The sequence below is a fragment of the Maniola jurtina genome, chromosome 25 (genome assembly GCF_905333055.1).
Source record: "Maniola jurtina chromosome 25, ilManJurt1.1, whole genome shotgun sequence".
Taxonomy (NCBI): domain Eukaryota; kingdom Metazoa; phylum Arthropoda; class Insecta; order Lepidoptera; family Nymphalidae; genus Maniola; species Maniola jurtina.
In genome coordinates, this window is record NC_060053.1 from 6,257,387 (window position 1) to 6,506,523 (window position 249,137).

Sequence of the window (249,137 nt, forward strand, 5' to 3'; positions counted from 1 at the left end):
ATGGAGAGCAGCAAGTTGAAAGGTTATCTATAGATTTTCCAAAGTATATTGTGTTGAAAAGGCATATGGATACATAAAGCCTTTTGTAATACAAAAAGTTATCAAGAAATTGTAAATTTCTTAGCTCCCTGTTGGGAGTCGAAACCGAGATCTCCAATTAAAAATTCATTGCGTCAGGGTCCAGCCCGGCTAGCATGAAGTAGATAAAAATTACATCCACTGATTTCTATGATATCAGTGGATATAATTTTTTTCTACTGCCCATGCTAGCCGGGCAGGGAGCCTAGGTTGAAATCTATAGAACGCACTTTTACTTTGCTTAGACTTGAGTTTCAGTTAAAACGAGACTTTGTGACAGGGGTATACCACTGGTTGTCTACTCTGTAACATTGGCAACGCCGCGCGAACCACACGTACGTAGGCGGTCTCGCCAGATTGTTTGTCATCTTTATCTGTCTCATTAGCACCACGTATATTCTAACTGCTCGCAGCGGTTTAGGAACAGGCAGTCATGGTGATCGCTGATCACGTGTAATTGGATTCACAGTTTCTTACCCGACTACGGCAAAGCCGAAAGGAAGGGTTATGATTTTAGCAGTCTATGTATGTATGTATGTATGTATGTTTGTATCCAGATTCTGTGTGTTCCACCGTAGCGCCTAAACTACTGGGCCGATTTTGATGAATGAGGTGTCAATCGATTCGTTGTAAAGGCCCGGGTGACATAGGCTATATTTTATACGAAAAAAATCGGCCAGGCGGATGTTACATCAAAAAAAGTGAGGGTCTTAATTTTTTTTTTAATTGCTATTGTATCGAGTGGGGTGTCCAACGAAAGAGGAGAAAATTCTGAGTTCAGAAATATAAATATTATACAGCGCACGACCACGGCGTTTGTATTGAATCTTACTCAAGACGATGATAGCACTAAGCACCTATCTTGTTTCTTTCTTTTTAGTTTATTTTAATACCAAGTCGGGTTCAAGTTATCTCATTTTTCCGTAGTCGGGTTTTGGTATGAAATAAATTAATACAATTTTTTTTTAAATGTCCAAGTTTTCATGACCCTAACGTGCCCTAACTCGCTGAGACTCGTTGGCTATTTTTTAATAGGCGGAGCCAACGATCTCAGTTAGTTAGGGCACGTTAGGGTCATGAAAACTTGGACATTTTTTTTTTAATTTTGTATGGAATAATTTTATTTCGTCATTATACTTCAGCATTGTTTTTATCAGACCAAAGTAGCATGGGTACGTGTCGTCATTATATACTAATTACCAAACACCCTGTATAAACAGTGAAACCCGGTTTTCATAACACCACTCTATGATTGATTGAGAGAAAGTAAAACCAAATTCATACATAAAAATTGTGTTTATTACATAATACATTAGGTTCATAATTCAAAGTCTTTATACACGCCAGTGTAGATTTAATATCTGGTAAAATTCACAAACAAGTATACATTAAATGCAAAATTATACAGTCTTCAATGAATATGAATAGTCCATATTTAATTCTGCAGTCCATTTAAACTCATTTTATATATTTTATTTTGAGTTAAAGTGATGATGATTTAGATTAGGCTTCATTTAGCAAATTAAATAACTTCATTTTTATATCATTATCTCTATTCTACTTTATTTAAAAGGGCTGGATAATGTATTTTTTTTTTCAATCTATAATTTTGACACATTAAAAACTGTCAAAACGTCTTTGTTCCTATAGAAAATCGCCTAAGATTAAATACGTAAAATCGCCAAATACTAATATTTTCATGTTTAGACAGTTTTCTTATTGCAAATAATATGTCAAACCGTTGTTAAATTTATTTGCTAGATAACAAATAATTTAATAGGTCGACCTTAATTTACATTTTTTCTCTATTAGCGAAATCTCAGTTAATTACATTTAAGTAGATATCCAATCCATTTTTTTAAATACATTTTCATTTTTTACATGTTATAAAATAGAAAATCGGGCTTACCAAATTCGTTCAAACAAATCTTATTTAAGTTAAAGTAAAAATATAGCGTGACCAGAAATATAAAAAAAAAACTTGCTCTGGAAGCGCCACTAGTATATTGTCTATGTTCACTAAGTCTTGTATAAATTAGTGACACGGGTTTTCCGCAATATGGCGAGGTATTATATTTTTCTGGTCAGGCTTTAACATTTAATAGTAATAAAATTAAATAATTAATAAAAGTATTGGAAATAATCTTAAGTAGATGAAAATTACAATATACATTTTTATTATAATTTAATACTAGTTGGCATTAACTTGCACGCGGCCCTAGCTTCCGGAGGCAGGATATACCCTGAAATAAAATAAAATAAGATTATAATTTTATTTTAATATTAAATATGTATAAAGTACTAGTTATTGCCCGCGACTTTGTTCGCGTTCCGAGGGAACTGTCTTTTCCCGTGGATTTTCTAAAAAAATTCTTTCATATAAACCTTGTCCTAAACGACAAAAAAAAATAATGATCCAATTTGGTCCAGTCGTTCTCAAGTTATCGCGTGACCGAGGAAAATAAAAATTCATTTTTATTTATAAGATAAGAGATAATGTGTTAGATTCAGCTTTTTAGAAATCCTGTGGGAACTCCGGGAACCTCCTATGGGTCCTCAATACGAATTTTGCCTGACATCTTGATATCAAACGATATCAAGAGGCCGGTTCTCACCTATCCCCGATATTCGGTTCTAGCCTGGCATCAAAGCGGGTGATCGATGCGGATCTTGACATTTTAACATTAATATCAAGATGTCAAAATGCTAGTTCTCAATAAGAATTGTGTCTTTACGACAGGGAGGAAGAGAGGAGATTGTCTGACTTCTTGACATTGATGTCAAACGATGTCAAGAGGTTGGTTCTCCACCTATCCCCGATATTCGGTTCTAGCCTGGCACCAAAGCGGGTGATCGATGCGGATCTTGACATTTTAACATTGATATCAAGATATGTCAAAATGCTAGTTCTCAATAAGAATTGTGTCTTTACGACGTCCCCGTCCCGCATCGATGCGGATCTTGCCTGACGTCTTGACATTGAGGTCAAACTATGTCAAGAGGCCGGTTCTCACCTGTTCCTGGTACTCGGCTCTGGTGAGCCAGAAGTTGTCTCTGTTCTTGCACACCTCGGCCAGCACCGCACCACCAATGAACACCATGTCCTTACGACGAGGGGGGTCCTCGATGCGGATCTTGAATTTCTAAAAAAAAAAAAAACTCTTATAGGGTTCCGTATCTCCAGAGAAAAAATAATAATTTGTGGTTAAATCTCAAAATAAAAAGTGTCATTTCTTGTTTAATGTTGTCTGTCTATTCCAGGATCTTGGGACCCCAACGTCAACATCTTTGCCCTGCCCATTGCCACTTCAGCTTCGCAACCCGTTGAGCTATGTCGGTTACTCTGGTTCTCCTATGGATCTCATTTCTTATTTGATCACATAGAGAAACTCCAAGAAGAATAACTGCCTCCATCGTCCGAACGATTTTTATCCGCCGTGGACAAAAGCCTCTGCGCACAGCAAGCCTTTATTGCTAAGAAAAGAGAAAATTTCGAATTTTAAATTTTCTAAATTTTCTCTGGTCAGGTCTGGTAGGAGGCTTCGGTCGTGGCTAGTTACCACCCTACCAGCAAAGCCGTGCCGCCAAGCGATTTAGGCGTTCCGGTACGATGCTGTGTAGAATCCATAGTCATAATGGTTTTAATCAAAACTGCCATACCTCTTCGAGGTTAGCCCGCTTCCATCTTAGACTGCATCATCACTTACCACAAAGTGAGATTGCAGTCAAGGGCTAACTTGTATCTGAATAAAAAAGTACATTAAATATACTTACCGCAAGTTTCTCCGAGTCATTTCTTAGCACCCTTTCCAAATATAGTTGTTTGATTTCCCTCTCCAATCTTGAAGGTAGGCCGGGGTACATGGTAGAGCCACCGGATAGAACGATGTGCTTGTATAGTTCGTTACGCATGTCTATGTCCGCTGCCTGAGGGTCAAAATTTGATTTTAGTAAGCTTAAGTCTTTTTAAGGTTCTGTTTCTCAAAAAGAAAAACGGAACCCTTATAGAGGATCACTCTTTGTTGTCTGTCTGTCTGTCCGTCTGTCGTGTCTGTCAAGTAAACCTATAGGGTACTTCCCGTTGACCTAGAATCATGAAATTTGGCAGGTAGGTAGGACTTATAGCACAAGTATAGGGGAAAATCCGAAAACCATGAATTTGTAGTTACATTACAAAAAATAAAATGTGTTTCAATTTTCCAAGTAAGATAACTATATCAAGTGGGGGTATCATAAATGAAAGGGTTTTACCTGTACATTTTAAAACAGATTTTTATTTATTTTTATGCATAATAGTTTTTGTATTGTCGTGCAAAATGTCGGGAAAAATACCCGAGTAGTGGAACCCTCGGTGCGCGAGTCTGACTTGCACTTGGCCGGTTTTTTTTAATTATTACGTACCTGTATGGTATTAAACACCAATTCAGCGATCCCCTGCCCCTCTACGTTTATAAGATGCGGTTGGAACAGCGCTTCTGGTGCTTCAAACCTTTCACCCCCTACTTTTATGACGCGCCCATCCGGTAACTAGAAGTAAAATACAAAAATTAAAGATACCTACTTTCTGTTTGGCAAATGAATATATTATCACTTTTAATTTAGAGCCTCAATAGCTCAACGGTTGAGGATTAGACTGAAATCCGAAAGGTCAGCTGTTCAAACTCCTCCCATTGGACTATTATTATCGTACCCACTCCTGGCACAAGCTTTACGCTTAATTGGAGGGGAAATCGGTCCATCGTGCTGGAGGGCGTCCCACACTATGCTTGCTTAAACGCGGTCTCCACTCAAGGACTTTCCGGCTCCAACGGCCATCGTCGCGTCTACGACAGGCATGACCTGCCCACTGCCACTTCAGCTTGCTAATAGTTTGGGCTATGTCACTATGTATGTATATAACAGCACTATATCATCTTTGAAATCTAACAAATCGGACAAACAAAAGGTGTACAATAGTACCTACTTTGTATAAATGATTTTGATTTTGACTTTGACTTTTGAAGAAGAAGAGGGAGGCGGTAGATTATTCGACGTACCACATAAGGTTCGACCAGCACAGTGGTCTCCCACGCCAGCCTCTGTTCCTGCTCGACGTTGTAGCCGATATAACACAGCTTTTCCTTCATCATTCGAACTGTTTCAAAGTCTGCTGAATGGTTGAAGGCGTAACCTCTAAGGAGGAGTAGCTGAAACAATTTATATGTAGATAATAATTGACTATCCATAAATAATACGAATTATAAATGTGATGTGTATGTCTGCCTGTCTCTTTCCCCAGCGGACTGATTTTGACGAAATTAGATATATAGAGACATCTTGCATCCCGGGGTCAGGCATAGGCTACTTTTTATCCAAGTGCCAACAACTGTACAAAGTTTCAATCCTATCGGAGTTGAGAATGATGCACAATCATACTGGCAACAGACAGAAGGACACACAAACATTAATTTTTATATATAGGTTTACCTTGATAAGATATCTAGTGATGTCCCTGCCAGCAATGTCTAGCCTCCTCGTCAAGTGGGGCAGAGCGAACTCTTCGTACACCGGACAGATGTGGGTCACTCCATCACCTTTTGAATTAAGGCGTTGATTACTTAATGAAATTAAATTAAATTAAAATTAAATGAAAATTAATTTAAATGAAAAATTTTGTATCAAATGATTTATAGATCGCACTTTGACTTTGCTGAAACTTAAGTCACTGTTGAAACGAGACAAAATTATACCGCTGCCATAAATCTGTCTCGTTTTAATTGAAACTCAAGTCAAAATGCGCTCTATAGATTTCAACATAAGTCGTTTAACAAAAATTGTGTCGGGAACCCTAAAATAAGTTTGAAAACCCTGTCTCAGGGTTCCCGCTTTTCTTCTTCTCTCAAACATAAATATTATAACAAACTACAAATAAGTACAAAATTGCAACAACGAACGCTGTCGACTGTAAAAGCAACGACGGACACTGTCTCCTGTTGAGGCAACGAAGGTCGATGTCGACTGTCGAGGCAACGAAGGTCAATGTCAATTGTCAAGGCAACGAAGGTCGATATCGACTGTCGAGGCAACGAACGTCAATGTCGCTTGTCAAGGCAACGAAAGTCGATGTCGACTGTCGAGGCAATGAACGTCGATGTCGACCGTCGAGACAACGAAGATCAACGTCGAATGTCAAGAAAACAGATGTTGATGTCGACTGTCGTGGTAACGGGGGTCAATGTCGACTGTCGAGGTAACGATGGTCGATGTCGAATTTTGCACCGGCGATGGGGTGATGATGATGACGATGAGACTTACCAGAATCGACCACCACTCCAGAAATCAGTCCCTGAGCGTACAACGTAAGCACAGCTTGGATAGCTATGTATGCGCTATCGAAACCATATTTTTCAAACATCACCTGTGAATAGTAACAGATTTTTTTTTTATTCAACTCTAGAGTAAGAATTAGAATGTGATCATAGGAATTGATTAGATTTTAAGCTACTGTTGTAATTTTTGAAATTATTCGTTAGTTCCTATAATTTTAATAATTCACTAATCACTGTATCGGCTATACTCATAGCTATACGCATCTGTATTTTTGTACCATTTCATACATTATCTCATTGGAAACTTTTTGGTCTAAGTTTCATTTTTTTCCACCTTCAAAAAAGGAGGAGGTTCTCATCTCGTTGTATTATTTTTTCAACTATTTATCGCTGTCGATTTGAAGTGAAACTATTTGAATCTTTTTCGCTATTCCTCATTGTTGTGCTATATGACATCGCTACCTGCCTTTTATGATTTTAAGTCAATGGTAAGTATTCTTTGATTCCCTTGGCGGATCTTGACAGACATACAGACAAAGAAGTGATAAGGGTTACTTTTTTTCTCTGGAGATACATAGCCCTTAAAATAGGAAATGGAAAAGGTGACATACTTCAATCATTTTCTCTCTATTCCTCGTTGGGTTCATGGGTGGTTCAGTGAGCAAGATCTTGGTTTCTTTCGGGTCCACATTCATCTTGCTCGGCCCGAACGTGTAATCCCACACGTGGCACATGTCCTCCCAGTTGCGTACTACCTGGTGGAAGGAATTATGTTTTTATAAGTTTCCTAATAGATTTTCTATACTCATTTTGGAACGAGGGGAGGAGGGAAGGGCCTTTCCTTCCCTCCTTGATAAGCAAAATAACTAAAGGCGTTGTGAATTCAATAAACAACGATTATTGGAAGAAGAAAAAATGGGAAAGTATAATTATTTGCAAATCATGCAATCATGTGGGGTTCAAACTTCTAACCGCCGACCTTTCGGAATTCAGTCCGCTCCTCAACCGTTGAGCTATTGAGGCTTTATTTTAGGCTATAAAAAGTAGGTTTCCACAATTCTTTACCTAGGTAGAATATTAAAGGTAAATTATAAGAAATGTGATAGTGGTTTTACTTACCCCATTTTCCATGGGATAGCTGACTTCCAGCATCGATCGCAACTGAGAAGCCTCATCACCTACCATTAAATCCTGAAAAAAGGCTCAAATTAAGAAAAACATTCTAGAATAGTACAGTAGATGTCACAGACTTGGTATAGCTAGATGCAGCATATTCATTACGTTTTAAAGATCTGTAAACTAACCCAAATTCGCAATAAAGATTATTGAATATTAAATAAAAGAATTTACGACTTTTCTTTCTCTTCTTTCTTTTCTTTTGTATTGTTATTTGTACAGTAACTTAATTCCACAAAACATATCACATTAATTACGAAAAACTATTTAAATGGAATACTAAAAATTCCAACTAATATACCAATGCTACTGACATACTTTTTTCTTTGCTGCACTTACACTCACCAAAGGTATCACAAGTTTCAATCGCCAAGTATCAGAGAGCCTTGACAACACTTGAAGACAAGAGAGATAATCGATTTTTCGTATTTGGAAAGAGGAATGAGAATACTTATTGACAGAAGAAGAAAAGAATAGGCACTTGTCTCTAAGGGGTTGACTTGCAGTATCTAGCTATTCCAAGGCCATGGTAGACATCATGAAAGTCAAACCAATAGATGATTACAATACAGATCAGGACTTCAAATAGACTTGCTCGCGATTTGGTTTTGCAAATTTTCGGCCGGGCTCTAGCTGTAGGTTTAGTATAATATTTCACTTATTCGAGCGTTGAAACAGTTCAACGTTAAAGTAAAATGGACCCTTAACTGCCTTGTTTTAATGCTCAAGTTTGTTCATACAGCCAGCGCTTCAAGCGGACACTTTGCGAAATTAAAAACGTTGGTACAATTTTTTTTACTTTAAATCAAGAACTTTTAGACCCATTTTACTTTGACGTTATATAGTTTCGACTCTCGAATTCTTAACGTTGCCGTTGGTGAGAAGTGAAATCTCATACTAAGCCTCATTATATAATTTCGTTTTCGAAAAAAATTAAAACACATACATGTGTTACCTTGTAAGAGATTACCTACTGTTTCAACTTTCATGAGGAGAACGGATATATAAAACGGTTGCTGTTAGTGTATTAAGAAAGTTTACATGAAAATAACTCAGCGTGACGCGTCTTTTATTTGCTGATGCAAAAATTGACAGGCCTATGTACAAATTAAAATATTTTTCAGTTTATACACCTAAGAATAGCCACTCTAGGGTGTATACTCGAAAACATATAACCTAGATACCTTCAAACAAGAATGAATGGCTATTCACTGTTGTTTTGAAGGTATTAAGGTATCTTCTCCCACCACCTAGCCCTCATCAATGCTTTTAATCATGTTGGTTGTCGAATGCAAACCTACCCTGGACTAAAATATAATATACAAATTCCAGGGTGGATAGACAGAGCACATGTTTCCAAGTATACCTAGGTGACTGTTTTAGGGTTGACAAACGTAATAAGCTAGTTGAAAACTTGTACAGTAACTAAAAAATCCTACTGGCAGAGATTATTAAAAATGCTTTGATGCAATGGCTGTGATGGTTTTATTGTATCGCTTCTTATTGGCCGACTCTCTTGCGCTATTCGCTAAAATATACAAACTGAGATGGTGACAACGCAATATATTAATATAAGGCAGTAATCCGACCGTAGAATATTAACGAAAAACGAGTTGAGCTAAAAACTACAAACAAAAAGCGAGTGAATAGTTGGGATAGTTATTGCTGGGATATAAGCAAATGAGCAACGGTGACGAGTGACTAATCGCCCATCATACAACGGTGACGAGTGACTAATCGCCCATCATACAACGGTGACGAGTGACTAATCGCCCATCATACAACGGTGACGAGTGACTAATCGCCCATCATACATTAATTAATCCCTGCGCAAACCATGCCAGTGTTTTGACCGGCAGAAGAGTGTCGCTGAGCGAGTTTTTTTATATAGCTCTTGTTGCTGAGATAAACTAGTAGATATGTATAAGGATTTTAAGTGCGGAAACCAGCCCAGAGAGAAGAAGAAGAAGAAGATGTATAAGGATTGATCTTCGCTACACTCTGATCTCAGTGGAGAACAATCCTTAATCGAGCTTTAATTACATCACACTAATATTATAAAGGAGAAAGTTTGTTTGTATGTGTGTGTGTGTGTGTGTGTATGTTTGTTACTTCTTCATGCAAAAACTACTGGACGGATTGGGCTGAAATTTAGAATGGCAATAGATTATTGTGCCCTGGATTAGCACATAGGCTACTTTTTATCCCGGAAAATCAAAGAGTTCCCACGGGAATTTTAAAAAACCTACATCCACGCGAACGAAGTCGCGGGTATCAGCTAGTTAGAAATACAGCGCATCAATCATACATCACTACCCATATTATAAATGCAAAAGTGCGATTGTTTTTTGGTTTATCCTTCAATAACACCACAACGGAGCAACAGATTGACATGATTTTATGCAATGATATTGGATATAGTTAAATAGCTAACGTAATGGAACTTTGTCAAGATAAAAGGCTAACTAAAATTCAAAAGAGGATATCCAAAAGTGTGATTGTTTGTTTGTTTATCCTTTAATGTCACTGCAATGAAGCAATGAATATAGAGAATATAGATAAAGACTTGAAGAGTGATGAAACTTTGACGATAAAAGGCTAACTAAAATTCAAAAGATGATAGTTTGAGTGCACACCCATTTCTAAGCTGCCTATAAATTATAAAATCTAGATTTTAATGTTGTCTACAGATGCAACGTAAGAATGTGAAGCACATGTCCAAAGTCTAAGATGAGCTTATTTACCTGGACTACTTCAGGATCAAACTTCTGGACAGCATGAAAGTTTAACTGTTTAATTGCTGAACAGATTTAATTGTGAATGTTGCATTAATAGACAATTTTATATACAAGAACATAAGAACCCACCAATGGCTAAAATGACATCTGTCAGAATTCCACTGAATTAAAAATCAGACTTTAGTGTCAAACTGTTATGTACTTATATATTATGTACGTACAACAATAGAACTTAAATACCTATGTCAATTATTCAGTTCCTTACAACGCATGGTCATAGTTGGCTGACTGATTAATTATATGATACAATATAAGAAACAAAACAAAAAACACCCAAAACTGAAAAATATGTATACTTATTTACATATGTTTAAATTATTATTAAGGTAAGTATATTTTTTTCTGAAATCAATTAGGTGTCATATCAAATGCATGCTTATAACTCAAATACTTAAATATTATACAAACTTACTCTTATACAATAACCCTGTAAAAGTTTAAAAATAATATAAATAAATTAGGATAAACATATTAACTATAGTAGGATATTATGAATAACTCTGTAGAATTCAGTTTATATTTTTAATATAATATTTTATCTTTTCAAATCTTTCATCTCTTTGTAGTATAAACTTAATAAATGTAATAATTTGACTGTACCAAATGTGACTAAACTTTTACTGTTTCAAATCCTAGTAGAATAAGATTAATCAAAATTGTTCTAAATTCAAATTAGAGTGTCCAGATTGTCTAGAACCTAGGATACAGCTCACGGCAAGCTGTTAAAATGGACTAATGTGAAACTAATTCATGAGTTTAAAAGATATTACCAAACGTACAAATAGACTTTCTAGTTGATTAATGTAATAGGAAACTAATAATGCATACCTTAACATCAATGTCCCCGATTTTATTTTCGGCTCTAATAATGGGTCTGCCCACCATCGAAGGGAAGATAAACGCTGGGAAGTTACTACCGGCGTATCCGCACTTCACAAACTGGAAATATTTAATAATTTCTCAATGATGAATCAGTTCCTTCACTTCCTTATCATGAATATATTGGCGATTGATTTTACGTTACACAAAGCTAACTTACGCCTGTGCCGTTGTCACACACGATTACTTTCCTTCCTTGGTCATCCATAATTAACTTTTATTACAGTTCAAATGGTAAAAACTTATATTATTCTATTAATTTTCGATTTTGAAATGCTACACCCCACCAAGCAAATCAAGCAAATCAACTTTTTCTATTAACGTCATTGTCATTTGTCAGTTGTCAATGTCATTATAATGGTGCCACCAGACGCTTGCGGCAAAGAACATGTACAACTATCATCGGTGAACACCACCTAGAGTACATTTTATAGACCTATCGTGGTTGGATATTGTTTGGCTTGCAGCCAATCGGATCAATCGATAAGGGCTCTAAATACGCAAACAATCATCCACACACGTGCCAGTGTAATGTTTATTGCTTGTTTGTCGCAAGCGTCTTGTGATATCATTAAAGGTGCAATCCATAATAGCTTTATGGTGCAATCGAAGCCCATACAGAAACAATCACAAAAACTATGCAAAAACTGTATCACGAGAATGACTGCCACATTGACATTTTTTTTTTCTCTCTCGTCTGGCTTTACATTGATTAGCCAATGTCAAGTTTGTAGTTATTTGTAACGAGTTAGTTAAACTATACAAGTATGGACCCCGTCTGTGCCGGCGCTCGCCGACATACGCACGGCACCCCCTTAGAGCGCTTTCCAGTCAGTTTTAACAAAAAAAACACTCCAACAAGGTAGAGCACGCCCGTCAGCTAACACCGACACAGACGAAGTCCCATTGACATTTGACAGTGACATATTATTGATTTAAAAAAAAAAAATGCCTTTTGAGTTTTTTGACTCACGACTCACGTCTCACGTGCTATTGTTATTTTTATAAAAAATACTCAATTTTGTTATTCATATGCCTTAAGAATAAACACAATGAAGCATAAAAGGTTTGAAGAGAACATATTGGTCGACGAAGCTTACACAAATTATGGAAGAGTTGACAAAAACGAGGACGCAAAGAAAGGGTCTGGAATCGCTAAACATTTTGCAGAAACTTTGGAATATGGGGAAAAAAAGAAATGGTATCAACAGGTATAGAATATTCTATTCGTCTACAAACTTGTTTCATAAGAAGTCCTTGCTATTTCAACTCGTAAATGTATCAAAATATTCATAACCTCTCCTATTGTATATCTTTTTCTTGTTCTTTATAAAAGGAGAAATTGGCTGGCTAATATCAACTTACATCTGAAACAGCTAGGTCTAGAAACTTAGGGTTTTGCATCTATGCCTCTACAGCACTAGTAGACTCACAATGTTTAGATACACCACCTGATTGAAGCCGGGGTGGAGCTAGATATATTTAAAAAGAAGAACTGACTGACTGACAAGTCAATACTTACAGCTCAAACTGCTGAACGAAGTCACACACATGCCAAAGGGGTATGGGTTTAATGGAAAACTACCAAACCTCTCCCAGGTTAGCCTGCTTCCATCTTAGACTGCATCATCACTTGCCACCAAATGAGATTGCAGTCAAGGGCTAACATCAGCTAATTGTATTATATGTATATGTTTAAACTACTTTTTTTACCCTCCCTAAAATAAAATGGTACATGATAGAAAAAGAGGAATGTGCGAAAGAGTTTCAGAGACAAGTGGTAGATAAAATGATTGAGATGGATGGTGATTTTCAAAAGAAATCAGTGAATGAGTGCTGGAATGAAATGGCTTCATGTATGAGGAGAGTTGCAAGGGATGTTTTTGGTGAGACGAAAAATAAAAGACAGATAGATTGTGGCATAATAAAACGAGAAACCAAGAAAAATATTGGTTTTATTTAACTGAAACGTTGACTCATTTGACAGTAGTTAGATGACAGTTGTCTATGGAGGTACAGCGCGGAGGTCGCATCACCTCATTCTCCCCCGGTTCAGTTTTCACTCTCACTCCCATCAACCACAAAGTCCGCCAGGTAGGTGGGTAATTTTCGCGCCCTATTAGATTTCCTGGGAAGTCCAGTCCTAAGAACTGGCGAGGACGTTGACGGCTCTTCTACACGAGGCGACGACGAAGGAGCGATATTTTCAGGTGGAGGTGTGGAGTTGTTTTCAGATGGAAACGTGAGGCTATCGTCTTCGGAGGCCGTTTCAAAGTTATCATCTCTACTATCATCAGTAGAACTGGGGAAAGGAGCCAATTGACGGTTTGATACCGTTGAGGTTTCTCCATTATCCCGTCTTATGAGAGAGTAGTAGGGGTTGGTCTCTAGAAGCTCGGCTTCCTCGACAAGAGGGTCCGTTTTTGAAGAGCGGATGTTCTTCTTAACGAGGATCGGTCCCGGCGTGAGCCAAGATGGCAGTGAATCTCCGTTCGGGGATCTTCTAGGGTATGTGAAAAGTTTTTCGTGCGGAGTAGCGTTCGTTGCCGTACATAGGAGAGAGCGGACACAATGCAATGCGTCCTTCAGTACTACTTCCCAATTTTCAACCGATAATCCCTTTGACCGAAGGCTGAGTTGAATAGTTCGCCAGAGCGTTCCGTTAAGTCGTTCCACTTGGCCATTACCCTGGGGGTTATAGGGCGTCGTTCTGGACGAGGCTATGTTTGACTGCCGTAGAAATGATTTGAACTCTTCGGACATGAATGACGACCCTCTATCACTATGAATGTAGAGAGGTTGGCCAAATGTCAGAAAAAGATCTTTCAGGCAAGTAATGACGGTGGCTGAGGTCATATCCTTACATGCGTAAGCAAAAGGAAACCGACTGTACTCATCAATAATCGTAAGTATGTACTTGTTGGCTGTTTCAGAAGGCAGTGGTCCTTTAAAATCTATGTTGATCCGTTCAAACGGCGACGTAGCTTTTATCAATTGACCCTTGACCTTAAAAAACCTCGGTTTTATTTCGGCGCAGGTAGGGCACGAAGCGGTCATCTCCTTGACATCATTAGCTGAGTAGGGCAAGTTTTTAGATCTTACCCAGTGATACATTCTAGTTACTCCCGGGTGGCAGAGTGCGTTATGTAGTTCTTTCAACTTGTTTATATTCATGTAGGCGCATACGCGAGATAGAGCGTCCGCAGCAGCGTTTTCAGTGCCTGGTCTGTAAACTATATCGTATTTGAAGCAAGACAGTTCTAATCGCCAACGTTGAATCTTCTCATTTTTTATTTTACTGTTATGATTTTGATTGAACATGAAGGCTACCGATTGTTGGTCTGTTATAAGAAGAAAATGTCTACCAATCAGGTAGTGTCTCCATTTCTTTAGGCTCTCTACTATCGCACAAGCCTCTTTTTCGATTGAGGATTGTTTGCATTCCGAGTTATTCAATGTCCGAGAGAAAAAAGCAACTGGTCTTCCATGTTGCGTCAGCGTAGCCCCTAGCGCGAATTCCGAAGCGTCTGTTTCGACTGTAAACATTTCATTGTCGTTAATGGCTACTAGAGCGGCTGCCTTAATATCTTGCTTGAGTTCTTCAAAGCACTTGAGCGCATCAGGTGGCAACGGGAAAGTAGTCACGCATGTAAGTGGCTTTATTTTTTCGGAGAAACGCGCGATCCATTTAGCGTAATGAGCAAGCATCCCTAGGACTCGTTTTAGTTCACTAGTTTTAGTTGGAGCGGGAAGCTCTAGAAGAGGTTTTAGTCTTTCCGGGTCAGGACTGATTGTGTTATTTTCAACAGTATATCCAAGCAAGTTGATTTTAGTCTTATTGAAAACACTCTTCTGTTCGTTTAGAGTTAAATGAAATTTATTAGCGGCGTCCAAAAAGCGTTTTAGATTGTGGTCATGATCCCTTTGATCTTTGCCGCAGACGGTTACATCATCTAAGTAGGCAAACGTTCCTTCTAATTTCTCTTCTGTTATGATGAAGTCCAGAGTTCGTTGAAAAGCTGCAACGCCATTAGTCACGCCAAATGGAATGCGTGTAAACTGGTACAATTTGCCGCAAGCTTCGAAAGCTGTATATATCTTTTCATTTTCTAAGATGGGTACTTGATGATATGCGCTCTTTAAGTCGATTTGACTGAACACTTTAAATCTTGATACGTTGCTCACGACTGATTCTATGCTTGGCAAGGGGAAGGCATCCAGTTCGGTGAATTTGTTTATTGTCATGGAGTAATCAATGACAAGTCGTTTTCGATGAACTCCTCCTCCCGCTACGAGGACTTGAGCTCTCCAGGGGGAAATGCTTGTTTCAACGACCCCGTCTTCAAGTAATTTAGACACTTCTTCCTTTATGAAGTCCTCATCTTCCTTGCTGTAGCGCCGGCTTCTCACGACGATCGGTCGAATGTTTGGCGACAGATTTGTAAATACGGAGGCTGGTGGCACCGAAGCTTGTAACACGTTGCATATCTCTAAAGGTTCGCCAGGCCCACCAAGATTGAAATGAATGCTCGAGTGATGTTTGAGCAAGTCATGGCCGATGATGACGTCGGCACAGAGGTTGTCGACAACTAGAAGAGGTGTTTGTTTATAAGTATGCTTATTCATCGTAATAGTAGCAAAGCAAACACCTTCAACAAAGGAAACTTGATTGAGAGAAGCGAGATTGACTGTCTGCTGGCAGGGTTTTTTGCGTAGTTTCATTATGCGAGCAACTTTACCATTAATAAAGCTGACCGAACTTCCTGTATCGACGAGAGCATCAGCCTTGTATTCGTTGACCATGATTGGAATTGTTGCACTCCTAAGGCTCGAAGGAGAGGCAGCAGAAATAGCTCCACTGTAGAATTGGTCGTTGTTAGGGGTTGTAGGATCTTCAACTGTCGTGGAGTTCAAGTTAAAATTGCCCGATCTACAGACGCTTGCGAAGTGTCCTTTCTTTGAGCACTTTTTGCAAGTGGCTTTGTTGGCTGGACATCTGAACCTTGGATGAAGACTCCCGCCGCAAAAGAAGCAGGGTTTAGCCGGAGGTGGCGTGTTCGGGGCGGCTTGAAAAGTTCGTGACGATAGAGCCGCCACTAGATTTTCGGATTCCTTTACCCGTGAAATACCTTGCGATATGGCGGTAAGTTGCGAAGAGCTAATACCAATAGTAACTGCATCCTTCTCTGCCGTTTCCAGAGCTACGGCTTGATTAAGTGCTTCTGAGAGAGTGAGTTTAGAGTTTTCTAGTAACCGCTCGCGAATCCTTCGTGATAGTAAGCCGGATATGAGAGCACTACGAACTGCTTGGTCTTCATGCTCTTGGGCTGTGACGTCTTCGAATTTACAATCTTTCGCAGAAAGTCGGAGAGCTCTAACATAGTCAGAGATCGTTTCGTCGGCTCGTTGCTTGCGATTGAAGAGAATGTGTCGAGCTAGAATAGTATTTTTCGGTTTGACATAGATATCTTCTAGAACTTTCATCGAATCTTTATAAGTGGAGCATGTTTTGATATGCTTATAAATCGATGCCGATAAGTGGTTAACTAGGATCTTACGCTTAAGGGAGTCCGGTACATCTTCGGTAATCTCTTCTGCTAAGAAGCTTTCGAATGTCGATTTCCAATGTAGCCATTTTGTATCGGAGTCCGCGACATCAGGCTCGATGTCAAACTTATCGGGTCGCAGATATCTTAACAGCGAAGGCTTGCCTAGTTTTTCGTCAGTCATTCTCAGTTAAATAAATTGTGGCATAATAAAACGAGAAACCAAGAAAAATATTGGTTTTATTTAACTGAAACGTTGACTCATTTGACAGTAGTTAGATGACAGTTGTCTATGGAGGTACAGCGCGGAGGTCGCATCACCTCATAGATAAAGACACGTGGTGGTGGAGTGAGGACGTACAAAAAGTTCTGAAAGAAAAAAAGGATGCCTTTAAAAAGTGGAAAGGTGTGAGTGATAGTGACGTGATTGTGAAACAGAATAAAAAGGAACTATATATAAAGTGTAAAAAGAAAGCTAAAAGAGCTGTCGCTATCGCAAGGGGAAAGACACAAGAAAAATTGTATAGGTCTCTTGAAAGCCCCCAAGGCCAAAAAGACCTATACCGACTAGCAAAAGCAAGAGAAAAGAATGAAAGGGATATTTCCCACATTAAATGCATAAAAGATAACGAAAAGAAAGTTTTAACGAATGACGATGACATAAAAGACCGTTGGAGAGAATATTTCAGGAAGTTAATGAACGAAGAGAATGAGTGGAGTGGAGAGCTAGCTAATGTACCAACTAACTTGGGTGTGGTGAAACAGGTGAGTATAGATGAAGTAAGAATGGCAGTATTAAGTATGAAAAATGGTAGAGCGACAGGGCCAGATAGTATACCAGCTGAGGTATGGAAGTGTCTAAAAGGAGATGGATGGAGCTGGCTGGCTTTGTTCTTCAATAAGATGTTACACGAGGAGGAGATCCCAGAAGAGTGGTGCAACAGTTTGCTGGTGCCCATTTACAAAAACAAGGGTGATGTACAAGACTGTAACAGCTACCGAGGAATAAAGCTCATGTCACATAGTATGAAGATTTTTGAAAAAGTGATAGAAAGAAGAATGAGAGAGGAGACTGAGGTTACCCAAAACCAGTTCGGGTTTATGCCAGGTCGAGGTACGACAGATGCAATATTCGCACTCCGTCAACTCTGCGAGAAATACAAGAATGCACATAGAAACCTGCACATGGTATTTATCGACCTTGAAAAGGCATATGACAGAGTTCCTCGCGAAGTTTTGTGGTGGGCTATGAAAGTGAAGAGATTGCCTGAGAAGTATGTGAGGCTTGTGAAAGCGATGTATAGACGAGCGAGTACAAGGGTCAGATCAGAAGCTGGCGTTACGGACAAGTTCAATGTGGAAGTAGGCTTGCATCAGGGATCGGCTTTAAGTCCTTATTTGTTTGTCCTGGTAATGGATGCTCTGACGTCAAACATACAGGAATAAGCGCCCTGGTGCATGCTGTTTGCCGACGACATTGTGCTTGTCGGAGAGATGCGGCCGACGTCCAGAGCAGATTGCGTAGATGGCAAGAGAAATTGGAGAGTGTTGGCCTGAGGATCAGCCGAACGAAGACAGAACATCTGTTCTGTGACTTCGGTGGCCCCTCCAGTTTCTCTGATATCTGTTTGGATGGCGTAACTCTACCTGTCTGCTCCAATTTCCGGTACCTCGGTTCGCTCTTCCAAAGTGACGGTAGCATTGATCGAGACGTGAACAATAGAATGAATGCGGGATGGATGAAATGGCGACAGGTCTCAGGTGTTATATGCGACCCGAAAATGCCCCTTAAACTTAAGGGGAAAATTTACAAAACTGTCGTTAGACCTGTCACATTGTATGGTTCAGAATGTTGGGCGGTAAAAGGGAAGGATGAAAGACGAGTACATGCGACCGAAATGCGAATGTTGAGATGGATGTGTGGTGTGACAAGAATGGATATGATAAGGAATGAATATATAAGGGGAAGTTTAAAAGTAGCACCAGTGGTAGAAAAAATGAGGAGTAATAGGCTGGCATGGTATGGGCATGTAATGCGGAGGGAAGAGAGTCATATCACTAGAAGAATGTTAAATATGCATGTGGATGGAGAAAAGAGAAGAGGACGACCAAAGAAAAGGTGGATGGATTGCGTGAAAGAGGATATGCGTATTAAAGGGGTAGATGATAAGTTGATGGATGACAGAAGAGAGTGGAAGAGGAAGACATGTTGTGCCGACCCCACGTAGCATGGGATAAGGGCTGGAAGAAGAAGAGTTTAAACTACTTTTTTTAAACATCTTATTTACCTTATTATTTCACTTTTATTCAGTTGCCCGAAGAACCAACATCAGCTGCTATTGGCTTATCATCAGAAAAAGTTGAAGAGTTGAGGAAAGAAGCCAACAGTGCATTGCATGGAGACACAATGGCTTATGAGACTAGTGAGTAATTAAATGTTGTATAGAAGCAGGTGTTACTTTGCGGAAGTCCATGATATAAAGCGAACTAACAGCTTAATTTGCTATAATCCACTAATCCAGACGAATCTGTATGATACAGCATGCAATATGCATACTGCACTGCCACAAATGGCATTGCGGCTGTTATTCTACCACAATAGAGCTGCAGAATCAATGTGATTTATATCAAACTAGCTGACGCCCGCGACTTCGTCCGCGTGGATTAAGGTTTTTTGAAATCCCGTGGGAACTCTTTGGTTTTCCGGGATAAAAAGTAGCCTATGTGCTAATCCAGGATATTATCTATCTCCATTCCGAATTTCAGTCAAATCCGTCCAGTAGTTTTTGCGTGAAGGAGTAACAAACATACACACACGCACACACACACATACAAACTTTCGCCTTTATAATATTAGTGTGATATTACACTTGCAGAAACCAGCAAAAGTAGCTCATCAGACTACCAGTGGGCTAAAACACTATTGACTAAGGGTACTATTGGAGACAGAGTTGCAGCTGCTACTATATTAATACAGGTTAGGGAAACCTCTAATCTCTATTCTTAATCAATTAAAAAACCTTTGTTTTTTTAAAATCTTTTATTGGTTTTATCATTGATCATTTGCCCAGCTATATAATTTAGACGCGGGAACTTCCTTTTTTTTAGAGAAAATTAAAAAAAACTGCTGTTGGTAAAGATTTATACTCTGTTTTAATTTTATTTTAATTTTGTCATTTTTTAAACTATTATTTTAATATTTTTTTTTATTTAATGTGAGTAAAGTGTATATGTATATCATACATTATAGACTTTGTATAGGTGTACAATGTACATTGGTACCTAACTTATATAAATACTAACTTATTTTTTAGGACAATCCAATATACAATTTGACAGCTCTAAGAAATTTAATAAACAGTGTGAAACCAGCTAAAAAGAAGGATGGTATTGTTATTATTGGTAAGTGTAAAACCAAATTCACTACCCATAATATAATAAATGTATTTATGTAAAATTACTTTATAAGCCAACATTTAAAAAAATGTTACAGATGCATTATCAGAGCTCCTAATATCGGAACTATTGATACCTGACGTGAAGCTGCGTACATTTGAACAGCATCCATTGGATAAACTAGATGAGATGACGTCTGGCAATAAGCAGGCAAGACGAAATATACTCAAGCTATGGTATTATGAAGATCAGCTCAAAGAGTTGTATGGAAGTAAGTGGAATCAATACTTATAATAAAACAGCAATGCGCGGAAACTCAATTGCTTTTATACATGGCATAATATTGGATATCAAATCTTTGAAAAGAGCAACCGCCGAGTTTCTTGCTGGTTCTTCTCGGTAGGAAAGGCATTCCGAACCAGTGGTAGATGCTTTTGATGATTCAAAAGAACTTTGAAAATTCTAATTTAATAAAAATATTTTGAATAAAACTAACTGGACAATTTCGTCTGAGTCTGACTCGCACTTGGCTGGTTTCCTTTTATTTATTTAGATGTCTTTTGTTTCAGCATACGTAGATGCATTGAATAAGTTCGCACATGACTCAGTGGACGCTAATAAGGAAAAGTCTGTGAGCGCCATGTCCTATCTTTTGATGCATCATCCGGAAAGGGAAAAGGTATTTAGATCTTTTGGGTTCCTAAATTATGAATTTTTATGCGATTTTAATCATTAACTAGTATTATTTAGAATTTTAGATCCCACAACATATTTTGTACACTTATTTTACCATTGTACTGTACTTTTTTTTTTTAATCTTTATTTTAAGAGATTATTCGCTGGGCGAATATGCCTCTCTATATAGCTGCAATATAGTGCATTCTAAATCTAAATTAATCTAGATTAAACTGTACTGTACTGATCTGACTTTCGTAAGCGCTTTTATAAGTCTAAATCGAAGAAAATACAAATAATAATTCTCTAAAAGCACTCAAAGCCAAAGTCAGAGTCAAAATCATTTATTCAAAGTAGGTACAGTTGTACTCCTTTTGATGGTCAGAATTGTTAAATTTGTATGATATAGTGGATATGGACTGTTAGATCCCTTTCAATCATTTCTTTATTCCGCCTTTACTTCTAAATTCTTGAACAGATTTCGGTATTAGAATCGTTATAACCTCGAATCGTTAGAGCCTCGATAGCTCAACGGTTGAGGAGCGGTCTGAATTCCGAAAGGTCGGTGGTTCAAACCCCACCCGTTGCACTATTGTCGTACCCACTCCTGGCACAAGATTTACGCTTAATTGGAGGGGAAAGGGGAGTATTAGTCATGATTAGCACAGCTAATATTCATTAAAAAAAAAAAACACTACTTCGCTTCGTTATATCATTCCGAGTAACACAGGCCTAAATTTTTTTTGAAAAAAATCAATATGGCGGCTGTATAGTTCGTTTTAGTTCGTTTTTTGGCAGGATAGACATGTTTTTAATTTTTTTAATTCTTTATTAGATGCTGTTAACATACATAATAAACAAGCTGGGAGACCCAAGTCAAACGGTTGCATCTAAAGTGATATACCATCTGTGCCAGATTCTGTACAATCATCCTAACATGAAAGCTGTTGTCCTTACTGAGATTGAAAAGATGCTGTTTAGGTAAGAGATCACTTCCTATATTATGATTTACATATTATGAGGTTATTATAATTATTTCATGTGTGTTGGGGTTTATGTGATAAATAATGAAACATATTAAATAAAATAAGTAAATATTTTTTTTTTATTCGATTAAACTTGTACTTTTACATGTTGTGTAAAATGTTATGCGCATGTGAACGAAATACGTGCGTACGAAATATACGTGTGCCTGAAAACATACGTGCATACGAAAAATAACGAAAAAATATAATGTGCTTTCAAAAAATTACGTGCGTTCCAAAAATATACGTTAGTAGGAAAAAAAAGAATAGGTTCGTGCGAAAAAAATACTTGAATACGAAAAAATATACTTTCGTGTGAAAAAATAGAACGTGCCAAAAAACGTGTATACGAAAAAATATGTGCGTGCTATCATAAGGTGCGTGTATGCAATCCTAGTATAAGAGTGTAGCTAATTCATTACACGATCTCTTAGACTAAAATTGTGTGATGCTCTATCTCTTATTAACCCCCGACCCAAAAAGAGGGGTGCTATAAGTTTGACGTGTGTATCTGTGTATCTGTGTTTCTGTGTATCTGTGTATCTGTCTGTGGCATCGTAGCGCCTAAACGAATGAACCAATTTTAATTTAGTTTTTTTTGTTTGAAAGGTGGCTTGATCGAGAGTGTTCTTAGCTATAATCTAAAAAAATTGGTTCAGCCGTTTAAGAGTTATCAGCTCTTTTCTAGTTTTCTTGTAGAAAAGAAGGTTATATAACCGTTAGGTTCATAATATTATGTCAATAGACAAATGTCAAGCTGTCAAGATGGACGTTGCCTAAATACATAATTATTTATTTGAAAATGATGTTTTGGAAAACTCAAATACTTTGGATCGTCGGGGGTGTTATAAATTTTTAATTTACACTTGTTTACTCGTATTGCTAAAATATATAACACTGAATTTTCACTAACTTTCAGGTCAAATATCTCGCCCCGCGCCCAGTACTATGGCATATGTTTTTTGAATCAGTTCTTCCTTGGAAAAGACGATAACAGAATAGCAGAGAATTTGATAAGAATATACTTTGCTTTCTTCAAAGCGTCTATTAAAAAGGTAACATTTTATTTTGCAGTGCTGAGAAAATTATTTTTAAGAAAAGTAGTATTTGGTTCATTGGTTTGTCCTTCAGTCACGTCGCAACGGAACAACGGATCGATTTTACTTTTGTATTGGTATAGTTAATGACTTGGAGATTGGCATATGCTTCTTTTGTTTCTTTAAAATTAAAGAGAAAAAAAAAAACTACTGGACCGATTTGACTGAAATTTAGAATGGGCTACTGTTTATCCCGGAAAATTAAAGAGTTTCTACAGGATTTTTAAAAAACGTAAATCCTCTCGAACGAAGTCGTGAGCATGAGCTAGTTTTTAATAGTTCTAAATATTTTCGAGAAATAATAAGAATACTTTTGAGAAATTCACTATGATTTGCTACCAAAGTTACTGAATTAAACAAAAACTTTATTCCTAGGGTGAAATTGACTCTCGCCTAATGTCAGCCATTCTGACTGGTGTCAAACGCGCCTACCCATTCGCCGACAAAGACCGGCTGGCCGAAACTTCCAACCATGTGGATGCTATACATAAACTGGTGCATTTGGCCAGTCTCAACGTGGCTATACATGCTTTATCTCTCCTGTATCACATCAGTGACGCTTCCAAAGGAACTTCGGATAGGTAAGTTGTAAACTGACCCATTGACAGGCAATTACTAACATACTGACAAAAATCAACCGATTGTTATAGACTCAAAACCAATTTGATGACATAAATAGACTCTAATTGTCAATAACTTACCAACAAAGACCAACTAACTGGCAGACAAATATCAACTGATCAACAAAAACCAATTGAATGCTATAAACTGACTAACTGGCCAAGACAAGCTGTCTGATATAGACCAACCGTTAGACTGACTGGCCTACAGCCATGTAGATGACTTGGTTTTGGTACATTTAGCCAGCATCAACGTGGCTATCCATGCTTTAGCTCTCCTGTATCACATCAGTGACGCTTCCAAAGGAACTTCGGATAGGTAAGTTGTAAACTGACCCATTGACAGGCAATTACTAACATACTGACAAAAATCAACCGATTGTTATAGACTCAAAACCAATTTGATGACATAAATAGACTCTAATTGTAAATGACTTACCAACAAAGACCAACTAACTGGCAGACAAATATCATCTGATCAACAAAAACTAACTGACTGCTATAAACTGACTGACTGGCCAAGACAAGCTGTCTGATATAGACCAACCGTTAGACTGACTGGCCTACAGCCATGTAGATGACTTGGTTTTGGTACATTTAGCCAGCATCAATGTGGCTATCCATGCTTTAGCTCTCCTGTATCACATCAGTGACGCTTCCAAAGGTACTTCGGATAGGTAAGTTGTAAACTGACCCACTGACAGGCAAATACTGACAAAAATCAACCGATTGTTATAGACTCAAAACCAACTGGATGACATAGATAGACTGATTGTAAAAAATGACTTACCAACAATGACCAACTAACTGGCGGACAAATATCAACTGATCAACAAAAACCAACTGACTGGGCCAAGACAAGCTGTCTGATATAGACCAACCGTTAGACTGACTGGCCTACAGCCATGTAGATGACTTGGTTTTGGTACATTTAGCCAGCATCAACGTGGTTATCCATGCTTTAGCTCTCCTGTATCACATCAGTGACGCTTCCAAAGGAACTTCGGATAGGTAAGTTGTAAACTGACCCATTGACAGGCAATTACTAACATACTGACAAAAATCAACCGATTGTTATAGACTCAAAACCAATTTGATGACATAAATAGACTCTAATTGTAAATGACTTACCAACAAAGACCAACTAACTGGCAGACAAATATCATCTGATCAACAAAAACTAACTGACTGCTATAAACTGACTGACTGGCCAAGACAAGCTGTCTGATATAGACCAACCGTTAGACTGACTGGCCTACAGCCATGTAGATGACTTGGTTTTGGTACATTTAGCCAGCATCAATGTGGCTATCCATGCTTTAGCTCTCCTGTATCACATCAGTGACGCTTCCAAAGGTACTTCGGATAGGTAAGTTGTAAACTGACCCACTGACAGGCAAATACTAAACAAAACCAACTGGATGACATACATAGATAATTGTAAAAAATGACTTACCTACAAAAACCAACTAACTGGCAGACAAATATCAACAGATCAACAAAAACCAACTGAGTGGCCAAGATAAGCTGTTTGATATAGACAAACCGTTAGACTGACTGGCCTACAGCCATGTAGATGACTTGGTTTTGGTACATTTAGCCAGCATCAACATGGTTATCCATTCTTTAGCTCTCCTGTATCACATCAGTGACGCTTCCAAAGGAAATTCCGATAGGTAAGTTGTAAACTGACCCACTGACAGGCAAATACTGACATACTGACAAAAATCAACCAATTGTTATAGACTCAAAACCAACTGGATGACATAAATAGACTAATTGTAAAAAAATACTTACCAACAGAGACCAACTAACTGGCAGACAAATATCAACTGATCAACAAAAACCAACTGACTGACTGGCCAAGACAAGCTGTCTGATATAGACATACCGTTAGACTGACTGGCCTACAGCCATGTAGATGACTTGGTTTTGGTACATTTAGCCAGCATCAACGTGGTTATCCATGCTTTAGCTCTCGTGTATCACATCAGTGACTCTTCCAAAGGTACTTCCGATAGGTAAGTTGCTTTTCTTATCATAGGCTGGCTGATAAAGACTAACTGACCAACAAAAACCGACCAAACGGACTAAAATCTGTATCATATCAGTGACGATTTCATATATAAATAAGTCGTAAACTGACCAACTGGCAGACTAATATCAACTGACCGATGAAAATAAACCGATTATTGTAGACTGACTGATGGACCAAGACGAACTGGCTGACATAGACTGACTGACTGACAAAATCTGACTGACCAACAAAGACCCATTGGTCGAAATATTCAACCATAGGGATTGGGGAACCAATGACTGATGGAATCATTGGAATAGACGTTTTCAATACCCTATAACTAAGCCGCTGCTATCCGTCAGTCTGTCTGTCTGTCAGCGGGCTGTATCTCGTGAACCATAATAGATAGATAGTTGAAATTTTCACAGAATGTTTATTTCTATTGCCGCTATAAAAACAATATTTTTTTTTTAAAATAAAGAGATTTCTTGTGCGATGGTACGGAACTCTTTGTATGCGAGTCCGACTCGCACTTAACGGTTTTTTTTTTCAGATACTACACTGCCCTCTACCGTAAACTGACTAACGCGGAAATATTCAACACAACACATTCCGCTCTACTCTTCTCGCTCATTTACAAGTCGTTGAAGCAGGACAGCAATATCGACCGGGTGACTGCGTTCATAAAGAGACTTTTACAGGTAAATATTCAATTTTAAGTAGTTCTTTTTATTTATCTATTCAGCAAATCTTAGGGGTTGAATTTTCAAAAATTCTTAACAGATGCTTAAGAGGGCTCTCTCTGTCACTCGTTTCCACTCGTTTCATACAATCGTAGTTCCAATTTCATTTGAATATTAAGCAACCTAAGTCCATGAAATTTTGCAGACATATTCTAGAAACTAATATCTAGGTCTGTGGTTTTCCAGATTTCTGTTAAAATATTCGGTTTCAAAGTTACGCGGTCTTAAAATTTTCATACAAATCTTGGAGCCCCTGTAATTTTAAAACTACATATTTTTAGAAAAATCTAAAAAACCACAGACACAGATATTAGTTTCTAGAATATGTCTGCAAAATTTCATGGACTTTGCTTGCTTAATATTCAAATGAAATTGGAACTACGATTGTATGAAACGAGTGGAAACGAGTGACGGAGAGAGCCCTGTTAACGTCATATAACTATCATAATATCTGCATGCCAAATTTTAGCCCGATCTGTCTAGTATTTGAGCTGTGCGTTGATAGATCAATCAGATTTTTCCTTTTCTGTATTTAGATTACAGATAATATTGGCCATAAAACGCATTGTATGATCCAGATTCTTCTTTCCACGCACATGCAAACTATGGAATTAACTCCCTTCATTTTGATGGTGTTACCACTAGATTACAACATGGGGTTATTCAACAAATTCCTTAAAGGCTGGCAACGCTTTGGCGATGCTGCACATGTTCATGAGCGGCGGTAATCACTTAACATCAGGTGACCCGCCTGCTCGTTCGCTCGCTGTTTTTATTTAAAAAAAAAAGAAGATTCCGATGAATTGAGAACCTCCTCCTATTTGGAAGTCGGTTAAAAAACTTTATTTTATGGCAATGTATGACTGTCTATCTATTTGCAGTTGTGTTGCTACATGAGTCCAGCGCAGGCTTGCGGGATGTTGTTCCTGATATCGCAAGTCTTAAAGAATAGCGACAAAAAGGACGCCCTCAAACTGGTTTGGAGTAAAAAGGAATTAAAAGAGGTATGTAGTAACTATTTGAAAACTTATACATTTTTGTCAGAAATAGAAAAAATAATGGCCCATTGTGGTATTTTCAGGTTTTTTCCTTCTTCACTTTTCAAAATTCAAAATATTTTTATTCAATTAAACTTTTACGAGTGCTTTTGAATCGTCAAAAAAATCTACCACTGGTTCGGAATGCCGTTCCTACCGAGAAGAACCAGCAAGAAACTCGGCGGTTGCTCTTTCAAGTACATATTTAATTTACAATAATATGCCATTTTGCTGTGAAACCTTGCCTTTCATGACTCAGGATTAACGAGTACCCTATGGATTTTCTTCACAGACACGACAGACAGACAACAGAGGGATTCTATACGGGTTCCGTTTTTCGTTTAAGGTACGGAACCCTAAAATGACACGGGAATGCCCTTTCCACTACTATCCTATATTCTAATTCCACTTTTGAAAAGTACTAGACTTTTATTGCAAGATGTAAGTCAAAGTCATTCAAAGTAGGTACAATTGTACTCCTTTTGATGGTCGGAATCGTTAAATTTGTACGATATAGTGGTTATAATTAAATACGTAACTTAAAACTAAAGCTACGAGGGTTCCAAACGCGCCCACGTCTGAGAAGAGCCCACATAAAGTAAATATTTTAACTACTTCTATTACAGGAAATCAAAGAAGATCCAGAAAACCAGCTAAAGACAGATGAGAGTAAAGACGAATCTGGCAACATTCTATCAGAAACAAATGGCACAGAAGAGAAGCTAGATAATGCAGAACAAAAGATAGAAGGCTCGGAAGAGATGAAAGAAGAAGTAAAAATGGAATCGAAGAAGATTGACCTTCTGCATGGCGATAAGAGAGATCTGTTGATAGGTATTATATTTTCATCGATGTATATTTTGTATTTAAGTCTATTTACTGGAACATGGTAATGGAAACCAAGGCCCATGGTTTTAGTCAGTTTCTAACCACTATACTTTATCTGCGGAAAGAGGTTAGTATAGCGTTATATGTGTATATATAGTGTAGAGGTAGTTATAAAAAATATCTATTAATATGTACATAAGTTGTGACTTGACAAGAATCTATACTAATAAATAAAAATAAAATAAAATAGTGTTCTCTCTGTCATGTAACCCCGGGAGTCTGGGGTTCCATCTCTAACTTTTGGATTTATGGGCGTTTAAGCAATTAAATATTTAATTTATGCTTTAACTGTAAAAGAAAACATCGTGAGGAAACCTGCATGCCTGAGAGTTCTCCATAATGTTCTCAAAGGTGTATGAAATCTGTCAAAATTCCTTCACGGCCAAAACCTTCTCATTCTAAAACGAGACCCATGCTTAGTAGTATGTCGGCGATGGGTTAATTTTTTTTTTAAAGAATATTAGCCATTTTTAATCATGACTAACATTCCCCTTTCCCCTCCAACTAAGCGTTAAGCTTGTGCTAGGAGTGGATACGACAATAGTGCAACGGGTGGGGTTTGAACCGGCGACCTTTCGGATTTCAGTCCGCTCCTATAACCGCTGAGCTATTGAGGCTTCTAATGATGATGATGATTATTTTCTAACTCTTCAAACGATTCCCAGATGACGACGAAGAAGAAGCATACGTGGACTTAAAGATCGACGACGAGGGTAACATAAAACCCAAAAAGCGACGTAAGATGGCTGTCACAGGGTGGTACCACGCTAAAGTTGCTCCCGACAAAACAGACGATACAGAAGAGAAAGAAGCTACCGCCAAAATACAGCTCAAGAAGACCATCAATATGGATAGAGTAAGTATGCATATGTGTGTGTGTGTGTGTGTGTGTGTGTGTGTGTGTGTGTGTGTGTGTGTGTGTGTGTGTGTGTGTGTGTGTGTGTGTGTGTGTGTGTGTGTGTGTGTGTGTGTGTGTGTGTGTGTGTGTGTGTGTGTGTGTGTGTGTGTGTGGTGTGTGTGTGTATGTTTGTTACTCCTTCACGCAAAAACTACTGGACGTATTGGGCTGAAATTTAGAATGGAGATAGATTATACCCTGGATTATCACATAGGCTACTTTTTATCCCGAAAAACCAAGGAGTTCCCACGGGAATTTTAAAAACCCTACATCCACGCGAACGAAGTCGCGGGTATCAGCTAGTCCATGGATAAAGTAGATACAATGGGTTGATCATGATGACGATGATGATGATGCGTGTGTTTCATATCGCTTGGCTTCCATTGCTTAGTCATCAAACTGGTTTATCCATCCATACTGCCATACCAATGTTATAAATGTGAAAGTGTGTCTGTCTGCTATTTTATCACGGCCCATCCGTTTAACCGATTTGGATGAAATTAGGTACACAGGTAGCTTGCTTCCCTGTAATTGATATACGCAACTTTTTATCCCGGAAAATCAAAGAATCCCCACGGGATTCTTAAAGCTCCATCCATTTAACTGATTTATATGAAAATTAGTGCAGAAGTAGCTCGCGTCCCGGAAATGGATGTAGGCAAATTTTTATAATGAATAGCAGAGTTCTCACAGGATTTTCAAAAACCTAAATCGTTGCGGCCTTCAGCTAGTAATTAAATAAATGTTTATGTTTTATCATAGGTAATATCGGAGTACAATCCACATGCCCGAAACCCGGCATTCTCGGGCGCCCACTGCACGGCGTATTTGGAGCTGTTGCCTTTGTCCAACCATTTCCATCCTAGTGTCAAGTTGTTTGCTCAGAAATTGATACATGGTGAGTTTACCGACTAGTAACAAATACAATAAAACAAGTAAAACAATTCAATTCAATTCAAAATATTTTTATTCAATTGGACTTTTACAAGTACTTTTGAATCGTCAAGAGCATCTACCACTGGTTCGGAAAGCCTTTCCTACCGAGAAGAACCAGCAAGAAACTCGGCGGTTGCTCTTTTCAAAGATTTGATATACAATATTATGGCATGTATAAAAGTAATTGAAGTCTAGTGCATTGCTGGAGCGAGCTGCAGGTCAAATCCACGCTCTTTTATCATTTACATAATCTTTGATAGTAGAATATGCTTTTTTCAGGAGCATAGTTTTAATAGATTGTTTAGACTTGTGTAAAGGCAAGGCCAAAATTGATTGCGGAAAAACATACCAAGACATATTGGAGTCCCCATGATAGACAAGAGGGTTGGCCATGATACTGAGTCTGGCAATGTATGACGATTTCTAATATTATTCCAAAGAATATATTTTAGAAAAACTAAGACTTTCTACTTTTACGAAAAATTTTATACACCTTTTGCCGGTTACCAAAGCCACCATGATCCAAACTTCATAGTCGCCGGTTGTTCTTTCCTGTGTTAAGATTGTTAGGGTAACAAAGGTCTGAGGGCCAGACCTTCATTATTTTCACGAATTAACGAAGCTATTGGACTTTCTTGGCTGGCTCCATTGGCTTCCAATGGCTTCATTAAACCCGTTTCCACTAAGCTATGTGGAGCAATGAAAATGTTTAGTGGATATATCACACACATCTACAGCAACGTGGAAAAGCAGCCTTAAAGTGTATATTTTACATCCACAGAGCAAATAATCCATTACAGTGGTGACCCTCTCAAAGACTTTGCGGGCATTCGTTTCCTCGACCGCTTCGTTTTCAAAAACCCTAAAAAACGCACTGAAGATCATGTGGAAGGCGAACTTAAAAGGATTAAGGGGTCGCATCCTAAGTTTGCTATTAGGAAGAACTATATGGCCAGAGGTTAGTGTTATAATCCATATCTAAATATATAAAAGGAGAAGGTGATTGATTGACTGATCTATCAACGCATAGCTTAAACAACTGAGCGGATCGTGCTGGAATTCGATAGCTTACATTCGCAAAGGATTTTTGAAAATTCAACCCCTAGGGGGTAAAATAGGGGTTCGAAATTTGTGTATTCCACGCGGGCGCAATAAAACGCGCATAAAAATGACCGCAATGAAAGTTATCCATACTAATATTATAAATGCGAAAGTGTGTCTGTCTGTCTGCCACGTTTTCACAGCCCAACCGCTGAACCGATTTTAATGAAATTTTGCACAGATATGGGATCCATCCCGGGGAAGGACATAGGCTACTTTTTATCCCGGAAAATCAAAGAGTTCCTATGGGATTTTAAAAAACCGAAATCCACGCGGGCGAAGTCGCGGACATCCTCTAGTTTCTTATACGATGGTACGGTACCCGTAGTATGCGAGTCCAACTTGCACTTATGTTCTAACTAGCTGATGCCCGCGACTTCGTTCGCGTGGATGTAGGTTTTTTAAAATTCCCGGGGGAACTCTTTGATTTTCCGGAATAAAAAGTAGCCTATGTGCTAAGCCAGGGTATAATCTATATCCATTCTAAATTTCAGCCCAATCCGTCCAGTAGTTTTTGCGTGAAGGAGTAACAAACATACACACAAACACACACACACACACACACACGCCTATTTTGTGTTAATTAAGATTTAATTTATCAATTTTTGTAGGAATCAAGAGTGTGTCAGTAAATTCATCCACTTATCTAAATCAAGACGCAAAGGGAGTTCCAGTCGACGAGCAATTTTTATATGAGTGAGTAAATTCATACTTCCATAGGGTGTTCGCATAAAGAAGCAGGTTTCCGTAGCGTCAAGTCGGCGTAGGTCGGTATCGCTGTGCGGGTATAAAAAAATTCATAAGAAAAATAAAACCGACTTCAAAAAACCACAAACACTAAAAAGTAAAAAAATTGTAGTAAAAAATGATTATTTTTCTTTTGAAAATTTTTTATTTTACAATTTTTAGTGGCCCCACTGTACAATAATATGCGATGCCCAGTTAAAACTACTGTTTACTAAGCTATTACACTGATCGTGAGCAATTTGCTCTTATCCATTGAGGAGTTCTGTTCTCCAGCTCCGAAGATATTCATCAGATCTTCACCAAATTTATATGGGACCATTTGCAAAGAATACCCTTTAAAAAAATATTCCAAATCAGTCCAGGCGTCTTTGAGTAATTGGGGAACATACATAAAAAAAATATTCCGATGAATTGAGAACCTCCTTTTTTGAAGTCAGTTAAAAATAGCCTTATGTTATCTTATACTTCGGGACCCTAAAAAGTCGCCCTTGGTATTGAATTCAAAGGTTATTTCTATATATTTTAGTGTATATCTGATATTTCCCACAGTTTCCTTCAAAAACGTCGCCATGCCAATGATCCTGATGACGAAGACAGCGATAAAGACTCAGTCACCAGCGAAGACTTCGAACAGTATCTTGACTCGTTCACAGGAACCAAGGCTGCAGAAGGTAATATATTGCATACATTTTGAGAACTCACCATATTTTGTTCTCACCATATGTTTCTTGGTTTGATAAGTTACAAACGAGAAACGCACTAGGCCGGCATAGTAGTCTCGTGAAACGCGTAGTGTCACAACTATTATTTAAAACGTAAAATAACCACACTTACACATCAAATAAATACATATTGCATACATTTTGAGAACTCACTCATTGCATTTGCTCTGTGTTAACTGTCATGTCGAAAGTACGGTTCACCCTTATGATTAAAATCGGTTCAGTAGTTTCAGAGTTATTGATTACTAACAAACAAATGTTTTTTGTTTCAGAATCTGATGAAGAATTAGATTATCTAGCAGAACTGGCAGCGGCGAAACAGAAGCGTCCCAGCAAAGGTGATAAGCAAAGTGATGATGAACTCGGTGATGGTGATGAAGAGGCTGAAGATGATATTGGTGATGAAGGTAAAATCATTGTTAGATTAGTAAAAAAGCTTATTTATAAATAGGAAACACTTTGGCAAAGGTGATAAGAAAAATGATGATGAAACAGTTGAAGATGGTGATGAAATTGGTGAACATAGTGATGATGAAAGAATATTAATCATGAAAGGGAGTTTTTATGTACAAAGATGTTGGTATTGTTCACAGATGGAAGTGATGGTGATCTGAATATTTCTGGAGATGATGATGAACCGGTGCTGTCTGGTGATGAAGACGGTAAGTAATGTGGTTATACACAATCTTTAAACTTATTTGACAATTATAAAAGTCATACTATCCTTTTCTAAAGGAAACATGTGAACAGGATAGCACTATCTGATGCCCGCGTTTTTGATTTAGTCCGTGATTTAGATTTTTCAAAATCCCATAAGAACTCATTGATTTTTCGGAAAAAGTAGCCTATGAGCACTCATTCGTATTCAATTTGTATTCGTTTTCACAAAAATACGTATCAAATAACAAACGTAGAAACTCGAATGAGTGCACGCGTACGTACATTTTGTTGGAAACGAATACGAATGAGTTCACGAACGTCCTAAGTGTTAATCCAGAGTATAATCTATCTCCATTTCAAATTTCAGCCAAATCTGTGCAGTAGTTTTTTCGTGAAAGAGTAACAAACATACACACACAGATACAAACTTTCGCCTTTATAATTTAGTGTGATGATTTCTTTTTAACAGAATTACTTCTCGAAGATAGCGATGAGGAAGAACAAATCGATGTGCCTGGCAAAAAGTCCGCTAATAAGAAAAATCAACTCAAACTTAAAGGTAACAAGTGTAAATTAAAATTTTATAACACCCCCAACAAGTGAAGGTTACAGTAACTAGAAAAGAGCTGATAACTTTCAAACGGCTGAGCCGATTTTCTTGGATTATAGCTAAGAACACTCTCGATCAAGCCACCTTTCAAACAAAAAAAAAAAACAAAATTAAAACAAAATCTGCACTTGGCCAGGCAGCGTGGTAGACTATGGCCAAAATGAGCCAGCGATGAGTTGATCATGACCAAAATATAATAACCATGCTTATATTTTACAGGCAGCGACGACCTAGGCTCATTATTCGCGTCGGCGGAACAATTCTCCACTCTACTAGAAGAAACAGCATCAAACAAGAAACAAGGCTCAAGCCAAGCTGTATCTAACACTGACAACGCGAGCACAAAACAGCTCGCCTGGGAAGACAACAGGGATAGATGGATCAAAGGGTACAACAAAAAAATCCTTGGCCACAAAGGAAACAACAAAAAGTTTAAAAAGAGAAACTTCAAAGACAGTCCAAACAAAATGGCGGATAGGAAAAAAGGCGGGAAGCGAAAAGACGGTGACTCTAGCGGTGTTGGCGGGAAAAAGAGAAAACATAAGTAACTGTGTTGTATAATTATCATTATGCAAATTAATATTAAAATGTTGACTTGATTTTACTTTTTATTTTTTTCTTAATATTTATTATGTAAAAATGCCTTCTCACGCGCCGTTTTAACTTTAACATGTCAAAAGAACGATTGTAGCACTTATTTTATAGGTGAAAGGTTAACCCCTCAACCGTCCTTTTGACATGACATTTGACCCATTGAGTTAAAATGCCGCGTGTGAAGTGATTTTTTTACGGACTATACTAGTCTGATTCTGATTGCAAAAGGACAGACTAACTAAATTAAAACTGTCACACTGAGAACTGTAAAACTTTCGTGACTAGGTGCCAGTAGTCTTTAATTAAAAATTCGTTTTGTATCCTTATTTACCAATATTAAAAAGAAAAAGGGCTCAGTTTAGAAATTAGAAGCATTTTAGATCTTATTAGAATTTAGAAATAGAATTGAGCTATTAGAAATATCTTATAATTTTTTTGGGACACAAACTCATGTATGTGTAAATTTTAACTTTATCAGCCCTGTATTTAGGTTCGGAGCATATTATCTGACAAGGACAGCCAGACGTATCAAATTTTTCATTCGGACCTATGGAGCCCTAAAAAGCTAACCAAAATGATTCCTCCGCCCTGGCGGCCCGGCTGGATAGATATCAATTTGACCTTGACTTTCAAGTTTAGCGCAGGCAAAGCGCAGGTGGCGCTGTCTACTCGATTTCATGTCTTCATTTCAACGTCAAGCGAAAACTAACTCAACGACTTATACATAAGGTACCTTTTCAATTGTATCGACACGAGTTTGACAGCTACCTAGTTGTACAGTCTACCTAACAAGTACTGTTCTAAACTGTTAATAAACGCGCAAGCAATTCTCATCTTTTATTTACGTAAACAACCTGTTGTGAGCAACAAATAATTATGAAACCTGTCTTTATAAACTAATTACATAATATTTAGTAAGTTTGTTAGGGTTTTAAGGGCTAAAGTACGGTGAAAATCAAGTTATTTTCCCTTTTTCTCGGTTTGATACCACAAACGAGAAACGCACTAGGCCGACGCCAATCGTTTGTTTGTTGACATTAGTACGTCAAATAGTAGTCTCGTGAAACGCGTAGAGTGCCGAAACTCTTATTTAGAACGTAAAATAACCACACTTACACATCAAATAAACACAAAGTGAGAGTAATCTTTTGTGTAGTTGCCGCTAATAAACATATTTATGAATAACTAACCGCGTTGGTGAACAAACAAAAAGGCGGGGAAAATCAGTGCCAGTGACGAATTATACATCTATTTATAGCCAGACCTATGGCGCGATGTTTTCTTGCATAGAACCGTGTTGCGTCTCGTAAAAAGAATTCTTATTGGTATTTTACGACGGATACAACAACGTTTGTACTCTATTGTCTTATTACTTTTTAATTATTGTCGTTTGATTGTTGCATAGAAAACCCAGCCGCCTAAACAAGTTTGACAGCTCACAGATGCACACATACAAATGACTTTTTGCGCATGTGTGCACAAATCGAGCAGTGATGTGAAATTCTTGCGTTATCGATTAGTAAGATAATTTCAAGGGCGCACATACAGTACCTTGATGTACGTTTTGTTTTATGAAATTGATATGAGGATGCTCGAGTATCATTCGAGTTAAATCATCACTGATACTCTATTACTTACTGATTAATAATACATAATAAAATGGAGTCCCCTCAGATTAATTTGAAAGATAATGACGAAGCGACACGCAGTACATCAACTACAAGTTCTAATCAGCTTTTTATGGCCGAAAGCTTTGATTTAACTGATGACACATTCCGCATGAGTTTAGACTACATTTCCGTTATTGGAGAAAATGTTACGATAGGAGAAAGAGATCCATCTGTCGACAATGTAACTAACAATATGGTTCTTGAACCACAAACTCCTTGCAATACTCCTTTAGAGGATGAAAAGACAAAAATGACGTTATTAACTGATTATATTGATATAGTAGAAGACAGAGATGTCGCTAATGTATCTAACAAAATCGTTGATGTAACACAAACGCCTTGCAATACTCCTCTTGAAAGTGATATAACTCTTACGCCGCCAAAAATGACAACCGCAATAAAGTTGCCTATTGACATAGAAGAAATAGATCTTTCTATTGATGATAATGTATCTAATACAACGTTGAATGAAACACAAACACCTTACAATACTCCTGTAGAGGGTGATATAACTCTCACACCAACAAAAAATACTGCAACAAAGTTAATGCCTATTAATACTGATACTGTAAAAGAAACAGATCCTATTGATAACGTAAATAAAAAAATGGTTACCGAAACACCTTGTAATACTCCAATAGATGGAGATTTAGCCCTTACGCCAGCAAAAATGACTACTCCAACAAAGTTAATGTCACCTATTGATACACCAAAACGCACAGATGAAACGCAAGGAAGTGGTTCTAAAGCGCACACTTTACTAAAGTTATCATTAACTAAAAATAAGGACGACATATTTGTCAAACCATCTCCAGTGGCAGAAGTAATGTCTCCAGCGAAAATGTTGCAATTCGAGGTTGACGCTGCGAAATGTCCAACCCCAACTATGAAGAGAGCGGCAATAGACTTCAACTTTTTCAACGAGAACAACTTTGAAGAGTATTTCGTTGATGTGCCACAAGTCAAAGAGATAATTGAAGAAAAGGATGCAAAGGTTTTCAAAGAAACGCCGGTTATTGTCAAGGCGAACACCGTTCGGCATGAAATTGGATATGGTAAGTGAAAACTACTTAGTGCAGTAACTAGAGTTTTTTTTTTTTGCTCTCTCGTCTGGCTTTACAAAAATTAGCCAATGTCAAGTTTGTAGTTATTTGTAACAAGTTAGTTAAACTATACAAGTATGGACCCCGTCTGTGCCGGCGCTCGCCGACATACGCACGGCACCCACTTAGAGCGATTTCCAGTCAGTTTTAACAAAAAAAAAACACTCCAAAAAGGCAGAGCACGCCTGCCAGCTAACACCAACACAGACGAAGTCCACTAGAGTTTTAACTAAACTAAGTTAAACATTGGTAAAACTCATTTGCAGAATACCGCAACCTAACGACTAAAACCGAATCTACCTTCTTCTTGTCCTTTATCCCAATCTATGTGGAGTCGGCACATCATGTCTTTTCGTCCACTCACTTCTGTCCAACGTCAACGCATTTTCCACCTCTTTAACACATAAATATCCTCTTTCACGCAATCCATTCACCTTTTCTTTGATCTTTCTCTCCCTCTTTTTCCTTCCACGTACATATTTAACATTCTTCTAGGAACAGAGACTCGTCTATCTGGCTTATAATTCGCGCGTACAAAACAGCGCGAAAGCAACAACCAATAGCCGATGGGCGTGCGCTGTGATTGGCTAAGATATTTTCGCGCCATTCAAAAAGATTTCTGCGCAGGTACATTGGCGTAACTTATAAAAGTGGTAGTTAGTACTGTAATTTTTTTAAGCAAAACTTTTTAAAGGACGACGGGAATGGGATACAGAGCTACCTTTTGACAAGTGAAGCGAGCTCTACGAGACTTGAATGTAGACCCGTCTCTTTTTTTTTCTCCTCTGGCTTTACTTAGATTAGCCAATGTCAAGTTTGTAGTTATATTACAAGTAAGGGAAAGATATGTACGCAGTTTCCCGCCCCAACCCGTCTCTTGCACCTTAAGGTGAATGCGACGGGTCTGCCCGCGAAATTCAAATTTAATTTGGTTTTTCGCTATTTGTAAGCTAATACGACAAAGTACGCTTATGGCACTTTAATTGCGCCAATGGTAGTAACATCCTCACAGGTTTATATAAAAATCTTTACTTGAAAGGGTCCAGTTTAAGAAATTAGTAATTATAGTATCGACTAATTTGTGAGTTACTCATGTAAAAACATAAGACTATAATATATGTGTAAAACTCATTATTTTGACTAATTTCTTAAACTTAACACTTTCAAGTAAAGATTTGTATGTAATCCTGTGAAGATGATACTGCCTCTGTCGGAATTAGAATGCCATAAGCCTACTTTGTCCTATTAATATTTTATGAATTGAATTTCGCGGGCAGACCCGTCTCTTGCAACTTAAGTATTTTGGTAGAGACCATGGTAGACATGTTTCTTTTAACGAATGATTGCATTGAGGAATAATTTAATAAATAGTTACCTATTTGTGTTTTGTATACAAAGAATAGAATATCATTTCTGGACAGGAAAAACCTCGTTTAATATTCATTACAATTACGTATGTACATACGAAAATGTTTTCAAATGGGAATCTGTTTTGCTTCAAAGGTTGGATAGTCGTCAATGGTCCAATGTTCACAGTTCGATTTATAGATTACACTTATTGTACACTAGCTGATGCCCGCAGCTTCGCCCGCGTGGATTGGTCAGATCCCCTGCAGCATCAGGATTGAGGAGTTTGAATCCAATTTTTTTATGGAACAATGTTGCAAAGTTCCTCTATCGATTAAAAAAAAATACGCAAATCGGTTCAGAAATCTCGGAGATATAGTGCATAGGTAGAAAAACAACTCCTCCATTTTTAAAGGCAGTTAAAAAAGTAGCCTATGTTACTCCTTGGTTAATCCTCTACTTGTCTATGAAGGTCTCGTCAAAGTAGGTTCAGCCATTCCGAAGATTAGCCCGTTCAAACAGACATTCATTTCAATTTAATTTATTAGTATAGATTTGAATTTCCAGACTAGATCCAAGCAATCTAAAAGATTAACTTTTAGATTGCTTGGATCTAGTCTGGAAATTCAAAAAAAGCGGTCATGTGCGAATCGGACTTGCATACGGAGGGTTCCGTGCCATCGAACAAGAAATAACACTTTTTAATTATTATGTTTAAATTTTAGTAGCGATCATCTTGAGATTATTATAATTTGCTGTTATAGCGGCAATGGAATACACATTCTGTGAAAAATTCAACTTTCTATATACATTAGGGTTCCATACCCGAATTGAGCCAACGAGATCCCATTACTAAGCCTCCGCTGTCCGTCCGTCTATCTGTCAGCGAACTGTATTTCATGAACAGTAATAGAAGAGAGTTGTCGATGCCGCTATAGTAACTAATAATAAGAATTTCAAAAGGGCCGACTTGAAAATTTTAAAAATTATTATTTCTTGTACGATAGTGCGAAACCCTTCATAGGACTTCGTCTGTATTGGTGTTAGCTGGCGGGCGTGCTCTGTCTTTTTGGAGTGTTTTTTTTTTTTATAGTTTAACTAACTTGTTACAAATGACTACAAACTTGACATTGGCTAATCTAAAAGCCAGACGAGAGAGAAAAAAAAACCCCATCGTATCCAAAGTCTGACTCGCACTTGGCCAATTTTTCTACACACTGTTGTAAATGAGCAAAATATCTAAAAATTCTTTCGGAACTCGATACTCGATATTGAATATACCTAACTATAACGATTATGACAATTTAATTAATTTGTAAATGAGTAGCCTCAGACCAGTTCACCTTATCGTATCTTTATTAATAGAAAACAATTAATGTTTTATTATGTGTTACTAACGCTGACAGTGTTTATCTTAAGAGCCCGCTTCATCGAAGCGAGAACTCGCTTGGGTGGAACCTCAAATAATGCTGTTTCCACAGATGACGGAAACAAGTAACAACAAGAAACAGTTAAAAATTATTTTGCTATAATCCGCCAACAGTTGCTGTTGGCGGATTATAGCAAAATAATTTTTAACTGTTTCTTGCTAAACATGAACTTCCGCAAAGTAACGCCTGATTCTATCCAACAAGTAACAACGTTTATTTGTGTGTGCCATCCTTTCCCGCTAACCGCACCTCACCCCGAGAGAGACCGGGTGAAAAACGGAATCCTTATAAGATCAATATTTTGTCTGTCTGTCTGACTGTCTGTCCGTCCGTCCGTCCGTCGTGTCTGTCAAGAAAACTTATAGGATACTTCCCGTTGACCTAGAATCATGAAATTTGGCAGGTAGGTATTAGGTCTTATAGCACAAGTACAGACATAAATGCGAAAACCGCGAATTTGTAGTTCCATCATTAAAAAAAAAATAGGCCAAGTGCGAGTCAGACTCGCGCACTGAGGGTTCCGTACTCGGGTATTTTTTCAAACATTTTGCACGATAAATCAAAAACTATTATGCATAAAAATAAATAAAAATCTGTTTTAGAATGTACAGTTAAACAGGTAAAGCCTTTTCATATGATACCCCACTTGGTATAGTTATCTTACTTTGAAAATTGAAACATATTTAAATATTTTTTTTAATGATATGACCGTGGTTTTCAGATTCATTCCTGTACTTGTGCTATAAGACCTACCTACCTGCCAAATTTCATGATTCTAGGTCAACGGGAAGTACCCTATAGGTTTCTTGGCAGACACGACGGACGGACAGACGGACAGACAGACAGAAAACAAAGTGATCCTATAAGGGTTCCGTTTTTCCTTTTGAGGTACGGAACCCTAAAAAATTAAAATATGTTTCAATTTTCGAACTATGGGCCCTGCCCATTGCCACTTCAGCTTCGTAACTCGTTGAGTTATTCCGTGCCGTAGCTCTACTCATTTTAATGTCACACACTGGTAATAGACTAGGTAATAAATATACATCAAACAAGTGTAAATTAAAAATTTATAACACCCCCGACAAGTGAAGGTTACAGTAATTAGAAAAGAACTGATAACTTTCAAACGGCTGAACTGATTTCTTGGATTATAGCTAAGAACACTCTCGATTAAGCCACCTTCCGAACAAAAAAAAACTAAATTAAAATCGGTTCATTAGTTTAGGCGCTACGGTGCCACAGACATATACACAGATACACAGATACACACGTCACCCTTATAACACCCCTCTTTTTGGGTCGTGGGTTAAAAATACTTATACTTAACTGTAATAGATTAATATGATCGTTCTACCTACTTCTATGAATTTTAAATACCCTTAGCTATAAAAATTCTTTGCAAAGTAATTTAAGTATCTGCCTGGCATTTGAAACCCTGACTTCTTGCAATGTTATCGCTAGGTCATTCTTTCGCTTTTCGTATCATATAGAGGTTTGTTTTTCGAGCTCACTATACAAATACTATAAAACATAGCTACCTAGAAATCTCTTTACAAATACTAAGTAGGTACTTTGTTGATTTCTTAACACGGCCCTCTCCGTCACTTACTCCATACAATCGTAGCCCCAATTTCATTTGAATATTAAGCAACCAAAGTCCATGAAATTTTGCAGACATATTCTAGAAACTAATATCTGTGCCTGTGGTGTTTTAGATTTTTCTAAAAATATGTAGTTTTAAAATTACAGGGGCTCAAAGATTTGTATGTGAATTTTTAAGACCGCGTAACTTTGAAACCGAATATGTTAACGGAAATCTGGAAAACCACAGGCATAGATATTAGTTCTCGGAACGTTTTTACAAAATTCCATTGAGTATGATTGGTTAGTATTCCAATGAGAGAGGAACTACGTTTGTATGGAGCGAGTGACGGAGAGACCCCTCTTAACTTCCTAAATGATACCTTCGAGTATAGTCCGTACTTTTCACGTGCCATTTTAACTCTATGGGTCAACTGTCATGTCAAAAGCACGGAATTTACCTTTAAGGTCAATTTTAAGGTGGAAGCGAAGGGCCTGCCCGCGAAATTCAAATTTAATTTGGATTTCGCAATTTGTAAACTAATACGACAACGTAGGCTTATGGTATTTTAATTGCGACAATGGCAGTGTCATCCTCACAGGTTTATATAAAAATCTTTACTTGAAAGGGTCCAGTTTAAGAAATTAATACTAGTATCGACTAATTTGTGAGAATAGTCGATACTAGAATATAAATTTGAATTTCGCGGGCAGGCCCGTCTCATGCCCCTTAAAATAAGGACTAAAACTTAAAACCGTACTTTTGACATGACATTTGACACATAGTTAAAATGGGGCGTGAGAAGTCATTTTTAGGGTTCCGTACCTCAAAAGGAAAAACTAGGATCACTTTGTTGTCTGTCTATCTGTACGTCTGTCGTATATGTCAAGAAAACCTATAGGGTACTTTTCGTTGATCTAGGATCATGAAATTTGGCAGGTTGGTAGGTCTTATAGTGGAAGTAAAGGAAAAAATCCGAAAACTGTAAATTTGAGGTTACATCACGAAAAAAAAATTAAAATATGCCCATGAACAAATAATTTGTATTTTCAACTTTCAAAGTAAGATAACTATACCAAGTGGGGTATCATATGAAAGGGCTTTAACTGTACAGTCTAAAATAGTTTTTATTTATTTTTATGCATAATAGTTTTTGATTTATCGCGCGAAATGTCGGAAATAATACCCGAATAGGGAACCCTCGGTGCGCGAGTCTGACTCGCACTTGGTCGGTATTTTTTATTATTTTTCCTGTTGACTGCTTACTTGAAAAGGGAAGAGTAGGCACCTATCTAGTTTATGTGGACGTTAGAACCTAGTTCTACGGAACGAGGTCTAGACCTTGACCGTAATAACGCTAGTCCTACATCGGGGGCCGCGGCCTGTGCTGTGAATCTACCTACCTTTAATTTTATAACGTTAATTATTGCGTATAATTTATTTATCAACTAGCTGATGCCCGCGGGATCCTGTGGGAACTCTTTGATTTTCCGGATTAAAAAGTAGCCTATGTGCTAATCCAGGGTATAATCTATCTCCATTCTAAATTTCAGCCCAATCCGTCCAGTAGTTTTTGCGTGAAGGAGTAACAAACATACACACACACACACATACATACCAACTTTCGCCTTTATAATATTAGTGTGACTAGATGATGCCCGCAGCTACGTCCGCGTGGATTGGGCAGATCCCCTACAGCATCAGGATTAAGGAGTTGGAATCCAAATTTTTTATAGAAAAACGTAACAAAGTATCTCGTATAAAAAAATCGATTGTAAAAAATGAAGCAAATCGGTTTAGAAATCTCGAAAATATCGGTGTACTTAGGTAGACGCCAAAATAAACGTAACTCCTCCATTTTTGAAAGTCGTATATATACCATCGTACAAGAAAAATACTTTATTTTTTATTTTTCATAGCAGTCATTTTGATTTTTTTTTTTTGTTATAGCGGCAATAGCTATAAATATACACATTCTGTGAAAATTTCGACTCCCTATCTATTACGGTTCACGAGATACAGCCCGCTGAGAGACATACTATAGACGAACGGACAGCGGAGTCTTAGTAATAACGTCCCATTGGCACTCTTAAGGTACGGAACCCTAAAATCAAATTCTAGAATATACTTAATTAAAGTTTTGCACGTACGAAAGAGACTACTCATTATCTTGATTACAAAATTTCTATCAAAGTGCTTGCTTGTGTTTTTAAAACACGGAACTAGGTACGTGACTTTTCTTTTTTTTTATTCAAAAGCGAAGGTCGGTTGTACTGCGTACCTATTTCCGCGTCTTCAATGATAAACAGTTATTGCCAGATCGCAATTTGTGAGACGTTTCCTTTAAACGATTGCAATATCCACTTTATTTTATAGTTTTAATGAATTAGGTAATTATCTACGCAGAAATCCAATTCATTATTTTCCGAGAGACCATTTTGGAAATCCCTTCTTGAGATTATCTATAATTTAAGCACAGAATATGTTATAATAGTAAGTAAGTATTTCTGTTAATTGATTTTAATCTAAAAAAAAAATAGCAAGTAAGGTATCTAATCTAAGATTCATGTTTTAACCCTCGATTCATAAAGAGGGGTGTTATAAGTTTGACGTGTGTATCTGTGTATCTGTCTGTGGCATCGTAGTTCCTAAACTAATGAATCGATTTTAATCTAGTTTTTTTTTTTGTTTGATTTTCTTGGATTATACGCTCTCGATCAAGCCTCCTTGATCGAGAGCGTATAATCCAAGAAAATCGGTTCAGCCGTTCGAAAGTTATCAGTTTTTTCTAGTTACTGTAACCTTCACTTGTCGGGGGTGTTATACATTTTTAATTTACACTTGTTAAATTTTTGAATCCGTTAATAGAACGGATGTAATACGGACGTTGTTTTATTATAATTTTCTAGGTACTTAAGCAAACAGAAATACATGTAATTACTCGAATTTCAAGCTTCCGAGGTTTTAATGCAAACCTTGGATAAAACAGCTAAGTAATTAAATAAACGATTAATTTAACTAAAAATTCACATAAAGTAGGTAATCTTGCTTGAACTGAATACGTTACTGTTAACTTGCTTTCACTTGCAAACTCAATTATGGTAATGGTTAAGAGGGGTCCCTCCGTCACTCGCTCCATACAAACGTAGTTCGTCTCTCATTGGAATAAGTACTAACCAATCATACTCAATGGAATTTTGTATAAACGTTCCGGGAACTAATATCTATGCCTGTGGTTTTCCAGATTTCCGTTAAAATATTCGGTTTCAAAGTTACGCGGTCTTAAAAATTCACATACAATGCTTTGAGCCCCTGTAATTTTAAAACTACATATTTTTAGAAAAATCTAAAACACCACAGGCACAGATATTAGTTTCTAGAATATGTTTGCAAAATTTCGTGGCCTTTGGTTGCTTAATATTCAAATGAAATTGGGACTACGATTGTATGGAGTAAGTGACGGAGAGAGCCCTGTTAACATATACAAAGTTACATATATATCCAGAACACAGAGCACCATAATACTCTCAGGCTGAAATCTAAAGAGCGTACTTACTCTAAGACCTACCTATATTATGTAGAGCGCTCTTTGACTTTGCTCAAACTTAAGACACTGTTAAAACGAGACAGCCTTATACCGCTGGAATAAATCTGTCTCGTTTTTATTAAAACTTAAGTCTAAAGCAAAGTCAAATTGCGCTCTACAGATTGCAACCTTTAAGAAATTAGCTCTAGTATCGATTAATTTGTGAGTTATAGTCAATACTAGAGCTAACTTCTTAAACTGGACCCTTCCAAGTAAATTTTTTTATATAAACCTGTGAGGATGATTAAAATGCCATAAGCCTACGTTGTAAAGTTTATAAATTGCGAAAAACCAAATTAAATTTGAATTTCGCGGGCAGGCCCGTCTCATGTCCCTTAAGGTGCACTACACGGGTTTGCCCGCAATATTCAAATTTAATTTGGTTTTTCGCAATTTGTAAACTAATACGACAAAGTAGGCTTATGGCATTCTAATAGCGCCAATCGCAGTATCATCTCCACAGGTTTATATAAAAATCTTTACTTGAAAGTGTTCAATTTAAGATATTTGTTAAAATAATGGGTTTGACGTGAGTTACACACAAATTAGTCGATATTCTGACTAATTTCTACCAATAATAAAACACTAAAAAGTAAAAAATAATTTAATTTATTACAAACTATAATGTTATTATGTAGGTACTTATACAAGAATAATAATAAAAATTTAAAATTTAAATTACTTATAAAAATTTATAAAATTATATGTAATTAAAATTTAATAATTATATATAAAATTTATATAATTATATATTTCATATAAATATATTAATAATAATTTTTTTTGGAGTCGCGAGCCGCTGTCTTTACATACCTTTGAGAATATTGTCAAGAACTCTCAGGCATACCGTGAATTTGTGGTAATAGAATATCACAAAAAAAAAAATTGGAGTGATAAATTTTTATTGGAGTGGTTTTATATAATAGAATAGAATAGAATTTTTTATTCAAATAAACTTTTACAAGTGCTTTTGAATCGTCAAATAATTTACCACTGGTTCGGAATGCCGTTCCTACCGAGAAGAACCAGCAAGAAACTCGGCGGTTGCTCTTGTTCAATTTACAATAATATTCTGTTATATATGTTTGAGATTTCTTGTACGATAGTAAGACTACAGAACCCTTCGTGTGCGAGTCCGACTCGCACTTGGCTGTTCTTTTTAATAACGAACAAGAACGAACACCGCAAAGAATCTAGAAAGAGATGTAAAATAGTTTGGCTTTCGTTACGCTCTTGCATTCTCTATCTCCTTCTACTTAATAGATAAGCGATACCTTTGTCTCGCTTTGTTTACGTCCATGAAATGTTGACTTGATAGTCAATGCAAAATTATTAGATAAATGCTAGAAAGAGAGGTATTGGATGTGATTTTGTTGAAAGGACACCAGTAATAAATAAATGATATGTATAAGGTTCAAAGCATATATTTAGGCCTAGGCTTTTAATTTTTTTCTTAATTAAAAAATATTTTATTTTTTCTAACCTTGGAATGGAATGAGTCTTCGCTTACGTGCTAATGAGAAATTAATTTTTTTAATAGATTGTGTTGTGTGGGATTTTTTTTAAATTAGTTATTGGTTTCGTAATTATCCAAGTGTTTCTTTAAGAAATATTGAAATGTTAACTATTGAGATTTCTATAGCCAGTTATTACTGAGAAGTTATGATTTAAAGCCTTAAAGGCATTAGTGCATTCGATTTTAGAACGAACAGAAAAACGAACAAATGTAGCTCATCAATGGATTGGCAGCGCTTAATGTTGCACATATACCTTAGTGAGTGAGATAGAGTATAACAGTCAGTTTCACTTCCATTGAGTGTTCCACGAGCATGACAGCCCGTGTTTGTTTTTTTGAACATTTTAATTTTTTCACTAAATTAAATCAGACATACATTTTGGAACATTGCTAAAATATGTTATCTAATCCAAATATATTATTGTATTAACTCTTACCTATTTAAAACCTAGTTGAGAAAATATTGTTAGGATTGGACTTTGGAGACGCTATGGGTTTATCTGCGAAACTTACCTGTACTGCCTGGCCTCGTAAATCGTATCGTAGTGGGGGCAGCGCCTCTCGCACGTCGCACGGTTTCTATTTTGCGTTTCTCAAATTCAATTTAGTTACTTTATCGCGCTGAGTGAGTTATCATTCGCGCTAGCATTTTTAATTTATACCTAAAATAGTGATAATGATACATTTTTTAGGCAAACAATAAACATAGGTAACGGTTTAGTGATAGTGTAAGGTTATAAATACGAACTGTTCAGTGTCAAACGGACTTTACCAAAAGTGTAGTGAATTTTTATACAAAACCAAGCGTTTGGATTTTTGTGAACGACATCGTACGAGGAAACGAGGAATAGGCTGTGATTATTGCTAAAATACGAAAGAGGAAACGACGTTTGACGTTTTGAATTTCAACAGAGTGAAAGTAGTCGCGAGTGACATTCGAATTTCGATTTGTTCAAATCACGGAGGCGCCTGTTCGCTAATACGCAGTACAGTTTGAATGGATTTTTAAATCGGTCGGTTAACATCATAGGAGCGCCCTCTGCGGATTGTGTCTGTTGAACTTAACGCGATTCAGTGCAGGTACGAGTGGCAAGTATGCTGGTGAATTACGTGTCGTGATAACTTTCGCTAAGGATTTTAGTTGTTATTATTGCCTAATTGAGTAATTAGTGGTCGTCGTGCAGTCGTTTTGACGCGCTGGCGTGCTGCAGTCGATGCCTACATGATCTTGAGGGGTTGAGCCATGGCGACAGCAGAAATGAGTCTGCCTGATAAAAAGCCTGAGCACGAGTCAGGGTACTACGAAGGCAGCGACCAGGAGGGCAGCATGGAGTGTGGGTGCCCTTCCCCAGTAAGTTCCAGAAATTCCTCCCACTCCACCAAGTTGAAGACCAGACATAGTGCTCATAAACTTAAGAAAGGTCCAATTAAGAAAATTAAAACCGACCACCCTGTGAACGGACATAATATCAATCATATAGACAAAAGTGTGGAGATTGTTGAGTCAGTGAATAAGAATGTGGAAGAACCAGTGCCTGGACCGAGTAAGAGTAGCAGTTCCGTGGAGTTGATTGGTGCTACAGTGCCCGCCCCGGCTAGGGACTCTGTGGATTGGCATTTGGTTGAGGCTAGTAAAATTAGGAAAAGAAGCAAAGGTCAGTTATTTCAGATTTTATTCTAACTATAATTATTAAGGGATATTGTGAATGGTGTATGTAGATAACTCCAAATCAAACACCATTGCACATGAGGTATATTAATTACACTTTTGCTAATGATTATGAAATGTGTAATTTAAACACTATAAAGAATCAGTGCACTCAAAAGACTGCATAATATTACATTAACTATAATGCTTATGATTAGGCAAGTCTGATTGTCTTGTGATGCTAAATGTGAAATGAGTAATGAATAATCTGTTCTCTACCAAAGTCTGGAAAAAATGCAATTCTCATTTTTGAATTTAGTGCTTCCAATTTCAAATATTGTTCCAAATAGCCAGCTGTAGTGTTCTTATTCTTTTGGGCTATGCAGGTTTTTGGGTACCCTTGACTGTCTCTGATCCAGTGTGCTTGGCTACACTTTATAGGTTAGGAAAAATTCAAAAAAAAATCAAAATGTTTTTATTCAATTAAACTTTTACAAGTTCTTTTGAATCGTCAAAAAATCTACCACTGGATTGAAATGCCATTCCTACCGAGAAGAACCAGCAAGAAACTCGGCGGTTGCTCTTGCTCAAAACTTGTGGCTGTCAGATACAGCAACTCTTTTCTGACTGGAGTTAGTACTCTAATCTCTCCTGGTATAGTTTGCTACCAAACCACACTACCACAGTGCTTGTTTTCTACCAAAGTCTGGAAAAATGCAACTCTCATTGCCTTGAACAGCAGAATTTTTGAATTAAGTACTTCCAATTTCAAATCTTGTTTCAAATAGTCTGCTGCAGTTTTCTTATTCTTTTGGGCTATGCAGGTTTTTGGGTACCCTGTATCACTTTGACTGTCTCTGATCCATTGTGCTTGGCAACACTTTATAGGTTCTTGCCAAAACTTGTCTACAAGATAGAGCAGAACTTTTCTGACTGGAGTTAGTACTCTAATCTCTCCTGGTATAGTTTGCTACCAAACCACACTACCACAGTGCTTGTTTTCCACCAAAGTCTGGGAAAAATGCAAATCTCATCGCCTTGAACCGCAGAATATTTGGATTAAGTACTTCCAATTTCAAATCTTGTTCCAAATAGCCAGCTGCAGTGTTCTTATTCTTTTGGGCTATGCAGGTTTTTGGGTACCCTGTATCACTTTGACTGTCTCTGATCCATTGTGCTTGGCAACACTTTATAGGTTCTTGCCAACACTTGTCTACAAGATAGAGCAGAACTTTTCTGACTGGAGTTAGTACTCTAATCTCTCCTGGTATAGTTTGCTACCAAACCACACTACCACAGTGCTTGTTTTCCACCAAAGTCTGGGAAAAATGCAAATCTCATCGCCTTGAACCGCAGAATATTTGGATTAAGTACTTCCAATTTCAAATCTTGTTCCAAATAGCCAGCTGCAGTGTTCTTATTCTTTTGGGCTATGCAGGTTTTTGGGTACCCTGTATCATTTTGACTGTCTCTGATCCATTGCGCTTGGCAACACTTTATAGGTTCTTGCCAACACTTGTCTACAAGATAGAGCAGAACTATTTGGACTGGAGTTAGTACTCTAATCTCTTCTGGCATAGTTTGCAGATGTCTGTGGCCTGGGAGCTTAAGGTTGTTCATGTGACTTGGGCATGTTTAAACCTAAACTTTTATACTTAACTAGAGGATGCCCACGGCTTCGCCGGCGTGGATTTCGGTTTTGAAATCCCGTAGGAACTCTTTCATTTTCCGGGATAAAAAGTAGCCTATGTCCTTCCCCGGAATGTATCCCAAGTCTGTACCAAATTTCATTAAAATCGGTTTTGCGGTTGGGCCGTGAAAACGTAGCAGACAGACAGACACACTTTCGCATTTATAATATTAGTATTTAGTATGGATTATTTGTGGCCAGCAACATGTGAGTAGCAAATAGAGGTGGTATATCACCTCCACCTATAAGTTTATTAGTCCTTCAACTATCTCCTAACCATACCACACAATTCCTTGTCTTTGGACACAGATTTCTGATGTCCCCCAGCTTACCCCTGTCACCCACCTGTTGCTTTTGTAAACCTAATATTCTAGCTAATTCTGTTATAAAAGGAATTACTACCTTATATCTCAATATTACCTATCCTATACCAATGGTAGATGCATTTGACGATTCAAAAGTACTTGTAAAAGTTTAATTTAACAAATGTAAATTAAAAATTTTCAACACCCCCGACAAATCATTTTCAAATAAATAATTATGTATATCTAGGCAACATCCATCTTAACAGCTTGACATTTTTCAGTTGACACTTGAATATTATGAACCTAAGGGTTATCTAACCTTCTTTTCTACAAGAAAACTAGAAAATAGCTGATAACTTTTAAACGGCTGAACCAATTTTTTTGGATTATAGCTAAGAACACTCTCGATCAAGCCACCTTTCAAACAAAAAAAAGTAAATTAAAATCGGTTCATTCGTTTAGGCGCTACAATGCCACAGACAGATACACAGATACACAGATACACATATACACACGTCAAACTTATAACACCCCTCTTTTTGGGTCGGAGGTTAAAAAAAAATCGATTTCAAAACAAAAAATATTTGACTTATAATCCACCTAAACAGATAAATCTGTATGGTACAATATACAGCATGCTAAATGAACCACCCTACTAGAGAAGCAGGAAAAGCAAGCAAATCCTCCAGAACACATTCAACATATTCTTTTTCTTCTCTCTGGGCTGGTTTCCGCACTTAAATGTTTCCGTCTGTTGTGCGTGCGTTGCCCCTCCCCACCGGAGTTCACTCCAGCCATCCAAGCTCGCTCCAGAAGCTGAGTAGACCGCCCAGGTTGCCGAGGGCTTCATGAAGTGAGGTTGGGGATCCCAAATGGCGTACTCAACATATTATGTTTTACTCTGATACAGACATCCTCAGGAAATGTAGGCTCCATAATTCACAATAACAAGTTGTAGTTGTAAGCACAACCTAGACTCTACATAATATTATTATACTAGCTGATGCCCGCAGCTTCGCCCGCGTGGATTGGTCAGATCCCCTGCAGCATCAGGACTGAGGAGTTGGAATCCAAATTTTTTATGAAACAATGTCGCAAAGTTCCTCTATCGATTAAAAAAAATATTACGCAAATCGGTTCAGAAATCTCAAAGATTTCGGTGTACATAGGTAGAAAAACACAACTCCCTTTTTGAAAGTCGGTTAAAAAAGTAGCCTATGTTACACCCTGGTCAATCCTCTACTTGTCTGTGAAACTCCCGTCAAAATCGGTTCAGCCGTTCCAAAGATTAGCCTTTTCAAACAGACAGACAGACAAAAATTTTAAAAACGTGTGATTCGTTCAAATAACCCTATGAGCTTAATATGAGGTAGTTATTTCGAAATTACAGACAGACACTCCAATTTTATTTATTAGTATAGATTGATCAATAAGCAGGGAACGCGGTGCGTTTTTATTTTATTAATCAATATTTTTTTTGGAGGAAACTGAAAACCAGCGCTGAGCATTGCCATCAATGCTCGGCCATGCTGAGTTTGCGCCCTATTGCTAATTGTTAGTTTTTATTTTTATAGATTTAATGTACTTATAACACATGTTTATGTCACTACTCACTAGCAATAAGAAAGCAATAAAGCCTATTTAATATTACTAGCCGATGCCCGCGACTTCGCCCGCGTGGATTTAGGTTTTTTGAAATCCCGTGGGAACTCTTTGATTTCCGGGATAAAAAGTAGCCTATGTGCTAATCCAGGATATTATCTATCTCCATTCCAAATTTCAGCCAAATCCGTCCAGTAGTTTTTGCGTGAAGGAGTAACAAACATACACACACACACACACACACACACACACACACACACACACACACACACACACACACACACACACACACACACACACACACACACACACACACACACACACATACAAACTTTCGCCTTTATAATATTAGTGTGATTATTATTAAAAACTGACTGACTGATTTATCAACACACAGCTTAAATTATTGGGGTCAGAAACTTGAAATTTTGATAAGTTCTGTACCCTTAAAGCTTAACAATTTATTAAAGTTCAAGGGTATCAGGCAGGAGATTGCCCGGACACTAAGACTAAGATGTATAGACCAGACTTAAGCTTCAGTTAAAATTACACGGTTTTATGTCAGTAGTATAGTGCTGTCTCGTTTTAACAGTGTCTTAAGTCTAAGCAAAGTCAAAGTGTGCTCTATACATCTCAACCTAAGTGTCTGGCAATGCACAACATGATTTCTCATACTGTTCTGAAGAAAATATAAAAATAAGAGTTTATATGTCTTTGTTACCTGATTTATGCCATGCCATGCCACCATGATCCAAAATTCATAGTCGCGAATTGTTCCTCCCTTGATGACAATACACAGAATCTCAGCTTTTTTTAACCCCCGACCCAGTTTGACGTGTGTATCTGTCTGTGGCATCGCAGCTCCTAAACTCATGAACCGATTTTAATTTAGTTTTTTTTTTTGTTTGAAAGGTGGCTTGATCGAGAGTGTTCTTAGCTATAATCCAAAAAAATCGGTTCAGCTGTTTGAAAGTTATCAGCTATTTTCTAGTTACTGTAACCTTCACTTGTCGGGGGTGATAAAATTTTTCAATTTACACTTGTATAAAATAACAAAGGTCTTGCCATTGCAGTCTCTTGGTCCTATTCATTACTGCCTTTTATGTGTTCAGATGTAACATCAAATTATGATGATAAATTCAACTTCTCTAATTACTTTGCAGTTAAACTGGTTCAGCTTGTTAGTTAATGAATGTACATTTTAAAAACTAGAAACTAGATAGGAATTTTTTTTCAATATTATACCTATCTGTCTGCCATTTGCTTTTCCAGCCATAATTAGATGTTAATTATTATTTAAATATTACTAGAGATTCTAGAGGAGAACTCTTTGGTTTTACGGGATAAAAAGTAGCCTATGTGCTAATCCAGGATATTATCTACCTCCATTCCGAATTTCAGCCAAATCCGTCCAGTGGTTTTTGCGTGAAGGAGTAACAAACATACACACACACACACACACACACATACAAACTTTCGCCCTTATAATATTAGCGTGATAGTGTGATGTACAAATTGATAAAAAAAGTGCTAGAATTGAAGATGTTGTACCTTGTTTTGTTGATGTACCTTGAAATATCCTTAGATATTTATAGAAACCAGCGAGTCAAATGTAACCATTAGAAATCATACATTGGCCTTTGTTTTAAATTGTAATATACCTAAATGATAACAACAGATAAATAACTAGAGGCTGTTGCTTATCATTATCAATAAAATGATAATTATCAAGGGGTTCATGACCTTGTTCCAAAGTTGAAGTGATAAATTATTCTTTCTTACGCTCTTTTTAACACCCGACCCAAAAATAGGGGTGTTATAAGTTTGACATGTGTATCTGTCTGTGGCATCGTAGCTCCTAAACTAATGAACCGATTTTAATTTAGTTTTTTTTTTGTTTGAACTATGGCTTGATTGAGAGTGTTCTTAGCTATAATCCAAGAAAATCGGTTCAGCTGTTTGAAAGTTAACAGATCTTTTCTAGTTACTGTAACCTTCACTTGTCGGGGGTGTTATAAATTTTTAATTTACACTTGTCTGATTTCATCTGATCCAAATCTGCAGGAGAACCAAGGGATGACCTCCCTGCAACGGATCAACGTAATTTTTTTCCATGGCTACTGTTAAAAACCTGGAGAGTGACATAGGATTTTTTTTATCCTGGAAAACCAGAGTTCCTATGGGACCTTAAAAAACCTAAATCCATGACAGGTATCAGTTTATACAAGTGTAAATTAAAAATTTTCAACACCCCCGACCAGTGAAGGTTTACAGTAACTCGAAAAGAGCTGATAACTTTCAAAAACTTGGAGTTTTCCAAACATTTTCCAAAACATCATTTTCAAATAAATAATAATGTATATCTAGGCAACGTCCATCTTGACAGCTTGACATTTGTCAATTGACTTAATATTAAGAACCTAACGGTTATCTAACGTTCTTTTCTACAAGAAAACTAGAAAAGAGCTGATAACTCTTAAACGGCTGAACCAATTTTTTTGGATTATAGCTAAGAACACTCTCGATCAAGCCACCTTTCAAACAAAAAAAACTAAATTAAAATCGGTTCATTCGTTTAGGCGCTACGATGCCACAGACAGATACACAGATACACAGATACACAGACACAGATTCACAGATACACAGATACACACGTCAAACTTATAACACCCCTCTTTTTTGGTCGGGGGTTAAAAAATATTTCTATTCTCTTTGGACGTATGGAAACAGTTAACAAGATAAAGTAAAACAACACTTAAACCTGACTACTATACTATATTTATGAACTTATTATTTTTTTCTTCTTTCATTTCATATCCCACTCGATACAATAGCAAAATATTTTTGGAGACCCCCCATTTTTTGGATGTTACATCCGTCAGGTTAATTTTTTTGCTAGAAATGTAGCCTATGTCACCCGAACCATAATAACGAATTGATTGACACCTCATTCATCAAAATCGGCTCAGTAGTTTAGGCACTACGGTGAAACACACAGAATCTGATACAAACATACATATTAGACTGCTAAAATCATAACCTTTTGGCTTTGCCGTAGTTGGGTAAAAAAAGTTTATCAAAGTAGGTAGGTCGGCCATGGTTCTGGTGGGAATAGTGTCTTATTATCGAGTCCTTGACGTAAACCGCGATAACGCTTATCAGTGCTATGGTTTACAATCACTAACTATAGTTTACACTTTAATGTTTTTGGTTTTATTTTTGTTCAAAATTCAGCAGGCATGGGGAAGTTTAATAGTTATATTGCAGGGTAGTTTAAACGCAAGTCCGCCCACATATTATGGGGTATTGTTCTGACCTTTGGGCGGAAGCACCCCATTGCCAACTTCTTCCAGATCGGATCCAAAGGTCCGTTCGACTTGTGGACGATCCCAAACTTATCGGCTCGTTGGAGGGCCTGGAGCACCGCAAAGACGTAAGCTCTCTTTGCGTGTTCTATCACCTTTATAATGGGGAATGCTCAGAACTGCTTCACCTTATTCCACCCCCTTTTTTACAACCGCACCGCCCGCCACCATAAGCATTTTCATTTCACCCTCACCACCTGAGTGCCTGGTGCACTTCGACCGCCCGTTGTACCAGATCCTTTTTCCACACACGTGCGAACTGTGGAATCAATTCCCTTCTAGTTCCCACTAGATTACAACATGGAGTTATTCAAAGGGCGGGCCAACAAATCTTGAAAGGCCGGCAACGCATTTGCGGTTCTCTGGTGCTGCAAATGTTCATGGGCGGCGGTAATCACTTAATATCAGGTGACTTGCCAGCTCGCGAGCTTATTTAAAAAAATCCAAAAAATGCATTGCAATTTGCGTATTTGTAGCATTTAGTTTTTTACAAAAAGTGCAACTACCGAGTTTTTTGCCGGCTCTTCTCAGTAGAAATGGCTTTCTGAAGTGGTGGTAGATTTTGACTCTTAGGTTGAAATCTATAGAGCGCACTTTGACTTTGCTTAGATTTAAGTTTCAGTTAAAACGAGACAGATTTATGCCAGCGGTATAATGCTGTCTCGTTTTAACAGTGCCTTAAGCCTGAGCAAAGTCAAAGTGCGCTCTAGGTTATTATTATTATCCGATGTTAGTGACCATTAGGTACTGATTCAGAGCGCAACTACGTTTTAGAGTATTCGCATCTTTTTCTTACCAATGTGATAAAGAAGGGACAGACAAGCTAATTTAATTTAGAACTGTCAAACTTCCTGACTTTAGGTGCCAGTCATGAGTCTTATTGTTTTTTGTAGAGCGCACTAAAATTGAGTCTTTAAATGTCAAGTTAATGTGCCATCCTTTTTTAACAATATCAAAAAGAAAAAGATGCAGATAATCTAAAAGTTTACAGAAAAACCTTACAAGCGTTGCTAATAAATAATGGATCTTCTCAATGGAAATGCATAGTATCTATTAAAAGATCGTAAAGCGACTCTTGCATTGCATAGTTTAAACAAAATCTTAACCCTTTATTTACCAGTTACTTTGTCGTATCTAAAAACAATTGAGTCTAGGTTCAATGAACCTTTGACTTTGAGTAGGTATTGAAATACCTATTTACTTTATACTTCACATTATATTTTTAACCTATCGTGAATTTATATGTAAATGTTGCTTGTAGAAACGTATGAGGGGGTGTGGCCTATAGAGGCACCGAGATGACTGTGTTGTTATTATTATTATGCGACATTGACCTAGGTCGGTATATGGATGGGACAAAGTCAATCCATATACTAACATCGCGATACTTACTCAGAAGTTAATATCATTATAATTAATCATCTCATCGCCGGCCCGGCTTGAGCTCCGCTCAGAATAACAAGGTTAGGCCATAGTCCACTATGCTGACCAAAAAAATGCATAGGTTATTAATTATTATTTATTAAGTAGTTTTAACCCCCGACCCAAAAAGAGGGGTGTTATAAGTTTGACGTGTGTATCTGTCTGTGGCATCGTAGTTCCTAAAGTAATGGACCGATTTTAATTTAGTTTTTTTTTTTTTTTGTTTGAAAGGTGGCTTGATCGAGTGTTCTTAGCTATAATCCAAGAAATTCGGTTCAGCCGTTTGAAAGTTATCAGCTCCTTTCTAGTTACTGTATGTAACCTTCACTTGTCGGGGGTGTTATAAATTTTTAATTTACACTTGTTTAATAGTATCCAACTTCTATACTAATGTGTGCTAATATTATTGTTATAAGTAAATGCGAAAGTGTGTCGTTTCACGTTTACAATACATATTAATAAGATTCTAGTAATAAAATAATACTATAGATAATGCCCGCGACTTCGACTAAGTGTATTTAGGTTTTTTTAAATCCTTTGATTTTCTGGGACAAAAGTAGCATATGTCTTTGACTATAGTTCCAGGACTTTGACTATACCCAATACCCATACAAAAAATCATGTCGATCCGACGCTCCGTTGCGACGTGATTAAAGGACAAACCAACAAACAACCTTCCGCATTTATAATATGGGATACTGATACTACATCCGAATACGGGATAAAAGCTATCTCTGTCCTAAAAAGATGATGCACGCGACTTAATCCACGTAGAATTAAATGTTTTAACTCCTGTGGAACCTGTGGAAACTCTTTGATTTTCCAGGACAAAATAGCCCGGGATGCAAGCTATCTCAGTACCTACTTTTCGTCAAAATCGGTTTAACGGGGCTCTCTCCGTCACTTACTCCATATAATCGTAGTTCCAACTTCATTTGAATATTAAGCAACCAAAGTCCATGAAATTTTGCTGACATATTCTAGAAACTAATATTTGTGCCTGTGGTGTTTTAGATTTTTCTAAAAATATGTAGTTTTAAAATTACAGGGGCCCAAAAATTTGTATGTAAGACGGTGTAACTTTGAAACCGAACATTTTAACGGAAATCTGGAAACCACAGGCATAGATATTAGTTCCCGGAACGTTTCTACAAAATTCCATTGAGTATGATTGCTTAGTATTCCAATGAGAGACGAACTACGTTTGTATGGAGCGAGTGACGGAGAGACCCCTCTTAAGTACTTGACAAAATTATATCAACTTTTAAAATGGACAGTTAAAATGCCAGGTCACATAATAATGGTGGTACTTACCAGCAACCGTTTTCAGAGAGGTGAAAGTAACTTTCGCAAAGAATATTTCAAATTGGTATTGGAACGATTTTGATCACTGTGACTCCACGATTTCTATATCGATATGGTTAAACCAAAATTCCTATGCTTGAAGACTGATCTAGTCTTCAAACAGTGTGTGTTGGCCGCACAGGGCAGAAAAGAATGCAGGCATTATGACGTAGACATCCGCTAAGAAAGGATTTTAGAAAATTCAACCCCTAAGGGCGTAAAATAGGGGGTTGTTTATGTAGTCCACGCAGCCAAAGTCGCGGGCCTAAGCCAGTTCATTTTTAACCACTAGGAAAATAGATGTAACCCTTGAACGTTAAACGTTCTTAAACGTTAAAAATTAACAATTATAACATTTAAGAAAATTAACCGCGAATAATTTTATTGTTTTGGTATTTTGTACAAGTTATGGGTTCGCCGCAAAGGTCAAGAAAAGGTTAATTTTGATTGGAATGACGAAAAATATTATGATAAAGGCAATTTTTCATTGATGACAGGTTCTCGCTTGGCTACAATGCTGATACGAGTTTTATAGTTATGGGAAACTAAATTCGATATCGTTTTCTCGGAGGGGGGGGGGGGGGGGGGAGCAGACACAATTACCCTATTACATAAGTACAATTTATGAAGACTCTGTACTGTATATGTAAACGCTGAAAAAGCTCGACTTATTTTCTTAAAATAAAAAACTCCGGTTATGTTCACGATAACTCCGGTTTCACAAACGAATCTGTAATCTTTCGTAGCTCCGGAGTTACACTAAAACCGGAATTCCGGTAGCTTTAGTTTTTACGTAATTAATTATTGTCACCACTATATTATCGTCTTTCAAATCTAACAAATCTTACAAACAAAAGGTGTACAACAGTACCTACTTTGAATAAATGATTTTGACTTTTTGGACTTCGGCAAGCCCTAAATGTTACTATGTTAGTAAATAAGTTATTTTTGTTGTTACAGTTAACCTAAACGGCGCTTCAAAAGTGGACATATCACATTTCGACTTGCTCAAAGTCCTTGGCACTGGAGGTGAGTTATAGTTAATTGTATTACATACTACCTTTGTAGTTTGTACCTACATTTTAAGTTTCCTTTTTTTTTTTGTAACCTGTCATTTGTGTTTTGTGGTGCAATAAAGTGTATATGTATACATTATACATACATACTAGATGATGCCCGCAGCTTTGCTCGCGTGGATTAAACTCTATTTAAATCCCGTGGGAACTCTTTGATTTTTCCGGGATAAAAGTTGCCTATGTCAATTTTCGGGGCGTAAGCTACCTCTGAACCTTTCATATAAATCGGTTAAACGGCTCGTGGGAACTCTTTGATCTTCCGGGATAAAAAGTAGCCTATGTCCTTCCCCGGGACGTAAGCTAAGTCTGTACGAAATTTCATCAAGATCGGTTAAACTGTTGAGCCGTGGAAAGCTAGCAGACAGACAGACTTTCGCATTTATAATATTTGCATGGATATGCGTGTAGGTACTTATAAAACTACACATTGTAACTATAATATAATAGTACTTATATGCCATTATATTATAATTAATAATTATATTATAATGCCTTATAAATTAACGTCAAATATATGACAGAAATGTGTATTTTAAACCACAAACTGTGCATAAACTTTTATTAATAAGGAACTTATTGAAGTTATGTTATTAGTTATTTGTATGATAGTTAATTAACTACTGCGATTCTAAACATAACCAGGCTAATTTTTTTTTTTTTTTAAATCTGGCTTTACTCTGATTAGCCAATGTCAAGTTTGCGATATTTTCATGTTATTGAATTTATATAAGTATGGACTCCGTCTATACTGGCGCCCGCCGACATACGCGCAGCGCCCCTTTAGAGCGCTTCCCAGTCAGTTCCACCACTAAAAAACACCAACTAACACAAAAAACAGCCACTCTTAACAAAAAAAAAAAACACTCCAAACAAGCACAGCACGCGCGCCAGCAAACGTCATCACAGACGAAGTCCAAGTCTAACTTATATATTATTGCAAAAACAACATGACACCTGACAAGTTTTTCAATGCGCAACTCCCAAACATTTAGGACTTATCACACTAATATTAAAAAGGCGAAAGTTTATGTGTATGTGTGTGTTTATTTTTGTTACTCTTTCACGCAAAAACTACCGGACAGATTTGGCTGAAATTTGGAATGGAGATAGATTATACCCTGGATTAAAACAGGCTACTTTTTATACCGGATAATCAAAGACTTCCCATGGGATTTAAAAAAAAAACCTATATCCACGCGGATCAAGTCGCGGGCATCAGTTAGTAATGCATGAATTTTCTAGAATTATATGTATAAAATAATGTGTTCAATTTGTTGAAAAAAATTGATTTTCAAAATACAGTATAAACTCTATATAACGACACCGAAGGGACTGTGCATTTTATGGCGTTATAGAGAGTTGTCGTTAAATGGAGAGAAGAAACATCAGAATTGGAAAAAGAAAAAGTTTATTTATGTGCATAAAAAAGAATGTTATTTGAACGCTAGAAAGTTTGTGAGCAACTAAGAATATGATAAGGTATAGATAATCCATGACTCCTACTTATGAGTCATGGTCAACAACAGTGTACACGTACAAGCAATCCCAATTTGTAAACAAAAGAACGAATTTCTTAGAATGTTCGGTATGCATGATGCCGACAGTCGAGTTTATTGCGGGCTAGGATAATAAAGCGACAATAGATCGTACACAGCTGCGCAGTTTTTACTAATTTTAGCAACTTAAAAGGTACTTTTTATTACTCAATTGTTGTCGTTATTGAGAGTGGGTGTAATGCTATGTAGAGTGAAACATGGTATGAAAGACAAGCTAAACCAACCGAAGCCAATTGATTTCGACGCTTAAGGGAGTTTGTCGTTAAATAGAGTGACGTTACATGGAGTTTACACTGTAATTACTAAACATATTCTCAAATGCTCACCCGTAAAATATTATGTTGATTGCAAACAGCATGCGCTCTCACGCTCGACTTAAAGCGACCGTGGTGAGCACTCTTAACAGGGCTCTCTCCGTCATTCGTTTCCACTCGTTTCATACAATCGTAGTTCCAATTTCTTTTGAATATTAAGCAACCAAAGTCCATGAAATTTTGCAGACATATTCTAGAAACTAATATCTGTGTCTGTGGTGTTTTAGATTTTTCTAAAAATATGTAGTTTTTTAAAATTACAGGGGCTCAAAGATTTGTATGAAAATTTTTAAGACCGCGTAACTTTGAAACCGAATATTTTAACAGAAATCTGGAAAACCACAGACATAGATATTAGTTTCTAGAATATGTCTGCAAAATTTCATGGACTTTGGTTGCTTAGTATTCAAATGAAATTGGAACTACGATTGTATGAAACGAGTGGAAACGAGTGACGGAGAGAGCCCTCTTAAGTATGCTCTTATATTAACCGTTACATAGAAGACCGGTTAAATGCCTCAGACGTAATACAATTACTGATTAAATACTTCACACTGAGTGCACACCCCAGGGTAATACTGCGGAAGGAAATAATACGTGCAATGACCAGAGCATCGGCAGTCGTCACTAGTCCCTACAAAATATGCACTGTATTTCTAGTCTAAGCAAAGTCAAAGTACACTATAGATCTCAGCGTAAGGGCGAGATCTATAGAGTCTGTCTCATTTTAACCCCAGATCCAAAAAGAGGGGTGTTATAAGTTTGACGTGTGTATCTGTGTATCTATCTGTGGCATCGTAGCTTCTAAACTAATTAACTGATTTTAATTTTGTTTTTTTTTTTTTGTTTGAAAAGTGGCCTGATCGAGAGTGTCCTTAGCTATAATCCAAGAAAATCGGTTCAGCCGTTTGAAAGTTACCAGCTCTTTTCTAGTTACTGTAACCTTCACTTGTCGGGGGTGTTATAAATTTTTAATTTACACTTGTAGCTGAAACTAAAGTCTAAGCAAAGTCAAAGTGCACTCTATAGATTTCAACCTTATAAACCGAATAGTTTTGTACAATCAAACCGAATAATTTCCGCTATCGTAACAGTGCATATCACAACGAAACGTGTGAAACTCCAACAGGCAAGCACGTTGTACCTACTATATACCTACCGCGTGTGTATAACACTGCAGCCACACGTGCGAACTGTCACGTTGCATACATCGAGTGGGTCAAATGCACTCGCTAACAGCTAAATGATGATTTTAGTAGAATTATGTAGGTATTACTAGAGGATGCCCGCTACTTCGTCCGCGTGGATTTAGGTTTTTAAAGATCCCGTGGGAACTGTTTGATTTTCCGGGATAAAAAGTTGCCTGTGTCAATTACAGGGACGTAAGCTACCTCGGTACCAAATTTCATACAAATCGGTTAAGCGGATGGGTCTTTAGGAATCCCGTGGGAGCTCTTTGATTTTCCGGGATAAGAAGTAGCCTATGTCCGTCCCCGGGATATAAGCTGACTCTGTTCTAAACGTCAGAATCGGTTAAACTGTTGGGCCGTGAAAAGTTATCAGACAGACAGACAGATACACTTTCACATTTATAATATTAGTATGGATTTTACTATGATTTACACTGATTAGTGAGGTTTAAGATCGGCAAATTTTGAATGATTCTTTTAGAACAAAAAAAAATCTGGCCAGGTACGAGTCAGACTCGCGCGGGTTCCGTCCTCGGATATTTTTTCCGGCATTTTGCACGATAAATCAAAAACTATTATGCGTAAAAATAAATGAAAACTTGTTTTAGAATGTACAGGTAAAGCCCTTTCATCTTATCTATCGAGAAAATCTTATGATACCCGACGATGTCCCGGGAAAGACATTAGGTTACTTAGAATTTTTATTTTACCCACTAAAACCCCCTCGGAGGCCAACCTCAGCGCATATCGGGAGGCTCCGAGAAGGAACGTTACATTATTATGTAGAAAACAGTAGAAAAGACGGGACATCACGCGTTGAATGCAATGGTAATTTTACATTGCCACGCCTCCGTGCACTGTTATGTACTGCATGTCGCGACCACCTTCACTAGTTCACCGTTACTTCACTACCGGTGGCTGACGGTTTTTTTTAATGCGGTCAAAACCATAATGAACTTCAGTTCAGACGTTTATTTCCTGAGAATTGTGATGCATGAACAAACTTTATACTTAGGATATGCAGTGCCGTGCAAGCCATAGAGGCATAAACGCACTGCTTGCCTTAGGAGAACTAACTCAACGTTCATTGTTTATTAATTAGTCGATGCATAGGTACCTACCTAAATAATGCTAACTCTCGCTTCAAACCTTGTGCACGCCACTGAGGATATGGACAAAAAGCAAAAAAACAAAAAACACCGGTCAAGTGCGAGTCGGACTAGCACTATAAAAAAATTGCATGGCAGCCATTTTGAAATTTACCATTTTAGTTTTATTATTATTATTTGTATAACGGCAATAGAAATACACATTACACACTCATAAAAATTTTAACTCTACCTGCATCTTCGTAGATCTCAGACTCTAGATACATTTCATAAACCGTAGTAGTTAGACAACTGCCCGCTGACAGACAGGCAGACGGACGGACAACGGAGGCTTAGTAATAGAGTCTTGTTGGCATTCTTTGAGTCTTTGAGTAAGGAACCCTAAAAATTTCAAAACAGCATTTAAACTTTCATACCATCATACACATTTTTATAAAAGACAGAATAGAATAGAAATTATGTATAACCTACTCTAGACATTTGAATTTTAAATGAAATTATAATAAGCGCAGTGTTGGTACTTACTAACCTTACTCGATTAGCATAAATTAAAAGAGTTATGTAATTCATATAGAGGCATCCAGTACATGAGATACCGAGCCAGGTGCTCTTTCCTATGCGTTTCTTCACTGCATTTCATTAGCTATTTATTGTGGTTTGAAGAATTGATAGAAACACCTGTTATAAAGTCCAAAGACCCCGGAAAATCAAAGAGTTCCCACGGGATTCTTGAAGACCTTCAAGACGCGAACACCACGAAGATAGGCGAAAGTGCACGATGGGAGAAAGGAGGGTAGTTAGGAAATAAATATGAAACACCTTATCACATTACGTTAATCCATAAATAGCCAATAGGTGGTTGCCTTGGAGAGATCATGGAGAGCACTCTTAAGAAACTCCCAAGGGATTATTTTCGAAATCAGGATCCATAATGTTCAATATGGGACTACACGCAACTCTCTGTAGATAACCTTCAAAGGCGAGGATTTCCGGTCAGCTGTTCAAATATCCTCTCTTGGACTTTTTACTTTTTTTTAGAGTTCCTTAGTCAAATAGTCTGTCTTTCGCCTTTAATTTTTCTATGGCAAAGCCAAAAAGAAGGGTTATGATCTTATGATTTTAGCAGCCCACTAGCTGTTGCCCGCGACTGTCATTTCCCATGGATTTTCCAAAAGAATTCTTTCATATCTTGTCCTAACAATTACAAACACAAAAATGAATTATCCAATTTGGTCCAGTCGTTCTCAAGTTATGGCGTGACCAAATGAAACGGGGATTCATTTTTATTACGTACAAGATTTATGTATGTTCCACCGTAGATTTTACATTTGAATATTCACAGAAATATTCTTAAATAATGGCGTATAATATTTTACATTTGAATTTTAACATAAAAATCTAATAAATTAGCAGACTGTACAAAATTACAGTCAAAATATCTTGAGTCATCTAATTTTATTTGCCATGTTAACCCGCCTCTGGTGTTATGGTGCAAACTCTATAATTATAGAGAAAAAATGAATCGCAAAAAAAAACTTAGTATCTTGTTCCAGCCTGTCCTGCTTTTATCACACTAATATTACAAAGGCGAAAGTTTTTTTGTATGTATGTGCGTATGTGTGAATGTTTGTGTATGTTTGTTACACTTTCACGTAATAACTACTGACCGGATTTGGCTGAAATTTCGAATGGAGATAGATAATATCATGGATTGGCACATAGGCTACTTTTTATCCCGGAAAATCAAAGAGTTCCCACGGGGTTTGGAAAACCTAAATCCACGCGGACGAAGTCGCGGGCATCAGCTAGTCCATAATATAATGTTCATAGTTTCTCAAGATTTTGTATAAGTTTTTTTAATGACGGAACCTTATGTCATGCGTCACTTGACACGCACTTGACCGACCGGTTTTTTACCCGTCCCCTAATGAAAGTAATTATGAGAGAAAATCAGTGTGAGAATCCGATCTGGGTACCAGGGCGCTATGGGTATGTAGGAGCCGTGATCCCAGGACGTCGTCCGTCGCGACGGGTCGTCGACCCCCGAAACTGGCGCGTAGCGGTGCCCGGTCGTTACCCGACCGTCCTTACATTACAGCGCTCATGACCTTATGTTCACCTGGTACTTTACACTGGTTTATTATTGATCATTTCTTTTGTTACTTTTTTGATACTTTACCTAACTAAATAAAGTACTTTTTATTGCTTAAGTATTGTGAAAAGTTAGGTATTGATATTGCCTTGATTCTTAACCGATTTGACAGGTTATATTTGTTTATTGTACATTATTTTTGTGATCTAGATTCCTATGAAATTAAGATAGGCATTGGTCCTATAATGGTTGGTACAGAAAACTGCCTTGAATTCGTGGGGGGCCTTCCAGTGCGAGGTCGCCATCCTACCATTGGGGTCCACCTTGGGACCCCAATGTCTATCGTGTTTTCGAATTAAATGCCCTGCCCATTGCCACTTCAGGTTCGAAATCTATATATGAAACCGATATAATATGTATATCCAATCCATACTTTAATAATATAAATGCGAAAGTGTGTCTGTCTGTCTGTCTGGTACGTTTTTAAGGCCCAACCGCTGAACCGATTTTAATGAGGTTCAGACTTGGGATACATCCCGGGGAAGGACATAGGCTACTTTTTATCCCGTAAAATCAAAGAGTTCCTACGGGATTATAAAAAAATCGAAATCCACGCGTGCGAAGCCGCGGGCATCCTCTAGTAGCTAATATCGGTTACTTTGGTTCTCATTTCTGATTTGATCTCGGTAGAGAAACTTCAAGCATAGCTTGTCACATTTACTGCAAGGGCAGATGATAAGCTTTGCCCTTTGAAGCTATGATAGATTTACATATAATTTAACATATTGTATGAAACATCAAAAGCCGCCATATCAAATTGGTTGTCGATCGATCGACCGACATCGTGATCGACCTGATAAGGCCATCGTTCGTCCGTTGCTCCCGTTGGTATGTACCGTAGTCCATAGACAATTCCGTGGAATCGCAAAATCATTACAATTGTCAGCATGACTTGTTGATTGGCGAGCCAACTCAATGAACTGTCAAAATTACGGGCAAAAAACTGGTCAAGTGCGAGTCAGACTCGCACACGAAGGGTTCCGTACAAGGGGTCCGTGTATCGTACAAGATGTAACCACAATTTTATGGTTTTCGGAGTTTTCCCGTGTGCTATAAAATCATTTAGTTATTTCATGTAGGGTAAACTAGTGCCCCTTATGCTACGTCTGTGACTCTACCACTGCACTGGTTCGGAATGAAGGTTACACTGAGAAGAGCCGGCAAGAAACTCTGCAGTGGCTCTACAACAATACCACTAATAACTATAAGATATTACAAGTTTCATGATTCTAGAACGAGAAATACCCTGTACATTTTGATTCCCTTGGATGTCGTCCGTCCACCTAGTGGGAGTTTTTCAACGTTGCGCTTTCTGATGCAAGGTTGGCATTCCAGTACCTTGAGACTCCATCGTCTATCAGATTTTAGGGTTCCGTACCTCAAAAAGAAAAACGGAACCCTTAAAGGATCACTTTGTTGTTTGTGTGTCTGTCTGTCTGTCCTTCCGTCCGTCGTGTCTGTCAAAAACGTAAGTAACTAAAGTAAACGTAAAAAAAGTAAGTTTAAAGTTTTTTTTTTTTAATTAAAATATTATTACCACCTTCTGGAGTTGCGGCTATAGCGACTCCGTTGCTCCACCAATTCACCCACATGCCCGTAAACAGTTGACTGGTTTCGAACCCTTCCTGAATCCATAATGTGCGCTATGCTTTACAGTTCACAATATTCGTTCCGCGCTAGTGCTTTGCGAAAAACACATGCCGCGCTTGTGAGTGTAATGGCTAGAGTAGTTAATTATTAACATCCGTATAACTGTCGCAAATACTTATAACCGGCTTACATTATTCTAGTCGTGGAATCCCGTAAGTTATCCAGGCGCTGGCATTCGGGTACTGAACCCTAAAAAGATCCTTCAGGCTCAATGACCGTCTGTTTAAAGTATAGTTTTTTTTTTTAAATTATTCACTATAGGAAAGCCCTTGACCACAATCAAATAAAATAATCAAATAAAAATCAATAAAAGAAATAGGATACTATAACAAAAATAAAAATGTATCACAGGAATTATTAAATATAAAAGAATCACCACAACAGTCACTTAACTTTGTAAACAAATACTTTACAAGTATTGGCAGAGATTTGGCTAATATAGCTTACAATAAAATATCTCAACGTCAAAGTAGATCTTCCCCTAATACAAATTCAACTCGGTCCATTCTTCATTCTTTTTCCTTTTTCCTTACCGATTGTATTGAGGTTAAGAATATAATCAACTCGCTAAAAAATGGAGCTCCAGGTTTTGATAACATTACTACAATTATTTTGAAAAAGTATTGGAACTACCTATTCGAACCAATCACTCATCTTTGTAATTTATCACTAGTAACAGGAATATTTCCGAACATTCTTAAGCAAGCAATAGTTACGCCGATACACAAAAGTGGAGACAAATCGTTGCCCTCTAACTACAGGCCGATTTCTCTATTATCAGCGATATCCAAAATATTAGAAAAAATAGTCCATAAAAGAATGTTCTCATACTTAAATAAAAACAACATATTAGCTGATAACCAATTCGGGTTTAGGCCACAACACTCAACAGAAGACGCAGTATTAAAAATCACATCTTTAATTACATCATACCTGGACAAAGGTGAAAAGTGTGTAGGCGTTTTCCTTGACCTCCAAAAAGCATTCGACACAGTATCAATTCCTATTCTACTAACTTGCTTAGAAAAAATCGGAATACGTGGTGTCCCACTACAGTGGTTTACTAGCTATCTATCAAATAGGGTACAACGTGTACGAGTAGGAGAGCACCTAAGTGAACACTCAGTATGTGATTTTGGGGTCCCACAGGGCAGTACATTAGGACCGTTACTCTTTTTAATCTATATCAACGAACTTTGTATGAGTAGTATACCGAATGCTGATTTAATGATGTATGCAGACGACACTGTAATATTGTTCCATGACACGTCCTGGGAGAGTGTACAAGAGACAACTGAGAAAGGACTGTGTTCAATAGGCTCCTGGCTGGAAGACCACCTACTAACACTAAATACACAAAAAAGCTCATACATTTGTTTTAGTAATAGCAGACCTGGCGCTGCGGCCACGACATTTAACATCCAAATACACAATATATCTTGCAGTAGTCTCAATAACCGCCTTATGACGAATTCCTGCGCATGTCCCAACCTTACCAGAGTTACAACTACAAAATATCTTGGAGTTGTCATAGACGATCAACTCACGTGGACGCCTCATCTCATGGCCACAGCACTCAGGGTAAGGAAATTGATTGTAATCTTCAAAAACTTAAGGTCAATATTGGACAAAAAACGGTTGATACAAATTTACAAAACTCTTTGTGAATGCGTATTAACCTACTGTATAACATCATGGGGAGGTGCGTCTAAATCATATTTCCTTCTTGTAGAACGAGCGCAACGGGCTATCCTTAAGGTAGCGTTAAAACTTCCATATAGATACCCAACTCATTTACTTTACGAAGAAGCCGAGGTGCTTAGTGTTAGAAAATTGTTTATATACAAATGCATCATGAGATATCACAACAAGATTGTTCCATCACTACCAGCAAACAACGATAAAAGAGTTGCTAGATACCCAACACCAGCAGTGAAAACTGCGCTGGCTCAACGGCACTTTGATTTTCTAGCACCTCTTCTTTATAAAGCTATTGATAGGAAAACTCCAATCAATAAAAGTAACAAGTACACCGCAAAAACAAAATTAACTTCCTGTCTCAAAAACCTTAGCTATGAAGGTACAGAAGAACTTTTAAAGATTCCGAAATAATTCTGTAAATTAGTGTAACCTAGGCATACCAACCCACACACACACACACACACACACACACACACACATACACACACACACCCACACACACACACCCACACACACACCCACACACACACACACACACACACGCACCATACTACACAAATACTTTTATTCATTTATATTAACTTAATTTTAATTTCTTTACTTTTAATTATTCGTACCTTACTTTAAGTTAAATTAGAGCAAATGCAACAGGGAAGGCACTAACTCCCATAACACAGTCTATACTTTTTTGGGAGTTAGGGGTCCATGCATAACTTGTAAATCTTTTTTGCAAATAAACGTTTTTATTATTATTATTATTATTATAATCACACCTGATGGAAAGTGATGATGTGGTCTAAGATGGGACGCGTTTACCTAGAAGGTACCTATTCACTCTTGTTTTAAAGATACCCGGATTGTAATTGGTAGGAAACACAGATCGCGGGAGAGTATTCCAAACCTTAGCCATGCGTATGAGGAATGAAGACGCAAAACGTTCATACAAGTGTAAATTAAAAATTTATAACACCCCCGACAAGTGAAGATTACAGTAACTAGAAAAGAGCTGATAACTTTCAAACGGCTGAACCGATTTTCTTGGATTACAGCTAAGAACACTCGATCAAGCCACTTTTCAAACAAAAAAAACGAAATTAAAATCGTTCATTAGTTTAGGAACTACGATGCCACAGACAGATACACACGTCAAACTTATAACACCCCTCCTTTTGGGTCGGAGGTTAAAATAGGGCTGCGACTAAATTCGTCATAATTATATTGATCCTATTGATGCTAAGCTACAAATTTTAATGTTGATTTTAGTGTGTTTGATTTCACATTTTTTTTGTGATGTAAGTAACCACAAATTGACTGTTTTTCGGATTTTTACTTGTGCTATAAGACCAACCTACCTGTCAAATTTTTTATTCTAGGTCAACGGGAAGTATTCCATAGGTTTTCTTGACAGACACGACAGTGAACAGACGGACAGACGACAAAGTGATCCTATACAGGTTCTGTTTTTCCTTTTGAGGGTACCGAACTCTAAAAATAGCCAATAATTACCTTTTCTGACAGTCTCCTTTGGTAGTTGCATTTTTAGGAGGGTTAGAGCGTTGATATTGATGTCAGAGTTCAGACCACCCGCATTATAATATAATACTCCCCCTCGTGAAATCAAGCCTCAATTGTGAAGATCGTGTGAGGGATTTTGAAATTAGTAGTCTCGTGTCGCATGCGATGTTATCTTATGATGAGGGATTTCTTACAAAATTAGTAGACTCGTATCTAATCTGCATTAGTCTGTACTGTACCCACAGTATAAGGAGACATACGTGTCTCCTTATACGCCGACGCCTTTGATCTCGTGGTAAATGACGTCCTCAAGGACTCTGCCATTTATGCATGCCCACAAGTCATCTAGCAGTTCTGGTCTTCTGGCACACTCCGATTTAACACTGGCCATACACGATCTTTACCGGTCAAGTTTGCAGCAATTGCGAGTCGGATTCACACACGAAGGATTCCGTAGGCACCATCATACTAGAATTAATATTTTTTTTTAATATTTGTTGTTTGCGTGACATTGGCGAAGTGCATTGTACTGGTGTGGCACTACTAAAAGCCACTAAACAAAAGAAGGGGAATAGCGACAATCGAAATAAACTGTCCCTATTTCTATTACGGTTTATAAGATACAGCCCGTTGACAGCCAGACGGACGAAGAGCAGAGTAAAAGGTCCCGTCTGCATTGTATAGGTACGCTACCCTAAAAACTATGAGTTGAAACATAAACTAACAAAAAGACTAAACTTTTAAACGTTTATTATGTTATGAATATAATATACACTAGAGGATGCCCGCGACTTCGTCCGCGTGGATGTAGGTTTTTGAAGATCCCGTAGGAACTGTTTGGTTTTCCGGGTTAAAAAGTTGTCTATGTCAATAACATGGGTGCAAGCTACCTCGGTACCTTTCATACAAATCGTTTGAGCGGATGGATCTTTAGGAATCCCGTGGGTACTCTTTGATTTTCCAGGATAAAAAGTAGCCTATGTCCGTCCCCGGGATATAAGCTAACTCTGTAGCAAATTTCGTCAAAATCAGTTAACTTGTTGGGCCGTGGCGGTAGCAGACAGACAGACACATTTTCGCATTTATAATATTAGTATGGATATATACTTAACTTATTTAAACCCTTTCTCGAACTCTGGGTCAAGATGATCCGTGCACCTTATTGTTATCGCTACAGAGGTCATATTATAAATGACGATTCCTCGATAACGCATCCCCTGCAAGCATTTCAATTATAGATATCATTTGTGATAAACAAAATTAAACCCTATTGCGATAGAGATAGAATACATTTTAATTTTTGTAATGTTTATTATAATTTGCTCGTGTTTGTGTAAATTGAGAATTAAAGCACATAAAGTTTGTTTTTGGTTGAATGATAGAAAACAATATTCACTAATAACTAACCATATATATAATAAATGCGAAAGTGTTAATTTGTTGGTTTGTCTTTCAATCACGAGGGAGCAACAGATCCGCGTGATTTTTTGCATGGATATTTGGATATATTTAAAGACCTAGGCTCATATATCATGGTATATGATCTTTTGTATAAACATAGGGACATAGGGTACTTTTTATCCCGTTAAATAAAGAGTTCAACTTACATGAACCCCGGAAGCATTGCACTCGTTTTTTGGGCAGTCGTGTTATATATCTAAGTAAAAACTAAACTTTTCGGACATGCTGCAAAACGATAATTTTAATTACTGACCTGGGGGTCCGTAAACAAATAAGTAGCCACAAGAATATTCATAAGTTACGTAAAGCCGACCACCCTAGGTGAAAAACCCGGCTAAGTACGAGTCAGATTCGCGCACCGAGGGTTCCGCGCTCGGATATTTTTTTCGACATTTTGCACGATTAATCAAAAACTATCACACTAATATTATAAAGGCGAAAGTTTGTGTGTGTGTGTGTGTGTGTGTGTGTGTGTGTGTGTGTATGTTTGTTACTCCTTCACGCAAAAACTACTGGACAGATTTGGCTGAAATTTGGAATGGAGATAGATAATATCCTGGATTAGCACATAGGCTACTTTTTATCCCGGAAAATCAAAGAGTTCCCACGGAATTTCAAAAACCTAAATCCACGCGAGCGAAGTCGCGGGCATCGGCTAGTTATGAAATACTAATTATTTTTTGTTCATGAACACTTTTAATTTTTTTGTGATGTAACCACGAATTTACGGATTTCGGATTTTTTCCTCTGCTTGTGCTATACGACCTACTTATCTAAAAAACAGATTATTAGATCAACGGGAAGTACTCGTACCCTATAGGTTTTCTTGACAGACACGACAGATAACAAAGTGATCCTATAAAGGTTCCTTTTGAGGTACGGAACTCTAAAAACGCCCTCTAGCTCACTGCCTCAGTGGAGGTAAACAACCCCTAATAAACATCTGCCCATTATGCGCCAGCCGCCACCTGGCCGATATGGCGGCGTGGCTGTACTTGGCGAAACTTGTGGACTTGCTTTGCAGAAATATGACACAATGTACCTACTATACGTATGCATCTCTATTGGGATGATGACTATGTCAAAAATATTTTTTTAACCCCCGACCCAAAACCTCTTTTTGGGTCGGGGGTTAAAAAAATATTTTAACCCCCGACCCAAAAATAAGTTAAGGTTATAAGTTTGACGTGTGTATCTGTCTGTGGCATTGTAGCTCCTAAACTAATGAACCGATTTTAATTTAGTTTTTTTTTTTTGTTTAAAAGGTGGCTTGATCGAGAGTGTTCTTAGCTATAATAGAAGAAAATCGGTTCAGCCGTTTGAGAGTTATCAGCTCTTTTCTAGTTACTGTAACCTTCACTTGTCGGGGCTTTTATAAATTTTTAATTTACACTTGTTGTTTATTTTGTTAGGTTAAGAGTTTTGTGTTTCTTTTATTTAATTAGATTTATACTAGGGCTGACATATACATAGTTATAAAAACCCTTAAATAAATAAAGGAGAAAAAAAATTGTTTCTTAGGAACTGTTAAACTGTTAGAGAGTTCCAAAATCGTAAAATCCACGTCCGCTGTTAGTTTTAAGTTTGAACATGATTTTTCCGGATAAAAAGTAGCCTATGTCACAGTCATCAGGTAACTATAATAAATAAATAACTAGAGGATGCCCGCGGCTTTGCCCGCGTGGATTTCGGTCTTTTAAAATCCTGTAGGAACTCTTTGATTTTCCGGGATAAAAAGTAGCCTATGTCCTTCCCCGGGATGTACCCCAGGCCTATACCAAATTTCATCCTGTGTACCTCACAATATAATAGCTATCTGCATCGTGAGATGGCCTTGCCATCCGTCATACGGTTTTATGACTGTCGGAAATTTGAAGCCTTGCTCTTAAAAACAAAAATCTCGCACGAAAAGAAATAAATTAGTTAAGATTCTGAGTAATTGTAGGAAAGGAAGTATAAAAAACAAAAGGGCAAAATAAATTGCTCTAAAGCTAAATTGCGTTAGGGTCGGTCATAAATTAGATAAAAGTCGTAAATTTTAACTTAGAAATCTCTACAAGTGTACAAAATTGTAATCACGTGTTATGCGAGTGGTCTAGGCAAGGCAAGAGCGTGAGAAAGCAAAAGGTACGGCCCATTAAGGGATGTTCGAAATACATTTTATTTTCAGCCAATTAGCCATCAGCCAGGGTAATTCTGTGCGCAAGAGTGAACCAATCAGAAACCGAAATTTCGCTGGTTTTTTTTTTCATTTCAGATCATGGGCGTGAACAAAAGATATCCGTGTGGACGTTTTAAGTCTACACTGGGGGACCGAGAGGGACATTCGATTGAGGTCTGGCTCAACGTGCAGTAGAGCCTAACAGTGAATATTAATTAAGTGTAGAAATATATTGCAATTGTATAGTTAATAATAGAAAAATTATAAATAGAATAAAATAGTGTGTATCCGGGCCAGCAGAAGCTGATATATGGTGATGTACTAATTTACATTTAATTTTAAACTAGATTATTTGAAAATCAGTTCCAAAAATCTTGAGTAAAGAATTATTTTACAAACTAAATTAGAGATGATATTATTATTTGGATATTAGGAGGTGTTACAATATTGTGTATAACTATTAGATTTGCATCCAAAATTATAGAAATGGGACATTTCTCTTTGTGGAACTAGGATTCAAATATATCTAGAATAAATAATGAATATATTATAATTTACGCATAATGTGTGTCCTTAAAATTTACTTTATTATAGAAGTAAGAATTATAGATAATATCTCTATTGATTATGTGGGCATGTGTGTATTTTAGATAAAATGGTGTACATAATATTATATAAAGCCGAAAGGGTTTTTTTGTTTGAATATTTGCTTTTCCCTTTCAATAATTAGTATGGCTTAGGAAGCAAATATTCGGCTGGGAATTAATTAATGTAATAAAGTTACTTAATTCCCAGTCTAAATAATAAATTCAGTTTCTCTTCTTTTTTTCTAAATACTCAACTGTATGAGTAAATAAACAATTATTTACCAGAAATAAATGCACTTGGGTATAACTATCATCTTTTATTTGCTATATTTAGATACATTTTCCTAGACATTTAATAATGGAGATTCAATTTGTTTGGAGGCTAGACTATCGTATTGTAATATTAACAAAGCCAAAGATACGAAGAAACCATGTATCGAACTAACTTGAGCTCCAATATTAAGATTTTCTCATATGACCTATTTACCAATCACAATTCCTATTATTAAGTAAAAATTAGGTTAGGTTTTTTTTTCAGCAGTGCACCTATTTATAATACTAGCTCTTATTCAGCATTAAATAGGGAATAAAATTGAATTAGCAGTCTAATGCAGTCTGATGGAATGACACTTGTCGTTACAATTATAGATTTGGTAGAAAAATTACTCAATAGCTAAAATAAGGTGGTGTGCTATAAACTACTAGCTACCGCGGTATAAACATCGTCTTCATCAACATGAACAGCTTTCACCGGCTCACTACTGAGCGCGGACTTCATAGAGAACTCTCGATCAAGTTTACCTTCATCATATGGTATTTTATACCATTATGTGAAATTCTCACGATGGTTTTTCCTTATACTTTTATTATCACAAAACGATTAGTACTAATATACCAAGAATGCTCTCCACTACTAAAGATAATAGGGTTGGCTGGGTTCGAATCCCAGGCTAAAGACACCTTAAAGGGACCTTGTCGAGGATACTTTCGAGTAACAGCTAAATTTCATCTACCTACTAAAATACCCTGAACGAGACAATGGAATACACGCTGCCTCCGGAGGACAGATGGCGAGGCAGGTAGGTACCTTTTTTTTTATGGTGTACCGATCTTTCCCAAACAGCATTTTAGGTAACATTATCTGTTAAAACCGACGCCAGCTGAATTTGTGAATCACCGAGTTTTTGAATAGATAAAAATACTAGTTTTGCTGTACTTTGTAATTCCTTTGCTTGATATTATATGGTACATGGTTGATTGGTGACGTACCAGCAGCGAGATTCCGGCACAAAGCAAACACGTCATGTCTTTATACAGCTGGACTCTCCGAACTAATAAATTGGCCAATTTATTGACAATCAATCAAACAAATATATAAATATACAAAAATACCATGGTTTTGGGGCGAGCCCAGAGCTCATTGAAAAGAACCTAGGTTTCCGTACCTAGGCAAATTGAAAACGCTTCGCAGCGAAATAGGAGAGTCCAAGTGCTGTGCCCCGATAACAATGCTAAAAGACTGAGATTTCAGTGTAGGGCTCCCCCCGTGCTTGAGGAATGCCGGTTGGTCTCAAACCGATGGCCTAAATAAGGCAAATACACGTATCAACTGATTTTCCACACTAACAGGACGTTCTAAATTAGCAGATCTCTCCACTCATTATATCTATTTTGAGGAATTGAAATTTTACATTAATTTTTTATAATTCAATCCGTGTAAACCTGTTAGCTGGTCGAGAAGTCTACGTGTTCACCCAACGTACTGTACCAATTAATTACTTGTAAATAACTCATGACTTAAATACCTAGGTGTTTCTATAATTCAGCTGAGTTTATTTCTTATTTTATCTCTTTATAATGCCTAATCTTAACCACTAGTATAGACGATCACACCGTACCATCACAGAAATTTGATGCCGAGTGACCAGGGATCTATGTACGTATTCGAAATAACGATATGACTAGATTTACATTAACATAAAAATAACACAACGTAGAAATTGTGATTGGGTATTTGAGAGAGAAAAATTTATAAACTTACATTGCTATTTATAAATTATAAGTTTTAAGGACACACTGCATGTTGTTTTATATTTATATGTTGTACATTTACATTTATTTATGTATAGGGGGAGCAGGAGAGCAGAAATAAGCTGTATGTCTTATAAATGTAAAATTTACAGGTTTTCAGAAGATACTACAGAGATCGAGCTATTATTCCTTGCTTATTTCTCAGACTTAATTTTTTTCAAACTCTGAGAATACATATAATCAAAGCAGACCCAAACATGTGATTGCAATTAGTATCAGTATTATATTAGTATTAAAAATACGGCTTCGCGACTTATGAAAGTTATTCAAATAAAATTTAAAATAGTACCAAAGTAGGTAAAAGAAATAGGGTCAAATTGAAAAAAAAAAAAGGATGTCTTCAGGTAGAAAAGGACGTAGAACAAAGCAAGTAGGTGCGGGGCAAAGCGATGTTAGTACCGTAGAATCGAGCGAGCAAACAACGACCTTAGGGAATGCTACATTAGAGTTGATTTTGAAAAAAATCACCGAATTCGAAGCAAAATTACAACAGTTAAATTCAAATACCGGTTCAAATGAAATCGCGAGCATTTCTTCACACGAGTCGAACGGGATTAATGAAAATGAAAAATCTGATAGGCAGGGGTCGAATCTTGAAACCGCGAGCACAAGTACATTATCTGAGACCCGGAATTTATATGTTGTACAGCCGTCAGTAACTAAACCAAATTTCGACGGAAAACCATTCACTAACCCCATCGTTTTTCTTAAACGATTAAAGAAATATATAAGGGCGGTAAATGGATTAGATCGCGAAATAGATATAGCGTTAGGTTGCATCTCGGGGCATGCTCGGAAGGTTATGGACTTGTATTCGAAGGGCTGGACTACGTTCGCTGACTTCGAGATTGATTTTAGACGAAATTATTGGACCGAACAAATTCAGGAATCTATAAGATATAAATTGATTAATGCGGTATATTCAAGCGATTCGGGAATGTCGATGTCCGAACATTTTGCTGAGCAAGCAGAATCAATGCAGTCATTAACTATTGCGTTTAGTGAGAGAGATTTGGTCAATTCTATTATGCGACATTATGCTATAGATATACAGCGATTATGGTTTACTAGAACAGAGGAAGTTAACATCATGAACGGAGCGAAATTTCTTCGAAACATAGAGCAAAATATTGTTGAAAAACCTAGGCAATTTACGAGAGGTACTGTTAGTAATAATTACAGAGGTAGACGATACAATGAGTCATCATCGAGACGACCTATTGTAGCAACAATGTCAACAAGAAGTTGGAGAGCTAGGGGAAATTCGACGAGGGGACGCGGCTATCGTGGTCGGTTAGGTTCTAGGGTTAACTTTAACAGGCCTACGGTATCCGAATCTAAACAAATTAGGCCGGCTATCACGTTCGTGAAAGAGGGCGAGGATCTTACTGTGTCTAAGAATGTGGGGGAGGGATCATCAAAAAACTAGAATGCCCAACACAAACGAGGTCAAATCAGTTATTCTTGTGTGGCACGGGCGTCAGAAAGACCTCAGATCACGAAGGGACAGGTGTAGTCTATAGAATCTTAATTAATAGTGGATGGAAGCCAGGACAGAGTTTGGGGACCGGAGATAAGGGACTTAAGCGGTTATTAAGAGGCGGCGTTGATTATAACGAGTATAGTAGTCAATTTGAATTTAGGAGTATAGGAATCTTATTGGAAAACCAGTTTGAAAATGTAACAGAGTGTAATGAGTTAGGCGTGACTTGTGAAACTTGTATGAGGAGAGGTTTGAATGTGTACACAATGTATCATGAATTAGATGAACAAACCGATGTGAGTGTTGATTATTCTTTACCTAGGTTACCTGAAGTATGTGTTAGACTGTATGGAAGAAGTATGAGTGCACTCATAGATACGGGAAGTCAGATTAGTGGAATAACTAGGGAATTGTACGACTCTATTCTAAGAGAACATGGGACATTGCCAGAGATCGCTATTCCAGCAATTCAAATACAAGGCGCGTTTGGATCGCGAAGTGAAAGCACAAATCGGTTAGTGCTAATAGAGTTTCAGTTAGGTAGTACTTTAGTTGAAGCACCTGTACTAGTTATGCGACGTCTTCCTAGGTCATTGATACTAGGATACGATTGGTTAGAGCGGGTAAAAGGAATAGTGAACTGTAATGGTGAACACACTTTGACTATTGAACATATGGGCGTTAGGTCTTGTGTTAGGCTGAATTCGGACTGCAAAATCGAAAGGTTAGGGGGAGAGACGAACGCAGCCACGATCAATTTAATATTAAATCAAAACTCTAGGCCAGTGGAACAAAGTGTATCAGACATGAATTTAGATAATGAGAAATTTAAGGGATTAAAATTAGATGACGCGAACTTAAGTAATGAACAAAAGGAATTATTACTACCTGTGTTAAACAAACACTGTAAGGTATTTACGGAAGGTTTAGGTTTGACAAACAAGTACGAACACGTTATTGAGCTATTAGACGAAACACCTTTTGTAAAACACAGTTATCCGGTACCTTTGGCGTATAGAGAACAGGTAAAAACCGAATTAGAAGAGTTAGAAAAACTAGGCGTGATCAGACAGGAAGCGACTCCTTACTGTAGTCCTCTCACTTTCACTAAGAAGCGAGATGGGTCAATAAGACTCTTATTGGACGCACGAGAGTTGAATAAGAAAATGGTAGGTGACGCGGGCGCGCCTCCACTCACATCTGAGATTTTACAATCCTTTCATGGAGTAAATTATATCAGTTTAATTGATTTGAATAATGCCTATTTTCAAATACCTTTGCATAAAGATTCTAGGAAGTATACTGGGTTCTCGTTCATGGGGAAGACGTATACTTATAATGTTTTACCTCAAGGTTTAAAGACTTCTGTAGCAGGGTTCTCGAGAGCAATGGATTATATCCTAGTAGGAGTACGAGAGTTTTGCGTAAACTATTTAGACGACATAGTCATATTCACTACGGGGGACATAAAGTTACACTTAGAACATTTAGATCGAGTGTTAGATAAATTAGAAACCGCAGGTTTAACTGGAAGGTTAGAGAAGTGTCGGTTCTTATGTGTAGAGGTAAAGTTGTTAGGACACATAGTAAATACTAACGGGGTACGTATGGATCCTGAACGGGTTAAAGCCATATTAGACTTCCCTATACCTCGGACTATAAAACAATTACGAGGATTTCTGGGATTAATAAATTATTTCAGAAGATTTATTTCAAAATATAGCGAAGAGGTTAAACCACTGTGTGACCTATTAAAACAAAATACGAAATGGTCATGGACAGAGGAAATTAACGATTGTTTTGAAAGGGTCAAGAAATTGTTTATAGACACTATACTTCTTGTACACCCAGATCCTAAGGGAACTTATTATTTACAAACCGATAGCAGTAATTTGGGGGTTTCGGGTTATGTCTATCAATTGAATGAAGCTGGTGAAGAACAAATATTAGGGTTCTGTAGTAAAGCATTGACAGAGACAGAACGCAAATGGACAGTCACTGAACAAGAACTATGGGCCATCATTTTCAGTTTGTCAAAGTTTGAAACATATTTGAGAGGAGCGAATTTAGTCATTAGGACTGATCATAAAAGCCTGATATTCTTGCAGACGTGCAAACTATTGAGCGCTAGGATGATACGTTGGGTTCATTATATAGGGCGATTTAATTACACAGTCGAACATGTGAAAGGTAAACTAAACATTGTAGCAGACGTATTGTCTCGACATTTAAAGGGGACCACCGATGTATTAACTAACAAGGTCACGGGGCCTGAAATGAATCTATTTAAAACATCATTAGGACGATTAGTGCGGGAGCGATGGAGAGAGATAGGTAGTTATCAAAGTCGCGACAAGACTGCTAGTGAGATAATTAGACGCGTGCAAACAGCAGACACTTCTGAATCAAAGTACTACGTGCTTAAAGAAGGGATTCTTTATAGAAGAGACATAAAAGGGGATATCTTAAGGTTATATGTTCCCGAGAACATACTAAGGGATTTGATAGTTAGCATACATGAAGAAGTAGGTCATTTCGGGCGATACAAGGTTTATGCTCTTATGAAACGTCAATATTATTTCCCAAATATGTCTCGTATAATAGGTCGTGTTGTAAGAGCTTGCGAGGCATGTCAAAAGTCAAAGCATGCTTTGGAGACGCACACGGGGCCAATAAAAACTGTAATAGCGAAGGAAATAGGAGAGAGAGTTTTTTGCGATATTTTTGGACCTTTACCGGCAGGACGATTTGGTTTTAAATACATATTCGTAATGCAAGATGCTTATAGTAAGTTAATCAGACTATACCCACTACGCCAGGCTAGTGGGAAGGCTACTTTAACTTGTGTAAAAAAGTTTCATAAGCAGGTCACAATTAAGACATTATGTTCAGACAGAGGCGCGAACTTTACTTCAAAAGTTTTCGAGTTAGGTATTCGCCAACTAGGTATCGAATTAACGCACACATCTGTTAGAAATCCGCGGCCAAATTCGACAGAGAGGGTTAATAAAGAGTTAGGTAGATTATTCAGGACGTATTGCGACAAATCGCATCGTTCATGGGTAGATCTATTATCGGATATAGAAGATTGTTATAATCAGGTAATACATACTACAACGGGATATTCTCCAAACGAGATTATATATGGAAAGCGTACTCTGCTATCGACTGATTTCAACACTGACTCATCGGTGAGGACAGACTTACAGGGTGAACCGTTAGAACAGATTCGACAGCAGGCACGACAAAACATAGATAAGGCGGCCGAAAGTAGGCAATTACATTATAACAAAAATCATAAGTTAATACAATTCGAAATCGGAGATTTAGTGAAACTTAAGACTTTTACGAAGTCAGATGCGGATAAAAAGTTGACAAAAAAATTCATGCGCTTATATGAAGGACCGTACATAATAGGGGCAGTTCCATATAATAATGTATATACATTAATAGACGTTCATACTGGTAAAGTTAAGGGTAACTACAATGCCATTCATTTGTTTAGGTACTATGTAGATAAATAGAAAGATAGGTAAAACTAGAGTATTAAAAGGGACAGAAAACAGGTAGTTTGGGGTACACTAAACAAAGAGATACCTGAGTTAAATAGCTATGGTCATGCCCGAGGGTATAATAGATAGGCGTAGGAGGTCAGATACTAGCGTTCTAATACAGATAAGGGGAAAAATAGATTTTGAAACGACTAGCACAGCTGCAGGGACAAAAGGAGCTACGTGTATTAAAAATCTATTTTGGGGGAGCGTGAGATGGCCTTGCCATCCGTCATACGGTTTTATGACTGTCGGAAATTTGAAGCCTTGCTCTTAAAAACAAAAATCTCGCACGAAAAGAAATAAATTAGTTAAGATTCTGAGTAATTGTAGGAAAGGAAGTATAAAAAACAAAAGGGCAAAATAAATTGCTCTAAAGCTAAATTGCGTTAGGGTCGGTCATAAATTAGATAAAAGTCGTAAATTTTAACTTAGAAATCTCTACAAGTGTACAAAATTGTAATCACGTGTTATGCGAGTGGTCTAGGCAAGGCAAGAGCGTGAGAAAGCAAAAGGTACGGCCCATTAAGGGATGTTCGAAATACATTTTATTTTCAGCCAATTAGCCATCAGCCAGGGTAATTCTGTGCGCAAGAGTGAACCAATCAGAAACCGAAATTTCGCTGGTTTTTTTTTTCATTTCAGATCATGGGCGTGAACAAAAGATATCCGTGTGGACGTTTTAAGTCTACACTGGGGGACCGAGAGGGACATTCGATTGAGGTCTGGCTCAACGTGCAGTAGAGCCTAACAGTGAATATTAATTAAGTGTAGAAATATATTGCAATTGTATAGTTAATAATAGAAAAATTATAAATAGAATAAAATAGTGTGTATCCGGGCCAGCAGAAGCTGATATATGGTGATGTACTAATTTACATTTAATTTTAAACTAGATTATTTGAAAATCAGTTCCAAAAATCTTGAGTAAAGAATTATTTTACAAACTAAATTAGAGATGATATTATTATTTGGATATTAGGAGGTGTTACAATATTGTGTATAACTATTAGATTTGCATCCAAAATTATAGAAATGGGACATTTCTCTTTGTGGAACTAGGATTCAAATATATCTAGAATAAATAATGAATATATTATAATTTACGCATAATGTGTGTCCTTAAAATTTACTTTATTATAGAAGTAAGAATTATAGATAATATCTCTATTGATTATGTGGGCATGTGTGTATTTTAGATAAAATGGTGTACATAATATTATATAAAGCCGAAAGGGTTTTTTTGTTTGAATATTTGCTTTTCCCTTTCAATAATTAGTATGGCTTAGGAAGCAAATATTCGGCTGGGAATTAATTAATGTAATAAAGTTACTTAATTCCCAGTCTAAATAATAAATTCAGTTTCTCTTCTTTTTTTCTAAATACTCAACTGTATGAGTAAATAAACAATTATTTACCAGAAATAAATGCACTTGGGTATAACTATCATCTTTTATTTGCTATATTTAGATACATTTTCCTAGACATTTAATAATGGAGATTCAATTTGTTTGGAGGCTAGACTATCGTATTGTAATATTAACAAAGCCAAAGATACGAAGAAACCATGTATCGAACTAACTTGAGCTCCAATATTAAGATTTTCTCATATGACCTATTTACCAATCACAATTCCTATTATTAAGTAAAAATTAGGTTAGGTTTTTTTTTCAGCAGTGCACCTATTTATAATACTAGCTCTTATTCAGCATTAAATAGGGAATAAAATTGAATTAGCAGTCTAATGCAGTCTGATGGAATGACACTTGTCGTTACAATTATAGATTTGGTAGAAAAATTACTCAATAGCTAAAATAAGGTGGTGTGCTATAAACTACTAGCTACCGCGGTATAAACATCGTCTTCATCAACATGAACAGCTTTCACCGGCTCACTACTGAGCGCGGACTTCATAGAGAACTCTCGATCAAGTTTACCTTCATCATATGGTATTTTATACCATTATGTGAAATTCTCACGATGGTTTTTCCTTATACTTTTATTATCACAAAACGATTAGTACTAATATACCAAGAATGCTCTCCACTACTAAAGATAATAGGGTTGGCTGGGTTCGAATCCCAGGCTAAAGACACCTTAAAGGGACCTTGTCGAGGATACTTTCGAGTAACAGCTAAATTTCATCTACCTACTAAAATACCCTGAACGAGACAATGGAATACACGCTGCCTCCGGAGGACAGATGGCGAGGCAGGTAGGTACCTTTTTTTTTATGGTGTACCGATCTTTCCCAAACAGCATTTTAGGTAACATTATCTGTTAAAACCGACGCCAGCTGAATTTGTGAATCACCGAGTTTTTGAATAGATAAAAATACTAGTTTTGCTGTACTTTGTAATTCCTTTGCTTGATATTATATGGTACATGGTTGATTGGTGACGTACCAGCAGCGAGATTCCGGCACAAAGCAAACACGTCATGTCTTTATACAGCTGGACTCTCCGAACTAATAAATTGGCCAATTTATTGACAATCAATCAAACAAATATATAAATATACAAAAATACCATGGTTTTGGGGCGAGCCCAGAGCTCATTGAAAAGAACCTAGGTTTCCGTACCTAGGCAAATTGAAAACGCTTCGCAGCGAAATAGGAGAGTCCAAGTGCTGTGCCCCGATAACAATGCTAAAAGACTGAGATTTCAGTGTAGGGCTCCCCCCGTGCTTGAGGAATGCCGGTTGGTCTCAAACCGATGGCCTAAATAAGGCAAATACACGTATCAACTGATTTTCCACACTAACAGGACGTTCTAAATTAGCAGATCTCTCCACTCATTATATCTATTTTGAGGAATTGAAATTTTACATTAATTTTTTATAATTCAATCCGTGTAAACCTGTTAGCTGGTCGAGAAGTCTACGTGTTCACCCAACGTACTGTACCAATTAATTACTTGTAAATAACTCATGACTTAAATACCTAGGTGTTTCTATAATTCAGCTGAGTTTATTTCTTATTTTATCTCTTTATAATGCCTAATCTTAACCACTAGTATAGACGATCACACCGTACCATCACAATACCAAATTACACAGATACACATGTCAAACTTATAACACCCCTTTTGGGTCGGGGGTTAAAAACTTATAAAGTATACTTTATATAAGGCACGAGTATAATTTTAGTAGTAGTCGTATAATTCTGACAGGTAATAGCTTTCGCCAATCGCAGTATAAATCAAACAGAATATTGAACTATGCCTTTGAAGGTGTGTTGCCCTTTCGCGACTCGGCGAGAGTGTGACGACTCCTGAATTGGAGGGTTGGAGTTTATTAAACACTTAAAGGTTACGTTCAACCACCCTCTATTATCCATCCATATTAATATTATAAATCCGAAAGTGTGTCTGTCTGTCTGCCTGCTAGTTTTTCACGGCTCAACAGTTTAATTGATTTTGATGTTTGGTACAGAGATAGCTTACATTTCGGGGAAGACTTCTTTTTATACCGAAAAATCAAAAATATCCCGCGGGATATAAAAAAAACCTAAATCCATGCGGACGAAGTCGCGGGCTTCATCTAGTTTTCTAAAGGTATTTTATTCAGAGCCCTAGTAAAATACCTATAGATACTTATAGACAGACAACGAAGGGATCCTATACGGGTTCCTTTTTTCCTTTTGAGATACGGACCCTAAAAAGAGTCACGACCCTCAGCAATGAGGAATACGACTATAAATAAGTGTGGTTTTAGGTTGAACTTTTATCTTGTTGAACTGTAGAGCATGTCCTTGAACCCACAGACGTAGGCCTAAAGGTACGTAAGGGCGTAGGGTTTACGATATCGTTTGTAGACCTCTCAGAGTTCAATGTGATCAAGGTTCAAAAAGAATAATTTTCTGTAACGAATGATTAACTTTAAGGATAGGTATTAGACAACTGCCTTTTGTTTGTGCCCCTGATATTGTTGTTGTTTGTTTGAAATATTTATGGCGAATATTAAAAAATACCCGAGTACGGAACCCTCAGTGCGCGAGTCTGACTCGCACTTGGCCGGTTTTTTGTTTGAAAGGAGGCTTAATCGAGAGTGTTCTTAGCTATAATCAAGAAAATCGGTTCAGCCGTTTGAAAGTTTTCTAGTTAGGTACTGTAACTTTCACTTGTCGGGGGTGTTATAAATTTTTAATTTACACTTGTAAGCAATAAAGTGTAACTTGATTTAACGGTAAAGGAAAACATCCTGAAAGTCCTCCATAATATACTTTAAGAGAAGATTATTCGACGATCCCCTGTCGATCACCTAATCTATACTAATAAATAAAATTGGAGTGTCTGTCTGTAATTTCGAAATAACTACCACATATTAAGGTCATATGGTTATTTGAACGATACCATAACTGAATCACACGTTTTTAAAATTTTTGTCTGTCTGTCTGTCTGTCTGTTTGAAAAGGCTAATCTTCGGAACGGCTGAACCGATTTTAACGGGGTTTTCACATACAAGTAGAGGATTGACCAGGGTGTAACATAAGCTACTTTTTTAACCGACTTTCAAGAAGGAAGTTGTGTTTTTCTACCTTTGTACACTGAAATCTCCGAGATTTCTGAACCGATTTGCGTCATTTCTTTTTTAATCGATAGAGGAACTTTGCGACATTGTTTCATAAAAAAATTGGATTCCAACTCTTCAATCCTGATGCTGCAGGGGATCTGACCAATCCACGCGGGCGAAGCTGCGGGCATCAGCTAGTAATATGATATTATTGTTGCTATCCCTATCTGTCCTGGTTCGTGCATTCTCGGCACTAGCTCGCTACATTCGTGATAACCAATTCAAATCGTTGTGATTGAAGTCTATCAATAGAATAGAATAGATTTTTATTCAAATAGACTTTTACAAGTGCTTTTGAATCGTCAAATAATTTACCACTGGTTCGGAATGCCGTTCCTACCGAGAAGAACCAGCAAGAAACTCTGCCAATCCGCACTTGGCCAAATCCTTCTCATTCTGAGAGGAGACTCGCGTTCAGTATTACGCAGTGTGCCTAGTGGGAGATTTTTAACCTATTCGATCGCGTAAAAGTTAACTGCGTTTTGTATGGAATTGAAACAGCGCCATCTTCTTGTCACTAGATGGCGCTGTTTCAATTCCATACAAAATGCAGTTAACTTTTACGCGATCGAATAGGTTAAAAATCTCCCACTAGGCACACAGGACGGGCGTAATGATGACGATGGTGATCACGTATATCATACCAAGTAAAATATGTAGAAAAATAATATGCAGTGAATATAATTCCTCCAGCCATTGTTTCGCGAGGTCAACGCACGGCGACAAATCAATTAGCATTTTATCAGTTGCCTTTCAATATATACCAGTTTCACGATTGTGTCACGCCGTTATCTAAATGTAATAAAAGGAAAAGGTGACTGACTGACTGACTGATCTATCAACTTACACAAGTGCCTTTTTAACCCCCGACCCAAAAAGAGGGGTGTTATAAGTTTGACGTGTGTATCTGTGTATCTGTGTGTCTGTGTATCTGTGTATCTGTGTGTCTGTGTATCTGTGTATCTGTGTATCTGTCTGTGGCATCGTAGCGCCTAAACGAATAAACCGATTTTAATTTAGTTTTTTTTGTTTGAAAGGTGGCTTGATCGAAAGTGTTCTTAGCTATAATCTAAAAAAATTGGTTCAGCCGTTTAAGAGTTATCAGCTCTTTTCTAGTTTTCTTGTAGAAAAGAAGGTTAGATAACCGTTAGGTTCATAATATTATGTCAATAGACAAATGTCAAGCTGTCAAGATGGACGTTGCCTAAATACATAATTATTTATTTGAAACTATTTGAAAATGATGTTTTGGAAAACTCAAATACTTTGGATCGTCGGGGGTGTTATAAATTTTTAATTTACACTTGTAGATTATACAGGTAAAGCCCTTTCACATGATACCCCACTCGGTATAGTTATCTTACTTTGAAAATTGAAACACATTTTAATTTTTTTTTAATGATGTAACCACAAATTCACGGTTTTCGGATTTATTCCTTTACTTATGCTTTAAGAACTACCCACCTGCCAAACATGATTCTAGGTCATCGGGAAGTACTCTATAGGTTCTCTTGACAGACACGACAGATGTACGGACGGACAGACGGACGGACGGACGGACGGACGGACGGACAAACAGACAGACAGACAGATAACAAAGTAATCCTATAAGGGTTCCGTTTTTCCTTTTGAGGTACAGACCCCTAAAAAGTACTTGAATTAGCACAAATGTAGTTCGAGAAAATTCATTTATTGAGAAAAAATTATTTGAATTTATATTCACATGGGAAAAGTAAACAATGTGAACACATTATACAAAAACAAGTCGGGAAAATGTTTTCCCAGAGTTTACTGAACTCTTTTATCGAGTAATCTGTATGTACTTTGTAACTAACGTAATTCATTTCTATTATTATTTTTTATATTTGTTGTTAGTTCCATTATCTTCAACAATCTTCACGTATGTACCTCCAAGTAAGTATATTTACATGCCGAGTATATTTTTATTTTTGACTAGCTGATGCCCGTGACTTCGTCCGCGTGGATTTAGGGTTTATCGAAATCCCGTAGGGAACTCCTTAATTTTCCGGGATTAAAAGTAGCCTATGTGCTAATCCAGGGTATTATCTATCTCCATTCCAAATTTCCGCCAAATCTGTCGAGTAGTTTTTGCGTGAGGAGTAACAAACATACACACACACACATACAAACTTTCGCCTTTATAATATTAGTGTGATAAGCTCAGAGTCACTCAGCGGGCGATGGAGAGACGTATTTTAGGGTTCCGTACCACAATAGAAAAAAAGGAACCCTTATAGGATCGCTTTCTTGTCGGTCTGTCTGTCGTGTCTGTCAAGAAACCTAAAGGGTACTTTCCGTTGACCTAGAATCATGAAATTTGACAGGTAATACAATACGTCTTATATCAAAAGTAAGGAAACAGTCCGAAAATCGTGAATTTGTGCTTTTTGAAAAAAAAAAAATTGAACGGTGGTACGGAATCCTTAGTGTGCAAGTCCGACTCGTACTTGGCCGGTTTTTATTAACTAAATGGGCTTGCGTTTGACTGCAATCACACCAAACAGAAGAGGATGGAACCTAAGGTGGAGCGTGCCTGCCCAGAAGGTGCCTATTCACTCTTCTTTTATGGTACCAGTATTATAGCTAGCGGGAAAAACGGAAGCCGGAAGGGCATTCCATATTCTAGTAGTGCGTATTTGAAACGAGGAAGCAAATTGTAAGCGAAATTTTCAAACAAAGCTAAATAAGCACGTAGGTATTTTTAATTTTGAAATGACGAGCACGCTTGTATAATGCGCAATTCTCGAAACGAAGAGTTATTCCAATGTTAACGAATTATGACGACCTTGGTACATCATGTCTTTCTCTGAAGTGGAGGAAATAAGGCCATTTGCAGGCGGACGACAACGAGGCGACTTTGCCTTCTACCATCCACGGAATACTTACAGAAAATCACTCCACGAAGATCTCTCTCTCTGTCTTTCTCTCTCATCTCGCTCTCCTCTCTCTATTCTCGCTCTCTCTCTCTCCCTCCTTTCGCTCTCATGAGAGATTTAAGCGCAATAAATTTAAACAAAGTTAAATAAGCACGTAGGAATGTATTTTTAATTTTGAAATGACAAGCACGCTTGTATAATACGCAATTCTCGAAAAGAAGAGTTATTCAAACGTTAACAAAATATTATGACGACCTTGATGCATCATGTCTTTCTCTGAAGTGGAGGTAATAAGGCCATTTGCAGGCGGGCGACATTGAGGCGACTGATTTATAAATGTCTTTGCCTTGTACCTAACTTTACTTTATATTACTGGTCCCCACGCGAAAAATACTCGACGGCTTGTGAATATACAAGACTAGCGGCCCGCCCCGGCTTCGCACGGGTGCAAGTCAAAGTTATAATTTATCGTAAAACTAATGGAAAAGTGGTTATAATGGCTAAAATATAAATGTTTGGTTTATACTATTGCGGACTTTTTTGTAGGCATTATTGAGTTCTACAACTTTTCTATAGAAGTCAACCATACATCTCTAACCATTTAGGCAGCGTTCGCGAGAATCGTTAACGTACGGCAGTTTTTTCGACGCCTTACTCCACAATTTTCACTACCACGAAAAATCCTATCTATTTTCCGGGATAAAATATAGCCTATACGGATTCGGAAGAATCCCTCTAAGTAATGGTAAAAGAAATTTTGAAATCGGTCCAGTAGTTTTTGAGCCTATTCAATACAAACATACAAAAATACAAAGGTTTCCTCTTTATAATATTAGTATAGATGATAGACGTATTATTGTGCGCAGCTTTCTACGAATAATATCATACTATGATAAAATATACTTATATTATAAATGCGAAAGTGTGTCTGTCTGTCTGTCTGCCTGCCTGTCTGCTACGTTTTCGCGGCTCAACCGCTGAACTGATTTTAATGAAAGGTACAGAGTTAACTTACATCCCGGGGACGGACATAGGCTACTCTTTATACTGTAAAGTTAAAGATTTCCTACAGGAGTAGTTAAGGGTCTATCCGTTTAACTGATTTATATGAAAGGTACAGGCAATATTTTATCCCGGAAAAGCAAAGAGTTCCCACGGGATTTTTAAAAACCTAAATCCAGACGGACGATGTTGCGGGCATCATTTAGTAATCAATGAAGTAAACAGCCTACATATCAAGTCCATGACACCCATATCCGCGCTTATAATTTTTTTGGCAGACTTTTGTACGTTTCTTACAAAGTCGGGATACGGGGTTGATGACCGACCTACGATGCATTCACCATCTAGATTCTAGGTCGAAGCGAACAAATAAACGAACGAACATTTGTTATTGACATTCGAACAGTTAAAGGTAGGTACAATACATAAATACTATCTAGGCTCATTTTTTTAGAAATTCCAGTTTTTTGAAATTCCCATGTTAGAGATGACTAAAAAACTACTTTTTGGAGTTAGCCGCTTTTTAACTAAAGGGACCGCATTGTGTGATAGTGGGCGTTTACCTTAACAAGGAAATAAGACCTTTAAAAATAACTGTTTATTCACTTACTTATTTACTTACATTGGACCTCGAATCGAATTACGCGAGACTGGCGTAAGATTACAAAGTGCAAAAACTATAAAAAGTTTTTTTTAAAATTATATAAATAAAAGATATTTTATATTGTAACATCACACTAATATTATAAAGGCGAAAGTTTGTATGTGTGTGTGTGTGTGTGTGTGTGTGTGTATGTGTGTGTGTGTGTGTGTGTGTGTGTGTGTGTGTGTGTGTGTGTGTGTGTGTGTGTGTGTATGTTTGTTACTCCTTCGCGCATAAACTACTGGACGGATTTGGTTGAAATTCGAAATGGAGATAGATAATATCCTGGATTAGCACATAGGCTACTTTTTATCCTGGAAAACCAAAGAGTTCCCACGGGATTTCGAAAAACCTAAATCCACGCGGACGAAGTCGCGGGCGTCAGCTAGTTAAATATGAATCTAATGAGTCAAATTAAATATGAATCAAAATAATATATACTGCCATACTATGTATAACTATATAATGTTATAGATGCGAAAGTGTGTCTGTCTATCCATCTGTCTGTCTGTTTGTCTGTCTGCTAGCTTTTCACGGCTCAACAGTTTAACCGATTTTGATGTTTGGTACAGAGGTAGCGTACACCCCGGGAAAGACATAGGCTACTTTTTTTACTGGGAAATCAAAGAGTTCCCACGGGATTCTTAAAAGCCCATCCGTTAAAATCGGTTAAGTTGCCCGCCGTGGCTGAAACTCGGTCGGGAAGGACATTATTACCTATTTATTATTATTATTATATTAGACTAGCAGATGCCCGCGACTTCGTTCGCGGATGTAGGTTTTTTAAAATTCACGTGGGAACTCTTTAATTTTCCGGGATAAAAAGTAGCCTATGTGCTAATCCAGGGTATAATCTATCTCCATTCTAAATTTCAGCCCAATCCGTCCAGTAGTTTTTGCGTGAAGGAGTAACAAACATACACATACACACACACACACACACACAAACTTTCTCCTTTATAATATTAGTGTGATGTTGTGGTTTTAGGTTTATTAAAAATCCCGTGGGAACTCTCTGATTTTCCGGGATAAAATGTTGCCTATGTCAATTTCCGGGATTTAAGCTACTTCTTTACATCAAAATCGGTTAATCTGTTGGGCCGTGAAAAGCTAACAGACAGACAGACACACTTTTGCATTTATAATATTAAGTATGGATTATTATAATATTGTGATCATAATGATATTGTTTAACCCGAGCTCACCTTGAGGCTGCCTCGGGCGGATGTCACCGGATATATCGACTTACCGCCGTCTCACATCTGCTCTTAGGACGTTCATAAACGGACCAGTTTTCTGGCAATTTGTTGTTGCAATTGTATAGCCGTCGAGTTGCAGTCTCTAACTCGCATGTCTTAACAGAGCTCTCTCCGTCACTTGCTCCATACAATCGTAGTTCCAATTTCATTTGAATATTAAGCAACCAAAGTCCATGAAATTTTGCCGACATATTCTAGAAACTAATGTCTGTGCCTAATACTTTAGCAGCTTTATTACAATTTATCTTTTCTTTGTTACAGCTTACGGCAAAGTGTTCCTAGTTAGAAAAAGATGCGGTGTCGACGAAGGAAAGTTATACGCAATGAAGGTGCTCAAAAAAGCGTCCATAGTACAGAAATTAAAGACTGCCGAACACACGCGGACGGAAAGACAAGTAAGTAAGGGATCTCGCGCACTGTACTCTATCCATGGAAATACGTTAGTATTATAGGGCGCTCTCTGTTGTAATCTCATACAAATGACAGAGCCAAAAAAACTCTACGGGCGTTATTAATTTTGAGGCACCAACCAATCACAAACGAAACTATGTTTTCGAATTGAATTGATTGGTTGGTTGAAGTAGTTATCACCCACTGAGTTTTTTGGCTCTGCCATTCGTATGGCTAATAAGTTGTATGGATTACTAATGTACATAGTACATTTAGGGCTCTCTCTGATTACAGAGAGTATAGTAGCACAATATAACAAGTGTAAATTAAAAATTTATAACACCCGCGACAAGTGAAGGTTACAGTAACTAGAAAAGTGTTGATAACTTTCAAACGGCTGAACCGATTTTCTTGGATTATAGCTAAGAACACTCTCGATCCACCTTTCAAACAAAAAAAAAACTAAATTAAAATCGGTTAATTAGTTTAGGAGCTACGATGCCACAGACAGATACACAGATACACACGTCAAACTTATAACTCTTTTGGGTCGGGGGTTAAAAAGAGACACTCTGTAGTCCGACACCTTATACTGGTTTCCCGCGGTGTGTGATTATGCGGATTATCACGCTCGGACAGCCACGCACCGCACACAAGACTCTGACGACAACGACGCGACGGGTCTGTGCTACCACGGACGATACTCTTCCTATGATGCGTCGGTGCGGGCTGGTCCGCCTGTGTCCGAATATCCCGCACACCGTGGGAAGCCGGTATTATATCTCGTGATAAATTACGACTACGACGACCCTTCAACATAGGGCCCAACTACGTAGGCCATGTGGTAAACAATAGCCAAAATCCTTCTCACTCTGAGAGGAGACCCGTTCTCTGTAGTGAGCCGGGCGATGGGTTGATCATGATAATGATAATTCATTCTATAAAGTAAGAATTCTATTCTAGTATAGAGTAAGGAAAAATAACAAAGTTGTAAGTTGTAACTAAAGTAGGTAGCATAACACCCTAGGTCACCTTATTACATAATATCTACTAACAAACGGACAAGGGATTACTAACAAAGAAAATATGCTTAATCCAATTACCAGTGTGAACTATGGAGTTAGACGCGGCGCGTCTACTGCTAGGTATTACAAAGATTACATATACCATACATACATACTTCATTACATACATAGTACATACATACATTACATACTTCTGTAGGTATTATGGTGTTATTTTGTACATACTGTAAACATCACTCAGAAAAGCAGGTCTAATTGAAGTATTTTTAACCCCCGACCAAAAAAGAGGGGTGTTATAAGTTTGACGTGCGTATCTGTGTATCTGTCTGTGGCATCGTAGCTTCTAAACTAATGAACCGATTTTAATTTAGTGTTTTTTTTTTTTTGTTTTAACGGTGGCTTGATCGAGAGTGTTCTTAGCTATAATCCAAGAAAATCGGTTCAGTCGGTTGAAAGTTATCAGCTCTTTTCTAGTTACTGTAACCCCTTCACTTGTCGGGGCTTTTATAAATTTTTAATTTACACTTGTGTACATATTGTAAACATCACTCAGAAAAGCAGGTATTATTGAAATATTTTTAACGAATAATAATGATATATCCTCTCTATATGTTGCCTCAATAACTAACACCGAAAAAAAAAAACTAGGATGGCTTTTTTTTTTAAATGAAAATTGCGAGCAAACGAGCAGACGTCATTCACTTGAAAGTGATTACCTCCGCCCATGAACATTCGCAGCACCAGAGGAACCGCTAATGCGTTGCCAGTCTTTCAGGAATTTGTTGGTCCGCCTCTTGAGTAACCCCATGTTGTAATCTAGTAGGAACACCGCCGAAGGGAGTTGATTCCACAGTTTGCATGTGCGTGGAAAAAAGGATCTTGTATAACGGGCGGTCGAAGTGCACCGGGCACCCAACTGGTGAGGGTGAAATTTCCTACGGGTTTATGATAGAATAGAATAGATTTTTATTCAAATAGACTTTTACAAGTGCTTTTGTATCGTCAAATGATTTACAACTGGTTCGGAATGCCGTTCCTACGGAGAAGAACCAGCAAGAAACTCGGCGGTTGCTCTTTTCAATTCTTAAATTTACAATAATATTCCATACTATACAAGCAATTGCAGCCCCGCGCATCGTTGGAGCGAGTCAAATCCATGTTTTAATAAGGGGTTTAAATGTTGATATTTTTGTTGTAGGTCCTGGAAGCGGTGCGGGCGTGTCCCTTCCTCGTCACACTGCACTACGCCTTCCAGACTGACGCCAAACTGCATCTCATACTTGGTGAGTTGAAGAGAATAACACCTTTTGTATTTATTTTATAGTCTAAGGCGCCATCTCCACGGGCGAGGGAATTGCAATGAGTCCGACCTACTTTCGTCGTAAAGTAAAAAATAAAATAAAATAAAAATAAAGGTGTGTGAAATCCGCACTTGTCCAGCGTAGTGAACAATGGCCGAACCCTTCTTACTCATTCTGAATAGAAGAGACCGTGATTAGTGGACTGGTTGATGATGATTTCTATGGTATGATGTGATTGATATACTTACATTATTTAAATAGACGGAAATCCACTGCTGAACTTAGATCTCATGTAAATATTTCCACACAGTACCGCAGACAGATTTCAGTTGATCTCTAATTTTTGTTTTCTTTGAAACTAGTATAACCAGAAATCGTTTGTATGCCATACTCCATAGTATAAGTAGGTTCATACTGGTTAGTAGGAGTAGGTTCGATTCCCGAGCAAAGGTCAAGGGTAGAACACTTACGTAATTGGCACAATAATGTATGTTACGTATATAATATGTACCTGATTCATATACCTACTGCTTCTTGTTTCTTTATATATTATATATATGTATAAAAGTTGTTGTTATTACACAATTTCAATTTTTGTTAGACTACTCAATGTTTTATGTATGGATAGTATTGTTTGTTGACTATTTATAATTTGTTTTACAATAAAGCGATGTCGATTTAGTATCTATCGTTTATTCAAAACTTTCTCTCCAAATATTACTAAGTAACAGCATTATATTATCGTTAAGCGTATGTCATAACTCATAGCAGAATCCTAAGAGCGGCCGTACACTGGCGCTTGAAGCAGTCACGATTGACTGCTTTAAGAGGGCTCTCTCCGTCACTCGCTCCATACAAACGTAGTTCCAATTTCATTTGAATATTAAGCGAACAAAGTCCATGAAATTTTGCAGACATATTCTAGAAACTAATATCTATGTCTGTGGTTTTCCAGATTTCTGTTAAAATATTCGGTTTCAAAGTTACGCGGTCTTAAAAATTTACATACAAATCTTTGAGCCCCTGTAATTTTAAAACTACATATTTTTAGAAAAATCTAATCTATGAAGCGAGCAGAAGCGAGTGACGGAGAGAGCCCTGTTAAGCTGCGACTGCATAGTGAACTACTGCGGTCGAGCAATTGCATCAAATGTCAAATACCCTGACTGCTCTCGATTGCTCTAGCGTACTTAACCCTCTATAGTATTATACAGTAACAATAGAAAGATCTTCTTCAGAATTGTTGTTATGTCTGGAGAACCAGTTGCGGTCGGTCTGACCACAACAAAGCAATTGCAGTTGAATAAACTGCTCGAGCAGTTGATAGCGACAACTAGAGCGGAGCGCGTACATTGTTAAACGTTTAACTGCTCAGGTTGAGCAGTTTATCTGTCTGTGCGGCCGCTCTAACAGATGATATGATCATTTGACCCATGCATGAGACGTCAAACATGCAATACGAAATCGCCATCAACAAGTGGTAATCTCATTATTGCATACTGTGACACAACCATGGCGTAATGTCAAACCGAATCAGTTTCGTTATTTGTACGTGGCTCTTGCAAATTGATTTGTACCTACCATTTTATCTTGACCCATCCCAGCTGTGCTTGAGTGTAATTTCCGAAAATTTTGTAATGACTTTACTAAGATAACATAGGGTCTAAGCCAAGAAGGAAGGAAGGAAGCGGGTGAAATACCGGTTAAGAACCAGGGCACTAATTTGCCCTGCGCCCCACCCCGGTAAGTGGGTCAGGCATCGAAGCCCGTACCTAGTTAGGCCTTCAGCACACTTCCAAATGGAGAAGACCCGTAACAAACCAGGATACCATGACTTCTGAGGAACAGTAACAATACCAAGCCAATAAGATATTTCTCAATTAGATTCAGCAGATCGAAGTGTGCCAAGCATCAGTTTTTTTTTAATTTATAGACTAGCGCTTGGCTGCAATCATACCTGCTGGCAAGTGATGCTGCAGCCTAAGATGGAGCGCGCTTGCCTAGAAGATTCCTATTCACTCGTAGCTTTAGTTTTAAGTAACGTAATTAATTATCACCACTATATCGTACAAGTTTAACAATTCCGACCATCAAAAGGAGTACAATTGTACCTACTTTGAATAAATGATTTTGACTTTGACTTTGACACTCTTGGCTTGCAGGTACCCATTATAAAATTGAAGGGGAAAACTGATGTGGAAATTGGTTCGTACGTGTCGGTGGAATTTCGACTATGTACGGGTGCAGACCTTGGCGATGTCTTGCGGTTGTAGTTACCAAACCATATAGGTTGTGAGCCATGACTTCTGAGGAACAGTAACAAAACCAAGCCAGTGAGATAAATTCTCGATTAGATTCAGCATATCGCAGTGTGCCAAGGCCACATCAAAGTAGGTCCAGTGTTGCCTTGCGTTGGCTAATCGCGAACGCTACGTTTTTCAACGGCCGGCGTCTTGCGGCATATCGGAGTTCCGTTTGTTCAACAATTGAAGTTAATTTTTTAATATCGAAAGAGTTCATTTGCCCGCGTTTTAAATAAAATTGGCCCTGCAACTTCTGTACTTGTTCTAAATGAGATGTACATACTATAGATACTACTTCCGTTCTCGAATATCAACATGTCATTCTATTTTATTTTTAACCGACTTAAAAAAGGATGTGTTTCTCAATTCTTCTAGTTGAAAGCATTGTAGCTCAAAGCGCCTTCTAACCTTTTTAAATCAGCAAGGCGCCATATTGAAAATCGATGAAATTACTGATTTAAGATCAATCAATCAATCCAATTTATTCTAAGTATAGATTTGGGTTATCTACACTCTTATTCCTACTATTTTGGTTCATATCTGCAACTTTTCGCAAAGTCGGGTTCAAAATGCCCGATTACCTTTGGCATGCAGATAGCTATTATGGCGTAGACATCCGCTTACAAAGGATTTTAGAAAATTCAATCCCTAAGGGGTAAAATAGGGGAAGTTAGTGTGTACGCGGACGAAGTCGTGGGCATATGCTGTCTTGCTAATGGAATAATAGCCGACCTTAACAAAACTTATACATCAATTATGAATAATGATCTTTCATTATTTTCTCACGCGTGGTCAGTAGGTACTATCAAAAAGCCTACCGCTACACAATATAATGCACGCCAAGGGTAAGTAAGACATGATCTCTTATTTTGATACTTAACCACAATTGGTATCGCGCGCGGTCTTACACGTGTCCAGTTTTATCACACTAATATTATAAAGGTGAAAGTTTGTATGTGTGTGTGTGTGTGTGTGTGTGTGTGTGTGTGTGTGTATGTTTGTTACTCCTTCACGCAAAAACTACTGGACGGATTTGGCTGAAATTTGGAATGGAGATAGATAATATCCTGGATTAGCACATAGGCTACTTTTTATCCCGGAAAATCAAAGAGTTCCCACGGGATTTCAAAAAACCTAAATCCACGCGGGCGAAGTCGCGGGCATCGGCTAGTAATAATTAATTTTATTGTACCGATGATTTCAGTCCATGTAGGATTTCATTTTTTTCCTAAATTAAAAAAAATGTCAAATAGAATTCTGGTACGAACCGCTAAGGTGTAGTAACCTTTCCGACTTCTGGGTTTCTTGCCAAGACGCAAATCTTGCCTATATTTCTAAAACGGTGGTGGAATTCGAAAACTTGTTGTTCCTAGAATTAAAACTGTGCCTTGATTGACCGTACTTTGCTGATAGATTTGAGCTAGTACGATTCCAATTTCCTCGAAACAGTAATTTCTCAACTCGTGCCGAGCAAAAGCCTTGACCCGAACGACGGACGCGAGGCACTTTTTCTTTCACGCGGCCTACCTATTGTTTGATAGTTCTTGCTGCACTTATGCCAGTTTCGGTTAAGCGTCCCATGTTGGAGGAGGGTGCAGTTCTAGGGAGGGAGATTGTCATATTTGTATCAAACGCCTGCCTACATATTTTTAACCCCTCAAAAAGAGGGGTGTTATAAGTTTGACGCGTGTATCTGTCTGTGACATCGCAGCTTCTAAACTAATGAACCGATTTTAATTTTGGAAGGTCGCTTGATCGAGAATGTTTTTAGCTATAATCCAAGAAAATCGGTTCAGCCGTTTGAAAGTTATCAGCTCTTTTCTAATTACTGTAACCTTAACTTGTCGGGGGTGTTATAAATTTTTAATTTACACTTGTATACTAGATGATTAGGTATTTTATGAATCCCGTAGGAACTCCTTGATTTTCCGGGTTAAAAAGTAGCCTATATCCTTCCCCGGGATGTAATGTAGCACTGTACAACCTGTTTTCTCCTTCATTGATTCACCAGAGCTGCGGAAGCCTTTTGTCGAAGAAATAAATAATTCGAAGTCTTCTTCGTCTTGTAGTGCCTGATTCTTCCTACATCAATGACTTTTGCTCTCTCTTTGACTGCGCCTAAGGCATCATTTTCTAAACCACCAAGTTGTCATTATAATCCAGCGTTTATTCAAAACTCATTAGGCAAAGGCCTTATCAAGTTAGTGAAGCATTAACTAAACAAGAAATTTCTATTAGTCCGCCCTCATCGCCTCGTTTTTCCTTTTTTTCCACAACACCAGGCGAGTTGCAACTCGCAAACCTATTGTTAGACTTGCACGTGCATTCGCTGTGGGAAGCTGTGGCCCAAGTCATAAAAGCTTGCGTTCAAATGACAGACATACAGTGCATACATTTTGAGAACCATTTTTACTTTGTAGGTCCATTGGCATGTCAAAAGTACTTTTTTAGTCCTTAATCTAAGGAAGAATCGTACTTTTAACATGACAGTTGACACATAGATCAAAAATGTTGAGTGAATTCTCATTTTATGCATTGCACCTGATTTGAGAGCCAAAATAGAATGACATTCAGTAAATTTGTTTTGTAAAGTTCGCATAGATAAATCTAAATCCTCGCGAATGTTGACGTACGCTGAACGCTTTATAGATATCAGCCTTTTGAGAACATCTCTTACTAAATCGCTTGTGACTTGTACCACACGCCACTTCAGCCGTATAAATGTAACGACAACAATCTCATAATGGCGGATGTATTAACCGCGTGTATTGAGCTAGATGCTAGTCAATCGAACTTGTACTCGAACATTAACTATCTGCTTGAAAATAATGAGTTTATGATCAGGATCAATAGCTGTTTTAATGTGTGGTCTAAGTATGTTTTAAGACCACACTTTGACTTTGCTCATACTTAAGACATAATTAAAACGGGGCGGCGTTATATTGCTAGCTAAGTCTCGTTTGAACTACAACCTAAGTCTGAGCAAAGTCAAAAGACGCTCTACATATCTCGGCCTTTTGTGAAAAAATCTTATAAAATCGCTTATGTCTTGTACCACACGCCACTTCAGTAGCGGTTGGGTAACGACAGAACAATCTCATAATGGCGTATATATTAACCGCGTGTATTGAGCTATAGATGCTAGTCGATCGAACTTGTACTCGAGCGTTAACTATCTGCTTGAAAAGAATGAGGTTATGATCAGAATCGATAGCTGCTCTTATGTGTAGTTTAAGGATGAAATCTATAGAGCACACTTTGATTTTTCTCAGACTTAAGACATAATTAAAACGGGGCAGCGTTATTAATATTGCTAGCAAATCCGTTTCGTTTTAGGTACAACTTAAGTCTGAACAAAATCAAAGTACGGTCTATAGATATCAAAGTACGGCCTTTTGTGAAAAAATATTACTGAATCGCTTGTGACTTTTACCACACGCCACTTCAGTAGCGGTTGGGTAACGACAGAACAATCTCATAATGGCGTATATTAACCGCGTGTATTGAGCTATAGATGCTAGTCGATCCAACTTATACTCGAGCGTTAACTATCTGCTTGAAAAGAATGAGGCTATGATCAGGATCGATAGCTGGTCTTACTGGGTCTTATGTGTAGTTTAAGGTTGAAATCTATAGAGTGCGCTTTTTTTTCTCTCGTCTGGCTTTACAAAGATTAGCCAATGTCAAGTTTGTAGTAATTTGTAACAAGTTAATTAAACTATACAAGTATGGATCCCGTCTTCGCCGGTGCTCGCCGACACACGCATGGCACCCCCTTAGAGCGCTTTCCAGTCAGTTTTAACAAAAAAAACACACCAAAAAGGCAGAGCACGCCCGCCAGCTAACACCAACACAGACGAAGTCCAGAGTGCGCTTTGACTTTGCTCAAAAAGACATTGTTAAAATGGGGCAGCGTTATAACTTATATTGCTAGCTGTCTCGTTTTAACTAAATCTTAGTTTGAGCAAAGTCAAAAGATGCTCTAAGATCGTAGTCTTCATACAGTCTAAGATGGAGGCGGGCTAACCTGAAAGGGGTATGACAGATTTTATTAAGCGCATACTCCTTTGATTTGTACACGGTATCGTACCGGAACGCTAAAACCCGTATTCACAAACGTTACTATGAGGTCTCATAGTGAACTCGAACGCACAGTGTAGGTTCCACCAATCAGATGACTGTATCACGTCAATTTACAATGATCTGATTGGTGGAACCTACACTATGCGTTCGAGCGCACTGTGAGACCTCTTAATAATGATTGTAAATACGGCCGTAAATCGCTAGGCGGTACGGCTTTGCCGGTAGGGTGGTAACTAGCCATACGGCCGTAGCCTCCCACCACACGAAACTAAAACCATAGACTAAAACTTAAGTCCAATGTTTACTATATCCATCGCTATCTCTGGCAGTTCGCGGGTAGTAGTCAGGTTTTATTGCTGGTTTACTTTATCTTTTATTTTTGACGTGCGGAACTCTGAAAAGACCACAATCTTCAACCATAAAGGCACGACTGCAGAGATAGAGGGAGTCCGTCTACAAGAGAATTAAACTATGGAGGCTTCAAAAGTATTTGAATTTCAGAATTTGTCTGAGTTCACCAGACTGTGTTAACTGTATACAGTCTAGCGTCTATACCTAGTGGGAAACGGCTTATAAATTATTTATCCGCTGTAGGTCAGGGACACCCCCCTCTCTGCCCCTCCATCCATTAGGCACCCACCCGCACCGTCTGCGCCTGTTCACGAGAAAACTGTATCTTTTTGATAATGGCCAGCGATATTAATGTAACACTAGATGCGGCGCTTCATAGTAACAAGATAAAGTTAAACAGCACTAAAACCGGAATACTACCCGCGAACTGCCGAAAGATAGCGATTGATATAATATTGTAATAGTATAAAATTGTTTTTCTACCGTTCGGTGTATTTTAACATTGTACTATATTTATATTTATGAATTCTGAATTTTTTCCTGTTTCATTCCATACCCCACTCGATTCAATAGCAAAAAAAAATTTGGAGACCCCCACTTTTTTGGATGTAACATCCGTCAAGACGATTTTTTTCGTACAAAATGTACTATATCACCCGGACTATAATAACGAATCCATTGACACGTCATTCATCAAAACCTGCTCAGTAGTTTAGGGGTTACGGTGGAACACACATAAATACCAACCTACATACATACATAGACTGCTAAAATCATAACACTTCCTTTTGGCTTTGCCGTAGTCGGGTAAAAAAGTGTAATTTGTATCAAATGAAAAATAAATAATTTGAATTTGGGATAGCCGCCCGAGGCACTTAAAGGTAACTGAACATAAAAGTAAATTGAGTTTCTATATAATACTTACTTGAGAGAATAATTGAGATTTGAATCGAAACACGAATAAGCTACAACTAAAAGCGAGACTCTGACCCAGATACGCCTTAGGAATAACAAAATGTCTTTTCAAAACGCGAAAAATTAAATATGAATTTACAAGAGAAAGTACTTAAGAAAACCACATTTATGAAAAAAAAGCCATCATGTGCAAGGCGGACTCACAAACGAAGAAATCTGTACCATCGTACAAGATGTTGTAACAATTTTTTTTAATTTACATTTCGGCCATTTTGAAAATTTTGTTATTTCTTGTCATAGCGGCAATAGAAATACACATCTCGTGAAAATTTCATCTTTCTACCTATTACGGTTCACTAGATACAAATCTCTGATAGACAGATGGACGGACAGCGGAGGCTTAGTAATAGGGTCCCGTTGGCGCCCTTTGGTTACGAAACCCCAACTTATTGACCCTCCCCGGTTTTGTTGAGAGGATTTTTAGGGTTCCGTACTTCAAAAGGAAAAAAGGAACCCTTATAGGATCACTTTGTTGTCTGTCTGTCCGTCGTGTCTGTCAAGAAACCTGTAGGGTACTTCCCGTTGACCTAGAATCATGAAATTTGGTAGGTAGGTAGGTCTTATAGCACAAGTACAGGAATAAATCTGAAAACCGCGAATTTGTGGTTACATCATTTAAAAAAAATTAAAATGTGTTTCATTTTTCAAAATAAACTATACCAAGTGGGGTATCATATCATAAGAAGATAACTATACCAAGTGGGGTATATATCAGTGGGGGGGGCTTTACACATCCTAAAACAGATTTTTTTTATTTTCATGTATAATAGTTTCCTATTTATCGTGCAAAATGTTGGAAAAAATACCCGAGTACGGAACCCTCATTACGCGAGTCTGACTCGCACGTGGCCAGTTTTTTTTAATCCATGAGTAGTACAAATTCCCAAAAATCCTGAAACTTTTTCATTTTCCCTCGATAGTAGTACAAATAACAATTTTTGTAGATATTACTTGGAAAATTATTTTCTTCAAACACTAATGTGGTAATTATTGCTGATGATTTTTTATTTGCAACATAATCGGCGTCCACCATACGATATATTAATATTGTATCAAAACTGTTAGTAAATTCTTTATATCCATATCAATACTCAATATTATAAATACGAAATTGTTTCTGTCTATCAGTCTACTATCTTTTCACGGCCCATTCGTTTAACCGGTTTTGACGAGGTCCAGAGACAACTTGCATCCTAGGGATGAACGTGGGCTATTATTTGTGTCTGAAAATCAAATTTTTCCCAAGAGATTCTTAAAAACCCTTTGGGTGGTAGAAGAAACTTTTCCCCGGGGTTTTTAAAAATCTTAATCCATGTAGACGAAGTCGCGGGCATCATCTAGTTCTGGTACTAAATGAACTGTTTTTGCTAACAGTACTCTTATTTATTTCAAGTAATGGTGTGTGAGTGAACAATTAAAAGCAAATCATTTACATGTCTTAGTTACCATTAGCGTTAGGGCTCCCATTTCATATGGGGGAGAGAAATAACCCTTTGAATCGAAAAGTGCTGGATTCCATTTTGGAAAATTATTTTCTAAAGGTAAACGGGCACTGCAGTATGGTTGGTTAACCACCTACCATTTGGTATGCAGCAGTCATCGTGTTAGGCGGTAGGTTATCCGTCAATTTTGGCGCAGTGATACGCGCTGTGGTCTTATTAGTGGGAGGTCCCGGGTTCGATTCCCGGCAGGGGTTTGGAATTTTATAATTCCTAAATTTCTGGTCTGGTGGGAGGCTTCGGTCTTGGCTAGTTACCATCCTACTGGCAAAGCCATGCGATTTAGCGTTCCGGTACGCTGCCGTGTAGAAACTAAAGGTGTATGGGTTTTTTGAAAACTGCCATATCCCTTCCAGGTTAGCCCGCTTCTATCTTAGACTGCATTATCACTTACCACCAGTTGAGATTGCAGTTAATGGCTAACTCTCTCTCAAAATAACTCGCAAAATAAAGATATCATTTCATTTCATTTGTACCTGAATTTAAAAATAAAGACAGCAAAAACTGGGAAGATATGTAAAGCTGATAATACGAATGATTTAACTACAATAGCGTTACTGTGTCAGACTTGGGCGCGTTTGGAACCCTCGTAGCTTTAGTTTTAAGTTACGTAATTAATTATAACCACTATATCATACAAATTTAACGATTCCGACCATCAAAAGGAGTACAATTGTACCTACTTTGAATAAATGATTTTGACTTTGACTTTGTGTGTTAGTGTTGCTAACTAGACTTCTCTTTTTTCCTAGATTATGTGGCGGGCGGAGAGCTGTTCACGCACCTGTACCAGCGCGAACACTTCCACGAAAAAGAAGTTCGGATATACATCGCTGAGATCATACTGGCTTTGGAGCAGTTACACAAGGTAGATACTTTCATTCACATGTATGCGTCGTTTGTTGGACATTGTCCTTCAAGTAAAGAAAGAAAAAAAGAAAGAAAGAAAGAAAAACGTTTAATCTTAGGGTTCCGTACCTCAAACGGAAAAAGGAACCCTATAGGATCACTTCGTTGTCTGTCTGTCTGTCTGTCCTACCGGTAAAGTCGTGCTGCCAAGTGATTTAGCTTCCGGTACGATGCCGATGCCGTGTAGAGCCTGATCCGGTGCCATACCCCTTCCAAGTTAGCCCACTTCCATCTTAGACTGCATCATCACTTACAATCATATGAGATTGCAGTCATGGGCTAACTTGCATTGGAATTATTAAAATAAATTATCTACTTAAAATTAGATTTTTGTATCATTCTAGTTATATCTCTAATCTGCATTCTGTCTGCCAATCCCCATTGGACCAGTGTAACAGACTATGGCCTAAACCGTACTTAATCTGAGAAGAGCCCCGTCCTCAGTAGTGGGCCAGCGATGGGTTTATCATGATGATTATTCTATATACCTATTATAATCTTTTCATTCACAGCTCGGCATCATCTACCGTGACATCAAGCTAGAAAATATCCTCCTGGATGCGGAAGGCCACATAGTCCTCACAGACTTTGGGCTCTCCAAGGAGTTCTGTGGCGGGGAGAGTCGGGCGTACAGCTTCTGTGGCACTATCGAGTATATGGCACCAGAGGTGGTCCGGAGCGGCAGTCAGGGGCATGATATTGTGAGTACCTAGTAGTTTTAAGGCTACACTTCTTAGACGCTTCCCCATACATCCGAAGCATGTTTTTCGTACTACTCTATTAGAGAACTCTCCCATTCGAAATTCAATTCGAAAATAACGGTTCGTTTGCGATTGGTTGGCCACTCAAAATGGTTAACGCCCACTGTGTTTTTGTCTTTGTTATTTGTATGGGACTTCATAACAGAGAGAGCCCTACACTAACTTGTCTTCGTAGATAGGACTTATAGGTATGAAACTAAGCCAGATATCGATGTATCTCTCCATTATCTATAAAATAAATGTAGTAGGTATATTACTATATTTATTTTAAAATTATGTCCTTTAAACTAACAACTAATTGCGTATTCAAATCAACAAGCTTATGCCCGCGACTTCGTCCGCGTAGACTACACAAATTTCAAACCCCTATTTTACCCTCTTAGGGTAAAATAGGGGTTTCAAAAATCGTTTCTTAGTGGGTGTCAACGTCATAATAGAGCTATCTGCATGCCAAACCGTTCAGTAGCTTGAAAATTTTTGCGATTTTTGAAAGCTCTTTATAGAAAACTATAATGTTTTTAATCTTGAAACTAAAATCGTCATGTTATAGAAACACGTTTGGATACAATTTGGTTTCAGAATTATAAAATATCGTTTAAAAATAAAAGAAAAAAACCAAAAATATGTCTCGAAAACTGTTGTAAAAAAAAAGTTACACGTTCGCCGGTGCATACTTAAATAAAAAGGTAATTTTAATCTTTGCAACGTATATTTTACTGAAAGAAAACTGACAATGGAACGATAAATAACAAAATATAACGGCACCCAGTAATCATGAGAAAAACCCACCGCGGCAAGCGAGTAAACAACAAAATGAGTTTCACGCCTAACAGCTGTTTAGAGGCACAGCCAGTGAATGAAACGGTGCGGAGAAAGTTTTGCGCACCGCTCGATTGCACCGATGATATATTACCTGATATCACATAAGATACGTGTGACGAGCGAAACTTGAACTGCATATTTTGTGAATTTTCTTGAAACTTTAACCTTGGCAACTCCCACATTTGACCCATTTTTAGGGTTTCGTACCTCAAAAGGAATAACAAGTGTAAATTAAAAATTTTCAACACCCCTGACAAGTGAAGGTTACAGTAACTAGAAAAGAGCTGATAACTTTCAAACGGCTGAACCGATTTTCTTGGACTATTCCGCGCCTACGATCCAAAGTATCTAAAACATCATTTTCAAATAAATAATTATGTTTATCTAGGCAACGTCCATCTTGACAGCTTGACATTTGTCAATTGACACTTGAATATTATGAACCTAAGGGTTATCTAACCTTCTTTTCTACAAGAAAACTAGAAAAGAGCTGATAACTTTTAAACGGCTGAACCAATTTTTTTGGATTATAGCTAAGAACACTCTCGATCAAGCCACCTTTCAAACAAAAAAAAACAAAATTAAAATCGGTTCATTCGTTTAGGCGCTACGATGCCACAGACAGATACACAGATACACACGTCAAACTTATAACACCCCTCTTTTTGGGTCGGGGGTTAAAAACAGAATCCTTATAAGATCCAGAAACCTATAGGGTACTTTCCGTTGACCCCCGTGGGAACTCTTTGATTTTCCGGGATAAAAAGTAGCCTATTTCCGTCCCATATAAGCTAAACCTGTACCAAATTTCATCAGAATCGGTTAAACTGTTGGGCCGTGAAAAGGTAGCAGACAGACAGACAGACAGACACACTTTCGCATTTATAATATTAGGATGGAAGTTGGTTTTTTGTAAAAATTTCTACCGAAACAGCATCAATGTATCATTGTTAACAAGTGGGACATTTAAAAATACCTGTGCCATGTTTACTTGAACCAGTTTAAACCAATTAATGGGGATAATTAGTGCAGATGGCCCCTTATCGTCGGCGGAGTCGAGTATTATGTTAATTTTTATTTTATTTTTACTGGTGTTTGCTTGTTCTATCTCTGAAGACTTCTTTTCTGGCTTATCTAGTTTCTATGGTTTTTAGCTTTTCTGGAAGAAAATAATTACTTGATTTTTTTGTTTATTTTAACCCCCGACCCAAAAAGAGGGGTGTTATAAGTTTGACGTGTGTATCTGTCTGTGGCATCGTAGCTCCTAAACTAATGAACCGATTTTAATTTAGTTTTTTTTTTGTTTGAAAAGTGGCTTTACCGAGAGTGTTCTTAGCTATAATCCAAGAAAATCGGTTCAGCCGTTTGAAAGTTATCAGCTCTTTTCTTGTTACTGTAACATAGATTTTTCAAACTTATGCTATAATTACTATCTTTATCATGACTATTATCTTTCAAATCTAGACTACATAAGATACAGTACTTTAGTGTCTATAACATTGTGTTCAACCAAATTAGCACCAATGAAGATAATTTTCGCACTACAACTACAAAACGAACTTGAGCAATCCGTTACGATTTTGCAAAAGAAGTTGAAAATTTCGCACTCGCTCCAGTTTTATAGACATCCACTGATACCTTTATCTCTTTCCCACTCATTTTATATCATATTCGCCATCTCTCTTAGACTGTGACCTACATGCCCGTGCCACACTAATTCGGGTATAAACCGAGTAAATTATAATGCCATAAGATCTTTATACTGGTCTTCATTATCATCATGTATATCTTTCATAGTCGGGTTATCAGTGTTAGATTAATGTTTGATGTTTATTGCTCATTTGAATATTCGATAAGACATGTTAGATTATTTTTGTATTTTATTTTGTTTATTTACATGTTTAAAACATATTAATACTAGAGGATGCCCGCGACTTCGTCCGCGTGGATTTAGGTTTTTAAAGATCCCGTGGGAACTCTTTGATTTTTCGGGATAAAAGTAGCCTATGTCCGTCGCCGGAATATAAGCTAACTCTGTACCAAATTTAGTCAGAATCGGTTTAACTGTTGGGCCGTGAAAAGGTCAGGAGCAGACAGACAGACAGACACACTTTCGCATTTATAGTATGGATTAGTATGGAACAGCATTCCGAACCAGTGGTAGATTATTTTGACGATTCAAAAGCACTTGTAAAAGTTTAATTGAATAAAAATAATTTGAATTTGAATTTATGGATTATAAATTCACTAGCTTATGCCTGCCACTACGTTCGCGTGGACTGCACTTTCAAACGCCTCTTTTATTCTTCAGGGATTGAATTATCAAAAATCCTTTCAAAGCCGATGTAGATACGTCATAATAGCTATCTATACTGCATGCCTCAGTTTGATCCATCCAATAGTTTGAGCTTCCAGTAGCCTGGAAACTGACATATGCTTCCGTGGGAATTTCGAAAAATCAGGCCTTATTCCTTATTCTACATTATAAAGGAAACCTCTGTGCATTCCAGTTTTCTAAGTCCAAGGTTTTGGACTGGTCGATGGTCAGGCAGAATTTTTCTTTTTAACCCCCGACCAAAAAAGAGGGGTGTTATAAGTTTGACGTGTGTATCTGTGTATCTGTCTGTGGCATCGTAGCTCCTAAACTAATGAACCGATTTTAATTTAGTTTTTTTTGTTTGAAAGTGGCTTGATCGAGAGTGTTCTTAGCTATAATTCAAGAAAATCGGTTCAGCCGTTTGAAAGTTAACAGCTCTTTTCTAGTTACTGTAACCTTCACTTGTCGGGGGTGTTATAAATTTTTAATTTACACTTGTTGTAATATTATCTAGATTGCTGTTATTTTTTCAAAGTCGTAGATAGGTATAAGATCAAAATACTATACCTTACAACTAGTATAGCTTTTATATTACAAATGCATGTGGAATGCGAATGCCTTGTAAACAACGTCGATGACCGGGCGTCTCCTATAACCCATGTTAATCAATACAATAAACTTGAAAATTGTATAGCAATTGAATGTAACTATCATTGCATTTCTAACTCTACCTATTAAGTTTAAAATCACACTAATATTATAAAGGCGAAAGTTTGTGTGTATGTGTGTGTGTATGTTTCACGCAAAAACCACTTGACGGATTTGGTTAATAAAATTCATTTAAAATATGATACGTACTCTACCTACTTCAATTTTTATATCCCTGTTACTGTTTTTGTGTCTTTGGTAAGTAGATTGGTTAATTATAGGTAGCGAATAGTACCTACCTACCTACTTTTTGAATTGGGACAAACATTAGTCATAATTTGCCGAACTTTGCAATGATTCATACTAAGTATATTTTTGGACATTGTTGGTCTAACTCTGTAGCATTTTCCTCTGGGATGACCGCCTTCCTGTGTCACTAGTGTTTTTAGGGTTCCGCACCTCAAAAAGAAAAAACCGGCCAAGTGCGAGTCAGCTTCGCGCACCGAGGGTTCCGTACTTGGATATTTTTTCCGACATTTTGCACGTTTCAGAATATATACAGGTAAAGCTCTTTCATGTGATACTCCACTTGGGATAGTTATGTTACTTTGAAAATCGAAACACACGGGCGGACGGACAGACAGACAACAAAGTGATCCTATAAGAGTTCCATTTTTCCTTTTGAGGTACGGAACCCTAAAAAAGGAATTCTTATAGTATAAGGGTTCGTTTTGAGGTACGGAATTCTAAAAACTATAAAACTGTCACCCAGGCCACGGAACCCTTTTGGTATATTTACTTGGCATGCATATAAAAAGTGGAGATAAGTGATGTTGATAGCACGAGAAATGCCCTACCGGCGCGCGCGCAGTATTCAAAATGGCGGCCGGAATGTGGGTCACGGTGATCACCCGATGCTGCTTACCAAATGAAATTTCCAAATTAAATTGTTTATTTGTTACGTTTTGGCACAGTTATTTATTTGAGACATTTAATGTCTTAGTAGTTTTCAACTGATGCTTGGCTCTACAAAATCTACTACTTGTGGATTCAAAGCCATCTTCTCCCTTTATTCCAATGTTTTTTCCAGTAGTTTTTTAAACGGGTTTGTGCCAACAAAGTCGTGAGCATGAGAGACAGCAGGCTCAACTGCTATTATCCGAAACGATGCGTGCTGCGAAGTTTCAGATGATAAACAAACCATCTGACGTTTTATCGCTGACTAGTCAGACTCAACGACAGAGACGATGCTCTACGAAACCGAAGCCGCCTATTATCTCTTTCTAAAGCTTGATGTTTGCCAGCAGCTATAAAGCTATAGGATCCACCTCACTTTGTTGTCTGTCTGAAATCTATCACGACCTGTCAGATAATCAAAACCTATAGGGTACTTCCTGCTGACCTTAAATCATGAAATTTGGAAGTTAGCAATATATTATAGCACGAGTAAAGAGAAAAGTCCGAAAACCGTGAATATACATTATTCCCGCCTTACCTCAGCCGTGAGGGTCCACCCACATATTGACATTCTGTTTATTCGCGCGACGTATTTTGCCACGTCTTTTGTAATACGAAAGGTAAAGGAGTAGGGCAATACCCTACCGGCCTTGCAATTTTCCTGACACCTCTTATTTTGGGTGCTTTCAAGGCAATCGGTGTACAGGCGACATCTGAGTAAGCTGCAATTTCCTCGAGAGTCATGATGCCTTGGTATTTTGAATTCATGGATCTTTGTTCTTTAAAGTAATGCTGACTGATGCAATACTTGCCCTTAAGCTTTTAGTAGTTTAACCTCGCGTTGTTTCGAATCCTCGATGGGTTCTAGATGGTCTAGAAAGTGCCAAAAAGAGTATATACCTATACTATACCTACTGTCTCGTACATTTTGTGGGGTCTCTGCAAGGCATTATCAAAGAAAATAATCGGATAAGAGGAATAAAATAAATAAACGCTTGTTAGGCACATACCATATATGTAGTTGCGAAGTTTCCCTGTCTTATCGAAACTATAAAAATAATTTAATTACCTAAATTGGGTATTCCAAATTATAAGTAGGTTGCTACGTGTTGATTTTTTCCCTATGACGAATATGTTATTTGATTGATACGCATCTCTACAAATACTGTACATTTCGACATATTTCACTATTCTGCTCTGGTCGATATACATATACATTTAACCCCCGACAATTGTAAATTGACGTGACACAGTCATCAGTGAACCAACACTATGCGTTCGAGCGCACTGTGAGACCTCATAGTAATGATTGTGAATACGGGTATGAGTTAGCGAATCATACAACCGACAGGCTGCCATTGGTACCACTAACACCTCTCACCGCTTACCACAAGATCATTCAAGTACTTTATTGACCGTGGTCATGGAACTCGCGATTTCAAAAGAAAGCTAAGCCCTGACCTTTTGGGATTACTTTTGTTCACAATCTCTTAGTAAATAAAAAGTTGGCGCAAGTAAAAGTAACCAATGTAACGCTTGCAAATCGCAGGCGCACACTTTCACTGGTGAGTGGTGAGAATGCCTTGTGATCTGCCCAGCTTTCCGGTATATCATATTACCATACGCGATGTCCTGTTCTAGATTACTTACATTTTTTCTGCAGCAGTTTTATGGACACGTTCACACATAGATAATCTTTTATTAGTACGATTTACGGCAAAAAGTTAACCACCGATTCTAACTTGGCTGGGCAGCGCTCGAAAAGCTTCGAAAGGACTTCTCGTCCAATATTCACCTGTGCTTGAAGATCAAAGTCTTCGAACAAAGTGTGTTGCTAGTGATGACATATTATGGATCCGAGACATGGTCGCTAACTATAGGCCTCATAAGAAAGCTGAGAGTCACTTAGTGGTAGAAATCCTATACTCAGTTCGAAGCGGGAAGAATTTGGGAGTCCACGAATATCTCAAAAAAACCAATATGATTAATGTAAATACTATTAAGCTTTTTTCATGAATACTGTCCATCTTTGCTGTACCTATTCTACTCCCTTTACGCACTGCCAAGGGTCACTGGTAGAGATCTCTTATGAGAGATGAGTGCTTCCCTGTTCACTTTTTCTTTCTTTTTATCTTTATTGTTACAACTTTCTGGTACAAAAAAAAAAAGAGTCAAGAGTCTCAGAAATTACAAAAACGAGTTTGTAGATATCTTTCGATTGTCGGAGATTCAGGCAGCTTCAAAGTAAGAATAGGATCACAAGAGGTTTGGATAGAGATATGTAGAACAAGAAAAGGATTTATACGCTCTATCTATACTCTATATTAGTAAATAAGATTGAAGTGACTGTCTGTTTGAACGCTAATCTTCGGAGTAGCTGAACCTATTTTAACGAGATTTTTTTTTTTTTTTTTTTTTTTTTTTTTTTTTTTTTTTTTTTTTTTTTTTTTTTTTTTTTTAAAAAGAATATTAGCCATGTTAAATGACTAATATTCCCTTTCCTCTCCAACTAAGCGTCGGGCTTGTGCTAGGAGTAGGTACGACAATAGTGCAACGGGCGGGGTTTGAACCGTCGACCTTTCGGTTTTCAGTCCACTCCTTTACCGGTTGAGCTATTGAGGCTCTGATTTTCTTTTCTGATCAGATTTTCTCAGACAAGTAGAGGATTAACCAAGGAGCAACATAGGCTACTTTTTCAACCGACATTAAAAATCTCCATTTTTAATGTGTTTAGTGTGTAGTTGTGTTTTTCTACCTATGCACTGATATCTCCGAGATTTCTGAACCGATTTGCGTAATTTTTTTTAATCGATAGAAGAACTTTGCGACATTGTTCCATAAAAAATTTGGATTCCAACTCCTCAATCCTGATGCTGCAGGGGATCTGACCAAACCACGCGGGCGAAGCTGCGGGCATCATCTAGTTCTAACTAAATTCGTAATATTACAACAAATATGTTATTAAACAAATAAACACTCATAAGTTGTAGTTGCACTAAGTGCCTATAATAGTAAAATTATTGCCAACGATTATGCAATCGCGATCGGCTATGTGGGTCAATTTTACACAACATACTGTCATATTGTGAATATAATACTGTAACTCATATATTATACCAAAAAGATTTATTTGGCCAGTCAATATACCTAATACCATAATTTAATATCTTAAAGAATGTAGGTAAATATTTAGAAACAATGGCACAATCAATAATGGTAGCAAAAATGGTAATATTTTTTTTTCATTTATTTTTATAGATTTAGTAACTCTATGAGATCAGATGATAAATATTTAGAGTTAGTTTGTAGTTTATTTACGATTTGTAAAATAAGACAAGTGTAAATTAAAAATTTATAACACCCCCGACAAGTGAAGGTTACAGTAACTAGAAAAGAGCTGATAACTTTCAAACGGCTCAACCGATTTTCTTGGATTATAGCTAAGAACACTCTCGGTCAAACAAAAAAAATAAAATTAAAATCGGTTCATTAGTTTAGGAGCTACGATGCCACAGACAGATACACAGATACACACGTCAAACTTATAACACCCCTCTTTTTGGGTCGGGGGTTTAAAAAGAATTGCCAAACATATTAATGAAAAATAATGTCATAATAGTCTTTATCCATATTTTGTATGATCTAATAATACGACCGAATATTTTTTCAGTCTGCCTCACAGAACAAAATGAATAAAGTTAATCTGATTCCTCCTTCCATGGCCTACCTTGATTCAACATTTCTGCATGCCATTGTTTTATTTTGATATTAGAAATTCTCAGGCCTAAGGGTAATATGCATAGTATTCATTGTTCGTGAGAGCATTTTGCCTTATTTTTGATTTACCTATAGTTTTACGAAATACCTGCCTGTGACCTTTATTCTTAAGGCATATTTTTGAGACAATGAGGACATTTTTGGATTATATTTTCAAGGCGATGTCATATCTTTAACTGTTTGAAATGCAGAACAACTATATCATTGTTATTCATCATAATTTCGTTGTGTTTCTTGGCTAGCCTGATGTTATGTCTCAAAGTATCTTTGAATCTTCTGATATTTTTTATTGATGGCTGACCTATATTTAGATTTTAGATAGTTTTAAAATTCTAAAGTCAGAAATCGATTTTTTGTCATAAAAGATATTATGTAGATCGATTAAATGTCTACTCTTACTCTGTAAAATAATAGAGATAGCTGGTACCTAGTTATAACTTACCAAATCATGGCATTGGCATGTCAAACTTTGCTTGCACGTAAAATATTCGATATTTTTCGATAAAAATTTGATAAATCACTTCATTTGATACCGTCTCAATTTTCAATCGCAAAGAATACCATATTCTCTCAACGTCCAACGAATCCCATTGAACAAGTGAAAGCCAAAATATGTAATTTGCTAAACAGAGCGCGACGCGTTAAAAATAAGAAACAACCTTTGACAGTATTGTGCAAAGACAAACCAGCTATAATACTTAGTTGTGACTCCTAATGGATATTATGTGTATTCTATTTTTAAATCGTTTATTTTCGAATCATCCGTGCGCTCTCTTGCGAAGTCGCGCCTGGAATGAGGTCGCCGCGTTCCAATTTTGAATTTTAGACTCTTGATAGCTAGGTACTTTCACTGGCATTTATTTTTTATCGTAACTACCATACACTGAGGCAATTATCTATTATACTTTTTAAATCCGGCTTTTATATTTAACTAGCCGTTACCTCCATACTTGGCTCGTCTGTTTAAATAAAAAATAAATAAAAATCCTTTACTTCGACCATAAAATTGATCATAATTGTTAGTAATAACACACCTTAAAACTAATGTTAGTGATCTTATATCTATCTAATTACTTAATCCTAATACTATATCTAAGACAGGCTTGATTAGTCAGCATGTGCACCATATGACAATGGTTCAGGTACTGACAATCCAGAACAATTTATGTTCCATCGCAGAATTTCGAGTCGTATTTCCAAATTCCAAAATGCAAGTTGTTTATTAGCCATATCAAAAGTGGTTCAACGGTTAAGCTATGAAAACGCAGATAGCCAGACATAGACATATTCTAGCTGACCTAATACAAGTGGATTTAAGATTTTTATAAAGATGGGTTTCTAGGATAAAATCTCATTAGTCCGTTTTCAAGAAGCAAGGTATGGTTATACCCGTCAAGATCGTTTCAGCGTTTGAGTCGTGAAAAGGTAACAAACAGATAAACTTTCGCTTTTAATATAATAGTAGGTACTAGATGATGCTGGCGACTTAGTCTGCCTGAATTTCGTTTCTAAAAATCCCGTGTAAACTTTGACTTCCGGGATGTAAAGTATCCCATGTCCGTCTCAAGGATGCAAGCAAGCTATCTCTGTGCTAAATAGATGATGCCGCGAGATCATCCACGTGGATTTAGGATTTTAAGAATCCTGTGGGAACGCTTTTCTATTTTCTGGAACAAGAAATAGCCTGTCCTTTTTTTATTCATTATAGGCAAGCGCTTGTCTGGGATGCAACCTACCTCTGTACCAAACGTACCGATGGGCCGGCCGTGACAAGCTAGCAGACAGGCAGACACACTCATTTATTTATAATATTAGTATGCATGGAGTAGGTACGGGTTGGTGGATTTCGTATTTCGAAGATTGTGATTGGCTGTTTTCATGACATAGCCATTTCCTTGTTCAGATATTATTGACCGTATCTTAGTCGTATCAAAACCTGAATCGTTTTCTCTTTACATAACTGAATTTAACTTAGTGTCTTGTTGTATTTTATCTTGTTCTTCCTGGTGGGTTCCGGAGTTTATGGCCTGTTCACATTACTCCAATAGCGTGCTAGTTAACAAGCTTTTCTGGCGCTGTATTTGCTAATACTACTGTAATCATAACAATAGCGTCCTGTCTGACTTCAATACAAGAAAAAGTTTACAGTAATGATAAACAGACTTTCTTATCTGACACATAATTTTTCACCATTTTTCATAATAAGGTCCTTACAAATAAATTAATTATCACACAGCACATAATGCGCATGTACGTAGTTAAAATAAATAAAAAAATAAAAAAATAAATATACTTTTAGTTGGGACTATAAGCTAGGCGCAAACGCAGTACATATGATGGATACAGATGAAATAACGGAGGCCGAGGGTGTTATCAGATTATCGTGGGCATATTTTTCACTTTTTTATTACTTAGTTGTGGGTAGACAGACATTATAAACGCGAGAAACTGATTACGAGATTTATCGCGCGCACGAATACACTATGTAGAGTAGCTAACGCACAGTAATTGACACGGTTAACACTTTTATCTCTTTTCAAACCCATTGTAATTACTAGACACACAATGCACACACCACTCTGCGAACTGATGGATTTGGTGTGGCGCAGCGGTGATAGTTTACTGACCATGCTCTATGGAGCCTCGATAAGAACTGAACTGTCGTCCTTAGGACAACGCTGAACGAACCGTGGAATCATAACCTGCCCCCCGTCGCACCAACTCCACCCAGGTTTACCGACAATTGAATGATCGAATCAACTAATCCACAAAACCTGAGTCCGCAAAAATAGATGTCGCTCTACAATTCAGTAGTACAACCATTTCATAACAGATGGTGCTTTAAATAATGGCCACTTTAATGTTAGTCTCCGATATACTAATGAAAACTTAAATACCTAAATATTTACCTAAAACTTAACTTACTGACTGAACTTTGAGTTAGTGCATGTTTAAATGAATGTCAAAAATATTTAGCGTTGCCATGCCTAACTAATGTGTAAATTTTTATTAGTATGGAGCTTAAATACGCGAACGTCTGCTAAACTGGCTTCTAGGACTTTTCTTTTTGGATATCGGTTAAAAGGTGCCGATATGTCAACGTACTGTTCAAACTGTAGAAACTTGAGATTTGCAAACAGTAAGTATGGTTTCTGTATAAATAATGGATGTTGAGAGAGTTTATACCACGCGGGCGAAGTTGAGGGCAAAAATAAAAGACTTTAATAATGGCCATCAATTGCCGTCCAGTACTGTGAAGAAATTATTGGATCTAGCAACTGGAATAATGTAAACCGGTCTTTATGTACTTTTAGATACGATAATGGAGCGATTTCATTACGTAAGCGATTCTATGAACCGTTTTTACTAGTTCAAATCAGTATTGGTGTAGCGTGAGCAAATAGAGTATATATTAGAAGCGATTCATTCTAGAATAGTCATATCAGCATAAGGATTTTAATTTTTTAACCGACATCAAAAAAGGAGGAGGTTCTCAATTCGACGAAAACTTTTTTGCTTTTTTATTATGTTCCCCGATTACTCGAAGATTTTTTTTTGTTTGAAAGACTTACCAGGTAGTCCCATATGAAGATGAACAGAACTCTTCAGTGGATAAGGGCAAATTGCTCGCGATCGGTGTAATAGCTTAGTAAACAGGTTTTTAACTAGGCATAGACATATTTTAATATAGCCACTAAAATTTGTGAAATTAAATAAATTCAAAAAAAATGTTTCTCTAAAAATTGAACTCGGTTTTTTTTTTGGTTTTTTTATTTTATAAAGACAGGAACTATGAAACTAGGAAAGACTGTCGTGACCTGTGGTATACCTAATTGCGAAAATATACAGGTGCGTGCCCAATATCAAACCACAGACCCCGTAGGAGTTCGACGATTTAACTTCTAAGCTATCACCGCCTTAACCTTTGCAAAAGTAAAACTTTAGCAGTGAACTGACTCAGTGATTATAAACTTCGTTTCGAGGTTAATCACGGAGGTTAACAGAATTTTATTCATTTTTCGTGGCCGTGCGAATTCTGGGGGCACCTACTGGCTAATCAAGGTTAAGCATCTACATAGCATTAACGGCCCATTGAAATATGACCTCCTTAATAGCGCTTACAAGTTACAGCCCCCTGGTAAACTTAGACCTATACTTCTAAGTTCTAACTAGGACTAGAGTTGAAATTTTCACAGTGTTTCAAATTGAATTTTTTTGAAATTCCGTGATTCTTAGTTGTGATGTAGCATCTTATAATATGAAGTACCCTATAGGTTTTCTTGTCAAACACGACAGACGGACAGACAGACAGACAACAAAGTGATACTTAAGGGTTCTGTATTCCCTTTTGGCCTACGGACCCCCTTCCCCTTTCCCTATAGACCCCAGATGAAATGCTAAAAAATATGAGAATTCCAATCAGATGTCGAACCAGATATTTTGCCATCCGACTGATAACTTGTTTCGCATCTGTCCAATTATAAATAGAACGATAACCACCGTTATGTACCATATTTACTGTTTCTTTTACACTAGTGTGATTGCAATAGGTGGGACGGAGATGAAAAATAATAACCTCGCCTGGTTAGATCGGTTTTCCCGTAAGGTCTTTCTTTCTGATGGATTCTGTGTAATTAATAGATGGACCATTATTATGACTTACTGTTTGAAAACATTTCTGCGCCCGTACGTAGTCGAAATTCCACGGACACGTACGAAGCGATTTGCCTCCTCGTTTTTCTTTCGAACCGCTAGGATATGGAACGCCCTTCCAGCATAAGTTTTCCTTTCCTCTAATATGGGTACCTTTAAAGCAAGAGTGACAAGGAATCTTCTAGGCAAGCGCGCTCCATCTCAGGCTGCATCATCACTTCCCACCAGGTCTGATTGCGGTGCGATCATCACGGACATCCGGTCCTGGGCACGCACCTCTAAATATTCCTCTGACCTCTAAATATGTGCAATGAAAGCATGCCTGAGAGTTCTTCAAAGTCTGCAACCCGCAATTCATTAACATAGTGAATGAACCATGGCCAAACCACACGCTTCTCATTCTAAGAAGAGAGCCGTACTCAGTAGTGTGCCAGCAATGGGTCGATGATGATGATGTGTCGTAACAGGAGTCGCTGTTTATTGAAAAACTTTGCCTTCCTTGTCCCTGATACTTCCTGTTTGTTGATCCGTATCTAAGTGGTACAATGAATTAAGTTTTCTGCTACTCTTCTACTAAAACCCCACTAATTTCTCACAGTCGCAAGACATATTACTTTTCGCGAATACCAGACTAGCATAAATATAAACAGATTAATAAACGCCGTTAGGAAATGATAACGATCTCGATGACACAAATAGATGACCTTACGCTGAATGGATGCGAGTTTGTGTCAATATTGAATAACTGGCACGAATAGCTAGCATCGCGGGGAACACCTTGGCGGCCATATGCAACTGAAGTTATGCGCATTGCTGTTCAATGTTTAGGGAAAACACACTGTTGTTTAATATATCACTTGCGGTGAAGGAAAACATCGTGAAGAAAGCATGCAAGAAAGCAATGTTCTCTCTGAAGGCTACCATGGTTCCACCTGCATGCCTGAGAGTTCTCTTCAAAGGTGAAGAAAGCATGCAAGAAAGCAATTTTCTCTCTAAAGGCTGCCATGGTTGCACCTGCATGCCTGGAGTTCTCTTCAAAGGCGAAGAAAGCATGCAAGAAAGCAATGGTCTCTCTGAAGGCTGCCATGGTTCCACCTGCATGCCTGAGAGTTCTCTTCAAAGGTGAAGAAAGCATGCAAGAAAGCAATTTTCTCTCTGAAGGCTGCCATGGTTCCACCTGCATACCTGAGAGTTCTCTTCAAAGGTGAGGAAAGCATGCAAGAAAGCAATGGTCTCTCTGAAGGCTGCCATGGTTCCACCTGCATGCCTGAGAGTTCTCTTCAAAGGTGAAGAAAGCATGCAAGAAAGCAATTTTCTCTCTGAAGGCTGCCATGGTTCCACCTCATGCTCATGGTCCAACCATAAAAATAGTTAGTTACCTATTCATTTTGACATTGTTTACGGTATTTTTTGACGAATCCCCAAAAGGACATTGTCATAATTCGCCTAAGAATCAACATTCATTTGACATATACAATAATTCTTAGCATAATTTAAAACCTTTATTCCAAATATTAGAATTTGACGGACACTTCAGAATATTTAATAAAAATAATTAAATGGATGTTTAATTGATTCCCATACGTTTCCGTTCACCGTTATCCAATCATCGCTTTCAGCGCTTGATCCCTATGGTAAAAGATAAGAGCTCAAGTAGGTTAAAGCGCTAAGTGCAACAGGAGAAAGGGCTGGTTGTGAGCGAGAAACAAATACGGCTTATGTTAGCGTTCGAGTGAGATGGAACACAATCGTGTTTGTATTCTTTACTCTATGTTGTTCAGTTGATGCTCATTATGGACTTTAATGACAGAAAACAATCAAATGTCATAGTCAATTGCTACTTTGAGTTTTGAATTTTGATGGTTTTAACTTATTATTTGCCTTCCTGACTTGCGCACCGGTCTACAACTAGACATGGATCTCCCATTGGAATGAGAAGGGGTAAGGCCATAGTTCACCACGCTGCTCAAGTGTGGATTGGTTGACTTCACACACTTGGGACCAAAGTTCTAACCACTAGAGTCGAGATTACCACTATTCTCATAGTGTAAGTAATAATTCTACACACTACCAAATATGTTTAGTAGAAAAGTGATAAAAGTATATAGGAACTACTAATTTAATTCAGTCATTCATATTCTTAAATCATAATTTATACTTAATAGATACCAAGCTTTGTTTACCTACCTACTTACCTCTTACGAATGAATATCCGAGTAGGTACCAAATAAGTAAAATGAGTACCTATCTACCTACCTAAACCAAAGCTATTTTGACAGCATTTAACAGAAACCTCAAAGACATAGGTATCCATAAATAAGTACCTACCTAATGAAACTCGAAACCGAAACGGGACTAGCGAGGTAAAATATAACCTCAAAATCGAAAACATTTTTGATAATAACTAAATTCTCAGAAGTGTCCGTTGTTTCAATCTACTTTCGGGGATTTAAAGAGGTTTTTTTGAACCCGTTAATCAATATTTTATGACTGATGGTTTTTAGGCGAAACTTGTATGGAGGCAGAACAATGTCCTTTTCCTTGTTATGCTTAAAAGAAGTAATGAACCGCACCATTAATTTTTAATAAACCGTTATTTGGTCCCAATGCAATGGTGAAAAACGTGCGAAACGCTGTTACTATAGCTATAATATTGTATTACTCAAGTCTCGTTTCCCTGGCCCGTTGCCAAAAAAATCCTACGAGTTTTAAAAGTTCGTTTCTGTCTTCCTAAAGGTGAGGTTTACCTAAATAATTGGTATTAAGGTCATGGGGAAAAATTGAGGCTTATCTTTGAATGTTTTCACCACAGTTTTTAGCATGTTTAAGCGCTCGCCCGACTTCAGCAATTTAAGTACGTGTAGAAATAAAAAAATATTTTTTTTTGCGTTTTGAGTACGGTTTTTTGTAAATATTGTTTTGTTCTTTATTAAGATCCTCTCTAAGTATTTAAGATCATAAGATAGAAGAAGAATTTGTAACTTTGTAATTGGTAAAATTTGTTTGTAATTTTTGTAAAGTCTTCGTATAGTACTAAAATAATTATTTTTTCCTTTTTTGAAAAGATTTCATCATGAGATAATAATAATAATTTATAACTTAAAAAAAATATTGAAATAGTCTAGGTAGGGCTTGTTAACGTACAAAATTTTTGAAAATTCAATCCCTAGGGGGTAAAATTTGTGTTGTCCATGGGGACGAAGTTGCGGACATAAGCTGTACATTAATGAGAGATAACAAAAAGAGTAGTGTTATGTTCTATGGTCTTGTACTTTTCTTTAAAAGAAAGTGTTCTTTTAGTGTTTCGCTGCCATTTCGCGCTTCCGCGGCCGAATACTAAGTGTGCCACATATCAAAGAATTCCGGTCAAGTAAGGTAGGCCCCTGCTCTTATCCCATAAGATAGCGGTCCACGTAATAAGTTTCACCGCTCGTAACGGATGACACAAGATTACGGTACCACTACCACCACCACCGACTTTCAATACTGCGCACGCGAGCGCTCGGTTGACTTCGGGTATCTTCGCCTGTTCGTGGAAATTTCGACTCTGTAGTCTTGTTTTACAGTTCATTTTATTTTAATCATTTTCTTTCGCGCTTGGTTTGACTTCGGATGTCTTCGTCTGTTCGTTGTAGTTTCTTCTTTATTGTCTAGTGTTATAGTTGCTTTTAGGATATTGAAATTGATAATATTTCTTCAGTTAACTCCATCAGTTTGTTGAAAATTTAACTATTATGTTCTTGTTTTACAGTTGATTTTATTGAAATCATTGACTTTTGAAATGAATGCGCACGCGTTTGACACGAACGCGTTTGGTATTGACTTCGGGTGTCTTCGCCTATACTTTGTAGTTTGTTCTTTATTTTCTACTGTCATAGTTGCTTTTAGGATATTGAATTTGGTAGGTACATTTTTCTTCAGCTAAATCCGACTGTTTGTTGAAATTTTCACTCTATCAAGTTGTTTTACAGTTGCTTTTATATTAGTAAAATAGTTGTATGAACTTGTATCATCATATTTCGGATATCTTCGGCGATGAGGGTGCATTTGACTTTAGCAGTTTGTTATAAAGTTGCTTTTACAATAGCAATAGTGTGGCATTAAAATTAATTTTCCCGGTTAATTTCCGGATTTGAGAAAATTCGGCTATTTTGTTGAGATTTAATGCAAATTCAATTTTTATCTACAGTTACTTTCTGAATAACAATTTTATTAAAGGCACCTACCAACCAATCTGTTTTTCGCGACTTAGTGAACTTACCTATTAGGAAAAATTTGCTTTGATGGTATAGTTATAGAGTTTATTTTTGATTGCAATTTATAATTTACCTATTCAATATTGATTACCGGTTGTTGTTTATAAATTTGCTATCTGGAAGCTTTTACTTTGTTGCAAATTACACTTTGGACGTTGAACTTTTTTTTAGAACGGTATGGCAAATAAAATATAATATTAAATGAAATAGAACCTTATTACGACAATTTATGGTTTATATTACGTTAACGTCCCATATTGGACTAACGACAGTTTTGTTTAGCGTCGGAATGTTACATAGGAATGTAGACTCTTATGTGCAGGTGTTATGGTTTACTTTTGATTAGCAAGTGGTGTTTATTAAGCCGGTAACACAGTACCGTAATGTTACAGATTATTATGGTCAATTGTAAGGTCAAATCAAGTTCCCTACTTAGCAAGTTGGCGAGTCTCGGTAAATATGGTATGGCGTTGATGCAAAATGCAAATTGATGTCGTACAGGTTGTTTGTTTGTTACATGTTTTGTTTATACTTAATGCTAATGAAATAATTGAGGTTTGAGTTTTACAATAAAACGTGATAATTGTGGCTAATTCTTTTATACAGTACACAATCTCTGAATTAAAATGAAATGACAGGTTTTAATATATTGCTCTATCCCTATAAAAATGTTTGGGGTGGAAAAGGGTAGCCTAAAAAACCTGTCAATTTTGCCTAATTTATCATCGGACAAAAAAAACGGTCAAGTTCGAGTTGGGCATGCATACGAAAGGTGTCGTACCATCGTACAACAAAAATGTAATACTTTTAAATTTTTGTGGCAGCCATTTTGAAATTTTTATACAATAAAAAAAATTTTGGGGACCTCCACTTTTTTGGATGCTACATACATCAGGTCGATTTATTTTGTAAAAAGGTAGCCTATGTCACCCGGACCATAATAACAAATCAATTGACACCTCATTCATCAAAATCCTTTTTGATGAATGAGGCTTTGCCGTAGTCGGCTAGAAAGACCTGATTATTAAAGTCCAAAAGGAGGTCCGCATAGCAACCATTTATTTTTGAAACCGCTACAGTAATAGACCGGTTCAATAAGTAACTCGTCACCCGGTAACAGTTCCGCCTGACAGCGTCGGTGTGCGCCCGGCTTTACAATACCGTTAGCAGAGAAAGTGCCCGCAAAAGTGAAACGAACGCGAACGTTGCGAGAATCACGACCGAATGGTAACTTGAGCGTTGCCGGTGGTGGCTGGTGAACTTTTGATAATATTTTACCAGTTCAATTCCATTCCATAAGTACCTCTACCTATTATAATATATTTAAATGCGAAAATGCGCTGTTTGTCTGTCTGTTCATGACCCAACAGTTTAACTGATTTTGATGAAATTTGGTACAGACAGATTTAGGTACATCTCGGGGACGGATCTAGGTTATTTTTTATCAAGAAGTGATTTTTTATAAAGAGTTCCCACGGCATTCTAGGTTACTTTTCCAAAAAATCAATCGTTCCCACGGTATTCTTAAAGGCTTCTTAAAGTTTAACCGATTAATATGGATAAAGAGGTACCAACGGTAGGTTGTGTCCCGTAAATTAATAGGCAACTTTTTATCCCTATTTGGATATCCCCAGGATAGGAACATGCCCTCCAATTTTTTAATCTGTCTAACGGCTTAGGCTGTGCCTAATATATCAGTCAGTCACGATACTTACTATTTTATATGTATAGGCAGAAGATAGCTAGATTGAAAGATAAGGCGACAGCGCACCTGCCTGCCCCTGCTGGCTCCCAATTTTTTTTTAAAAATTTCATGTCTGCATTTTAGAAAAACCAACAAAACGCGCCGATCTGCTAAAGTGAAAGGACCGAAATCGATTGTACTTAATAGTTTTTATGTTAAGCGGCTGATGTTTAGTCATTAATCGACTTTTTCTCGACTCTTGTCAATGCCGTCTCATGGCTGAGGGGATTTTCCGCGAATTTGCATTGTAATCAATTTTACTCTTTTAACTTGTAAAACGCTTCTAGCTTTTAGCTCTGTGAAACGCTGAATACCTACTTGGATTAAAACAAGTTAAAATAAACCGGTCAAGTGCGAGTCGGACTCGCACACGAAGGGTTCCGTATCATTATAAAAAATATACATCTAACACTTTTATGCAGAACACTGCAAGTTAATAACCGACTACGCCATCTATATGTGACTTAGTAAATTAATTTTTTTGTGTACTTACACATATTTTTTTTTGTGATATAACCAAAATTCATAGCTTTCGAATTTTTCCTTTACTTGTGCCTACCATCTGCCAAGTTTCATGATTCTAGGTCAAAGGGAAGTACCCTATAGATATTCTTGTCAGACATGACAGATGGGCAGGCGGACAGACAGACAGTCAGATTATCTCCTGAGGATGCTCCGGTGTCGGGGCGAAACGCGCGTCAAGTGGTGTTGGAATTTGTGTGGTGCTGCGTACCATACAGATTTCGTTGGTTTGGCGGATTATAGCAAATTAAGCTTTTATATCATCCTCGTAGACAAACAGTCAACAAAGAGATCCTATATTGGTCTCTTTTTCCTTTTGAGGTATGGAACTCTAAAAACTTTGCTGAGTGCTGTGCTGGCATATTAAATTTTGTTATGAAACTAGCTTATGGAACCCCTATTTTACCACCTTAGGGGTAGAATTTTCAAAACTCCTTTCTTAGCGGATGTCTTCGTCATAATAGTCAACTGCATGCCTAACAGCTTGATCCCTCCAGTAGTTGTTGAGCTCTGGAAAACTTTTTGTCCATAAAAAAACCCCAGAGGATTGGTACCAAATCTTAACATGTCATATTACATAGTTTTCCTACGTAATGAAGTTATAAATTATACCTATGTGTCTAATTTGTTTGCGAACATGTTGTTGTGATAGTGACGTCGATATACGTACATAGCTAGGCATACGTAGTATAGTATTTACGTACATAACACGAGTACATTTCAATTTGTCGTGTCGATCGCAGGCTCTGTGTACGTCAGTTGTGTTGTTATTGGTAGTCGCCAGTCAGGCCTTCTCTTTACGTACGATTAGATTATTGACGGAATATGACGTTATTGCTTAGGTATTTTCCGTATTAGAGAAAATTATTTACTAGCTTATCAAAATACTAGTAGGTATTCGACGTATTTCTACTTTCTAGAAATATCAAAATTACTTTAAGATTATAAAATCTGAGTTTTTTTTTTTTTAAGAATACTAGCCATGCTAATCATGACTAATATTCCCCTTTCCCCTCCAATTAAGCGTAAAGTTGGGCCAGGAGTGGGTGCGATAATAGTGCAACGAGTGGGGTTTGAACCGCCGACCTTTCGGAATTCAGTCCGCTCCTCAACCGTTGAGCTATCCAGGCTCTGATTTCAAGTCTCTACAGCTATTACGATTCAGGAGGTACAGCCCGCTGATAGACAGACTGACGGACAGCGAAGGCTTCGTAATAGGGTCCCGTTTTGAACTCCTCGGGTACAGAGCCTCGATAGCTCAACGGTTGAGGAGCGGACTGAATTCCGAAAGGTCGGCGGTTCAAATCCCACCCGTTGCACTATTGTCGTACCCACTCCTGGCACAAGCTTTACGCTTAATTGGAGGGGAAAGAGGTGTATTACTCATGATTAGCATGGCCTAGTATTCTTTTTTTTTAATAAAAAAAAAAAAAAGAGACTCTTTGGTAACGAATTGTTCAAAATAGTCAGAAATAGAAGGTTAACAATGTCACCACGCGGCCGGCAGACGCGCGGACAGTTGGAGGGTACAGAAATAGCTCGTTACGCTATTTCAGCGTTATTTTATCGTAACTGCTACCTACGTGTTTTACACATACTTACCTACTAGTAGTTGGGTACAGTCAGCAACAAACCTTTTTATTTTTTAAAGAATAGTAGCCATGCTAATCATGACTAATACTCCCCTTTCCCCTCCAATTAAGCGTAGAGCTTGTGCCAGGAGTGGGTACGACAATAGTGCAACGGATGGGGTTTGAACCGCCGACCTTTCGAAAGTTAGTCCGCTCCCCAACCGTTGAGCTATCGAGGCTCTAAAGTTAGGTTTGCACTCGCCAGTACAAACGAGTATGGGCGGGTACAAACTTAGCTTTGTTGCTGACTACTACGAAGCAATCTGAAAATCTACGGACAAGGTAAGGATTCGGAATCCTCGGTCAGAGTGCACTAAAACACAGTTCACTACAGTTGGAAACTTGTATCACAAGTGTAAATTAAAACACCCCCGACAAGTGAAGGTTACAGTAACTAGAAAAGAGCTGATAACTTTCAAAAGGATGAACCGATTTTCTTGGATTATAGCTAAGAACACTCGATCAAGCCACATTACAAGCCACAAAAAACTAAATTAAAATCGGTTTATTAGTTTAGGAGCTACGATGCCACAGACAGATACACAGATACACACGTCAAACTTATAATACCCCTTCTTTTTGGGTCGGGCGGGGGTTAAAAACGTCGAAGCTTCGACGGCACTGGCAGGCGTCAAAATATGTTCATTGCTCATGCATGCATTGCACATGCTCGACTCCCACTTCGCCGGTTTTTAGGGTTCCGTACCCAAAGGGAAAAACGGAGCTCTATTAATGTCACTCTGCTGTCTGTCTGTCTATCTATCCGCATGTCGCAAGTAACTCGTTGACGAAATGTGTTACAAACCTGAAATGGTATTTTGTGTGGATTGCTGACACAAAACCGAATATTGGCTTTGAAATTCAATTAAATTATATTTCATGAAAGTTGGCGTTATAGATTTAAAATTTTTCTTTTATAAATAAATCTATTATTCGTAATAATTACCTACATAGTTTTAAAACAAACGTAACACAATCAAGCAATGATAACGAAATAATTTCACCGAGCTTTAAGGCCATTGTTTATAATCCAATCGATCTGAAACCAACTTTATTTCCTAAGCAACAAAGTCTCAAATCTCTTCTCTATATATGTCTGTATACGCAGGATTACAATGGTACAATTAATCTAAAATCGACTTAAACAACTATGTATTACAGTCTCAAATTACCTGTGTAACAAATCATCAATGCTGAAGTAAATGTTTAAATTTTAAAAATTGACTTTATAACTTGTTGCATAAAGTCTCGAATCGCTAATAAAGATTACAAGCGAGCCGTATGCAAGCAATACGTTGATGTTAGTCTGAATTAGATCTTTTGTTGAATGCAATTAAGGTTTGAAATTGCTTGTGTTGTAACTAGTAGCGCTAAAACGTGCCAGCGCGGCGAGGTCACAGTAACGGGGTTAGTGGGACGCCGAAGTGGGTCCGCGGATCCAACCGGTCGGTCAGCCCTGAACTTGTATCGGGATTCGCACTATACGACCCTGTGGTTATGTCATTTTAGCGCCACGTGACGTGGCGTTCCATAGTTAAATTTTTTTTTATGCGTTATTCGGGAAAGGCTCCTTATTTTTTTTTTGCATTGGATTCTAGTCTTTTGAACCTTGTATTTTTTTTTACTATGAAGGCATGCACTTGACTGCAATCACACCAAAGTAAGGGATGATGCAGCCTATAAGGTGCCTATTCACTCTTCTTTTTAAGGTCCCAGTATTGTAGCTGGCGGGAAAACGGAAGCCAGAAAGGCATTGTGGCAAGGCAAAAGGCGTGACCGATTTTTCACATACATAATATCAGTGTTTCGCAATCTTTGCAACTACGCTCAATCCAAATATGGAATAGATAGTAGATTACGTTCTAAATAATATGGGGGAAAATCAGTTTAAATGTCATTAATAAGGTCACAGTATCGGGGTTAGTAGGACGCCGAAGTGGACCAGTGGGTCCAACCGGTCGGTCAGCCCTGAACTTGTATCGGGATTCGCATTATGACCCTGTGATCGGGTATGCGACCCTGTGGTTTATGTCATTTTAACGGCACGTGACGTGGCGTTCCATATGTTAAAAACAATCGGGAATGCCCACTTATTTTTCATTTGGCACTGGATTCTAGTCTTTTGAACCTTGTAATTTTTTCAGCAATGTGTTGCTGTTTCATAACATAGCGTTTCGTAATAATCATTGCAATTACGCGTAAACCAAATATGGAATAGAAAGTAAATATCAAAAAATATGATTTTTGGCGTCATCACACATAAGGTCACAGTATCGGGGTTAGTAGGACGCCGAAGTGGGTCAGTGGGTCCAACCGGTCGGTCAACCCTGAACTTGTATCTGGATTCGCATGTCGCATGTGGTTTATGTCATTTTAGCGGCACGTGGCGTGCTCCATATTTGAAATGAAAATTTTTTCAGAATGAGTATTATTTAGGGTTCGTAACAATCGTATTTCTCCGCACTCCGTCCGTCCCTCCCTCCGTCAGTCTGTCAGCGGGCTGTATCTTGTGAACCGTTATAGGTAGAGAGTTGAAAGTTTCACAGAATGTGTATATCAATTACCGCTATAACAACAAGTAATAAAAAATATATAAATAATTAAAAAATAAATAAAAAAATTAAAAAGTGTTATTTCTTTTACGATGGTACGGATTCCTTTGTGTACAAATCCGACTCGCACTTGACGGATTTTGTATTGCAATCTCAGCTCTATAAGCAGGTTCTATAAGCTCTCTAGCTCTTTTGCACCTTTTGAATTTAATGAGCAATAGAAAAGCTCAATTAATTATAGTACAATTTGAAAACACTAAGGCATTTATTACGTATCTGGGCACCTAAGTATAGGTAGGTTACCTAAGCACGTGTAAGAAAAACATAAATACATTACAATCTACATTTCTAATATTATTATACGGTAGAATTGCAATCGCCATTGCATAACCACCGAATTAATTCACTATTGTGTCGATTGCACAATCGATGCGATTGCGATACATCGATTCGTTTATGGTACGGCTCCACTACCGGAATTCGGCAAATGGTTCGTGATATCGCGAATTGTGTGGCTGGCGTCAATCGTATCTTATGCGCTTATAACTATACTATGTAGTAGTAGTGGGAAGTGGGTGGAGAGAAAGGCGGACGACCGTGTGTGGTGGCGCGCTCTTAAGAAGACCTAAGCCCTAAACAAACAGGCTGATTGATTGATTGATAGCTATACCTATCAACCTTCAAGTCAAGAGTGAATAGGCATCTTCTAGGAAAGCGCACTCCATCTTAGGCTGCATCATCACTTGCCAGCAGGTCTGATTGCAATCAAGCGCAAGTCTACAAAAAACAAACCCGAATGTATAAGCGTGGTGGCGGGGAGCGGGTGGATGAAGAGGGCGGAGGAAAGTGTTTGGTGGCTCTTGGAAAGGCCTATGTCCAGCGATGGACACATACAGGCTGATGGAATGTAATGGAATGGATGTGTGGATATAGGTTTTTCAAAATCCCTCGGAAATTCTTTGTTCTCCGGGATATATCTAATGCACCACAGCACACTTCACGCGTTAAGTGGTTACCGACACCCATGAACATTTGCAGCACCAGAGGTACTGCCGATGGATTTACAAATTCATGTAAAAGCACGTGTTTTGAATAGTATGTTGAATAGTAGCCAGTTACCTAATTTTGTGGCCGAACTATGGTATGCCCGAACTCGAATCATTGCCGAATCCCGATAGTGTGGGACCACACCATTAAATCGATATCTACTAGTCGATTGCCAACTAGTATCTAAATGCGGTCTTGTCACGCTTTTCATCAAAATGTCATTAGTCATTCCGATTGACCGAAGGAAAAGGTCAGAGGCCATAGGAACCTAGGGCCTTTAACTCCTCTAGAACAAAATAAAATCCTAATCTTGACATCGTAATAAAAATCCTTATACTTACCTACTTAAATTTTTAGGGTCCGTATCTCCAAAGAAAAAAGGAACCCTTAAGGATCACTTCTTTGTACGTCTGTCTGTCAAGGGAATCAAAACCTATAGGGTACTTCCCGTTGACCTTGAATCATGAAAGGCAGGTAGTAGTATAGTATATAAGCAAAGGAAAAAATCCGAAAACCGTGAATTTGTGATTAGGTGCATCACAAAAGTAATTAGAATGTGTTCGTGAACAAATAGTTGGTTAACTTAAATCATATGTAGATGGCGTTGTCCGTCATTAACTTGCAGTATTGCACATAAAAGTTCTAATCTTGTACGATGGTTCATAGTACGGAACCATTCATGTGCGAGTTGGACTCTTGACCGGTTTTTCAGTTTTTCGTACCTTTTTAGGGTCTCGTTTGTAGGATTCGCCACATCATCTGGCAACAGATAAAGTCCAGACTTTATAAAGAGTTTATTGGATCCAGACTTGGTGTCTGGTGCACATCGACCGCCCGTTCTGCCAGATCCTTTTTCCACGCACATGCAAACTGTGCATATCGTCGGTGTTTTCACAAGATTTACAACGTTATTCAAGGGGCGGATCAACAAATTCCTGAAAGGCCGGCAACGCATCTGTGGTACCTCTGGTGCTGCAAATGTTCACGGGCGGTTGTAATCACTTAACACCGGGTGATCCGCCTGCTCGTTTGCTCGCTATTTCTTATTAAAAAAAAGACTCAATAACCGATTCACCCAATACAATATTTGTAAAGGTAAAAGTGTACCCAATATAATGGCATGGCAATTTGCCAACCGCTTGTTATTGGTCACGCGACGAGCGCCGGTGCCGCGCCGGCCACGTGACCGCGACACGTTGACTTTAACTTCCATGGGAAACATTACAAATAGAGTCACTCTAAAAGTCTACGAAAATGTCGCTTATTTTTTTAAAAATCAGATACAAGTTAGCCATTGACTGCAACCTCACCTGGTGGTGATGCAGTCTAAGATGGTAGCGGGCTAACCTGGAAGGGGTAGGTATGGCAGTTTTCATTAAAATCCATACTCCTTTGGTTTCTACACGGCATCGTACCGGAACGCCGAATCGCTTGGCGGCACGGCTTTGCCAGTAGGGTGGAGACTAGCCACATGTCAGGGTTCCCGCACCCGAGTCACGGTAATGGTATGTATACAGTATTCCAACTTCATACAAACGGGCGAAATGCAAGCTATACCTACGCACCTCGATGTCGGCAGGCGCTCGACACGCAGACAGTCGCGACTGTGCCGCAGTGACGAACGGGCGGTGTTTTGTTTTTCTAACAATAACCACGCGATTTTTTCGTTGTATGTGAAACCCGATCAAAGAAGCCACAATTTCAGCTCAGAATGTCGGTATTTAAGGTACCGGGACTACAATAAGATTAATTCGCAAACTTTTTTGATTGTACCCAGCGATGATTTTATGAAATATATGCAAAAAATGGAGAAAATATTCCGAACTTCATTTAAAACCAAATATATAAATTGTAAAGTAACTGCAGGTATCTATAACCAAGGAAAAGATATTCCATTTTCTCCATCTTGTCCATGTCACCCAAAACAATTTTTGATTAAAAGCTTTATACTAGAATGCGGATTTTTTAAACTTTAAAATTTAATAATTCGTAACGTTCGTTTAATTTCCTACATCTCAGTCGAGGCGCAAATATTTTTCGGTCTCGAATGTATAAGACCGATTTGTTGTTCAATCATAAACATGATTTTTTAATTAAATCTACCAATCAAAAAACAACACGCATTTTTATTGGACATTTCCTATGCAATTCACAAAGTATTTTATTTGTTTATATAAAAAAGTATATTTACAATCACAAAACTAGATGGAAACACAAAGTAGGCAAAAATTAAAATGCTGGCGGCAGGCAGCCCTATCGCATGTTTACGTACCGCGTAGCTGTAGGTATTTATTTCAAAGAAACGGCCGAGTTAGAATACTGTATAGATAATATTACCGTGCCCGAGTGGTGCTAAATAACGGTCTCTGTTATTACTAAGCCTCCGCCACATGCCTCCGCTGTCCATCCGTCGGTCTGTCCGTGAGGAGCTGTATCTCGTTAACGGTAATAAATCTAGAGTTCAAATTTTCACACAATGTACCTACATTTCTGTTGCCGCTATACCAAAAAATCCATACTAATATTATAAATGCGAAAGTGTGTCTGTCTGTCTGTCTGCTACGCTTTCACGGCTAAACCGCTGAACCGATTTTAATGACATTTTGTATAGACTTAGGATACATTCCGGGGAAGGACATAGGCTATTTTTTATCCCGGAAAAACAATCAGTTCCCGCGGGATTCCTAAATACTCATCCGCTTGATCGATTTGTATGAAAGTCGGTACCGAGGTATCTTGCGTCCCTGCAATTGACATAGGCAACTATTTATCCCGGAAATCAAACAGTTCCCACGGGATCTTTAAAAAACTAAATCCACGCGGACGAAGTCGCGGGCATCCTCTAGTAATTAATAAAAATGAAAATAGCTGCCATGGCCAATAAAATTGGTCAAGTGCGAGTCATACTGGCACTCGTATCAAGCGACCCGCTCGGCTTCGAACAGGAAGCTTATTACAATTTTCGCAGGGATCTCAATTTTTTTTTTAAATAATATAAAATTATGCTGAAAGAATTTTTAAAATCGGTTCAGTACTTCCAGAGATTATTTCCTTCAAAGAAACTTACATTTACCTCTTTATAATATTAGTAGGTATAGATAGATCATAGCACTTTTTAGTTTTCAGTGCCCATTTTGAAATTTTGGGATTTTTCAGAACCTAAATTCCATGCAGTCCCAAGTCGCAGGCAAAAACTAGTGCTATGTATAAGTAAAAAATTAGTTTAAATAGCTATATAGACATCGATGGCTATATAGCCCTCTGCTGCGACGAAAGAATCTCATACTACGTCAATACTTCGTCAACAGTCCTTGGCCGAAGTGAAACAAACTCTGTCAATCATTTATTTTCCTCTAACCGGGTCAAGGAATGCTGTTCAAGTAGGTAGCTACGTATTAGCCGAAACGATAGCTTAATATTACAATACTATTTAGCTGAAGAGCCGCTTTGAGCTGATGAACCAGTACAAAATATAAGTGAAATTAATATTTAAAAGTCTATATTAGCCCTCTACGGCGAAAAATAATCTGGTGTACATCAATACGTTGTCCCGAGGGACCACAAGCTTACCTAATTCGCTATAACCCGTCAGAACAAACAAATCTGTTAGGTATGCGCAGCGTACGATATGCACCGCCCCTTCCCACTACCAAAGAAGAAGGAAAAGCAAGCAAAACACCAACACACAACACCACATTAGTAAATCTTCTAGAACACACTCATCATATGTTGGGTTCCGACACCGAAGCACCCTCAGGAGATGTAGACTCCTCAATGCACAATTGCTTGCAATTGTATACAGATTTGTCTGTTTTGGCGGATTATAGCGAACTAGAGGATGCCCGCGACTTCGTCCGCGTGGATTTAGATTTTTATGGATCCCGTGGGAAACTGTTTGATTTTCCGGGATAAAAAGTTGCCTATTTCGATTACAGGGACGCAAGCTACTTCGGTACCAAATTTCATACAAATCGGTTAAGTGAATGGGTCTTTAAGAATCCCGCGGGAACTCTTTGATTTTCCGGGATAAAAAGTAGCCTATGTCCGTCCCCGGGACATAGCTAACCCTGTACCTAATTTCGTCAGAATCGGTTACACCGTTGGACCGTGAAAAGGTAGCAGACAGACAGACAGCCAGACAGGCACACTTTCGCATTTATAATATTAATATGGAAATATGGATTAATCTTGTGGGTTCCCTGTATATGATGAGCTTCCGCAAAATAACACCTTCTATCCAAAATACTTCGTCAACAGTCCTTGGTCAAAGTGAAACAAACTCTGTCAATCACTTATACTCCTCTAACCGGGTCAAGGAATGCTGTTCAAGTAGGTAGCTACGTATTAGGCGAAACGATAGCTTAATATTACAATACTATTTAGGAAGGCACCGCTTTGTTAATGGCCACGGCGATTTTGGCTCGATTGGGTGGTGGTTCTTTGGTATACGTGATTAGTTGATGCCCGCGACTTCGTCCTCATGGTTTTAGATTCTTTAAATTCTGTGAGAACCTTCCGAAATAAGTAACCTGTCACTTTCCTGGTCTTTTTAAAATCCATGCATAAAATCACATCGATCCCTTACTCCACTACTTCTCGCCACGTGAAAGACAAACCGACAAACAAGTATACTTTTTCATGAATAGGTATTTTAAATCCAATATTTCGTTTCTGCCATTTTTTGAAAAAAATCTACCGTTTAAGAAATAATGAAGAAAAACTGCGAAGGCTCAAAAGGGCTAAAACCCAGAGCCCTAAAACCAGTTAAAAAAAACTGCGACTCTGCGGCTGACCCGCACTTTGGATGAGTTTTCGTACGAATTCGACTCGTGCAAACACGTACCGAACTTCCCAGTACTATGGGAGCGTGTAGACTGGGTGCGAGTTAGTCGTACTTACACGCAACCTGTGCACTCCCACAGTAGGCACTTGTAAAGTCAGGATTATTCGTACGATTCAAATTCGTACGTACGCAGATAGCCTGCGTGTTCTGATGACACGCACTTGACCATTATTTTAAATATCACTGAAACCTTACAACGGTGATCGTAATTTTGTAATATTCCGTCCCAAGGTTGCGCCTCGTCTAACAATAACTGGCTTTTCATAAATTTGCCGGCGAAACGAAGATAATAATGAGATATTTCAAATTCTCAAGGCCAAGTATCGCGACCAGAATCAGATAAATGAATTGCAATGTTTCGACGTTGAGCCTGGACGTTTTGAATGCTTGCAATTTCCAAATTACTTGCCAAAGGTCTTCAAGACAGTGAATTTTACCTTAGCTTTTAATAGGATTCCGAAAAACTGTTTGGATTTAGGAATTTTCATGCAAAATGTTTGATGAGAGCTATGCTTGGAGTTTGTCTAACTGATGAAGTTAACGGCTGAGTTTGTTGTGGGTTCTTCTCAGACTTGGGCGCGTTTGGAACCCTCGTAGCTTTAAAAGTTACGTAATTAATTATCACCACTATATCGTACAAATTGAATAATTTCGACCATCAAAAGGAGTACAATTGTACCTATACCTACTTTGAATAAAATGATTTTGACTTTGATGTAATTAGAAATGTGGTGATTTGTAGGAGAACCAGAGTTATCGATATACGAGTAGCTTAACGGGTTGCGAAGCTGAAGGCGATGGGCAGAGACATAATTCGAAAACCGATAGAAGACGTAGATGTCCCAAGGTACTAGAATGACGACCTAGTACCCGAAAGCGCATCATTGGAAGGGTCTTCCACAAAGATAATAATGAGACATTTCAAATTCTCAAGGCAAAGTATCGCTACAAGAATCAGATAACTGAATTACAATGGTTCAACGTTGAACCTTGCAGTTTCCAAATTACTATTCAAATGTCTGCAAAACTCATAGATAGTGGAATTTTACCTAAACCTTCCAAATTACCTATTTGGATTTCGGAATTACGATGCAAATGACTGGAGAGAGCTATGCTTGGACCTTCTCTACTTGATCCAATCAGAAATGGGGAGATTCCTAGAACCAGAGTAACCGATATAGTTCAGCGGGTTGCTAAGCTAAAGTGGCAATGGGCAGGGCGCATAGGTAGAAAAATCAATGGACTTTCGGGTCCCAAGATGCTAGAACGGTGACCCCGTACTGGAAACCACAATGTTGGAAGACCTCCCATTAGGTGGACAGACGATATCAGGAGCTCGATTACGGTAAAATGACAGCTACAGTGTGACAATTGCAATCACCTCTGATTCGCCGACACTCTCTCGCTATTAGCTAAAACGCATTGTTTTTTTTTGCAACAAGAATGCCATTTTAGCCAATCCCAACAATTGCGATTGTAATAATGATTGATACAGGTTTTCCGGAATCGACCCACAGATTATTTATCAATGGATGACTTGTAAACATTACACGTATTCTTTTTTAAATCTGATTGATCGGCTGAACACAAGTCTCCGGTCCGCTTAGGTGGAAACCGGGCCTAAGTTTTGTGTACTGAATTGCTCGTAGCACCATTGCCTACATAAGTGATCTAATTCCCTAATGATACAATAGATAGGTATTCAATTGGGCAAGCGCCTCAAATGGGGCGTCTTATTTAGAGCGCACACAAACCTATATACAAGTGGGTTAGCGTTTTAATTATACTTCTTTGGTTATTTGCTTTATATGTATAAAATATCATATACCTGTCTGCATATAATATGCCTACATAAAACATAGCACATCAGTCTAGTGCGAGTCCGACTCGTGGAGCTGTGCGCTGTCTGTCAGTCAGTCAGTCACATGTTCGTTTTATATAATTATTACTAGCTTATGCCCACGACTTCGTCCGCGTAGACTACACAAATTTCAAATCCCGATTTTCCCCCTTAGGGGTTCAATTCACTTCATTTAGGCAAAAAGGCACTGCATACTCAATAATTTTATACAAATTTCAAACCCCTATTTGACCCCCTTAGGGGATGAATTTTCAAAATCCTGTCTTAGTGGATATCTACGTCATAATAGCTATCTGCATGCCTTTCAACCCGATCCGTTCAGTAGTTTGAGCTGTGCGTTTTTGATAGATTAGTCAGTCAGTCACATTTTCAATATAATGTGATGATATGTAGGTGTTTTACGCCGAGTACACGGTCAACATAGCCTTTGTTAACACTCGATTATGCAACCTTGAGTAAGATTAGCGTGATAAAAAAATTCGTGAAAACTTCAATGTCAAACTCATTGCGATATGCGAATCGCGTCAATCCTCCGTAGCGATTTTCTCAGCCATATTTTTGTATATATTTTTGAGTTTTTTAGGGTTCCGTACCTGAAAAGGAAAAACGGAACCCTTACAGGATCACTTTGTTGTCTGTCTGTCTGTCTGTCCGTCGTGTCTGTCAAGAAACCTATAGGGTAATTCCCGTTGGCCTAGAATCATGAAATTCGGCAGGTAGGTAGGTCTTATAGCACAAAAGTACAGGAATAATCCTGAAAACCGCGAGTTTGTGGTCACATCATTTAAAAAAAATTAAGATGTGTTTCAATTTTCAATGTTTTTAAAACGAACTAAAAATTGTACAAGATAAAGTTAAAAACTAAAACCCGACTGCGATCGTCTTGATAAACGCTGAAATATTAGAGTTTTTATGTCGCTTGGTATATTTTAATGTTGTGTAAAAAGAGGGGTGATATAAGTTTGACGTGTGTATCTGTGTATCGTAGCTCCTAAACTAATGAACCCATTTTAATTTAGTTTTTTTATTTGAAAGGTGGCTTGATCGAGAGTGTTCTTAGCTAAAATCGAAGAAATTCAGCCGTTTGAAAGTTATCAGCTCTTTTCTAGTTACTGTAACCTTCACTTGTCGGGGGTGTTATAAATTTTTAATTTACACTTGTGTAAACGTTTACTCAATGCAATACTAATTTAAACTGTACTGCATTCACAGTGAGCGCCATACAACTTAAATTCCGTATGCGGAAAATAAATCGAGCGAAGAAGAATCGCTGTGCGGTCTAGGGTCTTAATTGAATCAATAACTTAAAATTTAAAAAGAACCCCCGACGCAAAAACCTCTATAAGAAAACTAGAAAAGAGCTGATAACTTTCAAACGGCTGAACCGATTTTCTTCGATTATAGCTAAGAACACCGATCAAGCCACCTTTCAAACAAATAAAACTAAATTAAAATCAGTTCATTCGTTTAAAAGCTACGATGCCACAGACACACAGATACACACGTCGAACTTTTAACACCCCTCTTTTTGAGTTGGGGGTTAAAAATATTTCTATTTTCATAGAAAAACTAAAGACACCCCACTCTTTGCCAGTTACCATGCAATGTTAATTTAGCTAAATTACCTTTTAACACCTCAGCCAGGAGTCGAACCTTGAACGTGATAGTAGCGAGGTCGCAGCCGCTCTTGCGGAAGGTTACCTTGTACATAATCGTAAAGATTTACAACACCATAAATTCAACTCTATGATTTAAACGCTAAAGAATAAATTACATTGACAAATCGTTTGCTGAAAAGCTTTAAGGAATATTGGCACTTATTATACAGTACATTAAGGTTTCATTTAGTATAACTATGTACATAATCTTTATAAGATATGCAAATACAATACAGGTACTCGACTCTAAAACTTCGGTAATAGAGTATTGAATCCTTCAACGAAATTGAGTTAGTACAGTTTCAAAGAATATTGGCACTTATAAATATATCAAATAAGGTTTTATTTACTTTGGCGGTCTGTTTGGTCTTCAATTGGGTCAGCTGTTGCGAATTTTTGGCACTTTTTCGCGTAGCAACAAGCAGAATGCAGATACTGATTCTCCGAATGCGGTAAAGTTGCGGTCCTACCACAGAATTGCAAATAGGTTAATAGAAGTGGCATCTGCTGTTTTTTAATATCCAACAATTCACTCCACTCAAACAAAAAAAATCTGTCAAGTCCGAGCCGGACTCGCACACGAAGGGTTCCATACCATCGTACAAGAAACAACACTTTTTTTGTGATGTACCTAACCACAAATTCACGGTTTTCAGATTTCCCCTTTTACTTGTGCTTATAAACATTGCTTCCTGTCAAATTTCATGATTCTAGGTCAACGGGAAGTACGCTTTAGGTTTTGATTCCCTTGGCAGACAGATAGACAACGGAGTGATCCTAAGGCATCCCCATAAAGGGAGCCTTAAAACTAAGCGATACGGACCCTTTAAAATATTTGCAGAGAACTTAATATCCTTAGCGTACATAGCAACATAATATTTTGAACTGTATACTATATGCAAATTATACGTCTATTTGCGCGATACCAGTTTATTTTTGTTTCATTGAGTTGCTCAAAATAAGCGACACGCCTGTCCCAGTAATAAAGACCTCAGATACTACTTATTTCTATCATTTCATTTTGAATTCTTTGAGGGCACGAAATGTTACATGCCGTGGAAATTTCGGAAAATCCGACCTTATTCCTTATCAACATTATTTAAATATATAAAGTGAAAAGGGTGACTGACTGACAGGTATATATCTGATGCACAGCTCAAACTACTACATGAATCGGGCTGTTTGACATACAGATAACTGATAATTATGATGTAGCTAGGAAAAAAATCGACCTCTAAGAGGGTAATTAATTAGGGCATTCCGAACCAGTGGTAGATGCTTTTGACGATTCAAAAGAACTTGTAAAAGTCTAATTCAATAAAAATATTTTGAATTTGAAATTTTTTTGAAAGGGGTTTGTGCAGTCAAACCGGACGAAGTTGCGGGGCATAAGCTAGTCACTACCCATATTTTAAATGGGAAAATGTGTTTGTTTATTGGTTTGTCCTTCAATCACGCCGCGACGGAGCAACGGATCGACGTGATTTTTTTGCATGAATATAGTTAAAGTTATGGAAAGTGACATAGGCTACTTTTTATCCCGGAAAATCAGAGTTCCCACGGGATTTAAAAAGTAAATACACGTGGATGAAATCGCGGTCATCAGCTAATCACACTAATATTATAAAGGTGAAAGTTTGTCTGTATGTGTGTGTGTGTGTATGTTTGATACTCCTTCACGCAAAAACTACTACACGGATTTGAATGAAAGGAATGGAGATAGATAATATCCTGGATTAGCACAAAGGCTACTTTTTATCCCGGAAAATTAAAGAGTTCCCACGGGATTTCGAAAAACCTAAATCCACGCGGGCGAAGTCGCGGGCATCGGCTAGTAAGTTATAAAGGGAACTTGTGTGCAAAATTTCAGTTTTCTAGGTCTAAGGGACTGTGTGTTAATGAGTCAGTGAGTCAGGATTTTTCTTTTTATGTATTTAGATTAAATCGGTACAAACACCCATACAAGTCTTATTACCATGTTTAGTGGACAATAAATAATAATATACTGCTCATAGTCTCATAGTATGATAACCATGATAATACTATATTATGTCTTCAAGGTTCGTAACGCGGAAACTTGTTAAGCGTGCTATATTAAACATACATATAGTATATAAATAAGTATGTGTGTAATCGGCAATGATCGGTTGTGTTGGGCGTATGTGTGTAAAATCTTCGGTTATTTTAATTGAAAGCAAAAATGTTTTAGTAGGCGTTTAGTTCTATACTTACAATAGACATACTTATAGACTATAGATTAAGAGTTTTTTTTACAAACATTTGAAAAAAAAAAAAGAATATTAGCCATGCTAATCATGACTAATACTCCCCTTTCCCCTCCAATTAAGCTTAAAGCTTGTGCCAGGAGTGGGTACGACAATAGCAACGGGTGGGGTTTGAACCGCCGACCTTTCAGAATTCAGTCCGCTTCTCAACCGTTGAGCTATCGAGGCTCTGGACCCTGGACATTGACCCAAGACTAGTCATGCGGGCTTACTATGGGCCTCATAAGAATGCTCAGAGTTACTCAGCGGGAGGTGGGAACTTTTTAGTTTTTCGGGATAAATAGTGGCCTATGTCCGTCCCCGGAATGTAAGCTAACTCTGTACTAAATTTCATCAAAGTCGGTTGAACTGTTAGGCCGTGAAAAGCTAGCAGACAGACACTCACGTTAGCATTTACTAGCTGACCTAAATTGACATAAACTTAATTATTTTATCTCTGTTGTCCACAGGCGGTTGACTGGTGGTCGGTCGGCGTGCTAACCTATGAACTGTTGACGGGGGCATCCCCTTTCACGGTCGAAGGAGAGAAGAACACCCAGCAGGAAATCACCAAGCGCATCGTGCGTTGCAGTTACCCCGTGCCGAACGATGTCAGTCCCGAAGTGCAGGACTTTATCAAAAAGTAAGAGCTTTTATATCATCATTCACGGTAGAAGGAGCATAGAACACCCAGCAGGAAATCACCAAGCGCATCGTGCGCTGCAGTTACCCCGTGCCGAACGATGTCAGTCCCGAAGTGCAGGACTTTATCAAAAAGTAAGAGCTTTTATATCATCATTCACGGTAGAAGGAGCATAGAACACCCAGCAGGAAATCACCAAGCGCATCGTGCGTTGTAGTTACCCCGTGCCGAACGATGTCAGTCCCGAAGTGCAGGACTTTATCAAAAAGTAAGAGCTTTTATATCATCATTCACGGTAGAAGGAGCATAGAACACCCAGCAGGAAATCACCAAGCGCATCGTGCGTTGCAGTTACCCCGTGCCGAACGATGTCAGTCCCGAAGTGCAGGACTTTATCAAAAAGTAAGAGCTTTTATATCATCATTCACGGTAGAAGGAGCATAGAACACCCAGCAGGAAATCACCAAGCGCATCGTGCGTTGCAGTTACCCCGTGCCGAACGATGTCAGTCCCGAAGTGCAGGACTTTATCAAAAAGTAAGAGCTTTTATATCATCATTCACGGTAGAAGGAGCATAGAACACCCAGCAGGAAATCACCAAGCGCATCGTGCGCTGCAGTTACCCCGTGCCGAACGATGTCAGTCCCGAAGTGCAGGACTTTATCAAAAAGTAAGAGCTTTTATATCATCATTCACGGTAGAAGGAGCATAGAACACCCAGCAGGAAATCACCAAGCGCATCGTGCGTTGCAGTTACCCCGTGCCGAACGATGTCAGTCCCGAAGTGCAGGACTTTATCAAAAAGTAAGAGCTTTTATATCATCATTCACGGTAGAAGGAGCATAGAACACCCAGCAGGAAATCACCAAGCGCATCGTGCGTTGCAGTTACCCCGTGCCGAACGACTTTATTAAAAAGTACGTGTTTATAGTATAATGACTTGATGAGAAATCATCAAACGCATTGTGAGTTGCAGTTACCCCGTGTCGAACGTGTGAGCTGTAGCTACTTCGTGCCCAAGGATGTGCGTATCGAAGTGCAGACTTTATTAAGGTGGAAGCGACGGTCCTGCCCTCGAAATTCAAATTTAATTTGATATTTCGCTATTTGTAAACTAATACTACAACGTAGGCTCATGGTATTTTAATTGCGACAATGGCAGTATCATCCTCACAGGTTTATATAAAAATCTTTACTTGAAAGGGTCCATTTTAAGAAATTAATTCTAGTATCGACTAAGTTGTGAGAATAGTCGATACTAGAATTAATTTCTTTTAATAAAAAATAATTTGAAAGTAAAAAAACTAGTCGTAAGCTTTCAATAAAAACATTACAAAAAAAAAGTGTACCCCATAATGTTGCTATTGATGCACACACAGACGACTTAGACTTTAGCTTACTTGGCTTGAAAATAATAATGCCAATAAGTGTAAATTAAAAATTTTGATTATAGCTAAGAACACTCTCAAACAAGCCACCTTTCAAACAAAAAAAAGTAAATTAAAATCGGTTCATTCGTTTAGGCGCTACGATGCCACAGACAGATACACAGACACACAGATACACAGATACACACGTCAAACTTATAACACCCCTCTTTTTGGGTCAGGGGTTAAAAATGAAAGCAATTAATTGAAGTTAATTTGTCTTCGTTACAGATTGTTAGTCAAAGACCCGCGACGTCGTCTCGGCGGCGGTGAAGGAGATGCGGAAGAACTGAAGAGGCATCCATTTTTCCAGGTTAGCTATCATTTCCAAATTTATTTTCCAGCCATGCTAAAAAAATACCTACTTGATTAAAACCAATATTTAAGTTGTGATGACCGAGTTCCAAAATTGAAGAAAACCTTAGTTATCGCCAAAATCTACCCCAACTTTCCATAACTGTGTCCCATTTTTTCACCCACCTAATCCGGGGCTGGGAAGCAATATATGTGATATTTAAGCGGGTCCCATTTTTGACTCATATAATTTGAAACCCATCTAATCAATAAAAATAATATAAGAATTGTAACATCGGTATGTTTATTGTACCCATGCCCACGTTAATTATGCGAATAAAGAAGTGAATTGATTCTGGACTGGGAAGCGGTATTTCATCCGTTTCTCAACTTTGACCTACATATAGGATCTGGATTTGCAAGCGATATCCCAATATATTCTACTAGCTGGATTTAGGTTTTTTAAAATCCCGTGGGAACTCCTTGATTTTCCGGGATAAAGTAGCCTACGTGCTAATCCAGGATATTATCTATCTCCATTTCAAATTTTAGCCGAATCCATTCAGTAGTTTTTGCGTGAAAGAGTAACAAACATACACACACACATACACTAACACAAACTTTCGCCTTTACAATATTAGTGTGAAGTGTGATAGTGTGAAAGTGTGAAGGTGTGAAGTGTGATTTTATTCTATAACTGTCCCATTTTTGTCCTACAGGACCTGGACTGGGAGGCCGTGTCCCGGCGGGAAGTGGCGGCGCCGTTTGTCCCACAGCTGTCCCATGCGGCGGACACCTGCAACTTCGCTGATGAGTTCACGCGCATGCCTCCTACGGATTCTCCTGCGCAGGCGCCCAAGCATTACGATAAACTATTCCTTGGTAAGACATCATCATCTGTATCATATCATCATCACCACCTTCAACGCCAACGTCATCACCATACAACTATACTACGGCTACTTACAAACTTCATCCTCACCAACTGAATTTTTTCCACCTCCCATTATTCCAGAAAACACCATGTACCTACAGTATCTCGCAAACGACTTGAACATTGGCACCATTGGTCGGCGAATGGCGGGTGCACGCAATTAGTTAATCAGTTGGTGTATGTGATCGCGATTGGTTGATGAGTCGGCCCTCGCTTCCCGCATTTGCTAATTTTTCCCCAGTACGCTACTCAATATTTAACTGAGAATATCAAAGATGGTACACAGCTGTCCCATGTCGCGTACACTTGCAACTTTGCTGATGAGTTCACGCGCATGCCTCCTACAGATTCTGCGCCCAAGCATTACGATAAACTTTTCCTTGGTAAGACATCATTGAGTCCCCTCGCTGTGACATATTTGCCGACAATTGGGCTGACCTCATAGGTCAGATCCTGCACTTTTGTGAGAATTTGTAGGTTGCTTATTTAGATTATTATTGACATAACAAATTTATTTTTAATTGTGATTTTAATTGAATTAAATTTTTTGTTTTTTCTTGCATATATGTTTAAAATAAATAATTAGTAATTCAATTAGTGTAATTGGATTATGTCCGTTCTAATTAAATAATAATAAATAAATATAATCATCATCATCATCATCTTACCACCTTCTCTGTTCGCACCTTGCATTATCCATAACCAGTCCATGCGTCTGCTAGACTTAGGTCTTTTAGAGAGCCTGCCAAATGCCACCACACGTGGACCTCCGCCTTCCTCGACAAAAAGAATTAAGGTTTTTAGCTTAGTTAGTTTTCTACTTTGGTACTACAAGTAAACTTTTTTTAGAAACATTTTGCCTGGAAGAGATCACTTTATTGATAAGGTTGCCCTTTGTGTGTAAATCTATGCTGTATTTTAGTCTTCTTTTAACTTTAAAGCAATAAAATGGTTTAAATAAATAAAAAAAATCCTTATTTAAATTTTCATTTATTTTGGTGATTACCTATTTATTCAAAAACTATTTTTTGCAGTTAACCGCTTTAAAAAAATAGAATATGATACCTGTCTATTGCGCAATTTTTATCTTAGTATACTACAGTGAATACTGCAGAAAAATAAAATTGTTATTATTGGTTTGGGCCATTAAGGATGGTCATTTTCATAATTTGAGAGGCTAGCTTTAATTTAGTCTACCTACACTAGTTAGTCCAAAAATTTGGTCTGGCTAATAGATCTGACACCATTAATAGAATTAGCTTTGTTGCTGCTTTAATTGCTTCCTGTCTATGTATTTATAGCTCTGTATTATATCTATCTGCCAATTCGCACTTGGCTAGCATGGTAGCCTATGTCCAAAACCTTCTCATCCTGAGAGAAAACCAGTGCTTAGTAGTGAGCTGGCGATGAGTTGATGATGAACCACTTAAATATTTTTTATTTACTAAGACCCAGACTTCTTTCGTTTGGGCTCGAACAGAATAAGGCCCGGTATCCACCTAAGCGGGGAGGAAAATCGAATATTTTAAAAAGCGAACTATTTTTAACCTTCGACCCAAAAAGAGGGGTGTTATAAGTTTGACGTGTGTATCTGTGTATCTGTCTGTAGCATCGTAGCGCCTAAACGAATGAACCGATTTTAATTTAGTTTTTTTTGTTTGAAAGGTGGCTTGATCGAGAGTGTTCTTAGCTATAATCCAAAAAAATTGGTTCAGCCGTTTCAAAGTTATCAGCTATTTTCTAGTTTTCTTGTAGAAAAGAAGGTTAGATAACCCTTAGGTTCATAATATTCAAGTGTCAATTGACAAATGTCAAGCTGTCAAGATGGACGTTGCCTAGATATACATAATTATTTATTTGAAAATGATTTGTCGGGGGTGTTGAAAATTTTTAATTTACACTTGTAAATTATCGATTTAACTAAAAAGTACGTTAAAGTCAAACGTTTATGACGTCACATCTGTGTATTTCATACAAGCTCCCTTAGCCCTAATTCGCACGAGCGTTAAAAATAAGCGTTGCGTTAAAACCCGGCGTTGTGCTGACAAAGTGCGCGTTGACGTGTGAACAGATACTTGGGAATGCATTTGTTCTATTTGAACGCTTTTTTAACGGACGTTAAAAAGCTCTCGTGCGAATGAGGCCTTACTAAGCAAGCGTTTTGACGTTTGATAAACTCACTGATTTGACTAGTTGTCATCATCCCCACCCCATTGTATAATAGGCATAAAATGTTTAAAATCTACCTAATTGGCCAATCTAAAAATTCTTTTGGAACCATATTATTGTAAAAGCTATAAGTTTTTTTATGTTATTGTTTTAGGTTATTCGTATGTGGCGCCCAGTATACTGTTCTCGGAGAACATAATCTCCGACCAGATTTGGATGCAGGCGACCGGACAGAAACACGATAAGTTAAAAGGATGGGTTGCAAAGGTATGCATTCACTTATAGCCAACTAGGGGTCACTGATTCCTGTGGCTTTGTCCGCATGGATTTAGGTTTTTTTTTTAAATTCCGTGCAAACTCTTTGATTTTCTGGTATAAAAAGTAGCCTCACTTTCACTGATCAGTCAGCTTTTTCTTTTATATCACACTCTCACACCTCACACTAATATTATAAAAGCGAAAGTTTGTGTGTATGTGTGTGTGTATGTGTATGTTTGTTACTCCTTCACCCAAAATCTACTAGACGGATTTGGCTTTTTGGGATGGAGATAGATAATATCCTGGATTAACACATTGGCTACTTTTATTCCGGAAAATCAAAGAGTTCCCACGGGATTTCGGAAAACCTAAATCCACGCGGGCGAAGTCGCGAGCATCGGCTAGTATTTAGATAAAAACAGTTCTATCACAGTCTTTTGCTTACAGGATTCACCGTTTTTCCAAAAGTACGCCGTGGATCTAAGTACGCCTCTACTAGGCGACGGATCTTACGCTGTATGCCGGAAATGCATACATCGACAGACGGGAAAAGAATATGCTGTTAAGGTTAGTGTACATTATTTTTGTTAGATCTAGCGCAGATGTTAGAGTATGTACCACATTTATTTGTATTTTCCCAAAAAAAAAAAAGTTGGTACATTGTAGGTACGAGCTCCCTGGCGCAGTGATAAGTGCTGTGGTCTTATTAGTGGGAGGCTTCGGCCGTGGCTAGGTACCACCCTACCGGTGGTAGTTCCGGTGATGTTTTTGTTTTTATACTCCTTTTGAGTAACATAAATTATTATTATATTAGTTGTATAAAATGGTGTTTATTTTTGTTTCTCTTACAGATAATATCATCACAAAAGAAGGACGTCAAACAAGAAATAGAATTGTTAAAAGCGTGTCAAGGATGCCCCTACATCATCACATTGCATGAAGTTTTCTACGATTCGGTAAGTTTATCTGAATTTTTCGTCTTTCAGTATGACCTGTTCCCGATTCCAATCTGTGATATCTAGTATCTTGCTTTTCCACTACTAAAGAAGTAGGAAAAGCAAGCAAAAAATCACACGCAACTTTACGCGAACCTAAGGCTGATAAAGCGCACTTTGACTTTGCTCTGACTTAAGATTGAGTTAAAACGAGACAGATTTATGTGAGAGATATAGCTCTGTCTCGTTTTAACTCTGTCTTAAGTCTAAGCAAAGGCAGAGCGCGCTCTATAGATCTCACCCTAAGTTATCATTGCTCTAAGTGTTGGAAGATTTGTGTGGTTTTGGTGCGTATATCTTATTTTTCCTGCTTCTGTAGTAGTGGGAGGACGGACTGTTAGTCTGCGATCCCAGCTAGGCCGCAGAGTTTAATGAATTTCTGAAGAACAAAAAACCATCTTATTTTACCTATTTTTTAACCCCCGACCCAAAAAGAGGGGTTTTATAAGTTTGACGTGTGTATCTGTGTATCTGTCTGTGGCATCGTAGCGCCTAAACGAATGAACCGATTTTAATTTAGTTTTTTTTTGTTTGAAAGGTGGCTTGATCGAGAGTGTTCTTAGCTATAATCCAAAAAAATCGGTTCAGCCGTTTAAAAGTTATCACCTCTTTTCTAGGTTCTTGTAACCTTCACTTGTCGGGGGTGTTATAAATTTTTAATTTACACTTGTTATAACAGTGTATCTTATTTTCCAGGCGTTCACATACATAGTAACGGAACTAGCATCGGGCGGAGAGCTCTCCTCAATAATAGGGACTGCGGGAGAGAGAATCGCGAGGAGACTTCTCGTTCAGCTCGCCTTGGCCGTGCGGCATATGCATGCGAGGAACGTCGTGCATAGAGACATCAAACCTGAGGTGAGTTAAGGTTTGGAATACTCTTCTGCGATCAGTGTTTCCTACCAATTACAATCCGGGTATCTTTAAAACAAGAGTGAATAGGCACCTTCTAGGTAAACGCGTCCCATCTTAGACCACATCATCACTTTCCATCAGGTGTGATTGTGGTCAAGCGCTTACCTATAGTGAATAAAAAAAAAAAAAAAGAGTCAGGTAACTTCTTTATGTTTCATGGGCTCCTAGTACTTTGTTAGAAATGTTTTAATGGTGGTATGGAAACTCTTTATGACTCCACTAGAGGATGCCCGCGACTTCGTCCGCGTGGATTTAGATTTTTATAGATCCCGTGGGAACTGTTTGATTTTACGGGATAAAAGTTGCCTATTTCGTTTACAGGGGCGCAAGCTACTTCGGTACCAATCATATAAATCGGTTAAGTGGATGGGTCTTTAGGGATCCCGCGGGAACTCTTTGATTTTCCGGGATAAAAAGTAGCCTATGTCCGTCCCCGGATACAGCTTGTATACCCTGTACCAAATTTCGTCAGAATCAGTTACACTGTTGGGCCGTGAAAAGGTAGCAGACAGACAGACAGACAGACCAGTTTAGCGTTGGCGCGTAATGCGTGTAATATCAAAGATCCTGGGAACCCACCGTATTACTAACCCAAGAAACTCCCTACCATTACGTATGATTGATCGAAGGTTACGACTCCCAACAATGAGAATAGCAACGCGAAGATACAGTTCTTCTTAAAGGTGTGTTAAGGGTTGTAGGGAAGCCTCTTTTTGACTCCCAATTTTGTGAGATTTGAAAAATATTATAATTTATTGTTACAGAACATCCTCCTGAGCAGTTGCCGACTGAACGAGGCTAAAGTGAAGGTGGTGGACTTTGGCTTTGCGCGACGGCTGCCCGACTGCGTCGACGACCGGCAACGGATGATGACGCCTTGCTTCAGGTAAAAACCTCAAGTGCCAACACAGGCAACTTTTATATTCAGATACAAGTTAGACTTGACTGCAATCTCACCTGGTGGTAAGTGATGGTGCAGTCTAGGATGGATACGGGCTAACCTGGAAGGGGAATGTGCCTCGGATATACTCCGAACCGAAATCGGAACGAAGGCGCAAACCCAACGAGAAAAATAGATAGCCGTTCATAAGGTCAAGTTCTTCTTAACACTTTACAAAAATTATATGATTTTACCCGACTAAGGCAAAGCCAAAAGGAAAGGTTATGATTTTAGCAGTCTATGGATGTATGTATGTGTATCCAAATTCTGTGTGTTCTACCGTAGCGCCTACTCTACTGGGCTGATTTTGATGAATGAGGTGTCAATTGATTCATTGTAAAGGTCCAGGTGACATAGCTTATATTTGCACGAAAAAAATCGACCTGTACGACGAATATTGAATCAAGTGGGATGTCAAATGAAAGGGTAGAAAATCGTGAATATAAATGTGAATACCAAGCGACAGAAAAACAGTTTTCCTATAATATTTCAGCGTTTATTAAGGTGATCTGGTTTTAATTTCCAACTTTTGTATGTCTTGTTGACAGTTTGCCCTACGCGGCACCAGAAGTGGTGTCATGTATTCGAGGCGGGTCCGCCGCGGCGGGCTACGGGTCTGGTTGCGACTTGTGGAGTCTTGGAGTTATTTTTGTAAGTATAAGGGTACATGCCGAAGTGACAATGGGCACCGGAAAGCGCAGTGTTGGAACACGAACGAACGAAAATCCGGCTATATCGAGCCTCCATAGCTCAACAGTTGAGGAGCGGACTGAATTCCGAAAGGCCAGCGGTTCAAACCCCACCCGTTGCACTATTGTCGTACCCACTCCTAGCACAAGCTTTACGCTTAAATGGAGGGCAAAGGGGAGTATTAGTCATGATTAGGTATGGCTAATAATTTTTATTAAAAAAAAACTACATAAAATTCTCTATGATTTGAGCTTTCTATGTCCACGAATTTGGGCTGAGCGTTGATGACTCAGAATTTTTCATTCTTATATTTAGATTGATATTTTTAAGGATTTTATTACACACTAGCGACCCGCCCCGCCTTTGCACGGGTAGCTTATTACAATTTTCGTAGAGATCTCTGATTTTTTGAAAAAAAAAAAATACTTTGCCTATGTCGCTCTGGAATAATGTAGCTTTCTACTGGTGAAAGAAATTTCAAAATCGGTTCAGTAGTTCCAGAGATTATTTCCTACAAATAAACTTACAAACTTTACCTCTTTATAATATATTAAGTATAGATTATTTTGGTTTTAAAATTTTATTAACCAACTTCAAAAAGTAGGAGGTTCTTGATTTGTCAGAATCTTTTTTTTTTAATGAATGTTTTATATATGCTTAATGTTGTTACAGTACTGCCTACTGTGTGGAAAGGCGCCGTTCCAACCTGTCTCCAAAAAGGAGCCGGTCACAGCTTTTATGGATAGAATCAGATCCGGAAGCTTCTCTATGGAGGGTAAGATATTTTTATCAAAAAACTAGATGGTGCCCGCGACTTTTTTATTTGAACTAGAAAGTTGTAATATCACCTAAAGAGAAAAAGAAAGACAGAGATATAAGAGATCTCTACCATTGACCCTTGGGTAAGTGCAAGAGGGTATAAAGGGAGTTGAATACGAATAGGTACAACAAAGACAGAAAGTATTCATGAAAAAAGCTTAGTAGATATTATGTTATATTATATAATTATATAGATATATTATGTTATACTAGATGATGTCCGCAGGGATTGATTTGATCCTTTGCAGCATCAGGGTTGAAGAGTTAGAATCCAATTTTTTTTATGGAACAACTAGCTGACGCCTGTGACTTCGCGTGGATTTAGGTTTTTTAAATCCCGTGGGAACTCTTCGGTTTTCCGGAATAAAAAGTAGTCTACGTGCTAATCCAGGATATTATTTATCTCCATTCCGAATTTCAGCCAAATCCGTCCAGTGGTTTTTGCGTGAAGGAGTAACAAACACACACACATACACATACATTCGCCTTTATAATATTAGTGTGATGTGGCCAAGTTCCTCTATCGATTAAAAAAAAAATACGCAAATCAGTTCAGAAATCTCGGAGATATCGCTGTACATCAGCAATGTATATGTGAACTAGATCTGGTGTTTGAAATAATTTTTTTATTACTAGGTCAAGTCTGGGAGGGTATTTCCTGTGATAGCAAGCGTCTAGTGTCCGGCCTTTTGGCGGTGGAGCCCTCTGAAAGGCTGACCGTTACGGAGCTCTTGCAAGAGTTGGGAGTCAACTGTTCCGATGCTAACAACTTTAAACTACAGGTTAGTATGCTATTAAGCTCGACCTTATCTGGTGGGAGGTTTCGGCCGTGGCTAGTTTGCATCATGCACGTGTGCACAGTTTGTTGCTGGTTCTACTATCTCTTAAGCTGGAATGATCTAGGAAGACCAACACTCGCTCTAACAGAGTCTGGAGTCGTCATGCAGCCGCAGCATTTCATGGTAGCTTTAAATATGCCGCTACAAAATGCTGGAACAATCTGCCTCCTCCCCTTGGCGATATAAGCAAATCAAACTACTTGGTTCAAAACAAAAAGAATTTTATTGAATGCGTTAGCAAAATGGTGAGGCAGGCGTGTAACGCTAGAATAGAATAGATTTTAATTCAAATAAACTTTTACGAGTGCTTTTGAATCGTCAAAATAATTTAGCACTAGAGTTCAGGTCCATATCTTCTTTAGTAATCCCATATCTTCTAGATAATTTATCTTACCTTATCTATTAACCACATCTTTGTACTTATATTCTATCTTATCTTTTATGCTGTTTGAAACTTCTGGCTCCACGGAAGACCAGCGCTGTGTCTGCGGTCCTGACACAGGCGCAGCAAATGCTGAGTGGAGTCCATTTTGATCACATCTTATTTCAAGCAATTATTTCATCTAACAAAATCGTTCTGTTCCAGGACATGACAAAAGCGGATCTCTACAAACGCCGTAGCAAAAACAAGCAACGGAAATCCAGCACCTCCGAACCAGGTACATCCACACAAACAGACATACCTATGGACTCGGACGAATCCAAGGAGGCCTCCCTAATAGAAACAATAACCAATTTGAAGAATAGAATGCATAAAAACTCCATAGAGAACGACGTAGAACTAATAAAGGCTAACACTTTAGACACTCCTGTAATCGAAAGTACGGAACCCAATTTCGATGACAACGAAGAAATACCATCCGTCAAACCCGTAGAAAAGACTTACGCAAAATCTAGATCCAAATTAGACGAATATATCTATATAGAAAGCAGTCAAGGTTTAGAAGGAACTGAGGTAGCCTTCCCTAAAACTAGTAGAACTAAGAAAGAGCCCGAGTCACCCGTACCACGGAAACGTAGGAAAATTGATACAAGGTCAGCTAAGAAGAAAGTTAACGGCGATGCTTCAGAAGTCATTAATACAAGACAGTTGCGTAGTAAAACCCCAGAGAAACGTGGTAGGGGACGGCCAAGGAAGGTCCCACAAATAGACACGGAAAAACCTACTAGGACAACCAAAGAATCTATAGAGAATGACAAAACTATTGTCACTAGATCAACTAGGAAGCGACGGTACGAAGAAGCGATTGTCAACAAACCGGTTTTAAGGGAAAAGGGCCAGAATGGTCGAAAAAGTATCGCCGATACGAAAGTCGAAACTAGAAAAGTGGTGAAGGCCAAACGAAATTTACCACCATTGAAAATAGAAAAAGTAGAAAAGACAGAACAAGAAGAACCCCAAAATGTTAGAATGACACGTTCTAGACGTAGAAGACTAGAAATCAGTCTTTCTCCCTCCGAAGTTAAAAGTCTCATACCCGCTTTCTCATTCGAATCTGACCGTCGAGTCGATTCCGTAGAATCGAACCGATCGAAGGCATCTAATACCAAAGGCAAACGCAAAACAACCGTTAAACCTAAAGCTAAACAAAATAAAACGAAGAAACCCCCGGTACGCAACGTACGTACCCGCGCGACGCGTAGGTGAAACCGCGTACCGGTACGATAAATTACTATAGGTATATAATACGTCTTTATTAAATAAAGTCCCGTCTAACTAACGCCATCTGTGAGGTTAATGTAAGATTTTACATCTCGCCTTTAATGGAATTCGAGTGTAAACAATAACGTCACAGTAAAATGGATCTAAAAATCCTTGACTTAAAGTCAAAAATTCAGTATCACCGATTTTATATTCGCAACATTTTCGCTTGTAACGTCTATAGATTTACGAACGAATTTGGGCTTTAAAACAAGGCTGTTTGAGTCTATTTTTCTTTGACGCTAAAGTCTTTCGACGCTCGAATTTTATCTAACATTTGGTGAGACGTAAAATGTTATACTAAGGCTTCAGTTATCCTTTTTTAGACATTTCGGTTATAGTATCCGTCATGAAAGTTGAAAAATGTCAATGTTTATACTATACGGTCGAGTGAGTTTGACATTGAACTTGTGCAGTGGGCGATTTATCTATTTGTTGATAGGAAATGGGCATTAAAGCACTGCTTAGGCACTATACTCTTTTTCCGTGAAACCAACACTGTTAAGGTTACCCTTTTTTAAGTACTTCTTTTTACAAAATTGTTCATCTAATAATTAAGTATTCTATTATTTATCCTTATAGATCTTAAATTAAGCCAGATATCGATTCATCTCTACATTATCTACGTATAAATTCAAACAACATGGAAAAATCTATGCCAATACTAAGCAAAATATAGTGCATACATTTTGAGAACTCACACGCCATTATTGCTGATATGCTTGCATGTGACAGTCTGACATGACAGTTGACACATAGACCAAAAATGGCGATTCAAAATGTATACAGCATAGCTTATTTTTTTTATTTTTTTCTTTCTCGTCTGGCTTTACAAAGATTAGCCAATGTCAGTTTGTAGTTATTTGTAACACGTTCTAGCTTATTTCAACTTTCACGATGTGAACTATATCATTTATATTTATAGTCTGTAACGCCGGCAACTATTAAAAAAATAATATGGCGTCGCAGTCTATGGCAACCTCGATAAATTCCAAATATGAAACGAGACAGATAGTGATTGAGTAATAACTAATAATACATATAAATAACTAATATTTAAAACAAAATGGACGCTTGCTCATGCATATTATACATATAAATAAATAAAGAAATTATTTATTTAAAAGAGTAAGTTATAATATTTCTTCCTAGTTAGTTGCTGTAATGTAGGTCGAAATTAATTAATAATTATATTTAACATCGCGTCCTGATTTCAGCTAGATGTGATGTGATGCGATTTATAAAAAAGTAAATAAATTCAAAATGGAGGACGACTGCCATACTTAGAAGTAAAATAAATTTTTCTCTGCATATGATTTGCGTCATTTTGCATTAAATCAACTGCGAATCGCATCAAATAACATCTAAAAATCGCATCACATCGCACGACATTTTTGGACGATTTACCTGTTTTTTATTTTATTTTAATTTTAATTCTTTTATTTAATGTTACTATTAATTAATAATTCACCTTTAGTTATTATTTCGCTCTATTATTACCATTAGAGTTTTATTTTTAAAAATAAAATACTTGTGTCGTTGGTTATTGTGTATTTTTTTTTTGATAGTTAAAATAAATAATTGACATAATTAATTAAAATAGGATAATTTTGAATGTGTGGTTGTTGCACTTCATCCCTTAGCAAATAATTTAAACAAACAAATTTTAATAGTAAGTTTTTTTAATCATACATAAAACAGAAGTTTTTTAAACTTTTCTGAACGTTTGAGATTGCTTTTTGATTGATAAATTTTAATTACCACGTATTTTATACATCTGAAAGTGTTTTTGGTTTGTTCTTCAATGACTCCGCAACGGAGCCGACAGATCATTGTGACATTTAGCATACATATAGTTAAACCCTTGAAAACTGACATAGACTACTTTTTATTCCATATACCCAAAGAGTTCCCACAGAACTTTTAATACTAAATCCAAGAGGTTGACGTTACAGGCATGAGCTAGTATAATATTTTAGTGGCGCAAGCACTATGATCTTATGAATGGGTGGTCTCTGGTTCAGAGCAGGTGGTAATAGCTAAAAATATCACGCCGTTATGAAAGAACACTTGATACCATTTCTATGACCATATTGTTTTAAACTAGATGATACCTGCGACTTCGTCCGCGTGGATTTAAGTTTTTAATAATCCCGTAAGAACTCTTTGGTTTTCTGTGGAAAAAATTGTCTATGTCAGTTTCTGGGATGTAAGCTACCTCTGTACCTTTCGTATAAATCGGTTAAATGGATGGGTCTTTAAGAATCCCGTGAAATTCCGGGGGAAAATGTAGCCTATGTCCTTCCCCGGGATGCAAGCTAACTATGTACCTTTCATCAAAATCGGTTAAACTGTTGGGCCGTGAAAACCTCGCAGACAGACAGACAGACACACTTTCGCATTTATAATATTAGTATGGATTCTGTGGTCAATATTATGATATAAAGCGTTCAGAAAACTGTCCATAGATCTCTTTTCATTTTGAAATATATATTTTTTTCACTCTTATTCATAAAAAAGGTTATTCTTAAACTGATGGTTGTAATGTTTTTATGAATAAGAACTCCATAGGCCACCATAGTATGGTGTAATAGGTCAATGTAGTTGGCGTCACGACAAAAGAGCTCTTGACCTTATACGTGCGTAGTGGGTGATTTATCGAGCTATTCAGTGGTACGAAGCGGGGCGCCTTGACAGGAGTGTCTGTCCTTCCACGCGTTTGGTTCGTCAGTCAACCATCACCGTTATCCAGAGCTCTTTTTACGTGTCACCTGTATTGGCTAAGGTCCTTATTCGCTATGACATTTTGATTAATAATAACTGGTTTTTGACGTCCGGTAGCTGTCAATTTTGACGTCATATAATGATGTCAAAATAGTATTTGTTTAAACCGCAGTTCTTGTTAGAGGGAGAGGGTCAGCGATTCCTAGACCTTCGTTATTTTATAAAAGCTGAAAGTTTCGGGGAAGAAACGATCAGCGACTGAAGTTTGAATCTTGGTGGTTGTGGGAGATAACGAGTAATAAAGTAACGTTCAGCTTCTATAAAATAACGAAGGTGTGGCGCGACCTGGCTCTTAGTCCATCCAACATGAAACAACAGTTCTTTTACGAAGAGTCTTCAATGTCGACACGAATAGTCTGTAAAAATTACTAGCTTTCTCATTTTTTAAGTCAATTTTAACCTCAACCAGCTCAACTTGTATGAAGAACTGTAAAATATGATTTCAAAAATGATGTCACAGTGAATAGGGTGTGTTAATTTTGTGTGTATATTTGTTTGAACTTAGTAATAATAGGTTAAATTTGTAAATTTCATTTAAAATTGAATGCAATTAATAGTTAACTTCAATCTTCATTGTGTAAATTATATAATTTTAATGTGAACCCGGCTTAGCTATAAAACTATACACGTTAAGCGGCCATAGGCATTTTCTACACTCTATCCATCCACGGAAAGTAGTATAGGGATCTCTCTGTTACGTAATCCCATACAAATGATAGAGACGTAAATATCAGTGAGCGTTAATCATTTTGAGTTACCAACCAATCACAAACATAATATTATTGTTTTCAAAAACTTATATTCGAAATATAATTCGAAAACGTAGTTTCCTTTGTGATAATATTGTTTTCAAAAACATTCGAAAATGTTTTCAAAAAATATTCGAAATTCAATTTGAAAACTTAATTTCGTTTGTGATTGGTTGGTGTCTCAAAATGGTTAACGCCCACTGATTTTTTCGTCTCTGTATTTGTATGGGATTACTTAACAGCGTGAGCCGTATATTCTAACTTCTTTCCGTGGATAAAGTATAGACAGGACCGCTCTACCTTAGTATGTAACATCTACTATTTGGTGTGATTGCAGTCAAGCGCAAGAGATATCATACTCTGATTTAGTTTAAAAAAAAAGATTTATATCAGTTAATTCCGTCAATCATGATTCTTGACTGATGCATCAGATAATAACTATACAGCTATACATATATCATGCAAATATCAGTCCGTTTTAGGGCAAAAAGTTTGAAAATTTTGATCTACCGAGTAGTCGGCCATTTTTCTTTTTTTTTTTTTCAAAAATGACAGAAAACCCTAGCAATGGTCACTTAATGACATACACAACTTCAATTTTATAGCTAAGTTGGGCTCACTATTTGTATGGTGAAAGTGCCAAAGCGTGTTTGAGAAATGTTGCTATTTTAGTACCTAATTTATATTAAATAAAAAAAACACTATTCTTTTTTCTAAATTCGCTCTTTCCTTCGACTGTACTTAACTTTAAAATTTAAATGTCTTCTTTCCTTTCGCCCGTTGAAATCGACGCAAAACTTTTTGGCTGTTCAAAAATTTAAAATTGAAAAATTCAAAATATTTTTATTCAATAATAATCGTCAAATGCTGGTCCGGAATGCCTTTCCTACCGAGAAGAACCAGCAAAAAAACTCGGCTCAACTTCTTATGTGGTCAACATCCAATCGACTTCTATGAAAGTAAGTCGTCGTCGACCCTCTGTTCAAGAGGTCGGGAGGACTCCCTCTGTTCAACTCTCGTACTCGTAACTTTTCGGAGTTATGTGCGTTTTAAGCAATTAAAAATCACTTGCTTTAACTGTAAAGGAAAATATCGTGAGGAAACCTGCATGCCTGAGAGTTCTCCATAATGATCTCAAAGATGTGTGAAGTCTGCCAATCCGCAATGGGTCAACGTGGCATACTATGGCTTAAACATAGTGAGCCCTGGTTGCTCTTAATAAAGTTTCTTTAATAAAGAACCCTTCTCATTCTGAGAGGAGACTCAGTAGTGGCCCGGCAATGGGTTGATCATGATGATGATAATTACTTGACTAACCAAGTGATCAGTGCCCAAAAAGATTTGCGATGGTTTATACTGTATTTAAGCGCTTTTACCAAATAAATATAAAAAAGTAAACTATGATTGTTTCATTATTGTAAATAAAAAATTTAGTGTTTAGTACAAATTCGGTGGAAGAATAATTATTATTATAACTACCAACATTATTTATGGAAAATCTCAAAAAAATTAATTAAACGCAATTTAAAGAAAACGCCGCGTGTCGATGGTTGGCATATCATTGGTGTTTATGGTATTTTGCAATTTCTTTTTTTATTTCTTTTTTAAAGGAGTTTGGGGGAAAATTGTGGGCATTCTTTAAACAATTAAAAGTCGAACGAAAAATCAATTTTTTTAATTTATTTATTCTCTTTAATTAATTCTAGGCCCATGAACTACCGCTATGCAAAACATCACATCATTTTATTACTACAGTCCAAGACCCTTTTCGGTGGGATAATTCGAGTTGTATTTTATTTTATTTTGAGGTTTAAAATTAAGGATGAATTTGTTTACAAAAATCAGGTTACTAATACACCCCCACTCCTTTCGTGTCTTCGACTTGTATGGGTTAAAAGTGTGTTCAATATATAAAAATTACTATATCAATTATATATTATTCTCTATGTACATTTATGTATTAAAAATTTTATAATGGCAACACAGCTAATTAAATGTCACAGTGTTTATCATAAATTGTGTACTGTTATAGATTGAAAAGCATTACCAACCAAATTAATTGTTCATAACAATATTTCGGTTGTTGTGTCGATTTTAATGCAATACTTTCTGTGGTACAGTCAAAGATATGATAAAACTCCAGTGGAGTCATTCAACTCAGTTATATTTGACATTGATTGGTTCTACATTGCTACTTCATTGAGTGATATCAAAATGATTTGTTGTAGAAAACCTTCAGTGGATTGAAAATAAATGTCAAATGAGCTCGGTGGCTATCATTTAGTGTTGAACACTGAGTTAGTGAATCACCTTGCAGGTAGGCAAAGCTCATACAAAGCTTATTTAAAAAGTGAAGACAAATGTGATATCTAGGGCGACAAAGACTTAGATATTGGCGCGGGGTTTTAACTTTAATTGATTAAAATTTAAAGAGATAACCATTTTATCATATTTTAATCTGTGTTTAAACTAGGCTTGAATATTAGATAATTGGCTTGACATTTAAAAACTATGCTGATTTCTCATTTTAAAATGAATTCAGCCAAAACATTTGCTTTCCTCTTTAGAAAACTTGCGTAGAACGTTTTGCATTAAAACCCACGATAATTGCTTCAGAATTTTATGTAAAAATCTGTTTGTACTCTAATTCATCATAATTAGGGCGGATATACGTTACGATAGATATAATGCTGTAAAGATATTATGAGATAACTAATATTATATCTAACATCCACGCAACTTTAGTACGATTTCGCCCTTAAAGTTTGTTTAAGAGTATTCAACGCCATAATATTATAGTGTTTGTAAAAATAATTGTGCTCGTGTGAGAGGCCTTCTTTGACCACATAGCAAGCTGAAAAATTTAAATTAAAAAATTGTTAAATTTTTTGATGAGTTTTAGGTTTAATTTACTAATTTAATGATTTTTATTCGTTTTTAATTTTTATTTAAATCAATTATATTGTATGTATTTATTTTAGTCATAATATATTTCTTGTTAATTGCCATATTTAAAACATAAAAGCTGTAGTCCTGCTGACTCTACGATTTAAAAAACCTAACTTTTATACTATTCCAACTCTTTTTTTTATTATTTTCAAAAATCGCTTAGTTTCACTATTTAAAGAGTTGCATGTTATCAAATAACTTGAGTTAATAATGTAGTTAAACGCAAGTAACATTCAAAATTATTAATACATATTAAGAACATTATTATTTATTGATGTTGCCAGAACAAAAAATATAACGATGGTGCCTATTCGGTTTTAACAGATCTATGAACTAAACTGACAGCTACATCACAGTAGGTAATGCTATCCTTTTCCGCATCGATAATTAAGAAAAAGAAAGCACTATATTTAGACCTGTCATCTCTATTTAAGACTTAGATTTCTATCAAATAGGCGCCAATGAATGTGAACAATTAAACAGCTTGCTATGTGTGGACACAGCATTATATTGCAAGTCGACAAACGCGAAGCAAAATTTTCGATGAGGAAATTGTAAATTTCCGCTCGCTTTGATAAGTCATTACGTCACTAGTGTCGTAAAGTATGTAAAAGTGCACTTAAAAAGGATTGAACCAAAAGATTACATAATTTTATAATAAAGTGTTAGAAGTTATTAAATATTGTAGTCGGCTATAAACAAATTTTGTAACACGTTACACGTAATGCCGGCCGAAATATTGGATTGTAATAAATATACCAATTTAACATTCGTCTCTTGTTTTATTTGTTTCTTTGAAACCTGGAAAGCGTAGGTAGTTGTAATAAGCTGAAGTGCTGTACCCTCACTATAACATTTTACTTCTCATCAACGTTGATCATGGTTGAAGGATTATATCTCTATGACGTTGATAGTAAGTATTTAAGAGTCGAGACACTATACCGTCAAAGTAAAATGGCCCTTAACTGCCTTATTTTAATGCTCAGGTTTGTACATATTTATAGCCAGCGCTCCAAGCGGAAACTGCGAAATTAAAATGGTATCTACTGAATTTTTGACTTTAAACCAAGATTTATTAGATCCATTTTACTTTGACGTTATTTTGTTTCGACTCTCGAATACGATCAACATTGGTGACAAGTACCTAAAATCTTACACTGAGGGTACTGCTACCAGTACCTACTGTGTTAAACGGAACGCATTCATATCAAGATGTATACTTTGACAAAGAAACGTACGTTGGCAAGAGACAGATTTATGCCAGCGGTATAACACTCTCGTTTTAACAGTGTCTTAAGCAAAGTCAAAGAATGCTCTATAGAACTCAGGCTTAGACTTTGATAAAGATATAGATTTTTTGTGCCAGGAACCATCTCGGGCGTCCTCAGAACACCCTACCAAAGTTTTATCACAATCTGATCAGTTTTTTAGTTACGCGTAAAATACAAACATACAAACATTGATTTTTAACCCCCGACCCAAAAAGAGGGGTGTTATAAGTTTGACGTGTGTATCTGTGTATCTGTCTGTGGCATCGTAGCGCCTAAACGAATGAACCGATTTTAATTTAGTTTTTTTTTTGTTTGAAAGGTGGCTTGATCGAGAGTGTTCTTAGCTATAATCCAAGAAAATCGGTTCAGCCGTTTAAAAGTTATCAGCTTTTTTTTAGTTTTCTTGTTACTTTTAGAGTAAGATTCCAAGGCCACAAGAGGTCACGTTTTTTCTGATAAAGGAAATGTGGACGATTGAGTAGTATTAGTAAGTAAGTACTAAGAACGCATGCCTACCAGCTAGCTTGCTTAGATGACCAATTTTCAGGTATCAGATAATCAAGGTACATAAAAATTAAATTAAAAATTTAAAAAACCCCCGACACAAAACCCTCTAAAAAGTAAAAAATAATAGGTAAGTATATTTGGGCCCTTTAAGAATAGTATAAATAGTAAAGTTTTTATCCAAGCGCTCGTTGCGTTATTTTTTACTTTTTAGAGGGTTTTGTGTCGGGGGTTTTTTAAATTTTAAATTTAATTTTTATTATTTATATTGATTGCTAGATATGCTGCCACGCACTGGCCACACCGGAAGCAAACTTATCTGTGCCGAATTCAGGGTGACCAGATGTAATAGGATCCTGCGGTTTTAGTAGGATCCTATTACAAACTCTTATTCGAAAATTAGCCTTGATTTGGAAATTAGCAGATCAGAAGAAAGATTGGCTTTTCTTTATAAAGCTATATAGTTTAAATATCGGATTGATAATCAAATAAGGCTGGGTTTTAAGTTTTATTGTAATATTTTCAGTATTTTATACTAACTATATCTATCGCTATCTATCAGCATTTCGCGGGTAGTAGTCGGGTTTCAGTGCTGTTTCACTTTATCTTGTCTATTTTATAAATTCGCTACAAAAGCAGCAAAGCATTTAGTAGTTTTTCAAAACGGTTTAGCAGGTTTTAGCCGTTTTTAGCCCAGCAGCTACCAACCAGCATTTAAATTGATGATCGTGCTGATCATTTTTAAATTGATGATCGTGCTGATCATCAATTTAAATGCTGGTCATACTATTAGAGCCGTCAATGATGTCAAAATTAGACTTGCAACGAATATTCGGTTACTATTCGGTATTCGGCCTATTCGGCTGCTTTTATTATATTCGGCCGAATACCGAATATCTACATATTATTCGGCCGAATACCGAATACTTAAATAATATATTTTGTCATAGAGAAATAATTGGTAAAATGAAAAATTAAAATCGATTGATTACGTATACATTCATATTTTCATTTCTGTTATAATCATTTAAGTAGTCATTGGTGCATAACACAGGTACATAATCATCTTCTGAATCGGAAAAATGGAGGATTCTATGTATTTGAATTATTGTGGTAATCAAAATTTACAAGGTTAAGGTTCTCATTTCTTTTATTATCATTTATTAAGTAGTCATTGGTACATAAAACAGGTACATAATTTAATCCAATTTAATAAAAAAATCCAGCCGAATACTTTTGCCTAATATTCGGCTATTCGGTCAGGGGCCTCGCCGAATATTCGGTATTCGGTATACTACCGAATATACTATTCGTTGCAAGTCTAGTCAAAATCAAATGGAGGGCTTCGTCTGTGTTGGTGTTAGCTGGCGGGCGTGCTCTGCTTTTTTGGAGTGTTTTTTTTTTGTTAAAACTGACTGGAAAGCGCTCTAAGGGGGTGCGGTACGTGTGTCGGTGAGCACCGGCACAGACGGGGTCCAAACTTGACATTGGCTAATCTTTGTAAAGCCAGACGAGAGAGCAAAAAAAAACAAATGGAGTCAAGTGTCAACTGTCAAGTGTCAAACGTCAGACGATGTCGATGTCGACTGTCCAGCGTCGAGTTCGTGTAGCAAAAAATAATTTATTTGTCGACGTTTTTGTGTTTTAATTATGTGAATAATGAGATGAAAGTGTAAATAAATGTTAGATTAGTGTTCGCTAGTGATTATGGCGCATAGTGGTGGTGTTTTAAGTTCAGATATATCTAGAAGGAACCCGCAAGATGAGTATGAGCTCATTCAGAGGATTGGTTCGGGCACTTACGGAGATGTCTACAAGGTAGGGGAGCTTTCCAAACTCTATTTTTTCTCATCATCACAACGTTTAATAACCCATTATGTTACATCGCGGGTGAATCACGTAGACCGCGGGCGATTTCTAACGGTTTTTCGGCACTTCGCTAGCATACGTTATGTGAACATCGTCATAATTGTCGTCACGTTGGTTTTTGTATTTAAATTGTCATGAAGTCCTATATAGTGGTCGTATTTTTAATAAATAGCACGCGGACGCGGCCTTGAATGTTAAATCCGCCAATTTGTATACACTCCTTCCTCAAATCTCGACTTGATCATTCTTTGTCTTGGAATTAATTTCTTTCAAAAATCTATGGCTAGTTTGATAAATGAATAGTCCTTGAGCTACTACAAAGGAGATAAATTGCTAATAATTAAGTATTTTCAACAAAAAATCTTCAGCATTGTTTCCTTGTACTTACTATGCTTATTGTCAAGTAACATTGTTCTACCACATGTGATCAGCACATAATTGAATGTATATTCTGAAAAACGTTCCAATCCACGATCCAAATTGAGATATTATCCAAATTGAGATATTATGTATAAACTAACTACAGCTGGATTATTATAGAAAAATGTTGTATTGCATTGCAAAATAAATATCCACGATATTATACATAATAGTTAGCTTTATGGAGTTAAGTAATTTAAGTATCCTTATCTATCACATTGGGTTGGTCTGTTTTGTTGTATGCAATGGTTCAAAAAATATACTTAAGTATACAAATTTAAAAAATAATACTCAAGAAAAGACAGGATCTTTTAAGTTGTACAGGGAAAATAAAGGGTGTCTAAAAAATTTATAGAAAATCTAAATTCACACAGACAAAACTCCCTACTTATTTTAAATGCAAAAGTGGTCTATTCCTGTGTACTGGCTTCAAATTTAACAAATTTTGATGAGTTTTTGTGCAATAGCTTGCATCCTGGGGAAGAAAATATGCTACTTTTGGTCGTAGAAAATTAAAGAGTTCCCATAGGATTAAAAAAAATGTAAATGCATATGGCCCAAGTTGCGGGCATCATTTACTTAGTACAGAGAGAGCTTACATCCTGGACATGGACGGACATAAAATACATACTTTTTATCACAAAAAAACTGGTTCAGTACCATTTTATAAGATATACCTATCACTCTTTTGTTGTAAGCACTGCAAGTTAATGATGGACTGCACCATCTCTGTGTTTAGTGAATTAACTTTGTAGTGAACAATTTAATTTTTTTGTGATGTAACTACAAATTCACGGTTTTAGATTTTGCCCTTTACTTGTGCTATAAAACCAGGATACCTGACAAATTTCATGATTCTAGGTCAACGGGAAGTACCCTATAGGTTTCTTGACAGACAGACAGACAGACAACTAAATGATTTTATAAGGGTTCCCTTTTTCCTTTTGAGGTATGGAATTCTATAAATCAAAGAGATTTCTCTAGATTTTTTTTTCTCTCTCGTCTGGCTTTACAAAGATTAGCCAATGTCAAGTTCGTAGTTATTTGTAACAAGTTAGTTAAACTATACAAGTATGGACCCCGTCTGTGCCGGCGCTCGCCGACACACGCACGGCACCCCCTTAGAGCGCTTTCCAGTCAGTTTTAACAAAAAAAAAACACTCCAAAAAGGCAGAGCACGCCGCCAGCTAACACAAACACAGACAAAGTCCTAGATTTTTCAAAACCTAAATCCATGTGGACAAAGTCGCTTAGACTAGTATAAATATGTAAAGAGGATGTTTGTAATAGATACCATAAATTATATTAATATGCCCAATTGTCTAATTACTGATATGAAATTAGAACACTTACAACATGCATACATGTGCAATGCTTATTGAAATAGTTACTCTATTAATAGGGCTATACTGTAGTTACTGCACACTGATTGGTAACTCAAATTTTTCATGGCTGATGCCCGCGACTTTGTTCGCGTGGATGAAGGTTTTTCTAAAAATCCCGTGGGAACTCTTTGATTTTCCGGGATAAAAAGTAGCCTATGTGCTAATCCAGGGTATAATCTATCTTCATTCTAAATTTCAGCCAAATCCGTCCAGTAGTTTTTGCGTGAAGGAGTAACAAACATACACACACACACACATACAAACTTTCGCCTTTATAATATTAGTGTGATGAGTTCTTGATGACCTCTGTGGTGCAGGTAGAGAGCACTGTGATCTGGCAGGCATTCCTGGTACCGGCCCACTACTGTTTTACTCATAAGTAAAACAGTAGTGGGCCGGTGATCGTGATGATGAGTACAGTATGTTAGTGCCAACAAACAAGGACATCAGTTATCAATCACCATCAGGGAAGCCATTTGTTTGAGCATTGAAAAAAATACAATATAAATTATTACTAAGTACTAGATGACGCCCTTGACTTTGTCCACGTGGGTTTAGTTTTTTAAAAATCCTGTGAAATCTTTTTGATTTTCTGGGATAAAATTAGCCTATATTCATACCTGCCCGGCTAGCCTGGGCAGTAGATAAAAATTATATCCCCCGATTATATCCACTGATTTCTATGGCATCAGTGGATATAATCAGGGGATATAATTTTTATCTACTGCCCATGCTAGCCGGGCTGGGATGTAATTTATCTCTGTACTAAATAGATGATGAACTTGTGACTTCATCCATGTGGATTTAGGGTTGCTGAAAATCCTGAAACTCTTTGATTTTCTGGTACAAAACAGTAGCCTACATTTGTCCATGGGATGAAAGATTACTTAAGATTAAAGGTACAGAGTAAGCTAACATTTACGTTGAATACAGCTTACGTTGAAGGGATCGGCTGTGAAAAGCTAAAAGTCAGACAGACACACTTTCTCATTTATAATATTATGTACTTAGTAGAGTATGGATAGGTAATAGGATACAAGTATCCATTAGGTTTAGTTTCAATTGTTTGTGGTTGGTAGCGAAACGAAAGACCGATGCGTCACAGTGATACCTACTTGAATCATACCGTGAACACTTCGCGACTCGCGTCCTGAGTTTTTAAACTCAGATACAAGTTAGCCCTTGACTGCAATCTCACCTGGTGGTAAGTGGTGATGCAGTTTAAGATGGAAGCGGGCTAACCTGGAAGGGGTGACAGTTTTTATTAAATCCATACCCCTTTGGTTTCTACACGGTATCGTACCGGAACGCTTAATCGCTTGGCGGCACCACTTTACAGTGGGGTGGTAACTAGCCACGGCCGAAGCCTCCCACCAGACTAGACCAGAAATTTAGAAATTATAAATTACCAAACCCCTGCCGGGAATCGAACCCGGGACCTCTCACTAATAAGACCACAGCGGTTACCACTGTATTCGTGTTTTTGTCTGTTGTTCGTTAATTTTTAGTATGCATTTGCGTATCATTCTTGTGATTGCGGTGAAACTTTGTACAGTTGTTACTGGCACTTGCGTGAAGGTTTCTGACTTAGTACCCATCAACTTGCAATCCGGACATCATCTGGGTAGTTTTTTCATATAAAAATAGCTGGCAGTGATTAGCACAAATAAGCACATAATAGCATAACTCGTCACGGCCGCGAACCTTGACCTTCCTCGAGAATGCTGCCACTGCACTCACGAGGCATTTGACATTGATTGACAACTTGAATGTTTACGATCTTGGTGTTTTTTCACTGCCTACTTTTTAGGGTTCCGTATTATAGGATCACTTTGTTGTCTTTCTGGCTGTCTGTCTGTCTGTCTGTCAAGAAACTTATAGGGTACTTCCCGTTGTCCTAGAATCATGAAATTTGGCAGGTAGGTAGGTCTTATAGCACATATACAGGAATAAATCTGAAAACCGCGAATTTATGGTTACATCATTTAAAAAAAAATTAAAACGTGTTTCAATTTTCAAAGTAAGATATACCAAGTGGGGTATCATATGAAAGGGCTTTACCTGTACATTCTAAAACAGATTTTTATTTATTTTCATGCATAATAGTTTTTGATTTATCGTGCAAAATGTCGGAATAAATACCCGAGTACAGAACCCTCGGTGCGCGAGTCTGCAACGCACTTGGCTGGTTTTTTTAATGACTAAGTATATGGGCTTGCACTTAGCTGTAATCACACCAAGCAGGAGATCATGCAGCTTACCCAGAAGGTGCCTATACACTCTTCTTTTGAAGGTACCAATATTACAGCTAGCGGGAAAAACGGAAGCCGAAAGGGCATTCCATATTCAAGCAGTGCGTATTAGAAACGAGGAAGCAAATCGCTTCGTACGGGTCCGTCGGATTTCGACTATGTGGGAATGCAGACCTTGGCGATGCCTTGTGGTTCGATTGTACTTTTGTTATAAATACATAATACTAGCCGATGCCCGCGACTTCGCCCGCGTGGATTTAGGTTTTTTGAAATCCCGTGGGAACTCTTTGATTTTCCGGGATAAAAAGTAGCCTATGTGCTAATCCAGGATATTATCTATCTCTATTCCAAATTTCAGCCAAATCCGTCCAGTAGTTTTTGCGTGAAGGAGTAACAAACATACACACACACACACACACACACACATACAAACTTTCGCCTTTATAATATTAGTGTGATATTAGTGTGATTTGTATTCAGATTGGACTACTCGTTTTGAATGTTATCATTAACACTTATCATAAATTACCGAAACTAAAACACGCATTCATTTGTTTCAAATAAAATTGCATTATCATTTATCATGCCATATACAATAATATTTTATTGATAAATTCTTATCGATAAATTAAAATAAGAAATCACGTGATGTGAAATTTTTCACATACATATACTTAATGTAGAATACCTACATATTTTTTATTGGAAATACTTATATCTACTTTCACTTTTATGTGGAAAAAAATAGAAGCCTCCAAATCTTGGAAGTCTTTTAGTAAAATGCCAATATTATGTTCAGTAAATTAGAGCAAGTTTGGAATTGGAAGCTCTCACTAAAAATTATAGAGTGAATAACAAGTGTAAATTAAAAATTTATAAGCGACCAGCTATCGACTATATAGGTATACTCGTTACTCGCTTAAGAAACGTGAAACGAAAATGTCATTAAGAGAAAAATATCATCATCACCATCATAAACCAGCCTTTATAGCCTCAATAGCTCAACCGGTAAAGGAGTGGACTGAAAACCGAAAGGTCGACGGTTCAAACCCCGCCCGTTGCACTATTGTCGTACCTACTCCTAGCACAAGCCTGATGCTTAGTTGGAGAGGAAAGGGGAATATGTCATTTAACATGGCTAATATTCTTTAAAAAAAAAATGCCGGCGCGCACGTGGGTAATCAATCTGTTTGCTATTTCACCTAACATTGTGTATGAAAGAGATCCCCGGTATAAAGATGTTCTGGTTGGCTCTTCCCTCCATGATCCGAGCGGAGTCGAATGTTTTGGGTGAGAGGCACGATAATAGATCAGCCATGGCTTAAACGTCATCAGAGAGATATTTTTTGATAACTTTCACCAATATTTTAATGAGCCAGCCTCTCGACTTATGTGCCTTATGGCGTATTGCGAAGTGCGTCGCGACAAGTGGCGGTTCGATGACCGGTCGGGCACAGCGTGGCGTGCTCCCGGCTCTTAATTACTCTCATCTGATTTACACACATTTTTCATGACTAGGTATTTTAATTATTTTAGTTTTAAAATATTAGCTTAAAATATAGCTAAGTTCTGATAAGGGACGAGTAGTCTAGTTGCATAGTTTTATCGGCCGGCTAAGGGCTGTTTTGACTAATTTCTTAAACTAGACTGTTTCAAATAAAGATTTTTATATAAACACTAGCTGACGCCCGCGACTTCGTCCGCGTGGATTTAGTTTTTCGAAATCCCGTGGGAACTCTTTGATTTTCCGGGATAAAAAGTAGCCTATGTGCTAATCCAGGATATTATCTATCTCCATTCCGAATTTCAGCCAAATCCGTCCAGTGGTTTTTGCGTGAAGGAGTAACAAACATACACACACACACACACACATACAAACTTTCGCCTTTATAATATTAGTGTGATGTGGAGATGATACTGCCATTGGCGCAATTGGACTGCCATTTGCCTACTTTGTCGTATTAGTTTACAAATTGCGAAAAACCAAATTAAATTTGAATTTCGCGGGCAGACCCGTGTCATGCACCTTAAGCGGATGGGTTTTGAAAATTCTGTGGGAACTCTTTGATTTTCTTTGGTAAAATCCGTCCGTCCTTAAGATGCATGCTATCTCTGTAACTCTGTACCAAACGTATATGAATCAGTTCAAAAGATGCCATGAAGGCTAGCAGACAGATAGCCAGACACACTTTCGCATTTATAATACACTAGAGGATGCCCGCGACTTCGTCCGCGTGGATTTATATTTTTAAAGATCCCGTGGGAACTGTTTGATTTTGCCAGGATAAAAAGTTACCTATGTCAATTACGGGCACGCAAGGTACCTCGGTACCAAATTTCATACAAATCGCTCAAGCTGATGGGTTTTTACTTTTTAGGAATCCCGTGGGAATTCTTTGATTTTCCGGGATAAAAGTAGCCTATGCCCGTCCCCGGGATATAAGCTAACTCTGTACCTTTCGTCAGAATCGATTAAACTGTTGGGCCGTGACAAGGTAGCAGACAGACAGACACACTTTCGCATTTATAATATTAGTATGGATTTTATTATGGAAGTATGGATGGATTATTAAGTTCCATAATTTGGATGTGCAGTTACACCGCAGGCGTCGTCCGCTAACTCAGCCTGCATTATTCATCACGATGTCTCGTCATTCCAATTAACAGGGCTCTCTCCGTCACTCGTTTCATACAATCGTAGTTCCAATTTCATTTGAATATTAAGAAACCAAAGTCCATGAAATTTTGCAGACAAATTCTAGAAACTAATATCTGTGTCTGTGGTGTTTTAGATTTTTCTAAAAATATGTAGTTTTAAAATTACAGGGGCTCAAAGGTTTGTATGAAAATTTTTAATACCGCGTAACTTTGTAACCGAATATTTTAACAGAAATCTGGAAAACCACAGACATAGATATTAGTTTCTAGAATATGTCTGCAAAATTTCATGCACTTTGGTTGCTTAATATTCAAATGAAATTGGAACTACGATTGTATGAAACGAGTGACGGAGAGAGCCCTCTTAAGCCTAGCACTTGGGGCTCATTACTTTAAAACTCCACCCACACACACATACGTACACACTATGTTATAGCTCTTGCATGTATGTGTTGTACATATGTGACGTCGGGAAGACTTGTTTGCTTTTGCTTTGTGTAAAACATCTGCGGCAATGTTTGAATTTATGTTGTCTTGGTTAAAGTTATTTATTTTGTTATTATTTTACTTTATTTAATTAGTATACCCCTTCCACTTTCTTTAATTTTTAGGGTTCCGTACCTCAAAAGGAAAAACGGAACCCTTATAGGATCACTTCGTTGTCTGTCTGTCTGTATGTCTGTGTATCTGTCTGTCTCTCCGTCCGTCCGTCCGTCCGTCGTGTCTGTCAAGAAACCTATACCTAGGGTTACTTCCCGTTGTCTATCTCTAGCGGATTGGTAGACTTCACACACCGTTGAAAACAAATACATTATACATAAACTAATACTAATAAATAAATAATCTAGGATTGCGTTACAAATCCGTTACAGATCCGCAACGGATCGGATCGCATAAATTGCATAGCATCGCAAGTGTTTTCGTTTTTTAGGGTTCCGTACCTCAAAAGGACACTTTGTTGTCTGTCTGTCGGTCCGTCTGTCGTGTCTGTCAAGAAAACGTATAGGGTACTTCCCGTTGACCTAGAATCATGAAAAGCAGGGAGGTAGGTCTTATAGCACAAGTAAAGGAAAAAATTCCAAAAACCGTGAATTTGTGGTTACATACAAAAAAAAAATGTGTTCACGAAAACATTAATTTACTAAATCCCATATAGAAGGGCATAGTCGGTCATTAAGGTGGAAGCGACTATCGACAAATTTGTGAGAATAGTCGATACTAGAATTAATTTCTTAAACTGGACCCTTTCAAGTAAAGATTTTTATATGAACCTGTGAGGATGATACTGCCATTGTCGCAATTAAAATACCATAAGTCTACGTTGTCGTATTAGTTTACAAATTGCAAAAAACTAAATTAAATTTAAATTTCGCGGGCAGGCCCGTCTCATGCCCCTTCTGCAGGCGTTGCAGCGTTCTGCATGTAAGGTATACTTTGTACGATGGTACGGAATCCTTCTTGTGAGAGTCCGACTCGCACTTGGCCGGTTTTTTGTTATCACATGCTCTGTGCTTACGTCACTATAATAACACATGCGTGACTAATAAAAAGCTTAGCACGTCATGTGCTTTACTCAACGATTTACTCTTAGTTTTTATAAGACTGGTAAGTATTTAACTAGACGATGCCCACGAACTCGTCAGCGTGGATTCAGGGTTTAAAATTCCCATGGGAACTCAACGATTTTACGGGATAAAAGTAGCCTATATGTTCCCCGATTACTCAAAGATACCTGGATCGATTTTAAAAAATTTTTTGTTTGAAAGGGTATACTGTGCAGGTATATCTTTGGAGATGGAGAACAGAACTCTTCAATGGATAAGAGCAAATTGCTCGTGATCAGTTTAATAGCTTAGTAAACAGTAGGGTTTTAACTGGACATAGCAAATTATAGTACAGTGGGGCCACTAAAAATTGTGAAATAAAAAGCAAACAAAATTAGAAATCCAAGTGTTAAGCTCGCCCGACTTTATACCTAGGTACATTACACGTGTAGCTAAACAAAAATTATTTTTTACTTTTTAGTGTTTGTGGTTTTTGAAGTCGGTTTTATTTTTCTTTTGAAAATTTTAATATTAGTATGATAAATTCCTATAAGAGAGATCATCCTGAAATTGGCCAACTAACTAAATAGTTGTTTAATATATTAGGAACGCAGGTAGTGGGCGGGTCTTTAGGCGTAGGCAATAGGCATATACCGCATATTGTTTTATTGTTTGACGAACGAATTGTTCGGGGACTGTGCACACTTGTTCGGATTTCTGACGTCAGGTGTCTAAGGTTGAAATCTATAGCGCACTTTGACGTAGACTTAAGTTTCAGTTAAAACGAGGTAGATGCATGCCAGCGTATAACTCTGTCTCGTTTTAACAGTGTCTTACGTCTGAGCAAAGTCAAAGTGCGCTCTATAGACTTCAGCTCAGTCTTATTTCTGAGGAATATGTTTACTTACGTTGCTCTTTTTTAGGTGAAGTTAGAAAGGCTGTAAATATGCTTGTAACTATGAATTTTTATATATTAGCCTTAAATATAAAGTAAGTTAGCGCACAGTACAGATTATGGGGTATAATATTACCTATATCTATAGCTTATAAAAATATAACACTTATATGTCTTATATGATAGTTGTTATAATTAATTCCACCGGCTATTTCGTCTTTCCAGACACATAATTCTCTACTAGATATTTCTTCTATTTAGCCTCTTAAAGATATCAGTTCCTAGTTGGCTTAAACTCAAACTCAAATCATTTATTCGAATCGGATACCATTGTACACTTTTTGAATTATCAACTGTGGAATTTGTAGGATAATGATGAAATTATAATCATCAATAGCTTAATAACAGTCCACAGCTGGACTAAAGGTTTCTCCTGATGGAAGGATTTGATTTGGTGATATAGTAGCACAGAGTATATCAAATCTTTGAAAAGAGCAACCGCCGAGTTTTTTGCTGGTTCTTCTCGGTAGAAAAGGCATTCCGAACCAGTGGTAGATGCTTTTGGCGAAAAAGTACTTGTAAAAGTCTAATTGAATAAAGATATTTTGAATAATTTTTTTTTTGAATTTTTAGAGGAGTTGCCTCGTACGAATGACATTGTGATGTTTCTTGCGGATGAGTGTGAATTGCCCCTCAAGTTACCGAGCTGTGTTCACTTTCAAGTAGGGTAATATTGTGTGTTCTAGCTCAAGTCTCTAGATGACGCGGCGCGCCAGCGCGCGCCGGATCTATAAGACTTAAGCTAGAACACACAATATTTTCACAATAGATATCAGTTACAAGAGAATGATCAGGTTATTGTTACTAACTCATGTAGAAAGATGATTCAATGGTTGATTTAGCACATTCTCAACTGATGCAACTACTTACGATACTGAGTTGGAATATTTTATACAAATTCTATTCTTAAGCATCGATTAGATTATTTAGAATAATTTATATTTTGTACTGGAACCCTCAAGAACCTACCTAATGCAATTAATGTAGCACTCATCTCAAATTTATGTTAAGCGGAGGTTCAGTTTATGATGGGAGCAAGTTAAAGCGGAACAGGTATGTCAGTTTATTAATATAAGTAATTAGTAACCACACTCCTTTATCGTAAAGTAAAAATTCAAGTGTTGCGGTATAAAGGTTCAAACACGATCGTTCAATTATTCAATCATTCATTTATTCATTTATTCAAGTATTCAACTCATGGTAAGTGGTGTGTCAGTTTAAGATGGAAGCATACTAAACCAGAACAGGTACGTTTGTCAGTTTATTAATATAAGTATAATTAGTGACCACACTCCCTTACCGAACATTCAAGTGTTGCGGTATAAAGGTTCAAAGACAATCGATCAATCATTCAATCATTCATTCATTCATTTATTCAAGTATTCAACTCATGGTAAGTGGTGCGTCAGTTTAAGATGGAAGCATACTAAACCGGAACAGGTACGTTTGTCAGTTTATTAATATAAGTATAATTAGTAACCACACTCCCTTACCGAAAATTCAAGTGTTGCGGTATAATGGTTCAAAGACGATCGTTCAATCATTCATTCATTCATTTATTCAAGTATTCAAAACATGGTAAGTGGTGTGTCAGTTTAGGATGGAAAGCATGCTATGCCGGAACAGGTAAGTATGTCGGTATATAAGTATCAATAATAATTACTAACCACACTCTTATAATAGAAGGTTAAAATTCAAGTGTTGTAGTATTAAGGTTCATCCAATTCATTCATTCATTCTAGTGTTATGGTATCCCACTAAAGCAAGTGTCCGAGTCAGAGGTGCATGCCCGGGATCGAACCCCTGCCCGACTTATAACCGGAGGCAGCGGACGTCTTAATCACTATGCTATCATGACTCATAGAGTAGATCGAGTTCGGTTGATAGACCTACTATTCCATAAAATACTTACATTAACACTTTTCTACCTAACTATTTTTGCCGATAAAATCATATTTCATATAAGTAAGTATAAGTACTTTTTATTCTCTAAATGGGCGATAATTTTTATAAAATTATTATTAATCGATCCGCTTTTGGTAAGTAACTAATGAAATATTATATTGTATTTTGGCATTACACTATTTCAATTGCTGTAAACATTACCTACATAGTGCATAATATGCATACTTATCTAATGTAGAAATACAGAACAGACGCCATGAGTGTTAAAAAATAATATCAAAGTAGGTATAGTCGGGATACATCATGTGTTAACTAAAAGTGATTCTTTTTCGGTGTCTAATGACTCGTATTGCAGGATTGCATATTTGCAGTTTGCTTCCTAATAGGGAATCCTAAACATGCATGCGGCATCTTATGTATGTGTGTAATAATGAGATCTTTGAATGTCATTCTAATTACTTTTATGTTTAAGAGTCATTATTCTATGCAAATACTATGAACTTTTGACTTTATTGATTGACTATTAGAAGAACCTAAATTCTGTAAGCACTGTTTTCACTACGCATTTCTTTTGTGAGCACTTCAACGAGCAAACGTTTACTTAATTCACTTAAAAAATCATTTTTTAAATTCAAAAAGCAGTTGTTTAGCTTCAGTATGTATGTATTTTTTTATTTTTTACATATTTTAATGAAAGAGTTGTTGCATCTACAGAGAAATAATATTTTTTTTAATATTAACTTCTTACCTAATAGTATTTTAAAAAGTTACATTAAGTACATACATGTTTAAATTTCATTTCACCAAAAAATCTTTAATTGTTTCAGAACTAGTTAATAGTATGATGTAACAACATTAAAAAAATGTTTTTTCTATAACAGGGCTTCGAACTTTAGTAATAATCCTTTTAATTCGGATGACGAATTACCTATAACTTCAAATTCAACTTCAAAGAGTAAATCACTCAATAAATTGAAGAAATCGAAAAAGCGGCAGTCAGATTCAGAATCTGAACCGGAACCACCTGTAAAGCGTAAGAAAGCGCTTCAAAAAAAGCCTGTCAAGGCTGCACGTCCTTCATGGGAGTCTGAGGTGAGTTATTACACTTTATTTTTACTGTAAATATAATATTATTACAATTGTTTTCAAGAAATATTAGAATTCTGACTGAATATAAGCATCAACTAAACCCTTTAAGAAGATATTAATGGTTTTTTTACATCATTATATTTAATTATTCAATTATTAGTTAATATTAGCTTAGCACGTTTGAATATGGAGCCTAAGGTCTCAAGTTCGATTCTTGAGCTGGATCAAATAAATTGTTAGCTTTAGGGGAGGTTTCGCAACTCAACTCTGGGTTGTTGAATTTATTGATGGAAACCTATTTATTAATAAACATTTTATTAACTGAGTTAATATTTTTTAATAACTAAAAATATTATTTTTGTCTTTTCAGTACGAAGAAGAAGTGGTGCAAAAGCTTGAACCACTTAAAAATTTTATCACCAAAAAAATAGCATCAGGGTATTCTACCCAGCGAAAACCAGAGAAATTAATAACGGAAGGCGATTATTACTTAGAACTCCGCATCTATAACGCTGCTGAAGCATCAAAGATAAGCCCGGGTAATCGATGGCGTCACGCCCTTTTTACTTATAAGTCATGTATGGATACCAACTCAGAAATTTGGCAGGCAACGAATCGCTTGGTCGCTGCTGCTAAGGAAGATTTTAAAGGGGTTAAACCTACACTATACCCAGCATGAAAATTTTAACTGCATTTTACTAACTTCAAATAATAACTACTTAGTATAATCTCATAATGACTTTTTGTGATATTTGTAATATAACAGTGCCAAAATACTTTTCACATAAGAAAAGTTATATACATAAGTCTAATTGTTTACTTCGCACAGAATTCGATAATGTTCAAATAATTGGAACTGCTTTTAAGAACAGAATACTAAGCTATCGTGTATGTCCATCAAAAAAATTTTTGTTACCTGAGCAATTTTTATCTGAAGTTGTAACAACGATATGTAATTTAGTAAAAAGAAGTCTTGAGAAACATAATGCTCTTAAAATAAATTTTGAACTATTTGCGACTTTTACTTTGCCAAAAAATAATGAAAAATCTTTGAAGTCGTTTAATACTAAATATGTACAAATTTTTCAATCCACAAAAATAAAAAATATATATTTAGAGTGTGTAAAAAGCCTGCTTAACAAATTATCAGAGTTTGAACATTCAGAATCAGGCTGGTCTTTTGACTCTTTGAATAATTTAGAAGTAAACATTAATAAATATAATCCTTTAAGGACAGGCTCCTATATTCCACTACCAATAAAAATTCTGAAAACTAGATCTTGTGTAAATATTAAAAATAGTGATGATAAGTGTTTTCTGTGGAGTATATTAGCACATATGTATCCCACCGATAAAAACTGTAATAGAGTATCTTCATATCCTCATTATTCAAAAGTTTTAAAAACAGATGGTATGTCGTTTCCACCATCTTTTGAGGATATCACATTATTTGAAAAAAATAATTCTGACATAAGTGTTAATATATACAGTTTAGAAAAAAATGGTGATATTAACGGACCTCTGTACAAAACCAGCAAGCGTAAACTTGTTCATGTTAATTTGCTTTACATTACTAAAAACAATAAAAGACATTTTTGTTTGATAAGAAACTTTGAACGGTTGGTTCATAGTCAACTTACTAAAAATAAGTCTAAAATTTTTTTATGTGAGGAGTGCTTCATTTATTTCAATTCAGACGAAAAATTATGCAAACATAATTGTGCTAGAATTAAAACTGTTCTTCCAGAGAAAAATAGTAAATTATATTTTGATAATTATGAAAGAACTCAAAGAATACCAATTGTGATTTATGGTGATTTTGAAAGTTTATTAAGAGAATATTCTGATAAAAGTAAATCTGGGCATACTGAAACCATACAGGTTCATGAAGCCACATCTTTCGCGTACTATATTTGTTGTGAATCTAAACCTGAACTTAATGAACTGGTTTCATACATAGGAGCTAACTGTGCTCAAAAATTTGTAGAAACAATTTCAAATGATGTCAAACGATTACATGCAATTTTGTTAGAAAATAATCCCATGAAACTACTTACTGAAACTGAAAAGAAATGTTTTCATAATGCAAAAGTTTGCTGTATATGTAAACAAAAATTTACATCCACAGATAAAATTGTAGCAGATCACGATCATTTTACAGGGGAATATAGAGGCGCGGCTCACAACATTTGCAACTTGAGTGCAAAGAAATGTCCTTTTATACCTATTATATTTCATAATTTAAGTAATTACGATTGCCATCTTTTTATTAAAGAGTTAGCGAGTATTAATGGTCGTATAAATATTATTCCAAAAAATAAAGAAAAATACATATCTTTCACAAAATTTATATCAATTGATTCAAAAACTGCTGCTCAGCTGAAATTCATCGATTCTTTTAATTTTCTCAGTTGTAGCTTAGATAAATTAGCTAGATCTTTACATCAAGATGACTTCGTAAACTTGCGTAGGTATTACAGTGATCAGTATTTATTTGATTTGATTTGCAGAAAGGGTGTGTACTGCTATGATTATATAGACTCTTTAAAACGTTACGATGAAACTGAGTTACCAAAACGAAAACATTTTTTTAATAAACTTACTTCAGAACTTATTTCGGAAGAAGATTATAAACATGCATTGAAAGTTTGGAAAACTTTTAAAATAAAAAATTTAGGCGAATATACAGATTTATATTTAAAATGTGATGTACTATTACTAGCAGATAGTTTTGAAAAATTCAGAAAAATTAGCTTAGCAACCTATTGCTTAGATCCGTGCTATTATGTTTCTTCACCTTCTTTAAGTTGGGATGCAATGCTTTTGCATACCAATGTAAAATTAGACCTTATAACTGATGTGGAGATGTATCAAATGATTGAAAAAGGTATACGAGGTGGTCTAGCTCAGTGTTCTTTAAGGTATGCTAAAGCTAACAATAAATATATGTCTGACTATGATATCAACAAATCAAGTAGCTTTTTGGTATATTTAGACTGTGTGAACCTGTATGGTTATGCAATGATGATGAAACTTCCTACAAGTAATTTTAAATTTTTGAACAAAGACCAAATTGAGACTTTTGAAATTGATTCTATTACTGTTGATAGTAACATTGGTTATATACTTGAAGTAGATCTTAGTTATCCATCTGAAATACATGACGCTCACTCAGATTTACCATTTGCTGCTGAAAAATTCACACCTTTTGGTCATAGAAATGCCAAGCTTATTGCAAATTTATACGACAAATGTTCCTATGTTATTCACTACATCCATTTAAAAGAATGTCTTAAAAACGGTCTAAAATTGTTAAAAATTCATAGAATTCTATCATTTGAACAAAAAGAATTTTTGAAACCATATATTGAATTGAATACCTCTTTGAGGCAAAAAGCAGAGTCTGAATTTGAAAAAGACTTTTTCAAAAAACAAAATAATGCTATTTTTGGTAAAACCATAGAAAATAAAAGAAAACAAGTAAATGTAAAACTTGTTAATACATGGACAGATAAGAATAATAAGACAAACAGGATTATTGGAGCAGAAAAGTATGTAAGTGCGCCTAACTTTAAATGTTTGTCGATATTTACAGATAATTTGGTTGCAATCCAATTAGAACAAACGAAATTAATTTTGGATAGACCAATTTATGTGGGGTTTACTGTTCTAGAGTTAGCTAAAACACATTTATATAACTTTCACTATTCTATAATGAAACCATTATATAAAGAAAATATTGAACTTTGTTATACTGATACTGATAGCTTACTATATCGCATATATACTGATGATTTTTATTCAGACATGAAAAAGAATATTAAGTTTTTCGATACCAGCAATTTTAGCGATAAAAATGTTTACAATATCCCTCAAGCAAATATGAAAATTCCGGGGTTTTTTAAAGATGAGATGGGTGGAGATGTTATTGTTGAATTTGTTGGCTTACGAGCAAAATTGTATTGTATTGAATCACAAAAAATGTCTATTAAAAAGGCAAAAGGAGTGACAACATCTGTTACCAAAAGGTTGGATATAGATAAATACAAAAATGTGTTATACTACAATCAATCAGTCAGAAAGAATATGTGTGTTATTAGATCTAAAAATCATAATGTATATACCCAAAAAATTAATAAGTTAGTTTTAAATAGTGAAGATGATAAAAGACAAATTTTAAAGAAGCAATTTAAAACGTTGCCGTGGGGGCACTACAGTACAATTTTTTAGTTGTTAATTTGTACAAGATTTTATGTTATTCATTACTGTGCAATTTTGATTGTTCATGTATGCATGCAAATATTGAAATAAATATTTACTACTCATCATCACTGTCATTTTATTATTTTACCTTTTAGTTTTTTATTTTTATATTTATCGAGATCAATAACTTGAGTTATAGTGATATCATAGCAGGTGATAATGTTTGCTTACTGACCTTTTCGTTTGTTTATATAGACCTTCAATTTCAACATTATATCCTTATCACCTTGGTCAAGAAATGAAAATGCAGTAAGCAAACATTAAGCAAAATTAAAAAAAACCTTTACATTGAAGGGAATCGAACCCTTGAAATATTTGAAAAAACTTGATTGTACTACCTAATATTTACATGGAATACGTTAATATTATTAGGTACTTAGTACAATCATAATGTTTTCAATTAATAGTTTAAAATTTAAAAAAACAATTTTATTCTTTTAACTACGTTTATTTCATAAATAATGAATTCATGCTACAGCTCCTTACTCTAAAAAACACTATTTTTATAAACAAAAAATATGATGATATTTAAAAATAAGCAAATTACATTTCAACAATAGTTCACATTTATATGGAGTGAGTAATTTTTGACATTATTTTACCTATCAAATTTTCTGTAGCATCCATAACTTCATCGTAATTATCCTTGACTACATACTGTGCACTAACACTAGGAGTATCACCATTTATATTTTCATCTTGTTCTCCTCCATTTAGTCCATAAATATTTATTTTTATTAAATGAAGCCGTCTTCCAGTTGCTTTGCGAATAACATAGGATGTTGATGTAGAAGTCGGGGGTGAAACAGGCTTCAATAGTGATAAACTGCATTTTTTCTTTTTTTTCATCTCCTTACTAGATGCTTGAACTGGTTCTGCTGCTTGTTTTTGAGCTAAATCCTCGCAAAGTCTCTGAAATTCAGTTTCCGCGAACCCGTTTACATCTTGTGCGTAGTAAAAAGGATTTGTTAGATTTTCGTTGGGTAAGATAGGAGTCGACATAATTCTGAAACAAAAAGAAAAATAATTAATAAATAACGGTAAAAAAAATACATGCTTTATTAAAAGTCAGCACATTGTTATAAAATAATTATAATAACTTACCAAGTAAAATACTCGATATTTATTATGATAAAATTATGAGCGCGGCTACTGTTTTCTTCGGGAGCTGTAGCAGGAATGAAGCTTTAATAAATAATAATTAATCTAATACTGTCTTGCGATCTAAAACGATGTAATTTGAGCAAAACGAAAACATAATGCTTTAGTGACACAGCATCACATTCCAAGTTTTTCCCGAGAGCTGTAACAGGAATGAACATGCATCGATAGTAAAATCTTATATAATCTTGTATTCTCAAATGGGTAATTTGAGCAAAGTGAAAACAAATCTTTAGTGACACAGCAACGCATTCCGAGTTTACACGTGTATGGTGTCATTTCTTTAAATTGGTTATTAACATTATGTTACATTTTAGTTATAAAATTATATAGAATATAATGGGAAGACTTTATAACAGGATTTTATCTTTTTTAACAGAAAACACAATGAAGTTGATCAAACAACCAGTAACATTGGAAATTAACAATTTAAATATAGAAGCGTCATCAATCCAAAAAAGGCATAGTTTGCTATTGCCCGATACGATTCGCTGTATAATATGTGGACCGTCAAATTGTGGCAAAACAAACACAATGTTAAGCTTATTACTACATCAAAATGGTCTCAAGTTTCAAAATGTTTACCTATATTCTAAAACAACATTTCAACCAAAATATTGTTTTTTGAATAAAGTTTTAAGCATGGTTCCAGCTGTTAAGCTCTTTACCTTCAAAGATGATAAAGAGGTTATTCCTCCTACTGAAGCCTTGAAAAATTCTGTATTTATTTTTGATGATGTTACTTGCGAGAACCAAGTAAATATCCGAGATTATTTTTCAATGGGTAGACATAAGAACATCGACTGTTTTTATTTGACTCAAACATATTCTAAGATACCAAAACAATTAATTCGAGATAACGTAAATTTTTTAATAATTTTTAAACAAGATGATATAAATTTGAAACACATCTATAACGAACATGTCAATTCTGACATGACTTGGTCAGACTTCAAAAAATTATGTTCAGATATATGGAAAGATCCATACACATGTTTAATAATTAACAAAGATTGTGAATTAAATAACGGTAGATATAGAAAATCTTTCGACGTTTTTGTAAAATTTTGAATGAAATTATTTAAACAGATTGTAATTTAAAATTAGTTTCATTTTAATTTTTACTACATAGTTCAATGGTTGTGTAAAATAATTAAAAAAAGAAATGGAAACAAGTTTGAAAAAAGAGTTAATTAAATCAGTAAAGGCTATTAAAAGTAAAGTAAAAAGATTACGTGATGAAGATGAAGAGTTAGAACTGAGGCGGAAAAAAATATTTAAACCACTGTCTGATCCTTTGAAAGCAATTGTTACACTAAATAAATATGCTACAAACAAATCTTATCACGAAACTAATTGTAACAACGCAAGTGTTGAAAATAATCAATCGCCTGAAATTCCAAATATAAACTCAAAACAAGATGGTGATATTGAAATTACTCACAACGATAATAACTTTGAAGAAAATCCGAAAAAACAAGAGGAAATGTCTGAACCTTTGGAATTTCTAAATGATGAAGTCAACATTTCCGAAACACTGGCAGACAATGATCTGTTTGGCGAGCAAAGCAATGTATCTATACCATTTGGTATACGTCGCATTAACAAAAAATTGATGATAGGAAATACCCCCGTCAAATTTTCAACTGTAGATGATATGTCTTCAAACAAATTAACTTTTATTACTATTGATGATAAAAGTTATGAACTAACTGCTGGTTTAATAGAACTTTTATTAAGAAATAAACCAAACTTGAATAAAGTAACTGAAAGTGATAAAATCACATATAAAGATATCTTAATTAGTACTAGTGCTCATAAAAGGGATTACAATCCTGCTAATCAAATTAAAGGTGACAAAGGAAAAAAATATTCTCAAATCATCAAACCATTATTTTATGAAAAGGATATGTGTGAAACAAACAAATTAAAGTACGGTGGTAGGCTACCAGTTTTAAAGAAATACAAAACTGATACTGATCTCATCTATTGGGATGATCCTAATGAGTTAATTGAAAGATTAAGATTGATTATTGCGTCCAGAGACGCTGGCAACACTAATCATGATAATGAAATTCTTTCGATTATTGAAGAGTTAAAAGAAGCGGGTATAATAAAAGAATAAAAGAAAGCACATTTATGGAGCGTGTTCAGTATTGATAAGCAGGTTGAACATGAAAGTTGATAAGTTTGGACATCATGTTAATAAGATGCGAAGAATGAAAGGAGTGTTATTAGAATGCGCTTTGAAGTGTACAAACAATAATTTGGATGCTCAGCATAAAAGAGTAAAAAATCTTGCGCAGCCGGTAGATTCTAACGATTGTGTTACAAAAGAATACGTTGATGTTTTGGCAGAGAATCTTTCAAAAAAAATATCATCAATTAATCAGTTTATTACAGAAATAAATATTAAAGTAAGTAATTTGATCGAAATCACCGAGGCTAGTAAAGTAAAACATGAGCAAAAACAGCGTCGTAAATGAAATACATAAAAATGCAAGAGTAAACTTCCCTCGTCGACATGTTGTCATGAGAGATATAGACGATTTATGGCAAGCTGACTTGATTGATATGAAATCTCTTTCGAAACAAAATTCAGGTTATAAATATATTTTAGTTGTAATTGATACATTCTCAAAATATGCTTGGGCATTTCCACTAAAGTTTAAAAATAAAGATCAGGTCTCTAAAGCGTTTGAATCTATATTAAAGAAAGGACGTATTCCAAAAAACCTTCAAACAGATTTTGGAACTGAGTTTTACAACGAAAATTTTAAAAAGATAGTCAAAAAGTTTAACATCAATCATTATTCTACATATTCCACTAAAAAAGCTTCTATAGTTGAAAGACTTATAAGAACTTTAAAAAATAAAATGTATAAACAATTCAGTTTCCAAGGAAACTATACTTGGACTAAAGGTGTGCTAGAAGAAATAGTTGAAAATTATAACACCTCTAAACATAGAACGATCGGTTTATCCCCTAACGCAGTTAATGAAAATAATAAGAAACTTATACTTCAAAGATTTAATGTAGGAAAACAGTTAAAAATCCTTAAGAAGAGAAATTTAAAAGTTGGAGATTTTGTGCGGATTAGTAAGTATAAAGGTGTTTTTGAAAAAGGTTACACTCCTAATTGGTCCACCGAAATATTCCGTATTAAAAAAGTACAGAAAACGAATCCTGTTACTTACCTTATAGAAGATGCTAAACATCAGCCAATTTTGGGCTCATTTTATGCAGAAGAACTTCAAAAAACAGAAAATCCTAATGTCTATCTTATTGAAAAAGTTTTAAAAAGAAAAGGAAACAAGATATTTGTAAAGTGGTTAGGATTTCCATCGAGTGAAAATAGTTGGATAGATAGAACAAATATTTTATAACTAACCAGTTCCCAATTTATTTATTGTTATTTAAGTGATAGTATAGTTATTTTACATTCATTGTAATAAAAGTAATGAAAGAGAGCAGTATTCTTAATTGGTTTATAAATCATTTACCATTTGAACTTCATCTACCTGGATATAATTACTGTGGTGCTGGTACAAAATTGTATAAAAGGCTTGCACGGGGAGATCAAGGTGTAAATAAATTGGATGAATATTGTAAACAACACGATATTGCATACGACTTGTCAACTTCATTAAGTGATCGTCATAAGGCTGATAAAATATTGATGAAAAGGGCTAAGCAACGTGCTTTAGCATCTGATGCAACTTTGGGAGAAAAGATAGCAGCAAATTTAGTTAATAAAGCTATGATAGCTAAATTGTATACCGGGTCGGGACTGACTAGTAAAGCCAACAATTCTAAAACAGTGTCGCCAAAAAAATCCGCTTCAGGCACTGGTTTGAAAAAACACTTTAAACATGTTGTTGCTCATGCAAAAAAGCATGTGCAAAAAATGAAACCCAAATGTAAGAAAATGGCTATAGAATTAGCCATAGCAGCGGCTAAAGAATTGACTAAAGACTCGTCAATAAAACTTCCTCGAATTATACCAATTCCAAAAACTGGTGGAGTACTTCCTTTGATACCTATTTTTGCCGGATTATCTGCTGCGGGTAGCTTAGCTGGTGGTGCTGCAGGAATCGCTAAAGTTATAAATGATTTGAAAGACGCTAAAAAACGTTTTACAGAATTAAAGAGGCATCATGAAAAAATGGAAACCCTCCATATAGGCAAAGGTTTACATATCAAACCGCATAGAGGCAGTTTAGGAATTTACATTTCAAATGAAAAAAACTAAGAGAAAGGCTACCCAAACGAGCGCTCACCAATATCGACATCATCAACCATTCGCAAGACATTCCTTACTTTCGAGGGGTGTTTATGAGAGATGAGATGCCAAAACATCCTTTTCGAAAAGAATGTGGTATAGTTAATTTGGATAGCTCCAATAATCCTGGCTCTCATTGGGTAGCCTATGCAAAAGTAAATAATGAAATTCAATACTTTGACAGCTATGGAAATTTAAAACCACCTAAAGAGTTAATTCAATATTTAGGAACTGGTATGAGTTATAATTACAAAAATTTTCAAGGTAGTCATCCTTATAACTGCGGTCATCTATGTATAAAGTTTTTAAGAAGTTTTTGGAATACACAAAATAAAATGTATAAATAGTTCAGTGAAATCAGTAAATATTTAGTTTACGATCATGTCTGTAACAATCACTATTACCGGGCACAAATCTGTGTTGGAATCATTTTTTCAACCTCCTCTTATTCTCGATGGTGAATATGAATGCGGTTTATTATATTTTTCTGCTCTGAACTCAATACCAAACATAAATCATAGCAATAACATATTTGCATATGGTGATGAATGTAAATATTTAAAAATTCCATATGGTACTTATGATTTATATGACATAAGAGAATATCTTGCGAGTAAGTTAGACAACTGTGAAATTGAAATAAAACCAAATAATAATACTTTAACATGCTCGCTTTTTTGTTCCAAAACTGTACATTTTGACGTAGAAAACAGTTTAGGACGCTTACTTGGTTTCCCAAATGTAAAACTTGAAGCAAATAAATGGCATGAGTCTGTTAATCCAGTTAACATTCTTCCCTTGTCTGTCATCAGGATCGAATGTGATCTTATATTCGGATCATTTAATAATGGGTTTGCATCACATATTATTCATGAATTTATTCCTAACGTTCCTCCAGGATATCGATATATAGAAATTCCAAAAAATATTATTTATCTTCCTGTTAATAAGAGTAATATATCATCCATAACTGTTAAAATCATTGACGAAAACGGTAACAATATTGATTTTAGAGAAGAAAATATCCAACTGAGACTTCATTTACGTAGAGCAAAATGATAGTGTTTAATAAAACACTTGGATATGAGGTGAAAAGAATCAATCATTTGCCTGCTACTAAAGCGCGTACACGTATTAAAGCAAATCGTAATATTGTAACAAAAAGAAACAAAGATTTTCTCCGATCACTCGGATTCAAAGTATGAATATTCTAAATATTAATAACACCCCAGTATTCGATAATTCTATCGAAAGTTATGAGATCCACACGTACAATCCATACAATAACAGCTTTAAAGAAAATGATGAAATTCGCATTCCAATACATCAGCAAGACATATACATATTACCATGTAATAGTTCAATTTATGTTGAAGGCTTTGCCACAGTGACTGGAAAAGATCAATCGGGGAAAGAAATAAAGAAACCTGTAAATTTTACTAATAACCCTGTTATGTTTCTATTTCAAGACATAAGGTATGAAATGAACGGTATTGAAATAGATCGCGTAAGAAACCCTGGAATAACCACAACATTAAAATCATACATATCGATGAATGAGGGGGATAGCAAAGTCGCAGCATTGTGGGGTTGGCAAATGGATGGTTTTAAAATGACAGAGGGATATTTTAATGCTGTTATACCATTGAATAAAATAATGGGATTTGCCGAGGATTATAATAAAATTATTATAAACTGTAAACATGAACTTATTCTGAATAGAAGTAATAGTAATTTAAATAGTGTAACAATTCACAAGGATGATAATATAGATATAGAAGTACGAACAATTCAGTGGCGTGTGCCGCATATAAAAGTTTCGGATCGTGAAAGACTCTCACTACTTAAGTATTTAGAAAAAGACAAACCTATTCAAATAGCATTCAGAAATTGGGATTTATATGAATATCCTTTACTTCCTAAAACTACAAAACATTCGTGGTCAATTAAAACTACTTCTCAACTTGAAAAGCCTCGATATGTTATTTTTGGTCTACAAACTAATAGGAAAAACAGTAAGACTAATGATAGTTCTATATTTGATCATTGCAAATTAACAAATGTAACACTGTTTTTAAATTCACAGTATTACCCATACGATTCACTTAATTTGAAATTTGATGAAAATAAATACAGTATATTATACGAAATGTACACTCAATTTCGTCAGTCTTATTATAATCTTCCTGTTGACCCGTTGTTTGATCTGATCACATTTAAAGAAAAGGCACCACTGTTTGTAATTGACTGTTCAAGACAAAACGAGAATTTAAAGACAGGACCTGTAGACGTACGTTTGGAAATTGAAAGTTCGCAAGATATCCCGGATAAAACATCAGCATATTGTCTTATAATAAACGATCGCCTCTTTGAATATAAACCCTTAAGTAATATTGTTCGCAAGTTGTCATGAGTGTCATCATTGATGTACAAGGATTCAAGACGGATTCCAATGAGTTTATAGTAAAAGAAATAGCTATATTGTGTAATAACCATATCCAGACTTATTTAATCAAGCCACCATACCCATTTTATAATTTAACGAAAACGGAAAGAAAACAAGTTTGTTGGATAGAAAAAAACAGAGGAATACATTGGAAAGAAGGTTTTATTTCATACTTAAACTACAAAGATTATGTAAACATGAATAATTATTTAAATAATAAACGTGTTTATGCTAAAGGTGTAGAAAAAGTGCAGTGGATATCGAAAATGTTTGGTTGCGATAGTGTTTATAATTTGGAAGATAAATCTTGCCCTAGCTTATTAAGTTTGTATGAACAATACGAAACGAACAGTGATGTGTTTAGTTGTTTATACCATCCTTCAATATGTGCATTAAAAAACGTGCTTGTTTTAAGAAAATGGTGTCTCGATAATAAAATTTTCTAAAAAAAAAAAATATATATATATATCTAGTAGTTTTTATTTACTTTCCTTTTGTTAAGGGTTGATTAGTAATATAAGTATGACTAGCAAAGTATAGTCAATATTTTTATTAGTTGTTGATTAATACGACTTTAGTTTATTCATGTACATGGTCTAAGAAAGTCATTCCTTTTCAAAAACTTAAAGTAATCATCATAATTATAAACAAATAAAAATGATATTAAAAGTTAATGATTTAGTTGACGTTGTTATTGTAAAATGGAATTTGTGTGGGCTGCATGATGTACATATATTAAACTATAAGGAATACGATGGTATTCTGATATCAACGATCTCAAAGAAATCCAACATTTATTATCAAGGTCTTAAAGTTTCCGCACGCGTATTAAGAATAAATAATAAGTATGTTGACTTGATACCATCAGCTGATTAATGTATAACTAAAACCGTCTGATTTTCATAAATAACCTTATAAAGCTGAGTCATTAGGATTTATCTGAAATTGACACATTAAAAGTAATTTGTTGAACGATTTAAAATAAACGATTACTTATATAAATCCAAATAATGCTAAAATGAGATGTCAATAGCGATAAGTAGGCTATCCAAGAATAATATCACCATTGAATCATCTTCGAGGAGTTTGTGACAACCTGATCATTCTCTTGTTACTGATTATATTTAACATCGATCGTGAAATTGGAAGTTGTAGCTCACGTCTATACGATGCGCGGCGCGGTGCAGCTACACCGCTAGACGCGCCGCGCTTTATCTAGAGACGTGAGCTACAACTCCCAATTTTACCCTACTCTTTCACACTTCGTCATTTGACCTTGCCTGGACATCGAACTTACGGCATTCTGGTGTCAATACTGTCTTATCCTTTTGGAATTTACACAAAAACAAAAAAAATCTGTCAAGTGCGAGTCGGACTCGCACACGAAGGGTTCCGTACCATCGTACAAGAAATAACACGTTTTAACATTTTTTAAATTTTTATTACGGCCATTTTGAAATGTTCGTTTTTTGTTGTTATAGCGTCAATAGAACTATACATTCTGTGAAAATTTCAACTCTACTATTTATTACGGACTAGAGAATGCCCGCGGCTTCGCCCGCTTGGATTTCGGTTTTTTTAATCCCGTAGGTACTCTTCAATTTTCCGGGATAAAAAGTAGCCTATGTCCTTCCCCGGGATGTATCCTAAGTCTGTACCAAATTTCATTAAAATCGGTTCAGTGGTTGTCAGCAGAGAGACAGACAGATAGACACACTTTCGCATTTATAATATTAGTATGGATAGACAGACGGACGGACGGGTATGAGGCTTAGTAATAGGGTCCCGTTGGCACCCTGCGAATATGGAACCCTAAAAGACCCCATAGGCAGTAGTGAGCGCTATGGTTGGACAAGTGGGAGATCGCGGATTCTATTCCTGGCGGGGCCAATTTAAGAATTTTAATTTCTAAATTTTCTCTGGTCTGGTCTGCTACGAGGCTTCGGCCGTGGCTAGTTACCACCCTGCTGACAAAGATGTGTCACCACAATTGTTGCCATTCATAAAATATATATAATGATTAAGCCGGATTACAAACCTGCGTCCCACGCGTCATTAGCAAACATTATACCTAATGGCTTAGCATCATCGCTTAGCATAGGAAAGTTTTAGGCTTTAGATGGCTCTAGGCATTTATTGATTCTGGTCATATACATACTAATATTATAAATGCGAAAGTGTACCTGTCTGCTAGCTTTTCACGGTCCGACAGATTGACCGATTTTTGGTATAGAGTTAGCTTACATCCCGGGACGAACATAGGCTAGTTTTTATCCCGGAAAATCAAAGAGTTCTCACGGGATTCTTAAAAGTCCATCAGTTTAACCGATTTGTATGAAATTTGGAATAGAGGTAGCTTGCGTCCCGGAAATTGACATAGGCAACTTTTTATCCCCGGAAAGCAAAGAGTTCCCGCGGGATAAAAAAAAACTTAAACCTACGCAGACGAAGTCGCGGGCACCATCTAGTAAATAATAAACACAACCTAGGTAACGACACTATGTTAGTGAACAGACTTTACAAAAGAAATTAGATCGGAATTTTCGAAATTCTCTCGGGATAGGGAATAAAGGGGTTTTTTGGCGAGCGAGAAGGTCCCTAGAGCATTTTACATAGTACATAAGCGCTATAAGCCATACTAGGTTCAGAGTTGAAATTTTCACTGTGTGTTCAACAACAAACACAAAAATTTCAATAAGGCCGCCATATAAGTCAGACTCACGCTTGACCGTTTTTTAATTAAAGTGTCCAATCGTCAACCGGGTATATACAGTGTTAGACAGGTTTTTCCAAATGAGTGCAACCATAGTTCAAACCTGTCTTCATTCAATCACTTCCCAACATCTTGAATTTGTTGTGTTAGCATGGGTGGTCTCAGGTCTCAGACTAAACAAACAAAAGCTAGACTTTCATGGGGATGTAAATTGACCTCTCAAGTGTCATCCTCCCCTAACCCTTCAATTTCTAACTATCGCTCGTGACTAGAGATGGGCATCATTATCATTTTCATCACTTGTGATTTTATAACCTCCGACCCAAAAAGAGGGCTGTTATAAGTTTGACGTTTGTATCTGTGTATCTGTCTGTGGCATCGTAGCTCCTAAACGAATGAACCGATTTTAATTTAGTTTATTTTTGTTTAAAAGGTGGCTTGATCGAGAATGTTCTTAGCTATAATTGAAGAAAATCGGTTCAGCCGTTTGAAAGTTATCAGCTCTTTTCTAGTTTTCTTGTTTTTGTGTCGGGGGTTTTTTAAAATTTGAGTTATTACGAATAATATTTTTTTTAAGTTTCGCACCTAGGCGGTTGAGATTTAATAGAGCGCACTTTGACTTAATGTTAAGACGCAGTTAAAACGAGACAGCGTTATATCATTGGCATAAATCTGTCTCGTTTTAACTAAAACTTAAGTCTGAGCAAAGTCAAAGTATACTCTACAGATCTCAACCGAGTCATTTCTACCCTACCTGTTCGTTTGCTTGCTATTTACTCATCCATCACACTAATATTATAAAGGCGAAAGTTTGTATGTGTGTGTGTGTGTGTGTGTGTGTGTGTGTGTGTGTGTGTGTGTGTGTGTGTGTGTGTGTGTGTGTGTGTGTGTGTGTGTGTATGTATGTTTGTTACTCCTTCACGCAAAAACTACTGGACGGATTTGGCTGAAATTTGGAATGAAGATAGATAATATCCTGGATTAGCACATAGGCTACTTTTTATCCCGGAAAATCAAAGAGTTCCCACGGGATTTTGAAAAAGCTAAATCCACGCGGGCGAAGTCGTGGGCATCGGCTAGTACTTAATATTATAAATGCGAAAGTCTGTCTGTCTGCTACGTTTTCACGGCCTAACTGCTGAACCGATTTCAATAATAGGTACAGACTTGGGATACATCCCGGGGAAGGACATAGGCTACTTTTCATCCCGGAAAATCAAAGAGTTCCTACGGGATTTAAAAACGCGGGCGAAGCCGCGGGCATCCTCTAGTATATTTTTTTTTAATTACTTTTTTCACAGGCTACTTTAACTAACGTATAATATGAAACGGCATTTCAAATCGTTTTTCTCATGCTACCTGGGAAACGGTCCATCTCTCGTAACATAATCACTTGGATACAGAATATTATGACCCCACGTTGACACCCTATGTATATCTGACTCAGCCACTTGTGTTAAGCTGTCTGGAAATTATTGGAACAATGAGAATCGACACTGTTAACATGTTTGTTTTGTATATCCTACTAGTTGACACCCGCGACTTCGTTCGCGTGAATGTAGGTTTTTTTAAATTCCCGTGGGAACTCTTTGATTTTCCGGGATAAAAAGTAGCCTATGTGCTAATCCAGGATACCATCTATCTTCATTCCACAGCCAAATCCATCCAGTAGTTTTTGCGTGAAGGAGTAACAAACATACACACACACACACACACACACACACACACACATATACAAACTTGCGCCTTTATAATATTAGTGTGATGTGATAACAGCTAGAGAATCAATAAAATTGAACGTTTTGGTAGTTAAACGTTAAACTTGTTCGCGGTCAAGCAGTAGGTCAAATACCTAGCCGGTTTCGCTTTTGGCGTGTTTCTCCACGATCCTGATTCTTCCACTGGCACAGTTATCTCGATCTACATATAAAGGTCGAGTCACACACGACGCGTGATGGCAGAGGTACGGCATACCACCGAACTGAGCGCGTGCACCATTTGTAATGTTGTTTCCAACCTAATTTCGGCGGTTAATGTCAATGGAGACTAGCAGTTTTTATGCAGCAGATATTATCCATCCTTACTATTAATAATATAAGGTACAGAGATAACTTGCATCCCATGAAAGGGCATAGGCTACTTTTTGTCCCTGAAAATTTCCCACGAGATTCTTAAAAAACCTAAATCCACATGGATGTCAGTAAATGAAACCATAATCATCCATTTTTATCATCCAAAACCCACAGGTGTCTGTAAAATTTTAATTCTTTCGCACAATTTGAGAGTATTAAGCCGAAAAATCTCGTTTCCACTCCACTCTGCAGGTGTATATCGAGCCTTGTGTTTTATTTGAAAATCGATAAGTATGTATCTTCAAACTAAGAGTGAACTTTATATGCGTCATATAGGTCGTGGGAAAACAGACGCTTTGATCGTAGTTTCTCTTACTTTTATAAAAATTCTTAAAATGATTCATCATTCATCAGTCATCATATTGGATAGTCATCATACGATTTCTTTACACGAGTCTCTATTAATCCATACTTATATTATGAATGCGAAAGTCTGTCTGTCTGTTACCTTGTCTCGGCCCATCCGTTCACCGATTTTGACGAAATTTGGTACAGGGATTGACATCCCAGGGATGGGCATGGTTTTCTAGATTTCTTTCATAATATTTAGTTTTAAATTAGTGAATTCCTCTCAAAACGCCTACTTTTTGCATTCCTAGTTACCAGTACGTACCTACTTGTTTATTAATTTCTGCAAGTACTTAATTAAATATAATTTTCGTTTGTTATTGCCTATTATGTACTTGATATTTTCCTTATTATGTCATAATATATTAGATATTATGTACATTAAGTATAATTTATAACATACTAGATTACATAATTCACATGTTAGATAATGCCTGTGTCTTAGTCTGTGGCGATTTAGGGTTTTGAAAATCTCGCGGGAAGTTTTTGAATTTTTCGGGATAGAAAGTAGCCTATTTGTGTCTCCGGGATTTAATCCTCCTTCAAAATCGGTTAAACGGATGGGCCGTGAAAATGTAACTGACGGACTTCAATCAATCAATCAAGCAGCCTGTTTGCGTCCACAGCTGGACACAGGCCTTCCCAAGAGCGCGCCACCACACACGGTCCTCCGCCTTTCCTATCCACCCACTTCCCACTACCCTCTTAAGATCGTCGGTCCAGCAAGTTGGAGGTCGTCCCACACTGCGCTTGCTGATACGCAAAATCCTTAAACACCTTTTTTTAATATTCATTTATAGACACAAAAATTCCTTACACACTATCTCCGCCAAACTGCACTGCAGTTTGTTGGCGAGTTGGCGCTCAATAACACCATAAACCGTTCCTTTATCTAGCCTCCTTATCCAATATTAAATATATACTTACTTAAAAACATTAAATTTACTATAGTCAGTAAGCGAAGGAGTCCTTAATAAAACTTCTTTTAGTGACTCCTTCTTATTTATTTAGTAGTTTTTTCTTTTACTGAAAATATTACAATAAAACTTAAAGCTAGCCTTATCTAATTACTATACAAATCATGCCCGCGTGGAATGATGCCAAGAATACTGGCTGCATTTCCACGTTGGACAGCCAGGCTGATCCGTTGCGCAAAATTTTATATAATAAAATATTATATTTTTTATAATAAAATTCCACAGTCAATATTAGACTTGCCTTTACCAAAGTTTAAAAAATCCATTAAAAGTATGCTCCTGGCAAAAGCATATTACACAATCGAAGATTATGTATAAATGATAAAAAAGCATGGATTTGACTCGCTCCAGCAATGCGCGGGTCTGCAATTGCTTGTATAGTATAGAGTATTATTGTAAATTGAACAATTGAAAAGAGCAACCGCCGAGTTTCTTGCTGGTTCTTCTCGGTAGGAACAGCATTCCGAACCAGTGGTAAATTATTTGACGATTCAAAAGCACTTGTAAAAGTTTATTTGAATAAAAATCTATTCTATTCTATTCTAAAAGTAGTTTAGTAGTTGAGGGATGTTTTCCATTTTTCCAGGCGAAACGCCTCAACGGCAATGGCGAGCTTGCCGCCATCAAGGTGATAAAGTTGGAGCCGGGTGACGACTTCGCCATCATCCAGCAGGAGATACTCATGATGAAGGACTGTCGCCACCCCAACATCGTCGCCTACTACGGCTCCTACCTGCGCAGAGACAAGCTGTGGATATCCATGGAGTACTGTGGTGGAGGCAGCTTGCAGGTAAGCTGACCCTGACTAGCATTTTTTTAAACCAGAAGACTCGCATCGTCGTCCCTTCATTCAGCTTCACCTACCCGACCTTCATTACTCGTCAGATCCATGGAGTACTGTGGTGGAGGCAGCTTGCAGGTAAGCTGACCCTGACTAGCATTTTTTTAAACCAGAAGACTCGCATCGTCGTCCCTTCATTCAGCTTCACCTACCCGACCTTCATTACTCGTCAGATCCATGGAGTACTGTGGTGGAGGCAGCTTGCAGGTAAGCTGACCCTGACTAGCATTTTTTTAAACCAGAAGACTCGCATCGTCGTCCCTTCATTCAGCTTCACCTACCCGACCTTCATTACTCGTCAGATCCATGGAGTACTGTGGTGGAGGCAGCTTGCAGGTAAGCTGACCCTGACTAGCAGTTTTTTAAACCAGAAGACTCACATCGTCGCGTCGACCCTTCATTCAGCTTCACCTACCCGACCTTCATTACTCGTCAGATGATGGCGGCCTGGCGGCTGATTTATGTCAGCCTTAGCACAGACTAGGGACTATTTGGGCTATAAATTACCCAAAATAGGTGACCGGCATCTTAAGCATTAGTCTATCACCACTTTTTCATAAAACTAGCTTATGACCGCGACTTTCTGTTTGCCAAATTTCTGCCCGGCTTCGTCTGCGATGGCGTTTGCTGGCGCGCGTGCTGTGCTTGTTTGGAGTGTTTTTTTTTGTTAAGAGTGGCTGGTTTTTGTGTTAGTTGGTGTTTTTTGGTGGTGGAACTGACTGGGAAGCGCTCTAAAGGGGCGCCGCGCGTATGTCGGCGGGCGCCGGCGCAGACGGAGTCCATACTTGTATAAATTCAATAACTTTAAAATATCACAAACTTGACATTGGCTAATCAGAGTAAAGCCAGATTTAAAGAAAAAAAAAAAAATTCTGCCCATCCGTCCAGTAGTTTGAGCTGTGCGTTGATAGATCAGTCAATCAGCATTCCTTTATTTATTTAAGACTAGCTGATGTCCGCGACTTCGTTCCCGTGGATATAAGTTTATAAAAATCCTGTGGGAACTCATTGATTTTCCGGAATTACAAGTAGCCTATGTGTTAATCTAGGGTATACTCTATCTCCTTTCTCAACTTCTGTCAAATTCGTCTGTTCGGTTTTGCGTTAAAGAGTAACAAACATACACACATACACACAAACATTCGCCTTTATAATATTAGTGTGATAAATCACAGAAATAGTATGAAAATGTTTCTTTCAGGACATCTACCATGTGACCGGTCCGCTGACGGAACTGCAGATCGCGTACATGTGCAAAGAGACGCTCATGGGCCTCTCCTACCTGCACAGTATGGGCAAAATGCACAGGTTAGTGCAGTTAAGCGGAATTTACATTACACGATAAATCAAAAACTATTATGCATAAAAATAAATAGAAAATCTGTTTTAGAATGTACAGGTAAAGCCCTTTCATATGATACCCCACTTGGTATAGTTATCTTACTTTGCAAATTGAAAGTACCAATTATTTGTTCATGAACACATTTTAATTTTTTTGTGATGTTTACCGCAAATTCACGGTTTTCAGATTTATTCCTGTACTTGTGCTATAAGACCTACCTACCTACCAAACATGATTCTAGGTCAACGGGAAGTACCCTATAGGTTTCTTGACAGACGGACAGACAACAAAGTGATCCTATAAGGGTTCCGTTTTTCCTTTTGAGGTACGGAACGAAAACTTAAAATCATTTCTTCTTTTTCCTCAGAGACATAAAAGGCGCCAACATCCTTCTAACAGAATGCGGCGATGTCAAGTTGGCGGATTTCGGCGTGTCTGCACAAATAACAGCCACCATCAACAAGCGGAAGAGCTTTATCGGGACGCCTTATTGGATGGCGCCTGAGGTACGTGAACAAAGGCCTTACAATTATTGACCACTTGTGCTATAAGACCCACCTATCTGCCAAATTTCATGATTCTAGGTCAACGGGGAGTACCTTATAGATTTTCTTGACAGAAAAACAGAAACGACATTCCGAACCAGGGGTAAATTATTTTGACGATCAAAAGCACTTGTAAAAGTTTATTTGAATAAAAATATATTCTATTCTATTCAAACAGACAGACAAAACAAAGTGATCTTATAGGGGTTCCGCTTTTCTTTTTGAGGTACGGAACCCAAAAAATCGGTTAAGTGCGAGTTTGACTTGCACACGAAGAGTTCCGAAGCATCTTACAAAAAATAACACTTCAATTTTCTTGGCGGCCATTTTGACATTTTTATTATTTGTTGTTATAGCGACAATAGATATTAACATCCTGTGAAAATTCCACCTTTGTAATTACGGTTCCCGAGATGCACACCGCTGACAGACAGAGACCAGTAAACTTAACGGCGCATGGCTATCAGTTGACTGGACGCCACTTCAAGTCCGCTTTAAACTTGATCGTGTATGGCCTGCGTTAATAGTAGGGTCCCGTTTGCACACTTCGGATACGGAACCCTAAGAATTGACAGCGTAACAAACATTTTTTAACTGCCTACATAATTTTAAGTTTTTTCATGTAACACTAATGTATCGTTTTCGTATTTCAGGTAGCAGCGGTAGAAAGGAAAGGTGGTTACAATCAGCTCTGTGATATTTGGGCCTGTGGGATTACAGCAATAGGTATAGAAACTTCTTTATTGTTTTTAATTTTCTTTGGGTAACATCAAAGTCAAAGTCATTTATTCAAATTAGGTACTATGGGTGATAATAATTACGTTAACTTAAAACTAAAGCTACGAGGGTTCCAAACGCGCCCAAGTCTGAGAAGAGCCCTCAACTAATTCAGCCAGGTTTGTTATAACTTCAATACTTCTCATTTTAAGAGCAGACCCGTGCTCTGTAGTGAGCCGGCAATGAGTTGATGATAATGATAATGTACCAGTTCTTTAATTTTATTTTTGTTTCTTCCAGAATTGGCGGAACTCCAACCACCGATGTTCGAACTCCACCCGATGAGGGTTCTCTTCCTAATGTCAAAGTCAGGGTTCAAACCCCCTCAACTGAAGGAGAGGGAGCGATGGTCGCAGCTCTTTCACGCGTTCCTCAAACTGGCGTTAACCAAGAACCCCAAGAAACGACCCACGGCCGACAAACTGTTACAGGTATTATCATCATGATTAATCCGTCGCTGTCTCACTACTGAGCACAGGTCTCCTTTCAAAATGAGAAGGGTTTAACTATAGTCTACCACACTCGCCCAGTGTGGGTTGGCACAATTCACACACCTTTGAGTACACACATCGTTTTCAAGTTATGGTGTGACCAAGGGAAATAGAGATTATTTTTTGTATATAAAAGATGTTTTAAGTAATATAAGTTTAATAATACATCTCTTATATAACTTATAATAATATAACATACAGATATAACTAATATATCATCTTATATGTGGTGGCGCTCTTTAGGGAAGGCCTATGTCCAACAGTGGATGTCCACAGGCTGATGATGATGATAATGATGAAGAGATATATGTTTTTAACGTAACTACTTTATAATAGTCACTTAGATTAGGATCTTTTGTTTTTATGTTTGGACCATTTTTAGTTACAACCTGTTGTGTGTACCTTTGAATAAATAAATAAATAAATAATATAATTAATAAGTGTTCAGTAAAATTTACCATTGCCCTTTTAAATAAATTACTTTTATTTGAGATCCATTTGGATTGAGTGACTGCAATCATTTGATTATCATATCATTTGACTAAATAAAAAATGTCATGTTGTCCATAGCACGCGTTCTTCCAACAAGACATGAATAAGCGACTCGCGATAGAACTTCTGCAAAAGTATTCCAACCCGCCGAACCATTGCAACAGTCAAGAGTTGGATGAGGATGGGGTAAGACTTATACCTATATACATATATATATAAGGGAAACTATATACTAATCCATAATAATGTCCTCCCGACCGAATTTCGGCCAGGGCGGCCAATCTCCGCAGAGATTAACCAACTGTGCGGGAAATATTATAGTGCACAAGGGTTTACGCAACACAGGTGCACTCTCTATTCCCTCACTCTCATAGCCCTATGGGACGGAAATCCGACACGACCGGAGAGATCAGGCGCAGGACCGATGGCTTTACGTGCTCTCTGAAGCACGGGGCTGACACATCGCAGACTACCTAACTCCGGGCTAGTAGGTACAGAGAATTTCTTAACAGAAAATTCGAATACTTAACTATTTTTAGCCCTACCCGGGAATCGAACCCAGGACTTCGTCATCTGCAGTCGAACATGCTAACCACTAGATTGACGAGGCAGTTAATCCATATTCCATACTAATCCGTACTAAGATTATAAATCTTGATAATATGTAAACAGATTACTAAGATCCATCCATACTAAGATTACTTTGTATTTTCATAGTAATTACAATCCGGTTGTCTATAGAACAAGAGTGAATAGGCATATTCTAGGTAAATGTGTCCTATCTTAGGCCACATCATCATTCCATCAGCCCGGCTAGCATGGGCAGTAGATAAAAATTATACCCCCCGATTATATCCACTGATGTCATAGAATACAGTGGATATAATCGGGGGATATAACTTTTATCTACTGCCCATGTTAGTCGGGCAAGTGTAATACTATTTTGAATGATTGTGTTAAAATTTAACCGAAAAAAATTGTAGCTTTTCAAAAAAAACCTTTTTTTTCTATTACTTTTGATTCACAGGCGATATCAGCTAATGTACCGCATCGGATAGAGTCTCGACAGACGCGCGGACGCAGGGACGCGCGTCCGCGCAGTCTGCTAGACCCGAGAACCACTCCTCGAGAACACCACACCCATCTTACTGATCACGGTTTAAGGTAAGCGGTACCTCATTATTTGTTAAATATATAGGAAACAAGGTGGCCTACAAAGTTACTTCAGGGTTCCCGAAACAATTGTGAAACAGAACTATTTTTAACAACAATGAAATGAAAAATCATCCAAATTTTTATTTCTATGCCATCGACTTTTTCCGCGTGGATTTAGGTTTATAAAAAAACCGAGATAAAATGTAGCCTATATTCTTTTCCGAGATGACAGCTACCTCTGTACCAAATTGCTGATGCCTGCAACCCCGTCGACTTCAATTTAGGTTTTTTTTAATTCCGTGGGAACTCTGATTTTCTGTGAAAAAAGTAGTCTAGGTCGATCTCCGGAACGCAAGCTATCGCTGTACCAAATTTCGTCGAAATCGGTCAATCGGATGCGTCGTGTATAACTAGCAGACACATTTTCGTGTTTATAATATTAGTTTAGAAGTATGGATTTTTTTTGAAATATTAGGTATTTCAAGTCAAATTTATTCGAAGTTGTTCAAAGTCATTCGATGTCAAACCTATAATTTACTAATGGTACTAATTCATATCTTCATCAACAGATTAGCGTCAGACGAAGATCGTGAAGCCAACCGTCGCTCCGGAGTGTATGATGACTCTCCCATCATAGATCTGGACGCGGAGGATGAGCTCAGTCTGTCGATGCCTAAAGTTATCAATTTCAACGCCGAAGTCAATAGGAGTTGTGACGGTGATACTATTAAACGAAATAGTAAGTTTACAGACTATTTTCCGTTCATTACATTCCATCAGCCTGTATGCGTCCACGGCTGGACATAGGCCTTTCCAAGAGCCACCAAACACGGTTCTCCGCCTTCCTCTTCCACCCGCTCCCCGCCACCTTCTACAGATCATCAGTCCGGCGGGCTGGAGGTCGACCCACACTGCGCTTATAGTACGCGTCACGTAAAAAGAACGCTGGAAAAAAGTGGCGGGGGTGTGTTTGCGCATGGGTACAGTCTCGTACGAAAGTCATGTGCCTTTTATTTTCTTTTTGAACTAGGCTTTCGCTCGCAAATCGTGGCTTCGTACCTACATATTTGTTATTCTTATAAATGAATATATCTTTCAATATATTTTTCAATGTAATAACATTACATTGAAAAATATATTCGATAAAATATCAATAAAATGAATTAAAAACATGTTTAAATTATATATTATAGAATGTTTAATCGAAATAAAATTAAAGTAATGTTGAAACTCCTTCCATTAAGTCATCATTTGAACCCTTTACTATTCGTCTCACTGTCGACTCGGAACATTTTGTTGCCTCTGCGGTCCGTTTCATACATTGTTTTAAATTATTAACTGCATTATTATCTGCTTCCCTCTTCATAAAACAGTATACGTCATAAATCATTTTTCTCACTTCTCTATGTAAAACCATTTCGTAATTTAAAACTTTTGTGCGCGATGGTATTTTAAAAGGAACGTAACGTGGATACTGCGCGGGAAGCAAAGCTCAACTGATGAACCAATAGCTCACCGGCAAACATGCAACGCGTGGCTCCCGCGCCGCCCGCCCCGCCTCATACCACCAAATAGACCGATAAATCGCCTATGCGCAGCTCGACCGCTAGCGTTCTTTTTACGTGACGCGACCTATACCGGTACGTGGTCTCCACTCCAGAACACTTCTGCCACATCGACGGTCGGTTCTGCGACAGACATGACCTATCCAATGTCCATTGCCACTTCAGCTGGCTGAAATAATAAAATTAAACATGTTAATCTGGAGTGCTACAGGGCACTTTTATGGGTTCTCAACTATTTCTCCTCTGTAACGAGGAGGAACATAAACATAAGTATTTCATTAAGACTATGTTCAGAACCACCATTCCTTCCCATTTCAGTGTACCACAGACAATCAAGCGAAGACTGGAGCGTAGCCTCTCTTATGAGTTGTCCTAAACACAATCCATTGACACAGGACCTATCGACCGATAGCATGCCGACTAGCGAAAAGTGAGTAATTTCAAATTAGATTGTAAAATGCCTTGGGATCTTTTATTTTTATCACACATAGGGTAAAGAGTACAATGATTGGCACTCTACTTAACAAGTTAAAATTAAAACCCAATGTTCAAATTGACTTCCAACACCCACCATTTAAATTATACCACGAAATAAACCTAAAATCATTAGATTTCTAAAATTTTGAGAACGTTGAAAGGAGGTTAGTAATAAACTGCCAATAGTTTAGTCATAGTAATGACATTTTGTTTCTCTTATATGAAAAATATAGTATGTGGTGGTGCCAATCATTGTAGGGACATGCCGACAATAGAAACCCTTACCCTATATTATTATTTATGTTATAGCAAGTGGTGTCGGGTCGTCACCGGTGATGATATTATGAGAATGAGTTTGAGGTATACAAGGTCCATTTTATTTCCAAATCTTTTCATACAAACACGTTTCCATTATACATCCGGTACGATATCGTGTCGGACGGCGATCGAATACATGACACATGAAATATGCATCAAAAACGCGTTCATTAACGTTGAATAACACGGAACCACGCAGTTCCAAGGACATGGCATGGTCGTTAACAATTATATTTTATGCTTTTAGGCCGGGCTAAGTTTGGTGTGTGAAAGAAGTAATGCACATATTATAATGTACCAAACAATGTATTTGATAGATTAGATTCAACCCTGTCTCATTCCTTGAGCTGTCAAAATCTGTGTGGATACATCTTTAAAGAAAGCATTATGCCTATTTCCTTTACAAAGGTTCCGACGTTTTATCTTGAGAGAAAGCAAGCCAACTCACACTAACGAAATGAATAAGCTATAATTATTGAGAAAAATGTAAAAAACACAACTGCCCCGCCATTTTGGTTTTGTTTTTTAAAAAATTATAGCCAGTATCACTCGGGATGATATAAGGATTCTAACGATACCACATACATTTATATCCTGTTCAGGCATTATGGTGGAAGAAAAAAACTCGCAAAACATACCTGTACATTAAACATGAACCCTGAAAACTTTATTTTTTTGGCTCAGTTACCTAACATATTGATTGGATCGCCCCAACATTAGAGCGACGTCCGACACGATATCGTACCGGATATTATAATGGAGACGTAATTTTTCTTTTGCGTTAACTTCGGTCTGCGGTTTTCTCTAACAGGTTTTTGATTTTGAGAAAGGTTTGGAGGATAGACTGTCTTTTTTCTAATTTTTTCAAAATTCTCTGAATGTGTGTGGCTAATGTGCGGAGTTTATAATTAGCTGGTTTTTATGTCATTGATTTCTCCTTGTAGCTTCTTAGAAATAACTGCAATTGGGTTTATTCGAAATTTTAAAAGTTTTACTAACATATGTAAATAAATTATTTTTGATTATTATATACCTTACTAATTATGTTGGTTAACTTTTTTCTCATCAAAGAATTTTTATAGTATGTAATTTTTAATTTCATAACTAACAATGTGGCTAATTCAATTGTACGCGATTGCTGCTAAACTAAATTGTCAGGAAATTGGAATCTATAGATAACTTTAACTTTGGTCAGACTTAGATTGGCCTTCGTTAAAACGAGACAGATTTACGTCAGCGATATAAAGCTGTCTCGTTCTAACAGTGTCTTGAGTCTGAAAATCGGAATTCGCTCTATAGATCTCAGCCTAAATCTAGTGCTATCCTTTTCCGTATCGAACATTATGTAAAGGATAGCAATATATTTAGACCTGTCATTTTGGTTTAGAGACTGTGTACAAGAATTACCCGCAACGCTGTTCTTTTTAATCTTTTGTGGAAAATAAAAAGGTGTTGATTAATTTTTATCCTTCAATTTATTATAATTTAAAAATATTACTAAAATATTTAAATCATTACGAACTATTACAAATGTGGAAAACAGTAGACTTAATATTGAAAGTGCCTAGATTGCCTCAAGTGGTCGTTTAATAATTGTGCTAGAGTTATATGCATATTGCATATATTTTTAGTGATTTAATGTAAGAGCAAAGTCTCACTCAAAAGGGTGAAATTAATAAACGACTTCCACAAGAATTAAGATTTGAAAATTCCAAGAGTCCATTAAAAAAGGATTAATCTTTTACATTTTTGATGTTTTTTTTGCAATAATCGTAATATCTGAAGCACTTTGAACATTAATCAAAAAAAAACAGTAATTCTGTCTACGAATTGTGTAACTCTCGAATATCAAAATTTGTTTTTTTTTTTTTTTAGATCTGCAGCACTTGCTAGTGCAGGATATTGATTTTTATTAAACGGCCACTTGTGGTTGTCTAGACTCTGTACTATTCTGTGTATTGTATATATTTTGTATAATTTTGCAGTTATTTCAAAGGCTTAGCGCAATAGAATGTATGGTGAAATTTTTGAAATGTGTCACAAAACGCACACAAGTGTAAAAATACATACACAACAGCTGTTTCGGAGTGTATTGAATGTTTGTTTTTGCATGGATTTTGTATGAACAAAATTAACGAGCGTCGTTACCATTGGCTTTAAATTCATACAATCATTTCGTATCATACATACAGACCATACAAACGAAAAAGATTCTCATACATGCAATAATTTTTTACGTTAGTAAAAAACTTTACGACGTAAAACCTTTTTCGTACTATTAATTGTTTTTGCAAAAAAAAAAAGTTACTGATCTTACTCTTATCAGTGCCAACAAATATTCAGATCCCAAAGACACAACATTCAAAGAGAAATAAAATGTCCTAAAATTATGGTCTAAAAACATACATAACTTATTTAACTTACACTAATCCAATCAATTAAAATATTCATATGGTCTAAAGTTGCTGTGAATTTTCATAGCTATTATGTTGAACAACCTAAGAGAGGAGAAAAACAGCATATTATATAATGACTCGTATAAGAAAAAAGAAAAAACAATCTAAAGCCTTAAAAAAATTCGGTTGCGGAATTAATTGGACTTAAAAGTTGACGTCTATAGATTTTTTTATTGCAAAATACGCTTGCCTATGCTTGATAGTCCTGTTTAATATAACCCAAAATTTAAAAACCCCCGACACAAAAACCTCTATAAGAAACCTAGAAAAGAACTGATAACTTTCAAACGGCTGAACCGATTTTCTTCAACCTTAGCTAAGAACACTCTCGATCAAGCCACCTTTCAAACAAAAAAAAATAAAAATCCGTTCATTCGTTTAGGAGCTACGATGCCACAGACAGATTCACAGATACACATGTCAAACTTATAACACCTTATAAAAAAGCAATGATGAGGTCTCAGAGCACACTGGCCTAGAAAATGCGTATTCACTTAATTAGTTAATACCTATCATCCTAACTCAAAATACTTACTGTCACGTAACTTTAGACCATATATCAACGAGAATAAGGTACAAAACATAACTTTAAATTCAAAATGCTAAACATCCTAACTCAAAATACTTCCCGCCACGCAACTTTAGACCATACAGCCAAGAAAATAAGGTTCAAAACCGAACAGAGTGCACCCAACCGTGCCTGTGCTCACTTTTCAAGTCTTAACTCTAAATACTTAATGTCACACAACTTTAGACCATATATCAATGTTAATAAAGTACAAAACAGAACAGCGTGCACCCACACATGTCTGTACGTTGGTTTCTCTTGTTTTAGGAGCCTCTTGCAATACATAGACGAAGAGTTAATGCTAAGGTAACTCGGCGATACACACAGATTGCATGCACATTTATGTTTATATTTAGTTTATAGGTAGTATTGGAAAACAGTTCAGAATAATAAACTTTATAAGTGGGTATAATAAACTTTATAAGTGGGTATAATACACTTTATAAGTAGGTATGACAATCATCATTATGCCTCGATAGCTCAACGGTTGAGGAGCGGACTGAATTCCGAAAGGTCGGCGGTTCAAACCCCACCCGTTGCACTATTGTCGTACCCATTCCGGGCACAAGCTTTACGCTTAATTGGAGGGGAAAGGGGAGTATTAGTCATGATTAGCATGGCCAATATTCTTAAAAAAAAAAATTAACTGATAGACGTCCACTGCTGGACATCGTTCTCTTGTAGGAACTTCCACATGCCACGGTCTTACGCCGCCGCTCTTCAGCGGCTCCCTGTGACTAGTCTAATATCGTCTGTACACCTAGGAGAAAAAAGTTTAGCGCACATATGGCGGAGTATAGCGCAGAGCATTTTTCACAGTCAAAATATTATCCACTCAACAGGAGGACAATCCTCATTGAAATAATATCTAAAATCAATTGTGTATCCGTGCGGATACTCGCGCATTCTCTGATACAAATTCGCGTACTGTGTCACGCGATTAGAAAACTTCGCGCATGCTCTGCGCTGCGCTCCGCCATATTATGTACGCCGGCCCTAAGTGTCAGTCAGTGAGTTTAAAAAAAATAGTGGGTTTATTATTCTGAACTGATTGTATATGATTTAGTGTTGCAATCACAGCTTTGTATATCAGAACACAAAACTATACTTCCATCTATTTCTTACACACACACACATAAAAAGCAGTTTAGAAGTTAGCACATAGCATGAACATAGTGTAACATAATTAGTCAATTACTTTTAATATACAAAATAAATTAGGTCAATCGGTTAAAGCTTCTCGCACAATGTACACGCATCGTATATTTTTTTTTGAAATTCTTCGTGTGAAAACTGCGTCCGTCTGTTTTCAGTTTCACCCTTAGATTTCACAAGAAAGAATTCAAAATTACGCTGCGCGCGATCTGACCCCGTGTAATTATCCAAGATAACGGGACTTTATTAATCAGCGCGACATTAAGAGGGCTCTCTCCGTCACTCGTTTCATACAATCGTAGTTCCAATTTCATTTGAATATTAAGCAACCAAAGTCCATGAAATTTTGCAGACATGTTCTAGAAACTAATATCTATGTCTGTGGTTTTCCAGATTTCTGTTGAAATATTCGGTTTCAAAGTTACGCGGTCTTAAAAATTTTCATACAAATCTTTGAGCCCCTGTAATTATAAACTACATATTTTTAGAAAAATCTAAAACACCACAGACACAGAGATTAGTTTCTAGAATATGTCTGCAAAATTTCATGGACTTTGGTTGCTTAATATTCAAATGAAATTGGAACTACGATTGTATGAAACGAGTGACGGAGAAAGCCCTGTTAACGGAAATCTGTCATCCATACTAATATTAAAAATGCGAATATCTGTCTGTCAGCATTTCACGACCTATCCGTTTAACCGATTTCGGCGTTTGGTACAGAGATATCTTGCATCCGAGGGAAGGATATAGGCTTTTGTTTACTTTTTGTCCCGAAAAATCAAAGAGTTCCCACTGTATCCCACATAGATGAAGTTGCGGGCACCATCTACTTTTATCTATAGACTAGCTGATGCCCGCAGCTTCGCCCGCGTGGATTGGTCAGATCCCCTGCAGCATCAGAATTGAGGAGTTGGACTCCAAATTTTTTATGAAACAATGTCGCAAAGTTCCTCTATCGATTAAAAAAGAAATGACGCAAATCGGTCCAGAAATCTCGGAGATTTCGGTGTACGTAGGTAGAAAAACACAACTCCCTTTTTGAAAGTCGGTTAAAAAAGTAGCCTATGTTACTTCCTGGTCAATTCTCTACTTGTCTGTGAAAATCCCGTCAAAATCGGTTCAGCCGTTCCCAAGATTAGCCTTTTCAAACAGACAGACAGACAGGCAAAAATTTTAAAAACGTGTGATTCAGTTATAGTATCGTTCAAATAACCATATGACCTTAATATGCGGTAGTTATTTCGAAATTACAGACAGACACTCCAATTTTATTTATTAGTATAGATATAGATACAGAGGTAGCTTAAATCGTGGAGACAGACATAGGCTACTTTTTATCCTGGAAAATCAGAGTTCCCATGTGATTTAAAAAGAAAGTCAATCCACGCGGACGAAATTGCGGGCGTCATCTAGTTTGGAATAAAGGGTAAAAGATATAAAGGTCTACATCATATCGTAAACTTACAGTAACTTGACAGATGTCACTTTCTTAACATGAAATACACTGCGGGTACATATTAAATGTGCGATACACAAAAATGTGCGTAGTTATTATACGGCAATTTTGTATATTGTTTTTTTTTTTAAACAATAATGTGTTCGAGAGGGCACACAATGTTATTTTATATGTAATTGACAGATGTCAAAACCGCAAACTTAAACGGCTGCTTTGTAGTTTAAACTTATACGTATACTAGGCAGTATCAAGAAGTCTTATAAAGTTTGTATTAAATTTGGTACACTATTTTTCTCTTTCCACGTTTATTTCTAAACGTATTGTGTCCCACAAGCACCACTTGTTATGTTATTGAATTAACAAAAATATAATCCCGCTTTAAAAAAAAAATATACCATTTTGTGTTTAACAGCACTGACCCCAAGCTTTTATTATAACGCAGCATTTCCGGAGCTTTTACTAAAACCCGTCAAAAAGCTACCAAAATGGTACAAAAAATATTTTTTTTACAGGGCAACATTACCTTTGACAGCTGAGAACGTATCATTGACCCAAGCATCGAATTCAGGACTCTCTATCCACGACCAACATCTATCTCAATGCATACAACTAAAGCAGAACTTTCTAAATAATTCCACCACGAACGTCCACCAAAGCCTCGCTTCTAATTTCCAATCACCTTTGACTTCCTCAATTTCCATAGACGATCCTATATCGAGAAAACCAGAAAACGATATACTGTATGTAGACGCGTTAGATACTGAAGTCGTTAACGATACAGCTATGAGGAATGCGAATTGTGAATGCGGTCTATGCCCCAAACCACAGACAAGAGAAATCAATACTTTAAGCGATTTACAAAGATCAGTAGCACCGAAATGCTCATGTGACGCATGCAATTCTAACGGTGACATACTAAGCTATTATAGACATTGTTCAAATCAAAACTCAGATTCTGGGATCGTTTATTGCGAAACGTGCAAAAAACAAAAGATATCGATATCAAATTTCCGAGCGCTACAAATCACAAATCGATTACGGATATCGGATACAGATAGAATCGAAAATGGAGCGAATTCTGACGACGATTTGTGTAGAAAAATCGATTTGAGTTTGGATATGGAGGATAAATCGTATGAGCATAGGAAAAGGCATAATCGGCACAATTCCGATTCGGTGACAGCTGGAATCGATTTGAATCAGTTCTGTCAGTGTGAATTGGAGAGTTTAAATAAAAGGAAAACATCGTCTGTTGATGAGATTTTCAAGATGGTGGAGGAAAATGGGAGGGATGGGGTAACGGAGTCGATCGGTGAGGAGGTGAAGACGAGTCAGAGGCAACGGAGCCTGTCGGATAGTCAGCGGGACAAGGCCAAAGTAGATGTCGTAGGGGATGGTGAGTTTGCTTCACTCCTATTATCATCATCATCATTATATTATTAAGCCTCAATAGCGCAACGGTTATAGAAGCGGACTGAAAACTTAAAGGTCAACGGTTCAAACCCCACCCGTTGCACTATTGTCGTACCCACTTCTAGCATAAGCTTTACGCTTAGTTGGAGGGGAAAGGGGAAAGTTAGTCATGATGTCTTTCTTCTTAGGGTTCCGTACCTCAAAAGGAAAAAAGGAATCTTAATAGGATCACTTTGCTATCTGTCTGTCGTGTCTGTAAACAAACCTATAGGGTATGTGATATGTCCCATTGGCTAGAATCATGAAATTTGCGAGATAGCAATATCTTATAGCACAAGTAAAGAAAAAAAATCCGAAAATCGTGAATTTGTCACGTCCGCGTCACATAAAGAATCCGGCCAAGTGCGAGTCAGACTCGCGCACGGAGGGTTCCGTACTCGGGTAATTACGGTATCGGGACAATAAAGTGATCCTATAAGGGTTCCGTTTTTCCATTTGAGGTACGGAACCCTAAAAAGTAAACATTTCAATATTTTTCTTAAGAAAGAATGCAAATAAAGTATTATTTTTCCAAATAAAGCCAGTAGTACACCGCCGGTGCCGCCGAGGCGAGCGCGCGGGCGTCGAACCCGGACCCCGCCGCGGCCCGCGCCCAACGGACTCCCCCCCACGCCTAAAGTACACATGGGAGCTTGCTTTTCCAAGGTAAGAACAAGTAATTCAAAAAGTTAAAAAAAACCCCCTACTGCCATTTTTATTCAGAGCACACATTAAAGCTCACAAAATCCGCCATTTTAATTTTTCTAGGATTTTTTGTACCCAGTAGCACTCTGGCTATGAAGACGAATCTAATTATGTATTATTTAACAAAATCGGTTGAGCCGTTGAGTAGATACGAGTGGACATTGGAACGGACATACATACATACAGGTCAAACACATAAGCTTCCTTTTTGTTTCCCTAGGTGAAGGCTATGTTTTTTTTTTCTTTAAATCTGGCTTTACTCTGATTAGCCAATGTCAGGTTTGTGATTATTTTCAAGTTATTGAATCTATACAAGTATGGACTCCATCTGCGCCGACACACGCGCGGCGCCCCTTCAGAGCGCTTCCCAGTCAGTTCCACCACCAAAAAACACCAACTAATACAAAAACCAGCCACTCCTAACAAAAAAAAAACACTCCAAACAAGCACAGCACGCGCGCCAGCAAACGCCATCACAGACGAAGTCTAAGGCTATGTTTTGCATTAGTGCCTGACATTGACAAATGATGTATAGGGGCGTTTCCGGATCCCATAGTAGCTTAAAACAAAAAGATATTTTTTTTTTCAGGTATTCAACGGTTGCCCTCTGAGGATAAACTGCACGGCATCTTGGATACATCCTGACACACGAGATCAACACATCCTCATAGGTAACTATTGACACCACTTATTCGTTAGACTTGACTAGGAATGTAGTATAGAAGCAGGCGTTATTTTGCGGAAGTCCATGATATACAAGGAACCAACAGCTTATTTTGCTATAATCCGCCAAACCAAACAAATCTGTATGGTGCAACATGCAGCATGCGACATTCACCGCCCGCCCTCCCACTGAGAAACATGCAGGAAAAGCCAGCCACCAAGTAAGGAACACGAACCACCACCACGCAGCACCACACAAATCCCAACACCACTCGACGCACGTTTCGCCCCGACACCGGAGCATCCTCAGGAGATGTAGACCTTACAATGCCTAATTGCAAGAAAGAACTTGACTAGGATTTATTGATACCAGTACCCGTCGGCGATGTATCCACTAGATCACAACATGGGTTGATTCAAGGGGCGGACCAACAAATTCCTAGAAAGGCTGGCAACGCATTGGCGGTCCCTCAAATGTTCATGGGCGGCGGTAATCACTTAACGTCAGGTGACCCGCCTGTTGGTTTGCTCGCTATTTTTAATTAAAAATAAAGTTCATTAAATTTCTAAATATCTCACCTTTCCTTTACATTACTGTGAACTCGTGCCAATAAAGAAACTAACCCAAACGAAGCGACGCTAATCATTTCGTCTCACTCACACATTTTATATTCGTGTATTGTGTAAGTGAGAGGGAATGATCAACGCTGCCATTTCAAATCAATTATTCTTTATTGGGACGAGTTATACAAGTATAAAATATAGGAATAAAATAAAATATAGTATACAGGGTGTTTGGTAATTAGTATTTAATGACAATTTTAAATTTTTTTATGACCATGTTTTCATGGCCCTAATGTGCCCTAACTCACTGAGATCGTTGGCTTCGGCCTATTTAAAGATGGCCAACGATCTCAGTGAGTTAGGGCACGTTAGGGTCATGAAAACCTTAACATAATTTTTTTTTAAAATTTTGTATGGAAATTTTTATAATTTTATTTCGTCATTATACTTCAGCATTGTGTTTAACAGATCAAAGTAGCATAAGTACGTGTCGTCATTATATACTAATTACCAAACACCCTGTATAATATAGAAGAATCTGGAATAAATTATACGAATTTTCACTGATAATAAATAATTACTATTGTAGGTGCTGAAGAAGGTATCTACACATTGAACCTGAACGAACTCCACGAGACGGCGATGGACCAGCTGTGTCCGCGACGGACAATATGGATGCACGTTATCAAAGACGTGCTAATGTCACTCTCTGGTGAGTATGTTTTTTAACCCCCGACCCAAAAAGAGGGGTGTTATAAGTTTGACGTGTGTATCTGTGTATCTGTGTATCTGTCTGTGGCATCGTAGCGCCTAAACGAATGAACCGATTTTAATTTAGTTTTTTTGTTTGAAAGGTGGCTTGATCGAGAGTGTTCTTAGCTTTAATCCAAGAAAATCGGTTCAGCCGTTTGAAAGTTATCATCTCTTTTCTAGTTACTGTAACCTTCACTTGTCGGGGGTGTTATAAATTTTTAATTTACACTTGTTTATCCTTTCGTCTGGCTTTACACTGATTAGCCAATGTCAAGTTTGTAGTTAATTACGAGTTAGGGAAACTATATGTAGAAGTATGGACTTCGTCTGTGCCGGCGCCCGCCGACATACACGCGGCGCCCCTTTAGAGCGCTTCCCAGTCAGTTCCACCACCAATAAACACCAACAGAACACAAAAACCCACCAGTTCTAACAAAAAACACTCCAAAAAAGGCACTACACGCGCGCCAGCAAACGCCGCCACAGACGAAGTCCTCTCTGGTGAGTATTGTAACTACTATTGTACTACTTACTAGCTGATACCTGCGGCTTCGTCCGCGTGGATTTAGGTTTTTCAAAATCCCGTGGGAACTCTTTGATTTTCCGGGATAAGAGGTAGCCTATGTGCTAATCCAGGGTATTATCTATCTCCATTTCAAATTTCAGCCAAATCCGTCAAGTAGTTTTTGCGTGAAGGAGTAACGAACATACACACATACACACACACACACAAACTTTTCCTTTATAATATTAGTGTGATAGTGTGACTAGATGATGCCCGCGACTTCGTCCGCGTGGATTTAGGTGTTTAAGAATCCCGTGGGAGTTCTTTGCATTTCTGGGATAAAAAGTTACCTGTGTCAATTTCCGGGACCGAGGCTACCTCTGTACCAAGTTTCATATAAATCGATTAAACGGATGAGCCTTTAAGAATCTCGTGGGAACTCTTTAATTTTCCAGGATAAAAAGTTTCCTATGTCCTTCCCCGATATATAAGCTAACTCTGTTCATCAAAATTGGTTAAACTGTTGAGCCATAAAGAGCTAGCAGACAGACAGACAGACAGACAGAATAATATTAGTATGGATTATACACTTGAACTACACTTATTCAGTATTGAAATTGTTTTTCTCTTTCTCTCCAAGGTAAAACCCCCTCCCTCTACCGGCACGAATTACTCGCGCTTTCGGGTAGCGGGAGGGGAGGGAAAACCGGCGGCGCGCGTTCTCTGAGGGTACTACCTCCCAGATTACTGCCGCGAAGGTTCGCGCCCACCACCCGAGTACCTGACACTAGAGGTAGGTGTATAACTTTATATACAGTACTACCACTTTATAAGTCGTATCCGCAAAATAGAACTATTCGATTGTTGTTGTCATTCGATAACAATCGAATAACAGTTGCTCATTGAAAAACAATCGATTGTTCAATTGTTATGTAGCATACGGATCTGGGACGAAGGATTAAAAAAAAAATTAAAATAGCGAGCAAACGAGCAGGCGGGTCACCTGATGTTAAGTGATTACCACCAGCTATGAACATTTAACACAATGCCCGCAAGCTTACAATGTACAATTGCAAAGATCTTTGCATTTGTGCATTGTAAAGTCTACGTTTCGTGAGGATGCTCCGGTGTCGGAGCAAAACGTGCGTCGAGTGTGTTCTGGTGGGATTGTGTGGTGTTGAGTGGTGGTGGCTTGATTGGTGGCTGGCTTTTCCTGCATGCTTAGCAGTGGGAGGGCAGGTCGCTTGCTGCATGTTGTGCCATGCAGATGTGCCTTTTACAATGGATTATAGCAAACAGATTTAAGTTCCTTAGATTTTTATTCGATTTTTTTTAATGAAGGCGAATAATTGTTCGATTCATTCGATTGTTTTTTTTTTTAAACAGTCGCCCATCGCTACCCTATTAGCTCGAATCCGTGAACAAGGTATTATAATTGTTTGTTTGTATAGGTTGTATGCGTTGCGCGGTGGCACGCAATCCGTACAACGGGTATAAGTACCTTTGTGGCGCCACGCCCGCCGGCCTCTTCCTCATGCAGTGGTACGACCCGCTGAGAAAGTTTATGTTATTAAAGGTAAGCGCTTTCTTATTTTTCGGGTTCCGTATCTCAAAAGGAAAAACGGAACCCTTATAGGATCACTTTGTTGTCTCTCTCTCTGTCTGTCTGTCTCTCTTTCTGTCTGTCTCTCTTTCTGTCTGTCTGTCTCTCTTTCTGTCTGTCTGTCTCTTTTTCTGTCTGTCTGTCTGTCTGTCTGTCCGTCCATCCGTCCGTCCGTCCGTCTGTCCGTCGTGTCTGTCGAGAAAACCTATCGGGTGCTTGCCATTAACCTACAATTATGAAATTTGGCGGGCAGGTAGGTCTTATACCTACATGCCATATTTTATCTTTATACCGGGAATCCCTTTTCCACAAAAAGTTAGGTGAAATAGCAAAGAGATTACCCACGTGCGCCGGCAACTTCGGTCGAGCGTACAGCGTCCCCTTGAGACTCTGATAGACACACAGATATACAAATAGACATAATTTTGTTCAACGAAAGTTTTAAGACTGATAGAGACACACATCCAAGTATACTCGGAGACCTCGCTTTGGTGGGTCCAATTGTTTTTATTTTTTCGCTTCCAATAAGTCCATCTGTCATCGGCCCTCCGGCCATAATCAGATTGTATTTATTTTTACAGAACATAGATTGCGTGCTGCCCACACCGCTACTGGCCTTTGAGCTGATAATCACTCCGGAATTGGAGTACCCACTTCTCTGTATAGGGGTGACGAGGAAACCCCTGAGGCTCAACCTTGTTAACATAAACTCTGGTACGTAGCAATACTTTTGCTATAATTTCATTATTGTCTGTGGCGTTACAGTAGTTTTGCGTCATCATCCCTCATACGCATGTCTAAGGTTTGGAATACTCTTCTGTGTTTCCTATAAATTATAATCCAGGGTATCTTAAAGACAAGAGTGAATAGACATTTTCTTGGTAAACGCGTCCCATCTCAGGCCACATCAATACTTGCCGTCAAGTGTGATTGTGAGTCAAGCGTGTGCCTGTAATAATTTAAAACAAGTGTTTAAAACTCGAGTCAATGCCAGTACCTACGACGCGGCATTGACTCCGAGTGGTATTCTTACGCAACATTCGTTGACCTCTAGCGTCAGTCAGATGTTTTATTTGCAACATGATGTGAACTTTTAAAAAATATTGGATTTTTTCGTTCTTTTTTTACGTTTTTCTGTTTTGGTATCCTGCCAGTAATCATCTGTACTATCACCTGTCTTCGTTTTTGGTAGCGTTCTGTTACACACTGTATAATATTTGTAGTGAATTATTTTTAATTTTTTTCTCTAGGAGCGACGTGGTTCCATTCTGACGAGTTGGACCTGTGTCCGGGGGGATCCAATACTGTGATACCGAGACCTGAAAGACTGCACACTTTGAGAGCCGTTCACCAGTTGAATAAGGACGCTGTAAGTATTGATTTAATAAATAAGCGGCGGCGGCGGTGGCCCAGTGAAATCAAATCAAAATTAAATTAAAAACCCATCATTACAAACATAAAAAAAAAATTAATATTAGTCATTTTAATCGTGACTAATATTCCCCTTTCCCCTCCAACTAAGCGTGAAGCTTGTGCTAGGAGTGGGTACGACAATAGTGCAACGGGTGGGGTTTGAACCGTCGACCTTTCGGAAGTCAGTCTGCTCCTCAACCGTTGAGCTATTGAGGCTCTCTTTTGGAGTCTGATTTTTAATTTGGTGGAATTTTGAGAGTTGTTATTTAAACATTGGGTGGGTATAGAAGATCAGGGTTTATTAATTAATCTATACATATAATAAAATTGTAGAAAAGTGGTGTCTGTACAATGGAAATATATAAAAAAAAAGTAGCAGGGGTTGTTATTATATCGATGCCGAACCCGAAATTGTAATTAATTTTTTTTTGTCTGTTTGTGCACGCTAATATCAGAAACGGCTTATTCGATTTAGATACGGTTTTCACTAATATATTGTAGTAAGCTTCACTTAACATTTAGTGTTTATTTTATGTCAATCGGTTCATAAATAAAAAAGCTATGTCAATTTAAAGAATCACGGCGAACATTTTTAACGTACAGCGTACAGAGTACGTACTTCACGCCTCGCGCCTGAGCGTCCGTGGCTATATAAAGCGCGGTCACTATTCCACGCGAACGAAGTCGCGGGCACAGCTAGTAATTATTATAATTAAAAATTATTTAGAAATTTCCTTGATGTTTAGGTAAAAAGTGTACATTTTTGATATGTATTTAAAATTGTTTATTATGTTTGGCAGGTGCTAGTTTGCCACGAGAATGTGGTGGACATAATCCCGGTGCTGCCGGGCGGGGAGAGACGGCGCAACAAACTACCTTCGAGAATACAGTTCGACTTCCACATAGATAGTATACGTGAGTTGAGATGATGTTTTTATCCTTCTCCAGAAAAATTTCACGCTCGCTGCGCTTGCACCTTTACTACCCGATTGCAGCGAAGCCCATGAGGGTTATGTTTTGATCAGTACATGTGTTTGTAAGTTCCTATGTCCGCTCGTAACAACTCAACGGCTCAACCGATTTTGATAAATAATACATAATTAGATAAAATTAGGCTTGATCCTAAACTATCTCTGTACTAAATTTCTACACAATCAATTAAACAGGTGATATAATATAACATACTCACAGACAGATACTCTTTCATTCTTCGCATTTATGTATGTATGTCGTGGGTATACAGATGATACCCGCGACATCGCCTGCGTGAATTTAGGTTTATTAAATAAGAAAGAAAAAAAACGTTTATTTTTGAAAGCTGTGCCACAAATCGCCGGGTTAGGTTATCCCGGCGCCGCTAATACCTATTTGAAATAATTGGGAACTCTTTGATGTGGTGGAATAAAAGTAGTCTATAGCCAAAGACTAGCGGACAGACTGATATGCATACTGTCGCATTTATATTATTAGTATGAATTAGAATATGTGCTTAAGTAGTTTCGCTTTTTCGGGTCTCATATCATGCTTCACTGTTTTATAATGCTGGTTATATTTATTTCAGTATGTCTAGCGGACTCCGTACTAGCGTTCCACAGACACGGCGTTCAGGGCCGCTCGCTACGGAACTCTGATATCACGCAAGAGATCACAGACCACTCGCGAGCATATAGGCTGCTTGGACATGACAAGTGAGTTATACTATTTTATTACTAAGGGTATATAGCACATAACCGAGTAGGCTCTTGCGGTGGATTCTTGCTGGTTCTTCTCGGTGGAAAGGCATTCCGAACCAGTCGAACCAGTGGTAGATGCACTTGACGACTCAAAAGTACTGGTAAAAGTTTAATTGGATAAAAATATTTTGAACTAGAGGATGCCCGCGACTTTATCCGCGTGGATTTAGGTTTTTAAAGATCCCGTAGGAACTGTTTGATTTTCCGGGATAAAAAGTTGCCTATGTCAATTGCAGTGACGCAAGCTACGTCGTCGGTTCCAAATTTTATACAAATCGGTTAAGCGGATGGGTCTTTAGGAATCCCGTGGGAACTCTTTAAGTTACGTCATCCTGCACCGCTCCACTTCGTCCGTTATGCCTCTATATAGCAATTAGTGACCGCTTACCAGAATATGTAGCGTGTGGACAAACCCTCACTTGGTTAAAAGAGGTTTTTTTCGTTGAGGTAATATGCACCGCCCGCCCTCCCACTGTTAAAAATGCAGGAAAAGCCAGCCACCAAGAAAGCAATACAAATCTATACATATAATAAAATTGTAGAAAAGTGGTGTCTGTACAATGGAAATATATAAAAAAAAAGTAGCAGGGGTTGTTATTATATCGATGCCGAACCCGAAATTGTAATTAATTTTTTTTTTGTCTGTTTGTCTGTGTGTTTGTGCACGCTAATATCAGAAACGGCTTATTCGATTTAGATACGGTTTTCACTAATATATTGTAGTAAGCTTCACTTAACATTTAGTGTTTATTTCATGCCAATCGGTTCATAAATAAAAAAGTTATGTCAATTTAAAGAATCACGGCGAACATTTTTAACGTACAGAGTATATGCTTCACTATTCCACGCGAACGAAGTTGCGGGCACAGCTAGTAAAGTAATAAATAGGGAGTGCTAAATATTGGTGGGTGTTGACTCTTGCTATGTAACTTTAATGTATAATACCTTGTTTCAGAGTTGTAGTCCTGGAGTCGCATATCCTACAAAACAACACGCTTTCAGGCGAAGACGGGAACGATCTTTATATCCTAGCGGGCCACGAAGCTTCTTACTAACTTTACGTAACGTGCGCTTGTATTTAGCGTACAAAAACACGTGTGCGTTTAACTTTATCCTGCGAAGATTGTTCGATATCTTAGCGTTTAATGAGTGAGTGATGTCCATTATAAATATGACTAATAACCGACTGGACTCACGGTATTAGTCAAAGTAAGCCCGACTAATTTGTAACCCATCCTTCCTTCCTTCCTTTAAAAAACCGGCATAGTGCGAGTCAAATTCGCGCACCGAGGATTCGTATTTTTTCCACATTTTGCACGATAAATCAGAAACTATTATGCATAAAAATAAATAAAAACCTGTTTTAGAATGTACAAGTACAATGTACTTTCATATGATATGCCACTTCGTATAGTAATCTTACTTTGTAAGTTGAAAATACATTTTTTTTGTGATGTACCCACAAATTCATGGTTTTTGGATTTTTTCCTTTACTTGAGCTATAAGGCCTACCTACCTGCCAAATTTCATGATTCTAGGTCAACGGGAAGTACCCTATAGGTTTTATTGACAGACACGACGGACGGACAGACAGACAGACAGACGGCTCTAGATCATCTCCCGACAGCTCCTGCAGATCTGCATAATGGGCTAATTCTCTCCTATGGAGGATTACTTCGACTTATCACGTGATTCCAGCTGGTTAGTAGTTTTATTGAATGATATCATTATAAATCGATAAATAATTATATGCGTTTACCTTAATCGTACAAATGAAATGTACGTTTGGCTTTATCATACAATAATAAAGGTATGTTCACATTATAGATATAATGCGTCCTAGTTTATTGGTCTACCACATTGTTGTTTTTTATGGCACAATTTTTCTATTGCTAAATAATGTTTAACTGAGGAATGAATTTGACTTTTCACCGTTTTAATGCTGGAAATCTCTAACTTTACGGAGTTATGGGTGTTTTGAAAATTAAATAGTGAAGAAAAACATCGTGAGGAATCTGATATGGCTGAGAGTTCTCCATACTGTTATTCCATACAAATATTCGAAATCTGTCAAAAAGTCAAATTTATTCTCCATTTAAATTTTATTTGGTGATTGAAAATCAGTGTTACAAAATATAATTTAATTTGTAATAAATAATTGTAGGGCTCGAGGTTGGAATTCATTTAAATGATCAATTTTTTCTTAAAATGCCAGTGATAGGTTATGAATTTCATGAATGTGTAGCCATTTTTAACACAAATGAATAATATTTATTAATATTATCAAAAATATTTTAAATTGGCCGAGAAGTATCATATTTCTATTATATTGGTTGGTTATAACTTATAATCGATATACGGCTGATATTCATATAATCAACCATTACTGTAATCGGTGAATAGGTTACTTAGCAACGTTATTATTTGGCGATGGAGAGAGCTATGATTTGAGCTTTTCTACGTGATCAAATCAGAAAGGAGATCCGTAGGAGAACCAGAGTAACCGACATAGCTCAACGGGTTCCGAAGCTGAAGTGGTAATGGACAGAGCACACAGTTCGAGAAAACCGGCCAAGTGCGAGTCAGACTCGGGCACTGAGGGTTTCGTACTCGGGTATTTTTTTTCCAACATTTTGCACGATAAATCAAAAACGACTGCGATAGTAGCTGGACATAGGTCTCTTGTAGGACCTTTCACACGCCACGTTCTTGCGCCGCCGCTATCCAGCGGCTCCCATAGACTTGCGTGATGTCGTCTGTCCACCTAGTGGGTCTTCCAACACTTGTTTTTTTTTACACGACGACTATCCGTTGATGATGATGATTATTGTACGAGGTCTTTTTAGTCCATAGGGATGATGAATACTAGTCAAATCAGAGACTTTGACCATCATCATCATCAGCCTGTGGACGTCCACTGTTGGACATAGGCCTTCCCTATAGAGCGCCACCACACCCGGTCCTCAGCCTTCCTCATCCAGCCGCTTTATATCGTCGGTCCATCGTGCTGGAGGGCGTCCCACACTACGCTTGTCTAAACGCGCTCTCCACTCAAGGACTTTCCGGCTCCAACGGCTCCAGCTTCAGCTTACTAATAGTTTGGGCTATGTCAGTGATCTTGGTTCTCCTGCGGATCTCCTCATTTCGGAAGACTTTTTATCAAACTTCAAAATGTTCGCTTAGTAAGGGAGCTTGTATAAAATTCACAGATGTGACGTCATAACATTTGACGTAATTTGACGTACTCTTTTAGTTAAATCGATGATTTAAAATGGTTAGCAAACTTAAGAGGGGTCTCTCCGCCACTCGCTTCATACAAACGTAGTTCCAATTTCATTTGAATATTAAGCAACCAAAGATTTTGTTGACATATTCTAGAAACTAATATCTATGTTTGTGGTTTTCCAGATTTCTGTTAAAATAATCGGTTTCAAAGTTACGCGGTCTTAAAAATTTACATACAAATCTTTGAGCTCCTGTAATTTTGAAACTACATATTTTTCGAAAAATCTAAAACACCACAGACACAGATATTAGTTTCTACAATATGTCTGCAAAATCTTTGGTTGCTTAATATTCAAATGAAATTGGAACTACGTTTGTATGAAGCGAGTGACGGAGAGAGCCCTGTCAAAACTAGCATCGAATGCGGATTTCACGAATTTTTGAAGACACTCTGTTTAATAATTACTGAGAAATAATTTATTTTTGATATAGGCATCATCCCCATTAAAAACGTTAACCCTAAAATTCCTTAAAAGTGACATTGATAATTTTTAGTATAAAAAAAATACACTGCCATTAATTTATATCCATTCCAATGGATGTATTTGATTGTACGAAGCAATAAATATTATGCAGCGAATGAAATTTAAAAATTTATTTGGTATTTTTTACGTTAGTTTAGAAATAAGGCTCAAGGCAGATTGATCGAAGTGTAGCGACGCGTCTTTGCTTCGATCCTGCTTGAGTCTTTACTTTGGTTATGGTGAATTTTAGAATTTAAAAAACCGTTATATATGCTACGCGCGCATTGATACATGAGTATTCATAGGTATGGCCGATTTTCATTAAAAAGGGTCGTCTGGTAAATCGGTCATGTAACCGGTTAAACACATGTCGGTTAAGTATGATTTACTAAAACGTATAAAAAAAACGGTCAGTTGTAATCAATTATAAATAAACTTGAAAAATCGACCGATCACCAGAAAACCGGTCGGGGTAACGTTAAAAGAAAAACACATTGCAACGTAAATATAAAATATCTTGGTAACTAATAACTAAAACATTTTTTATGTATTTTTTAAAAATTATTAAGAAATTACGGTTTTTATCCCAATTTTTTTTTAAATTGTTAATTGATAATGATTTTTATGTAAAATAATAAACCAAAACGGAATACATAATTATTGTACTAGGCCCTTCCCTGTTAAGACGCCCAAATATTACCTACGAAATGCAATTTGTGACTCCATTTTGACACTCCTTGTATTAAGACATGTCATATTCTGACGTCTAAAAATGCTTGCAATTTCAACGTTTTAGATATTAGGTTCTAGACATATTAGCGCAGAATATAAATGAAACGAAGCATTTTTACCAAAATCTTTATCTTCACTATGTAATAATACTTTAAAGTTTGGATGAAGCAAAAAAATAGACACACGTACACGCGCGGCGTTGTGCGTCGTACATTACATACTGGAGATTTCAGTATGCTTTGTAGTAGAAGAGACGCATCGCACCACTTCTCGACTCTTCGTCAATATGTCTTGAACTTAAGAAGGGAGTTGTGTTATTTCGTATAAAATATATGTATTACATGCTTACAATGTATTTAAAACAACCAAATATGTGATTAAGATGATCGGGTACTCTTAAATAATATTGAGTAGTAAAAATATAATGAAAAGAAAAAGACAATTTTCCCGTATTATACATAAAATATAAATAATATTATAGTTTTAAAATAATAGAAATTTTGAAAATAATTTAAAGCTCGCTTGTGTATTATTAATTTTTCTTTTTGTAAATAATTACAAATATTCCAGTTAGTTTTTTAGTAATTTGTATAATACCAATAGAGTAGACATTTTATTTTATTTTATCGTAAATAGGGATAACTTTGCTTTGCAATTTAACTGTGACGGTCAACAAATAAATATTTTATGTATTTTGTTTGGAATACATTAATAAAATAAAACGCTATTATCTCTATTTCAGAGTAAAATGTTAATGTATTCTAATAAAAAGAATAATGAATTTTCCTTTGATTGTCAAAGTAAAATTGAAAAGCAAAGTTACTCAGATCGAGTGTATAGTTTTACGGCCAAAATTAATTATAATAATCAATCTATCGGTGATCTGTCGATAAGTTACTTAGCAACATTCTTATTTGTCAAAAATGTTATAACTTTTTGACAAATAACAACGGAGCTATCGATTGATTACGAATAGATTGATTTTATTATTTATTGATTTTGGCTGTTAATGTATTTAATATTTTTAGTGCAACCTCATTTCTGAGTGAAAGTGGACTGTTATTTATTTTTTATCTATGTCAATTTATTTGTATGCAGGCCTATGCCTCTCTTAGCACGATTTTTATTAAATAAATAAATAATTAAAATTAATAATTTTATTAACCTGCAAGGGTAAACACTGGTTGGGGCACGTATAGTTTAGTAGTGTCAAAGAGGACAGACAAAGACTGAGGCCACATGATGCGTGTCCGGTGCGTTGCGGCGCTGCACCGCTGTGGATGTTAGTATTGAGTGCCACTCGGGCACTGCGTTGCCGCTCCGGCAAAACGTATAGGGTGTAACCAGAACTCTAGCTAAAATAAAGACAGGTGATAGTACTGATGATTACTGATATCACAAAAAAAAAACACAAAAGAAATCCTAGTTTTATAAGTCCACAATATATTGCAAATAAAACATCTGACTGACGTAGAGGTCCACAGACGTTGCGTAAGTAGGCCACTCGGAGTTTTGCACGCTATACATTGCGGATTGAAAAATACTAAATCACTAAAACAAAATAAGGCAATTTATTAATTAAGGTTATTGGCAAGCAAGTCTTTGCTAGCGTTCTGGTTACACTCTGTTTAGTATAGCGTTGCAACACACCATCCCTCCCCGTCTCGTCTCTCTGCTCCCAAGTCCATTGCGTGTGCGGTGCGCCAACACGCAACGCACCGCACGACGTAACGCATCGTGTGGCATGGTACAGCGATTTCTATGTAGGATGACGCACCGCTCAGGCGCCGCACCGCCAACGCAACGCAGCGTCTGGCTTCACTCTAAAACTTATGACTGATCTTTTACGCTTAAAATTGATTAATATCAATCTATCCGTAATTTGTCGATAAATTATTTAGCAACATTGTTATTTGTCTAAAAAGTACAATTTTTGATAAATATAACAACGTTTCTAGGAAACTTGTCGAAAGATTACAGATAGGATTGATTGTTAGTTTCGGATGTTACTGGCCAAATAATGTTAACCGAAGATTTTTGACAGTTTTATACTGTAGGTAAATCTGTCAAAATGTTAAATTTCTTCGTCAGTCAAAGTCTATTTGGAAATAATAGATGAAAAGTCAGCCAATTAATTGAATTTAGTGCAAAACCGATATTTAATAGGCCATTTTTGATATTGTTTTTCATACCATACAACAATCTGTCAAAACTAGCCTATTAAAAACGGTGAGTCCGATTTGACACTAGTGTCACGTTTATTTTATCCAGTGTAATTGTGACATTTATTTTTAATTATTATAACGTGAGATTATTATTTTATTTACACTTCTAAAAATGTATCTTTCGATTTTTCGAAATAGTATAATTTTATTATAATCAAAGATACATTTTTTAAGATTAATATTATTTTAGCACCGATTTATTTTTGTTGCAAATGCTATTATTTTGAAAGGAACATTAAGGATTAAATTTGTTTACTAAGAAGATGAAATTTAATGCTTATGTTTTGTTTATAGGTTTAACGCAGACCATCGATTTTAATCAGTTGACACATTATGTCTGGCAATACGTTTAACTGTCGAGATTTATTGTTTTTCCTCACTACTCAACGCACAGTGCATTATTATTGATATATTCTTACCTTTTCAATAACATATCGCCCAATTAAATCTACGAAAATCGGTAATATTTGCTCCGATTTATTATTGTAGAACCGATTTTTTCTGGGACTTTATTACTGTCGGTGTTCTGCGTTAGCCTAAAGTATAACATTAGAATATACAAATTGTATTTCTTACCACCTATCTTCATGTTTTATTTTATTTTAAATGAACTGTAACGCTTTGAGTAATCCCGTTTATTTATATTCTTCTGAAATAAACTTTTATTTTCGATTTTTGTTTTTTATTTTTCTCGCATAGCTTAAAGATGCGTTGTTTTAAAGTAATTTTAATTTTTTTATTACATTTTAGTGGTATCCAAAATTTTTTAGTTCAGTTTTTCACTGAAACCTTATAAAGAAATAACTACTATGGTATAATTTCTTTAGGTTCTTATTTTAATTTTAAGGTGCACGGCATACAGCGAGTTTTAACTTGATAAAAAACTGTGGATCCTACTTAACGGAATTAAAGTTCAATTTACTTTGAAAAGTTTAGACGCTTTCACTCTCCCACAGTATACCTTGAGCCTATTTGTTATTTTTTTCTCAAACAGAACCAACATGTAAGGACCTATCTAATAATAAAATTACAATTTAATGTGAGTTCTTTAAACTTCTATTTCATATCTTGTAGTTTTGAAGGTGTGTACACAATAAATTAAAAATAGTTATTAAATTAATATTCTATGACAAATTAAAATCTATATTGAACTAAGAAATTAGATTGACTGTTGAATGTAACTCTGAGTTTACCGTTACCCGTTATGAATATGTGTATAAACATAACATAACATAATATGCGCACAACCGTTTTGGCAAAGATTTTGAAATTTTACGCTTATAAGAAAAAAATAATCGAGCCTACTTGAAAAGCAGCTGTTTATAGGACAGGGACTAGGAAGGACTTGTTTCACCTTACTTACCACATCTCAGAATAATATGATACCTTACCAGGTACCTTAAAAAAAATTCACGAAACTTTACTTTGAGAAAGTCATAAATGCATACCTATTCCTATATATATTGAAAAGTGCTTAGATTGTAACGTGTACGCACCTTTTTGCTAGATAATTCGCTTCTTTAAAGTCAAGTATTTGCCAAAAATTATGAATATCGGCGAACAGGACTGAGAATGGCTGTATTTTAAAATCCATTGATAGAATACGTTTAGAATACCATAGAAGAGTTTAGAGATTAGTTAAGGAGACTAGATTATTATGTGAAGACGTAGCTAAGATTTTCTGGAATGCTTGGTAGAATTATTTAATTAGTTTAGATTTTTTTATTAAAAACCATCCATAATAAAAAATTGTAATAATTGCATGTATTAGTTTAAATTGAAGACATTTCGACAATAGAAACTTGTAATAATAAAGTAGACAGTACTAATTGTTTAATATAATACATACTGACCGAAGTGGGCGGCCTATTGGCAAAAGCCTGCGTGGTTTGACATCCATTTGCATAAGAATTAAATTCTGTGGTCCGCCGTCTCCGGTTTGTGTTATTCTTAATATTCTGGTAAGGCTGGGTTAGCTACGTCTGTAATTTAGCTTAGGTAAGCTAGCTATATGATTATCGCACTAATCGCACATGGAAAGAAAACAAAATCGGCCCATTTATAATATCATAGGTAATATCATAGGTCAATATAATATCATAGGTCCTCAGTAATGAAGGGTCTGGGTACTCGCATTGTTATCCCAATAAAACCCCTACCACTGTGATATTAATAGAAGGGATCGCTTTTAACAATGAGGATTACCTACCTACCTACAATTTGAAGACAGCAGTTAGAATGACGGAACAAAATACATAAAGTTAAAAAATCGGTCATTTTAGAATTTTGCTCCATGTGCGCTTAGCTTTATTTATATGTACCTACTTAAGACAATCAATTGAACACCAAGATTATCAGTACCTAGTTAAGCTGTAAAATCAAATTTTTGAATGTTTGTTAGTTAGCTACGGATTTCCAATTGATTAAAAAAATTGAATGTTAATAATAATTACCATTTCTCGTGTAACTAACAAAATATAATATTGCTAAGAAAAATATTCAAAATTTAAAATGATAAGAACTTTATAAGTCTGGCCTGAAAGTCGATTAAAATATCTAAAATAAAAAAAAGCATAAAATGCTTCTAATCTTTTCAGTATTTTACTATTTAACTATCCTATTTATATCGGTATGGAAATTACTTTTAAAAAATTAAGTCTGTATGTCCCTGTCACAGATTAAAGAAAATAAATAGGTACAGTAAAAGGACTCCAGGGACTTCGTCTGTGATGGCGTTTGCTGGCGCGCGTGCTGTGCTTATTTGGAGTGTTTTTTTTGTTAAGAGTGGCTGGTTTTTGTGTTAGTTGGTGTTTTTTGGTGGTGGAACTGACTGGGAAGCGCTCTAAAGGGGCGCCGCGTGTATGTCGGCGGGCGCCGGCGCAGACGGAGTCCATACTTGTATAAATTCAATAACTTGAAAATATCACAAACTTGACATTGGCTAATCAGAGTAAAGCCAGATTTAAAGAAAAAAAAAAAAGGACTCCATCATATTAAACAGATTTAGAAGTAACTAATATCACAATTATTACCATGCTTATATATTGATGCTATGCAACGCTATGTTTGTGGAGCATTTTTATGATCTCATTTGTTAGGCTTCTTGAATTTTCAATATTTTTTCTTTAGTCTGTGCCCGTTACCTTTAATTTTAATGATCTTTATTAGCCTACACACCAGATTTGACTGAAGCTTCGATCTAACTAAGGCGAACCCTTCCAAAATCCTGTTTAGAAAATGTGATATGCAAATTGAGGATATTGTTTAAATCGATTACACTTGCTCTTCTATCGAACTTATACAGTAATGCCTGTGATTAGTGATAGCTAATCGCTTCGCCTTAGTTTAAGCGAAACTTTAACCTAAGGCTCAACTCACACCGCCGCGGAATGGAAGCGAATTTCTAAAATATTATAAAGCAATATTGGCTTCTATCTCCACCACGTAAAACACAAATTTCTCGCCCAAATGTAAAATTCGCCGGAATGCTCGGGAATTCCCGCGACTTCGCGGGAATTTTCTTTCTCGGTAGAAATTGATGCTTTATAGTGTGGAGATAGAAGTCAATATGCTATGTAATATTTTAGAAATTCGCTTCCATTCCGCGGCGGTGTGAGTTGAGCCTAAAGGTGATATCAGATGGTTCATTCGGTGTTCACTCAAGTGATTGCCTCATTTTGTTTCTCACTTTGATTTATTTTTTTAAATAAGTAACTAGGTAAATGCGTAGCTGGTTTTTCAGTGTTTTCCAGTTTGTTGATCTGCTCTTTAAATACCCCATATAAAAATACCTACCGAATGAAAGAAATGAACAAAAAATGAACCATCTGCTATGACCAAATTAGTAGGTACTTACCTTAGTTTTTGACCTAGTAAAGCAAGCAAATTGCAAACGATTTTTCTAGATAAAAATTAGTCTTCAATTTTTCTCTATTCTTATAATCAAGTAATGAAACAATAAAATAATAATTATAAAAAAATTGAATTGTAATCAAAGATACTAAAGATAGAATATAGTTTTGCGAAATACTTAGTTCATAAACGAGTATATTTTCGTTATAACGGTAGTATAACTCGTGCCAGTAATTGAATTAAAACTGGCGGCATTCTGTCACACCTATATTCTTGTACAGTATGCGAGTGAGAGAGAATAATAATTATTAGCACAGCCATTTTAATTAATTTCGTTATTGGCATGAGCTACATAGTCTGTTTTTCCTTAGTTTGCTTATAAGATAAATAAATCCCGAAAGCTTCTCGGAGAAACGCGTAAGCGACGCGATTTGCCCGGCGCTTTAGACCTCGTAGAGTTAGGTTTTTCGCTCGTTCATTGCCAGTTTGCAGCAAGGAACGTACTATGTATTCTCTAGCCCTGCCCGGCTAGCATGGGCAGTAGATAAAAATTATATCCCCGATTATAATATATATAGTGGATATAATAAGGCGATATAATTTTTATCTACTGCCCATGCTAGCCGGGCTGGCCCTTACTTACTTCTCTCTCGGGATAAGGTGCGGTTAGAGGGAAAGGGTGACGCACAGATAACGTTATTTCCTTCATCTGTGGAAACGGCGCATTTCAGCGAGAAGCGACTTGTTTATCTTTTAAGTAAACTAAGAAAAGCTTACATATACAAATTCCTCGGAGTGTAAATAATGTAGGTAGACATAGAATGTAAAAGGAATGTCAGAGTTGTCAATGTTAATTCCAGATTGTTTCTGAGCAAATTTTATTCCTGAATAAAGTGATTAAATATTTAAATTGATGTTTGTTTTATTTTGAAACCAATAGCTTAGTTACTTACCTACATATATTTTTTTTTAATCTACGAGCTAACCTACAAATTAATAAAGAATAAAAAATCGGTCTCATGAGAATTTTGTTCCATGTGCACTTAGCTTTGTCTATACTTAAGAAAATAATTTACTCTGTGAAAAATCAATACTTTAATGTTCCTTACCTAGGTAAGGCCTAGTCCGCACAGCGATTATTATTTTTAACCCCCGACCCAAAAAGAGGGGTGTTATAAGTTTGACGTGTGTATCTGTCTGTGGCATCGTGGCTCCTAAACTAATGAACCAATTTTAATTTAGTTTTTTTTGTTTGAGAGGTGGTTTGATCGAGAGTGTTCTTAGCTATAATCCAAGAAAATCGGTTCAGCCGTTTGAAAGTTCTCAGCTCTTTTCTATTTCTTACTGTAACCTTCACTTGTCGGGGGTGTTATAAATTTTTAATTTACACTTGTTAGCCTACAAGATTTCCCTGACCGCACTGCCAATGCAATCATATGAGATGCAGTCATTTGCGATAATTCACGCGGGGGAAAAATCCGTGCTTTGATACAAATTTCACGCGGTGGTTAAAGAACAATAAAAAATGGATTTTTCAAAGAGTAAATTATTGTCTTAAGTATAGACAAAGCTAAGTGCACAAACAAAATTGGAACAAAATTCTAATGAGACCGATTTTTTATTCTTTACTAGATGTCTGCGGTTCGCTCGCGTGGATTTCGGTTTTTTAACATCTCGTAGGAACTCTTTGATTTTCCGGGATAAAAAGCAGCCTATGTCCTTCCCCGGGATGTATACCAATTCTGTACCAAATTTCATAAAATCGGTTCAGAAATATTGATATGGATGTCCGAGACTCTGCAATAATGAATAAATAAATAAAACAATAATAATTAAAAAAAATTATTTTTATTAAAACCTTAATCATAAAAATGCCTTCTAGGCATCAATAATACAATATTGGAAAAATACACTAACTCAGGAAAATCACATTTTACAGTTAATATTGATTGCAAAACAAGAAGTTGCAGAATAACAGTTTGCACACATCATTTTTTTTATTCAGATACAAGTTAGCCTTTGACTGCTATCTCAGCTGGTGGTAAGTGATGATGCAGGCTAAGATGGACGCTGGCTAACCAGGAAGGGGTATGGGAACAGCTTTGCCAGTAAGGTGGTACAGCTGAAGCATCCCACCAAACCAGACCAAAGATTTAGAAAATATAACATTCCTGGGACCTCCCACTAATAAGACCACCAATAAGACAGATATGTCATTTTTGTCTTGATGTCACAAATGTCATAAGGTACATAAAATTCTTAAAATATTTTTTTATGCGCTTTAATATGCGTAATGAAAAAAAATACAGTCTTTTTACACTTCTTCTTGTACAATGTGCAGTGATATGCCTCAGATTGGACTCTCTAAAGGTGTTTGTGGGCACGTAGTGTCCCAGTGGTGGGTGTGCTGCGGTGGACATCTGCTGGCGGAGTAACGAGGTGTTGTCAGTCCCTTGTGCTCCGCTGTCAGCGGTGGGATGGAACTTCATGAGGGTTTTAGTCGGTAGGAGTCCAACATAACCACTGTGCTCCCCCATGGCTAGTGGTATCCATAATGAATTTCCTTATGGTAAAAAAAGGTACTGGTTTTGTACACTATAAATTAGTAAACTAACTACTAAGAAGAAACAATCGACAAATTGATAGGTGTCCAAAAAGTATGAATTGTTAGTTAGGTTAAGGGAATTGTTTGAACTTTGGTTAGATGTTTTAAGAACATGTGACGTTTTAAAAAAATATTACATATTGAATTGGCAATTGGTACTATCTCAATTTTAGCAACTTTATAGGATGAAGGACAAATCTTGTTTTCTCCAACTACATACCTAGCGATTGTCTGTATATTTTTATCTACAATCTTTTGGTTTTTAATGAACCATTCATTGTTATTCTACTAGAAGGCTCTGAGCAAAGTTGAATGCTCTGACAAATATCAACTTGCAAGCCTACCACCTTATTTTATGCTATGGCTACTGGCTGACATTCTCTCACTTGTGGCTAAAGTACACTATAGCAGCATTATTACCAAATATCCAGTTAATCACAACAATTTAAATTGTAGCAAAGTGATTACAACAAATGCAAAGGAGGCTGCAAAACTCGATCATAACACATTTATAACCTTAAAAAAATTACACTATTTATAAAAAGTATATAACACTAATCATCCTCAACCATTTCCACATCATCACCATCATCCTTTTTCTTCCCTGATGCCATTTTTTTCGCAGAAACAACTTGTTTGTAATGTTCCAAAGCTTCTCTCAAAGGCTCTACAAATCTGTCGAATTCTATATCGGTCATCGCTTCTAACACATCCTGACCCGTTAAAGCTTTCCTCTTATTATTTTTTACTATATTTGTAGCAGCAGAGGTCACGTATAAAACGAAAACTGAAGCGGCTTTTGCCAAGCCGGTACGGGCTTCTTTCGATATGGCTACTCCATCTGGTAATGATTCTTTCACGATCCTAGTGACGACCGTTAGCGGCAGGTTGATATCTTCTAGCTTTTCGGCCATTTTTCAACTATTTAAGTGATATTTAGAATGAAATTACTATAAACATGCCGCGGAAAACAATGCACCGCCAAAACTTGTTTTTAGTCGACTGTCACTTTGACAGCTGTCATAAAATTGCTTTTTTTTTTTTTTTTTTTCTTTAATCTGGCTTTACTCTGATTAGCCAATGTCAAGTTTGTGATATTTTCAAGTTATTGAATTTATACAAGTATGGACTCCGTCTGCGCCGGCGCCCGCCGACATACGCGCGGCGCCCCTTTAGAGCGCTTCCCAGTCAGTTCCACCACCAAAAAACACCAACTAACACAAAAACCAGCCACTCTTAACAAAAAAAACACTCCAAACAAGCACAGCACGCGCGCCAGCAAACGCCATCGCAGACGAAGTCTCATAAAATTGCTTATGGTTCGGTATAAACTTTTTTTTTTTTTTTTTTTTTTTTTCTCGTCTGGCTTTACATAGATTAGCCAATGTCAGGTTTGTAGTTATAATTACAAGTTAGGGAAACTATATATTATGTATAAAATAATGAAAAATCGGGATTTAGAATTGGAAAGGAAACGGATAAGGTTTTTTTAAATAATTACATAATATACATATATCTAAACATATACATAAATAATAATATAATATAAGTAACTATACATTAACTATATCTTGATATCATTATGTTCTATGAACAAAGATAAAACTTTGTAAACATTAAATGAATTTGTGTATAACAAACATAATATAGATGTAGGAAATGGAATGTGCAATGATTCGAGATTAGCAAGAAAGTCAGTTCGATCATATAGAGTGCATGCAAAGAAAACATGGTTCAAATCCCCATACTCCCCACAGGAACAGTGAGGATCGGGAACAATTTTCATCCTGTGTAAATGCGCCGGGGTACATACATGACCCAGGCGCATTCTACACAGAATAGAAGTAACAGTTTTTGAGAAAACTAACTGGCTGAACCATGGTTTCCTCGGAATGGACGTCTGAATTTTTCTATAATGTTTACCTACTGAACCATCGTTACTCCATACCCCATCCCACGCTTCATACAAATATACTTTGGATAAATTTATCAAATCAGAACAATAATTGGTGAATGGAACAGTATCTCCAACACGTATCGCCTCATTTGCCAATTGGTCAGCTCTTTCATTTCCGGGAATGCCCACATGGCTTGGAACCCAAGCCAACACAACATCACAATTTTTCTGTGAACACTTATATAAAAGATCTCTAATGCCAAAAACAATTGAAGACTGCTTATGGGATTTGAATGGAAATCTATTGATAGCTTCTAGAGCACTGCAGGAATCAGAGAATATGACTGTTTTTGGTATCTTTAAAATTAAAACATATTCTAAAGCTTTAAGTAAACCATAACATTCACCCGTGTAAACGGAAGCTTCAGGTGGAAGTTTAACTTGTTGTATACCTTTATATTGTGAATGATAGATCCCAATGCCAACGCAACTCTTATCCTCATGTTTAGAGGCATCCGTGAACACATAATGCCAGTCAGGCCATTTATCATTGAGAATGTTTATAAATTCCTGTTTTGAGTTAGGGTTATTTTTTAATTTGGATCCTATGTCGAATTTAATTTCCGGGACAGTAATAAGACCCTTGTAATTGTGTTGGTATAGAGGAAGAATAATACTTCGATGGGTGGGAGCTCCCAAACTTTCATATTTTCTAAGACTGTTTACAAGACATGGAGAATCCCTATTAGTCCAGTATTTACCGGTATCAACCTGATAAGCAAGTTGACGTATCTTTAAAAACAAAGGATGAGAACTTAGCTGTAATGTACGGAAAAAGTATTTATCACAAAGGAACTGTCTCCTTAGATACAAGGGCGGATCACAACATTCTACCTGAAGACATTTTATTGGAGTTGATTTCATCGCACCCGTAACCAACCTCAAAGCCTTTGCCTGGATTATATCCAGCTTTTTAACTGCAGTTTTATTACCAGGATGTAATAGGAATGTTCCATAGTCTAAAACACTTCTTATTAAAGCATTATATAGCAGTCTCATTGTAAAAGGATGAGCACCCCACCATACTCCTGTAAGACACCTTAAAATATTCAAATTTTTCTCGCATCTTAATAAAACATATTCCCAATGTGGAATTCCAGTAAGTTTAGAGTCTAATATTACACCTAGAAATTTCGCTTGATCTTTAACTGCTAGCGGAATTCCATTGTAATTAATATGAGGAGATGGTAGATTTCGCTTCCGAGAAAATACTACAACAGAGCTTTTAGATGGTGACAAATCTAGACCATTATTATGTAACCAACATTTTAAGGCATTTAACGCTAAGTTTAACAACTCACTAACATTATCTAAGGATGGCCCAGCAACATACAAAAGCAAATCATCTGCATATTGAAGCACATTTGCATATCTATTTACAGAAATGTCCAAATCGTAAGTATAAATGTTATATAAAATAGGGCTCAAAACAGAACCTTGTGGCAAACCCTTCCACACAGTTCTATAAATAAATTCATCTTCGACCGAATCTAGCGAATACTTTATATATCTTTCGTACAACATATTTACAATAAAATTAATTAATAAGTTAGGAATATTCAGGGCAAGCAATTTATGTTTTAGAATTGAAATATTTACATTATCGTAGGCGGCTTTTATGTCCAGGAAGGCAGCAACCAATGACTCATTTTTAGAGAAGCTTAGTCTTATGTCCGTGGTAAAAATGCTTAAGCTGTCAATAGTACATTTACCTTTCCTAAAACCAAACTGGTTTCTCGATAATAATGTATTATGTTCTAAAAACCATTCCAGCCTGATTTTAATAAGGTGTTCAGCAGTTTTAGCTAATACTGACGATAATGCTATTGGTCTATACGATGTTGGATCTGAACTCGGTTTATTCGGCTTCCGTAATAAGATCAAAGTTTGGGACCGCCAGGATTTGTTGTAAATATGAAAATTAGGGGTCAATTTATAAATGACTTGGCAACCCTGATTTTCATTTAAGACCACAGACAACCAATAGTGTTTGCTGTTTGACAGCCAACCTTTACTTAGTTTCTTCTCTTGGGCAACCATGGCGGCATCGACATGTATTAATTAGCTCTCTGAATTAATTTGTTATACCTAATAAAAGTGATCCAGTTCATCCACTGCTAATCTGCCTTATTATTTCCTCATAACTCACAAGAGGTTATGGGCTGGAGCAACGCTGGAATTGGAAAGGTATTTCACGGTAACTGCGTCACGACCACGCCACGAGGTGAGCGGCGCGGCGTTTCTCGCAAAGCTTGTTTGCGTCAGCGATCTGCCACTTGTAAGTACGTCGTGAAAATATTGGACAATGGCTTCTGGAGCGTTAATTAACCATCTGCATCATCACAACTTACCGTTCGAAAAATTGGAAGGTATTAGTAACTACAACATATGGAAATTCAACATGCGCCACACCTTGATCATAGATGACTTATGGTCATGTATTGAAGGTACTGAGCCTGTCGACCCATCTAGAGATTTACGTGCTCTTGCCCGTATTAGTTTAGCTGTGAAGCCCACATGTGTGCAATATATTAGAAATGCAAACACAGCTAAGCAAGCCTGGGACAAATTAAGCGCAGTGTTCGAAGATAAAGGATTTGGCAGACGTGTAGCTTTATTAAGACAGCTGCACCGTGCTAGCTATGCAGATTTTAATAGTATGAATGCATACTTTGAATATATAACGACTCTTGTCCAGCAGTTGACTGATATTGGAAGAGCTATAGAAGATGCTGAGGTTGCAGAGATTATCTTGAGCGGCCTTCCACAAGAATATGATATAATTGTGTCTAGTCTCGAAGCTGTTGCGTGCACAGGTACAATTTCAAGTGATCTAGTCCGTACTCGGTTGTTGCAAGAAGAGCAACGCAGAGGCCGTACTGAGAGCAAAGACGACATGGCCCTGCTATCTAAGCAAAGGACTAAGAAGGTACCTGTTTGTCATTTTTGTCTCCGTCCTGGTCACAAAAAGTTTCAATGTTACAAATTTAAGAAGGAACAGAAAAGTAATCCAGGAACAGCACTAGCAGCTCAAAGTAATGGAGTATTCGAGAGCAAGGACTGGATTGTGGACTCAGGTGCATCAAGACATATGTGTAAGGACTTACAGTGGTTTATTAAGTTATCAAAGTGTGATAAGACTGTGCAAGTTGCTAACGGTAGTACCCTAAGATGTCTAGGTTATGGTGATGTTGTAATTCCAATGAAAAATAACAAATCACAGCTGGTAACAGATGTTCTGTATATACCTGACCTCTCAACTAATTTAATTAGTGTTTGTAAATTATGTGAGAAGGCTTTATCTGTGAAGTTTAGTAAAACTAGATGTTATGTTTTCGATGGGGAATTTCTTGTTGTTTCTGCCACTAGACAGGGGGGAATTTATATTTTGGACAATGTTTTATATGATTCACAGGAGCATTCTTTTGCTGCAAATAATGTGAATGCTGTGCCAACGCCACAAAGTTCGCTTGACACAGAGGGAGCCAAGGATACACCGGACTTATGCTTGTGGCATAAGCGGCTTGGACATTTGAGTCTCCGAGGGGTAAGTGTTCTCCGTAAACTTGCTGTTGGTATTAATGCTAACTCGACTCAGCATGGTACAGTCACTAACCAGTGTGTGTCGTGCGTTGAGGGGAAGCAAGCAGTGCAAAAGTTTCCTAGGGGTGAAGCTAAACGTTCCAAGCAGTTGTTGGAGCTTTTACACTCAGATGTGTGTGGTCCAATGCCGGTAAGGAGTCTGGGTGGGTCTAGATATCTGGTAACGTTTACCGATGATTTTTCTAGAAAGTCATATGGCTATTTAATGAGATATAAATCTGAAGTTTTGTCCAAATTTAAGATTTTTAAAGCAACTGTTGAGAAACAAACTGGTTATTTTATTAAATGTCTGCGTACTGATAGAGGTGGGGAATATTGCAGTGCTGAGTTCTCCAAGTTTTTAAAAAGTGAGGGTATAGTCCATCAAACTACTGCTCCATATAGTCCATCTCAAAATGGTGTCTCTGAGAGGCTTAACCGAACACTTTTTGAGAAAGCTCGTTGTATGCTTCTTGAAGCAAATCTTCCTAAAGAATATTGGGGAGAAGCTATTTCTACAGCTATATATCTTAAAAATAGAAGCCCTACTGCAGCTGTTCCCAATAAAACTCCTGAGGAGGTATGGACAGGTCACAAAGTCAACCTGAGCCATCTACGTGTTTTTGGTTGCCGTGCTATGACACTCATTCCACAGGTGAAGAGAGATAAGCTTGATTCAAAATCTAGAAGTTGTATCTTTGTTGGCTATTGTGAGCATACTAAAGGCTATAGATTGATTGATCCCTTGAATCCTAAGCAGATTATTGTTTCTCGGAATGTAATATTTTTTGAAAACCAGTTTATAAACCACTGTGACAGTCATTCTAATTTAGATAGTAATATTCTTATTCATAGTGATGTAGGTATGCAAAGCAACCGAATAAGTGATAATAATATTAATATGGACATGCAAAGCAATGATCCTATTGAAAATAATAGCTGTGATAATAATAATATTAATATGGATATGCAAAGCAATAATCCAAATGAGAATAATATTGATATTTCTTGTGATGACAGTAATGGCAGCAATGATACTGGCCTTACTAGTAAGAATGATTATTCTAGCCAAAATCTTGATGATGAGGTGTTTTCTTCTCCAATTTCAGGTGAGTCTTCCTTCCAAAGTGCAGAGGGGACTGCAACTAGTGCAACTAGTGATGGAGAGAGTAACGAGTCAGACATCACTGTAAGTAACGAAACAGTCGTTCGAGGGGAAGATACAGTACTAGAGGTTCCTAGTTCTAGCTGCGAGCGACCTGTTCGTTCTACTCGTAATAGAAAACCGGTAAGATTCCAAGATTATGATTTATCTGATTCATCAGACTTATCTTTTTTGGTAAATGGTTTTATTTATGACGAACCTCAATCTTTTGATGAGGCAATGGCAAGTCCTAATAAAGATTGTTGGCTCACCGCTATGAGTGAAGAGTACAATTCTCTGATTAAGAACAATGTTTGGGAATTAGTGGATAGACCAAAGGACTGCAATATAGTTAGTTGTAAATGGGTTTTTAAACTGAAATCTGATGAGTCTGGTAACTGTACAAAGTATAAAGCTCGTCTTGTGGCAAGAGGGTTTAGTCAAAAGTCTGGTGTCGATTATACAGATACTTTCTCACCAGTTGTAAGACATACTACACTTCGAATTTTATTTTGTATTGCTAATGAATTAAATATGGACATAGAACATTTGGACATAAATACAGCCTTTTTACATAGTAAGCTTGATGAAAGGATATATATGGAACAGCCTGTAGGTTTTTCTAGTGATAAGACCAAAGTTTGTATGGTCTTAAACAGGCAAGTAGGCTGTGGAATAATACTGTTAATGTTTTATTGACTAACAATGGCTATGTACAAAATAATTGTGAGCCATGTGTTTATATGAAAAGAAATGACAAGCAACTAACGATTCTAGCATTATATGTTGATGATTTTTATATCTTTACTAATAGCTCTAAGGAAAAGGACAAATTGTATAATTTACTAGAATCAGAATTTAGTTGTAAACGCTTAGGTAGTATAAAGAACTGTTTAGGCATAAAAATACATAGAGATAGAACTAGTGGAACTATTGTATTTGACCAATCAGACTATATTGTGAAGTTGTTAGAACGTTTTGGTATGACAAATTGTAAAAGTGTATCTACACCGATGGTTGTTAATAAACTGGAGAAAGGCTCTGGTGATAATATTTTAGATGACACTGTTTATCCATATAGAGAGTTGATTGGATGCCTAATGTATTTGTCAGTATGCTCTAGGCCTGATATCACTTATGCTTTAAGTTATTTAAGCCAATTTAATACAGCATTCACACGAGATCATTGGTTGGCTGCAAAAAGGATATTAAGATATTTGCATGGTACCATAAATAAAAAATTAGTTTTTGTTAAATCGGGTACTTTTGATATGTCAGTGTTTGCAGATGCTGACTGGGCCAATGATGTCGTGGACAGGCGGGCTTATAGTGGTTTTGTTGTAAAGATTGGCGACTCCACTGTATGTTGGGAGTCGCGCAAGCAGCGATGCGTTGCGCTTTCAAGTACTGAAGCTGAGTACTTAGCCCTAAGTGATTCGTGCAAAGAAGTATGTTTTATTAGAAATTTTTTGTTTGAAATTTTTGATAAACATTATTGTTGTAGAATCTTTAGTGATAATCAAAGTGCACTAAAATTGCTTGAGACTAGAGAATACTGCCACAAAAAGACTAAGCATATTGACCTTCGCTATCATTTTGTAAAAGATTTTGTAAGGAATAAGGATGTTAGTGTTAACTATTTACGGTCTGATAATATGTTGGCTGACTTGTTTACAAAGCCCTTGTCTAGCTTTAAATATTTGGGTTTTGTTAATGAACTGGGTATGAAAAGTACAGAGTCATAGGGATTTTTAAGTTTGTTCTTTTTATTAGTCAGTCATTTGGAATATAAAGGTTTTGAGATGATTGGTTTATACACAGTCATGCTAGACATGAGATAGACAATGTGGAGATTGTTGTATTTAATTAATCTGAGTTATTAATGTTTAATGTTGTTCTACATTGTAATGTTTTTCTCATGTTACGCATGAGGGGAAGTGTTGTAAATATGAAAATTAGGGGTCAATTTATAAATGACTTGGCAACCCTGATTTTCATTTAAGACCACAGACAACCAATAGTGTTTGCTGTTTGACAGCCAACCTTTACTTAGTTTCTTCTCTTGGGCAACCATGGCGGCATCGACATGTATTAATTAGCTCTCTGAATTAATTTGTTATACCTAATAAAAGTGATCCAGTTCATCCACTGCTAATCTGCCTTATTATTTCCTCATAACTCACAAGAGGATTCGGGGACGATACCCGCCATCATAACGTTGTTGATCAAAGAAAGGTAGTACCTGAGACCATTGTCGTCAAGATTCGATAAGAAGGAATAAGGAATTCCGTCTTCACCTGGTGCAGAGTCTTTAGTCGTTGAAAGTACGCCTTTCAATTCGTTAAGTGTAAATGGCGAATTTAAATCTACATTACAATTATTAGACAATATGGGGGTTAAGGCCATGGGACATTCAGGTACATAAGGAGGACCCAAACGATCCATGACTTGCTCTGCTAGAACTGGAGATATTTTATTCTGTTGGGAATCTTTAAATGCAGATCTAAACCTTCTTATATTTTGCCAAACAATTGATGGTGAAACATTAGGACTTAAGGATTTACAAAACCTGTGCCACCCTTCATATTTTTTTACCCGAAGTAGCTCCTTAGTAGTATTAGCAATTTCTAAGTAACGCTCAAAATTGTCATCAGTCATATTTTGGCAAAATTGCTTCTCTGCTTCTTTTCTTTGCTTAACTGCATTAGTGCATTCCACATCCCACCATGGTGGTGATGGAATAAATTCCATACCACACCTTTTTACAGGAAAAGTTTCATTTGCAGCTTCAATTAATATTGTAGATAATGCTTGTGAGCATTCTAATATGTTAGAGTGACTAATTTCTGGTAAATTATTGATTTTCTTTTCTACAGCTACACTATACAGACTCCATTTAGCGTCTATCAGTTTATGTTTTATGCGTGGCTGTCTTACATGTTTTGGAGGTTTTTCAAAAGGGAAAGTAATGATTAAAGGGTAGTGATCACTACCACCAGTAGATTCAGCGGGAGACCAGATGAGAGATGAAGCAAGATCAGGAGTGCAAATGGACAAATCAGGAGCACTAGGTGTCCGTGCCAACCGAGTGGGAGACCCAGTATTCAAAATGCACAGATTATGGGAGCTTATTAAGTCTAACAACTTTTCTCCATAGAAGGTTGATGTGGCACAACCCCATAATTCGTGATGAGAGTTAAAATCCCCTAAACATAAAAATGGTTTCGGTAAAAAATTAAAAATTTCACTAATTTCATTAAATATATCATTATTAGGACGAGAGAAATATACAGATACATAACATATACTATTTACAATAACTGCAATAACAGACAAGTTATCGCTATGTACAGGAAGAGTGATAGGTGTGAATGTCAGAGTATTTTTGATGAGTATAGCCACTCCACCATACCCATCAGGTCTGTCTTCCCTGAGACAAACATACCCCGGCATTTTGAATAAAAATTCCTTTCTCAACCATGTCTCTTGGAGACAGATGAGAAAAGGATCATGTTTATTTATGAGATGTATTAAGTCTTGTTTTCTACTGTTGAGACTCAAGCAATTCCACTGAATCACTCTGGCTCTGTGATCCATTATTATTAGATATTTGATATAAGGCTTCAATTACTGTGGCAACGTGGGACGGTGTAACTATATTCGATTGTGATAATAATTGAATCAATATTTTAATAATGTCTGCCATTTTCATGTTATTTTCAGTACTATTGTTATTAAAATTAAACTTCTGTTTAGGTAAAACAGGATCTCTTATTATTTCTGAGTGGGCAAAGTGGTCATAGCCTTTGCTAGGCTTTGAGGGTAATCTTGGCTTTGCGAAGACTGTTTTTTTATATGAATGAGGCACTGAGTTTGAAGTGGATGGAATGTTGGATTTTTGAGGACCATGTATATCCTGTGGTGGAGAGGATGATACAGGTGTTGAAAACAAAGCTTCAGCATATGACATGTTTGAAACTGGTGGATGCATTTTAATTGCTTCCATATAAGAAATACAACTTTTGCTCATGGTTTCTTTAATTGCTCTTTGTCTGTTATGTTCTAAACATTTTTTATTTATAGCTTGATGCGCTCCCTTGCATAAGCAACACCGGTAATCCTCCTCTTCCACCTGACAAGTATCACCAGAATGCCCTTGGGTACATTTATAACACTTTGGCACTGACCTGCACTGATTTTTCACGTGGCCAAAACGGCAGCATCGGTAGCACTGCACAGTCGGATAAATATACAATTCAACAGGTAAAGCCGTGTAACACATGTATACCCGGGTAGGTAAAATTTGGCCATCAAAGGTTATTATTACTGTCCCAGTACTAATGAATTGGTTTGTATCATTTACAACGATTTTTCTTTTGATCCGCCTTATTTTAATGATTGGACCACAACCAAGTGGAACACTCATGTTAAGTAATACCTCTTCTTCGGACCAGTCATTAGGTACACCTTTTACTACACCCATGCGTGTGACATTAAAAGTAGGTATAAATGCCCTATATTTTGCGGATTCAAGAATTTTGTTTGTCAAGAAATTATTGGCATCCAAGTAGGAAGAAAAAGCCATACTAATGCGATTCCTTCCTACCCGTTTCAAGCTTCCGTTCACAACACCATTGAATTTATTATGTTTTAAAAAGCGACCAAAAGTTATAGGATGCAGAGTTGTTGAGCTATCACTATTTTCGCATTCTTTTTGTATATGCACTACATATGGGGCACTATCGGATTGTTGGTAATAAGTACGGCCAATTGGCACTCGAGTTGGTAGTGAGGAGGTTCCATTATTATCGGTGGGGTTTGTAGATTCAGTAGGGTATGTCGGATTTGGGTTAGCCTTGTTATTATTACTATTATTATTAATTTCAAACTTGCAATCGCAACTGTACTGTTCTTTTCCATCTCTAGTTTTTGTTTTCCTTTTTCGTTTATTACATGTTAAACAAATGCGTGAGAATATTTTCCTTTTAAGAGTTTTGTCGACATTGGACACGACAGATGCATCAGTGTCCATTGACGACTCAACCGCTGCTATTAGTATATCCATTTTTGATGTATTATCCAATGATCCCGAAGGATTTGACCCCCCTGGATCGGGGGGCCGGATGTCCATAACGTTGAAATTTAAACTATACTAAATTTTAAAACTTACCTATATATACAGCTATCTACTATGAAAATGTCACTAAAACTACAATATTTACACTATAAAACAACACCAATCCCTTTCCAAATTGTATTAAAAAATTAAAGGAAGAAAATTTCACGTCCGCTTATGTACGCAGTTTCCCGCCCTTCTCGGTATAAACTTCTCAACCTTATAATCTCACAACCCGTAACTTTACACTACCGTCCGACAAGGCTCTTTTGGCATTTGAGTGAGGGCGCAGTTTTCTCTTTATGCTTATTCTGACACAGCGAACCAGCGAACTATCATCAAGTAGATTAGTATGAGATGGCGGGCGACGGCTGTAGTTCCGATTTGGGCCACGCGCCAAAAGAGCCTTGTCAGACTGTACAAGCTTATTGCTTGTAACGTTACACTACAAGCTTATTGCTTTTAACAATTTCTAAAAAGGAGGTGATTCCCAAGTAAAGGTCCCGACAGGTAGACATGACAATCGGGGTATGAGATGGGTGGACGCCCCACACATCGGCGCGTCACCCGCGCTATTCCGCACTGGATTAGCGCGGGGGCCGTGGCCTGTGCGGGTTTGCGGGGTGTCCGCCTCATAATCCGATTGCCATCTCGACTGCGTGCTATAATACCTACCTACCTATAATAAAACCTAGGCTATAAAATTGGCAGTAGGTATAAATTAATGTATCAGTTGAAAACTTTAATTTTATTTAGTTTGCGTGTTCAACGGTACTTTATTATAGACTTCAAAAGTTAATTAATAATTACTATAATTATTCATTTGAATAATACAGGATGTTACCAGAACGCTAGCAAAAAGGAAGACAAGTGATAATAGTATTACAGATAAGAAACTATAAAAAAAACCCGAAAAAATAAATGAAAAAAAATCTGTATTTTTTAAAAGTTCACAATATATTGCAAATAAAACATCTGACTGACGGTAGAGTTTAACGAACGATGCGTAAGTAGGCCATTCGGAGTCAATGCCGCGTCGTAGGTATTAAGTAGGACATTTGCTCGAATTTTGCACGCTATACATTGCGCGATTGAAAAATACTAAATCAGTAAACCAACAAAATAAGGCAATTTATTTATTACGGCTATTGGCATTGGATTGTGTTTAGGTAGTATCATGGCCGTAGCCAGGGGGGAGTTTTGGGGGTTCAAACCCCATTTGGGGGTTATGTCAAAAATTTCGTTTCTTGTGTTCTATCTTGCAGTTAAATTGAAACCACTCGAAACCAATTCCTGGCTACGGCTTTGGGTAGGATAATAATAACGCTAAATCTTTGCTAACGTTCTGATCACAGCCTGTATAACACTAACTTTTAAAAGTTTATGTATATAATAATATAATTTTTCATAACTGTCTTCAATAGCGTGACTAACGTGCTTATACGCACAAATAAGTTCAGGTAAAAGTTGGCTGGACGCTGAATTTAAGAAAAAGTGTTTCTGGTTCGATTCTGGCTGAGACGCTTTCGAAAATTATGCTTTAAATTCGCTACAACTCGCTTTCTTGTCGGTCTGTTTGATTGTTCGGTACAAATTTTGCCATCGATTTCAAACTAGGTAACTTTCCTATGAGCTTGGCTCGAAATTTTAAACATAAAGGTTGCAACTGGATGATAAGGCGTGTTTTGGATACGATCGTAGGGTACGATACGACGGAAAAGTTTAGAGAGCATTAATAATAATAACTAGCTGATACCCGCGACTTCGTTCGCGTGGATGTAGTTTTTTTAAAATTCCCGTGGGAACTCTTTGATTTTCCGGGATCAAAAGTAGCCTATGTGCTAATCCAGGGTATAATCTATCTCCATTCTAAATTTCAGCCCAATCCGTCCAGTAGTTTTTGCGTGAAGGAGTAACAAACATACACACACACACACACACACACACACACACATACAAACTTTCGCCTTTATAATATTAGTGTGATTAATTAATAATCGAATACTTATACCTTGGAACGCCCTTCCGGCATCAGTTTTCCCTTCCACCTATAATATGGGTACCTTCAAGTCAAGAGTGAATAGGCAACTTCTAGGCAAGCGCGCTCCATCTTAGGCTGCATCATCACTTGCTATTAGCAGGTCTGATTGCAGCCAAGCGCTAGTCTATATAATTAAAAAAAAAAAAAAAAACCTTATGACCGCGGCTTCTTCCGCGTGGACTACATAATATTCAAACTCCTATTTTAATACCCCCTTAGGGTACTTCTCTGATTTGGCGCAAATCGGAAAAAATAAGAGAATTTTTTAAATTGTGAAAATTGCTGAACTAAACTAAAATATAGGTGAAATCAAAAAGAATGACCGAGTTATATCAAATTGCACCCATGAATTTCAGAGATATATGCATTTGAAGTTTTCAGTTACTGAAGGTAATGAGTTCTAGTGTGCTGGTAATGATTTTGGTAGAGAAGGCGTTGATGTTTATGCGATGGTAATGAAGCAATATTTCATTTTCAAAAAAGAACGTATTTCTTCATCTCATTAATCAAGTAAACAGAATTAATAACGGAAATATTGCAAACTTTAACAAAAATATTATTCCAGACATATCATCACCTATAAATTTTACTTGAAATGTATAAAATAATCGTGCTGCGAGAGCATATTATCACGAAAACAAATGTTTGGTGATAGAACAGTATGAGCGAAAACATGATTATTTTAATTTGCATAGAAATGGCAGACCTGCGAAGAGTGTCGTATATAAACAGTTTAGTTGATGATAAAGTTAAACCAATTTTGGACACTGAAGTCAAAAAGAATTTGTAAAACTATATATACAAAACAATATGTTCGCAGACACATGTCAAGGAATCATTGCAACATCTTGGGAATGTTAAGAAATGCAATGAATACCGCACTATCAGCCTCATGAGTCATGTTCCAAAGATGTTTCTACTTATCAGCTCTTAAGGGATTTGAAATAAATGTGACAACTACTTCAATGAGAGTCAGTTTGGATTTAGATTTGATGTTGGAACATGAGAAGCATTATTTGCTATAAACGTACTAGTCCAAAAATATAGAGACATGCAAACTGATGTATGAATTTCCTTCATTGATTATGAGAAAGTCTTTGACCGTGTGCAACAAGTGGTACTTATTCGTCGTTTGCAGGATGTTGAACTCGTTTGCACAAAAGGGTTCTTTATATAACCCCATCCTCGTCGCCACTGAAATATACAAGAAGTAAATAACCATGGTCATTTCGATACGCCATTTTATTCGAAGACACGTCAAACCGTCGAAACAAAAGTCTAATATAATTATTGACATACACCATCGACAATTTATATTATACAAAGCTAGCCCTTGACGTCAATTGTTGAGGTTTTGACGAATACATAACATCTTTTATTACTATAGGAGTAGTAAGTTCACAAGGAGCACATTATTTTTCCTGTGGATGATTTTCTTCTAAATCCCTTGTTATCTTAAACAGTATTTCTCAATCGGCTTACTTCTTTTTTTTTCTATATGTTTTTTTAAATTTTCAAGTAACTTTTTTCGCTGTACTCTTTGTTGTCTTGGAGTCAAAAAGAATCCGTAGAGGATCCGCAAGGATGTCTTCCTCACCACTGTTATTTATCTTGCTTATCGACGAAGTTATGCGTCGTGTCACCAATAGTCCGAGAGGGATATCATGGAGCAGTAGGCAACTTGAAGACCTTGACTATGTGGATGACCTGGTTCTCATATCAGATCGACTTGAATACATTAAGGGGCATGAGACGGGTCTGCCCGCGAAATTCAAATTTAATTTGGTTTTTCCGCAATTTGTAAACTAATACGACAACGTAGGCTTATGATATTTTAATTGTGACAATAGCAGTAATATAGGGATTGAATTTTCATTTTAGTGAATGAAATCCTTTCTTAGCGAATGTCTACGTCATAATAGCTACCTGCATGCCAAACTGTTGAGTTTGAGCTGTGCATTGATAGATCGGTCAGTCAGCTTTTCCTCTTATATATTTAGATACTAGAGGATGCGCGCGGCTTCACCCGCGTGGATTTCGGTTTTTTTAAATACCGTAGGAACTCTTTGATTTTCCGGGATGAAAAGTAGCCTATGTCCTTCCCCGGGCCAGGATGTACCTAACTATCCTAAGTTTGTACCAAATTTCATTAAAATCGGTTCAATAGTTGGGCCGTGAAAACGTAGCAAACAGACAGACAGACGGACAGACACACTTTCGCATTTATAATATTAAGTATGGATACTTATGCCTTGACGGACCACATCCACTCCAAGGCTGTGGCTGTGGTTAACTTCACTTACTCGACCTTCGTTTCGCTAAGGGAGGTCGCCGCGTCGCCGGTTCGCTTCACTGGCCACCTACCCCATTCGCTCCAGTCGACCTTGCAGGCTCCCTTCATTCATTCAGGACCTCCTTCGAGAGCTTCTGGCTTCGCACTTTACAACAATACTCTATGGGTAGCACAGACAAGACAGCGTGGAAACGTGTGTAGTTGGGACACATTCGACCTCATCTAACTAATAAGACAACAAGTGCCTAAATTAAAAATTTATACCACCCCCGACAAGTGAAGGTTACAGTAACTAGAAAAAAGCTGATAACTTTCAAACGGCTGAACCGATTTTCTTGGATGACAGCTAAGAACACTCTCGATCAAGCCACCTTTAAAACAAAAAAAACTAAATTAAAATCGGTTCATTCGTTTAGGCGCTACGATGCCACAGACAGATACACAGATACACACGTCAAACTTATAACACCCCTCTTTTTGGGTCGGGGGTTAAAAAAACGCCTAACTAATTAGAGCCTCGATAGCTCAACGGTTGAGGAGCGGACTGACTGGAAGAGAGTGTTCTTAGCTATAATCTAAGAAAATCGGTTTAGCCGTTTGAAAGATTTCAGCTCTTTTCTAGTAACTGTAACCTTCACTTGTCGGGGGTGTTATAAATTAATTTACACTTGTTCGCTCTATTTTTGCTCGTTTGATGGTCTTATCCTGTAGGGGTCTTTCAACGCTATACTTTCCGGTGCCAGGTCGTCATTGGGTCACCTTGGGACCCCACGTCTATCGGTTTTTCGAACTATGTGCCCTGACTATTGCCGCTTCGTCTTCAGAACCCGTTGAGCTGTGTCGGTTACTCTGGTTCTCCTACGCATCTTCTCATTTTTGATTTGATCACGTAGATAAATTCAAAGCATCGCTCTCTCCGTTGCCCGCTAAGTGACTCTGAGCTTTGGCAACGATATGAAAGGCACTATCACACTATCACACTAATATTATAAAGGCGAAAGAGTGTATGCGTGTGTGTGTGTGCAGTGTGTGTGTATGTTTGTTACTCCTTCACGCATAAACTACTGGACGGATTTGGCTGAAATTTGGAATGGAGATAGATAATATCCAGGATTAGCACATAGGCTACGTTTTATCCTGGAAAATCAAAGAGTTCCCACGGGATTTCAAAAATCCTAAATCCACGCGGACGAAGTCGCGGGCATCATCAAGTTCTCATTAAAATCGCTGTATGGAACTCTGAGTGAGTTCCATACAGCGATTATAGCGAGATACTCACTCAAGGCGCCTTTTAGTCCCCGAGTGATCAAATCAGGTCAAACTTAAGTACAGTGTTGACCTACTTTGCTATAGATATCTGTGGGGAGATGCGTAAGTAATTAAAGGGGTTACTGACCTCGTTATATGAACATGACATCTGTAAGTACCTATTTAATATCTTTAATTATGGTCTTAGCCCCCCTGGTTAGAACCCAGAAGTCCCAGACAAAATTAAATTATTTTTTAAATGCAACACCCATATTCTAAAGCCAGTCCTGTCATGTCGCAGTCTTGTCGCAGTCTTGTAGCCGTCATGTAGCAAACTTGTCGCAGTCTTGTCGCAGTCCTGTCGCTGTCTTGTCGCAGTCCTGTTGCCGTCGTGTAGCAATCTTGTCGCAGTCCTGTCGCCGTCGTCTAGCAATCTTGTCGCAGTCTTGTCGCAGTCCTGTCGCTGTCTTGTCGTAGTCCTGTTGCCGTCGTGTAGCAATCTTGTCGCAGTCCTGTCGCAGTCTTGTCGCTGTCTTGTCGTAGTCCTGTCGCAGTCATGTAGCAATCTTATCGCAGTCTTGTCGCAGTCCTGTCGCTGTCTTGTCGTAGTCCTGTTGCCGTCGTGTAGTAATCTTGTCGCAGTCTTGTCGCAGTCCTGTCGCTGTATTGTCGCAGTCTTGTCGCAGTCCTGCAGTTGCCGTCGTGTAGCAATCATTTCGCAGTCTTGTCGCAGTCGTTACGCAGTATTGTCGCTGTCTTGTCGCAGTCCTGTAGTTGCCGTCGTGTAGCAATCATTTCGCAGTCTTGTCGGAGTCCTGTCGCAGTCTTGTCGTAGTCTTGTCGCAATCCTTTCGCCATCGTGTAGCAATCTTGTCGCAGTCTTGTCGCAGTCTTGTCGCAGTCTTGTCGCAGTCTTGTTGCAGTACCTGCCTGTACAGTAGGCAGGTAGGTACTAAGGCAAGTAGTACGTTTTAGGTACATAGGTACATAGCTACGAAA

At 37.1% G+C, this 249,137-nt stretch overlaps 5 protein-coding genes and 3 long non-coding RNA genes across 14 annotated transcripts; 5 read left to right on the forward strand and 3 right to left on the reverse strand.

The window, feature by feature from the left end:
- Positions 1 to 1,359: 1,359 nt before the first annotated feature.
- On the reverse strand, positions 1,360 to 11,548 carry LOC123878226 (actin-related protein 2). 3 transcript variants are annotated; one of them, XM_045925367.1, is made up of 12 exons: positions 11,400 to 11,548; positions 11,189 to 11,299; positions 10,307 to 10,330; positions 7,506 to 7,577; positions 6,998 to 7,141; positions 6,373 to 6,475; positions 5,545 to 5,651; positions 5,115 to 5,264; positions 4,480 to 4,605; positions 3,853 to 4,005; positions 3,093 to 3,221; positions 1,360 to 2,321 (listed from the first exon to the last, which is right to left on the reverse strand). In XM_045925367.1, exons 1-12 carry the CDS (start codon positions 11,445 to 11,447, stop codon positions 2,280 to 2,282), a joined length of 1,209 nt encoding a protein of 402 aa, XP_045781323.1. In that variant the 5' UTR covers positions 11,448 to 11,548; the 3' UTR covers positions 1,360 to 2,279. The 3 variants fall into 3 exon arrangements, with proteins under 3 accessions (XP_045781323.1, XP_045781325.1, XP_045781326.1); XM_045925369.1 differs by lacking the exon at positions 10,307 to 10,330 and adding an exon at positions 10,773 to 10,787; XM_045925370.1 differs by lacking the exon at positions 10,307 to 10,330.
- Positions 11,549 to 12,196: 648 nt separating this feature from the next.
- LOC123878219 (CCAAT/enhancer-binding protein zeta) lies at positions 12,197 to 34,554 on the forward strand. The gene is made up of 21 exons (XM_045925352.1): positions 12,197 to 12,450; positions 19,097 to 19,208; positions 19,662 to 19,762; positions 20,100 to 20,187; positions 20,279 to 20,452; positions 20,751 to 20,860; positions 21,692 to 21,837; positions 22,801 to 22,936; positions 23,354 to 23,559; positions 26,169 to 26,316; positions 27,240 to 27,362; positions 28,022 to 28,229; positions 28,949 to 29,139; positions 29,944 to 30,079; positions 30,899 to 31,075; positions 31,830 to 31,914; positions 32,515 to 32,636; positions 32,960 to 33,094; positions 33,281 to 33,349; positions 33,817 to 33,906; positions 34,177 to 34,554. Exons 1-21 carry the CDS (start codon positions 12,292 to 12,294, stop codon positions 34,503 to 34,505), a joined length of 3,045 nt encoding a protein of 1,014 aa, XP_045781308.1. The 5' UTR covers positions 12,197 to 12,291; the 3' UTR covers positions 34,506 to 34,554.
- A 124-nt stretch (positions 34,555 to 34,678) lies between these two features.
- LOC123878242 lies at positions 34,679 to 53,081 on the reverse strand. The gene is made up of 3 exons (XR_006798800.1): positions 53,071 to 53,081; positions 45,450 to 45,454; positions 34,679 to 34,755 (listed from the first exon to the last, which is right to left on the reverse strand). It is a non-coding gene; the product is annotated as an uncharacterized LOC123878242 (long non-coding RNA).
- On the forward strand, positions 35,589 to 156,047 carry LOC123878216 (ribosomal protein S6 kinase alpha-5-like). Of its 2 annotated transcripts, none has more exons than XM_045925338.1 (18): positions 35,589 to 37,276; positions 59,122 to 59,190; positions 92,393 to 92,526; positions 94,745 to 94,829; positions 104,811 to 104,926; positions 105,480 to 105,668; positions 141,751 to 141,923; positions 143,582 to 143,663; positions 144,364 to 144,526; positions 146,902 to 147,014; positions 147,453 to 147,572; positions 147,857 to 147,961; positions 148,697 to 148,858; positions 149,680 to 149,801; positions 150,404 to 150,506; positions 151,218 to 151,320; positions 152,001 to 152,146; positions 152,790 to 156,047. In XM_045925338.1, exons 1-18 carry the CDS (start codon positions 36,211 to 36,213, stop codon positions 153,849 to 153,851), a joined length of 4,113 nt encoding a protein of 1,370 aa, XP_045781294.1. In that variant the 5' UTR covers positions 35,589 to 36,210; the 3' UTR covers positions 153,852 to 156,047. The 2 variants fall into 2 exon arrangements, with proteins under 2 accessions (XP_045781294.1, XP_045781296.1); XM_045925340.1 differs by lacking the exon at positions 35,589 to 37,276 and adding an exon at positions 47,339 to 48,440.
- On the forward strand, positions 124,427 to 131,517 carry LOC123878243. The gene is made up of 3 exons (XR_006798801.1): positions 124,427 to 124,438; positions 126,202 to 126,207; positions 131,462 to 131,517. It is a non-coding gene; the product is annotated as an uncharacterized LOC123878243 (long non-coding RNA).
- Positions 156,048 to 163,732: 7,685 nt separating the features above from the next.
- Positions 163,733 to 220,549, forward strand: LOC123878000 (mitogen-activated protein kinase kinase kinase kinase 5). Of its 4 annotated transcripts, none has more exons than XR_006798719.1 (23): positions 163,733 to 163,980; positions 195,149 to 195,352; positions 196,605 to 196,711; positions 197,113 to 197,251; positions 197,944 to 198,016; positions 198,308 to 198,498; positions 199,129 to 199,236; positions 200,078 to 200,214; positions 200,775 to 200,944; positions 202,089 to 202,200; positions 202,557 to 202,607; positions 208,716 to 209,599; positions 210,197 to 210,321; positions 210,950 to 211,031; positions 212,177 to 212,299; positions 213,486 to 213,638; positions 214,297 to 214,421; positions 215,030 to 215,162; positions 215,699 to 215,817; positions 216,662 to 216,776; positions 217,423 to 217,549; positions 218,550 to 218,820; positions 220,158 to 220,549. XR_006798719.1 is itself a non-coding variant. In XM_045924975.1 (23 exons), the coding sequence occupies exons 1-23, from the start codon at positions 163,870 to 163,872 to the stop codon at positions 218,647 to 218,649; spliced, it is 3,528 nt and encodes a 1,175-aa protein (XP_045780931.1). In that variant the 5' UTR covers positions 163,733 to 163,869; the 3' UTR covers positions 218,650 to 218,900. The 4 variants fall into 4 exon arrangements, 1 of the variants encoding a protein (XP_045780931.1); XR_006798720.1 differs by lacking the exon at positions 202,557 to 202,607 and adding an exon at positions 205,857 to 205,895; XM_045924975.1 differs by lacking the exon at positions 220,158 to 220,549 and adding an exon at positions 205,857 to 205,895 and having other exon boundaries at positions 218,550 to 218,900.
- A 613-nt stretch (positions 220,550 to 221,162) lies between these two features.
- LOC123877959 lies at positions 221,163 to 224,972 on the forward strand. Its single transcript, XR_006798708.1, has 2 exons — positions 221,163 to 223,412; positions 223,860 to 224,972. It is a non-coding gene; the product is annotated as an uncharacterized LOC123877959 (long non-coding RNA).
- A 5,016-nt stretch (positions 224,973 to 229,988) lies between these two features.
- Positions 229,989 to 231,762, reverse strand: LOC123877958 (DNA polymerase epsilon subunit 3). The gene has a single exon (XM_045924904.1). The coding sequence runs from the start codon at positions 231,669 to 231,671 to the stop codon at positions 231,312 to 231,314; it is 360 nt and encodes a 119-aa protein (XP_045780860.1). The 5' UTR covers positions 231,672 to 231,762; the 3' UTR covers positions 229,989 to 231,311.
- Between the last annotated feature and the right edge of the window lie 17,375 nt (positions 231,763 to 249,137).

Excerpts from the sequence above, each read along its gene's own strand:
- LOC123878226 (XM_045925367.1), bottom strand. The coding sequence starts at position 11,447 with ATGGATGACCAAGGAAGGAAAGTAATCGTGTGTGACAACGGCACAGGC. Across the intron at positions 7,142-7,505 it reads GCTATCCCATGGAAAATGGG|GTAGTACGCAACTGGGAGGA; the intron begins GTAAGTAAAACC and ends TCCTTCCACCAG. Across the intron at positions 5,652-6,372 it reads TGGAGTGGTGGTCGATTCTG|GTGATGGAGTGACCCACATC; the intron begins GTAAGTCTCATC and ends TTAATTCAAAAG.
- LOC123878219 (XM_045925352.1), top strand. The coding sequence starts at position 12,292 with ATGAAGCATAAAAGGTTTGAAGAGAACATATTGGTCGACGAAGCTTAC. Across the intron at positions 12,451-19,096 it reads AAAAGAAATGGTATCAACAG|TTGCCCGAAGAACCAACATC; the intron begins GTATAGAATATT and ends ACTTTTATTCAG. Across the intron at positions 33,095-33,280 it reads AGATGATATTGGTGATGAAG|ATGGAAGTGATGGTGATCTG; the intron begins GTAAAATCATTG and ends TATTGTTCACAG.
- LOC123878216 (XM_045925338.1), top strand. The coding sequence starts at position 36,211 with ATGGAGTCCCCTCAGATTAATTTGAAAGATAATGACGAAGCGACACGC. Across the intron at positions 147,573-147,856 it reads GAAAAGAATATGCTGTTAAG|ATAATATCATCACAAAAGAA; the intron begins GTTAGTGTACAT and ends TTTCTCTTACAG. Across the intron at positions 149,802-150,403 it reads ATGATGACGCCTTGCTTCAG|TTTGCCCTACGCGGCACCAG; the intron begins GTAAAAACCTCA and ends TCTTGTTGACAG.
- LOC123878000 (XM_045924975.1), top strand. The coding sequence starts at position 163,870 with ATGGCGCATAGTGGTGGTGTTTTAAGTTCAGATATATCTAGAAGGAAC. Across the intron at positions 199,237-200,077 it reads AAGAGTTGGATGAGGATGGG|GCGATATCAGCTAATGTACC; the intron begins GTAAGACTTATA and ends TTTGATTCACAG. Across the intron at positions 202,608-205,856 it reads ATTATGAGAATGAGTTTGAG|GAGCCTCTTGCAATACATAG; the intron begins GTATACAAGGTC and ends CTCTTGTTTTAG.
- LOC123877958 (XM_045924904.1), bottom strand. The coding sequence starts at position 231,671 with ATGGCCGAAAAGCTAGAAGATATCAACCTGCCGCTAACGGTCGTCACT.